The 259,873-nt window shown below is 44.2% G+C and overlaps 6 protein-coding genes and 2 pseudogenes across 13 annotated transcripts; 6 read left to right on the top strand and 2 right to left on the bottom strand.

Moving 5' to 3' along the window:
• Nucleotides 1-4,174: 4,174 nt before the first annotated feature.
• Nucleotides 4,175-68,388, top strand: DDX46 (DEAD-box helicase 46). 2 transcript variants are annotated; one of them, XM_070414978.1, is made up of 23 exons: nucleotides 4,175-4,353; nucleotides 5,065-5,253; nucleotides 8,598-8,741; nucleotides 12,606-12,705; nucleotides 15,936-16,101; nucleotides 17,791-17,942; nucleotides 20,791-20,904; nucleotides 22,242-22,407; nucleotides 23,440-23,560; nucleotides 24,354-24,529; nucleotides 25,453-25,574; nucleotides 27,797-27,875; nucleotides 29,594-29,676; nucleotides 32,879-33,043; nucleotides 33,548-33,710; nucleotides 46,671-46,864; nucleotides 50,340-50,477; nucleotides 50,969-51,118; nucleotides 55,484-55,657; nucleotides 57,074-57,292; nucleotides 57,951-58,095; nucleotides 65,111-65,184; nucleotides 66,444-68,388. In XM_070414978.1, the coding sequence occupies exons 1-23, from the start codon at nucleotides 4,337-4,339 to the stop codon at nucleotides 66,489-66,491; spliced, it is 3,099 nt and encodes a 1,032-aa protein (XP_070271079.1). In that variant the 5' UTR covers nucleotides 4,175-4,336; the 3' UTR covers nucleotides 66,492-68,388. The 2 variants fall into 2 exon arrangements, with proteins under 2 accessions (XP_070271079.1, XP_070271078.1); XM_070414977.1 differs by having other exon boundaries at nucleotides 55,484-55,660.
• Nucleotides 68,389-73,954: 5,566 nt separating this feature from the next.
• CUNH5orf24 (chromosome unknown C5orf24 homolog) lies at nucleotides 73,955-85,721 on the top strand. 3 transcript variants are annotated; one of them, XM_070414976.1, is made up of 4 exons: nucleotides 73,955-74,191; nucleotides 81,249-81,678; nucleotides 83,361-83,434; nucleotides 84,257-85,721. In XM_070414976.1, exons 2-3 carry the CDS (start codon nucleotides 81,252-81,254, stop codon nucleotides 83,399-83,401), a joined length of 468 nt encoding a protein of 155 aa, XP_070271077.1. In that variant the 5' UTR covers nucleotides 73,955-74,191; nucleotides 81,249-81,251; the 3' UTR covers nucleotides 83,402-83,434; nucleotides 84,257-85,721. The 3 variants fall into 3 exon arrangements, with proteins under 3 accessions (XP_070271077.1, XP_070271076.1, XP_070271075.1); XM_070414975.1 differs by having other exon boundaries at nucleotides 83,361-85,721; XM_070414974.1 differs by having other exon boundaries at nucleotides 81,249-85,721.
• Nucleotides 85,722-95,650: 9,929 nt separating this feature from the next.
• Nucleotides 95,651-105,980, top strand: TXNDC15 (thioredoxin domain containing 15). Its single transcript, XM_070414972.1, has 5 exons — nucleotides 95,651-96,008; nucleotides 98,683-99,173; nucleotides 100,883-101,046; nucleotides 102,906-103,036; nucleotides 104,861-105,980. Exons 1-5 carry the CDS (start codon nucleotides 95,780-95,782, stop codon nucleotides 105,055-105,057), a joined length of 1,212 nt encoding a protein of 403 aa, XP_070271073.1. The 5' UTR covers nucleotides 95,651-95,779; the 3' UTR covers nucleotides 105,058-105,980.
• Nucleotides 105,981-110,955: 4,975 nt separating this feature from the next.
• PCBD2 (pterin-4 alpha-carbinolamine dehydratase 2) lies at nucleotides 110,956-171,601 on the top strand. Of its 5 annotated transcripts, none has more exons than XM_070414967.1 (5): nucleotides 110,956-111,350; nucleotides 112,674-112,802; nucleotides 114,938-115,069; nucleotides 170,086-170,166; nucleotides 171,353-171,601. In XM_070414967.1, exons 1-5 carry the CDS (start codon nucleotides 110,967-110,969, stop codon nucleotides 171,446-171,448), a joined length of 822 nt encoding a protein of 273 aa, XP_070271068.1. In that variant the 5' UTR covers nucleotides 110,956-110,966; the 3' UTR covers nucleotides 171,449-171,601. The 5 variants fall into 5 exon arrangements, with proteins under 5 accessions (XP_070271068.1, XP_070271069.1, XP_070271070.1 ...); XM_070414968.1 differs by lacking the exon at nucleotides 110,956-111,350 and adding an exon at nucleotides 111,454-111,564; XM_070414969.1 differs by lacking the exons at nucleotides 110,956-111,350; nucleotides 112,674-112,802 and adding an exon at nucleotides 111,454-111,564.
• Nucleotides 171,602-171,700: 99 nt separating this feature from the next.
• On the top strand, nucleotides 171,701-203,590 carry CATSPER3 (cation channel sperm associated 3). Its single transcript, XM_070414966.1, has 10 exons — nucleotides 171,701-174,150; nucleotides 174,935-175,512; nucleotides 176,593-177,141; nucleotides 179,124-179,277; nucleotides 196,976-197,215; nucleotides 200,154-200,336; nucleotides 201,002-201,142; nucleotides 201,452-201,571; nucleotides 202,412-202,566; nucleotides 203,485-203,590. Exons 3-10 carry the CDS (start codon nucleotides 177,044-177,046, stop codon nucleotides 203,588-203,590), a joined length of 1,197 nt encoding a protein of 398 aa, XP_070271067.1. The 5' UTR covers nucleotides 171,701-174,150; nucleotides 174,935-175,512; nucleotides 176,593-177,043.
• Nucleotides 188,924-189,362, top strand: LOC139011672 (large ribosomal subunit protein uL15-like; annotated as a pseudogene).
• A 9,573-nt stretch (nucleotides 203,591-213,163) lies between the features above and the next one.
• On the bottom strand, nucleotides 213,164-213,604 carry LOC139010114 (large ribosomal subunit protein eL32-like; annotated as a pseudogene).
• Nucleotides 213,605-217,184: 3,580 nt separating this feature from the next.
• On the bottom strand, nucleotides 217,185-228,920 carry PITX1 (paired like homeodomain 1). Its single transcript, XM_070417162.1, has 4 exons — nucleotides 228,763-228,920; nucleotides 223,049-223,285; nucleotides 220,588-220,820; nucleotides 217,185-218,646 (listed from the first exon to the last, which is right to left on the bottom strand). Exons 2-4 carry the CDS (start codon nucleotides 223,215-223,217, stop codon nucleotides 218,104-218,106), a joined length of 945 nt encoding a protein of 314 aa, XP_070273263.1. The 5' UTR covers nucleotides 223,218-223,285; nucleotides 228,763-228,920; the 3' UTR covers nucleotides 217,185-218,103.
• Between the last annotated feature and the right edge of the window lie 30,953 nt (nucleotides 228,921-259,873).

The following is a 259,873-nucleotide window of genomic DNA, read 5'->3' as shown; positions in this document are numbered from 1 at the left end:
TTGGTGCCAAACCGGTTTGGCTCAGTGGATAGAGCGTCGGCCTGCAGACTGAAAGGTCCCAGGTTCGATTCCGGTCAGGGGCATGTACCTTGGTTGCGGGCACATCCCCAGTTGGGGGGTGTGCAGGAGGCAGCTGGTCGATGTTTCTCTCTCATCGATGTTTCTAACTCTCTATCCCTCTCCCTTCCTCTCTGTAAAAAATCAATAAAAAATATTTAAAAAAAAAAGAAAAAAGATCCTTGGTGAGGACTAACAACAACAAAAACTTTATAGGAGTGCACTTTCCACCAAAGACTGAAGACTGTGTTTCCCCAGCTGGAGCTGAAACACTGGAGGTATTTGCCAGAGCAGACTGGCGCAGACTGGCACAGAGCAAGGCTGCGTGGAATGGACCATGGAGGAGTGGTGCGGCCTCGCTGAAGAGGGCCCTGGCCCCAGGACAGCCTCCCATCGGTGCAGCACAGCAGCACGGTAGCACTATTGAGGTGTTCCCAGCAGTGCCGTCACAGCCGTGCTGTATTACCTTTCAGCTGTTGGCACTAAATAAAGCTTCCTTCTTCACCCCAAATTGGGGATTCCTGTTGGTGTTGAATTGGCGCCAATAACCATTGGTTGATACTGTTGACATATAAAAACAAACATTTGTTTTAGATAGATGATAGATATTTATTAAGGAATTAGCTCCTGAAATTTTGGAACTGAGACATTTCAAGATCCACAGTTAGGTATAAGTTCTAGTCTGAAAGCCAGCAGGTGGGAGATCCAAAATGAGTTGATGTTTCAGTTGGAATCTAACGGCAGGAGAAGACCAAAAAAGGAAATAAAATATGCAAACCATCATCTGGGCCTATTGGAAAATGGCACCAATAGAATATGAAGTGCTGCCACACTTCAATTTGTAAAAAAACAATGTGAAGTGCAGTAAAGCAAAGCTCAATAAAAAGAGGTTTACTGCCCTAACCAGTTTGGCTCAGTGGATAGAGCTTTGGCCTGTGGACTGAAAGGTTCCAGGTTCGACTCCGGTCAAGGGCATGTACCTTGGTTGTGGGCACATCCCCAGTAGGAGGTGTGCAGGAGGCAGCTGATCAATGTTTCTCTCTCATTGATGTTTCTAACTCTCTATCCCTCTTCCTTCCTCTCTGTAAAAAATCAATAAAATATATTTTTTAAAAAAAGAAGTCTACCTATACTTCTTTCACTTGTGCTAACAGATAAAAGCTGCTGCTTCTGGGACATAGAAGTGCTGTGAACTTAGCATAAATATATTGTGGGCATAAAAAGTCAGTATTTTCACTTCAAAGTGTTGTCTTAAAGAGGAGTTAGAACTTTAGTCAGGGTATCAGATGCCTGGGTTCTGGTTCCAGCTTAGATTCCAAAACGATTAGTGATCTAGGATTAAATTTGTTTCCCAAATCTCAGTTGTTTTTCCCAAAGTCTCGGTTTTTTTCACATAAAATCAAGATATGTAATTTAAAAAATCTGTTTAAGTTGTAACTTCTGCATGGCTGCATCCATTTCCATTGCTTAAGATAATAAATACCATGTATTATCTTATATAATAAAGAGGTAATATGCAAATTGACCATCACACCCTTGTACAAGATGGTCGCTCCCATGTCATCACAAGATGGCTGACAGGGGAGGGCAGTTGTGGGTGATCAGGCCAACAGGGTAGGGCAGTTAGGGAGCGACCGGGCTTGCAGGAGAGGGAGGGCAGTTGGGGGGTACCAGGCCCAGAGGGAGGGCAGTTGGGGGCAATTGGGCAGCAGGGGAGCAGTTAGGGGCAATCAGGCAGGCAAGCAGGTGAGTGGCTGGGAGCCAGCAGTCCCGGATTGTGAGAGGGAAGTCTGACTGCCAGTTTAGGCCCGATCCCACTGGCAGTCGGACATCCCCCAGAGGTCCCAGATTCGAGAGGATGCAGGCTGGGCTGAGGGACAACCCCCCCCCCCCCCCCCGTGCACAAATTTCATGCACCGGGCCTCTAGTACATTCTATAAAATGCTTATGACCCTTGTCTCTCCAATGTCTATTTTTCCCTTGAATTCCAGGTTCATATATCCTTTTATGAAGACATTATCTCCTCTGGATATCCAGTAAGCACCTCAAACATTACATCACTGAAACAAAACCACTGATTTTCTCTTTTCCCATCAAATTGCTGCTCTCTTGCCAAAACCGGTTTGGCTCAGTGGATAGAGCGTCGGCCTGCGGACTGAAAGGTCCCAGGTTCGATTCCGGTCAAGGGCATGTACCTGGGTTGCGGGCACATCCCCAGTAGGAGATGTGCAGGAAGCGGCTGATCGATGTTTCTCTCTCATCGATGTTTCTGACTCTCTATCTCTCTCCCTTCCTCTCTGTAAAAAAAATCAATAAAATATATTAAAAAAAAAAAATTTGCTGCTCTCGCCCTAACCGGTTTGGCTCAGTGGATAGAGCGGCCTGTGGACTGAAGGGTCCCAGGTTCGATTCCAGTCAAGGGCATGTACCTTGGTTGCAGGCACATCCCCAGTAGGGAATGTGCAGGAGGCAGCTGATTGATGTTTCTCTCTCATCGATGTTTCTAACTCTCTCTATCCCTCTCCCTTCCTCTCTGTAAAAAATCAATAAAATATATTTTTTTAAAAATTTGCTGCTTTTCCACATTTCTCTCCACAAATTAACCACAATCCACAGTTCTGTTAAAAACCAGGACATACCGTTATTCCTCCCTTTACCTCACAGTTTACATCTAATATAACAATTAGTGTCTAGAGAGATGCCTCCGGGATATGTCTAGTACTTGACCATTTCTCAGTATCTCCACTATTTATCACTAGTGTTTTCCTATTTCTTTCAGACTGAAACCCACACACCTTACCTTCAGCCCAGAAATAATTTACAGTGTCTCTGATACCTTACCCATCCTTGTGTTCATTCTGTCACATATTAACACAGGCTTTCCTTACCCTTGGCATCGACTACACTGCAGCTACAGGTAGGTAGTAAAGCCACAGAGGAAGAGCAAAACTCATCTAGGAGCCTTACTCGGTTGCATTTTTCTAAAAATCAAATGTATGGAGGTAAACTTTACACACAGTAAAATGCATCAATTTTTGACAAATGTGTATATTCACTCAATGACCGCCACAATCAAAACACACCTTTTCTATCATGTAAGAAAATAAAAACAGTAGAGAGGTATGTAAATATGAGAGCCTCTCCCCAACTCCACTACACCTTTCTGCTAGAACAACTCAACGTATCTGTGTGCCTCCCACTGGGCAAGTTTACTCTCAACCTTGACTGCAATTCAGAATCATCTGGGAAACTTGAAAATTCCCAATGCACAGGAAGCACTCTAGACCAATGAAATCAGAACACACACATATGTATTTTTATTTAAGTTTTCAAGCACAGGCAATGTTGAGAACCATTATAATCTTGCGAATGGTGTGTGTGTGTGTTTAGTATGTTTGGCTCTCCTTCCTCTTCTCCATCAAATTAACTTCTTACTCTTCAATCTCCACTCAAAGATCATTTCCTCAGGGAACTCTTCCTCTGAACCCCTCTCCTATGGTGGGAGCTCTTTCTTGTTTTATTACATCTGCTTGTATTTCTAATAATGTCTATGTTCCCCATGAGATTGTAAACTCCCTAGGATTTAGCACATGCCCAATATTGAACAACATATACTATAAGTGAATCCTATATAATAAAAGGCTAATATGCGAATTGTCCCCTGGACCAGGAGTTCAACTGGGAGTTCACCAGGGGCGAGGCTGGCAGGCCAACGGCCCGTGGCCCCTCCTCCTGGCCGGCCCAACCCCCGATTGCCCCCCCATCCACTCCGGGCGGCCCCACCCATGCACAAATTTGTGCACCGGGCCTCTAGTGAATGTATAAATGAATGAGAGTGAACGGAGATGTTTGTACCATCACTCAGCACAGGGTAAGGCGGACGTCAGTACAAGGCCTAGGACAGCTCCAGGATGCTCTTGGCACCTCGGTGGTCCTTTCAGGAAAGACCTTCTCTGAGTCCGCAAGGGGTCCTCTGTGGCTATGCTGGCAAAACCCAGGCACGGCATCTTCTTTTGGCGCGGCCGGCGCTGTGCGGCCTCCAGCCGACAGGAGGCGCTGTGGAGAGGAAGCCGCTTGCGACGCACCTTTCCCTTCCTGCTGCCGCCGGCGCCAGGACGTCCTGTTTTCGTTGGCGGCGCTCGGATGGTTTCCACCGCTGTGGCTGCTACCGCCGCTTAGTGCTGCTTCTCGCCCGGCGAGCAGGGTGTAGCGCGGCCTCTTCCTTTGTCCGGTTCTCCTGCGCGTCGTCCGCAGGGCGCCGCTTTCCCGCGCCGGCAGCATGGGCCGGGAGTCACGGTGAGGCAGCGCTGCGGGCGGGCGAGCGGTTTCCTCGGCGGGGGAGGAGGCGGGAGTGGTTGTGGCGGCGGGGTCAGGCCTGGCCCTGCGCAGACCCACGTGTGGCCAGCTCTGCCGCGGCCGCCGGAGGGGCTGGGGACCTCGGCTGAGCCAGTGGCTGGACGTGGGCCGGCGACGGGCAGCGGGTTCCCCTGCGCTATGGGCCGAACCCCCTGGACGGATTCATGATCGTGTGATTGCATGATCTTTTTCATATGTTGTTGAATTCGGTATGCTAACCTTTATGTTTAGATTGAGTATAGACTATCATTTTCTTTTCTCGTACCGCCCTCGTATAAAATAGCAAAATCTATTTCCCATTCCCTCCCTTTTTCCTTTACTTTGATCTGTTTTTCTCCGTAGCACTACATAGCATTTTGTATGTTTATCTTTGTCTGTCATGCCTTCCTTTACAGAAAGCAATCTGCTTGGGGCCTGGTCTGTTTTGTTTGCTCTCTTTTCTTCCTTTTCAAGATAGTTTTCCCACCCCCTGCGTGTGCCATAGCCGAAGGGCTCATTTTCCCCCTAATTAAAAACAACAAAAACCGTGTATAAAAAGTCTTTTCAGTGTTTAATTTGTCTGCTGAGATTTTTTTTTTTTTGGAAAAAAATATAAGAAGATATAGTAGAAGCTACCTGTGTCTGCTCAACTGAATCTTTAACTTAACCTAGCCACTATCGGAAGCGATCAGCATCACGGGGACGTTCTGGAAGTCGCTCTAGAAGTCGCTCACCCTCAGACAAAAGAAGTAAACGTGGAGATGACCGTCGGTCTAGAAGCAGAGATAGAGACAGAAGGAGAGAGAGGTCTCGCAGCAGGGATAAACGAAGATCTCGGTCAAGGGACCGGAAGCGTCTGAGGTAAGGATGTTAATCTCCAAGGACCGATGATAGGTTGAGTCTTATCTAAATCGGGCTTATTCAAAAATGTGTTTTGGACTAGAATTTAGTGGCCTGTTTGCTGCCCTCTGCTTTGACTCCAGCTTGTTTGATTAGGTTCAGAACTGATTTTCCTAGAACCATGATTTTCATCCTTTTTCATCTCATGACACACATGGAAAATGGCACCAATAGAATATGAAGTGCTGCCACACTTCAATTTGTTTTATTACATCTGCTTGTATTTCTAATAATGTCTATGTTCCCCATGAGATTGTTAACTCCCTAGGATTTAGCACATGCCCAATATAGAACAACATATACTATAAGTGAATCCTATATAATAAAAGGCTAATATGCAAATTGTCCCCTCCACCAGGAGTTCAACTGGGAGTTCACCAGGGGCGAAACTTATGTGGAAGATACTGAGATAGTGGAGATACTGAGAAATGGTCAAGTACTAGACATATCCCAGAGGCATCTCTCCAGACACTAATTGTTATATTAGATGTAAACTGTGAGGTAAAGGGAGGAATAACAGTATGCCCTGGTTTTTAACAGAACTGTGGATTGTGGTTAATTTGTGGAGAGAAATGTGGAAAATTATGTGGCACATCAAAAATATTTTTTGTTGATCTAACAAGAAAAAGGTATCGTTTTGATTGATTAACAAAATAAAAGTGACTTTGTAAAAAATCAGGTGCCTAGCCCTAGTCAGTTTGGCTCAGTGGATAGAGTGTTGGTCTGCGTTGGCCCAGGTTTGATTCTGGTCAAGGGCACATGCCCGAGTTGTGGGCTCTGTTCCTAGTAGGGAATATTGATGTTTCCAGATCATTGATGTTTCTATATCTTCCTCTCCCTTCCTCTGAAATCAATAAAAATATATATTTTTAAAAAATCAGATGCCTATCCTATATAATAATCTTATATAATAAAAGGCTAACATGCAAATTGACCGAATGGCAGAACGACTGGTCGCTATGATGCGCACTGACCACCAGGGGGCAGACACTCAATTCAGGAGCTGCTCCCTGGTGGTTAGTGCACTCCCACAGGGGGAGTGCCGCCTGGCTCACGGTTGGCGAGTGCAGCGGTGGTGGTGAGAGCCTCTCTGACCTCTGCCGCAGTGCTCAGGATCAGCAAGCTGAGCGGTAAGGAGCGAGAGGGCCCAGGCTGAGCTAAAGAACACCCCGCACCCCCATGAATTTCGTGCATCGGGCCTCTAGTTCTTATATATAAGGATTTCTGGTACCAAGATTTAAATTAGATGCAACCTTATAATGTGACATGACCAATCAGATGCAGCTCTGTGATATGACCTGTATATTTACGGTTCAAGACAGCATTCACACTGGCTATTGTTGTGTTGTCCATTGTCATTTTTTAATTTAACAATTTAAGGGGAAAGAGGTCAGTGCCCTTGACTAAATAATCTGTTATTGTTTTATTTATTTATTAAAAAAAATTTTTTTATTGATATCAGAGTAAGGGAGAGGGAGATAGAGATAGAAACATCAATGATGAGAGAGAATCATCTATCAGCTGCCTCCTGCACGATCCAGCCCGCAACCCAGGCATGTGCCTTGACCGGAATTGAACTTGGGACCCTTCAGTCCACAGGTGGATGCTCTATCCACTGAGCGAGACTGCTAGGGCAGTTATTGTATGTTTTAAAAATACTTGCCCTGGCTGGGTAGCTCAGTTGGTTAGAATTTTGTCTCTACACTCCAAAGTTGTGGGTTTGATCCTCAGTCAGAGCACATACATGAATGCATAAGTAAGTGGAACAACACATCAGTGCTTTTTCTCTTTCTCTCAAAAATTCAATTAAACCCTAGCCAGTTTGGCTCAGTAGATAGAGTGTTGGCCTGCTGACCGAAGAGTCCCGGGTTTGATTCCAGTCAGGGGCACATACCTTGGTTATAGGCCCAGGCTCTGGTCAGGGCGCATGCAGGAGGCAATGTGTGTTTCTCTCACATGGATATTTTTCTCTGTCTTTCCCTCTCTCTTCTACTCTCTCTACAAATCAATGGAAAAATGTTCCTGGGTGAGCATTAAAAAAATAAAATCAATTAAAAATATTAAAAGAAATTCTTGTGGCACTTCAGTTGAAAATTGTTGGCTAGAATAAAGACTCTCAAATAGTATTTTAAGTTTGGAAAGTTCGGTTGTATTTTCTGTAATCCAAAGTGATTCCTTAAAGCCCTTCTGAGATAGGTTAGAAAAGAAGCTAAAGGTAAGGTTATATGCCATCAAAGGTGTTCTGTTCTAATTATGTCCCGAGAGAGCTTACCCCCATGTTCAGAGAATCCATAAAGCGGACAGACGGAAGCAGGATAGAGCCATCTCCGGGTCCTGCTTACTGTTTGAGACTGTTTTAAAGAACTTATTCAGATTTGAATGAAAGAACATCTAAAATTTTAATTTTGTTTTTACTTGATTACATATTATAGTCAAGCAGCCATTCCTTGCACTTTTCACCCTTTCTGGGGGTGAAAAACAGTTTTAAAATAAAAATAATCTCCCCATACCAAAAAAATTTTTTTTTCTAATACAGTTTCTCATTAAAATAGGAAAGAATACAGGTGGTACAGTTTCTGTGAACTGATCACAGAAAGAACTTTGGCTTTATCTTTTTCAAACATTGGAAGGAGAGATTGTAAAGGTAGTGTATTATACCTTTGACAATGTGGATAGTGCTGTCTTACTCAATTTTGTATTATGTGGTCCCAGGAAGAGTTTCATACAGTTCAGTCAAGAACTTAAGTGAAAGTGTTCATTTAGGATCTGGTCTTTGACTTTTTGATGTGGAAGGTAGAATCACAAGATTTTAGAGCAAGAAGGATTTTGAGATTATTTTGTGACGTCTCCATATTTTATAGATGAGGAAACTAAGACCCAGAGAGTTGATCTGCTGTTTGCCCTCCACTAGTTAGTAGCAGCACCAGGATAGGTTCTCTGGTCTTCTCATTGTCATATCTGCAACCTTCCCACAGTCCTATTTTGTCCATCCTTAGGTTAAGGCTGTCTTTGAAATTTAGATTTTCTATATTATGGGCTATAGATTTCAGCTTGCTATTATTACAGATTTGCTGTGTTTTTCAGTAAACTTTATTTTGAAATTAGGATCCTAATTTTTTTCAGTGACCACTTTTAAGAATTGGCATTACCTCTTCCCTATTTTACTGGTTTGATAGGTAATTGAATCTCAATCTCTGCCTTTAATAATGGTGAAAATTAAGAAGCTTTTTTCAATGTGGGATAGAACCATAAACTGAAATAGTTCCACTTGATAATAGGATATATGAAAAGTATCTCCTTTTCAGGCGTTCCAGAAGTAGAGAGAGAGACAGAAGTCGAGAGCGAAGAAGATCTCGAAGTCGAGACAGGAGACGCTCAAGGAGTAGAAGCCGGGCCCGCCGATCCCGATCCTCCAGTCCTGGCAATAAAAGCAAGAAAGCTGAGAATAGGTAATGTTATCATTGGGCTGTATCTGTCATGCAAGTTGGGAACTGACTGTCTTCCCTGTTACTTATATTTTTAAAAAAATCTTTAGGTCCTGGCCAGGTAGCTCAGTTGGTAGATTGTCATCCTCATATACCAAGGTTGTGGGTTCGATCCCCAGTCAGGTAACATCCAGGAGTCAGTGAATGCATAAATAAGGGGAACAACAAGTCAAGTGTCTCTCCTCTCCCTCCCCCCCTCCCCCTCCCCCTCCCCCTGTTTCTCTCTAAAATAAATTAATTAAAGAAAACTTTAAAAATACTGAATTTGACTCCTACCATGAACTCTTGGTAGAATTTTAACAGGTTTTAAAGCTTATAATTCAATTGGAAAATACCAGACTATTTTAACACACATAATGCATTGTTTTATTTAATAACAATTAATGGTCAGAAATATATTTTATAAACATTTCGAACTATGTTTTTTCTTTGAAATTATTTTGTTAGCATTTTTTGACATTGACAAATAACGTGAAATGGTATGCATTGCTGAATTGCTGTTCAGATGAGTGAACTTTGTGTAATTTAAGTGTATATGTTTCAGTTTGAGATAGTATGTCTGTTAAACATAGTATGTTTAACTCTTTATATTTATCTTGTTAGTGGTTTATCCTTTGCCTATTATTGTTTCTAATGTGGTTCATAGGATAGTTGATATATGGTCTTGTATCTGTTTTCTGTATAGTCTTTATATTAATCATGACATTTCCCATGTCATTTATTTTACTTAGAAAATTTTATTTTACTGAAGTCCGTGTAATAAAACTGGAAAAAAATGTATATGGGGTGCATTCTCCCTGGTAGTACACCCATGCCTTTCTTCCCTCTCAGGCATGCATCTCCTAAACTTTAAGGGCCCCATGAGAATTGTAACCAGGGAGCAGTGGGCAATGACAGCTCGTCCCGGGCTAACTTCCTGAATCTGTCTCCAAGGCCCCTTTTCTCTGACTTTGCAGTGAGCTGAAGCAGCCTGCCTAGGCTTGTTTCTTCCCTGTGGCATTTCTAGAGAGCTATAGCAGCCTGCCTAGGCTCTCTCCTATTGCTTCTTCTATCAAGCCCTTGTCTCACATCCCTAGCTTTAATAAACTTACTCTCTGGTTAATCATAAAACAAAAACTAAAACAAAAGTGTGTGTGAAGATTTCAACATAGGAACTTGGGGGGGATGCAGGCATTCAGACCAAAGCAACCAGTCAGAAAGGATAGCTATGTTTTCAAAGTATTCACCCACAGAAATGCCAATGATCAGGAAAGTCGTTTTCCTAAAACCCCCAGGATTACATCTGTTCTAGCCCCACGTGGCCTCATGACTACAGAGCTAGAGAAATGGAATCATTGCCCTAAAAAGAAAACTTGTTCATGCTGCATGTAACATGTGTAACACATTGGTGACAAGACAGAGTTACCAGGATGGATAGTGACGGTGGTTGCCTAGCGGTGTGGATGTATTTGACACTACTGAACTGTGTACTTAAAGGTGGTTAAGATGATAAACATTATGTGTATTTTCACACACAAAAAAATAACGTAAAATGTCAAAAAAAAGTGTGTGTGTGTGTGTGTAAATTCATAAAAGTGAATAAAATCTGAACATGCAGTTTGTTAAATAATTTTAAAGCAACATCCATGTAACCATCGCCAAGGTCAGGAACTAGAACATTGTCAGAAGCCCTCCACATCCCTTCTGTAACTGAAGTCTCTATTTCCTTAGATAAAAACCAGTTCGGACATTTGTGCTAGTAATTTCTTTGTATTTCTTTATAGTTTTACCACCTGAGTTTTTATCTGGAAAAAGAGTAGTTTAGACGTATATGTTTTACATGAATGAGTCATGTATTCTTTTGTGTCTGCTCAGTGTTTTTTGAGACTTATCTTTGTTGCTTATAACAGTAGTACATTTTCATTGCTGAATGCAATCTGTGGTATAAATATACCACAGTTTATTCATTCTACTTAGATCGATGTTTGGGTTGTTTTAACTTTTTGGTTATTATGAACATTTTTGTATATATAATACTGGTATACATTTGCATGAGTTTCCTAGGGCATATATCTAGGAGTGAAATTACATGATCATAGAACAAGCGTAGCTTTATTTTTACTAGATAATCCTGAATGCTTTCCAGAGTATTATTAATTATACTCCCACCAGAAGTATATGAAAATTATGTTGTTCTATACCCTGACAATGTTTGGTATTGTCAGTCTTTTAAATTAAAAAAATATTTTAAAATAGTTTATTGATTTGAGAGAGAGAGGAAGGGAGAGGGAGAGGGAGAAAAAAACATTCATGTGATAGCTCAACATTGATTAGCTGCCTTCTGCATATCTCCTACTGGGGATTGAGCCTGAAACCTGGGCATGTGCCCTGATGCTGAATCCAACTGGCCACCTCCTGGTTCAAGGGGCGAAGCCCAACTAACTGAGACACACTGGCCAGGACAGTCCTTTAAATTTTTTGTTAATTGAGTAGGCATGTAATACCAATATCATTGTGATTACTAATTTGCATTTCTGTGATTACTATGAACTTTCATATGTTTATTGGTTATTCAGATCTCTTTTCTGAAGTACTTGTTTACATCTTTGCTCATTTTCCTGTTGGGTAGTTTCTCTCTTTAAACAGATTTATAGGAGGTTTTTATTTTTGTTTTTAGATATTCTGTATAGTTGTTTGTTGTCAATTATATGAGTGGCAAATATATTTTTTTACTCTGGTTTGTTGTTTCACTCTGTAATAATTTTTTTTAAAATGTGTTTTCACCGATTTTTTAGAGAGAGGAAGGGAGAGGGGAAGAGAAACATTGATGCGAGAGCGGAACATTGATGGGTTGCCATCTGCATGTCCCTCACTGGGGTTCAAGCCTGCAACCCTTTTAGAAGTTTATGCCCTGGCTGGTGTTTCTCAGTGGTTAGAGCATCAACCCTTGCTTTGAAGCGTTGCCGGTTCTCTTCCCGGGCAGTACCTGGGTTGCAGGTTTGATCCCCGGCTCTCTTTGGGATTCCTGCAGGAGGAACCATCAGTGTGTCTTTCTCACATCGATTTCTTTCTTTTTTTTTCTCTCTCTCTCCCCCTCCTTATCTTCCACTCTATCTGAAATTCAGTGGAAAAAATATCCTTGGGTAAGGATTAACAAAAAAATAAAATAGAAGTTTATACTAGAGAATATCTTGTTTATCTCTGAATATTTTCATCAAATCTGGAAGCATTTCTAGGTATTTTAAAAAGCGCTGACCATGCCCTAACCGGTTTGGCTCAGTGGATAGAGCGTCGGCCTGCGGACTGAAAGGTCCCAGGTTCGATTCTGGTCAAGGGCATGTACCTTGGTTGCGGGCACATCCCCAGTAGGAGATGTGCAGGAGGCAGCTGATTGATGTTTCTCTCTCATGGATGTTTCTTACTCTCTATCCCTCTCCCTTCCTCTCTGTAAAAATATCAATAAAATATATTAAAAAAAAAAAGAAAGCGCTGACCATAAAGGGGCAAACAAGACCAACCAATTTGATTACATTAAAATTATTATTATTACTGTTTTTAATCTTATAGAATGTTAATGTCTTGGTATGTTTCTCCATTTGTTAAGTTTTACCCCTCCAATTTAAATTTTGTAGTTTTTCTATGATATGTCCTGTTTTTCTTATTTACAATTAGTGTCATAGCTTTAATTTTTATTATATTTCCAAGGTATTTATTAATGGAATATAAAAATGCATGTGATTCTTGGAAGTTTATTTCTTACCTAAAAAGTAAAATACAAATCTATAAGAGTATTTTAAAATGAATGTTTCCAAGCACATATAGATGATATGTTTTTCTCTCTCTTTTTAGAAGGTCTAGGTCCAAAGAGAAAACAGATAGTGGAGAAAGTTCTAAAGAGAAGAAAAAAGACAAAGATGACAAGGAAGATGAAAAAGAAAAAGATGCTGGCGTATGTTTACTAGCATAAATAACTATATAATATAAACTTGTTTCTACAATGACAAATTCTTATTTTTTTATGCTCTGTTTTATTTTGAAATAACATATATAAAATATACTTGTTTCCATGAGAAAATTTTTTTCTGAAAAAGTTGCATATCTATACATATCTGTTTTTGCTTACAAACTATTACCATACCATATGCAGCATTTTGTATCTTGCTTTTGTATACTTTAAAATTATAAATTTATCAATATATAAGGTCTCAAGAATAATAAGCAGCTCTACCAGTTCGTCACAGTGCATAGAGTGTGGACTGAAAGGTCCCAGATTCAATTCTGGTCAAGGGCATGTACCTAGGTTGCAGGCGTGATCCCCAGTAGGGGGCATGCAGGAAGCACTTGATTGGTATTTCTCTCTCTCTCTCTCATTGATGTTTCTAACTATCCCTCTCTCTTCCTCTCTGTAAAAAGTCAATAAAAATGTATTAAAAAACATAATGAGCCCTAACCGGATTGGCTCAGTGGATAGAGTGTCGGCCTGCGGACTCAAGGGTCCCAGGTTTAATTTCGGTCAAGGGCATGTACCTTGGTTGAGGGCACATCCTCAGGTGGGAGTGTGCAGGAGGCAGCTGATCGATGTTTCTCTCTCATTGATGTTTCTAACTCTCTATCCCACTCCCTTCCTCTCTGTAAAAAATCAATAAAATATATTAAAAAAACCAACAACATAATAAGCAGCAGTATACCCACCATCTTAGAAATAGAATACCTTGCTGTTTTCATTTGTTATATATTGGAGATCTTGCTGTAGCTGCATATGTAGATAAAGCTTATTCTTTTTAGTGCCTTCATAGTATTCTGTTGAAACAATGTAGAAAGATCACCTTTGATGGATATTTAACCAGAATCGAACCTGGGACCCTTCAGTCCGCAGGCCGACGCTCTATCCACTGAGCCAAACCGGTTTCGGCTCCAATCTGTGATTTTAAACAATGGTGCATTAATTGCTGTATCTATGTTCTTTGTGAATATAGCATAAGGTAAATTGGTATCAAATTGCCATAAAATAAGTTGTATACATTGACTTAAGACATATGAAAATGTCTGTTTCCTTATTTCCTTGCCAACATAAGAATTTGAAAAATTAATTTTTACCAATGTAATTGGAGGTAATTGGTATTATTTTGAGTTGCATGTCTTTAAATATAAGTGAATATTTTCTTTATTTTTTTCTTAAGCCTCACCCTTTCCGTTGATTTTTTTTAGGGAGAGTGGGAGAGAGGTTTTATGACAGAGAAACATCGATGTGAGAGAAACACATTGATTGGTTGCCTCCTGCACCAGCCCCCAACGAGGACCCGAGCCTGGGAGAATCCGGCAGCAGGGGTACATGCCCTTGATTGGAATCGAACCCAGGGCCCTTTAAGTTTTTTACTATTTGCACTTTCTTTGAATTGCCTACTCATATCTTTTGCCCATTTCAGAATGCATTATAGTGTCATTTCTTTGTTTTGTTCTTTTTTTGAGTTTGTTCTATTTTTTAGTGGTTGTATTTTAAATAATTTTTTTAAAAGGACCTCCTTGCTGAGCCGGGTAGCTGAGAGAGTGCAACATAAGTCTGGGAGGTCTGGTTTCTGATCCAGTTTCTTCTATTGAATGACTGGGTGATCTTGAGAAAAGCACATAAGCTTTCTGAGGCTCATCTTTAGAGAGGATGGAATTATTATAAAGACTATAAATTCAAGGGGAAAAACTTTTTGTTTCTTTAAGAAATAAATTTATTTTTGAAATACAAGCATTATATAATCATATTATAAGATATTTGGAAAGTTCAGAAATAATTCTCTGTAATCCCAAAACACCATCCCATTATAATTATGTAATATTTTCTTTGACTGTTTTCTACATGTGTTGCATTTCCATACCTACCTATGGTGGCAACATATGTGACATTTTGATATATATAATGTTTAATCTTTAAGTCCCTGATTATGTGGTGATTTGCTGTCTTCTCTTAAGAGTATTATTAATAATCTTAATAATGGCTTTCGAATGGCTGTTTCTAGTTAACTTAGACCTAAAGGCTAAAAGACCAAAACTTCTTAATCATGTTGATAAATAGCTTTTTAAAAATATATATATTTATATTTTATTGATTTTTTAAAATATATTTTATGATTTTCCACAGAGAGAAAGGGAGAGGGACAGAGAGTTAGAAACATCGATGAGAGAGAAATATCGATCAGCTGCCTCCTGCACACCCCCCACTGGGGATATGCCCTGCAACCAAGATACATGCCCTTGACTGGAATTAAACCTGGGGCCCTGGAGTCTGCAGGCTGACGCTCTATCCACTAAGCCAAACCGCCTAGGGCTTTATTGATTTTTTATAGAGAGGAAGGGAGAGGGATAGAGAGATAGAAACATTGATGGGAGAGAAACATTGATCAGCTGCCTCCTGCACACCTCCTACTGGGGATGTGCCGGAAATCACGGTACATGCCCTTGACCGGAATCGAACCTGGGACCCTTCAGTCTGCAGGCCGACGCTCTATCCACTGAGCCAAACCGGTTAGGGCGATAAATAGCTTTTATTTACTTAATAATTTATAATAGAAAATTGCTTTTCATGGAGGCAATCTTGGAGGAGTTCAGATGATTTAAAGTTGAGAATAACTAATAAGTAGGGAACTTTGGTAAGTCATGTAGTTTTTACTTTGAGGAAGAAGTTGAATTCATGTGTGCATATTGCTTATATCTAAAATGAGATTAATTTATGGTGTTTGAAATCTGTCTATTTTATTAGTTGAAAATGCTTAAAAAATTGATAAACCCAGGTATTTGTTGATTTTTTTTAGAGAGAGAGGAAGGGAAAGGGATAGAGAGAAAGAAACGTCGACAAGAGAGAAATAATGACCTTCTCCCTCCTGTACACCCCTGTTGGGTATTGAGCCCGCAACCTGAGCATTGCCCTGACCAGGAATACAACTGCGGCCTCCCAGTTCATGGGTTGATGTTCAATTACTGAGCCACACCAGCCGGGCGAAGATGCTTTTTTTTACTATTTCATTCTTGGAGATATTTAAAAGATGTGTGACCTTAATCTGGTCTAAATATAGGAGTTTGCATATACATCTGTTTTTTTCCTTTTCATATACTTTGAGAAAATACTTGGAATATCACCTAGAGTAAAATCGTTTATCCTTGCTTTCCTCTATCTCCTGTTTTCCTCCCAAGAACTTTGACCAAAATAAGCTGGAAGAAGAAATGAGAAAGCGGAAAGAAAGAGTAGAAAAATGGCGAGAAGAACAACGCAAAAAGGCCATGGAAAACATAGGGGAACTGAAAAAGGAAATTGAAGAGATGAAACAAGGGAAAAAATGGAGTTTAGAGGATGATGATGGTATATTCATTTATTACAATAATAACCTATATAACAATTCATGTATAGTATTCTAGAATTATGAATAATGTTGGTATTTTGAAGACCATTTATTATGGAAAAAATATGTTTATATATTATAACGTAATGTTTATCATTTCAGCCATTTTTTAAGTGTACAATTCATGGCATTAAGTACATTCACAGTCTTGTGCAATCAACACCACTGTCCATTCCCAGAACTTTTTCTTCATCCCAAACAGAAACTCTGTTCCCATTAAACAGTAATTCCCCATCTTGTCCCCATCCCCGATAACTTCTATTCTGCTTTCTGCTGCTATGAATTTGCCTATTCTAGGTACCTCATAAAAGTGGAATCATACAATATTTGTCCTTTTGTAACTGGCTTATTTCACTTAGCATAATATCTTCAAGGTTCATCTATATTGTAGCATGTATCCGAATTTCATTCCTTTTTATGGCTTAATAGTACTCTATGTTATATAAATATATGTGTATATGTCACATTTTGTTTACCTATTTATCTGTTAGATATATGGGTTGTTTACAACTTTTGGCTATTGTGAATAAAGCTCCTGTATTTATTAGTACGCAGGTAACTGTTTGAGTCCCTTCTCTCAGTTCTAGTTACACAGAACTGGAATTGCTGAATTCATATGGAGGTTTTAAATGTCCCTTTTAATATTTATGTTAAATTTAGAATTGTAAAGTAGTGTTTATTAAGGATTACTGATTTTACTTTAGAGTGGAGAGTTGGGTACTTAAGGGCAAGTAAATAGCTTTATTTTTATTACAAATACGAATGTTAGTAATAAGGGTAAATTAAGGACATGGTTTCAGATTCCTCCTTTGACTTTTTAATGACTTAAAACAGAAACATTTCCTCTCCATATCTGATTTTGACTTTTTAATAAAGAATGTGAAATTTTATAGGAAATGGAATTTTGTTCCTTTTTTTTTTTTTTTTTAAACATTCCTTTAAAATTCTCATTTTCTCTGGAAGTTCCACAGAGTGGTTTAAAAAGATAAATGGGCTCGGCCAGTTTTGCTCAGTGTTTGAGCATTGACCTATGAACTAGGAGGTCACCATTCAATTCCTGGTCAGGGCACATGCCTGGTTGTGGGCTTGATCCCCAGTGGGGGCTGTGTAGGAGATAGATGATCAGTGATTCTCTCTCATCATTGATGTTTTAGTCTCTCTCTCTCTTTCTCTTCCTCTCTGAAATCCATAAAAGTATATTTTAAAGAAAGGATAAATGGATTGTATCTTTAAGTGATGATGTCTTAGTTATGTAAAAAAGATTAGATTTGTCTTTAATTAAGAATGTTATTTTTCCTGTGCTTTAAAGAAAGGTAATTGAAAGGAAAATAAGTAAACCTATTTAGCAGATAAAGTTTTTACTTTGGCTTTTAGTAGTGTAATTGTAAGACTTATTACTGGAGATTCATTTTTAGGCATAATTTTTTGCCTCTTTGACTTAATTTGTTACAATTTTTTTCTTTTATTTAGAACTAATACATGCTCGGTTTAAAGCTGTGAAGTATATTTGAACTGCAGTGTGCCTGGTCAACTGGAAGGGAGGGTGTTTGGGTAGTGAGAGAACAGGTCAGAATGTTGGGGTGTGGTCTGATTGTGAAGAATTTCCTTTTGAAGCACATGTACAAAGAGTGTGTATTCTAATATTTTAGATGATGAAGATGACCCTGCAGAAGCTGAGAAGGAAGGAAATGAAATGGAGGGTGAGGAGTTAGATCCATTAGATGCTTACATGGAAGAAGTGAAAGAGGAAGTAAAAAAATTTAATATGAGAAGTGTAAAAGGTGGTGGAGGAAATGAAAAGGTATGGAATTTTATTTTTAAAGATTTATATTCCTAGTTGGATAACTTGATTTCATTGTTGATTGACATACTATTGACTTGAATGACTTTATCATGTTTTTGTTTTCTCTCCCATCTGGTACTTTTTCTAAGTACCAGAGATATTAGTGAATTTTTAGCTATAAATGTTCTTGTTTCAAAGGTATTGTTACCATCATCTTTGTTCAGTTTCTATGCTTGCTTATTGCCTTCTTAATAGGTCCTCTCCAGACTTCTCCAGCATTTTCATCTTTCATACTCCCATCCCCTTTACCCAGTCTAATTTTCTTTTTTTAAATAGGATTTATTACCTTTTCTCAGGTTAATATAATTTGATTTTTTATCATGTCTATTATTTGTCCCCCTTGTCTTCTAAAATAAAGCTCCTCAGGAGCACTGACCGTTACCTGTTTTACTGATTTCTCCTAAGCTCCCAGAACAATGTCTTGCTTGTTGAATGAGTGAAAAGTACCATTTAATAGTATTTTAAAAATAAATTATATTGCATAGTAACTATATAAATTTATATATTATACAAGAAATTACATATATATGGGGTGGACAGATATAGGTTTACAGTTGTGAGTATGTGAAACACAGAGTTAATAAAGCTATTGTAATAATCATAACCTGCTTTCCATGTCTTTCCATATGAACAACTGTAATCCCACCCTGTGTTAATGTATTATAAAATACATTGTGATATATTGAATTGTAAGATTTAAATGAGAAAGCAGACCACTTTTTGTCTTTTCATTAAGTTGCTGCTAATAACTAAGTTAATTTGATTTATAAATTATGGCAGTTATTGTGTTTCAGTTGGCATATAATTTTTATTTTCATATATGTATAGCCCATGGACACAAACAATAGTGTGGTGAAGGCCTGGGGAGGTGAGGACTGGTTGGGGGGGAGGGTAAATGGGGGAAAAAGGAGGACATCTGTAACACTTCCAACAATAAAGAGATTTAAAAATTTTTCAGCTTTTCAAAATTTTTTTTTTTTTAAATCTTTATTGTTCAGATTATTACATTTGTTCCTCTTTTTTCCCCCCATAACTCCCCTCCTTCCAGCTCCCACCCCACCCTCCACCCTCACTCCCCACCCACTGAGTTCATCCATAGGTGCATGATTTTTGTCCAGTCACTTCCCACATCTCCCACACCCCTTTTCCCCCAAGAATAGTCAGTCCATTCCCTTTCTATGTCCCTGATTCATTATAGTCACCAGTTCATTCTGTACATCAGGTTATTTATTCACTTGATTCTTAGATTCATTTGTTGATAGATGCATATTTGTTGTTCATAATTTGTGTCTTTACCTTTTTCTTCTTCTTCCTCTTCTTAAAGGATACCTTTCAGCATTTCATATAATACTGGTTTGGCGGTGATGAACTCCTTTAGCTTTTCCTTATCTGTGAAGCTCTTTATCTGACCTTCAATTCTGAATGATAGCTTTGCTGGATAAAGTAATCTTGGTTGTAGGTTCTTGGTATTCAGCACTTTGAATATTTCTTGCCATTCCCTTCTGGCCTGCAAAGTTTCTGTTGAGAAATCAGCTGACAGTCGTATGGGTATTCCCTTGTAGGTAATTGAGCCTCTTTCTCTTGCTGCTTTTAAGATTTTCTCTTTGTCTTTTGCTCTTGGCATTTTAATGATGATGTGTCTTGGTGTGGTCCTCTTTGGATTCCTTTTGTTTGGGGTTCTCTGCGCTTCTTGGACCTGTAAGTCCATTTCTTTCTCCAGGTGGGGGAAGTTTTCTGCCATTATTTCTTGAAATAGGTTTTCAATATCTTGCTGTCTCTCATCTTCTGGCACTCCAATGACTCTGATATTAGTCCGCTTAAAGCTGTCCCAGAGGCTCCTTACACTATCTTCACACTTTCGGATTCTTTTTTCATTTTGCTTTTCCAATTGGGTGTTTTTTGTCGAATCTTTGGTTTGATTCTTGTGCTCCTCTGGTCTGCTATTGGGTATAATATTCTTTATTTCCGTCCGTGTATGCTTACTTTCTAATTTCTTTATCGTAGCATCGAGGGTCTCATTAGTTTTCGTGAGGCTCTGCACAAATTTATGGCAAGCCCTCAAAATTGCGATTCTTAGCTCCATATCCTCCATTTCTGTCATGTTTTTTTGTCTCCGCATCTTTTATGCTTTCTTGGTGCACCCCCTTGTGGTCTCTGTGCGCAGTCTTGTTCTAGCCAAGCCTTAATTGTTGTAGTTAACACTAGAGGGATTTGACCACCAGGCCGACTGGCTGTGGAAATCAGCTGTGGGAAAACTTCAGTCCTCAGGGGAGGCGCTAGTCCAGCCCTTGCCTGAGGCGATCGGCAAATGGCTGTGCGCAGGGTTTGGGCGGGGCGGGCTCAACAGGGCGGGGGGGGAGGGAGCAGCTATGGCCGTTCTTAGTCCGTCCCCAGGGGCTCTGCCTCTCTGTCCCAGCAATCGCTGCAAACCTCGGAGGGGCCGTAGCCAGACAGTCCCGCTTCTCCCGTTTGAGTCTGGGTCCCTAGAGACTCGCCCGGATCTGTAGCCCAGAGTCTGAGACTCCCTCCTGATTGAAAACGACAATCGCGCCCTCAGCGCACCGCCGTACCTTTAAATTTTCCACACTACGCCTCCGCTGAGCGTCGGAATGCTGTTGTTTTTGCTTCTAGTTGAAGAGACTCTCCTCAGCCAGCCTTCCCATGGTTCTGGTTGATGTCCGCTCCGACTTTTAGTTGTATTTTTGAAGTGGTTGTCCACGGCGGCAGTCTCCGGTGTTTACCTGTGCCGCCATCTTCGATTCCTCCCCAGCTTTTCAAAATATTTTATATTCCTTTTTTATTTTAGAAGTCTGGACCAACGGTCACAAAAGTTGTCACTGTTGTGACAACCAAAAAAGCAGTAGTGGATTCTGATAAGAAGAAAGGGGAGCTGATGGAGAATGACCAGGATGCCATGGAGGTAATTCTTCATTAATTTTGAATTTTTCATGTTGCTACCTTAGGCCCTCGTTGGGGAGCTCAGCTGGTTAGAGCATTGTCATGATATGCCAGTCAGGGCACATTCTGGATTCAACTAATGAATGTATAAATAAGTGGAATAACAAATTGATATTTCTCTCTCTCCCTCTCTTTCAAATCAGTTAAAAAAATAAAGTGCCCAAAGTGATGCTACCCTAGAAGTATTTACTAGGAATCAATGATGAAGATGTACTTTTCAATTATGCAAACTATTATTAAGAAGCCTTGCGATTCTTAACAATGTTATAGCTGAATATCCAGTTGGTAGAACAATCTAACATCTTTGCCCTCTTGCTCTTTGCCCATTTATTGTTAATCCTCACTCGAGGATATTTTCCCATTGATTTTTTAGATTAAGAGGGGAAGAGAGAGAGAGAGAGAGAGAGAGAGAGAGAAAGAGAAAGAGAGACATCGATGTGCGAGAGACACATTGATTGGTTGCCTCCTGCACATGCCAGTACCAGGGCCAGGGATTGAGCCCGCAACCAAGGTATGTGCCCTTGACAGGAATTGAACCTGGGACCCTTCAGTCTGCAGGCTGACATTCTATACACTTAGCCAAACTGGCCAGGGCTGTATGCCCAATTTTGATTGTCTTATATTTCATCAGCTCCTCTCAGACAGGGAGAGAAGAAATGAAGTGACAGAATGAAATTTCTTCCTATTAATATGCATTGTTAAGATTTATATAGGGAACTATAGCAAAACATCATTAAAGCTGTATTAGAATTATTTTATTTATTTTTATTGGTTAATGATTGTAGAGAAAGAGAAAATGAGGGAGAGAAACATTGATTTGTTGTTCTCCTTATTTATGCACTCATTGGTTGATTCTTGTGTGTCCTGACTGAGGATCAAAACCACAACCTTGGCATATTGGGATGATGCTCGAACTGACCTACTCGGCCAGGGCTGGAATTATTTTATTATTTTAGCTTTATGTTGTTAATGCAACTTTCTATAAGGAAAAAGAAAAGAAAAACTAAATTGAAAAATTCAGAAATTAAAAAGTAAAAGCCAAAGATTATTTTCTAGGAGAGGATGATTTTATTTTTAATTTAATTTTTCCCCATCATCATTTATCTCCCCCGCCCGCCCGCACGACCCCTGGCCTCCCCCCCCCCCCCCCCCCAATAACTCTTCCACCACAAACCTCCTCTTACCCTCCCATCTTACCCCCATGCTAGGAGAAGAGGATTTTAAAAGCAGGGAATATTGAATGCCATAAATAGAAAATAGAAATGGATTTAGCTTTTAACTTTTTTTTTAAAATTATAGTATTCTTCAGAGGAGGAAGAAGTTGATCTTCAGACGGCCCTCACAGGCTATCAGACAAAACAGAGAAAGCTTCTAGAGCCAGTAGATCATGGGAAAATTGAATATGAACCATTCAGAAAAAACTTTTATGTTGAAGTTCCAGAACTAGCAAAAATGTCTCAAGAAGGTAAAATTCTTTTATTTATATGTTGCTTATTGTGGGAACAGAAGAGGATATACTTCTCTTTGTCCAGGAGGAATGTGGGTAGCCCTGTGAGTTGATGTATGAGTAGGGGAATTGCCTGATTTACCTGGGGAAGTGAAAGAGGGAACTAGAAGGTGAGAAGTCATTCTAGAGCAGTGGTCGCCAACCGGTGGTCTGCGGGCCACTGGTGGTCCGTAAGGTCCGAAAGGCTGGCGACTGCTGTTCTAGACAGGAGGTAAGTCATCTGCAGAAATTCAGAGTTGTGAAGAGTCAGTGTGTTTTTGGAAGTATTTAAAAAAAATGAGCATCCAGGTTGTCGTGGCTCAATTGCTTGGACATCTTCTCATGGACTGAAAAGTTGCTGGTTAGATTCCCAGTCAGGGCACATGCCTGAATTTCAGGCTGCATCATCCCCGGTACTGGATGTGCAGGAGGCGGCTGATCAGTGTTTCACTCTCACATTGATGTTTTTCTCTCTCTGCCTCTTCCTTTCTCTCTCTCTAAAAATCAATGAAAAATCTGTTTTTTAAAATGAGCAAAAATTAGTTTGGCTTGTGTAGTTGAGAATTTTAGAATTAAAATGCTAACTTCATGTGAAATTAGCAAATAATATATTGTTAGCTCTTGAGAGAGGGGAGTTAGGAACCAATGTGCATCTGTAATATTGGTAGAGTAAGAATAATCTGGGCAACTCTTGCTTGGAGAAGATGATTGTATTACTTGTCAATCATTACTCTTTTAATACTTCGCAATTTAAGATAAAATAAAAGCCAAATGGCAGAAATTGGGATATTTTGTTTCATCCTTTGTTGGTTGCAAACAGTAATTGCTTTAACTGTCTCTGTCTCTCTGAGCTATTCAGTGTTTTGTCCAATAGCTTTTCTATGGCGTAATCTGTGTTAACATTAACAAAGGAATTGGAGATTCTTAATCTTACCATAGCTAATTGAAAAATATAAGGCACTAATAGTAGAACAACAATTAAGAGTTTTTAATCTGGATTTTATTTTGTAGAGGTGAATGTCTTTCGGTTGGAAATGGAGGGCATTATTGTCAAAGGAAAAGGTTGCCCCAAACCAATTAAATCTTGGGTTCAGTGTGGAATTTCCATGAAGATCCTAAATTCTCTCAAAAAGTAAGTGGTTAGTGGTTGTCCACATTTTCAAAGTTTTCTACTCAAAAGTAGCCTTTTCACACAAATATCTCGTTTGGTTGTATTTTTACTCTAACAGAAAAACATTTTTTCTTAAACAACTTTATTGAGATAATTTGCATAATAACAAAATGACTCTTTAGTATATTATTGGGGTTATGCAGTCATCACCATAAGCTAATTTTAAACATTTTCATCATTCCCAAAAGAGATCTGTATCCGTTAGTCAGTCTTCTTCCTGTTCCTTCACCCTAGGTAACCACTAACCCAGTGATGGCGAACCTTTTGAGCTCGGCGTGTCAGCATTTTGAAAAACCCTAACTTAACTCTGGTGCCGTGTCACATATAGAAATTTTTTGATATTTGCAACCATAGTAAAACAAAGACTTATATTTTTGATATTTATTTTATATATTTAAATGCCATTTAACGAAGAAAAATCAACCAAAAAAAGAGTACCCGTGTCACCTCTGACACGCGTGTCGTAGGTTCGCCATCACTGCACTAATCTGTTGTCTCTGTAGATTTGTCTATTCTGGACTTTATATATTAATGGGAACATACCAGTAAAGTCTTTTGTGACTGGCTGCTTCCACTTAGCCTATTTTCAAAGTTCAACCATGATGTACAGTGTCTCAGGACTCTATTCCTTTTTGCCAAATAATATTTTATTGTAGGAATATACCACATTTTAGAAAACCTTTTCCTCCTGGAATTTTTAGAGCCCAAGAGATCTCAACTTTTACCTTGTCTTCATTTGGTTTTTTTTTTTAAGGCACGGCTATGAAAAGCCCACACCAATCCAAGCTCAGGCGATTCCTGCTATAATGTCTGGACGGGACTTGATTGGCATTGCCAAGACTGGAAGCGGAAAGACTATTGCTTTTCTGTTGCCCATGTTTAGACACATCATGGATCAGAGGTCATTAGAAGAAGGAGAGGGGCCAATAGGTACAATTTTTTTCCATTGAACTATTTATTCAGATAACTAATTTGTTGTCAGTTAATCAGAAAGACCTGATACTTTATATTCTTAATTATAGCAATAAAGATATCTTATGTACATTTTCTTTATAAATTTGGCACTTTGGGGCTGATTTCCCCTTACCAGCAGGTGGAGTGAGAATCTTCAGAGCTCTGGAGTGACATCTCAGAAGTACAAAAACAGCCTCTCCTGGCACAGCTCAATTTTTAAACTCTGACTCGGCAGGTAGACTCCTCATGCATCTATCTGTTTATTTATGTTGAGGTTTGTTCTTAGCCCCGTATCAGTGGATTTATAAACTCAACATAGAGGATTATAAAGAAACATGTTTTCCCTTTTTTGGCCTTACAAGGCTATAGTGCCAGCATTTCATTTAGGATTTGGTCTTCATATTCAGATTTCTTGATTCATTTGGCAGACATCTCTTCTGCAAATTTGAATAGGGTTTTGGAAGGTTGTTACGAGCTCCTCTCGGAAATTTAGGGCGCAGTATATTTTTCTTCTATCTGTGCCCCTCAGACCAAGGTTGTTTCTGGAAACCGGGGAATGGCTCTGCAGCACAGTGAGTCACTTGATCATCTTTGCTCTGTGATTTGCAGTTGAGAATGATTTGCATTCTTTTCAACTCAGTATTTTCTTTGTGGTTGAGTAGGCATTTAACTGATTTATTTTGCTATAGCATGTTCTTAAGTCTACTTAAAGTAATTCTTCGTCACAATCTTTACTATTATAAAGCTTCTAAGATAGGGTTTTTGGAGGCGCATAAAACAAAACAAAAATTAGACTAAGAGATCTAAACTTTATTACAGATGTTAACCATAGCACTTTAAAGCATAGCCTCTTACAGAGAATTTTGGTGGTTAGGCTTTTGACGTATTTATCTTTTCAGCTGTCATCATGACTCCAACTCGAGAACTGGCTTTACAAATTACTAAAGAATGTAAGAAGTTTTCGAAGACCTTGGGACTTAGAGTGGTCTGTGTTTATGGAGGAACAGGAATCAGTGAGCAGGTAGTTATAAAAGGAACATTCAGTTTTTTCATTCTTAAATTGAATGATTTAATAACAAAAGTGTTTTTTTGTTTTTGTGTTTTGTATAGTGATTGCTTCTAAAATCTTAAAGAATGAGGTGTGAAAATAATACAATGAGTTGTTATATTTTGGAATTTTGAAGTCCTTCTTATACTTTTTAGCCTTCCCATTTCTCCCCTTCTTTCTTTGCTCAAGAAAGGCAGATATTTTTCCTGTTTTACAGATAAGGAAATGTTTGGAAAGGTTAAATAAGGTGGCCAAAGTCTTTAGGTTAACAAGATGTGGTTTGACCAAGAACCTAAGTCTTCTGATTCCTGGACAGTATTTACTTTCTCTGATTTATGTGACATCTTTGAAAGGTGGGATGCATTAATATCAGAGTTTTAGCTGAAATCTTAAATGATTTCAGAAGACTTATTTAAAAATACCATCATTCACTCTCTTTAGTTTGGCATTTCTCTAGGTGTCTTCTAAAGAGTGATAGTCATTGGATATCTACACTAATAAAAGGCAAAGATGCTAATTGACCGTACCTCTGCTACACTCATCAGCCAATCAGAAGAGTATGCAAATTAACCCAACAAAGATGGGCGTTAAATTTGCATACTGTAGGCAGATGCTGCTGCGCTGCCCTGTGCAAGCGGCACGATCCCCAGCCGCCGCTGCCGCAGCGCGGGATCTGGGCCTGCCGAGTGCGGCCTGGGGCAGGTGGCAACGCGATCCCAAGTTGCCGCCCGCCCCAGCATGGGATCCAGGCCTGCCGTGTGTGGCCCAGGGCGGGGTGTCGGGGGGTGGGCTGCATTGAGATCCCCAGCTGCCACCATCCCAGCGCGGGATCCGGGCCTGCTGTGTACGACCGGGGGAGATGGGGCAGGCACCGCGGGATCGGGCGTGCCATCTGCCACCAGGGGAGTGGGCCTAAGCCAGCAGGTGGTCATCTCCCAAGGGGTCCCATACTGTGAGAGGGCACAGGTTGGGCTGAGAACCGCCCCCCCCCCCCCACCACTGCACAAATTTTTGTGCACCGGGCTTCTAGTTTTAAATAAAAGAAGGAAAAAACTGGGTTTGTTCTATGATCAAATAAGTTTTGTAAATGTTGGATTGTAGAGTTATAACAGGTTTTTTTCCTGCAAGACTCCTTTGTCTTTAATATGCTAATGTATATTGTGATACTAGAAGAATGAGTTAAATGGCATTTTTTAAACTTATTTAACCCCAAAACCCTTTCTGAAGACTCGTGTTCTCAGGTTCTAGAATATACTTTGGGAATATTTGCTTCTGTTATCCCAATGCTATTTTATACACTTGATTTTAGTTTTCTAAGTTTATCTTTGTGTGTGTTTTTTTACCACAGTGTATAGTAAGATACATTTACAGAATAACCTTGTACATGCACACACAGTATATTTATAAAGAAGTCAAACAAAAGTTTTATAATGTCTAACACATTCTGATATTTTTCATTCTATTTCATTTTTAACACTTGGAGTGGGGGAAACGAGTTAAGTCGGCTCGCGTGAATTGCGCGTACTCCGCGGGAGCCGTCTTAACTCGGTTCATATAGATTTGCGGTGGAGTGCGGGAAACGTGTAAACTCGGGCCGATTGTAACTGCGTATTACCAAATATTTGTTTGTTTGCCGTTCACAAAGATACCTACCTGCGTATGCGAACCGTTTCATACCCATTGGGGTAATAGGTATCATAAAAATCCCTGATTTTGCGCGGGAAACCTAAATAATTGCCCGCGCCATCTTATATTTTGGCGGGAAATTCACCCCACACCGGAGTGTTAAAATGCTGTTTGTCTGTATTGATTTCGTGATTCACTAATGGAAACGACTTTCATTTTAAAATCATTGATCTTATATGTAATTGCTTTATTTACTGCTAGCTCATGTTCCTTTTGGTTTTGAGGGACTGTGTCAAATTATAATTGGTAAAAAAATCTCTGGTTTTCATTGACTTTGAAGTTATATAATCCCAAATGGAGAAAACATGAATTCTCCTTTTTGGATTATGTACATATTAGCAGTGCTCCAACATTTCAGTATGTTAAGTAGGAAGCTTTAGATTCTTCTAATCAGACCTGTTTCTTACACTACGGAGCTGTGCCAAGGACCCTGGAAGTAGTCTCAAATCTCTTTAAATAAGCACATAGTTATACATAGACTATAAAAGTTCATTCTTTTTTTTTATTAGATTGCTGAACTGAAAAGAGGTGCTGAAATTATTGTTTGTACACCTGGTCGAATGATTGACATGTTAGCAGCTAACAGTGGTAAGTCGGGTATTTTTTTCTCTTTTCTCCTTTTTGGATTATATACATTTTTGTTAAATCACAGCAGAAACAAGAAACCCTCAAAGGGTTTCTACATTTCTTCTTGAAGCTGTAATATCTTAAAATATGTATTGTAACAGTCTTATTGTTGTAAGTGTTCATAATATTTTTGCAATTTAAATGAAAATTTCTTTTCAAAACTAACTCCATCCGATCTTTTTAGCACTTAACATGGATTCTTAATCCAAGTTTAGCCTAACTTTCCTTTAAAAGGATGAGGGTTTATCTCTTTTTTCATTATAAAATTTAGATATTTTTTTCTCCACAGGTGCTAGTATTTTCTTACAATACTGGATCAATTAAGATATTGCAGCTTCAAGAAACTTTACCTTTTGTAAATATTGCATGTTTTTAGCTCAAATGTTGTGCTTTGTTCAATTATTCCCTGTCAAAACTGTTACTAAACTGTTGACATTATTTAACTTCTGTGGAGAAAGGCCCTTCAAGATTTATAGAACTGGGCTTCCGAGACTTAAACCATCAAAGGTAGGTAATTTAATGCTGTTCCCAACCTTACAAAATTACTTGGGGCTGCAAATGTTGGTATGGAATACTTAAACATTAGAAAGCATTTATTTGGGCTCTTTTCTATTTTTTTGAAGAAAATACTTTCAAAGGTTTTTTTTGCAGTAGTTAGTATATAAATAATAGAATATTAAAACCCAAATAGTGCATGTTTCTAATAGCATTCTGCTTGAATTTCTGTATCTATTTAATTCTAATGCTATATGAAGTTGACAAAGTGACATTGAAATTGTATAGCATATGAAAGTTTTTGGTTGGATGTTGAAATAATCCCTTGTTTTTTCTCAATGCTGCATTAAGTCTCCTCCTGAAATTCATCTTGATTAATTTTACCTTTTTCCCTTATCTATCCTTTCAGTTTATATTTAATAACTGTTTGCCAAGTGATTGATTCAACAATTGATAGAAGTGCTTGTGTTAATTGTTTAGAAAGGGTTTCCTGTGTATGTATGTAATTTTTACTAGCTAAGAAGCCTGTCACATTTCTTTAAACCCGTGGGAGCATGTAATAAAATTGGATTTTTTATCTACATATTAAAAAATGTATCCATGTAATACATTTGGTATTTAGTTTTCATGTAATGTGATAGCTACCTAATGGTGTTGCATAGCTTCTCATTAGTGTTTTGACATTCCCATTAGAAGTTTCTGACTAGATGGAAGTAGGTTATAAGGTCATTTAAAGAGAGGTTTTCTGCATCTGAAATAGTTAGCACTGGCATTTGCTTTCCACACATACGCTGTAATCTCTAATATGTTTTTTCCTAGGTGATGCTGTCAGATAATGGCTGATGTGGCTCGATGCTTCATCTCAGTCTTAGTTTTATGATGTGTTTTGGAGAGGGCTGTTTTCTGAATTTTACAGGTTCTTCAGGCCCTATGATGGTATGCAAGAGAAGAGTTTGACAAATAAAGGGCCTCATATACCCATTGTCAGAAAGTATTTGCCATTAGTTAAGACATTGTAGACCAAAATTTCTTTTCACTGTTTAAAGATAACTAACTTACCCCTCCGGTTAAGTCAGGCATTTTAGTTCCCTTTACAGTTTTGTAATGTTCTTGGTAGCCATAAAATGAATTGTGACTGATTTTTAGTTTTCTTTTTGTCTTTTTTCAACCCCCCCTTATCTTAGGTCGGGTCACAAATCTTCGAAGAGTGACATATGTTGTTTTAGATGAAGCAGACAGAATGTTCGATATGGGTTTTGAACCACAGGTAATCATTAAATTCCGTAGTGTTTTGAACTATAAATCATGTAACAACTATGAGAATGTAATTTTTGTAAGGTTTTAAAATTTTCACATACATTTCTGCTATGTGGGTTGGGGACATATGAAATTGAAATAGGCATTTATGTTTTTAAATCTCTATAAAACTCATTCAGGAGGTATTCATGCAGGCTTTACTTAGCCATCTAAAACCATAATTGGTAAAATTAGAATTGAAATGCTAATAAAAGAAACTTAAGCTTTCATATTTCATATTTTGTAGTTTTAATGTACTTCCAGATACATTGCTTTAATTCATGCTTTTAATTACCTAATGATCTAGATGGCACATATTTAAATTCTCCAGTTGTAAAAACTGATGCCCAAAGCATTTGCCTAGCTTAGACTTTACCTGACACATGCTGTTTGATAAAATATAAATTTCAGTGCTATAAATTTAGAAAAATACATGTTAAAAGATGTTATAACATTTTCTTAACAAGAAGAGTAATGTTTGCCCTAGCCATTTTGGCTCAGTGAATAGAGTGTCGGCCTGCGGACTGAAGGGTCACAGATTTGATTACAGTCAGGGGCACATACCTGGTTGGGGTGCATGTAGGAGGCAACCAATTGATGTGTCTCTCTCACATGGATGTTTCTCTCTCTGTCTCTCCCTCTCTCTTCCACTCTCTAAAAGTCAATGGAAAAATATCCTTGGGGAAGAATTAACAAAACAAAAAAAAGGGGGGAGGGGGACAAGAAGAGCAACGTGAGTTGCCAAAATTTATTTATGAGAGAGAGAAACACCAATTTATTGTTCCACTTATTTATTAATTCATTGATTGATTCTTGTATGTGCGCCTAGGGCGGATCAAGCCCATAACTTCGGCATGTATGGAATGCTCTAACCAACCGGGCCGCCTGCCCAGCCAGGGCCAAAAAAGTTTTTTTAATTACAAACTGCAGTAATAGAAACGGGATTTAGGAAGGGATAAGATTAAAATTATATTCAGTCTTTTCAATTATTCATGTATTCTCCAAAAATGTATTGCCTATTATATGATATGTATGTAGTGTGTTTAGAATTACGGACCACATTCTAAATGAGATATAGAGGTATGCAAAAGTGAGTAAACAGGATATGGTAACACTTGAGCCATGTGAAAAATAGTTAAAAGGGTGAGGAAATTTAGCTTGGAGTAGAGGACCTTATAGCATTCTTTACGTTTTTTTTTGCAAGGGACGGACAGTAAATGCCTCTGGACAACCAGTAGTCTTTAACTCAGTGGTTCTCAACCTTCTGGCCCTTTAAATACAGTTCCTCATGTTGTGACCCAACCATAAAATTATTTTCGTTGCTACTTCATAACTGTAATGTTGCTACTGTTATGAATCGTAATGTAAATATCGGATATGCAGGATGGCCTTAGGCCACCCCTGTGAAAGGGTCGTTTGACCGCCAAAGGGTTGCGACCCACAGGTTGAGAATCGCTGCTTTAACTCAAAGCACTGGCATGTGGGTGTAGAATATTCAGATTGGGCAGGAGTGAAGCCAGGGAGCCCATTAGGAGACAGTTGAAGTAATCCAGATGAGAGGTGGTTGAGGTTTGGGCCAGGAACTTAGAATTTATGTTGTAAATGCAAGTGCCTTGTCTAGGACTGTCCCTTTCTTAGATTTTCTTTGATTAGAATGAAAATGTGATCCTAAAATTTTTTATAATCTTGTCATGACCTTCACCCTTCCTAATTTCTAACCACTCACCACTACCTACTTTGAAACTATCATGTGTTTTGGTTTTTTTTAATTAAAAAAAATTGTTTTGTTTGTTTTTTGTTAATCTTCACCCAGTGATATTTTTTCCCATTAATTTTTAGAGAGACTGGAAGGGAAGGGGGGATGGGGAGACACATTGATTGATTGCCTCGTGCACTCTGACTGAGGTCCAGGAATGAACCTGCAACCGAGGTACATGCCCTTGACTGGGAATCGAACCTGAGACCCTTCTGTGTCTGGGCCAGTGCTCTAACCACTGAGAACACCAACCAGGCAAAAAAATTTTTTTAATCCTCACCCAAGGATATATTTATTGATTTTTAGAGAGGAAGGTAGGGGCGGAAGCAAGAGAAACACTGATAGGAGAGAGAAACATCCATTGGTTGCTTCCTGTACATACCCCGGCCAGGGATCAAACCTGCAACCTGGTTATGTGTCCTAACTGGGAATTGAACCCGAGACCCTTTGATGCACAAGATGATGCTCCAACCTAATGAACCACACTGGCCAGGGCTTTTTTTCCTTAAATTATTTTTTAAAAATTAAAAAAAATACCTTTTTTATATATTTCAGAGAGAAAGCGGGGGAAGAGATAGACATAGAAATATCAATGGTGTAAGAGAATCTTTCTTTGATCAGCTGCCTCCTGCACGGCCTCTACTGGGGATTGAGTCTGCAACCCAGATATGTGCCCTTGACTGGAATTGAACCCAGGACCCTTCATTCCACAGTCCAATCCTCTATCTGCTGAGCCAAACCGGCTAGGGCCATTTCTGTTTTTTCTTTCTTGTTTATACTAGTCATTACCAAAATCCTAAGACTTCTTGATTCCTCCAGTGCTCTGTAGACACTGAGGCAAGTGTTGCCTGGATCCCATCCACTCAACAATATGTTCATCTTCATTGTTCTATTTCATTCTGTAGTTTTTATCACCATTTGACACATAATATATTTATCTGTGTACCTTATTAGAATATAAGCTAATTAGAATATAAGCTAATATGAAGACAAGTTTTTATCTCTTTTCATTGCCTATTCAAACACTTAGAAAATGCCTGGCACATAATGGTTGCTCAGTAAAAATGTGTTGAATAAATGAAGGTAAATAGTAATATTAAATGGAGAATGGTTACATCCTAGATACAGTTTGAAAATTGAGACTCTTGAATTTGTTGATGGATTGGTTGTATGATGAGAAAGAAAGAGGGTAGTCAAAGATGGCTCCTAGGTTTTTGGCCTAAACATGTGGATGACTAGAATTGCCATTTCTTGAAAGCGGGAAATTATGAGAGGAACAAATTATGGGGTAAAATCAATTGTAGAATTCTAAGGTAACAAGTTTAGAATCACTGACTAGGTGTTCTCAAAAATTCCTTCTAGCTGGTTTTTACATCATGATTTTTAGTGACTACCGTATTGATTTATGTTTTCTCAGGTCATGCGTATTGTGGATAATGTCCGTCCTGACCGACAGACAGTTATGTTTTCAGCTACTTTCCCCAGAGCTATGGAGGCTTTGGCTCGCAGAATCCTGAGTAAACCCATTGAAGTGCAGGTTGGAGGCAGGAGTGTGGTTTGCTCGGATGTGGAGCAGCAAGTGGTGGGTATAATCCTTATGAAACCCCCAGTTCCCTGGATGCTTAGGCAGTGTGTGATCCTTTTGTGATCACTGTTTGTGATGTAGTTAGATTATTCCTAAAAATACATAGCATACATCAACTGCAGGCTTTTAATATGTTACCAGCTACACTTGAATATGTGCTTTTCCACGGAACTGTTTTACGATGCTCTTGTAGTTTCTTCCACCAGAAGTGGACTGGTAGGTGGGAATGTCACGTAGCTATCTTATTCTTTGGTTAATAGAATGTGAAGTTAAGAGGCAGAGAGAACAGATGATCATTTGTCCACATTTGCAAGCCTCTTATTCTTTGAAAATTAACAATATTTTTGGTCTTACTGATTTACTAATTCAAATCAAAATTTTTCTAATCCTTCCTAATGATTTAGGTGTTGTCATTTATCCTTTGCCACAAAACAAGTATTTTGTTTATGAGATGTGTTTGTGTTTTTATTCCATTACTTTGGTACAATTTGGTGTTTTCAGATTGTGATTGAAGAAGAGAAGAAATTCTTGAAGTTACTTGAGCTTCTGGGCCATTATCAGGAATCTGGATCTGTCATTATATTTGTGGATAAGCAGGAACATGCCGATGGTCTTCTGAAAGATTTGATGAGAGCATCTTATCCTTGCATGTCTCTTCATGGAGGTAATGTTTAAGGAAATCTGTTAAGTACTTGGCCAAGTACTGTGCTGTGTTCTGAATGAAATTTTTACTTTGTACTCTTAAATTAAAACTAAATTTTATATCATCTATCTCAGATTAATCACAACAGCACTGTCATTAATATTAATCCATTATCAAGATAAAATAATATGACAGACACTCCAGAAAACTGGGATCTTAAGCCAGACAAAGGAATGACATTTCAATTTTTCATTATTATTTTTTTATTAGCTTTTTTCTTTGTTTCCCTTTTTTTGTTTGTTGCTCTTTTTTTTGCTTTTTTCTTTGTTCTCCTTTTTTGTTTGTTGCCTTATTTTCTACTTCTTTTCACATTATTTTTTATCATTCAATTTTATTTCATTTTTACTTGTTATTTTCTATTTTTATACCATTTTTTAAAAATCAGTTTTTTTGTTACTATATTATTTTGTTCCCTTTCTGTCTCTTCTTATCCACTCATCCCTTTTCTACCTCCGCTATACTGAAGTGAGGTCCTCCCCATATTTATCCAATTCTTAACCTTATTTCCTGTATATCAGCTCAGCCTCTACAGATTCTGCCCCCACCCTCTTTACTGGGTGTTTGGTGTTTGTATTTGTTTGGTTTATCTGTTGGTTCTGTGGTGTTTTCTATATCTACATATATATATATTTTTTCTCATTTTTCTTTTCTCTCCTATCTTTTTTCTTTTTCCTTTCTCTCTCTCTCTCTCTCTCTCTCTCTCTCTCTCTCTCTCTTAGATATCATTTGTACTCTCTTTTCTCTCCCCTAATTCTCTTTTCTCAGGTGGTCAATTATATTGGGGTTATCGGTGTCTTGAGTACATTCATGCTTTGTTCCCCTTGAGTCATGTCTTGTTAAGGTGAATTTTATCCTGTCTGGCTAAAGTGCTAGAGAGCAAGCCACATAACCAGATACCTGGAGAGGAGGAGCAGCGACATGTGCAGCTCACTCCCGTCCAAAGAACAGCAGCTGTGCAAGCAGACCACCCCCATCCGAGGAGCAGCAGACTTGCAATCAACCTGTCCAAGTCCAAGGAGCAGTAGCCCCACAAGCAGCCCACCACATCAGAGGAACAACAGCAGTGTGCAACCAGCCCCCATTCAAGGAACAGCAGCCACGTGAGCAGTCCGCCCCAGTTCAAGGAGTAGCAGCTGCGTGTGTAGCCCGCCCCCATCCAAGGAAACAGCAGCAGCCTCATGATCAGCACATCCTCTGTCTGAGGAACAGCAGCTGTGTGAGAAGCCTCCCCCCACCAGCCAGAGGAGCCACCATGGCTGTGAACAGCACCCACCAGAGGAGCTGCTGCCAACTGAGGAGCAACTGCTACCACAACCACCTGAGGAGCAACCGCAGCCCGAGGAGCCACAGCCACCCAAGGAGCAGCCCCTGAACGACTCAACATCTAGATCTGTCGGTGAGATCAAACATGGGTGGACAAAGAAACCCCCAAAGGAAAGAAGAGGAGGACTCGCCAGAAAAGCAGCTAAGTGAAACAGAGGCATGCAACATGTCAGAAAAAGAATTCAGATGAAGGGTCCTAGAGTGCATAAACCGGATGGAGGAAAAAATCAACAACTTATGCAAGAATCAAGAAGAAACAGATGAAAAAAATCAACAACTTATGTAAGAATCAAAAAGAAATGGATGAAAAAATTAACTTATGTAAGAACCAAGAAGAAATGAAGAGTGATATAGCTGCAATAAAAAACACCATTGAAAGTTTCAGCAGTAGACTAGGAGAAGCAGAGGACCGAATTAGCGAATTAAAAGACAGGGAAACAAAACACACCCAAACTGAATTGCAATTGGAGAAAAAAATTAAAAGACAGGAGGATAGCCTAAGAGAGCTATGGGACAACATAAAACAAAACAACATACGAATAATAGGGGTGCCAGAACAACAGAAAGAAGAACAAGACTTAGAAAACCTATATGAAGAAATAATATCAGAAAACTTCCCTGAGGTGGGGAAGAAAAAAGTCACACAAGCACAGAGAGTCCCAAACAAGATGAACCCGAAAAGACCCATGCCAAGACACATCATAATTACTATGGCAAATGTTCAGGACAAAAAGAGGATCTTACAGGCTGCAAGAGAGAGACAGAAAGTTACATACAAGGGATCTCCCATTAGATTATCAAATGACTTCTCAACAGAAACACATCAGGCCAGAAAAGAATGGACGGAAATTTACAAAGTGATGCAAAGTGAAGGACTGAATCCAAGAATACTCTATCCAGCAAGGCTATCATTCAAAATTGAAGGGGAAATAAGAAGCTTCACAGACATAATAAGGTTAAGGGAGTTTATCACCACTAAGCCAGCAATGCAAGAAATGCTAAAGGAACTGGTGTAAAAAGAAGAAATAAAAAGTCAAGAAAGAAAACAGGCACAAAAAAATAGAAATGGCTACAAACAAGTACCTTTCAATAATAACTTTAAACGTAAATGGACTAAATGCTCCAATCAAAAGACATCGAGTGGCTGAATGGATAAAACAACATGACCCATATATTTGCTGTCTACAAGAGACCCACCTCAGAATAAGGGACTCACACAGACTGAAAGTGAAGGGATGGAAAAATATCTTTTTGGCAAATGGAAATGAAAAAAAAGCTGGGGTAGCAATACTTATATCAGACAAAATAGACCTCAGAGTGAAGGCCATAACAAGAGATAAGGAAGGCCACTTCGTAATGCTAAAGGGATCGATACAACAAAAAGATATAACCCTGATAAACATATGCACCCAATGCAGGAGCACCCAAATACATAAAAAAAACTCCTTGAACATATCAAGGGAGAGATCAACAACAATACAATCATAGTAGGGGACTTTAATACACCACTGACATCACTGGATAAGTCCTCTAGACAAACAATCAGCAAAGAAACAGTAATCCTAAATGACTCACTAGATCAGATGGACTTAATTGACATCTTCAGAACATTTCACACCAAAGTCTCAGAATATACATTTTTCTCAGGTGCACATGGGACATTTTCAAAAATAGAACACATATTGGGTCACAAGCAAAGTCTCCCCAAATTCAAGAAGATTGAAATCATACCACGCATCTTCTCAGATCACAATGGCATATTATTAGAAATAAACTATAATAAAAACAACCCAAAATACTCAAACACTTGGAAGCTGAATAGCATGTTATTAAATATTGATTGGGTTACCAATGAGGTCAAAGAAGAAATTAAAAACATCCTGGAAACTAATGACAATGAAAACACAGCAATCCAAAACCTATGGGACACAATGAAAGCAGTCCTGAGAGGGCAGTTTATAATCCTACAGGCCTACCTCAAAAAACAAGAAAAAATGTTAGTAAATCATCTAACTCTACATCTCAAAGAATTAGAAAGAGAGCAACAAGAAAAGCCCAAAGTGAGCAGAAGGAAGGAAATAATAAAGGTCAGAGCAGAAATAAATGTCATAGAGACCAAAAAAACAATACATAAAATCAATGAAACCAAGAGCTGGTTCTTTGAAAGGATAAACAAGATTGATGAACCTCTAGCCAGGCTCACCAAGAAGCAAAGAGAGATGACCCAAATAAACAAAATCAGAAATGATAGAGGCGAAATAACAACAGACCCCACAGAAATACAAATGATTGTTAACAAATACTATGGACAACTCTACTCCAACAAACTAGACAACCTGGAGGAAATGGACATATTCCTAGAAAAATACAACATTCCAAAACTCAATCAGGAAGAATGTAAAAATCTCAATAGGCCAATAACTATGGAAGAAGTTGAAGCAGTCATCAAAAAGCTTCCAGCAAACAAAAGCCCAGGGCCAGACAGCTTCACAGGGGAGTTTTACCAAACATTCAAGGAAGAACTAAAACCTATCCTCCTCAGACTACTACAAAAAATTCAAGAGGAAGGAACACTTCCAAGATCATTCTATGAAGCCAGCATCACCCTAATACCAAAATCAGAGAAAGACAACACAAAGAAAGAGAATTACAGGCCAATATCCCTCATGAACATAGATGCCAAAATCCTCAACAAAATCTTAGCAAATCGGATTCAGCAGTACATCAGAAAGATCATACACCATGACCAAGTAGGATTTATCCCAGGGATGCAAGGATGATACAATATCCGCAAATCAATAAACGTGATACATCACATAAACAAATTGAAAGAAAAAAAACCACATGATAATATCAATTGATGCAGAAAAAGCATTTGACAAATCCAACACCCATTTCTGATAAAAACTCTCAGCAAGGTGGGAATAGAAGCATCATACCTCAACATAATAAAAGCCATATATGACAAACCCACAGCCAACATCATACTCAATGGACAAAAACTAAAACCATTCCCCCTAAGAACAGGAACAGACAGGGATGCCCACTCTCACCACTCCTGTTTGACATAGTACTGGAAGTATTAGCCATTGCAATTAGACAAGAAGAAGAAATAAAAGGCATCCAAATTGGAAAAGAAGAAGTAAAACTGCCCTTATTTGCAGATGACGTGATATATTTTTTTTTAAATATATTTTATTGATTTCTTACAGAGAGGAAGAGAGATAGAGAGTTAGAAACATCAATGAGAAAGAAACATCGATCAGCTGCCTCCTGCACATCTCCCACTGGGGATGTGCCCGCAACTCAGGTACATGCCCTTGGCCGGAATCGAACCCCAGACCCCTCAGTCCGCAGGCCGACGCTCTATCCACTGAGCCAAACCGGTTTTGGCTTGACGTGATATTATACATAAAAAACCCTAAAGACTCCATTAAAAAAAACTATTAGACTTAATAAATGAATTCGGCAATGTAGCAGGATACAAAATTTATGCCAAGAAATCTGTCGCACTTCTATACACTTACAGAAAGAGAGACTAAAAAAGCAATCTCATTTACCATCGCACCAAAAAAATTAAGATATCTAGGAATAAACTTAACTAAAGAGGTAAAAGACCTCTACTCAGAAAACTACAGAACGTTGCAAAAAGAGATAGAGGAAGACATAAACAGATGGAAGAACATACCATGTTCTTGAATTGGTAGAATCAACATCATTAAAATGTCCATATTACCCAAAGCAATCTATAAATTCAACGCACTTCCTATTAAAATACCAACGGCATATTTCACAGGTCTAGAACGAACTCCAAATATTCATCTGGAATAAAAAAAGACCCCGAATAGCTGCAGCAATCCTGAGAAAGAAGAACAAAGTAGGTGGGATCTCAGTACCAGATATCAAGCTGTATTACAAAGCCACTGTTCTCAAAACTGGTACTAGCACAAAAACAGACATATAGATCAATGGAATAGAATAGAGAGCCCAGAAATCGACCTGAACCAACATGCTCAATTCATATTTGACAAAGGAGGCAAGAACATACAATGGAGTCAAGACAGTCTCTTCAATAAATGGTGTTGGGAAAATTGGACAGATACATGCAAAAAAATGAAACTAGACCACCAACTTACACCATACACAAAAATAAACTCAAAATGGATAAAGGACTTAAATGTAAGACGGGAAACCATAAAAATACTAGAGGAATCCAAAGGCAACAAAATCTCAGACATATGCCGAAGCAATTTCTTCACCGATACAGCTCCTAGGGCATCGGAAACTAAAGAGAAAATAAACAAATAGGACTACATCAAAATCAAAAGCTTCTGCACAGCAAAAGAAACCTTTAACAAAACAACAAGAAAGCCCACTGCATGGGAGAACATATTTGCCAATGTTATCATGCTTTGGGTAATATGGACATTTTAATGATGTTGATTCTACCAATTCACCTATAAGGGTTTAATCTCCAACATTTATAGGGAACTCATACAACTTAACAAAAGGAAGATAAACAATCCGATCAAAAAATGGGCAAAGGACGTAAATAGACACTTTTCAGAAGAGGACATTCAGAAAGCCAAGAGACATATGAAAACATGCTCAAAGTCACTAATCATCCGGGAGATGCAAATCAAAACAACAATGAGGTACCATCTCACACCTGTCAGAATGGCTATCATCAACAAATCCACAAACGACAAGTGCTGGAGAGGATGTGGAGAAAAAGGAACACTTGTGCACTGCTGGTGGGAATGCAGACTGGTGCAGCCACTATGGAAGACAGTATGGAGTTTCCTCAAAAAACTAAAAATGGAACTCCCATTTGACCCTGTGATCCCACTTCTAGGAATATATCCCAAGAAAACAGAAACACCAATCAGAAAGGATATATGCACCCCTATGTTCATAGCAGCACAATTCACCATAGTTAAGATCTGGAAACAGGTGAAGTGCCCATCAGTAGATGAATGGATTAGAAAGCTGTGGTACATCTACATGATGGAATACTATGCTGCTGTAAAAAAGAAGGAATTCTTACCCTTTGCAACAGCATGGATGGAACTGGAGAGCATTCTGCTAAGTGAAATAAGCCAGTCAATGAAGGAAAAATAGCACATGATCTTACTCATTTATGGATAATAAAGACCATTATAAACTTATGAACAAAAGTCGATACAGAGGCAGAGCAGCCTCGAACCGACTGTCAAAGTACAGCGGGAAGGCCGGGGAGGGTTGGGGGGCAGGAGGGAGGGGAGTAAGAGATCAACCGAAGGACTTGTATGCATGCATATAAGCATAACCAATGGACATAAGACACTGGTGGGTAGGGGAGGCCAGGGGATTGTCAAGGGCGGGGAAAAAAGGAGACATATGCAATACTCTTTGTAATACGTTAAGCAATAAAACAATTAAAAACATATATATATTAAAACAAAAAGACACTGGGGGGCATGGGAGGCTAGGGGAGGGTCAAGGGGAGAAAAAAGGAGACATATATAATACTCTTTGTAATATTTTAAGCAATAAAACAATTTTTTAAAAAAAGGACAAAATTATACATTGGTTTGACCAAATTCTCTAGCCATTAATCATCTAAGGAGGAATTGATATTAAGAATTTCTGATTCATGTTATATTTTTTTCATTGTATCATATTACCTAGAGGTTTTCATGATTCAAATTAGAGCTTTAATTGAAATTATAAAGTAACATTTTATTTGTACTGTCACCATTGTTAAATATATTGGGACTTACATTGTGGGAATCTTGTTTTTTAAATAGGGTATCAAGTTGATTGTTCCATATTTCAAACTCAGTCTTTTTTGTAATTGGCAGCATTTTTATGCGTAATTCAGTATAGTGCTCTTTTCTGGTCCTGAGTTTGTCTTAATTTTTTATTCTCTTTCTTGTCATTAAAACTATATTTCTTTGCTTTTTTTAAATCCTCACCGGAGGATATTTTCCCCATTGATTCCTAGAGAGTGGAAGGGAGACACATTGATTGGCCTCCCACATGAGCCCCTACCAGGGCTGGGGGACATGCAACTGAGGTGTATGCCCTTGTTCAGGAATCAAACTCGCTAGCAACCTGCTTCTACTCAGGTTTTGACTTCCCTACCTGGCTTCCCAGGCTCCTACTCCAAAGTTTAAAGTTAAAAAAAAAAAAAAAAAAAAAAAAAAAAAAAAAAATAGATGGGAGTCGACCAAGATGGCGGCGTAGGTAAACACCGGAGACCGCTGCCGCAAACAACCATTTCAAAAATACAACTAAAAGACTGAACGGACATCACCCAGAACCACAGGAAGGCTGGCTGAAGAGAGACTCTACAACTAGAAGGAAAGAGAACAGCAAATCGAGGCTCAGAGGCGGCGCAGTGTGGAAAATACAAAGGTACCGAGGTGCGCGCGAAAGCGGGCTGGTGGCTGAGGGCGCGGTTGTCGTTTTCTGTCGGGAGTGAGTCTCAGACTCTGGGCTCCAGATCCGGGCGAGTCTCTAGGGACCCAGACTCAAACGGGAGAAGCGGGATTACCCGGCATCAGTTGGAACCTGAGGGCAGCTTTCTCTCCGAGGTTTGCAGCGGCTGCCGGGGTTCTGAGAAGCAGAGCCTCTGGGAACGAGACTGAGCGTGGCCATAACTGCTCCCTCCGCCCGCCCTGTTGAGCCCGCCCCGCCCAAAGCCTGCGCACAGCCATTTGCCGATCGCCTCAGGCAAAGGCTGGATTAGCGCCTCCCCAGAAGACAGACGTTTTCCGCACAGCTGATTCCTATAGCCAGTCGGCCTGAGGGTCAAATCCCTCTAGTGTTAACTACAACAATTAAGGCTTGGCTAGAACAAGACTGCGCACAGAGACCACAAGGGGGTGCACCAAGAAAGCATAAAAGATGCGGAGACAAAAAAACATGACAGAAATGGAGGATATGGAGCTAAGAATCGCAATTTTGAGGGCTTGCCATAAATTTGTGCAGAACCTCACGAAAACTAATGAGACCCTCGATGCTACGATAAAGAAATTAGAAAGTAAGCATACACGGACTGAAATAAAGAATATTATACCCAATAGCAGACCAGAGGAGTACAATAATCAAACCAAAGATTCGACAAAAAACACCCAATTGGAAAAGCAAAATGAAAAAAGAATCCGAAAGTGTGAAGATAGTGTAAGGAGCCTCTGGGACAGCTTTAAGCGGTCTAATATCAGAGTCATTGGAGTGCCAGAAGATGAGAGACAGCAAGATATTGAAAACCTATTTCAAGAAATAATGGCAGAAAACTTCCCCCACCTGGTGAAAGAAATGGACTTACAGGTCCAAGAAGCGCAGAGAACCCCAAACAAAAGGAATCCAAAGAGGACCACACCAAGACACATCATCATTAAAATGCCAAGAGCAAAAGACAAAGAGAAAATCTTAAAAGCAGCAAGAGAAAGAGGCTCAATTACCTACAAGGGAATACCCATAAGACTGTCAGCTGATTTCTCAACAGAAACTTTGCAGGCCAGAAGGGAATGGCAAGAAATATTCAAAGTGCTGAATACCAAGAACCTACAACCAAGATTACTTTATCCAGCAAAGCTATCATTCAGAATTGAAGGTCAGATAAAGAGCTTCACAGATAAGGAAAAGCTAAAGGAGTTCATCACCGCCAAACCAGTATTATATGAAATGCTGAAAGGTATCCTTTAAGAAGAGGAAGAAGAAGAAAAAGGTAATGATACAAATTATGAACAACAAACATGCATCTATCAACAAATGAATCTAAGAATCAAGTGAATAAATAACCTGATGTACAGAATGAACTGGTGATTATAATAGAATCAGGGACATAGAAAGGGAATAGACTGACTATTCTTGGGGGAAAAAGGGGTGTGGGAGATGCGGGAAGTGACTGGACAAAAATCATGCACCTATGGATGAACACAGTGGGTGGGGAGTGAGGGTGGAGGGTGGGGTGGGAGCTGGAAGGAGGGGAGTTATGGGGGGAAAAAAGAGGAACAAATGTAATAATCTGAACAATAAAGATTTAATTAAAAAAAAAAAAAAAAAAAAATAGAATCCTCTATAATCCTCAACCCAGTATCATTATATTCTTCCACATCTCAACTCCTTGCCAGTTTGTGTCTGCTTTTAGTCACTCTGGTGCCTTCAGGTAGTTGTTCTTTATATTTTGCCCGAAATTTATAGTTGTTATCTGCAGTAGAGTTGATCCTGAAAGAGCTTCTATTTTAGTGAAAATGTGTGTGTTTTATATAAATGAGGAAATGTTTCCTATAAATCCCTATATGTACTTTTGTCTCTTGGGTCAAAATTGTATCACATGCTTATGCTGAAATCATTCACGGGCAAGGGGAGTGAATGATTATGGTTCTTAACTATTGTCCTGGGACACTTTCAGGGGGTTCATGAAGTCAAGAGTATTTGCATAATAACCCCATCGTATTATTTGCCTTTTTCATTCTCTCATGTGTGTGTAGTGTAGTTTTCTAGTGGCTGCATGGCATATTATATTGAAGCAGATTGAATACAGAAGATACTGGTATAATAACTTCAGCTATCTTCTATTAAGCCAAACATTACAGAAATTTGCACCCTGGCCAGTGTTGCTCACTTGGTTGGTCAATGTAATGTGCATCGAAAGATTGCTGGTTCGATTCCCTGTCAGGGCTCCTTCGCCGGTATAGGGTGTGCAGGAGGCAGCTGATTTACATTGACATTTGTCTCTCTCTCCCTCTCCCTCTCCCTTCCTTTTTCTCTAAAAAAAAAAAAAAAAAAATTGTAAGTAAATATTAATAAAGATGACCTACAATAAACTAAAGCTCTCTGGGTCTGGTCCTTATTAATTAATTAATTACTTTAAAAATCCTCATATGAGGACATTTTCATTATTTAAAAAAATACGTACTTTCTATTGTTGTTTCCATCTCTCTTTCCCTCTCCCTTCCTCTCTGAAATCAATAAAGATACAGTAAAAAATAAAATAAAATAAATATTTTGATTGATTTCAGAGAGGGAGAGAGAGATAGAAACATCAGTGATGAGAGAGAATTACCGATTGGATGCTTCCTGCACGCCCCACACTGGGGATCGAACTTGCAACCCAGGCCTGTGCCCTGACCAGGAATCAAACCATTACCTCCTCCTGGTCCATAGGTCGATGCTCAACCACTAAGCAATGCTGGCTGGGCTTCATTGATTTTTTTTTAAGTTTTTTAAAAAATATATATTTTCTTGATTTTTTTACAGAGAGAAAGGGAGAGGGATAGAGAGTTAGAAACATCGATCAGCTGCCTCCTGCACACCCCCTACTGGGGATGTGCTTGCAATCAAGGTACATGCCCTTGACCAGAATCAAACCTGGGACCTTATATTATTTTTTTTTATTTCAGAGAGGAAAGGAGAAGGAGAGAGAGACTGAAATATCATTTTTAATTTCAGAGAGGAAAGGAGAAGGAGAGAGAGATTGAAATATCAATGATGAGAAGAATCATCTATTGGCTGCCTCCCGCACATCTCCTACTGGAGATTGAACCAGCAACCCAGGCATGTGCCCTGACCGGGAATTGAACCTCGACCTTCTGATTCATAGGTCGATGCTCAACTACTGAGCAACACCAGCTGGCCTCACTGATTTTTGAGAGAGAGAAACCTTGATGTGAGAGGGAAACATTGATTGGTTGTCTCTTGCACGAGCAGGGACTGGAGACCAAACCTGCAACCTAGGTATGTGCCTTGACGTTGCTCTAACTAATTGAATCACACTAGCCAGGGCTGGTTCTTATTAACACAAATGTTTAAGAAGGGTTGGTTTTACACTAATCATAATTCACCTCCTAAGACTGAGAATTAGGTTCATCCCTGGTTTGATATAAATGACTGTATTGGATGGATGGATATGTGAATAAAATTGGGATTATGTTAAAAAAAGAAGAGGCTTAATGGTTGCTGGGTAGGCATCCCATATACTTTAATTAGCATATTATATTCACTTGCATGAAATTCAGACAGGTTAGTAGTCAGAATACCTAAGGCTAAAGTAAAAGTGTTGGTATCTTTTACTTATAAAGTTAAATTTATATTGATATTAATTCCATTATTTTTCTGATAAGATTTTTGAGTACAGTGTTGGATCCTCGTTTCTTTGACATAAGGTCCAAATACTTTATTTATGGGCCCAGCACGCTTCCGCTGCGTGACTCTGCTCAGACATCCCAAATACTTTATTTAATTCAGTCTTTGAAGAGTAGATTTTAAATTTTAGCCCTGGCTGGGTTGCTCAGTTGGTTAGAGCATTGTCCCAGTACACCAAGGTTGCAGGTTCAGTCCCTGGTCAGGGTACATACAGGAGTCAACCCGTGAATGCATAGATGGGTGGAACAACAAACTGACATTTCTCTTTCTGTCTCTTTCCCTTCTTCTCTCTCTAAAATAAATCAATAAATTTAAAAAATTATCTCCTGCTGAAAAAATTAATTTCAAGGTTTCAGGATTTTTTCCATTCCCCCCTCTAACTACTAGAGATGCCAGGGATCTGTCATCAAATAAATATGTGTACTGGGCATCTTGTAATAGAACATTTTGACATTTTATGCTCTGCTTTGTCTCTCAGTCTGAGGCTCTTTGGATAACATTTAATAGATATCCTATTAGGTAGGTTCTACTAGTGTACCTCAAACTTTAATGTGCATGTGTAATCACCCAAATATTTTGTTAAAATGCAAAATCTGATTCAGTAATTTGGGGTAGTGTCTGAGATTCCGAATTTATTTATTTTTTATTTATTTTTTATTTTTTTATTTTTTTAATATTTTAATAATTTTTATTTCTTAAAGTATTACAAAGAGTATTACATATGTCTCCTCCCCCCCCCCCCCCCTTGACATTCCCCCGGCCCCTACCCCCCGGCCCCCCCGCCCCGTGTCTTGTGTCCATTGGTTAATCTTATATGCATGCATATAAGTCCTTCAGTTGGTCTCTTAATCCCCCCCCCAACCCTCCCCAGGCTTCCCACTGTAGTTTAACATTCTGTTCAATATTGCTCTGCTTCTGTATCTACCCCTGTTCATCAGTCCATACTGGTCCCCTTTATTTGTCCCAACCTCACTGGAGTAGTCTCAACCTCACCAGGGCCGTCTGAGCCTCACCTGAGATTCCGAATTTCTAACAAGTTTTCATGTGATGCTGCTTATGGTCCTTGGATAAAACTGAGTAGTAAGACTATAAACCCAACAGGAGAAAGATCTGAATCCTGTCAATCTAGGCTGAATGTGCATGCCTTCTGTTGCTCCCTAATAAAGTTTAGGCTAGTGATTCTGAGATTAGGCTGCTGCAGTTATAAGCCTTCTAGATAAGAAAGGGGGCAGGCAAGGGTAGATTTGGAGGATTCATAAATGAGTTAATAGCAGTAGCCTTTGATCTTGCAATGAAATTTTCTTAGTGTTTTATTTTCTATATTGTAGTTGTTAGAAGTGTGGTCAATATAAGTTGGATTTGTTCTTTACTCTGTGTTTAACTTCTTTCTCTGAGTGTCAGAGGAAGTGGAAAGTTTAATTTGAACATGAGATGTTACAATTCTTATGTGTCATTTACTTGCAGGTATTGATCAATATGACAGAGATAGCATCATAAATGACTTTAAGAATGGGACCTGCAAACTTCTTGTGGCCACTTCTGTTGCTGCCCGAGGTTTAGATGTGAAACATCTGATTCTTGTAGTAAATTACAGCTGCCCCAACCATTATGAAGATTATGTACACAGAGCAGGACGAACTGGAAGAGCAGGCAACAAAGTAAAAAAAAATTTCAAGTTGGTTTTTGTTATATTAAAATCTAAGTGTTTCTTTACTGTTTTAAGGAGTAAGTAATCGGAGTTATGGGAACATTTAAAAATCCTCAATCAGCCTGGCCAGTGTGGCTGGGTTGGGCATGTCTGTTTCCGGTTCAGTTCTGTCAGGGCACATGCCTGGGTTTCGGGCTTGATCCCTGGTGGTCAATATTCCACTCTAACATTGATGTTTCTCCCTCTCTCTCCCTCTCCCTTCCTCTCTGTCTAAAAATCAACTGAAACTTTTTTTTAATTAAAAAAAGGGGGGAAAAATTCTTAATCATCAAAGTGTGAGGAATAGTTGAGGTGTTCATCACATATGCATATGTATGCCTAAGTATTGTTAAATTTACACATGTCTACATATTTTGAAAATTACCAGATACCAAGCCATTCTCTAGTTATAACCATTTGTGTCCCCTTTTAGGATTTTTTACCTGCCTAAAGTTTCTATGTACATCCATGTATATAGTTTAGAATCTTTCATTGGTTTTTAAAAAATATATGGGATCATAAAATATACTCAAACCCATACCTATCACCCCTGTCGTCCCCTCCACCAATGCACATACATATCACTTGCTTTTTTGACTCAGGTATTCCAGTAAGTATATAGGTCTACTTCATTCTTTTTGCTTGTTAGTTTTTCTTTCTTTTTTGTTTGCTTGTTTGTTGTTTAATTCATTCTTTTTGAAGAAGCAGAATATTTTGCTGTTGGAAACATTGATGATGATATGGTTGATATTCCAACCCTAGTCATTTCTGCATACTGAAGCAATAATGACGTTAATAATAATAGGTTTTATATATGGAGTACTGATTAAGTACCAGGCACAGAAGTGCTTTACATTTGTCATTTTGTAATCACAACTTGCCTTTGAGGTGGATAATACTATCCTATTTAATAGATGAGAAAAGTTGAAGCACATAGAAATTAAGTTACTTGTCCAAGGTTACACAGCTAATTAATGGCATTTATTCTTTGAACCTGAGTTATTCTGTGGATTTGGGAAACCATTTATATAAAGGGCCAGGTAGTAAATATTGTAGCCTTTTGTGTCTGTTGACATTCTTTTTTTTTTTTAAATATATTTTATTGATTTTTTTTTTTTACAGAGAGGAAGGGAGAGGGATAGAGAGTTAGAAACATTGATGAGAGAGAAACATCGATCAGCTGCCTCCTGCACACCTCCTACCAGGGATGTGCCCTCAACCAAGGTACATGCCCTTGACCGGAATTGAACCTGGGACCCTTGAGTCCGCAGGCCAACGCTCTATCCACTGAGCCAAACCGGTTAGGGCTCTTTTGACATTCTTGAGGGCAGTATGTGGGGGATGGGGTAATTCAAGGTGCTGGCCATGCGCTCTCCCATGCTTCGTAGTCATGCCCTATGAAATTAAAGAAGGACTTTGTGCTTACAGCCAGGCAAAAGGGTGCCGAGTCTGTCAAGATCAAGAAAAATGAGGATAATGTGAAGTTTAAGGTTTGATGCAGCAGATATCTTTATACCTTGGTCATCACAGATAAAGAGAAGTCAGAGAAATTGATGCAGTCCCTGTTACACTAGTTTGGCAGTGAAGGAACTGAAATGAACTAGACATACTTATTTGAATTGTATTAAAATGTTTAAAACTTAAAAAAATAAAATTGTAGCCTAGCTGGTGTGGCTCAGTGGTTGAGCGCCGACCTGTGAACTAGGAGTTCATGGTTTGATTCTTGGTCAGGACACGTGCCGGGTTGCAGGCTTGATACCCAGTAGGGTACATGTGGGAAGCAGCTGATCAGTGATTATCTCTCATCATTGATGTTTATTATTTTATTTATTTATTTTGTCCTCACCCAAGAATATTTTTCCATTGATTTTTAGAGAGTGGAAGGGCAGGGGAGAAACAGTGAAACATCAATGTAAGAGATACATTGATTGGTTGCCTCCTGTGACTGCAGCCAGGCCAGGGATTGAGCCTGCAGCCGAGGAAGGGGGTATATGCCCTGTGCCCTTCATTGGAATCAAACCTGGGACCCTTCAGTCTGCAGGCCGACACTCTAACCATTGAGCCAAACCGCCTAGGGCTCATCATTGATGTTTCTATCTCCCTCTCTGAAATCTAAAAATATATTTTAAAAAATAAAATTGTAACCTTTGGGGCCACGTGTGGTCTCTGTCACGTATGTGTGTGTATACATTTGTACACAATCTTAAAAACATGTAATACCATTTTTAGCTCCTAGGCAGTATAGAAACAGACCATGGGTCAAATCTGGTGATTAGATGTTCCTGAAATAAAATATTAAACCATGTTTTAAATTTTATAACGTTTCAATGGGAGGGGCAAAGTATTTTGTGAAGATGGCAATCTGGGTTTGCTATTTCCTTATTTTAACTCCAGTCTTTCTCTTGCCTGAACCAAAAAGCTGCTGGGACATATGGTGCCTTAGCCTTTAGAGCAGTGGTTCTCAACCTTCTGGCCCTTTAAATACAGTTCCTCATGTTGTGACCCAACCATAAAATTATTTTCGTTGCTACTTCATAACTGTAATGTTGCTACTGTTATGAATCGTAATGTAAATATCTGATATGCAGGATGGTCTTAGGCGACCCCTGTGAAAGGGTCGTTTGACCACCGAAGGGTTGCGACCCACAGGTTGAGAACCGCTGCTTTAGAGTATCCCAGGGAGGTAATGTAGTTGACTTTATTTTTGCAAGATGGTTACAAAAATAAATTTAAAAAACAAGTTGCTTTTGTATATAAAACCATACCATGATTATACACACATATGGTTTTATATCTTTTATTACTCTTAAATATATGGGAAGCTACATTCTAGGAAGTTGATATAGAGTGGTACACTAGTAGAGAAAGGGAACATAAGCCCAAAAGGGAAGGAAAATACTATATTAAATGTGTACGACAATGCTTTTGTGCATTTATGTAAAATCACATGTGCTTGGACTTCATGGCTCAGTGGTTGAGTGTGGACGAATGAACCAGGAGGTCGAGGTTCCATTCCTGGTCAGGGCACATCCCAGGGTTGCAGACTAGATCCCCAGTGTGGGGCGTGCAGGAGGCAGCCGATCAATGATTCTCTCTCATCATTGATGTTTCTATCGCTCTCCCTCTTCCTTCCTCTCTAAAATCAGTAAAATATATTTTAAAAATATTTCTAAATTTATTTCATAAATTCGCTTATAAATTCACATGTATTACTACTTATGCATAAGAAATTAGAAATTTTCTGGCTTTGCTCTTCATTTTTGAATATTAAACTTAGATATTTCACTTTCAACCATTAGATAATTTAGTAGTACTTTTTTAATGGTCTTAAAACTTTAGTGATGGAGTCTTAAGTGGATTTATGGGGTGGTTTAGATTTTATCTTGTGATCTAAATAGGATTCGTCTTGTTAGTATCTAATAGTTTTACTTTTCGCTATGCATTAGGGTTACGCATATACTTTTATCACAGAAGATCAAGCTCGTTATGCTGGTGACATCATTAAAGCTCTTGAATTGTCTGGGACTGCAGTACCTCCTGATCTAGAGAAACTGTGGAGTGATTTCAAAGATCAACAGAAAGCTGTGAGTTTTTTTAACTCCCATTTTAATGTAAATCATTATTGTGTTCTAAACTTTGAATATTTAATATAGGACTTTTAAATCTTGAAAGGATTATTTTCTTTTGTCTTCATTGTTGAAAGTAAGACAGATATACCCTTTTTCCTCCCATTAACCCACCCTTTCTGAACTGTCCCTCCCCCCACTCTAGGCCTTCACCACACTATTGTCTATGTCCATGGGTTATGCATATATGCATATAAATTCTTTGGTTAACCCCAAGGATTACTTTTATTTATCTCTAGGGAGGGTGGAAAAAGAGTGAAAGTAAAATCCTTTTGATTAAATTTATTATTTTCAGTCGTTTACCTACAGATGTAATTTTTTTCTCACATGCTAGATGAAGTGTTTTTGTTAAATTGTCATACTACACCTTAAACGATATTAAATTGCTGTAAATTTCTTAACATTAAAATTTTTAACTATGAAATTAACTTTTTTTTTTTCCTTGAAAGGAAGGGAAAATAATTAAAAAGAGTAGTGGGTTCTCTGGTAAGGGATTCAAGTTTGATGAAACAGAACAAGCTTTGGCTAATGAGAGAAAGAAGTTACAAAAAGCAGCTCTTGGTCTCCAAGATTCAGATGATGAGGATGCTGCAGTCGATGTAAGTGTTGTTCTAAGTCTCTTTCTTGCCCATTGAAACAGTTTTTCTTTTCGTACTTGTTGAGATAGCTAATTACTGGAAACCTTGGTTTGTATCCTTCCCAATCTTATCTTATGTATGTACATATATTCACATGTGCTCGTATTTATGTATTTTCATAAAAATGAGATCATACTGCTTTAAGACCTTTTGTTGCAGTAATAGTCTTAATCGAAATCTTCCCATTTTAGTAGTTACATCATTATTTTTTTTTTAAATTCTCACCCGAGGATATATTTTTATTGATTTTTTAAAATATGTTTTTATTGATTTCAGAGTGAGGAAGGGAGAGAGAGAAAGATAAACATAGATGATGAGAGAGAACTATCGATCGGCCACCTCCTGCACACCCTGTATTGGGGATCGAACTCACAACCCAGGCATGTTCCCTGACTGGGAATCAAATCCACAACCTTTTTGGTGTACGGGTTGATGCTCCAACCAACTGAGCCACCTCTTTTATATTATTCTTGATGGCTACATCATACTCTATTATATGGATGTTCTACTGTTCAATGAATCAAACATTTATTTTAAATATATGGGTTGTTTCTATATATTTATTATTTGGAATATACTGTACTTTACTATTATATACTACTAGAGGCCTGGTGCACGAATTTGTGTACGAGTGGGATCCCTCAGGGTGGCCTGCAGAGATTGGGCCCCAGCTCACACCCCTAGGCTCACAGCCCCAGCTTGCGCCCCCAGCCTCGTAGCCTCGCCTGGCACCCTGCCTTGGCCTGGTGCTGCCCCCTCACCTCCTTCACCATCCTGCCTGTGGGCAATCATTTGGGGCCAGGGCCCCGCCTCCTTCTCCCCCCCAGCTCCCTCAGCACCTGGGAGCCAGGTGGCAGCCCCGCCCCCTGCCGCCACAGCTGCTGGTCGCCGTCTGCCATGTTCCACGCTGCCCCTGGTGGTCAGCGCACATCATAGCAAGCAGTTGAACTCCCGGGCTAACAGCTATCCAAGGGGACAATTTGCACATTAGGCTTTTATTATGTAGGATACTTCAGTGCTTATCCTTGCACATTTAACTTGCACATTCATGAGATTCGGTCTGGAGGATGAGTGTATAAAAGGAATTGCTAGTCTTAAACTATTGTCAGATTGTTATTACAGCAAAGTAAATGTATAGTTTTCACTCACTGTAGTGGTTTATCAGAGTTCCTACCTCCCCATATCTTTAGCAATGTTGGTATTAATGTTGATCTTTTAAAATTTGTTATAGAACATCCTTATCCTATATAATAAAAGCCTAATATGCTAAGTGCCCAGTTGTCTGGTCGTCCATTCGACCAATCAAAGTGTAATATGCTAATGATATGCTAAGGCCGCTCAACCGCTCGGTATGATGTGCACTGAGCACCAGGGGGCAGACGCTCTTACCGGTAGGTTAGCTTGCTGCTGGGGTCTGGCCAATCGGGACTGAGTGAGACCGGCCAGACACACCCTGGAGCCCTCCTGTGGTCCCTCCCCTGCTGGCCAACCTCTCGCATCCCTCCCTGGCCCTGATCGTGCACTTGTGGGGTCCCTTTGCCTGGCCTACGCCCTCTCCCAACCCAGGACCCCTCAGGGGATGTTAGAGAGCTGGTTTTGGCCCGATCCTGCTCAATGCAGAAGCTGCCCCCTGGTGGTCAGTGTGCTCCCACAGGGGAGAGCCGCTCAGCCAGAAGCTGGGCTCATGGCTGGCGAGCACAGTGGTGGTGGCAGGAACCTCTCCCGCCTCTGCGGCAGCGCTAAGGATATCCAACTGCCGGCTTAGGCCCGCTCCCCAGAGGGAGCGGGCCTAAGCCATCATTCAGACATCCCCCGAGGGCTCCTGGACTATGAGAGGGTGCAGGCTGGGCTGAGGGACCACCCCTCTCCAGTACACAAATTTCGTGTACTAGGCCTCTAGTTAATAATAACAGTCAACATTTATTGAGTGCTACTAAGTGCCATGCACTGTGCCAAGTGCTTTACAGGGATTATTTTGTTTACTTCTTTATAGTAATCACATGAAGTAGTACTCAAAAGTATTCTCATTTTATAATTGAGGAGACGAGCTTAAACAAATAATCTTTTCAGATTTATATTGCTATTATGGGAATAAATGAGTTGGGACCTGTATCTATTTCATTCTACTTTAAAGTCCATGTCCTTAATGTATGGAATTATTTGTGATCCAGTGAAGGGGGATCCTGAGGACTTAACAAGATGCAGGTTTCATGGAGTATTTCTTGGAACCCTCCAGCATTTCCAATCTCTGATCATATAACATTTTTTCACATACCCTATTAAACCTTAGCTTAGAACACAATTTTGGAAATCAGGAATTCAATCTGTTATTGTCATTTGAGGAATTGTGTCCCAGAAAAGTATTTAGTCCATGACCACAGTGGCTGTTAACCACAGCCAGGACCAGAACCCAGGTTTCCTGTTAACCCCAGGCCATTTCTTTCTAGTATACCAGATTGGCTTACAAGGCAATTAAGTCAGTGTTTAGTTATCCGTAATGCTGTAACAAATCAATCCAAGACTTAATAGGGTAAAAGAATAAACATTTATTATCTCATAGTTCCAGAGGGTCAGGAAATCAGGAGCAGTTTAGCCAGGTAGTTGTGGCTAGGGATCATATGCGACTGCAGTCAAGTGGTTGTCCCCAGTTGCAGTGACGCAGGGCCATCTTCTTCCAAGATGGCTCACTTACTTTGCTGTTGGCAGAATGCTTCCTTTCTTTATTGCTCTGCCTGCATGCCCTCAGAACATGGCAGGGCCTTTTCCCAGAGCAAGTGATCCTAGAGAGAGAAAAGAGGAAGACTTAGTGCCTTTTATGACTAGTCTCTGAAGTCACACACTAGCACTTCTACAAAGCAAGTCACAGTCTAGCCCATACTCATGAACAGGTTCTACCTCTTGAAGGGACTAGTATTAAAGAATTTGTGGCCTTGTTTTTACACCTGTGTTGTTTTTATTGTCACTTTGAACATTTAAAAAAATTTCTTATTGTTTCTCTAATTGTTGAAATAAAATATACTTTTGGTAAAAAATGGGAACAATACTGAAGTGAATAAAGTCAAAAGTAAAGTTACCCCTACCAGCTAGCACCATACACATGCTCCATTTCTGATTTTATGCATTTGTTTTGGATTTTAATGCTATATGTGCTGTTTAATATAAAACTATTAAATGAAGGTTTTTCTAAATTAACCTAATTAAATTTAAACCCTGAACAAAATTTCCTCTTCATTTAATATTTGAAAGATAAGACCCTGTTAGCCTAATCTGAATATATGAAGAGGTTTATATCTCTTTAGTTGGCAGTGTTAATCATAATTTTGGGGCAAAAAGCATCTTTAAAAGGAACTGCAAATAGTTTATAAGGTAGATGAGACAAATCTGAGAATTGCACAGTCATCGTAGGAATTGTGTGATTCCTGGAGAGCAAGGGCTTTCGGCATTGCTTTTGCTTTGATGGGGAAACCTACCTTCATTTCTTTTCTTTCTTAGCTCAAAGGAATATAGTAGTACATTGTTCTTTTCTGATTCTGTTACCTGGTTTTTAAAGCAAATCCAGTTGAATTTTAAGAGTCTGGAAGAATTTTGGGAGCTTTATCTTAGGAACATGGTTGTATCATTCTCCCTGAGAATCACTGACTCTCCCCCCGTCCCCCAGTATTTTATTTTATTTTTTAATATATTTTTATTGATTTCAGAGAGGAAGGGAGAGGGAGAGAGAGATAGAAACATCAATGATGAGAGAGTCATTGACCGGCTGCCTCCTACACGTCCCTTACTGGGGATCGAGCCCACAACCCGGGCATGTGCCCTTGACTGGAATCGAACCTGGGACCCTTCAGTCCGCAGGCCGACGCTTTATCCACTGAGCCAAACCGGCTAGGGCTCATTATCTCTTTTTTAAATTGGCCGTTGGCCCTAAGTTATTGCCCTTCTTCCAGCTTCTTTCAGTACAGTATGTTTGGCCTCTAGGCCTGAGTGCTGGGGCATTTTCGATGCATCATGTTGGCTGCTCTGTCTTGACAACACATATTCCTTATTTGCTGAACTGTGAAGTATTTTCTGGATCACTCAAGAGTCTGCATAATGGTTCGTGTAGCATTGTATCTGTTTTCTATTTTTTTCACCGAACTGATTTTTTAAAATGAAATGTGTCGCTCTTAACCAATAGCTGGTATATTTTCCTGTTCATCTGTGTGGTTGAATTAACATAAATGTAATTGATTCTAGACTTCTGGTAGAAATATTTTTTATTAGTTTCTATAGATACACCTGAATTGGTATTTTTAATTCAACTTTTGCTGACCTTTTTTTCATTTTGTTTAGATTGATGAGCAAATTGAAAGCATGTTTAATTCAAAGAAGAGAGTGAAGGATATGGCTGCTCCTGGAACATCTAGTGTTCCTGTTCCAACTGCTGGAAATGCTGAGAAATTAGAAATTGCTAAAAGATTGGCTCTTAGAATCAATGCTCAGAAGAATTTGGGCATTGAGTCTCAGGTATTAAGTAATTTGTTCCAAGTTTTAGTCAACTTTCTATAAGTTCTTTGATTTAAATGCTTTTTAGGAATTATGATGAGAGAATCATTGATTGGCTGCCTTTTGCACACCCCACACTAGAGACTGAGCCTGCAACCCAGGCATGTGCTCTGATGGGGAACTGAACTGTGACAGTGCTCAACAACTGAGCTACGCTGGCTGGGCTAACTGAGGTCTTAGTGCCTATTTTGGAAGGCTGAACTGTTAAGCATGTTAGCCATGGAACATGTTATAAAGTACTTTACTAATTGCTCTTACCAGAATATTAAAGAAATAACTCTCGTTTTCTCTACTGATTTGCTTTTACTGGGTGTGTTTTAAAGATTTTTAGAGTTTGGGGACCTGCAGGGCAGGCCCTCTGTCCAGTAGGCTATATAGTTTCAGGTTTATAGCACCTAAGCTGGGATGACCAAGCCATAGGTCAGTGATGGAACCCGGCTCGGAACCTCTGGTCTCTGAGTCTTTGTTTAGCCAGTGAGGTATCATGAAGTATTTACTGCCCCCAAGCCTGTGCCACCTCAGAGATGGCATGGCAGTACCTAAATTTTCTGGGATTATTACTGCTAATAACTCTTTATTAGAGAAATCAAATAGCTGTAACTTTTCACTGTTCGAAAATCTTAAGGTATGAGTCAGGTATTACCCATGGAAGGGTTCTGTTCAGATTAAGCATATAGTAAAATTAAGTTCAAATTAAAAAAGCTAAAAGGTGTTGAGTAAGTAATTTACTATCATTTATTGAATATTGGGTTGGACCATGGGAGAAGAAGAACTCGTGGTGATAGGGCACAAAGATTCTAATTCAGAGGAAATTCCTGGGAGTCCCAAAGCATGTAAATTATTTTAGGAATATACTATGTTTAATATCAAGAGTTACCTAATTATCTATAATCCAGTAGAACTTTTTTATTTTTTATTTTTATTAATGCAATTTTTTGTACCTTTAAAATTATTTTTTATTGATTTTTAGAGGAAGAGAGAGAGAGAGAAGAGAGAGAAATATCAATCGTTTGCCTCCTACACGCACCCCAGCTGGGGATTGAACCGTAACCTGGGTATATGTCCTGACTGGGAATCGAACCCGCCACCTTTTTGGTATATGGAATGACTCTCCACCCAACTGAGCCACACTGGCCGGGGCTATGAGCCAGTAGAACTTTTAATATAGAGTTGAATGTTCTTTAATTTTCTCATCAAAGTAAAGGCTATATATCAAACTACCAGTTAAAAACATATACTGCTAAATTGCACATATGGTAGGAATTTACATAAGAAAGATGCTTTTAATTAGTGACTTTACAGAGAATAATTGGTGGGGTCCCTGATCTTGTCTCTGCCCTCAATTGAGATTTGACTGTAGTTCTTCTTTAACTGCAGGATGTGATGCAGCAGGCCACCAATGCAATTCTCAGAGGTGGTACCATCCTGGCTCCCACTGTGTCTGCAAAAACCATTGCAGAGCAACTTGCTGAAAAGATCAATGCCAAGCTCAATTATGTGCCTTTGGAGAAACAAGAAGAAGAGAGACAGGATGGTGGACAGAATGAATCTTTTAAGAGATATGAGGAAGAATTAGAGATCAATGACTTCCCACAGGCAAGTAACAGATTTAAACATTTTATTGTGGAGTAGGAGCTTTTCTAAAAAATATATTTTTTCATTGACTTCAGAGAGGAAGAGAGAGATAGAAACATCAGTGATGAGAGAGAATTGTTGATCAGCTGCCTCCTGCACGCCCCACACGAAGGATTGAGCTTGCAGCCTGGGCATGTGCCTTCACCAGGAATTGAACTGTGACCTCCTGGTTCATAGGTCAACACTCAACTGAGCCACGCCAACTGGACGTGGAGTAGGAACTTTTGCTTCTTAGGATTGAAACCCTCTTCTTGAAAACCCATGAACATTTAATTTTGTTTATCTTTACTTTAAAAATGTTTTTAAAATTACAGTTTTCATTCAATATTATTTTGTATTAGTTTCAGGTGTACAGCATAGTTGTTAGAAAATCATATACTTTACAAAGTGCCGTGAACATTTTAATAGCTACTTTTTATCTAGATAGGGGAGACAACAATAGAAATTCCATTTTTATGCATATGTTCTAGGCATGTTAGGACTTAAATGAATTTATGATGATGTTAATTACAGTCTTAATATTGACCATAATATGATTTAGACAACCTATTCTTTGTCAGTACACTCAGCTTTTAAATCCTGTTATGAAGTGATTTCCCCCCCACCCTTTCTTTTATAGACTGCTAGGTGGAAAGTTACCTCTAAGGAAGCTCTGCAGAGAATCAGTGAATATTCTGAAGCTGCAATTACAATCAGAGGAACATACTTCCCACCTGGCAAGGAACCCAAGGAAGGAGAGCGGAAAATTTACTTGGCAATTGAAAGTATGTACTGTTGGTTCTGTTTCAAGGTTGATGTAAATGTAGTAGAGAGAATGTGAATTCAGTTCTAGAAAATAAGGAATACCTATAAAAAATTAATTTTATATGTTATTTGAGTTCTTTATTTAGAAGGTTAGTACACATACAAAGTTGAAATGATCCGTGTTTGGACAATTCATTCAAATCTGAAAATCACTCTGAAAGAAAAGGACTTTTCTTTTAAGGATTAATCTGTTTATACTTCTATTAAGTAGAACATTCTGGCCAAAGTTTAGTTTAGAAAGTAAGTCAACTGTATTAATAATCTACTTAATGAATTTTTAAGCAAATATTGCCTCAGAAATTATGTCCATAAAAGTTCATGCAGACCTTTAAAAAATAATGAAAGGACAACTAATACCATAACTTGAAGAGTATAAGTAATGCATTAACTAAGAGTTATCTGGTTTGCATTTTTTTGTTGTTGTTATTACTCCTCACCCTAGGATATTTTGTCCATTGATTTTTAGAGAGAATGGAAGGGAGAGGGAGAGACAGAGAGAGACACATCGATTGGTTGACTCCCGCACACATCCCCATTGGGGTAGGGATTGAGCCTGCAACTGAGGCATGTGCTACTGACCAGAATTGAACTTGGGACTCTCCAGTCCAAGAGCCGACGTTCAAATCACTGAGCAAAACCGGCTAGAGCTGGTTTGCTTTTTAACCTGTTGTCATACGTTCATGTGTGAATTCAGAAGGTACTTTTCATTTTTATTTGTTTTCCTAACACGCTATTCTGCTGTGTGTGTGGTAGGACTCTGCCTCCCTTTATTCTTATTTAATTTGAACATTTTTGTCTAGACTTTTAAGTTGGAGCAGCCAGGTCCATTTCATCTCTTTAATGAACGAAATAATTGTTGAAAACTGTTGTTGGAGCTGTGGGGAAGTTGACTCCACGTGTTGTGTAAGCCCAGAGTCTGCATACCTAGTGCTTAAATGGCTGCAAAGAAGCTGCTCCCACACCTTGTATAATCTCAGACTCCAGTCTACTGTTTTGTTATACACATCAGTTCTAACAAGGAGGCCTTGCCTGATCCCACTTCACACTGTGTGTATAGCTTTTAACCTGCTTTGTTTTTTGTTTTGTTTTTTAAAAAATATATTTTATTGATTTTTTACAGAGAGGAAGGGAGAGGGATAGAGAGCTAGAAACGTCGATGAGAGAGAAACATCGATCAGCTGCCTCCTGCACGCCCCCCAGTGGGGATGTGCCCGCAACCAAGGTACATGCCCTTGACCGGAATCGAACCCGAGACATTTGAGTCCGCAGGCCAACGCTCTATCCACTGAGCCAAACCGGTTCGGCAACCTGCTTTGTTTTTCCTCACAGTACTCATCACATGGAAATTATAGTATATTTTTCCTTGTGTCTCTTTTCTTAGAATGCAGTGACTTTGAATGTAATGACTCTTATCTTCTGTATTTCTAGTGCCTGGCACATGGTGACACTTGATAAGTTTTTTGAATCATGCATCTGATTAATCCCTATAGTCACTTGTCTTCAGGACACAGAATATTTGACAGGCATATATCCATTTGATCTCTCTAAAGCAGCACAATAGAATTCACTGTGATGGCTATGGAGTGCTTGAAATATGGCCATTGTGACTGAGAAATTTTAAATGTTATTTGATTTTTTTAAAATGTATTGCTTTTTTTGAGAGGGAGAAAAAGAGAGAGAGAGAAATGTTGATTTGAGAGAGAAACATTGATCTGCTGCCTCCCGCCTGCACCCCATCTGGGGATTGAATCCGAAACCTGGGCATGTGCCCTGAGCGGAAATCAAACCTGAAACCTTTTGGTACGTGGGGCAACGGTTAACCAACTGAGCCACACTGGCCAGGGCATAAATGTTACTTAATTTTTATTAAATTAAGTTTAAGTAGCCACATGGCTGATGCCTACTGTACTGGATAGCTCAGCTCTAAAGTTTGCTGTTAGGAAGATCAATGGAAGGTTATTTAGATCTCTTGAAAGTATATTGTTAAAAAGGTTTAGTGAAATAAACATTAACTAAAATGACTTAATTATATGTTAGGAATTATTTTTAGGGTTTATTTCTTTCCTGGCCAAAACAAAGAGAATTTCACAGAAAGTAGATTAGTACTTTGCCTCATCCCTTTGCTTTTCATTGGTGACCTCCAATTGTTTTTATGTGGCTTCTTACTATAAAGACTTCACCAAGAGAAATACATGGGCAGCGTGTATCCCATTTACTTCTAAATAGAAACTGTTTCCTGACCGAAATGCTTGATGGGGTCAGAGTAAGTAAGTAGATTAAGAAAGGCATGCTGGTGCATATAAGATTAACAAATGGACACAAGACACGGGGCGGGGGGGGGGGGGCGGTGGGTAGGGGCCGGGGGAATGTCAAGGGGGGGAAAAAAGGAGACATATGTAATACTCTTTGTAATAATTTAAGAAATATAAATTATTTAAAAAAAAAAGAAAAAAAAAAGAAAGGCATGCTGGAAAGTTATGTTACCAAAATTCAGCTGTTGTTGTTTTTTAATAAGTCCTTGCCTGGTTGCTGTAAACTTTTGATTAGTTTCCAGAGTTCTGATAAAGTTTATTTTAATAGTTTTTGCAAGTTTATTTGCTGCTTTTGTGGAGGAACAGGCTTTTGGAGTTCCCTGCTCTGCCATTTTCACCAGTGTTACTCTTACTATTCAACTTTTTAAAATTATTGATGAATTAGGTAAAACTCAAAGGTAAAATCAAATGCAGCCTTTATATTTTCCTGTTATTGCCATTCTACCACTACTGTATAATAAGATTCATACATATTTCTAAATGGTGTACAAAGGAAGTGGATTGAGAACTAGTTAAATTTTATTTCTTTGTTTGTTATTGTGACTTTGATAAACTGACTCTCATCTATTTCAAGTCAGGTTTTTAAATGGCACCCTTTTATGTATCCTGAAAGACTTTTGGTCTGCCAGTGACTCAGTGTGTTTCTAAATCATGTGAAACTTTTTTATTGTGTAGTAATATGGGAGTGCTGGCACCCAGATCTGCAAGGAGAGAAAATTACACTGATGTTTTTCTGCATTTGGGACTGGACGGGTCGCCCTTAATTGCTCTGTTCATTAGGCCACCATGCAGGATGGAGATACAATGTCATCCAGTGGAATCTGATGATAAAACCTTTGTGTACATGGAGTCAGCCTTTAGCCTCAGCTTGAATATCATGGGTAGTATTTAAGCAAAACCAGTATGTAAATGCTTGCCTTATTAAGAGGCAAATCAGAGACATGACTGCTCTGAAAAAGGATCTTCTATGTAATTTATTAATTTAAAGGTAATTATGCTTGTTTATTATAGTACTAAAGGCCTGGTGCACAAAATTTGTACACGGGGGGGGGGGGGGGGTCCCCCAGTCTGGCCTGTGCCCTCTCAGTGCGGGAGCCCCGTGATCGATTGCCCCAAAGAGGTCAAGCCCCTGCCCACCCGTGCGCACCCACTGCGCACACAGCCTCTTGGTGATCGCTCATCATGCGTGAGGGCGTCACAACCACATAGGCTTTTATTAATAGGGTAATTGTTTCAAATTTCAATTGATGTATAACTTTATCAGAACACACCTCCTATACTACCAAGTGAAGTGAAGAAAAACCCATAGCTTCTGCTGACTTTTCCATCCACCTAGATTGGTTCTGGTCACTTCTCTTCACTGTCAACTTGTGCTCAGGAAATAATGTGTAATGTTTATAAATGAAGACCCCCTTTCCCCCCCAGTAAAAAGATAACCTTGCCAAAAATGAAGCTTGAAAATCTAGAGACATAAGATGCTGAATAAAAGCTGGAAATTGGTAATTAAAATGATAGAAATCTTTGAAATTTTTCATAGACGATTCGATTTGAAAGGGTCTTTCAAACCAAATCAACTGAACACTAATAGGGTGAAAACAGGTGTTGGAAGGAGCCTAGTGTCATCTGTTTCTAGTTCTGTAATTGGAGGGACCCCACTGCTTGGCTCCTTGGAGGCTCTTGGGCTCAGCAGCTCCAGGCCTCCCACCAGGCAGCGGGAAGGAGAACAGGAAGGACTTACATGCCTAGCCACCCTGTATAATTTATAGCCTGTTTTGTGACCCTCTTTTTACTGGTGGAGAATCCCTTAAAAGCAGCCAGAGTTGTTTTAGGACCAATGAAAGGAAATGCCTCTTTTTCATGGCAGCTTATAAACATATGTAACCAATTACCTAAAGAAGCTATGTAAGTCACAAATTTAAATGGTTCAAATGGTCAGACTTTTACTAAAGTAGAAAAGTTACTCTTCCATTTGAGTCTAAGTGAGAGTCGTTTTCCTTTTTAAAATAGCACAGAATGTCAACAAGCTTCACACCATCTCATGCCAAGTACCATATTTTGCTCCTGAATTTCAGTTTGGTTGTAATTTTCAGTCTGCGTTGGCTCTTGATTCTGCCCTTGTTCATTCTCCTCTATCTCTCTTCCCTTCGAGCACCCACAGCTTTAAAATCTTGTGGTTGGTAGCTGGTGGAGCTATAAGATTTAGATATATTTCTGTGACTTCATAGCCCTACTCATGGCCCTTTCCTTCCTGTTGTTAAACTGTTTCTTCTCCCTCTGCCGCCTCCTTCTTTTCCTCTCCATTCTTCCCTCCACTCTTCCTTTCTTCTCTCTGGTGTCAAAAAGGTTATTCACATGTAATAAGTGGTGGAGGGGGATTTTTCCCATATCTTGTGAATTATTTTCTTCATTTGGTTTTCTTGCCTATAGTGATTAAAATGTAGTTCTCTACATTGCAACCTAAGTTTTCCTTTTATTCCTTGACATGTCACTCCTAGTCCTTAATCTCTAGTTTACTTCTTTGGTCCAGCTCTTTTCCTCTTAGTGTATACTGTGCTATCTATCTAGACATACTTACTCCCTGTTCTTGTTGCCTGACTTCAGATCTCTCCACATGTCCCCTGATGGCTCTCTAATCTCTGTCTCTCCTGAACCACTGGTTCATATTTCCATTGGCATTGCTGACATTTCCAACTGATGTCCCATGAGCACCTTGATTACAGTGATCTCAATTGAATTTCACCCATCATCACTGCTGATAACACCTGTTTTTCTTCTTGGATTCAGTATCTTCTTTATTCTTATTTTACTTGCTGCTCAACTGTTTTTAGCATCTTACTTTGTACCTCTTTTTTACTTTACTTCTCGTCAGAAAAAACACATTTTGTCCAGTCTACCTAAAAATGTGCTTTCATGGTGGTGTGAACACAATCCTGTTGAGAATACTGAGGAAAAAAACAACTGCCTGGAAGTTGGGAAAGCTGCTTGGAGATATATTTTATTTAATTAATTCATTTATGTATTTATTTAATTTTAATTTTTTATTTTTTTAATATATATTTTATTGATTTTTCACAGAGAGGAAGGGAGAGGGACAGAGAGCCAGAAACATCGATGAGAGAGAAACATCGATCAGCTGCCTCCTGCACACCCCCCACTGGGGACATACCCGCAACCAAGGCACATGCCCTTGACCGGAATCGAACCCGGAACCCTTCAGTCCAAAGGCCGACGCTCCATCCACTGAGCCAAACCAGCCAGAGCATTTGTTTAATTTTTAGAGAGACAGAGACATTGATGTGAGAGAGAAACATCGATTGGTTGCCTCCTGCACAAACCTCAATGGGTATGTGTCCTGACCAGGAATCTAACCCACCACCTTTTTGTATATGGGACGATGCTCCAATCAACTGAGCCATATGGGCCAGGGCGTAGAAGTGATATTTAAAAGTTATTCTGGTAGACTACTTCCTAGCTACTTAACCTGTTGTAATATCTTTACAAGTTTGTTTTTCTAGTAGCCTACAAGATTATAAAGAGCATGGAGTTCTTCGTATAATGAATCTCTCACAATATACATGATGGGTACATAATGTTTCTTGAATTAATAACTGAGTGGATGTCTCCAGCCTGCCTCAGCCCCTTGGCTACCTTGTTATGTTCTTTCCACTCTTTTTTCCAGCCACGATATACTTCTTATACTCTTCAGTATGTAATCCTTCCTTCCTTCCTTTAAAAATGTTTTTATTGATTTTAGAGAGAGAGGAAGAAAGAGAGAGAAACAGTGATGTGAAAAAGAAATATCGATTGGTTGTCTCCCATATGCACCCTGACTGGGGACTAAACCTGCAATCTGGGCATGTGCTCTGACCGGGAATTGAACCAGTGACCTTTCTGTGCACTGGACGACCCTCAGCCAACTGAGCCATCCCAGCCAGGCAGCATGCCTTTCTTAATCTATACCATTGCACGTGTGATTCCCTTTGCAAAATATTCTCCATGTCATCTCTTCTACTTTAACTTATTTAATCCTCCATTCATCTTTGACCTTTCTGAAACATTTGTTGACTTTAAAGAAATAATAAATATCCAATAAATATTTGTTAAATCAATGAACCAAGGAAGTTCTATTTCCCTTTAACTTTTTCTTATTCTCTTTTGGATAAATCATCTTTTCTTCATTCTTTAATCAACATACCAAGAATTCTTAACACTACACGCATTGTAACCTCATTGCTTACATTTGAAACTCTGAAAGTATTGAGAACAATAAGCAGCCATTATATAATGTGGATGGTGTTTCACCAGTATTGAAAGGCTATCTTGGCCGGTAGCACAATGTTTCTGAAAGTCACCTACAGCCCTAACCAGTTTGGCTCAGTGGATAGAGTGTCAGCCTGCGGACTCAAGGGTCCCAGGTTCGATTCCAGTCAAGGGCATGTACCTTGGTTGCGGGCACATACCCAGTAGGGGGTGTGCAGGAGGCAGCTAATCGATGTTTCTCTCTCAGCGATGTTTCTAACTCTCTATCCCTCTCCCTTCCTCTCTGTAAAAAATCAATAAAATATATTTTTTAAAAAAGTCACCTACGGTATTCCTGGTGGCTCTCCACGACATGGGTAAATTTTCAGTGTAATTCTAATAATCGTTTTCCACTTCTCACCAGGTGCCAATGAACTGGCCGTGCAGAAAGCAAAGGCAGAAATTACTAGGCTCATAAAAGAAGAACTGATCCGGCTGGTAAGTTAAAAAAACCTCAAGGACTTATTTACTTTTTTAATAAATGTTTTGTTAAACTATGATATAAATACAGAAAAGTGCACAAATCACAAACCTATAGCTCAGTGAATTTTTACAAAGTAATAAGCACACTGATGTGATCACTATCCAGATCAAGAAATATAGAACATTTATCAGCATCCCAGAATTCCTCCCATGCCCCTCATCACCATTCATTTCCCTCATATGTAACAATATTCTGACTTTTAACATCATAGATTAGTTTCGCCTATTTTTGAATTCTATGTAAAGTAGAATCAAAAGCTCTGTACTTTTGTATCTAATTTCTTTCACTCCTCCACATTACTTTGAGAAAATCAGTCCTTGTTGCATGAAGCAATAATAATCCATTCTTTTTAATGGCAATATAGTTTTTAATTGTGTGAATATACCACAGTTAATTTATATATTGAACGTTGGGGTTATTTTAATTTTTGGTGTTTATGAATAATGCTTCTATAAACATTTTATTCCATGTCTCTTTGATACAATTAGTGTGCTTTTCTCTTGGGTATAAACCTTGAAGTTAAAATTGTTAATTAGGATTGCTAATCATAAGGTAAATGTGTAGTTAAGCTTTAAGTTGGTATTATTGAATAACTTTCTAAAGTGGTTATACCAGTTTACATCCCTTCTAGCACTGGATGAAAATTCTAGTTTCTCTGCATTTCTCCCAGTACAAGTGTTGTCAGTGTTTTTAAACTTAGGTAAAGACTTAATTTGACTTTGGAAATGTGCCTTTCATAGACCACCTTTCCAAAGGAGGCAGATACATCACTATGTCTTTAGTATCAGTTGAAGCTTGTAAACTCTTCTTAACAATTTGTATGTTGGGATAAGAGCCCTTTCTCTAAGAATGTGTTTTGGACGGCTTTTCTAAAATTCTACTTGCAGAGCATTCTTTTGGGGGAGGATAAAAAGTGTAAAGACTAGAAGGTACACAAAACAAGAAGGAAGAAAAAGACAGCCTTTAAATCTAGTGCTTAAGACTGTTTCACCAAGGGGTGAGAGAAAAAGGACCTTGGGGTCACTACCATTAAGTTGGTTCGAAATAGCTGTCAAGGAGTAGTCGAGAGAACAGAGAATGATTAGTTATTGAACAGTTCTTTCTTCCTCCATATAATATTAACATTTTTTATTTTAAATATGATAGTTTTATATGTTTGTAAAGGAAATGTCCTTGCTTTTTCTTACCACATATCTCTTATTTTCTATTATAGCAAAATTCATACCAACCAACAAATAAAGGAAGATACAAAGTCTTATAAGACATCTGGAAAAAACTTTTTACCTGTGCTGGTCGTGATACATGTGGCAATTGTTGTGTGCAGTTTACAATGTATTGTAAATTAAGATTTTTTAAATTCTACCTTGCTGATTTTTTAAATATAAGAAACCAGTATTTGCTAAAGAAATCTTCTTGCAGTAAGTACCCCTAGAATTATCAAACTATATTTGAAGCAGGCCTGTGCCTGTTTTCAGAGTATGATGTCCTTTAAGCTTAAATATCAACATTTTAAATATCTGGATAGAATTCCAGAAGTTTAAACAAAAAAAGGAAATATTTGGATTTTCTATTGAAGGTAGTAATAAAGTACACAAGTTGCTAAGGGGCTATTCACCTTATCCTCTTGCAATGAAATTGTGATAATCTCTTTAGAAAAGGTAAAATTCTGTCTAATTTTGTGTCTCCCTTGACTCTGGAACAATATGAACTGGATTTAAGAATGTTATTATAGAATTTTTACAAAATGGGTTCAGTTTTTGTTTCAGTTTTTATCATTGTAAATGGACAATAGTTGGATTGCTTTTTGTTTTTTTAATTAAAGATTTGTAGTACGAGTCTTTTGCATTTCTTTACACTGCAAAGAATTTTAGTATTTACCACTTTTAGGTTCACCTCACAACCTCTGGCTCTACACCTAGTTACTAACTCTTTTCTAATCTTCATTTAAAAAAAGTTTTTTGTAACCTGTAAATATTAATATGATTCCTTTCCCCCCCTGAAAGTACTTGTGTATGCATCTGTACATATAAATACCCTACTAATTTTAATCTGTTTTTTTTCAGGATTATTGTGTAGGTTGTGACTTTTCTTTAAAATTTTCAAACATAATGATAACCATGTTTTAAACTTAGTCATAAGCATCTCTCAGTGAAACTTAGTTCACAAAATTACATTTTTGAGCCCTCAGATATATTTCTTGAATATTCTAATTTAAATTGTTATAATTAGATTGCATAATATTCTTTTCCATGCTCCTGGTATATTAGAACTTCATATTATTGTCACTTCTTAAAAAAAGAAAAATTTCAGGAATTAAATAGACATATTTCTTAAGAAAGTTCCTTTGAATATTCTTGACAGAGTTTTTAGGAAAGAAAAAATGAAAGCATACTATTGGTGTTCAAACAAATAATTTAAATAGCACATTAAGTGGTTAAGGTGACAAGGTGTATTGATCCTTGTTTCTGCAATACTTATCGTTCCTGAATAACTACAATATAACTGGGAAATATTCTTAGATGACTCACATATCCACTCTCTTTCTTAGAGGAAGAAAACAGACAAAACATATGTAAAAACAGAACCAAATAAACCATTTACTCTAAAGCTCCAGGAATTGTGGGCTCCTTTTCCCCAACAATTTATGTATTTGCTTATTTTTATTATATAGTTTGTTTTCTTTGATAGAATATGTGGCAGTTCCACATTGGTGACAATTGGTGCTCCTTCAACTTGCTGGATCATTTTGAGATTCAGCATTTTACACCATTTTAGCATTACTGCCTTTACGTTTGTGTATCTAGTTGTAAGAAACCACTGATAGTATTTTGTTTTAAAATAAAACACATTTCTGTTACTCCATTTTTTAATGTCACGTTGACTCTTTGATTTTTAAAATTTGAATGATGTATAGACTAATTTGTTTCTTAATGCAATATCAATATTTGCTCATGTTTTCTAAATTCCTTACAAAATAAAAAGTTGATTCAGTCTGCATTTTCCTAAAATTATCTTTGCTGAAATGTTTTCTGCTGTTCATCTGAATTTGTTTACATTGGTGGTCATGTGAGCGAAGTATTGCACTCTGTTTATTTTAAAATTCTGGCAACTTGCTACTCAAAATATACAGTTCTACTAAAAAATATGTTCCTGAAGAAGTGTCTTAGTCTTTGATGGTATTTGTATTTGGCATAAGACAGGCTATAGGGGAAATAGGTTCGTGTCCCTGTTGGTATTATACCACAGTGAAACCCTTAGAATGGACATGGAAGTGTAGAATTAAATGATAATGGCTAAGTTCTCTCCAGCTCCTTTAAAACACTTTATTATTATTTGATATATTTCATATCTTACTAGCCTTGTACATTGATGTTCAGCTGGTATTCACAGTGTACCCGTGGCTTTCTTTGATCCTTTGTTTGAGACAGGCAGCCCTACATGTAAAGAGGTGTTTGTTTCTTTGAACAGAATCAGCTCTTGAATACCTGGAATTTATAAATTCCATGAAGCCAGCAGTGGGGTCCTCTTCTAAGTAATATATTAGCATCTTAAGAATCACAAGCTAGAAAGCCAAGCCTCCAGATTTGTAATTTGGCTATTTGTGAGCTCTTTTCCCTATGCTGCCTTGCTTTCTTTTATGAAACCATCAGCTAAAGTCCTTTAGTGACAGGTAACATAGTGTTTAAAATAGGAGCTGGGGGATGGTAGTTGACATTCTTCCTCTTAGAGAGTTGAGCCTGGAGCTACGAGGTCTTCACATTTTGGTACATAATTTTAAATAAGAATTAGAGTTTGTGATACCTTCTGCTTCTGGCACGAAAAACTGAAGTTAATGTTTAAAAAAGGTGTGTGTGTTAAACATTTAAAAAAAGATGTGTGCCGTAAATATGAAGATAAATAAAAATAATAAATGAATAAATCTGGAGGGGTAGGGAGGCTGCCTTAACTTTTGTTCTATTTAGGTGTTGTAACCATCAGAACACCTTAATAACATCTCAATTGAGCGGGGCCTTTTACTTGGAGTCAAACATCTTTGTACACACTGCTTAATAAAACACATTCTTCTCTTCGGCTAGCTCTCTGGGGTTAATGGTGGCTACATTTCCTTCACTAGGTAAAGATTCCCTGACATGTTAGCAATTGCAGATATTTGGTATAAGATTGTAAGTTCTATATCAACTTATAATTTTCCTCAGGTAGGAATCCAAGTAGAAATGTGAAGAAAAATGTAAACAAATGTATTATTTGCAAAATTCCTACAATATTAATTTTAGTGTCTTATGGCTTAGCTGGTGTATATGTGTATGTTAAGTACATACTGTCAAATCACATAACTGGTAAGGAATTTACTTTTGATTCTTTTTCTTGACCTTGTTCTCGTCTCCAAATATGGCATCAGCTTATAAGGGTTCATGATTTTGAAGCTTGAGCCTTTAAAAAGAAATTTTAATATGCCCTGGCAAGGTAGCTCAGTTGGTTAGAGTATCATCCTGATATGCCAAAGTTGCAGGTCAATCCCTGGTCAGGGCACATATAAGAGTCAACCAATGAATGCATAAATAAGTGGAACAACAAATTGATGTTTCTCTCTCTCTAAAATCAATAAAAATAAACACTTTAACTTTGCATTGACCTTGTTCTGTTGCAGAGGGAAAAACTATGAAATGAAAAAGAAAGTTTGAACCCTTTTGGAGAACTCAGTTACTCTCAGACATTGTTAGCATTTTTATAAAAGTTTCAGAATTAAAAAAACGAGTCATTTTTAGTATTTGCAAAAGCCTGGTAGTACATGTTTTGAATATTAGTCCCTTTTCACAGTTTTGCCTATTACAAAGAACATGTGAGGATTCAGTATGCGAAATGTGCTCTTGGTCCACAGAAAAAGCATATCATTTGAACTTGGCACTCCGTAGTAGATGGATTTTTAGCAGCCTATTAACTCTAGGCACTTCTAGCAGTCTTGGATGTTAAAGTGCCCTTGGCCATTATTTCTGAATTCCTCGGAGGCTCTTGGGTGCTTGGGTCCAGCCAGTGCAATGATCTTTGATGGCAGTATTTCCTCTCCATGCCTTTGCCTAAGGGAGCCTTCTGGGAGCTGAGATTCCCAGAACTATACTGTGGACTAAGCCATCCCCCAAGCCATCGTAGGGCCCAATGACAGATTTGGAAAGCTTTGGTAGAACAGAGGAGTGAATGCCTGGGAACTTCAAAGAGAGCACAAGTTCCTCTGTAACTTTTTATTGGTCTGGTGTGCTAATATAGGTATGTCTGGGGTGGTAATGCTTCTGTGATACACATTCAAGTTTGAAAACCACTGGCAATCTTCACTTTGTTGAATTTTGACTTGCTGTGATACAAAACAGTGGTCTCCAAAGTGGGGCACATATATAGTAAGATATTGAACAGCAGGATGGATATTACAAAATATAATGTGCATAATATTTTGTCACAGTATTGGTATATCTGTTCATATACATAATTAAAAATAAATTCACATATATGGGAGATACTTGGACAACCTTAGGCAAGTTGCTTAAATGCTTTAAAAGCCTCAGTTTTTTCATATATAAAATGGGAATATAATACCTATTTCTCAGATTGTGAAGATGAGATGAAATAATCTATATATATACTAGTAAAAGCCTAAGTGATTGTCAGGCCGTTTGACTGTTCGCCTGGTAGCTATGACACACAATGACCGCCAGGGGGCAGACTCTCTGACCAGTAGAGGAGGGAGCCGGATTCCTCGCAGAATCAGCCATGGGTTAGGTTGCTGCTGGGGCTCTGTCAGTCCCGAATCTGCTTCACCTGCACCCTGGACCCAGAGAGTGGTTTTGGCCAGATCCCCGCAGGCCAGTCCGAGGGTCTGTGCACCGGGCCTCTAGTTACTGTGCCTGGTGTATGATAAGCATTCAATAAATATTGGCCCTGGCTGGTGTGGCTGGTTGGGCATTGTCCCATGCACCAAAAGATCACTAGTTCGATTCCTGGTCAGGGCACATGCCTACACTTTGAGTTCAGCCCCCATTTGGGAGGCAACCAATCAATGTTTCTCACACTGATGTTTCTCTTTCTCCCTCTTTTTTTCTAAAAAAAACAACAACAATTAAATATTGGCACTATTATTGCACTGGGTAAATGGGAATGGGTTTTCTTATGCTGCCTTTCAATATTGCTATATTTTTCAATATTGTTATAAGTTGTATACCTAGTAAGGACAATCAGTGGCTACTGATAAACTAAAATCTAGAAACTGAGATTAATTTTTTTCTATTTATATCTTTCTGTTCAAATGAAAGTATTTAAGCACACTTGTTACCTCGTTTGAAAAGTTTTTTGTTTTTTTTTAATATATTTTATTGATTTTTTACAGAGAGGAAGGGAGAGAGACAGAGAGCTAGAAACATCAATGAGAGAGAAACATCGATCAGCTGCCTCCTGCACATCTCCCACTGGGGATGTGCCCACAACCCAGGCACGTGCCCTTGACCGGAATCAAACCTGGGACCTTTCAGTCCGCAGGCCAAGGCTCTATCCACTGAGCCAAACCGGTTTTGGCTTGAAAAGTCTTTAGAGGCAGCCAGCTCTCAGCTCTAGACAAATTCCTTTTATGGCCTACCTTTTGCATATATACACTTAACTATTTATTACTCAAAAATTTTATTAACTGATGACTTGTCTATATGATCTGGCCTACCCTGGGCCAGGCTGAAGTTGGAGAAGGAATGAAAAATGTTGGGTTGGATCTAAATTGTATCACCAGGGTGTACACTTTTGAGAAGAAATGGGAGGTAAATAAAATAGTTTGGCATTTAAAAGTGTGCTCTTGTTGCAATTGAAGTGATAAATGGCTATGCTCTTGAAAAACCTCTACCTTCAGAACTAGCTGTACATTGTACCAATATTGCACCTCATTGTACTATAGTATCTCATTAAAACCAACCTGAGATAATTATCAGAAAACACCAGATCATTGCATTTAACATTATTCTGATTATCTGAGTTTTTGTTTACCTCACCAAATGTAAACTTACTGAGATCAGGGACCATGTCCTACATCCCTAGTACATGGCAGTCAATAAATACCTGTTGAATTGACTAGTCACTTGTCCTCTGTCATAAAGCTAGTAAGTGGTAGACCTAGGATTTAAATTCACATCTATCTTCACCTATTTCACAGTCCCACAAGAAAGACATTGTCTTCATTTCACACATATAAAAACTTTTCAAAAGAGCAGCGATTTGCCCAAGGTACCACAGGACGTAAATGGCAAAAAGGTGTCCAAACCCAGGAATATCTGATTTCTGTTACACTCTGGCTACTCCATTGGACTTGCAAATCATTTGACTTTGTTAATACAAAAGTTTCTGTTTCTTACGTGGTTTTATGTACAAATACCACTTCAGGTAAAAGTTTAGAATTACGGATCTGGAATAGTCATGATAACGGTATGGGAGATTACAAAGCATTCTCAAATTCCACTTCAAAAATAAAGCAACTGTGCTTAGAGAAAATATTTTAAAAAGTTTTGGAAGGATACTTAATATGCTCTAAAATGTGTACACATTTTAGCTATTTCATATATTGATAATATTTCTTTTCTATATAAACAATACTAGTATGACCAGTCTTGTTTTCTAGTATTTTTATCATAGTTAAAATGATATTTAGAATCAAGTTATGAAACCCTGCCTGCCAGAAAATGAATGGGCTTGCCCGTTTCTTTGTTTTAATTGATTTTTAGACAGAGAAGAAGGGAGAAACATCGATTATGATATCCAAACATCAATTGGCTGCCTCCTGCATACCCCTCAAATATTCTTGATTGCTTAGGCAAAAAGGACAGGCACCCGCCTCTATCCTCTTTGCACTTCCTAACGAAGTGTCTTCCTCTCAGCAGCCTTCCTTTCTGACATCTTCGCATTCCTGGAAGGAAGAACTGGGGAAACGAATCCCTTCTGCTAAGTGATTTGTATGGGGTGACTGATTCACCAGAAATCTCACAACAGCTACATTAAAAGGATGGACGCGTTTGTAAGCAAATTCCTTGTCCCATCCTTCTTGTGATGTGGAATGAAGAATGGCGATTCTGAGGAGGTTATGGATAGAAAACCTTTAAATTACAGGGTGTTCCACAAAATGAGGCATTTCGTTATCGCATAATCCTAGACCTGAGGGTCCAAGCACCACTTTTTACTTGAATACTTCCATTTTGTTTGGAGGCGGAGGTCTCACTCTACCTATCCATAAGCAACGGAGGGGGCAGAGGCTGAGTCCTTTTAATATGCTTGTAGCAGCACCTAGCACAGTAAGACTCATTTTTTGTGCGAACAGCACTTAAAAGCACAGTTCCTTGAACATGACTGCTGGGTTCAAATCCTAACTCCATTAATCCTATAACCTGAGAAATGAGGTCAGTAGTATAGTTCCAGCATCACAGAATTTGGGTGAAAATCAACCCACGTAAGGAAGTTACTTCCTTTGTGGCGGGTTCCTCCCAGCCCAGCTGCAGCCCACGGTCTGCACTGGACCCAGAGAAGCTCGAGTCTAAGCCCCGGCCCCCTGCCGGTCCCCACGATGCGCATGCGCATCCCGGCTTCCCCGTTACCTTCCCCGAGCTTGCGTGCTGGTCGTCGGCGGGAGATTGGATCTCGCGATGTGCGTGCGCGTGCGCGTGCGCGGTCCTTGCGAGCTCTCGCGCGCTCCACCCCCACCCCCTCGCAGTCCGGGGCTGTATCGGCCTCTTCCTCCTGCGTCCCGGGCAGGACCCTCAGCTGTGGCCACGGCTCGAGCCGGGAGTCGCCCCCTCGCCGTCGCCGCTCCAGCTGCCTGCCCCTCTGTCTTGGGCTCTGCGTGCAGTGCAGAGGCGGCGGGCTGGGAAGGGAGCGTCGCCAGCGTGAGGTTCCCAGCCGATGGGCAGCCCCTGGGCGCACTGAGGGGCTGGGCTACTAGCGGCTGAGGTAGGTGGACCCGGGGGGAGTAGTCAACTCGGCGGGGAGTAGAGTCGGGGCGGAGGACGATGGTGGAGGAGGCAGGGAGGCGGCGAGAACGGGGGCCTGCAGCCTGGGGAGGAGAGGTCTGGGACCCGCGCCCAAGGAGGGGCTCTGGCCTAGCCCGGAGCGAAAGGAGGGCCCTGGACGTAGCCTCGGCTTGGAGCCATTATTGGGGGGAACTTCCTCTTGCGGCGGGCGGGAGGGGTCATCCTTTCTTCTCTCTGAGAGGTCAAAGCCAGCAGCCCTCCCGCCCCCTTCATTAAAGCCCGCTGGCTTCCACTGGGGCATCTGAATGGAGTGGCCTGTGGACTTGCACAGCTCGCCGAACCCCGGGTGCACGGACAGTGGGCGAGGGGTTCTGATGGTGGAGGGTACACCTCCCTTTCTCTAGTGTGGGCGTGTATGGGCTGCAAAGTTGTTGCTGGTACATTAATGATGGCGTTCGGGCACAACAGGTGCTACATCTCTGAACGCCGCATGTCACCGAGGATTCTGGCCGCGGGACACTGCGCTGTGGGGCGCAGTTAAGGGGTAGGAAGAAGACAAAGGAGGCCGTTATTTATGTTCTGTCCCGGGGTCAGGACTTTCCTTGCTGGGCTGCATGCGGAGCTCCTGGCATTTGTTTGGTCTTTGCTGAATAGACTTTCTGGGTGATTGAGGTGGGTGAGTCACAAGTTGATTTCCATTTAGAATTATAAAACCGTATATGATTCTGTATAATTGTTTGACGCCAAATGACCTGAAATAAATCTCTGATAATTATGTTATGTTGGATCTTTGGAAGAGAGCGGAACTTGGAATTCCTGAAAGGAAGATTTTCCCCGAGTGTAGAAAGCTTCATGAATGTTTTGAAAATTACTGAAAACATAATTCTGTATGTTGGCAGTAATGGCCACATTCAAGAGACGGGAAAGGAATTATTTTATACTAGAGGCCCAGTGCACGAAATTCATGCACGGGGGTGGGTCCCTAGGCCTGGCTGGTGATCGAAGCAGGAGCGTCTGGCATGGAAGGGCAGGTCCCAGCTGACCTCCAGGCCCTGGGCAGCACCTGGGCCCCTGGGCCTCCACGCACCCCCCTCCACTGGAGTTATCTGCCAGGTTCCCTCAGTGCCTGGGAGCTGGGTGGCAGACCCCCCCACACCCCTGTCGCTGCCGCTGGTCGCCATCTGGGGCCTGCTCACACCTGCCTTAGCCTGGTGCCACCTGCTCACCTGCTCCACCATCCCCCTGTGGTCCTGCTCTCGTTGGGGCCCATTAGGGCCGGCAGCACCTCCACTGCCGCCTGCTGCCTGCTGCCAGTGCATCACGGACACCCGCCATGTTCTGTGCGGTTCAGTGGTCAGCACCTGTCATAGCGAGCGGTCGAACTCCCTTTGAGAGACAATTTGCATATTAGGCTTTTATTATATAGGATAAGATAGAACAGTTCACCAAAAGACTTCAGGATGGCTAATTTATGCTTTAAAAATTATAATTTAGTCATAGTTAAATATATTCAGTGAACCTTTTTCTTTTTATTATATTTTAATCCTCACGAGGATATTTTTCCATCGACTTTTAGAGAGAGTTGAAGGGAGGGGGAGAGAGAGCGAGAGAGACAGGCAGACATCGATTTGTAGCTTCCTGCCCCGCTCCTGATTGCGCAGAGCCTGCAACCGAGGTAATCAAACCGGGGACTCCACAGTCCAAGGGCCAACGCTCTATCCACTGAGCCAAACCGGCTAAGGCCAGTGAGCCATTTTAAAAAACATCCTTTGGTAGTCCACACAGTCTGTTCTGTAACGCTTGACTTTCAAGTCCAAATTTTCCAGAAACAGAATTCATTCTGACTTAAGAAATGTGTTCTGGCCCTAGCCAGTTTGGCTCAGTGGATAGAGTGTTGGCCTGCGGACTGAAGGATCCCAGGTGCGATTCCAGTCAAGGGCACATGCCCAGGTTGCAGGCTCCATCCCCAATAGGGGGTGTGCAGGGGACAGCCGATCAATGATTCTCTCTCATCCTTGATGTTTCTATCTCTTCCTCCCTGAAATCAATAAAAATATATTTTAAAAAAAAAGAAATGTGTTCTGTCTACTTTCTATGAACTCTGTATTATTAGTGTATGGTAAGTCTTTCGAGAAGGAACAGTTAGCTGGCGAAGCCCTGAATTGGCAGTAGGGAAGGATTATTAAGTGTAAGATTGATGCTTGTATATACAAATACTGCATACAAATATATATATATACACACACACACAAACACACACATATGTGTGTGTGTATATGTGCATAACTATATATATATATATATATATATATATATATATATATATAGTTATGCACACAAAGATCTAATGGTGCTGATTCCTATCTTAACAGGTTGAATCTAAAAGTAGAAAATGATTGGTTTTAGTTGTTTCCTATTTTAGTTAACTATTTATATGGGTAACTGAATAAATTTCTTTCCCAGCTTATTACTCAGTTATGGAGTAAGCAGAATATTGTACTGATTTCTTGGAAGTAGCAGGGAAGGAAAATATAGAACTATATAGAAAGACTGCCCTTTAGAAATGTTCTTTAAGCCAGTGTGTCATTGTCTTTTCATTGGGATAAACAGCTTTACTCCTGTCTATTGTGTTTTAGTGATGAGAATAGTGTTTTGCATGGAGTTGGCCCTCAATAAATGTGAGCTTTGTCAGAATTAACATTATATAAACCAAATGCATACATTCCTGGAAAAGATTAAAGGAGTTGAATAAAGGTGCTTTTTAATTTTTTTAATTGAAGAACTACTTTTTTAATGTTTTTTTCCCCCAATGTTGGTTGTTATCTGAGTAAAGGATGTCTAATAGCATCTTTTTTTTAAAATATATATTTTATTGATTTATTTTTACAGAGAGGAAGGGAGAGGGATAGAGAGTTAGAAACACCAATGAGATAGAAACATCGATCAGCTACCTCCTGCACACTCCCCACTGGGGATGTGCCTGCAACCAAGGTACATGCCCTTGACTGGAATCGAACCCGGGACCCTTGAGTCCGCAGGCCGACGCTCTCTCCACTGAGCCAAACCGGTCAGGGCTCTAATAGCATCTTGCCTCTAAAAGCGTAAGGTAATGTGGGAGCATTTCAGATCTTGCTTTCCAGCATATGTCATCAGTTTGGCTCAAATAGACTCAAATATTTTCAGCCCTGGCCAGTGTGGCTCCGTTGGTTAGGTGTCATCCCGTCCGGGTTCACGTTCTGATTCCCGGTCAGGGCACATGCCCAGGTTTCGGGCTTGTCCCAGGTAGGGGGTGTGTAGGAGGCAGCCGACTATTGTGAGCTCACAGAGTTTCTCGCTCCCTTTCCCTTTCTCTCTCTCTTAAAAAAATTTTTTATTTCCAAAATGAAATAAAAGCCTAACATAATGTAAGCTGAGATTCTATATATCCTGAGTGCTAATAGATGGCAGATGTTCTGATATATTAAGAGAAAATGAAGTTAAAGGAAATAAGGTCCAGAGGGAAGGTATTGGTAAGTTAGTGGTAGTAACTTGAGGCAATGAAACAGACTGTGAGGAAAAAGTTTTCTTTTACTGACTGTGCTTTCCCTCCTGTGGAAGAGAATTTGGACCTTTCTACCTCTTTTTACTTGAGCTTTCCGGAAAGGTGATTTCTGAATCACAAAATTGTAAAAGGGGTCACTTTTTATCTTACAATCTTCTGCTTAAAAGTCTGAGTATGTTTCTCTTTGTATTTGCAATTCGTCTCTACTCTAACTTTATTGGAAATAAACTAGCGTTTTGATTCCTATCTTAATGCCTGTGTATATTTCTTAATTAGTTTATAACTTGATGGGAAGAGGAATGTGGTTTGTCCCTTCACAAATCCCAACATTGGCTTTTCTTCAATTTGGAAAACAAATCTATTTTACTTTATAGATGTTATCAACAGAAAGGTTTTGTGAATGTTTGAAGAGGTAGGGTTTAAAGAGGTAAATAAAAACTTAAGTAGAAGTATTTTAAATTAAATTAAGTCCTGCATTGTTATTTTAGTATAGCTGAGTGATTCTCATTGTAGGGGGTAGATTTTGTCCCCCAGACACTGTCTGGGGAAATTTTTGGTTGTCAGAAATTGGGAAGGGGAGGAGGAGGGTATAGTTATTAACATCTCTAAGTAGAAGCCAGGGATGCTATTAAGCATGTTAAAATGTACAGGACAACCCTTCACAACAAAGCATTACCTGACCCAAATAATAGTCCTACTATTGAGAAACCCTGGTATAGTTTTATACTATACTAGATGCCTGGTGCACAGATTTGTGCACTGGTGGGGTCCCTCAGCCTGGCCTGCACCCTTTCACAATCTGGGACCCCTCGGAGGATGTCAGACTGCTGGTTTTGGCCCGATCCCTGGGTATTGGGCTGAAACTGGTAGTTCAACATACCCTGAGGGGTATAGTAGTGTGCAAAGCGACAGGGAGCTGGAGATAAGCCTGAGCCCAGGCCAGGCGCCATGCCGCTCCCTCTCACCTGGCCCCGCTGCACCTGCTGCCACTTCTGCTCAGTAGTGGTGGGAGAGGCTTGCGCAGCAGCAGCTGTGCTTGCCAGCTGTGAGCCTGGCATCTGGTGCCCGTTGGTCAGCTGAGTGGTACTCCTTCTGTGGGAGCGTACTGACCACTGAGGGGGGGGGGTAGGGGGGGTAGCTCCTGCATTGAGTATCTGCCCCTTGGTGGTCAGTGTGTGTCATAGCACCAGTCGACCAGTCATTAGACCGTTCAGTTGTTGGGTCGCTTAGGCTTTTATATATATAAAAGATTACATTGTTGGTTCTGAAGGCAGGTTATCTGAATCTCTTTGGCTTTACCATTTCCTAATGTGTTGCTAAAGTCTGCCTCAGTTTCTGTAAAACAGAATTAATAATAGTATGTCTTTTGCCCTGACCGGTTTGGCTCAGTGGATAGAGCATTGGCCTCCTGACTCGGGTCCCAGGTTTGGTTGCGGTCAAGGGCATGTACCTTGGTTGCGGGCACATCCCCAGTGGGGAGTGTGCAGGAGGCAGCTGATCGATGTTTCTCTCTCATCAATGTTTCTAACTCTCAATCCCTCTCCCTTCCTCTCTCTAAAAAATCAATAAAATATACTTAAAAAAAATAGTATGTCCTTCATAGAGTTGTGGTAATGATTAAATCAAATAATCTTCACAGTGTCAAGCTTATTATCTGACACATAGAAAATGCTCAAAAACTGTTAATTTTCAGCTAATATTAATACATTTTGAACATGTCTTGATAATCTCTCCTTATTTATCATCTGAAATTAGAATTTGAGCTAGTGAGAATTAATAACCTAGTTCTTATTATATCCTTGGGGAATGAGTGAAGAATTACTCTTTTTAATATTTGTGTTCAGTTATGTCAGTCTTGTTTTATGTTCTCAAGTCTATAAGGCTTCTGCCATAAACAAATAGCTTCTTATTGTTGATGTTTTTCCTTCATAGTTAAGACTTTAAGCCAACTGGCCAACAGCTCTGTATCTGTTGAGTCTCAGCAAATATTTAATAATATAACAGAATTCAATTCTGTGACTTGATTCCCATTTCCTCTTGCCTTTATAAAATGAAATAAATTTACATGGTTTTGACTTACATTAAGTATCTGTTCTCAGAGCCTCTGGGAGTAACTATTTTTGTGAGGTTTTGGTGCAATATTGCATGTACTAAGGGTATAGGAAAGAACCTTAACAATTTGAGACTAGGCCTTCAGATACATTTGAGACTCTTTTTCTAAATCTGAATTGGAAACCATATATTTATCTTTTTTATATGAACTCTCATTTTCTGTGTGTCTAAACAATAAGGGCTGGCTTGTTATGGTGATGGTTTAATACAGCCTTTACAAAGAGAAAAACATCACAGGGATGTCCTCACAGACAAAACAGAGACTTTGGTCTGTTTGTTAATAAGTCATAGGGCTCTTGTAAGGGAAAAAGATCCATGCCATATTATGATCAAGAGAGAAAGCATTGTTGCCCTGGCTGGTTTTGCTTAGTGGATAGAGCGTCGGCCTGCAGACTGAGGGGTCCCAGATTCAATTCCGTTCAGGGACATGTACCTTGGTTGCGGGCACATCCCCTGTGGGGGTGTGCAGCAGGCAGCTGATCGATGTTTCTAACTCTCTAATCCCTCTCCCTTTCTCTCTGTAAAAAATCAATAAAATATATTTTTTTAAAAAAAGAGAGAAAGCAGTGTTAATACATTCAACTTTTTGTCTTGATAACCCTACCATTTTATTATGGTTGTTACCCAAATTGTAATATAATTCTCAATTGTTGGTATAAAAGTTCATTCATTTTAGCTAATGGAAACGTTTGTTTACTCTCTATATTGGTACTGCCTCCTGTTTGAATAGAGTCATTTGAAGGGAGTCAATATGTTTGGTCAAGAGGTTGTATTCATTGCTTGGCACATTCCACCTTTTGTAAATAATGTACACTGAGGATTGTGTATAAATAATAAATTGTGATCTGGAAACTGTGGCCAGATCAGAAATATACATGTGAGAAGTATAATAAAAGGCCAAAGGGAAACATTCTATGAATGTTTGGCAAACTGAAGAAAAAAAATCATGTTAATAAGAGTTCTTGTCTTTACTGTTATCTTTTTGGGGTTTAATGATCTAGAAGAAAAGAGAATATAAATTATATAGGTATCTGGAATATGTTCCTGTGGTATATAAAATATATTCCTACAGAACATACAGATTTATTTTCTACCTATACACTTTTTCAGTTCCTAAGCAGAGAACATTAAGCTACTAAATCAGTATTATAGTTGAGTTTGTGTGGCATTTGTTCCTACCCATGATTAAATTGGGAAAAACAAGTATCTTTGAATCTGCTGATGTGTGTTTGTTTATAAGTGGTCTGGAGTCCTGCCTGTTAGCCTAATTTTAGGTTTCCTGCATAGTTGTTGGAAGACAGACTATTTTCCCACTGAATGCCGTCATACAGATATATATTTGTATATATATATTTATGCATATTTGTTTTTTTATTTTTGGTAGAAAATGATGCATCCTGTTGCCAGCACTAACCCGGCTTTCTGTGGGCCTGGCAAGCCTTCCTGCCTTAATGAAGATGCCATGAGAGCTGCTGATCAGTTTGACATATATTCCTCCCAGCAAAGCAAATATAGCCACACAGTCAGCCACAAACCAATGGCTTGTCAGAGGCAAGACCCATTAAATGACACGCACTTGCAGACTACAAGTGGCAGAAGCATAGAGATAAAAGATGAACTAAAGAAAAAGAAAAATCTCAATCGATCTGGTAAGCGTGGCCGGCCTTCTGGAACCACCAAATCAGCAGGATACCGGACCAGCACAGGCAGACCCCTGGGAACCACCAAAGCGGCTGGATTTAAGACAAGTCCAGGCAGACCTTTGGGAACAACCAAAGCTGCGGGATACAAAGTCAGCCCGGGGAGACCTCCAGGTAGCATTAAAGCTCTCTCCCGTCTTGCCGATCTTGGTTATGGCTGTGGCACTGCTGCTTTTCCTTACCCTATGATGCACAGCAGAGCAGTTCATGGGGTCGAGGAAACCAGCAGTGAAGTCAAGCCACCCAATGAGTGAGTGAGGCAGGAAAGGAGGGCCAGGTTTAGAAGGAAGATTGTGAATAATCCCAAAGCTTCTTGGTTTTATTTTGACATACATGATTTTATGACCTGGGCTTTCCACATTTGTTTTCCTGTTTTTTGTTTGTTTTTCCTGCTTTTGCTCAGAAACTGCCATATGCTGACAGATACACTCGGCACAAGCAGTGGCATTGAATTTGTATATAGGTTCAAGTATAACATCTAACTAAAGAATTTTTGCTTTTCCTTTAGAGTTATGATTGTGTCTCATACTTCATTACTACTTTTGGGCCATTCTAAATAGATGCTTTATGTACTAAAACAACAGAATCCATTATACCCATTAGTTTGTGAAGTAAGCCTACAATATAAGAAAGATAATATCTAAGGTATTTTTAACTGATGGAACAAAGCAAACTAATAATTCACAATTATTTGAAGTATGGCTGTTAGTTTCTGCAACTTTTATTTTCATGGGACAGGACACATATTTGTATGCTTTGGCATTTACTTAGACTTCAGATGTTAAAAATTTTATTTTTAATGTTCTAAGTTTAGGCAACTTGTTATTTATTGATCTAAATGGCATTAACTGATTTAACCATTTGTTCCTAAAGGAATTATTTAATGTTTGCCTTTCAGCAATGATAGGTTGTGTCTTTTTTAATTGCCTAAGAGCATATATACCAAACACTACAAACGATTCAAACTTTTTAATAAAAACTGCGTATTACATTTTTGGTGAAATACAGTGTATTCTGAGAATAGCATATGTAATATAATAGAAAAAGAAACATCCTTAAGGTTTGCATGGAACTGTATTCACTACATTTTGCCTTTCATAGACTTAGTTGTAAAGCATTATGCTTAAAACATTTATTGTTGTTCATTTATTCAGAATGTTTAGTGTTTTGTTTTTTTCTGAGAAACTGTCTGTTGCATTAGCACTTACTGTGGATTCAGGTTTATACCTACCAAAGGACACAAACTGAATGGTAGACTAAAACTGCTATAAACAAAATGCAGTTTTCTGACTGTCAGAATACAAATATTAAGAAATATATAGGAATCCATCTGTGCATGGAATATGTAAAATATATGTGGGTTAGTTTAATTAAACACCTAATTGTGGCTCCAGTGAGACCACACCCAAAATTTTTCCAGCAGTGTTTGCTTTAGAAGTAAGATAGATGGAAAAGAAAAAAAGTATTGGGTATAGTAGGGACGAAAGGAAGTCTTCTTGACCCCTTTCTGAAAGTAATATTTTTTTGTTGATATACATTTTATTTATCCTGAGTTTGGTCTGAATAAACTATTATAAACTTTGGATTTGAAAAAAATTCCACTGAACTTTAAAGTTACAATGTATGTATTTGTGATTTAAAATGCCTTTGAGATTATAATGTATATTTGCAGGACCCAAAAACTTTTAAAGTGATTAAAAGTTTAAAAAGGCACATATTGTGTTGTTTGGGCTTGCTCTCAGTTAATACAAACTCTGATTGCAAATGGATGTCATGTTTCGTACCTTTTTTATCAGGAAAAAAGCAGCAAGCCTTCAGGTGTTCCAGTGATGCCTGACACAATGAGCTGGAGTTTATGCTGCTCTTTACAGTAAGAGGTGTTGCATTGTACGTGGGGACTGTGTGTGTACTGGCATCTAAGACAGTGACCTCAACAATTTTAGCTTTGCACAAACCATAGCGAACAATGTTGAATGATTACATAATCAGTTGCAACATTCAGGCAGCTAAATTGTAGAAGCCTAAACTATAAAATTTTAATCATTTACTCAGAACAGTATAACTTTTGACACACACAAATGCATACATCTTTATTCATATATTTATCCACTTTCATTATCTATCTGTCATTTAGCTATTTCTCAGATTGATGTTCAGCAGTTGGCTACTTAGAAATCCTGTTTTGAGTTCCTGAAAACGGTTGTTTAATTAAATATTCTGCTGTAGAATAATATATACCACTGTCAAGGATTTGGTTGCATGATGTGTTTTTATATGTCCATTTGACATTGCCTTTCAGTTTATTTTGATTCCAGATTTTGTTATACATAACTTTCCCTTTCTTTCTGCCCTTTCCAACATTCATTCCCTCCCATTTTCCCCATCCTCCAGCACATCTACTCAGTGGTGCTGTGCTGTGTGTCAGAAGGTAAAGCAGGTGTATTATTGTATACTGATTTTTTTAATCCATTTTAATGAAATGGTGAAATCAACTAAAGGAAGTATGTGCATAACAGTGTTTATTAGTATCAGGAGCTGTGTCCCAGGGAAGAAAGGGGGCAAATGGCTACAGTTGTGAATGGATAACATCATTTATAAAACTAAATTTTCTGTTCATGAGCAGTTACTTGGAGTACTAGATCTGTGCTGGTGAGCATCTCCTGATTCTACTTCCTTTTCTCCTTGTGAACAGTTTATTGATGCCATGCTGAAGAGAAAGACACATCTAAGTGATAACATGAAGTCTTAAACTAGATAATATTTTTACTTATCTATACTCTAAACACTACATTGTGCATCTTTTGTAACACTGTCTCTTGTCATGACAAACACTGAAATAGCATGTTAAAATGCCTATGCTTTAATATAATCAGTTGGGGAAAACTGGCCTTTTCCTCCCACTGTATGATTGTTCCTTTGTTCCTTTAAAGGTAAATTGCTAATTTTATATTGTGTAATTCTCTTCACAAAATAGGTTTCACTATTCTGTATTAAAACTGTTGGTCAGAAAATTATCTGCTGTTCAAGTAAGTTTGCTTTACTTTTTTCTTTAAAAAATATTTTAACATGCCTTATTTATTACTCTTACATTAACCAATGAGCTAATGCAGATGAAATTTTCATTTTTTGACAAATATAACCTTGCATAATTAATCTTTAGTAGGGGATGATTTTGATACTATCTTTGGAGTTTTGCACTGGATATTAAAAAATACTGGCATGTTGTGTTGGAAGAAAAGTATCTGCTTAATTTTTAATATTTGGGGACATTTTTAAAATCAGTGTTTCAATTAGACTAAAAAATTCTTTATTTTTATTTACTTTTTAAAAGAAACATGTTAAAGTAATAAAAGTAATATTCATTCCAAACTAATGTTTGTGTGAATTTACATGTATATTTTCATGAAGTAAGAATAAAGTTTGAGTTAAGGAGGAAAAAAATTATCTGAAATCATTTACTTAGGTTAAAGGTAATCCATCCAGTGTAAGGAAAATCAGTGTACCAGTTAAAGAGAAAAAAAACACCAACCTTCTCTTTTATATTTTAAGAAGCTTTAAAAGAACAATTCAGGGGCTGTTGACTATAACTGCTACTCTGTCAGTCATTGTCTTTATATGCAGAAACATTTTATGATCCCTTTATAGTAAAATAGAAGAACTTACAGCAGTTGTTGAAAACATGTTTTCCTTGGACATAAAATATTTTGATGCTTTAGGTTTCTGTTTTTATTATAGCTTATTATAGCTAACTATATCCTATTAAACTCTAGGATGTATCTAAATCTTTGCTTTTCCTCCATCACCCCCGAGTAGATAAATCCGTGCTCTCACATATAATGTATTTAATTTTTGGAAAATTAAATGCTATAGTAAATCAAGTGTGTGATTTATAGTAATCAGACCACTTTGATTCTTTAAGCTTCACAGTTTCCTTTTTCCACAGATAATTACAGAGAAAATAATTACCAATTAACTGATATAAGCACGCTGTCCTCTGCTGTAAAAAGTCTGAATAGATACTGTGTATGTTTTTATGTCCATGAACTTGAGCTACTCATGTGCAATTGTGTGTATGGGAATGGAGTAGTGTTCATGATTTGTATCTACATCATCATATGGATGTATATTTATTAATAAAGTCATTACTTTAAAACCAACTATGTTTACTACTTTATTTCTGTAAGTAGGGGAATGGTAAATGATAAATCTTTTTTTATGACCATGGATCTTGTATTTTCTTGGATTGTGCTTTCTGAAATCTCCTCTACACTTTTGTTTTTTCTCAAAACAGTAATATTTATGTATTTGTAATGTAAAATTTAACTTATAAATGGATCTTATTTTCTTTGTTATTTCTTGTCCTTTTTAAAAATGTATTGTATTGGTTTTTTACAGAGAGGAAGAGAGAGGGATAGAGTTAGAAACATTGATGAGAGAGAAAGATCCATCAGCTGCCTCCTGCACGCCCCCTACTGGGGATGCGCCCACAACCAAGGTACATGTCCTTGACCAGAATTGAACCTGGGACCCATCAGTCCGCAGGCCGACGCTCTATCCACTGAGCCAAACCGGTTCGGCTATTTCTTGTCTTTTTGATAGTAGCCATTCTAACAGGTGTTGGACTTACTCTTAAATGCAGAGAAATTTTTTACTATTTAAGTAAAAAACCACTTTAATTAGTAATTTTCCCAAGCTTTCAAGTAGTCTAATAAATTCAGCAAACTTTAGTAACTGTTGAGCACGTACTCTACAGTGGCAGCTCACATTATGAATAAGATAGTCTCTACCCTCAAGGAACCCATAGTGGAAAACAAATGCCTTGATATGTAGAATTAAACAATGTAATGCCAATTTTTATTCATTCAGAATTGACATTTTAAGATACTTTATCTCTCAAATTAGCTAATTAATTTTAGCACAGAGCCGGTGAAACTAAAGCCCATCTGCCTAGCCTTAAGCTTTAGGCTAGTTTTTAGATGAATTTCACAAGAAAAACTGATTGCTGTGCTTATTCTCTATCGGCTCAGAAGGATCAGGTCAGAGATCTTCATAAGTTGTGATAACGCTGGCTTTTAAATCATGTTGGGAGCTACTTATGTGGCTGTTGTGCTTCCTCTGTCACATAAAGAACTTTAGGTCATCAGCCCATGCGTCCAAAGGTCTCGGGTTTGGTTCCTGATCAAGGGCATGTGCTTAGGTTGCAGGTTTGATCCCCAGTGGGAGGCAAACAGTTGATGTGTCTCTCACATCTCAAACTCTATTCTTATCACATGTTTCTCTCTCTCTTTTACCCCCCCCCCCACTGTCATCCCCTTCCACTCCCTCTAAAAGATTGTGTGTGTTTTTTAAATCATGAGTGGGTGTTGGATTTTGAGACATCCTTACAGACATACCCAGAAATAATGTTTTACCAGCTATCTGGGCATCCCTTTAGCCCATTTAAATTTACACTTAACATTAACCATCACTGTAGTCTTTGATCATCTTGGCCTAGCTTCTTTATTTCATTAAGGGCTGCAAAATGGCAATTTTAAATTCTATTGTTTCTTTATCAATTAGGTCAAATATTTCTATACTAAAAACCTTCCCCTCATCAAATACTTGGTTACCCTGAAATAATTCTTGTCATGCCCTGACCGGTTTGGCTCAGTGGATAGAGCGTCAGCCTGCAGACTCAAGGGTCCCAGGTTCGACTCCGGTCAAGGGCATGTACCTTGGTTGCGGGCATATACCCAGTAGGGAGTGTGCAGGAGGCAGCTGATCCATGTTTCTCTCTCATTGATGTTTCTAACTTTCTATCCTTCTCCCTTCCTCTCTGTGGAAAATCAATAAAATATAACAAAATAATAATAATAATAATTCTTGTCAGGCACATAAATGCCAGATTCTTTCCTTTTACCTACCAGTTTTCTGAATGAATTGGTTCTCCATCATCTTCCAAAGGTGATTAAGAATTTTTTTTTGTATCAGTATGAACTCATGGATTCTAAGGTGATTTATTTCTGGCTATTGAAATTCCTCATTTTTATGCTCAAATTGTTTCATCTTTAGCTAGTAGGAGCCAGTTTGGCTCCTTACTCATTTTGACATAATCCTAGTATATCAAGATGGTATGACAAGATGTTCCAGACTTGCAAAAAGGTCTTATGACTTAGCAAAGCAATTTAGGGAAGCAGTGTGCTCTGTCTTGAATTTTAGGGTGTTTGGGGTTTAGAAGAATGTCCTCCATTTTTTAAAATTGCTATTTTATAAAATACAAAAACTGAAAGGATCTACAATGGCATATTGGCATATTAAAAATTTTTTTTTGCCCTGGCTGGTGTGGCTTGGTTGGAGCGTCGTCCTATACACCAAAAGTTCCATTCTGGGTCAGGACACATACCTAGCTTGCTGGTTTGGGTCAGACAGGGCTCATCCGGGAGGGAGGCAACTAATCGATGTCTCTCACATTGATGTCTCTCTCTTTTTCCCTCCTTCCCCCTCTAAAAATTCAATAAAAAATACCTTTGGGTGAGGATTAAAAAATTTTTTTTTTTTGGCAAACAGGATATTTAAATAAAGATAGGTGGGAGAAGGAAGGAAAACAAAGAAAAGCACAGTTGAAAGTGCTATACTAGTATATTCAGTCTGAGATCTGTTGCTAATAAACTTCTGATTCTAGGGTATCCCTCTGAGCAGGCATTGGAAATGTGAGATATCACTAAGCATAAGCCTTTTGTTTTCAAATTATAGTCCTTCCCTGCACACGGATGTCTTACCCATATCAGTTTCTTTTTTTTTTAAAATACATTTTTATTGATTTTTTACAGAGAGGAAGGGAGAGAGATAGAGAGTTAGAAACATCAATGAGAGCGAAACATTGATCAGCCGCCTCCTGCACACCCCCCACTGGGGGTGTCCCCGCCACCAAGGTACATGCCCTTGACCGTAATCAAACCTGGGACCCTTCAGTCCGCAGGCCGACGCTCTAGCCACTGAGCCAAACCAGTCAGAGCCCCATATCAGTTTCTTGCTTTGATAAAGCACCCTGTGAGCTTTTTTCCTTCTCCCTTCCCTCCTGCCATGGCACCCCATTTGGATAGAGGTTTGTTTTTTCACGGCACTTGGTAAAATATTATTTTTGTTGCAATCTATGTATATAAAAGCCTAAGCAACCATCCAACCGGTAGTGATGACACACAATGACCACCAGGGGGCAGACACTCTGACCGGTAGCTATGACATGCACTGACCACCAGGGGGCAGACAATCAACGCAGGAGCTGACTAGCTGCAGTGACTTGGCAGTTCTCTGGTGATGCACTCGGAACCAGAGAGGAGGGAGCTGGATTCCAGGGTGCATCACCTGAGAACCGCACTCTCGCAATCTGGGACCTCTCAGGGATGTCAGAGAGCTGGTCTCAGCCCGATCCCCACAGGCCAGGCCCAAGGGACCCCACTGGTGCACAAATCCATGCACTGGGCCTCTAGTTGCTTCTATGAAGCTAGAAATTGTTGATCTAGCCCTTGTCAAATGTTTGAATCCTGGTTTCAAATAGATATTGAGTAGTGGTTAAGTATTGTTTTAGGCACTCACTGCCTATTTCAGTGGCCTATTTGGTTAATCATCTCAGTTTGTTTGATATTTATGTTACTTTTCTGTTTGTAGCAAAATACATTGTATTTAGAGATGGAACGAGACTTGAGTCCCTGCACACTCACTCACTAGCTTATGACTTTTCTCAAATTGTTGCTTAATTTTTCTAAGTTTCAGAAATGGGGTTTGTAATGAGAATAACGCATGTGGGTAATTTAGAATACTGACAGTTTGGATTTGGGTTCATATTCAAACACTGCCATTTAATGTGGGACCTTAGGCAAATTACTATTTTATTTTTAAAATTATAATGTATTTGTTCCAAGGATATAAGAATTTTATGGCCCATAAAATCAAAATACTTAACCCAGCACTTGGGATATGTTAGTATGATAATTTTAGTTTTTGTTATACATTCAAAAAGGTCTTTTAACAAAGTATCTTAGTAAAATGAAAACAGACTGAATTTTTTAAAAATATATCTCATTGATTTTTTACAGAGAGGAAGGAAGAGGGATAGAGAGTCAGAAACATCAATGAGAGAGAAACATGGATCAGCTGCCTCCTGCACACCCCCTACTGGGGATGTGCCCGCAACCAAGGTACATGCCCTTGACCGGAATCGAACCTGGGACCCTTGAGTCCGCAGACTGACTCTCTATCCACTGAGCCAAACCGGTTACGGCCAAACTGAATTTTTTAATTTGTAAAGTTTGCCCATTGATTTGGGCGTTTGAGTATTGATATTAGCAGAACACCAGGCAGGAGATATTCCTTTAACCTTCAAGTTTCTTGAAATGATCTGGAGTGGTGATGGAGCAGGGTAAGAAGAATATAAATTGATGCAGGTATTCTTACTTGGAAAGCTTGGCTGTAAGGGTACTTCCAACACTTGAAGGATTTGATCTTCCTTCTTGAGAATTGCATATACTGTTTTTAGAACAAACGATATATGGCCTATTGCCCTTTTTATAGTCACCTTTTTTGTTGTTATTATTAATCCTCACTGGAGGATACTTTTTCCATTGATTTCTGGAGAGAGTGGGAAGGAGGAAGGGAGGGAGAGAGAATGAGACCCCCACACACACATACTCACTCCCCTCCCCACACACAGAGAAACATCAACCGATTGCCTCCTGCATGTGCCCCTACTGGGCCCTTGACCAGGAATTGAATTTGCAACCTTAAAGTGCACAGGCCGATGCTCAACCACTGACAAACACTGGCCAGGGCTATAGTAATTTTTTTTTATTTCTATAGTAATTTTTTTTAATGTGAGAATTTTTTATTTATTGTTGAAAGTTATACAGATGTACCTTTTCCTCCCCATTGACCTCTTCTAGCCCTAGCTTTCCCCTACCCCCACCTCCCAGGCCTTCACCACACTATTATCTGTGTCATGAGTTAAGCATATATAGTCACTATTTTTATGTAAATTTTAATATTTTGAAGGTGAGATTAGTGAATCAGTATCTCCAAATGCTATACTGGATACAGTGTCAAAACACAGTAAATTGAATAATAATTTAGGGGTTTATTACTTTAAGATTTTGCATTTCTGAAACAACTTCTCAAATCCTGTTCAAGTGCTTCTCAAAAAAAAATTAGATTCAATTAACTGAAAAGGGACGGAAGAACATGTTAGATAAGTAGGTAACTGACCATTAGGTAATGGCTGGATAGGTTTTTTAAATGTTATTTCATATTATTTATAACATCATCAACTGTTTATACCATAGGTATCCAAATCTTATTACTCAGCTGTGATAAGGCAGCCTACAGTCTGTCGCCTAATGCTCCTCACTTCCTGGTATGTCCTTGGATAGCCCCCTCCCACACTGTACGTGGTGACCTGTATAACCAATAGGCTATTGCAGAAATTAGGTGTGAGTTCTGAGGCTATCCAAATAAGATATTGCAGGTTTCCTTGGACTACTTGGTCTGGGGAAATCATCTGTTGTGTCGTAACACAAACAGTCCTATGGAGCGATCCACGTGGTTGGGAACTGAGCCCTTCTGCCAACAGTCAGCATCAACTTGCCATCTTGGAAGCAGATCTTTTAGCCCCAGTTAAGCTTTCAAATGACTGTAGCCCTAGCCAACATCTTGATTGCAATCTCATGAGAGATCGTGAGCCAGAACCACCAGCTAAGTCCCTCCTGAATTCCTAACCTACATAAGTGATGGTGAAAAAAATAAATCATTATTACTGTTTCCAGAAACAAAGTTGGTGGGTAATTTGTTCTGCAACAGTACATAATTAATAACACTGATTATAATGATTGTTAGGTTAAACTAAATACAAGCCTAAGAAATAGCCAAGTAATGAAATTTCCCTTTAAAAATAATATTAAGAGTCAACTATACTGACAAACATTAGCAAGTATTATTTTGAACTAAGTTCCCCTGGTCTTTTTATCACACAAGCCTGGCAAAATACTAACTCTGGGCTAATTTGGCTCCCATTGACTCTAAATGCTAAAGTCATGGGCTGCTAAATGCTAATTGGAGAAAAATGCTTACCTGTACCATTTGTTACTATAAATTGCTATGCGACTACAGCTGGATCCCCAACACTACCAGGAAGTTCTTTTGTATTCTTAGCTTTCATGCCATTCTTCATTTAGGTTCTTTCAGATTTCTACTCTCCACTTTCCTTAGATACTTGAGTACTACCCCAGGCTCGCTCTCAGCAGACCACCTTTCTTCTTCACAGAGAAAATTGCTTACCTGCATCCATCCTTTCCGATCCCAATGGAGGAGATATTTCTCTGTCTCAAGTTTTTCCCCCTCTGGATCTCTTTCCCCACTTCTCAGAGATTATCCTTTCTCCTGTATCTTAAACCTCTCCCAATAGGATCCTCTCACTAGCTTTTAAATAAAATTAATTTATTTAAATCTAATATTTATTTACACAAGCTATTATAAAAGTATTGATTAACAGTGTGATATCACTTGAAATGAGTTACTGACAGTATACCATAATATAAAAAAAGTCTTGCCCTGGCCAGATAGTTCAGTTGGATAGAGCATCGTCCTGATATGCCAAGGTTGCAGGTTCAATCTCTGGTTAGGGCACATACAAGAGTCAATGGGGGGAGGGGTATACTGAATTATTGAAGGAGCTCAGGATAATCTTTTGTTATAACTACAAAGAATACCCAGTATTGATGAAATAATAATGAGTGCATTGGGTCAAGTGAAGTTCATCAAAATATAACATTAAAATGATAAGAATGGGAAAGGAGCTTGGAATAAAACTATATGAATATATGCCCAAAGTACTGGCTTATTAAATTAATAGAAATATTCTCTTAAGATTCATACAAAATAAAATGAAATTATCTATTCTATTAAAAATCACCCAAAACTTAGTGGCTTAAAACAACACATGTCGGGTGGGAGTAAAAGGGAGAGATCAACCAAAGGACTTGTATGCATGTATATAGCCCAGTGGTTCTCAACCTTCTGGCCCTTTAAATGCAGTTCCCCATGTTGTGACCCAACCATAAAATTATTTTCGTTGCTACTTCATAACTGTAATGTTGCTACTGTTATGAATTGTAATGTAAATATCTGGTATGCAGGATGGTCTTAGGCGACCCCTGTGAAAGGGTCGTTCGACTGCCAAAGGGGTCGCGACCCACAGGTTGAGAATCGCTGATATAGCCTAACCAATGAACACAGACACCAGAGGGGTGAGGGCATGAGTGGGGTGTGTGTGTGTGTGGGGGGGGAGCAATGAGGGGATAAGGACACATATGTAATACCTTAATCAATAAAGGGAAAAAAAAACAACACATGCCCTGGCTAGTTTGTCTCAGTGGTTGGAATGTCAGCCCACAGACCAAAGGGTCACGGGTTCAGGGCATGTGTAGGAAGCTACCAATGGATATGTCTCTCTCACATCCATGCCTCTCTCCCTCTCTCTACACCCCCCTTTTCCACTCTCTCTAAAAATCAATGAGGAAATATCCTCAGACGAAGAATTTAAAAAAAAGGACAAATTAAATGGAGTGCAGATGTGTAGTTGTGCATAACAATTCCAATAGTTATCAGATTCTTGTATGAACAATCCCAGGTCCTGTGGTGTTGGTGCATAGATTTCATTTCAGCCAAAGGAAGAGGATGACGTCAACTCTACTCCCCCGCCCCCCTAAATCCCACGAAAATAAAATCAGTTTCAAGACAAGCTTGAATGCAATTTTCTCATAAAAAATAAGTGCATCTGCCACCTGGTGGTGAGACAGTCAAATGTGCATTCTATCCTGTTGGCTGCGTTTACTGAGTAGTCATTAAACAACAATTCCAACACTGAAAGTGTTTGTCTCTCCAAACAATTAGCCAAAGCACAAACACAGGTGGGGGAAGGACATAATAAAAAGGAAGGAGTCGTAACTATAGGGCATCCATGTTGGAGTGTCCAGATGAGTCAAATCAGCCCCCTTTTCATTAATCCTAACCCCCTTAACCCTCTATCCTTTTGGCTTTTCGTGCACCTTCCAATTGGGTGTAGAGGAGGGTGCAGGGAGAGAATAAGTTAAAGAAGGAAAAGTCTGTTATTACCTGTACACTGTTGGGCGTGAGGGAGATAGTCAAATGATGGCTGTAGTGATCAATTCTAGAACTGTGGGCTCCATTGTCTCAGATACTCCTGGACCTGCTTGAGAATTTATTGTAGCAAAACCATGGCAGCCTATTTAGAATATAATGATCACCCATGGGGTCAGATTGATGATGCATCTTTCTGGTCTAACAACCTGTGATGGGCACAAGGGGACTATGGTTACTCCACTGGACTCCTATCATCCAAATAGTGACAGCTACCATTTTGAAGTGCTTACTGTGCATCAGGAACTGTGTGCATCACGTTACATCTCATTTAATCCACAGAATTCTGTAATTTCATCCCCATTTTACAGATGAAGAAAGTGAACTTGGAGAAAAGTTACATACCTGACCGGCCATATACTTTTATAAACGTTGGAGATGGAATTCACCACATGGCCAAAAAGCTCAGGTTCCTTTTAACGTCGCTATATTTACCAATGCCTTGATGGAAAAATCTTTGAAACCTATTTCTATTTTTTCAGACCCTCTTAAAGTAAGTTTGAAAGCTGCACTCTCCACATTGACTTAGCACTAGTGGCTGCTCAAAACTTGCTGTATTCTTTTTTTAGGAGACCCTCCCCTCTAACTGCTGACAAGGGTCACCGGATCTATCCCCCCGACAATATTCTTAGCTCCCCCACTCTGTGACTTAGCTCTGGAATGCACACACCTGCTCCTCAGTTGCACCCCTCCCCTTCCCATCCCTCTTGCTTCATTCTAGGCCCCAGCTGTATGCTCCAGGGGGCGTCCCCTCCTCCAGGCCCCAGCCCGCGAGCACACCCACAGCATCAGAGCAGGGACCACATCACCCCCTACGTCATCTTGTCTTCCAGGTACTGTCTCGGTGCTGAGTCTCTCCCTTTCACTCTATCCGATCTCAGAGATCTCCCGGCTCCGCTTTCTCCCGCCTCCCTAATCTACCACCAGTGCCTTTCCTAGGACCCTCCTGTACCTCTCCTCCTTTTATTTTAATGTATAAAATAAGCGGTCTGCCATTCCCAGAGCATTTTCTTAATCTGCTGAGATTTCTGCTTCCCAGCAATTATTGTCAATTTGGCTCAAATAAACTCAGAAAAGTTCTCCACAGGTTCGGACTTGTGTTTTTTTGTTTTTTTTTTAATTTTTATTTATTTACTTTTAAAATATATTTATTGGTTTTTTTACAGAGAGGAAGGGAGAGGGATAGAGAGTTAGAAACATCAATGGGAGAGAAACATGATCAGCTGCCTCCCGCACACTCCCCACTGGGGATGTGCCCGCAACCAAGGTACATGCCCTTGACCGGAATCGAACCCGGGACCCTTGAGTGTGCAGGCCGACGCTCTATCCACTGAGCCAAACCGGTTAGGGCTTTTTTAATTTTAAAAATATATTTCTTTATTGATTTAAGAGAGGAAGGGAGAGGGAGGAAGAGATAGAAACATCAATGATGAGAGAGTAATTGATTGGCTGCCTTCTGCACGGCCCCCACTGGGGACCAAGCCCGCAGCCCGGACATGTGCCCTTGGCCGGAATCGAACCCAGGACCTTTCAGTCCGCAGGCCGACGCTCTGTCCACTGCACCAAACTGGCCAGGGCTCGGACGCTTTTTACTCCACAAAACCAACCCAAACCTCCTGCCCCGAGCAGACAGGGAGAGGCAGGACGGTCAGATGCACCAGATAAAACTGCGGGGCGTCCGTCACCTGTGCATCTCGGTGTGCGTCTCACAGTGAAAACATACTGGCTGTTTCCGTGAGACGCCAATGTAGCGGGGCATCCTGTGTTCACCCACCACCGGAGGCGGGTGACGGGCTAGGGCGGGGGCTCGGAGCCCTGCATCTGGAAGGAGAAGGCACTGCCCCCGGCTCCAGGCGCCCCCGCGCCCCCGCGCCGGGGAAGAAAGAGGGCCACGGCCTCTGCGGGAACCCCGCCCAGAATGCGGGGGACAGGGAAGTTCAAGGCAACCTGGCACATCTGGTGCTTGGCTCCTGAAGACCCTGAAACCCCGCGCAGGTAACCAGCCAGAGGCAAGCCGCCCGGCACCAAGATGGCGCCCGCGGCTGCTGCCCGCTTCCAAGATGGCGACGCGCCGCGCCTGCGCTCCCGGCCTGCCCATCCGCGGCTTCCCTCCGGCGGGGAGCACAACTCCCGTAGCCGAACGCCGGTTGCCCCTCGGCCTGGGCGGTGGTCCGGGCCGCCGCCCCGCGACATGTGGCTCCTCGGCTGGTGGCAGGTTCTGCTGTGGGTGCTGGGGCCTCCCGCCTGCGGCCAGGAAGGTGAGTGCGGGCCGGGGCCGGGGCCGGGAGGCTGCGGCCGCCCGGGCGACGGTCTCACCTGCGCGAAGGCCCGCAAGGCGCGCCTCTCCCGGCCTCTTGGCCGCTCTGCTCCCCGCGATGTCTCGCCCGTCCTCCCCCCCGCCCCCCTCCCCCCCCCCGTGATCCCGGCTCGGGGTCCGCGGTGGGAGGGATGGCGGAGCGGGAGCCCGGCCGAGTCCGGCCACGGCAGCGCCCTCAGAGGGCTGTGGTAGGGAGTGGCCGTGTCCCGGCGTCTGCCGGGCACTCGGTTACTGGGGTGGGCACTTCGTTGTCACCGCTAAGGATAACGACGAGCAGCCGGCATTCGTGCTGCCCTCATAGGCGCCGGGGATTGTGAGAAGCCCTTCCCCCCGCATCTCCCTCCGACCCTGTGGGGGAGGTTCCGTTCGCACCTTCATTTTACAGACGGAGGCGCTGAGCTCGAGCGGCCAGGTCCTCCGCCTGCGTGTGCACCCGTGGGAAATGGCAGGGCCCGTCTGACTCGCGCAGCCCTCGCTTCGTGGGGCGCCTGCTCCCCCCTTCCCTAAGGGGCCAGTCTCGCCCAGGTGCCTGCATGCGGGCAGGTGACGGGAACACGGGGACCCCGGGGCACCCGCTGCCTGCAGGGCTGCTCTCGGGGCTCCCCGGAGGGAGGCAGCCACTCCGAGGAGGGCTGGTCCGGGTGGAGGCCTTCCTCTCAGTGCCCCCCCCCCGCCCCACGCTCCTTTACGCGGCTTTGCCTGCTCATTCCCAACGCCAACAGGTAGGTCTCTCCTTTCCCTGGGCATCCAGGTCCAGGCAGGGCAGCCGCCTGGCCGATCAGGGAGGAGGCTGAGCAATAGAGAACCACCGTCATGAAAGCACCTACTGTGTGCCCGGTGCTGTGCTTAGGGCCCCCTGAGCATCATCTTACTTCACCTGTAAATGCGTGTGGAGTAGATGTTATCGTCACTGTGTCGTAGACGAGTAAGCCGAGACTCGGCTTCAATAAGACTTTTTCCAAAGGCGGTCGGAGCTGAGGAGCCAGGACTGAAGCCTGGGTGGGCCCGACGTCACCATCACATCTCGGTGCCACCCTCCGTCCCTGCACTTACCCGCCAGCCTCCAGGGGGACAGCATGTGCCGGGTACCCCGCGGTCTCCCAGATCGTCCCCAGGCCTTCTCCATCCCGCCCTGCGCCTTGAGTAGCTGCCCCGTATGGAGTGACGGTGGTCTCTCCGCCTTCTGGCTTCCTTTGGGTTAGAATGAGGGGAGGGAGGGGTCGGGGTATTGATTCTCGTAGCTCCCTCCCGCAGTGGCTATCACGGGTTGGCTGTGTCCCTCCACTGGACACAGCTTTGGAAAGTCTGCCCTTGCTGTTTCAAGGTTCTGTGACTGTTTCGCCTCTGGCCTGTTTTGTTGTTGTTAATTCTCACCTGAGGATATTTTTCCATTGATTTTTAGAGGGAATGAAAGGGATGGGGAGAGACAAGAGAGAAACAGATGAGAGAGAGACACATAGATTGGTTGCCTTCCCACATGCGCCCTCACGGGCCAGGGATCAAGCCTGCAACCGAGTGCATGCCCTTGACGAGAATTGAACCCTGGACCCTTCAGCCTGCAGGCTGAGGCTCTATCCACTGAGCCAGCGGTTCTCAACCTGTGGGTCGAGACCCCTGAAAATACATCCTGCATATTAGATATTTACATTACGATTCATAACAGTAGCAAAATTACAGTTATGAAGTAGCAACGAAAATAATTTTATGGTTGGGGGTCACCACAACATGAGGAACTGTATTAAAGTGTCACAGCATTAGGAAGGTTGAGAACCACTGCCTTAGAAGCTCCCAGACCCCTCCCCAGCTCCGTAGCTAATTGGTCGTTCATAACCTGGTGGCATGCTGGTGGCTTGGCAGAGTTCATTACCCAGCTGGTGACTCCCCAGCTGCATGGTGAGCTTGTGCGAGTGCAGCTAGGCTCATTTGTTTCCCCTAGTCCGTGCCTAGCACAGAGTCTGGCAGCTGTTGTTGAGGTAATGAAAGTTGGAGAGCAGAAGTCTTGTTACAGAGGTGCGTGCAGATTGCTAAATGGACATATAAGACTGCCCAGGACTCTTTCCATATCTGAGTATTTTGCTCAAGCCCTACCTAGTGGCTCCAAGGTGGGAGGAGAGTTCTCCTTTTCTCCCTGCTGCTGCTCCTGCACTTGTGGGTGCTCTGAGACCTGGCTCCACTGCCTGCTAGCTATGAGCCCTTGGGCATTATGCTGAACCACTCTGTGCCTCAGTTGGTCATCTGTAAGTGGGGGTAATAACCCTTGTCCTGCCTATCTCACATAACTGTCATAATGTGTACAAAGATGCTTTACCATAGTAGCATCTTCCATAAATCCATTATTAAAGTTTTTTGCTTATAATTCACATGGCAAGCAGCCATTTTTGCTTGAAGCTATGTATTTATCTACTTATTTGTTTGGCATTCATTAATCTAGTACCTTCTTGAGACCTTCTTCATGACCTGGAGAATGGTGGGGCCCTCTGGTAGTTTAGTGGGAAGTGGGAAGGATAGCTTTTTTCTCTGTAGGTGAAAATTTCATATATGGGGAGAACTGTAATTCTTTGGGGTTCATTTTTTTGGAAGTCAAATGTGACTGTGAACATGCTGGCATGTTTTAGTTGCAGAGGAAAGTGGTCACATATGGTCAGGGGAGGAGCAGCCTGCCCCTGCTCTCCAGATGGGGACTGTGTACATGAGTGAAGAGGAGCCTTCACATGGCCCAGTGGTCCTGGACACATCAGCTGAAGAAGCCGATGCAGTGCTGGGGCTGGACACCGAGGGCAACCACATGGTGATGCTGTCTGTGATTCCTGGGGAAGCTGAAGACAAACTGAGCTCAGAGCCCAGCAGTGGCACCTGTAGGGCTGGAAGGAAGGAAGACTCACCATGCCACCTCCCGGAGAGCCTCTTTTCTCTGGACAGTGCTGGAGCCAACATCCCGGATAGAGAAGAGGAGGATTACACGGAGCCAGAAGCAGTGGAAGCTGACCCGGCCCCCACTGAGGACTCCAATCACACTGATAGCCAGAAATCCCCTAAGGTCAACTGTGAGGAGAGAAACGTCACCGGGCTAGAAAATTTCACCCTGAAAATTTTAAATATGTCACAGGTAAGAAACAATGACTTAGTACTTTTCTCCTTTTTGGCACATCTATTTTTTATTTTATTTTTATTTTTTGCACATTGATTTTTTGATTCAAGACTTTATCAACTTTCAGATGGTAATTTTGATCATATTGTAAGTAGGATAGTGTGGGGTGGCAGCATCAGTGAGAATGGATATAACTAGTGTCCATTATGCTTTCGGGCAATGTCAACCTAATCATCCTTGGAGTAGTCTCACCACCAATCACCATGATAAAAATCCCAGTAGACATCAGAATCATAACAGAAGCCGCTTAAAAAGTCTGAATTATAGCCTGGTCAGTGTGGCTCAGTGGTTGAGCGTCAACCATGAGCCAGGAGGTCAGGGTTCGATTCCCGGTCAGGGCACATGCCTGGGTTGTAGGCTTGATCCCCAGGAGGTAGCTAGCTGATCAATGTTTCTCTCTCATCGATATTTCTATCTCTCTCTCCCTCTCCCTTCTCTCTCTCTCTTAAAAAAAATCTGAATTATAAAAAATAATCTGAATTGTTAAAATTGTAATTTAGTATTGTTTAGATTAGTGGTGCCCCTGGGAAATATGTTATATTGAGGAAAGTTTTTTCCTCCAAAGAGTATGAATCCAGTGTTTACTCTTGAGTGACTGCTGAAACAATTGTCCCAAACCCAGCCATGTTTTTCCAGCTAGTTAGATAAATAGTGATTCCAAAGAAAATACTGGAATAAAGCCTGATAACTTTCTGTGGGATAGTTTCTATAGGATGGCTTTATGTCAGATGGCAGCATGAATGCAGAGAAGTCTGAGCCCTGAAAGCTGTGATTACTTCTTTTTTTTTTTTTGTTTTTAATCCTCACCTAAGGATATTTTTTCCATTGATTTTTAGAGTGAATGGAAGGGATGGGGGAGAGACAGAGCATTGATACGAGAGTGATACATCAACTGGTTGCCTCTTGCATGCACCCCAACCTGGGCCAGGGATCAAGCCTGCAACTAGAGTACATGCCCTTGACCGGAATCAAACCCACAACCCTTTCGTCTGCAGGCCAAAGCTCTAACCAGTGAACAAAACAGCTAGAGCTGTTATTGCCTCTTTTAAATGAGGGCACGTATGATATGTTGAACACACGTAGCCCCTCCAAGTGCAGGCTCAGTGCTGGCCTCACACCCGCCCCTCAGTGCCTGGTAAACACCGTGCCTGAGCTCTGTGGGACTTGTCTCATAGGTGTCACACGCACGACCAGGAGAGAGCAGTTTTAAACAGTCAGAGTTTGGGTGGTGGCAGAGATGGTGCACTTTTGACTTGAACTAACCTTTGGCCAAATACATTGATACAACTGCTCAGTACAGACTGGGATCTGCTGGGATGATAGTTTGGGTCTGAGATCACAATGCCATTAGAGTGTGTGAGATGCCCAATCAAAGGTTAGGACAGTGGCCTATACCCTGTGAGTACCTAGTATTTGAATGGCTAAATTATGAAAATTGCTCTATAGTAATGTTGAGAAAGCTTAAAGGAAAGTGTATAACTTGTTATTTGATAGTACTTTTCTGCTGATTGATGAATGCTTATGATTCAAAATCCAAAAGGTTTTAAGGGGATATACTACAGTTTTCCTCCTCCCCCTCCCCCTACCTCCTTTTCCTGCTTCTTGGGTATCCTTCCAGAAAAATGTACATTTACTGCTGACTTTAATACTTGTTTCTTTTACCGTAGGACCTTATGGATTTTCTGAACCCCAATGGTAGTGACTGCACACTAGTCCTGTTTTATACCCCTTGGTGCCGATTTTCTGCCAGCTTGGCCCCTCATTTTAATTCTCTGCCCCGGGCATTTCCAGCTCTTCATTTTTTGGCCCTGGATGCATCTCAGCATAGCAGGTATCTTCCCTTCGTTGGGTTTCCATGTTTCTGTCTCATCCCAAATCATCCTTTGGCAATTGTTTGGAGGTGATAAGTGAAATGCAGAGGAGGTAGGCATGAGCTTTTTAGAGGGATTGAAGGAAGGGAAAGGCAAGTGTGAGTGAGGAGTGAGGAATGTCTACTGACTGAGGAAATTGATGGCTTACTGAATGGAAGTCCCTTTTGAGGAAGGACAGCTCTCTGTGTGGTGGCAGTGCAGGGGCCGGAGGACTTCCTAGGATCCTGGCCAGAACGAATTAGCAAAATTAGTCACAAGTAAGATCTTCCTTTGTGACTTTCATCTGCAGTTTAGGTCCCCACCCTGACAGCCTAACTCTTGGCACCCCCATTTTGTGTCTACTTAGAATTTCTTTGCCTTTTCTCCCTTTCCCTCTTACATTTATTTTTGCCTGAATATGCCTTTAGTAGACATTCAATAAATTAATGCAATAATTAGTTTAGCCCTTTAAAATGATATTTAACATTGTTTTATTTTTTAATATTGTTCAGTGGGTGTCTTTTTTAAATGTTCAATAAGTTACTGAGAACATTGTTCAGATAGTATGTATATCCCCTAAGTGCTATGACTGTGCTTGGGTTATAAACTGCATGCTCCTCATCCTCTAAATCAGATGTGCCTTAGCAGGTCACAAGAAAGTGTTGTGTGTGAAAGAATTTGGAAAGGCTGGATGATGGTCACGTTGGTGTAAAATTGAAGTTGAGTAAAACTTAATTTGTGCTTCATTGAGTTTTGGTGTAGGTAAGGTAACTGCCAGTGTTTCCCTGAAACTGTTTATGAAGAAATTGCCCAGCAAATTAGTAATTCTCACAAGGGCTTCAGGGAAATATCGAAGTGGCCTAGCCTAAGAGAACAGATTGATGGGAAGGACAGTCCAGGTCAACGTCCAGCTTTGACCGGGCCTTCCACTGCCTCCAGGCTGGCAGGGCTGGCTCTAGCACCTGCTCAGTACTCTTTGGTTTTAGGTCTGGTACCATGATCCCTATCCCCCTGCAGGCTTTTGTCATCTGCTTTGTTCCTTCATTTCCATGCATTCTTCTCAGTGTCTGATATGGTGTCTTAATTATGAAGAATAAAGGATACTTGTTTTTAATATATGGCAGTGTGGGACATGAGTTTGTCTCATATATTAATATTTAAGTTAAAGCATGTTTACAAAAGAAAAAAATCCTGATTATCCAGTATTACTAATGGGGGAAACTGAAGTTTAAAGAGGTTTAGTAGTCTGCAGGTTACACAGATTACGTGGTTCACTGACAGAACTGAGCCTTGAACCCAGAACGTTTTGATTCGGAGCTCTTACCATTGTTCTGTATTGTGTAAAGGTGAAACAAAACCACGCAGGTCATGTTACTTCCCAAGCACCCTGCCCTAATTGTGAACTTGCTGGTGTGTTTGTTAGATCATTGATTCCTTTGTGCCAACTTTCCCAAAGTAATTGCTTATCATAAGTTGGATCCTTATGAGAGATGGAGGTGGGCACTCTGGAGAGTGTGAAATGTCTTCTGTCAAGTAAATTGACGCAGTGTGTTTTTGTCCGTGAGTTAGAACTTTTTGATCTGGCAGTTAGGAACTCACATAGTGGAGTGATTGTGTCACGTGTAGTTCCATATTGTAATAGCAAGCACCTCAGCAGAACAGAAATGCCCCCAACCGTGACCCATAAGGAAGGTGGTCAGAAACAACTACAAGTCTGGAGTTTGAATATCAGAAACCTCCACACAAGACTGATCCTATCTCATTTATTGCCATCCATTCTCATGTGGAAACTGTGTGAGAAAGCCCACTGTTAATTCAGGTTTCTGTCTTTTCCTTATAGCCTTTCCACCAGGTTTGGCACTGTAGCTGTTCCTAACATCTTGTTATTTCAAGGAGCTAAACCAATGGCTAGATTTAATCATACAGACCGAACATTGGAAACACTCAAAATCTTCATTTTTAACCAGACAGGTATGTAAAAATAATAAGCTGTAGAAGACATTTTATGGCTGGGGGTATGTGCCTTCTGTGGGTTCCGATCTGCTACCATCCTTAAGTGAAGGATTCAAGATTGCTTTGAGATGTAAAACTTCTAATAAACTTGTATGTGCCTGTTAAATATCTCTCAATCAGTAACAAGCATAACATGAATAGGTAATTTTAATATGATTAAATATATCTTTAAAGGACAGCCCTAGCCGGTTTGGCTCAGTGGATAGAGCGTTGGCCTGTGGACTGAAGAGTCCTGGGTTTGATTCTGGTCAAGGGCATATGCCCTGGTTGCGGGCTTGATCCCCAGTAGGGGGCATGCAGGAAGCAGCTGATCATTGATTCTCTCTCATTGATATTTCTGTCTCTCCCTCTCCCTTCCTCTCTGAAATCAGTAACAATAGGACAACTTTATTGAGATAGAATTCACATATCATACACCTGTAGATTCCTTTTTAAATTCATTTTTCATTTGAGTGTAATATTTATACAAAAATGTGCATCAGTCAGTAGTGAACTGGGTGATGAATTTTCACAAAGTGAACACTTTGGGTAACAGTACTCAGATCCAGAAAGAGAGTATCACCAGCCCTGCTTCAGCACCACTGCTCCTGCCCTCCCTGTGGATAACCACCATCTTGACTCTGAACACCACAGGCTGCTATTACCTGTTGTTGAATTTTATATTAGTGGAGACAGAGTCTAGATTGTTTGTATCTGGCTTATTTCACTCACTTTTTACTAGTAAAAATTTTTTTTTTTATTGATTTCAGAGAGGAAGGGAGATTGAAATATCAATGATGAGAGAGAATCACTGATTAGCTGCCTCCTGTATGCCCCCCACTGGGGATCGAGCCTGCAACCCGGGTATGTGCCCTTGACCAGAATCCAACCCGGGACCCTTCAGTCTGTGCAGGCTGACGCTCTATCCACTAAGCAAAACTGGCTAGGGCTTCACTCACTTTTATATCTATGGGATTCATCTGCACTGTTGTGTATGGTTATGTTTTTTGTTGCTGTGTAGTATTCCATTTATTAATCCATTTGCGAATGCTATTTTAATTCCTTAATATTTGCAAAACCAGATGGCCCTGTATATTGAAGAAATTTCCTTCATTGGAAAAGTCTATTCCTCAAAAGCTTTAACATCTCAATAATGAGCTCCATCTTCTTCTTGAAGTATATTCCCTGAAAATAAATACAAATTATAACATACCTTCCGTATATATTAAGTTGTATGTAATTACTTATATCTAACACCAAATAACAAAGAGCCGAGTGACCTCATAGGAGAAGAAGGCCTGTTACCAGATGGTTAGCTATTTCAAGTCTTGTCATTCAGATTGATATGGAGAAAGGGAGCTATTTTATTCAGTGCTCCTAGAAAACCTAGGATACCAATGAAATCGGTAATCACCGATCCCAGTTGTTATTTGCGCTAACAATTCTTTTGGTAAATTTATTTAGAAGCATTTTGAATTTTGCATTACTTAACCTGTGAAAACCTTCTTTAGACTCCTGAGAGTAGCTTTACTAGTTACTTTTTGGACTTTGGTTTCAAAAGCCCTGATGAGCTCACAGAAATTCTAGTGTTTTAGCTTGGAACAGCAGCATGGATTCCTGTTTCTATGATGTGGTAGGGAGAAAGGCAAGTTACAAATTATACCGACAGGTGAAACCCATCCTAGATATATTACCAGTGGTGTTTAAGGCTGCATGTCATTTGCATACCATGCAAAATACTTCAGAAAGATCTGTAGCGGGTATGTTTTCTATCTAATTTGAAATAATTGTTTTCTCTCGCAGGTATAGAAGCCAAGAAAAATGTGGTGGTAACTCAAGCTGACCAAATAGGCCCTCTTCCCAGCACTTCGATAAAAAGCGTGGACTGGTTGCTTGTATTTTCCTTATTCTTTTTAATTAGCTTTATTATGTATGCTACTATTCGAACTGAGAGCATTCGGTGGCTAATTCCAGGACAAGAGCAGGAACATGTGGAGTAGAGATGGACTGAAGGAAGTTGGAAAGAGGAATTTCAATCCTTCATTTCAGAAATTAATGCTGCAATTTCATACATCTTCTCCAGTGAAGAGTTGATTTACAACTTCAAAGAATCATGCATTTGTTGAACTGTTAAATGTGTAAAAAAATTTATAAACTGGTGTTTTAACTAGTATTGCAATAAGCAAATATAAAAATACTCAGTAGAATTCACCATTCTTGTTTTTACTATTTGAACATAATTCAGTATTTTAAGGAAATAATCCAGTTTGAAATGTGAAGATGTATTTTGGTGGAATAATGAGTAGAATGACAATCTGCTTACTATATGGAAGGCAGAAATAGGACTTTCAGATTAGAAAATTCTTGACTTCTTATATGTCTAAGAGGTTGGTTTTCTGTTCATTTGCAGTTTCTCTCTCAGACTTTAAGCAGGAAAGTATTGTTACAGAAAGAATAAACTAGAATTGATAAGTATGACCTTATAAGTAGCAACTAAGGGGAAAATAAGAGTCAAATATCCTGTTGTTTGTGACCTCTAATTTCACTAAAAGAATTTTAAGTGGCTTAAGAAGTTTTTTCTGGGTAAGGCAGCTATTAGGAGAAAGTCAATGTTATTATCATAACTGAAGCTTCTTTAGTAACAGTTCTGTGCTAAAGCGTAACTTAATTTTAGTCATAGTTATCTAACCAGCATGCATTAATTGAACCTTAAAATGTTAGCACTGTGCTAGGTTTAGTGAGAGCCAAAAGAAATATAAAACACTATTCTTGCCCACAAGTTTATTCTAGTCTAGTTTTAGGACACGTATAGAAAACAGATAACATGTCATTTATACAAACTTTTTGGAAAGCTGTTTTTAAAAGGTCCCTTAAATTCAGATATGACAACTGATCACATGATGATACATTACTTTTATACTGATGGTTTGTATTTTATTTACTTAATAAAAAATATTTTTATTGATTTTAGAGAGGAAGGGAGAGGCAGAGAGAGAGACATTCAACATCAATGATGAGAGGGAACCATCGATTGGCTGCCTCCTGCACACCCCACACTGGGGATCAAGCTAGCAACCTGGGCATGTGCCCTGACTGGGAATTGAACCCTGACCTCCTGGTTAATAGATTGATGATCAACCACCTAGCTACACTGGCCTGGTGATTATTTGTGTTTTAGAGAGTTCATCTCATAAGGCACCCTAAATTTTATGGAAATAGAACCTTTTAGATGAATCTTCTCAGCATTATATAGGATATTTTAAAACTTTACGTCATGTTGTGGACATCTATGGCTGGGTTAGTCACTGGCAGGAGGGAACGGTGGCTCAGAACAGTACCATTATTATTTCCACTTTACAAATGAGCAAACCCAGACACAGCGAGGTTTAACAACTCATCCAGGTTACACACACAGTAAGTTGATGAAGCTGGGATTTGAACTTTCATATGTATGTTTCTACACTTAAAATATAGGGGATAAACCTCTAGTAATTCCATTTATCATAATAACCAACACTTGAATATTACTGTGTGTGTGCCAGGTACTGTTTTACATATATTCATTTATCTGTACAATAGCCTTATGAGATTGGCACTACTATTTAGTATCCTCATTTTACAGAAGAGAAAATGAGGCCCCAAGTAACTTGGCTCTTGGTCATGTAGCTCCCAGCTACAGACTTAATTATATGTGGGGTGCAGCTTCAGACTTAATCATATGTGGGATGGTACCCTGCCCCACCTCTGTGCCATGGCCTAAGCCAGTGATGGCGAACCTTTTGAGCTTGGCGTGTCAGCATTTTGAAAAACCCTAACTTAACTCTGGTGCCATTTCACATATAGAGATTTTTTGATATTTGCAACCATAGTAAAACAAAGACTTATATTTTTGATATTTACTTTATATATTTAAATGCCATTTAACAAAGAAAAATCAACCAAAAAAATGAGTTCGCGTGTCACCTCTGACACGCGTGTCATAGGTTTGCCATCACTGGCCTAAGCGATCATGGTATGTATTCCCTCTAGTCTTCCTGTTGTGTGTTTCCCACAGCTAGTCATAATATAGCTAAAATTTAGTACTTTGTGGGTTCTTTTCCCCCCTTAACAAATGGTATTTCACTGTTGCTAATAGTTTTCCTAACCATGGCTCTATAGTAGGCCTTTCAGTAGATTTGGCAGTGGTTTCCCAACCTATCTGTTGCTGGATTTATGGTTGTATGTGGTCTCATTTTCTCAGATTCCCAGAGTGGAATTCTACTAAAGATACAGGAATTTTCGTGTCTTTGATATGTAATGAGGCCTTGCTCTACCTAGTCTGGAGCTGTGAAAGACTCCCAGGATGACCAACAGATCCATGGCTTTGCTTCTATCACAGTAATGGCGAACCTTTTGAGCTCGGCGTGTCAGCATTTTGAAAAACCCTAACTTAACTCTGGTGCCGTGTCACATATAGAAATTTTTTGATATTTGCAACCACAGTAAAACAAAGATTTACATTTTTGATATTTATTTTATATATTTAAATGCCATTTAACAAAGAAAAATCAACCAAAAAAATGAGTTCGCGTGTCACCTCTGACACGTGTGTCATAGGTTCGCCATCACTGTTCTATCACTTAGTTGAGACAAGCTACATGGGGTTCCCCTGTAGGAAAATGTGGAACAGGCTGTTCCTTGGAGGGGAGGTTCAAGAGTAGAGTTAAAAAGAATAGAGTATTAGCCAGGGAGCACTGGTATTAAGGGGAAGCACAGGAGGGAACAAAATCTATAATAATAAAAGCATAATATGCTAATTAGACTGGATGACTTTAGGGAAGCCGGGTGCTGGCAGCTGGGGAAAGGAAGGCCTACTCCTGCACAAATTTCATGCATCGGGCCTCTAGTTTTTATACAAAAAGAGGCAGAGCAAGACCAGCTCCAATAGTGCCAGTCCCTCATGGCTAGCTGGTGCTTCCAGCAGCCAACTGCCTACCCTGTAAGCGCCCCAACAGGACCCCTCTCCCTTGTCTGAAATAACTGAAAGCTGGGGTACGTCTCAGGCTATTGACATACATGCTTAAGCAGAATAAAGGAGTACACATTGAGTCTGAAATGGAAGGCTGTTCCTACACAAGGTGGTAAGCCCGGCACAGACTGTGCGGGGTCTTTATTGGTAAGGAAGTGTTACAGGCCCAATCCCATCCTTATGTAGCCTAGCAGGGGTTGAAAGACAGGAGGCTGCCTTTCTCAACATGTCTGCTACAGGGGATCTGCCCAGTAAATCTTTACCAAGGGACTTAAATCCTATTATTTGGAGAGCTACATGTGAGGAAAGAGCATTTACAGCCCCTACAGGTGGACATCAATTTTTCTGGGCCTTACTAGTAACCTGCTGCTGCTGCTTTCATGACTAAAACTGAAATGCCGCAGTCACAGTGGTGGTAGCCACGGAAACGGATGAAAATAAACTTACTGAAAATGATGACGGGACTTAAAGGGGGTTCCAGGACCCAATTTCCAATGTAGCGGTGGTAGGGTTTCCCTCACCAACAAACAATTCTTGGACACTAGCAGGGTGTCCAAGAATTCAACTCAATTCTGACATTCAACCCAGATATAGTATCAGGTTCCATAGCTTAAGGGTTCAGTCCCAGAGGCTGTCTCTACCCTCCACCCTACAGAAGCCAGCTGTAAGCAGGGGTTGTGCTTCTAATGGATTGGCTATAAATCAGAGGTTCCCACAACCCACTCCTTGGGTTCGATTAATTTGCTGGAAGGGATTACAGAACTCGGGAAAAACCCGTTTACTCACCAGGCCAGTTCATTAAAAATGATATTAAAACATGGGAGAGATGAAGCCAAATGAAGAGATAACCTAGGGCTAGGTCCTGAACAAAGGAGCGTCTGTCCTCATGGAGCCTGGAGCCCCCACAAGGTGGCTCACCTCCCCAGAGGCCAGAGGGTAGGACTAAAAGTTCTAATACTAATCACAAGGTTGGCTCCATAGGCCACCAGCCCTCATCCTTCGGTGCTTTCCAAAAATGCACTCAATAACATTTTAACAAAAGACACCTTTATCATGCTCAGCACTTAGGAAAGACCAAATATAATTCACAACATCATAGGCTCTAACTTGTTCACTTACCAGTTCATTTCCCCCTTTCTTTTGAGAGTACATTTATTAGAGCTAGGGACAGTGAAACAAGGAAAGGCCTAAGATAGAAGCAACAGGAGAGAGACTAGGCGGGGCTGCTTTGCCTCTAAAAAAGTTATGGTAAAGAAGTGAGCCAAGTTGGGGACTTCTGTCAGCTCACTGGAGAGTCTGAGAAAAGGGGCCATGGGGACAGATTCAGGGGGTTGGCCTGGGACAGCTGCTGCTGCCCATTGCTCCCCTGGTTGCAAGTCCCTTAGAGTTTAGGAGAAGCTTGCCAGTGGAGGAAGAAAAGGGGAAAGGTGTGGGCATGCGCCTAGAAGAGAGCACACCTCATTTTTCAATTCTTTAATGAGCAAGTTTGTACAGCATTTTTCATGATTGTAAACACTCAAGGTAAATATTGGAAATACAACATTTAATTCCACCCCTAGTCTCTATCCACCTGAGGCAGAGAAACTAGAATGTCTTAGATAAATGCCTTGAGACCAGTAGCATTGGATTAGGGCCTCCAGTGAGATTCTCCCTGAGTTTTCATCAAGTGGACAAAAGTGAAGAAGGTGGTTTGGGCCATAAGTTTCAGGCTATTTTGAGGCCAAAAAAGCTTTATTTTTCCAAGTCCATAGGGGAAATAAAAGCTAACACTAAAATAAGGCAGTCGGAGAAAGAGAAATACCACATGATCTCACTCATTTGTGGAACACAGTGAACAACATAAACTGATGAACAAAAATAGATCCAGAGACAGAGAAGCATCAACTGTCAAATCTCAGAGGGAAGGCGGGGGGGGGGGGGGGGGGGGGGGGGGGGGGGGGGGGGGGAGGGGGGAGGGTCTGTATGGGATGAACCAAAGGACTTGTATGCATGCATATAGGCATTACCAATGGACACAGACACTAGGGGGTGAGGATATATGCTGGGGGGTGGGGTGGGAGTGGCAGAGGAGAGGTCAATGGGGGAAAAATAATATTGTAATAGTTATGCATGGGCCAAGGGCGGTACTTGAAATATCAGGGGGGGACTATTTTGTAAAGTATATGATTGTCTAACCACTATGTTGTACACCTGAAACTAATACAGAATAATACTGAATGTGAAAAAGTAAAATAAAAACATCCCCATTTTGCAAAAAAAAAAAAAAAGTAACAACAGGCCCTTTGGCTCAGAGGATAGAGCATCTGCCTGCAGACTGAAGGTCCCAGGTTCAATTCCAGTCAAAGGCACATGCCCGGGTTGTGGCCTCGATCCCAAGTGGGGAGGGCCTGCAGGAGGTGCAGGAGGCAGCTGATCAATGATTCTCTCTCATCATTGACGTTTCTATCTCTCTCTCTCCCTCTGTAAAAATCAATAAAAATGTATGAAATAAACCCCACAAACTAACGCTAGTAACTGCTAAGCTGAACTTAAATGGACTCACCCTTTAAAAAAAATTCTTGAGTATTTTGTTATATCCTCTGCAAAACTTCTCCTATTATTAATTTGCTTAAGCTAGTTAAAAAAGATACAGGTGACTATACTAAGAATCGCTGGACTACACATTTTAAAGGGTGAATTTTACGTTATATGTGAATGACATCTCAGAAAGACAAAAGGCAAAAAAATGATGAGAATAAAATATTAATGACTACACACACATGTAAACATGCCCCTCTTCAAAACGATACAGAAAATCTGTCTAAATCGTCAGCATGTGTCTCTGAGGCGCCTTCTGCGTGCCGCGCCGGCGGTGCTCTTCAGACAACACCGAGCAGGTTTCCCAGACTGTTAGGCAAACAGATGAGCCCGTCCCGGCAGCTGCGGAAGCACAAGCTTCGATCCGGACCCAGGGGGCGCCCACCTGCCAGTCGCGGACCCGAATCACTAAGGCTCACCACCCCCTCCCGCCCCCGCCCCGCGAGCACAGAGCGGAGGGCCCAGCACCACCCTCAGCCCCTCTCCTCCGGCCCGGACACCCTCCCGCCGGCGCACTGTTCGCCCAGGGGGAGCCCAGCTCCGTCAGCGCGGCCGCGAGTGTGCGGCGACCGTGCCCGGCCCCGGGGAGCCGAACCCGAGGTGAAACCTGAGCGCCGAGGGCAGCCCGGCGCCCGCACAGAGCAGGCAGCCCGGAGGCGGGCCGAGGCGCTGCGGAGGGAGTGCCGAGCGCGCCTGCGGGGCCTGCGGGTGGGTCGCAGCTGTCGGGGGCCTTCCGGGGCGGGCCGCGCCGGGGCCTGCCCGGCGGGGCCGGTGTGCGGGGCGCCGGGGCGGGGGACGGCGGGCAGGCAGTGCGCCGGGCAGCTCACGGCCGGCGGCCATGGCGGCGGCGGCTCTGGGGGCGCGGGGGGCGACGCGGCGCTGGGCGGCGCTGCGCGGTTGGAGCCCCGGCCTCGCGGCCATGGTGAGTGGGTGCGGAGGGCGCGCGGTGCGGGAGGGGGCGCGGCTCCGTGGCGCGGGCGGAGGGGCCGGGGGACCGCGCAGGCCCGAGGTGGGCCCGGCTTCGGGGCTCGGGCTTGGGTGGCCGCGGCACCTCCGTTTCCCCTCGGCCTCGAAACCCCGTGCAGCCCGCGGGATGCCGAGAACGTCTGTCCTTTAAGAACCGTCAGGGCGGCCGGACGGTGCCTGGCGGTTAGGCCGCTGCGGTGACCGGCGGCGCTGTTCGGTCCTCGAGGCTGCGCGCTCCGAGGAGCAGGCACCGTCTCCCGCAGGGCGCGCTCGCTCTACACGGGGGGCCCGAATGTTGAATGAACGGGTTTGTTTTGGTGTTATTCTTTGTGAGGAATTATTAATAAATTATCTTTTTGGTGACACATCGATTCTTCTTTCTTCTTATGAGTGGCGTCCGTCAGTTTTCCTGCTTTTTAGAAATGGCTATACTGGGGATAAATGAACTTGAGAGAAAGCTTTAACGTGCAGCACCACCTAGTGGGGGAAACGTTGCATTCAAATTCATTTTAAGTTGCTTATATTGGAGCCCATTTGGCCGTTTGCAATTAAAAAATTTTTTTTTTTTTATTGATTGGAGGGAGAGAGAGAGAGACAGACAGACAGACATCGATGTGAGAGCAAAACATCCATTGGCTGCCTTCCTCATGCCCTCCGCCGGGACGGAGCCCCAGCCCCAGGCATGTGCCCTGACCAGGAATCACTGGCAGCCCTTTTTCTCTTCTGTTGTGGGTAAGGGTAGCCGACCCCGCACTCCGCCACACCGGCCAGAGCAGTTTGCAGTATTTTGATAGAAGAAATTAAAAATACCTCGGGGATGGAGGAAGCTAGGCACCTTGCTTCCTGACCTTAAGGTGAGAACACAGGTTGAATGCTGACTGCCGCGAGGCATGTCTCCAGGCATAAGTAATCCAGTCCTGGCGATGAAGTCAAATTGGGGTGTTCTGGGAGGAATGGTTTGAGTGACTGCCATGTGCCATGCTGGGTGCCTTCAGATTAAAAACCTCTTTAGTTGAAGCCTTTGAAAAATCTCATCAGGTTGGTATTGTAATATCCCCATTGTAGGCTCAGCACAGGGACAGTGGCCACTGTCCCTTCAGCCCTAGCCCTGAAGCCACACAACTCGGTTTCTTCCTGTCTCTGGTGCTTCCGAGCGACTGTCCATCCGCGACTGTCCATCCGTCGGAGCGCAGAGTGAGTGCCTGCAAGAGATTGAGTCTGAGCATCGCCCTTTCAGAGGATGCCTGGCCTTCCACCTCCCCCAGATGGGTGGAATCCCCACTGATTTTTCACAGCCATGTGTTGTGGGGTTCCTCTTTCTGGCAGAGGAGCCAGGGTGGGGAGGCCAGGGTGGGGCTGGGACCCTTGGCTCCTCAGGGGAACCTCTCGCTGTGAAATCCCTCCCAATTCTCACCTGCCACACTTGGGCACGGGGTCAGCCCCTTTCATGTCTCCGCCTCCTACTAGTTGCGTAGTGGCTTTTTAATGTCCTTAGTTATAGGACTTATGTTCAGCTAGTCTTCACATAGTTCTCTAGGTTGGTTCTGTAATTTGTAATTTTTTTAAAAACATTGATTTTTCAAAGAGAAAGATAGAGGGATAGAGAGTCAGAAACATCGATCAACTGCCTCCTGCACACCCCCCACTAGGGATGTGCCCGCAACCAAGGCACATGCCCTTGACCAGAATCGAACCCGGGACCCCTCAGTCCACAGGCCGACGCTCGTCCACTGAGCCAAACCGGTCAGGGCTGTAATTTGTAATTTTGATGGGGTCATGGGAAGAGGAGAGCACAGTGTTCACTACTCCGCCATCTTGACTCGAACCTCTAGAATAAGTTGCCTTAAATGAGTTTACTGACTTCGCTCTCTTACATTAATGTCAGTAATATAAGGTTTTAGGATTTTTGAAGTGGGAATGAGTTCCAGTTTCATAGTGGAGAATCCAGCTCAGCCCCCAGTTGCCCTTTGATGAGAACTCTCACATTGGCTCACTCTTTCTGGATGACAGTCCCTCTCTCACTTAAGCCTACAGTAACCCTACAAATAGGTAAGGCAAGAGTTTTTGATTGGCACGTATGCCAGAATGAGAACGAAACTCTTCTGACTTCTAGTAGAGTGCCCTTCTCTCCTCTCTCTGGCCATGATGCTTACATTACAGTTCTTTCAGTTAAAAAACAAATAGTATGGAGCCCAGCCGGCTTGGCTCAGTGGTTGAGTGTCGACCAAGAGGTCACAGTTCGATTCCCGGTCAGGGCATATGCCCGGGTTGCAGGTTTGATCCCCAGTGTGGGGCATGTAGGAGGCAGCCGATCAATGATTCTCTCTCATCATTGATGTTTCTATTTCTCTCTCCCTCTCCTTTTCTCTCTGAAATCAACAAAAATGTATTTAAAACACACGCACACACACACATACACACACACCAAATAGTATGGAAAGTGTGGGCCTGTTAGCCAACAGAACTCTTGGGCTGTGAATTTCATCACTAGGGTGAGTAGGAACAAGGTGGACAATGCACACAAGTGCTTTGGACTGGGCAGTGCTCTGGCCAGACTGTGGAGGGAGTTTATCTTACTGATCCTCTAAGAAAACTCACTTCACTAGGGCAAAAGGCTTTTTACCTGTAGTCCAGAGGGTCTGTGGGTCTCAGAAGTTATTATCAAAATCTTATGTAAAACCAGGTGGAGGGGAGTATGGGGGGAAAAAGAGGAACAACTGTAATCTGAACAATAAAGATTTAAAAAAAAATCGTATGTAAATGTGCATTTGTGCCCCCCCCCTTCCCCAGCCCTGGGGATTAGTTTTTGTCATATCTGAAAGGGAATAGTGAACCAAGACAGTTAAGTCCCATGTCAATAAGCAGTGAAGGCTACTAAGGTGGTGTGGGACCATCCCAAGAGCACTAGACCAGAGTTTATAGCTGAGTTCTAATTCTGGTCCTGCCAGTATACTTGCAGGTGAGTATGTTTAACTCAGTTTCCTAAGTTCTGGAATGCTGGCCATTATTAATGGTCATTAGTAAGATGGACAGTGGTAATGGTCAGTCTCAACTGTATCTGTAATAAACCAGAGAAGCTGAATTGTGACGTTTCAGACAGTGGTAAGGGGTAATGATATACCTATCATACCATGGAAGCAGCTTATGTTGTACAGAGCTAGCTTTAGTTTTGTCTATATTTGAGAACTTTGTATTTTGAGAACAAAGGAACCAAAGGTGGTTAGAAATTATTGTCCTTAAGACTTTGTTCTACATCTAAGGAAAAGAGTTTTAAGTTTGAGTTTAACTAAACCTCTACATTACAGATACTAAATGTGCTTTTTTCATAGTCAGCAGATGCTCACTTGTTGACAACAGAGGAGAGGAACCAAGTTATACTCGACCTTAAAGCAGCAGGATGGTCAGAATTAAGAGAGAGAAATGCCATCTACAAAGAGTTCTCCTTCAAAAATTTTAATCAGGTAATTATTACATTTTCTTGCTAGTACCCTGGTCTGTTTTTGTCACCTTAGGCTGTTACTTCTTCTAATACTACTAGTTGTCTGATCCCATGTGGATCCAGGATCCAAATCCTCTTCTTTAAGAATTCACTGATACCACCCAACTGATTGGATGATTCATATTTAACTCTAGGTTAAAGAGGGTGGTTAGTGTCTTTTGGAAAATCAAATTCTGAAACCACTATTGCTTTGATTTGGTGTTAAATAGGAGATTGAGTTTCCTTTCAAATTTTAAATAACATGATAAAAGAATGTGAGTTTTTAAAAATGTTTATCCAAAGGGGACACAGCAGTTGAGAAACACACCAGCTTGACTGATTCCTCCTAATTTTCTTGATTGTCCAGTTTTCTTTCTCCCTCTAGTTGTATTTCTGTCTAAATCATCTCCCAAGCTGCACCCTCTTCTCTGATTGGCTCCTTTCCCCAAAGCCCCGTAGGCAGCCCTTGAAGCGTTTCTTAAAAGCTGATCGCCAGGTAGAGGCTCAGCCTTAACAGGTACCTGTCCCATTAGGGCGCCACCCTGTTTAGAGAGTCATCTCCCATGACTTACCTTCAGTTCTTACTCCATTGCATTTACTATATACAGTCATTACTTTTGACTTTTTCATGTTCAGTTAGTTTGGTAATCCTCTGGATAGATTTATTGTTTTTATTTATATTAGATGTCAGCATCTACAAGGCAGAGACCACGTTTGCTTAAACAACTCTCTTTTGTACCTAACACAGTTCTGTGTACAAACAGGCATTGGATAAATGCAGATATTGATTACAGTGTTTGCTCATTTCTGGAAGGGTGTGTGAGGACCAGATTTCTACCAAAGAAAGCTCTGACATGTTTTCTTAGTAAATGCCGTTGGCTCCACCGAGCTGAATGCCCTGTTCTGCTTTCCATCCATCTGGCTGCCAGCCTTCTGCTGTGAGTCTCCAACTCCTGAGGAAACCTGGACCAAGCTGACTCCCTGTCACTGCTGCCCCATGTGCTCAAAAGCTCTTGTCAGGGGCTTAGCACTCTGTGGCTGGTGGCAGGGAATCCCATTGGTACAGTAAGCTTGTGCATAAGCTCTAGGTAGCATTTTCCAAGCTTATTAAAATTCTTACATGTGTACAGCCTGACTTCTTTAAGCCGGGGTTAATTTATTGGGCTTGAACATGTGGCTTAAAGTACTTGAGTAGTGTTGCCTCAGGCTCTGCCCATGAGTCAGTCGTCCAGCCCTACTCTAACCTTGTGCTGGGGTGACTTTTGGAAATGGGAGGGAAGGGAAGCTGCCCAGGGCATCCTTGATTAATTGTAACATTATTCATCAGGACATCTAATTAACTAGACTTTCTCCCTTCATCCAGCTTTTAGGAAAAAGAGGCAGATGACAAGAAAATCATCTGGTCAGCGAATGTATTCAGAGAACCAGCACTGATATTATATCCTAGAATCATTTTCCCAGCCAGGCTCCTATGATTTCTGCATGTATAGTGGCCTATCATGGCAACTGATGTCCTGACAACTATCAGTGCCCACCAGCCAAAGACCACCAGAACATACCATTAGTTGAACTGCCCGAGTTTATCTGCTTATTGAAACGAGGGAGAACACACAACATAGGGAATTGTGGGCCATCTCAGGAAGATGGTGATAGACATAGTACAGGATTTGGGCTTGTGTTAGTGAGTTGGGAGAGTTTTTAAGGAATTAGGGCTTTGCTCTGGAGTGGATGCCATCAGAAAATGGTAATTTTAAAATTCAATATTTATTTTTTAAATAGAAGAAATCCTTTTATAAAATTTTTAAAATTTAAATATAGTTGGTATGCAATATTATCTTAGTTATATTAGTTTTAGGTGTACATATAATTTAGCATTTTAATAAATTTTCCCTATAGGGAGAAGAGACTAAAGTGGAAATTGATAAAAAACAATAGTCACTCATTAGCTGGGGGGAGGGAGTGTTTGGTATTTTGTTCATGGTTTCTCTATATTCAGATATCACTACAGAGTGTCTTTTTTTGTGTCTTAGTTTCCTAGAGGCGACCTAGTCAGCAGAGGAGTTGATCAGATAGAGGTAAAGGTTGGTGGTGACATGTAGTGCAAGGCCCCCATCCAGACTCCTGCCGCTTTCTCTGTCTGGGGCGGTCAGAGGGGTGGTCTTCTGGGTCCTGGTGGACTCTGGTAGAGGTGGGTGCATGCTCCAGAGTGGCATTGTCGGACATTGATGTTTATGTTCAATACCAAGGCCTAGGTGTGACTGCCAGGCCAGCTCCTAGCAACACCAATGTTGACAGTCCCCGGCCAATTCCCAGGTGTCAGGGCCCACTGTGCTTCATGTGTTCCTGGCAGCTACAATACCCTTTCTGGCTTAAACTCTGTAAACTGGAGGGAGCCACTGTCAGAACTGGCCCCCTGTCTCTTAAGAGATTTCAGCCCACATTTGGTGGTGTTACCATCCTATATAATAAAAGGCTAATACGCAAATCAACTGAACAGTGGAACAACCGGTTGCTATGATGCTCACTGACCACCAGGGGGCAGATGCTCAATGCAGAAGCTGCCCCCTGGTGGTCAGTGTGCTCCCACAGGAGGAGTGCTGCTCAACCAGAAACCAGGCTCCCACACTGGGAGTGGGCCTAAGACATCAGTTGGACATCCCCCAAGGGCTCCTGGACTGCAAGAGGGCACAGGCCAGGCTGAGGACCTCCCCCCCCAAGTGCACGAATTTTGTGCACCAGGCCTCTAGTATATATATTTTTTTAATCCTCATCTGAGGATATGTTTAGAGAGAGGAAGGGAGAGAGAAACATCAATTGGTTGCCCCCCATACACTCTTGACCAGGGATCGAATCCATAAACTAGATATGTGCCCTGACTGGGAATTGAACCTGTAACCTTTTGCTGTATGGGATGATGCTCCAACCAACTGAGCCACACACCCAGGGCAGCATGTTTTTAAATCTTTGCTGAACATACAGGTAAAAAATATGTTCTGTTTTGTTTGTTCAATAAGTTATGATCATTTTTCTTTACATAATATTTTCATTTACCTTCAGGAGTAAGATTACACTTGCCTGGGTATTACAATTTTTAAGTGGTTTGTTTATGTAGTGTGTGTAAAATGGTATCACAAACCTTGACCAGGTAGCTCAGTTGGTTAGAACGTTGTGCCGCTGCGCCAAGGTTGTGGGCTCAATCCCAGGTTAGGGAATATACAAGAATCAACCAATGAATGTATAAATAAGTGGAACAAATCAATGTTTCTTTCTCTTCCTACCTCTCTCTCTAAAAAAAAAAAAAGAAATTGTATCACAAGTTTGCTTTAGAATTCATTTTATTTTATTACTGTGGAAAATGAGCCATACATTTTAGAAACATTCTCAATCTGGATAAAAAACCTATTTCTCAAAACTTTGGGTTATTTTAGGTTTTACTATAAAAAAGTAAATGGCCAGCAAAGTATATTTGGACTTTTTTCTCTTTGAGGTTTTATTGTAGGATATAATTGGTTCCAAATAGTCCACATGCATTTGATAGCTTAGGTGGGTGCATATACTTAGAGAGTATAAATGTGAAAATTCCCCAGGGATTCTCATAGTGTAGATGGGTGAAGTGGCCATACGTTTCAGTGGTGGTGGTGCACGTGCAGTATGTTGTGGGGTGGAATGGTGTGGTGAGACTCTGAGCAGTCAGAGCATGGCAGTGCCAGGACTCGAGGCAGGAAGTTTCCTTACTTGGAGTGCTTGGACTTAGGGTGGGGTTGGCATTTGTAAAGGAGTTTTGCTTTCTTACTTTTCATGTGGACATAAGGAGGGAGAGGTTTCTAAATGACATAAAAACTTACAAGTTTGGTGCCCTGTATTGAAAGAAAATGTTAGAAATGTGAGTGTGAGTGTTCCATAAAGATAAATGTTGTTACGCATTGTCATGTATGAATAAGCGGGAAGCTTAAAGCAGCGGAAATTTTAAACTATATAAGTGGGTGCCAAAGGGGAGGCTTAGGAACCCAGAAAACAGCTAGTGCAGATGCCAGCAGGTGGAGCCCTCTAGGGCAGGAGTCCAGCCTGGCCAGGCAACACAACTTTCCTTGGAAGGCTGTCCCTATTCCCTCACTCTTGGATACAGGGTCCACCATTGTTCAGCATGGAAATAAACTTAGTATCAGGAATAGCAGCGGTGTTGGTGCACCTGGCCTGGCTTGGTACCTTTTGGGTGAATGAAGAATTCTGTGGATGGAGGATGTGAGGAGTTTCCATTTGGTAATGGAGAACACTTGTAATTCAGGAGAAAGGGACTGAGTTTTATGAGACAGAACTATGATCCCATGCTTCCCTAGAGGAGATCCTGTACCTTGTCTGTACCTTTGTAGGTGGGCCTGCCTGCAGAGCATTTGGTTTTGCTAGATTGAATCATATGAACTGGCTGATCTTCAGCCAGTTTTGACCTAGAAAAATGGCTTATCAAAGTGTAGTATCTGTTGCAGAGCAAGGTCCAAGCTTTACTTATTCCATATCTTATTCATCACATTTTGGTTATTGTAACTGGTGCGATAAAGATTTCTGGAGCTGGAGTAGGAAGGGGACTTCTGAATGGCAAGGCCATGGTGGTGATGGTGGTGATGGTGCACCTAGCAGCAGTAGCATCATAGGTGAGTTTGGGGTTTGAAAAATGTTTTTCTTCCTGTGCCCAGAGCCTCTGCTGTAGAGCAGTTGAAAGTTACTATTGCTGACTTACTTTATGAAAGTGAGGAGTTTGATAATAGGCTTATGGTTAACATTTTGAAGCACTTAGTGAAGTAAAAGTTTGATGATATCAGATAGAGGATCTATCTAAAACATAGTCACAAACCCAAACAGACAACCAAAATGAGGAAACAAAGAAACAACCTCCGAATGAAAGAACTAGAGAATTCTCCAGAAGAAGAGATAAATGAAGTAGAGATAAGAAATTTATCTGAAACAGAGTTCAGAGTAATGATGTTAAAAATGCTCAACAGTATGAAAAATAATATAGTAACTATGAAAAAAGAACAGCCTGAGATAAAGGATGACAACACAAATAAAGAACACATTGGAAGGAACACACAGCAGATTAGGGGAAGCTGACAATTGAATCAGTGAATTAGAAGATAGAGTTGAAAATTCCACTTAATTAGAGAACCAAAAAGAAAAAAACAAAAAACAGGAGGACAGCTTAAGGGAGCCGTGGGACAATGTGAAACGTAACAATATTAGAATAGTAGGTGTGCCAGAAGAGGCAGAGAGGGAGAAAGGAATAGAGGTGTTTGAAGAAATAATGGTAGGAAACTTCCCTAATCTGGTAAAGGAAAAAGTCATACAAATTCAGGAGGCACAGAGAACCCCAAACAAGAAGAACCCAAACAGATCCATGCCCATACACATCATAATTAAAATGCTAAAAATTAAAGACAAAGAGAGAATCTTAAAGGCAGCAAGAGAAAAGAAAACTGTTGCCTACAAAGGAGTTCCCATAAGGCTGACACTTGATTTCTCATCAGAAGCTCTATAGGCATGAAGTACTCAAGGTAATGGAAATCTGAGACCAAGATTACTATATCCAGCAAGGCTATCATTTAGAATAGATGGTCAAATAAAGAGCTTCCCAGACAAAAAAAGGCTAAAGGAGTTCATTACCACCAAGCCAGCATTACAAGAAATGCTAAAGGGATTGCTGTAAAGGATTGCTGAGAAGAAGAAAGAGAGAAACCTAGCCATACAGAATTAAAATGGCTATAAATAAGTACCTCTCAATAATAGCCCTAAATGTAAATGGATTAAATGGCCCAATCAAAAGGTGTAGGGTAGCTGAATGGATAAAAAACCACGATCCAACTAGTATATGCTGTCTACAAGAGACCCACCTCAAAACAAAAGACACACACAGGATGAAAGTGAAGGGATGGAAAAAATTTTTCCATGCAAATAGAAAAGAAAAAAAAAAAAAGCTGGAGTAGCAATACTCACATCTGACAAAATAGACTTTAAAAGCATCATGCTAAGCTAAATAATCCAGTCAGAGAAAGATAAATATCCTATGATCTCACTCATTTGTGGAATATAATGAACAACATAAACTGATGAACAAAAATAGAGCCAGAGGGAAAAAATATATACTAGAATATAATAGAAGTAATCCTGTTACTTGCAGATTTTTAATATTTCCTACAACTTTTGTGATATCATATTATGTTAGTACAGTTTTGGTAATATTATGATACTTAAAATCCTTTCATTCTTGAAATGTTAATGTTTATTTCTTGTAATATTATATGTAAGATCATTTTCTTGAATAATTGGTGTTTATTGCATGTAACATCATATTTAAAATAGTTTTTCTTGAGATATTAAGGTTTATTGCATGTAACATTATTGTCTTTCTTGAAATAAAATTGCCTTTCTTGAAATAAAAAAGAAACTGAAAGCCGAAACCGGTTTGGCTCAGTGGATAGAGCGTCGGCCTGCGGACTGAAAGGTCCCAGGTTCGATTCCGGTCAAGGGCATGTACCTGGGTTGTGGGCACATCCCCAGTGGGAGATGTGCAGGAGGCAGCTGGTCGATGTTTCTCTCTCATCAATGTTTCTAACTCTCTATCTCTCTCCCTTCCTCTCCGTAAAAAATCAATAAAATATATTTAAAAAAAAAAAAAAAGAAACTGAAAAAAGAAAGTTTGATGATATCAGAAGAAAGACAGCGTCAATGAAAACTTCAGTTCTCTGCAGACGTGGTGGAGTTTCCACAGTTCTTTTTGGGAATGAATTACTTTGGATTTTATTGTTTATTGTTGTGCACCAAAGCTTGATGCACATCATAGTTATGCAATAATATAAATGTCACATTTGAGCACTCTTGAAAGCACGAACTCAGCCTGGTGAGGGTAGGGAAGCAGTACTAGAGAGGATGATCCCAAGATTTAGGCATTGTATAGATTAGGAGTGTTGTTTTGCTTTTATTTAAATTTCTTTAAAATATATTTTTTATTGATTTCAGAGAGAGAGAGAGGGAGAAGGAGAGAGAGAGAGAGAAACATCGATGAGAGAGAAACAGTGATCTGCTGCCTCCTGTACACCCCCCACCTGGGATCGAGCTTGCAACCCAGAATGTGCCGGTATGTGCCCTGATCAGGAATTGAACTGACGACCTCCTGGTGCACAGGACTGATGCTCAACCAACTAAACCACATCAGCCAGGCTCATTTTGCTTTGAAAATATAGGCTGATGTCTGTGTATCTGGGAGCCAGGAAAAGTGAAAACTAGCATTGTTATCACATACAGTAGCTTGTGCTTAGCATGTGTCCACTGTAATCACAGCCACCTAGAAAGCTGAGAAAATGTGCTTGGTTGTCATGTTAATGGAGAGTAGAGACACTCTACCAAACTTAAGATTTGAGAAGCTATTAAAAATACCTGGATGGTGTATTCATGTTGGTGTTCTCTTTGGAGTTATTCTAGAGTCCCAGGGAGCCCTGGCCGGGCCCAGGCTGACCTTGCCAGGTGATGGCAGGGACATCAAAGTTGGTGTTTATGTTTACCCGGGTAGAGAAATTAGAGTCCAAAATGCTATCATTTGGAGTCTTGCTTCTGCTGTTTAGGTTATAGAACAGGTTTAGACCTGATGTGTATTTGTAAAAACACATGCAATAGATAGACGAGGGGAAATGTAAAACAGGTGTCAAAAATGCAAATATGACACCACACAGTGGTGTGAAAATGCTGTGGTCATTACACCGTCCTTTAATAAAAATGGATTTTTAACTGCATCATTTTTTTCTTAGTCGTGTAGTAAATCTTCTGTTTACAGAACTTAGCCTAAGTATATTGTAAAAGTCCAACAGCCAAGAAATATAATTTCCTCAACAGTTTTTGTCTTACCCTTTTACAGATGGCGTAAAATCAGGTGTGTAAAAAAATAAAAAGCAGTTTGAGCTGACGTGAAAGGTATTTCAGATTTATGCTTTGCAGATGATATTGGTATGATTAATGCATTCATTGCTTTTTTTTATTGCTTTTCACAGATAATGTACATGATGCATGGAAAATGTTGTGGGTTTAAATCTTTGCCAGGTTTAGAGTATGAATATCAACAGATGTTATCATATAAGTACTATAATCATTATAAAATAAAAAATTTGTCATGAAATGCATTGACATAAATTTCATTTATGTAAATTGCCTTTATTAGTGTAAAACCTTAGTGTAGCTGTTAGGGTTTGTGAAGCACTTTAGATTAGATTAACTTGGTATAATGTGGTCACAAATGGGTTGCTTTAAATTTAACTGACAAGAAAATAACACTCAAAAGTTAGGAAATTACTGAGGCATTTGTTTTCAGCCTGAATTGCTGGTACCGCTTAAATAGGTTGAATATGAATTAATAGCAGTAGACTGCTAGCTCAATAATTACAGAGAGTAATTTAAAGGAGACCTTAAAGAATAACTTAAAAGTATTTTAGTCTTGCTTTTTTCTGTTCTGTTTCTGTTTTTCTTTGGTATGCCAGCCCATTGCTTCAGTACAGCCATTATCAATAGTGTTCAGGTTTGCACAGCAAGTTTTGTCAGTAGAGTTTTGGTGCATTATGGCCGTGACATAAAGCTTGCGTTCAGCTGTTTTAAAATATTGGATGCTGGGTCCTGATGGAGTGGCCTTAGCAGCTGGTCAGCTCTTCCTAGCAGCAAATGCAATGCTGTGCTACACTTGTGTGGCGGGATCATGACCAGTTGCCCTCCGTCTTCAGGAAGGATTCAGCCCACCAGTATGGACAAGGGGGTGAGGGTCTTCTTCCCTGCTTCTGAGCTCTCTGTTTCTGCTCTTTTTCTACATCCTTTTACACAAAACAAAGCAGTCCATCCTCTCCCCTGTTTTGCAGATAATTTACCATCACATTGCCCTTCTGACCCAGGCTGGAACGGGCCATTCTAACTAATTCACTGATTTTACTGGAGGACACTGAACCAGACTGAGATCATGGACTTGCTTGTGGTCACACTGGTCATGGCACAGTTAGTAAGTGCCAGACTCGCATATCTGGTTCCTACAGCAATATTTTTAGATCCTACTTTGATATAGAAAGGTATTTTTATTTATTTTCTATGAGATATCTTATTTTCCAAGGGCTACCTGTTGGATTACTTTTCTACTTTAAATGGGTTTGACCATACTTCCCTGAGAAAGGGATTATTCACCAGCTAAAAACAAATAAAGCTGTACTTGTTTAGGAGTAACCCAGGTATCATTGTTGAGCAACCAGAGATCATTCAGTTATATCATTAAAATCAATATAATCAAAACAGCAAATACTGCTAATCAATCTGTTTGCTTCTGAAGGTGGGATTGTGGCCTTCTCCCATATCGTTCATCAAACTGAATTCACATACCCTGCCCTTGCCATTGCAACCCTGGCTGTGGATGTGCACCAGGTGCCTGGAGCAGACCCAGTCAGGGTTGGGCTGGGAGCCATGTGGTCTCTTCACTGAGGGCCAGCAACCCTAGCTCTGTTGGGATCAGTAGGTAGTGAGGTCCCTGAGCTGGCAACCACTGAGGGGCTAGCACCGATCTGGGCCCACCGCACAGGAGGAAGTTGCAAAATAAGTACATGATTCTGTTTCTGCCCAGAAGAGCTTCCAGTTTTGCTGGGGAGGTGGCTCATCTGAATTGTACAGGATAGTTGATTTTTAAAATTGCCATGTTAACCAGGCACTAACGTGAAGTAGTAATAAGCTGAGGGAGGTGTACTCCATTCGAGATGGCTGTCTGGAGAAAGGGGAGCTTTGAGTTGGTCCTCAAAGGTCTAGTAAGTTTTTTTTGAGGACAGGAGCTAAGGGAGAAAGAGGGCACATTGGATTTGTATATGCTGGTGAGTGAGGGCCCTCAGATTGGTTCAGTGACTAGGCTGAAGACTGGCAGCGCGGGTCCCTGTGCTCTCCCTGGGTTTAGTGTTGCCTCAGGTTTAGACTGTTTGAGAGCCAACTCTTGTCTTTCTGTTTTTCCCCCAACTTGCTTGTTTCTCTCAGCAGCACCACCATCCTCTCAAGCACCCAGACCTGAAACTGAACACTTACCTTGGTCCCCAGTCATCAAGAACTGATCAGTCTTCACTTAGTGTCCTTCTCCAAGACTGTGCTTCTGGTCGGTGTGCACCTCCCCTCCCCCAGAGTAGCTGTAGGAGCTTCCCAATAGCCTTTCACTTCTAGGTCTTGTCAGCCTCCAGAGTCCTGGAAGCTGCTTTGTGGTGACCAAGTGGGTCTCTGCTCAGAAAATCCCAGTTCTTTCTATTTTATCTTACAAAAATCCTCTTCTCAGAGGTTTTCAAAACTGCCCACAATCTGGCCCTAATCCTACCTCTCATTACTTCTCTACGAGAGGCCTCTTTACTGTGTGAGAGATTAAACTGTAAAATACCCCAAAGGTCACCTAGTCCTTTCCCTTACTGAAGAAGTGGGGAACCAAGGCTCAGACAGGGATAGCACAAAGCATTAGTGGCCATATTGGAACTGCAGCCAAGACCCCCAGCATCTCAGTTCAGTTCTTTTCTACCTTTATGCCAGCTGTTCTTCATCTTCCTATGCTCCATCCCCCATCTTTCCACATTCCACCCACTTCTAGCAAGTTTTTCCTGATTCTTATGCACTTTGCACAATTACTGTGGGCTTGGCTCTTGGCTAGACACTGGGCGTGCAGTGGTGAGCAAAGCAGATATTGCCCCCATTTTCATGGTGTTCACAGCATAGTAGGGGAGGGAGAGCTTAAACAAAGAAAACAATCCTATATAATAAAAGCCTAATATGCAAATTGACTGAATGGCAGAATGATCAGTTGCTATGGCACGCACTGACCACCAGGGGGAAGACACTCAATGCAGGAGCTACCCCCAACCCACAGGCCCCAGACCAGCCAAGGCGGGTGCCAGCGGGGGCCCCTCAATCGCCCTGCCAGTCACCCCGGAGAGGGAGGCAACCGGGGGAAGGGGCGGGCCCAACCAGTGGGCAGTGCCAGGCCGACCAAGGCTGGTGCTAGCGGGGGTCCCCCGATCGCTCCGCTGGTCGCCCCACAGGTTGGCCCTGATCACTGGCCAGGCTTAGGGATCCTACCTGTGCACTAATTTCGTGCACCAGGCCTCTAGTGAATATACAATTGCAGTGTGGTAAGTGTCATAAAGGAAAATCCTAATAGCTAATGTTTAAAGAACATTTATGACCCTAGCTGGTTTGGCTCAGTGGATAGAGCCTGTAGACTGAAGGGTCCCAGGTTTGATTCCAGTCGAGGGCACATGCCTGGGTTGCGGGCTCTCTCCCCAGTTGGGGGCGTAAAGGAGGCAGCCAGTCAATGATTCTCTCTCATCATTGATGTTTCTATCTATCCCTCCCTTCCTCTCTGAAATCAATAAAAATATATTTTTAAAAAAGAACATTTATGGGCTAGGCCTGTTGTAAGGATTTTACATGTATTTATTAATTTAATCCTCACAAAATCCTGTCAAGTAGGTAATATTTTCCTCATTTTATAGATGAGAAAACTTGAGTTTTAGATGTAGTGACTTACCCATGGCCTCACTGCTAGGAAGCAGTGGAGTTGGGATTTGACCCCAGGCAATCCCTCTCATTTGTCTGCGTGTGTATGGCCTCTCCAACTAACAACGGGAGGGGAATAATGGGAAGACCAAATTCAGTTTGAGGAGAGCAGGCAGGGAAGGCCTCTCTAAGGAAGCAGTAAGCTGATGCTTTTTGTTTACCTCCGTTGAGGCATTTTATTTGCACGTATGTATTACATCCTAAGAAGAGAATCCTAGAATTTTCTGTCCTGGTGTTTTTTTGCCTTGCTTCTTCCTGGTCCAGGATGCCAGCTGAGGTTGTCAGTAAAATGGGTGGGAGCAGGTTTTTCTGCATTTTTTTCTAGATCTTTGAGTTGCACATCAAATCTGGAGCTGATCACTCTATATTTGTTTAACCTGCCCATGAGGTTCACAACAATGTTCCCAGCTCTGTGATCATCAGTTATTTCAAATTTACCGATGTAACCAGGCTTCATCATCACAATTAGAAACCGGACCTGGTGACATTGGAGCATGGTCTCATAGGAACCTGGTGTGTGCCTGTCCTTTCAGCATTGTTGATGCTCTGAGAGCATCAGTCAGGACATTCATGCACCATCATGGCGGCACAGAAGGGTGGAGGAAGGAGGACAGGAGGGGCAAGCATGCAGTAATGCGGGAAGTGGGCAGGCTGCTGCCAGACTTTCAAAGGATCAATCCCTCCAAAAAAAGACTGCCTAGTGGAAGAAGGCAGATGAAGGATGATGCATTTTCTAAAAAGATCAATCAGAGGGCAGAGTGGAAGTGGAGGGGGCAAAAGTCAGATGTGGAGAATAAACAGTAAGGAGCCTGTTGCATTCATTCAGGTGAGATGTCATCGCTAGGAGGTTGTAGACTGGGACAGTGACAGAGGGGAAGCAAAGAAATATATAGGTTGGAGCTATATTTTGGGGTTTCAACTAGTGGAACCATAGAAAATGCAACTATTAAGAGAAAACCCATTTCTCTAGGGAGGAGTGATGATGGGTTGTGAGGAAGAAGAGCAGGGGTTTGTTACCAATGACTCCCAGATTTAGGACCTGGGGGAACGGGTGGTCGGAAGTGACATTTACTGAACTGGGAAATTGTAGGAGAGGAACAGGATCGGTAGGCAAGGATCAAGATTTCTGGTTTGGACATTGCTGAGTGTGATTTGCTATGAGATAGCTAAATGTGAACTTCAAGAAGGTAGTTTTATGTGTGAGTTAGGAACTCAGAGTAGAGATGTGGGTGTAGATAATTGGGGAGTCATAGATGTGTCTGGAAAATAGCCAACATAATAGATGAGATCACTCAGGCATAAATTGTCCTGTGAGAAGAGAGGAGGACTCAGAATTCAGTTCATTTAGGGGTTGGATATAAAAGGAATTACTGGCAGAAGACTGAGAAAAACTTGTTAGTGAAATGGGAAGAAAATCAGGCCAGTGTTGTATCACAGAGTTCAAAAGAAGATGGTATTTTAAAAAGGGAGGAATCAATTCTGAGACTTCAACTAAGTTGAATACCAAGAGATGAGCACTGGATTAAGCAGCATGGAGGCCATCAGTTAACAGAGCAAGGGTGGTTTGTGTGGTGGAGGTGCAGGCCAGCCTGGAGGAGAAGTGGAGCTCCTATCCTTCTACAGATCCTTATAGCCACAGACTTTAGTCTGTTGTCAGCCTGTGCATTATCTTACTTGTTTATGGTGTTCTTTCAGCCTTGTTTTGATAATGATCCTGTGAACATTAGAGCTGGAAGGGATGAGGCAGCCGAGGTCTAGGGGTGAAGTGGTTTGCTTAAGGTGACAACCAGTGGCAGAATTAGGATGTGGCTAAGTGCAGCTTCGAGCATGCAATAGAGAAATGTGATGACTCACCTGTATTTCTCTCCAGCTAAGATATAAGCTTTTTGAGAGCAGAGACTTGGCTTGCGTTTGTGTATGTCTCCCAAGTACCCAGCCCAGTGTTACCTAGGTGCATTTTTAGTACATGAGGTCCCTTGATTGTGTTCTACTATTTGGTGATACTATTCGATGTCCTTAGCCCTGGGGGACGTAGTGGTTTTCATTTTTTTGTCTCCTACTGGTTACTACCAAAGCCCCTTTTTCAGCAGGGACTTTTCCTCTCATTTCCTTACTCCTAGACACAGATGGTTCCTAATGGTGACCAGCGTATTTGGCCGCTAAGTTGTGTGTGATGGGAGGATCTGTAGTGCAAGGGCAGTGCAATGGCACACTTCCCAGAAGAGCAGCATTGATTGTGTTTTGTTCTGCAGGCAGTTTTGAAGTATCAGAGAAATGAGCCACTTGTGGCATCTCTAGTAAATTGCCTCCAATGATGAGAGCCTGAGATTGGCACTTACTCAGTAGTTTGCCTTCACAGCTTTAGCTACCCACAAGCAGTTTTTTTGTTTTTGTTTTTAAAGAATCTTGGTGTCCTGAGGGCCCACAGCAGAGTCTTCCAAGACTCCACACAGTATCATACTGGGAGACTGCTACAGGCCTTGTCGATTAGGCACTTGTTTGTTTTAAGACAATTTTTTTCATCTCAGATCCTTTTCCCCCATCCCTTTTCTGCGATAACTGGTCCAGGACTCTTCGATGATTTTTGTTTTGTTTTTAAATCATAACTTGGTTCATTCTAGGTAGTAGGTCTACATTTGGATACATTTTTAAAAATTACTTTTAGAAATTTTGATTTGAAAATGTTGCTTTAAGGTCATTCTGCGTACAAGTAAAAAGTAACTTTTAAAAAAATTCTTTATTGTTTAAAGTATTATGTATGTCTCCTTTTTCCCTCACTGACCTCTCCCCAGCTGTTACCACCCCCAGCACATGCTCTCACCTCCCTACTGTCTGTGTCCATGGGTTATGCTTATATGCATGCATACGAGTTCTTTGGTTGATTTCTTACTGTTCCCCCCCCCCCCCCCCCCCCCCCGCCTTCCCTCTGAGGTTGGACGGTCTGTTTGATGCTTCTATGTCTCTGGATCTATTTTTGTTCATCAGTTTATGTTCGTTATATTCCACAAATGAAATATAACTTGGAAACTTGGACAGATACATGCAAAAAAAAAAATGAAACTAGATCACCAACTTAGACCATACACACAAAAAAAACTCAAAATGGGTAAAGTACTTAAACATAAGATGGGAAACCATAAAAATCTTAGAAGAATCCATAGGCAGCAAAATACCAGACATATGTCGAAGCAATACCTTTACTGATACAGCTCTGGGGGCGGGGCAGTAAGAGATCATGTGATATTTATCTTTCTCTGAATGGCTTATTTCGCTTAGCATAATGCTCACCAGGTCCATCCATGCTGTTGCAAATGATAAGAGTTCCTTTTTACAGCAGCATAGTATTCCATTGTGTAGATGTACAAGTTTTTTAATCCACTCATCTGCTGATGGGCACTTAGGCTATTTTCAGATCTTAGCTATTGTAAATTATGCTGCTATGAACATAGGGGTGCATATATCCTTTCTGATTGGTGTTTCTGATTTCTTGGGATATATTCCTAGAAGTGGGATTACTGGGTCAGATGGGAGTTCCATTTTTAAATTTTTAAGGACACTTCATACTGTTTTCCACAGTGGCTGCACCATTCTGCATTCCCACCAGCAGTGCACGGGGGTTCTTTTTTCTCCGCATCCTCACCAGCACTTGTCGTTTGTTGATTTGTTGATGATAGCCATTCTGACAGGTGTGAGATGGTACCTAATTGTCGTTTTGATTTGCATCTCTCGGATGATTAGTGACTTTGAGCATGTTTTCATATGTCTCTTGGCCTCTGTAGGTCCTCTTTCGAAAAGTGTCTATTAGGTCTTTTGCCCATTTTTTGATTGGATTGTTTATCTTCTTTTTGTTAAGTTGTATGAGTTCCCTATAAATTTTGGAGATTAAACCCTTATCGCATATAACATTGGTAAATATGTTCTCCCATGCAGTGGGCTTTCTTGTTGTTTTGTTGATTTTTTTTTTTTTTTGCTGTGCAGAAGCCTTTTATTTTGATGTAGTCCCAATTTTTTTTTTCCTCCTTAGTTTCCATTGTCCTAGGAGCTGTATCAGTAAAGATATTGCTTCGACATATGTCTGATATTTTGCTGCCTATGGATCCTTCTAAGATTTTTATGGTTTCCCATCTTATGTTTAAGTACTTTACCCATTTTGGGTTTTTTTGTGTGTGTATGGTCTAAGTTGGTGATCTAGTTTCATTTTTTTTTTTTGTAAGTATCTGTCCAAGTTTCCCAGCACCATTTATTAAAGAGACTGTATTGACTCCATTGTATGCTCTTGCCTCCTTTGTCAAATATTAATTGAGCATAATGGCTTGGGTCAATTTCTGGGTTCTCTGTTCTGTTCCATTGGTCTATATGTCTGTTCTTGTGCTAGTACCAGGCAGTTTTGAGAACAGTGGCTTTGTAATATAGTTTGATATCTGGTATTTTGATCCCTCCAACTTTGTTCTTCTGTACAAGTAACTTTTTAAAAAAAATATATATTTTATTGGTTTTTTACAGAGAGGAAGGGAGAGGAATAGAGAGTTAGAAACATCGATGAGAGAGAAACATCGACCAGCTGCCTCCTGCACATCCCCTACTGGGGATGTGCCCACAACCAAGGTACATGCCCCTGACTGGAATCGAACCCAGGACCCTTCAGTCCGCAGGCCGACGCTCTATCCGTTGAGCCAAACCAGTTAGGGCTGTACAAGTAACTCTTAATGTTGTAACCAAATCAGTTTACTTCATGAGTGTTTGGAGAGTCACAAGGTATTTTTTGAATTGATGAGTGAGTGTCTAATAGGCATTAATAGCTTTTTGTTAGCTGACCTATGAAACAACAGAAGCCTTGCAAGGTTAGGGGTTAGTAACCCCATTTTGCTGATGGTGGAAATGGAGGGAGGTTAAGGAACCTTCTCAGACTTACAGAAGAAGCAGGCAGTGGCCATCCTTCCAAGGCCAGGCTTCCTATCCAAAGACCACAACTCCTCTTCTCTAACCCAAATCTGTATTTTAAAAGGCTGTGAATACTTCAGGATGTGGATTGCAGTTGTTTTTGCAATGTCCTAACCCTTTGAATGAATAACTCTGTGTTCAAAATTAAGTCTGTTTCTTTGTTATGTTTAGAAAAAAATGTTTATTTTGGAGATCTTAAAGGGGGCTATGTGTTCTTTGCATATCTTGAAGAAAAGGGTAGCCAGCTACTGATAGGAATTGACTTGTAAATTGCTACGTCTTTTCTTCCCCATGCCCTGCCTTGAAAGCATTCGTTTATACTACTTGGTTGATCAATTATTTGTCCTACATTGATTACAGATTAGAATTCAGCCTCTATCTAGAATGGAAAGTCACTACTAGGTAGGTCTGCAGAGACCAGCTGGAAACTTTAATCTGTGAGTCAGAACTCTACAGAGAGAAGATAAACTTGTCCTATATTGAGAGACCCCAGCTTCCTGGGCTACTGACCATACAGCTGGGGATACAGATGTGTGAAAGAGAGGGCCATTGTAATTCTGAGTGTCTTAAAGTATGATTTTGGTATGTGAGCTTAAGAATGAGTCTTCTCCATCCTCCTAGTTGTTTAAAACTGCAAGCTTTAAATAGAAGGGTTTTAACATTTATGGATTACTCATGCAGCACAGAGATCAGCCAGGCCTCTCAGTCTTACAGGAATGACATCACTGTGTTACATTTATATGGTATGTTTAGCTTGTTAATAAATATAATGTGTTTTTTTTTCTGATTGCTTTATATGTTTTATAATATGGAAAACAGAAAAGTCCAAAAAAGAAAAGTATACCTGTAATCTCTCTGCTTACTTAAAAATAATACGTGTGAATATGTATTTTGTGATTATACATGTAATTATATATTTGGGGTCATATCATAGATGTCTTTTGCTCAGTTACTTTTTCGCATAATGTATGTTGAACATTTTCCCATCAGTAGAATATTTTACTTCATGATTTTTAATGGTGGGATATACAAGGTGTCCCCCCAAAAATGTATACACACTTTAACAGCTGATAGCTCAGTTTTGAAGAGGAAATGTATTTTAATAAACACTGCTTTTAAATTATTCAAAGTGTGTGTATACATTTTTTGGACACCCTCTATTCCATTTGGACACCTGTATTCTATTTAATGGAAAGGTCATATTTAACTTAGCCAATATCCTTCCACAGTAACTAACAGATGAAGCTTTATGAACCCACCTTTTTAAAAAATATGTGTATTGATTTCAGAGAGGAAGGGAGAGGGAGAGAGAGAGAGAGGGATAGAAACATCAGTGATGAGAGAGAATCATTGATTGGCTGCCTCCTGCACGTCCTGCACTGGGGATCGAGCCTGCAACCCGGGCATGTGCCTGACCAAGAATTGAATGGTGAAGTCCTGGTTCACAAATCGATACTCAACCACTGAGCCACACCAGCTGCGCCAGTCCACCTTTTCTAAATGCTCCGGGTAAATGCTGTTGGTTATCACAGAGGGAGTCACACCAGCTTCTTCTTGCTAAAGACACTCAGGATCTTGATGCCCATTGAAATCAGACATAGATCCAGTTACTTGTTTAAAAACAATGTAAATAGAAATCGCTGCCTAGATTTATTTGTTGAAGTTAAAAAAAATCAAGCCCTTCCAGTTACTTGAGGTCAGAAGGAAAATGGTACATTATAGGGCTTTGTAGCTACTATTCTTATAGCTTATTACGGTCGTGTAGGGAATAGTTTCATAGAAATGTTTCTCTTTTAGAGTTTTTTTTTTTTTTCAGATAAAGAAATCTGGTTTAATTTGGGAAGAGTTACTTCATAGGAAATTAAATCTTTGTAAATCCTTGATCACATTTCCACACTTGCCAGTTCTCTGGCAAATGATGGCTTACGAATGGTTCAGGAAGGGTTTCCTAAAAGGAAACACTTTTGTGTTTTATACATATTTTTATCTTTTTATTTTTGAATTGGATAGGTAAGAGAAACTTGTATTTTCTTTTTGTATTTGTCTCTGGGTGATATTGCTGGTTCTAAAACTCTGAATGCTAAATTACCTGTAGTGATTTAAAAAAATTTCACTCTGTGAGAATGTTATCTTGGATGTGATGAATGACTCCAAAGAACTTTAAAAACAGAGCCAGTGATGTGGCCCGGTGCTGGAGAGTTGCTGCTGCTTGGAGACCAGTAATTGTTACGTCTTGGTTTGGTATGCTTGATGGTGTCTAATCTTGTCGTGTGCTTGGGAACCATGAAAGAATTTTCTTTTCAAGTCTTAGTGCATCATTTTTTCCAACTTGATCAAAGGTCGGAAAACTAGTATTATATATATACCCAGGGTATTCGTAACTGTCTTACATTCTTAATCTTTTGGATATTTGTTTGAAATATATCTACGCCTCTTAAATATTGAAAGCATAATATCCTTTAATCTACAACTGCAGAGTTAAAATAAATTTTATATGAAATATTTAGTTGTGGACCACATCTTCAGCTCTTTATATGCCACAGTGGTCTTGTTTCCCCCCCTCTTCCATTGTCTGATATTGAGGTCATTTTCAGTCCTCTGAGAAATTCTATTCCCAGCCAGATGCGGCTCATATATTAAAAGTAGCACCTGTGGCTAATATCACAGCAGCTTACCATAAATTTACATGGTAACTAGGATTATATCTGTCAAGACTGTTAAAAAAATCTAGATTTAATTTGATTTCCAGTATTGTAGAAGCTATCCAACATTTTGCTTCATAACTATATTTTAAAAGTTAAAAATCACTCCATTGTTAAGTTTTATAGCACTCCTAGTGCCCATTAAGTTGATTTGTTCAATGGAGGTCAGGGTAAAGCAACTTGGCTACATTAAGATCGGAAACCAACCCATTTGTGACAAATTTAGTCCTTTTGTGTGAATCTTCTCAACGTCTCTGCACTGATTGGATTCAGGTGTAGCTTATGTCAGTAGCATTTAACCTCAAAAGAATGAGCAATGTGATTGGGTTGTTGTAAATTATGGAGCATTTTGCCTTTGCTTGTTTAAGCCTGTTGACTGTGCTGCCCATGCCTGACTGTTCCACTGCATCTGCATATAAAAGAATAGTTGGTATTAAAGACATCTTGGAAAATTGGGGTATGTGCTCTCATCCCTTCTCTCCTTTATGTGACTCTTCCTAAACTGTTTTATTCTCCATTATCCTTGGAGTCATCTCCCACATGTTATGATTTGCACACCTGCAGTTATAAAATTATTTCGGGGTGTCGTTATATCATGTTGTTCACCAGCTTTCCAGCATTTATGAATATAATAATGATTCATCGTAAATCAAGATAATTTACAAGTTACAGGGAATCTGTTCCTACAAATAAGAATTGAATGATGAATTTCTTTGGTGTCCTCCCATTTGAACATCGGTCCTTAAAAAGAAACTGGTAACATATTTGTGAAAAGTAACTTACAGTCCAGAACTGAATTTAAGTATAAGTTCAACCTTCAGGACATTTAATATTTTAAGACATGTAAACAAATATAAGCCAACTAAAAAGTAAGCAATATCTTTTTCATAATCAGTAGTTGTAACTGCCTTAGCAATAATCTTATTCGTGAGAGAGAAAATCATAAGTGTTGGCACTGAGGGTAGGACAGCATGCAGTGTCTTAGCGCGGGGCCCATGACCCTTAGTGGGCATATCTGCTTTAAGGTGGAACTCAGTGTGGAGGCACTTTCTCTCTGTTGACCATCTTTTTGGATTTAAGTTCATAAGCTTCTTTGAGCCCGAGGCTCACCAAGGAAGTGGAACGGTAGCCAAGAATTACTATGTTGAAAGGGTTGTGGTGACGGAAAAAACGATTAGGAGTGAGGCCAAAATGAATAGTTATATGTACTTAGTGTGTTACCAGGTGTAATTAATCACTTAACTGTATAAGAAAATACCTATTAATGACCAATTTGGAGCCTTGTGAAATATTTTTTTGGTGAATTATGACATCTCTTTTGCATTTGTGTACATAGGATAAATTCAGCTCCTGGGGAACATAGGTGTCCTACTGTGAATCTATTGCAGTTTCTACTCTATGGATGTGCCCAGCACCAGCCTCTCAGAGCCTTTCTCTCTTTTTTAAAAAAAAATTATTTTTATTGTTGAAAGTATTACAGATGTCTCCCCCTCTCCCTTTTTTTTGGTTAACCCTCACCCTAGGATATTTTTTCTATTGATTTTTAGAGAGAGTGAAAGGAAGGGGGAGAGACAGAGAGAGAGAAACATCAATTGGTTGCCTCCTGTACACGCCCCAACCAGGGCTAAGGACTGAGTCTGCAGCTGAGGTACATGTCCTTGACTGGAATGGAACCCGCCAACCTTCAGTCTGCCGGCCGAAGCTCTAATCACTGAGCCAAACCGGCTAGGGCCAGGTGTCCCCTTTCTGGTTGATTTCTTACCTCCCCTGCCCCCCCCCCCCCCCCCCCCCCCCCGCTTCCCTATGAGGATCCTCAGTCTGTTCTATGCTTCCATGTCTCTGGATCTATTTTGTCTGTCAGTTTATTTTGTTCATTAGATTCCACATATAAGTGAGAACATGTGATACTTGTCTTTCTCTGACTGACTTATTTCACTTAGTATAATACTCATCAAAGGGTAAGAGATCCTTTTTTATAGCTGCATAGTATTCCATAGTGTAAATGTACCACATTTTTTTTTAAACCATTCATCTACCGATTGGCACTTGGGCTGTTTCTAGCCTTTCTTGATTGCTTCATCCTCTACCTCCTTTACTTCTTCTTTTTTTTTTTTATTAATATATTTTATTGATTTTTTTACAGAGAGGAAGGGAGAGGGATAGAGAGCCAGAAACATCGATGAGAGAGAAACATCAATCAGCTGCCTCCTGTACACCCCCCACTGGGGATGTGCCTGCAACCAAGGTACATGCCCTTGACCGGAATCGAACCCAGGACCCTTTAGTCCACAGGCTGACGCTCTATCCACTGAGCCAAACCGGTCAGGGCCCTCCTTTACGTCTTACCTGGTCTTCATGGATGACCTTTCTGCCCTCTCCCACTACATTATAAGCTCCTTGAGCAGCAGAGATTGTGTGCCAGGGCCTGGAGCCCAGGAAGAGCAGCAGATTGGTAAATGAATCCCATACTTTCAAAAACAGACAATTAGGAAGATTCTGAATCTTCCAAATACATTAAAGGTTTCAGATCCTTTATAGTATGGAAAACAGAAACATAAGAAATTGATAATTTGTTTTGCTGATTATCACAGATTCTTCTCAGTCTTTCATTCCATTTGTTAGCTCATGTGTGATTTTGTTTCTAAGGGTGTCAGTTGACATTCTGAAGGGAATAGGAATCATGAGTTTGCTGGTGATGAGGCTATCCTTGCCATGTAAGCATCTTCATGATCCCTGGATTTAGCCTCCACAGGGCCAAGGAGCTGCACCTGTCCAATGGCCAAAGACACAACCTTAGAAGGATGATTTTGAGAACAGAAATAAGACTTAGTTTTTTAAGACTTATTTTAGAAGACCTACTCATTTCCAGAGAAATAGTATTTCTCCTCAACTCAGAAATGTGTTAACCCTAAAATAATCATTGACTTGAAGTACCTACTACCAGCTTTTATCACTCATTAATGCCATATTACCTTAACTGGTTTAGATATAGGGGAAATTGTTACTTTAAAGCCAAACGGACCAATTTTATAGCACTAAATATGTATAAAGTATTTTTATATTCATTTGCTTATAAGGTAACATTTAGCTTGGTTCTTTCATAAGTAACATCTTGCTGAAAAATGGAAACTGATATTAACTGACTTTTAATTTAGATTTTGTATTAAGCCATGTAACATAGTATTATGTAATTGGTTTTTCAGATTATGGTATTTGAGTAAAGTATGTATTTCTTCTAATGAAATCCTCATTTGGCTATTATAGTTGCTATTGGATAAACATACATTAATTTTACATGAAAAACATTCATTATATCAACACACATTTATTTTTTAAATGCATGCAACTTTTCCTTCATTAAATTATTAAAACAAGTTTTGAAAAAGGAGATATATGTAATACTTTCAACAATAAAGAATTTCAATTAAAAAAACAAGTTTTATTTAAAAAATAAGAAACTTATAATGAGACCATGTCATAACTCTAAGACTGCATTTATTCTGGACTGTAATTAAGAATGGGTTCTGCTGGCAAATGTTGGGAAGAGGCAGAGAAGAAAGTTACAATACATTGCCTATTTACAAATTAACCATTACCTGCCAAAAGCACATCAGACCCAACAACGGACATCCGCTAATCCAGTGGTTAGCCGTTCCGGGCTCTAATGCACACTGTTTTACACGTTAACGGTTTTGAAGTTCTAGCCAAAGCTGACCTTTCACATGTGCTCCTTTCACAGTAGGAATCTCCACTCACTGCTTCCTGTCAGAATGGATTATGGTGACACAGCCCAGGGCTCACTTTGGCTGCAATTAAGTTTTTGATCAGAATTATTTTGTTCACAAACAATCACATTTGTTAAAATGTTACATCTGCCCTGAAAGCCACTGGCAGCCTCTCAGTTTATCAGTGTGATGTGAGTTTAATTCTTCATTTGTTTTTCATAAAATGGTAAACCATCTTATATATGTTATTTAATATTTTTCTTTTGCTGGTTTCTGCCTTTCATTTCTTTGGGTTTGGAAGGAAACTATGTCTCAAAAGTAGTACGAATCTGAGTACGAATCTACTCATAGACTTTGGGAATTTGAATGGAATGGTTTTCAGTGCAGAAACAAAATTATCCAGTTGAGCCAAGACGCAAATATTTTCAAAAATTGTTAGTGGTGGTTCTGTTTCTCACACAAGGAAACGTTTTAGCTTTGTGAGTATGGGGGTTCGAGGTTTGGTTTTTGGTCTGCAGTTCCTGTAGTCTCCATGCCTACGATGCTGCTGTTTTTCAGTATTTATCGTAATGCATGTCTCAGGATCCATCACTATTGCCATTGACTTTGGGTACCAGAACTGAAACCAGCAACGGCTTTATTAGCCTTGCCTTTCATGGTTCTTTGACTAGCTTTTAAAAGTCATTTTCTCACTAAGAAATGGCAGCAGAAATATACTAAAATAGCTTTGTGGCTGACTAACCATTTTGTTTATAATATGGTGTGGGGATCAGTGGGACTTTGGAGTTTTGTAACCGATTTCCACTATCTGTCGAGTGCCATCACACTTTTGTGAACCCTCTGACTTTGGAGAAGAAGAGACTGTTGACATGGTTGTGTTGTGTGTTGGGGGATACTTTGGGAGCATAAGATTAGAATTTGACAAAATAGAAATGAACCTTTGGCTTAATTTTGTGTGAGAGTAGAGGCTGGGAGGATGGTGCTGAGGTAGTGCTAGGGTTTAGGAGGGAAGGAGTACAGTTAGGAGGTTGTGAAGTTAGGAATGCTTGAATGCTGTCTGAAATTCAAGCATTAAGTATAGAAATTTTAATTTTATATATATATATATATATATATATATATATATATATATATTGCTATTAAATTTATTACCACCTTTTAAAAAATTACATTAAAACCCAAACCATTTCCCATTTATTTTGAAGTAATCAAAATCAGTTATTGCTAACTCACAGAATTACAAGTGGCACAAGAAAGGTGCCACACCAAAAAAATCTCTTTGTTTAGCTATAATTTTTAAGCTATTTTAGTAAAGTAGGGCTTACCTGTACTTCTAAAATCCAAAGGCTTTCCTTAAATGAATAATATAAATACTGTCTATATTAATTTAACCTCCATTTTCTCTATTGTCAGATTTGTGAGCAGATTTAAAAATAATTAAATCCATTACTGTAACTTTTTAGCCTTTAAAAATATTATATTTGGAATATACCTAACCATATTTACCATTTAAAGGAAATATATTTAAAGAAAATACTGAATAGTATTGAATTTTGAGAGAAAACACCAACCTGAAACCTTCTAAAGGTGGGTATGTGTGAGTTTCTTGTAGCTGTCATTATTCAGTACTACCCTGCCTTGTTAGAAAGTGATACATACACAGAACGTGGCTGGACAGAATTTGTATCTTTATTACAAGTTTGTGTTAATGTAGTTGTTGATTTTCTTATATTCAGATTTTATTGTTTTTTTGAGTTTGAAATTTTTAGAACTTTGTACTCGTAACCTGTTATGCTCATGTAATATGTATGGGACATCTCCTGGGTTATAGGAGCCTCCAGCATTGCTGAAGCAAGTTTTACTGAAATCTGAGGCAGTCAGGAGAAAGAGTGACTCAGAATGCCCCAGACTGTGCAAAAAATCAGAGACCACTAAAATCCTGTGCAGCACCTACCATGTGTGGACACAATCTCCAGGCCTAAAACCGTCAATGTGTCTAAGGAAGGCAACAGATGAAACACATATGAAGGTTCAAAGGTGCTTTCCGAAAGGCTGAGACTGACATTTGTGACTTGGGGTCTGCTCTTAACAATATGTGAAACTGAAAGATAAATCGGACACTTAACTACCTTAAAGTTTTACTGAGCTTGTAAAAACACTTCTGAGGTCCTAAATAGGTCATTGATGCCAGACAGGGCTCTAGCTTCTTCCCTAACTACCAGGAAAATCAAAACCCTCACTTTTAAACAGTCTGATTGCTGGCTAAGGGAGACCCGTCTGTGCTATGAGAATAATCTTCTTCTTTTTCAATCACCAGGGAATACAGCACTTATCTCTGTGCTGGTCATCAAGTCACACAGTGGGAGGAACCCTGCTGTCATTGAGGAAGCCAAGGCTGAAAGAAGAGTAACTATGCAGGGTAGGAGTGCTAGGCCTGTACATCAAATACACTCTCCCTTCTCAGTCTTTCTGTATCACAGGACTATTTGGACACTTTTCTGTAATATTCTGCATGGCCCCAGAGAGATTTAATGTCAAGGCAGAACACCTCTTTTGTATAGAAAATTAAGACTAAAAATTGTAAGCCAGGGGTTTTTTCTGAGCCAGGGGATTTGCGCCAGGTAACTGCTGCAGCCCCTGCCAGTCCCAGCCCTGTTGGTCTCAGGAAGCATGGCTGTCTAGACCAGCAGTCGCCAACCTTTTGGACCTCACATACCACTAGTGATCTGCAGACCACCGGTTGGCGACTGCTGCTCCAAAGGTTTCCTTAAACCAGCAGTTGCCAACCTTTCGGACCTCATGGACCACCAGTGGTCCGCAGACCACCGGTTGGCGACCGCTGGTCTAGACCATGCTTTCAAAGACACCCCCAATTTATTTCTGACCTCATGCCACTCCCTGTATTCACAGCTTGGCTTATTTTTTGTTTTTAGATTTGCAACTGGTCATAATTCTCAAGGTTGCAATGAAGAATGCATCTCAGACACCAGGGTAGGCATGGCCCCCAATTTGCACTGGGTACTTGAGGAAGCGATTAGGCAGGCTAAAGGGTAATGGGGACTTTGGCCTCATTATGAAACGCTATCAATATCATAATTTTGAGAAATTAAAGTGAAGATCACTTCAAGGTACAGTTGTCCCTTGGATTGCAGGGGATTGCTTTCAGGACCCTTACTGGGTACTAAAATGGTGGCTGCTGAAGTTCCTTATATAAAACCAGAGGCCCGGTGCACAGATTCATGCACTCGTGGGGTCCCTCAGCGTAGCCTGCAGGGATTGGGCCAAAACCAGCAGTCCATTGCCGCCTGCCGCTCCTGCCTGCCACTCCTGCTCATCCCGGCCCTGCTGCGCCTGCCACCACCACCACTTGGTAGGCTTGCTGCCGCTCCGCTGTGGTCTGCGGCCAACTGTGAGCCCTGCGTCTGGCACACATTGGTCAGCTGAGTGGGGCTTCCGCTGTGGGAGTGTACTGACCACCAGGGGCAGCTCCTGCGTTGAGCGCCTGCCCCTAGTGATTAGTGCGCGTCATTGCAACTAGTCGACCAGTCATTAGGTTGCTTAGGCTTTTATATATATAGATGGCCTATGAACAAGATGTGAGGTGAGCAATACTCAAATGAGTGCTGGAGAGAGATGGAGGATCTGTGAAATGTCAGGAGGCTATAGCAGAGTACGCCTATACATCATTCATGTGGGTGCAGGTTAGTGCTTGGTGAGTGCAAATTCAAATGTTGCCTTTTGAAACTTTCTGGTTTATTTTACTTTATTTTATTTTTTAAATATATTTTTATTGATTTCAGAGAGGAAGGGAGGGGGACAGATAGAAACATTAATGATGAGAGAGAATCATTGATTGGATGCCTCCTACATGCCCCCCACTGGGATTGAGCCTGCAATCCAGGCATGTGCCCTTACTGGGAACCGAACCATGACCTCCTGGTTCATAGGTCGATGCTCAACCACTGAGCCACACAAGCTGGGCATGAAGTTGTTTTTATTTTTTAAATTATTAAATGTATTGGGGTGACAGTAATTAATAAGATTATATAGGTTTCAAGTGTATAATTCTATAATGCATCATCTGTATATTGCATTGTGTGTTCACTACCCAAAGTTAAATCCCCTTCCAGTCACCATTGACTCCTTTTACCCTCTTCTACTTTCTCCTACTCCTCTTTTTCTCTGGTAACCACCATACTGTTGTCTTGTGTCTATGAGGTGTTTTTTTTTGTGTGTGTGTGTTTTGTTATTGTTAATCCTCACTTGAGAATATTTTTCCATTGATCTTTAGAGACACTAGAAGGGAGAGAAGATGGGGGAGGGAGGGAAGAAGTGGGGTGGAGAGAGAGTGAGAGAAAGAGAGATCAATGTGAGAGAGACATATCGATTGGTTGCCTCCTGCACGTGCCCTGACTAGAGCCAGGGGTCAAATTAGCAATCCAGGTACATGCCCTTGACTCAGAATTGAACCCGCAACTCTTTGGTGCTCAGGCCGATGCTCTTGCCACTGAGAAACACTGATAAGGACATGTCTATGAGTTTTCATTTGTCGATTTCTGTTTAATATTCCACATATGAGTGAAATCATACGGTTCTTATCTTTTTCCATCTGACTTATTTTGTTTAACATATCAAGATTCATCCATGTTGTCACAAATGGCAGTATTTTTTTTTAATGGCTGACTAGGATTCCATTTTCTTTATGCAATCATCTATCTATCAACACTTCGGTTGTTTCCATGTTTTGGCCACTGTGAATAATGCTGCAGGGAACATATATCTTTATGAATAAATGTTTTGAGATTTTTTGGGTAGATACCCAGAAGAGGGATTGCTTGGTTATATGGTATTTCTATTTTTAATTTTTGGAGGTAGCTCCATACTGTTTAGTACAGTGGCTGTACCGATTCATGTTCCCACCAGCAGTGAATGAGGTAGCTCATTCTGGCTCCTTGACGTGTTCTCATGGTCCTTCATTGGTCCTCTCCTGGTCAAATGGAGTAGGTGAGTGTGACAGTGGGGTGGCATGCCCACAGTCGCACGTGTGGCTGGGAGGAGTATTTGAGGGTAAGAACTTGGGTCTCAGAGAAGTCTACTCTGGGGATCTTTCCATAGGGCATGCTGCCTGCACATGGGATAATTTTATGGCAGTGTCCCTGTTGTTTCAAGTTTGGTGGGTGGAGTTTCTAACAGGCTAATTGTTATGGTTTTGTCACAGCAGATTGTTAATACCTGAACTAATTGGTTGCTTTAATAGGTACTGAGTTAAAGAGGATTTTATCATGTTGTCTAATGTTTTCACTGGACATTTAAAAAAGAATTTTAAAAAGTCTTATCATTTATTTCATACACCCCCAGTTATACTGTTGTTCTTCTAATTTTGTCCCTGAAACTCGGCAATGTGTATTGGTAGAGAATTCAAAGAATGTTTGTTTAGAAGGCCTGATTTAAAAAGATATATTTGGATCCATGGGTTATGCATATACGCTTATAAGTTCTTTGTTAATCTCTTCCTACCCCCCTCCCTCCTTTCCTCTAAGCTTTGTCAGTCTGTTCCATGCTTCTGAAGGAGGGGCGGGGGCGGTGCAGGATGGAAGGAATTAATGGGGAAAAGGGGGCATCTGTAATATTTTCAGCAATAAAGATAAAGAAAATATTTTATTAAAATGTCATGGGAAAATTTTTAAAAAGGTATGTTTGGTATACATGTCTCCTCTATATGATTAAACTATTTACATGAAATAATTTCTAAAAGACAAAATTACCCATTCTGTGTGAGATTGTGCAGTTTCTAAAAATAAGTAAAGAAGACCAGGAGCCTCACGGAAAGTGAGTAGGATGTTTCCATGTTATAAGAAAGGTTCAGGATACACAGTAAATAAATATTATCATGACAATGGAAAAAAGGGCACAGGGAAAAAATAAAAACAAAATATATAGTAGTTTTTTTCTAAACCTCTATAATGCTTTATATTTCTCTTGAAATCACATTTTTGAAATTAAAATGACAGGAAACTTATTTTTGCTATAATTAACACTTAGGTAAATTAACATTTAGGTAGAAAAAATATATTCTGACATTAGGGATTTGTCCTGAATTTACACATGGGGACTTGGAAGTTGGACATACTTGTATTCGAATTCCAGCCTCACTTTTTATGAGGTGTGTGACTCTGGGCACGTGACTTACCCTGCCAGAGCATCAGTTCTCTCCTCTGTGAAACAGGCACAATCAACCTGCTCCCAGGGTGGTGCAAGTGCCTGCCCTGGACTTGGGATTTTACAAATGCCCATCATGTTTTCTCTTTCCTCCTTTGTCCACACAACTGAACAGTGAGAATCAGTGTATCTCAGGCCTTGAGATACACTATGATCCATAGTCATCAAGAATCAATTATGTTTCTACTTGATCAGAAAAGAGTCTATTCAGGTGTCTCCATGTAAATGATAAAATAATTTATGGTTAATGCTGAAATAATCAGAGATATTTGGTTCCTTGTGCTTACTAGATCCTACTGCAGCTACTATTAGCTAATTTTGTCTTACCTTGAACGTTACTGTGTGTGTGAGGGCACTGTGCTGTGCGATTGCTACACATCATCTCCTTGTACCAGATGGGAATCTCAGCCGGGCCAAGTCATGGAACTTGCTCAAGGTCTGTGTGTAGACCTTGGATTCCTAACTAGATAGTCTTTCCATCTCATTGCACTGCTTCTGGTACAGTAGGTGTGTTTTTAAAATGTTCTAGTTCTCTGCAAATCAAGTAAAAATTTAAATGTTAACCACAGTTTAGCCATTGCCCTGTTGATGGACATTTAGATTCTTTAAGATGTTCATTATTACATCAGTTCTATAATAAGCATCCTTGGGTCTCCTTGAGTATAGGTGTGAGAGTTTCCTTAGGGTATAGATCCAAAAATGGGATTGTGGGATAACCCTCTGGTATACAGATTAATAAGAAATGAAGGATCAGGATTGTAAGAAGGTCAGAGATTCGGGACAGTCACATTTTGTACCCAGTTATGACAAGGCTCATTGTCATCAGAGAATCCTTACCCATGCATGAGGCCAGTGTAACGCAAGGTGACTAAGGCCTCGTGAATTCAGAGCAACATGAGCTGATTTTTCAGTGGTTCTAGACATTTGGGAAGATTCACATAAAGTACAAAGATCATGGAAACAGTAGGGCCTCAGTCCAGATTGTAGGTGCTTTAGGGCAAAAAAGACCCTTTTATACACTTTTTACCAAAATTCACTGTTTTTAAAAAATATATATATTTATTGATTTCAGAGAGGAAAGGGGAGGGAGAGAAAGATAGAAACATCAATGATGAGAGAGAATCACTGATTGGCTGCCTCCTGTACACCCCCTACTGGGGATCAAGCCCAAAACCTGGTTTGTGCCCTTGACCAGAATCGAACCGGGGACCCTTCAGTCCGCAGGCCAGTGCTTTAGCCACTGAGCCAAACTGGCTAGGACCCAAAATTCACTGTTGATAGCATTAACTTGGAACGTCACCAGTAATACTGCAGATTTGTAATCTAGTACCTTAAAATTTTAAAATTGTGTATAGTGTTATGTTAAAACCCAAGTTACTGAATGTCTGTTGTCTGAAAAAAATATTTCAAAATGATATTTCCCCTTTAATTTTCCAAATGAAAAGGCTCCACGTTGTGACAGAAATGTAATACTTGCTATCTCCCTTCCTGAACTGATAGATACCTGGGAGACTGAAAATGGTGCTGGTCAAGTTGGCTTAGGTTTTGCACATTCTGAGGCTAGTAGACTTGAATTAGGATGTGGCAGTGGGGATTTCAGTGGAGCTGGAGGTGGGATGCAAATGCCTCGTATCTGCTAGTCCTGTCTCTTTTCATTGTATTTGAGTAATCTCATTGCTTTCAATGGAGGAATCCTGTTTCACACTGGTCTTTATGGGCAAAGATAATTACGTATATTTGTCTGGGTAAGCAGATCGATAAACTTGTAATAAAGTGTATCAGACCATTTCTTTGGCAGGACTGACCAGAGAACTTGGTGAAGCAGAGCGGTTTCCAATGGAGCATGAAGAGCTTTGAAAATTCTCCGTAATAGCAGAAACAGTATTTGAAACCACCCTTAAACAATTGTTTGTTTTTCTCTTGCCCAACCAAGTTTATAGAAATTTGGTCAGACAGGCATTTTGTTGTGATTTAAAATATTTTCAGTGAATTGTTATCTGCCGAATGCACATGTGTTTCTGTACTTTTCCTTTCACAATTGAAACTTTAAACCCTTCCCTTAAGTCTCCCTAAAAACCTCCTTGGCCAGTAAGGTTTGCATATATGAGGAGGGAGAAGGGATTTGGACCCTGGAGAAACCTTGCAGTTTGAAATGTGCCTATGCAGTTGTGTCCCAGAAATGACCATGGTTAGTGCCATATGGACTCTTTGTCTTTCTCTTTTACCAGAATTCCTTTCCCCCAAAGACGTTGGTTAATTTGGGTGTTTCTGCTTGGTTAATCAGATCGTGAGTGCCTGTGACCACGGCAAGAGGCATGATTGAAGCATTTATAAAAATTTGGCTCATAGTAAGCCCCATAATTTGTTTTAAAGAATTACCATTTCAGTGACATTTTAAAATATCTCCAAAAGATTGTGGTTTATAACACCACACCTGGTCCAGATTGTGCTGGATGAATCCATATTTGCTTCATTGTAAATGATTTTGAGGGTGGAATTCTTGGATTGTTTTCTGTCTTGTAAGCCCTTGACATTGTACTGGTACCTGTGTGCACACAAACCTCCTGACATGGGAAAGGCCAGCTCAGCCTCCCACTGAAATGCAGGTTGGCTGCATTTATTCTGCATGTTCCTAGAATGAGGAAATGATATGACAATAAACAGAAATGCCCTTGCTGAAGAGAGAAGGGAAGCTGGTGTTTATCTGGTCAGGTGGTTTAGATTAGCCGTGATGCGGCTCTGTATTATGTTACTTTAAATCATTGTGTCCCAACAGGACATAAATTACGAAGATTGTTACAGTATGTTTCATCCTATGTAAGATCAACAAATTGGAATAATTTTTTTATAGGAAAATCACAGTGCTTTTGGCAAGGCTATTGAAGCCTTTAATTTGACTTGAGTATTTCTCAAATATTATTGCCTAATAGATAAAGTATGATTTGCATAGGGTATGAAATAATAAACTTTTAAAAACAAAGGGGAAGAATTTCTCTTTAGTAACTGCATCAAATGGCCTCGCACTCCCACTCCATCAATACCTATGTTCTTTCTTTGTCTCAGTGTTTTAGAGCCAGTTGTGTGTGTTCTCCTCTGATGGGATCGTGAAGGAGTTGTGCAGGTCGTGGCGCGGAGATGGAGCTTTGCTGTGTGCTGCCTGTCCGTCAGCCCTCACCTGCACAGAGAAGGCGACTGCTCTGTGGGGGGAACTGAATGGGAGCCTTCTCTAAGGAGGAGAAAAACAAATGATCCCATTTATGGCCATTCAGGAAAACCATTTGTTTTTCTCTCAGGATTCTGTAAATTATTTTTAAAAAAGCACAAAACTCCAAACCCCCAATACCTTACCTGATCAACAGCTCAAGATAAGGTAATTTATATTGGACTATTACAAAAAGAATTGACTTAAGTAAGCATTTATTCTTTTAAATGTTTCCTCTATTCATTATGATTTTCTGAGTTATTGACCTTATTTGTGAATTTTTAACACAGAGACTTATTCATTTGTATACAGGATGCAACTAAGTTTATTTGGCCACACAGAGTAAATTATCTAGATTAAAACAAGGGCATAAAATTACTTTGTGTAAGATTCAGGCAAATTGGAACCCCGAGTGTTCCACAATAGCACGTTTTCTGTACAGAGCACTCTGCATGTTTTTATGAGACCTCATACTCACAATGAAGTTAAGAGCCTCCAATTTCCAGAGAGTAGGAGTGATGAGAGAGGTTTAGGATTTGCTCAAGGTCATAGAATGAGACAGAGATGGGAGTAGAACTTTTCTGGTGGGTGATGATACCACCCACTAGTCTTTGTGAGTCTTTTGATACCAAGCAGGGGAAGTGCTAAGCTTATTTTATTCTAAAAGCCTCAAGCCCTGAGAGTTTTCTCTTTTTTTCTTTAATAATAATGTTTAAAACACAAAAACAAAAAAGTACCTTGTTTCAAACTGTAAGGGTGGTAATAGATCTTTCCTTGAGCCTCAACATAGCAGGTTGGGGACAAATTCTGAATATATTATGGTTTGCTTCAGCTCAGTGTCTGAAGACTGACAGGTTCAGGGGCCTTTCCAAGTTCACAACCTGGATGTGCACTTTGAAACAAATAAATACAGATGCCTATGAGATGGTCTCTTTCCTCACCAGGCTTCTTCTGAATTGGCACCGTTTTCTGAGAAGTGGGTCTGGCAGGCTGTTTTCTCCTAGAGACGCATTGCAACTATCACTGGAGGTCCTCTGATCGGGCTCGAATATTAGAGTGATGTATTTTTCTTACAGGAAATATCAGCAGTGTTGCCAAAACTGTACTTAAAAACTCTTAAAAGTAGAATTGATTCCATTTTAAAAATAAGTAAAAGAAAGGATAAGTATGAATTTGTTGATACTGTGCAGACCTTTTTATACCATCATATATTTTGTGCAGAAGGATGAGACTGTTTTAAAAAATGTACACTACTTGTAGAAGGTGTATTTACTCTACCATTGGGCCAAATTAGGTATTGGCTTGTTTCTTTAAAATATTTTTGAGTGCTCCCCAGCTCCCCTGAGCCCTCGTTTCTGCCCCGAGCCTTCATTCTCTCCCTCTACCCTTTTGGTTATTGTTGCTGGGGTTTGACTTTCAGCTTAATTTAATGTGTCCCAATTTGAATAGAAGCCTTTTTGCCTTTTCTTTCTTTCTCTTTTTAAAATTAGGTGCATATAGATATTTTTATTATGATAATAAGGCAAGACAGTTTCATATCAGATATAAACTGGAATTATATAGTGTAAGTAGTAGTTGCATCTCTTAAAAGGAGCCAGTTGATTATAAAGAAGAAAAGGTAAGGAGTAGATGGCCATTTTGCATACCAGTTTTTAAAAATGTATTTGTCCATATACTCCATATGTCTTATGGTTTGGATACATGAAGTTGAAACATAAAGGTATTTTTTTCTATATAAGTTGAAATTTTATAATGATAAAACCAAGCAGTGTAAATTCTAATTCATAAAAGGTTGTTAAAACAAAACAAAGGACTTTGTAATACCCCCTCACTTCATCAGACTCCTGAAAGGCAACAACTATGGATTATCAAACGATCGGGAATGAAAACCTCCAGTAGTACTTTTCTGAAGCAACTGATAGGCATGAATGAATAGTCCTAATGAACAGTGAGGCCTTGGGAGTTATTTAGATGTTAGGGAACTCTGGGTAAATGATTTCTCTTGACATGATTTTGAAACCAGTGTTTCAGTCTGCTTTAGGGTAAAGGATGGATAGAAAACTGGGAAATGTGCTGATCAAGAGAGCAAAACTGGATTGTGAGAAATTCTAGAACCAGCTAATCAGACTGAGCTGTTGGTCTGCTCATAGTAGCTGATGATGATATGGGGAACTGAAATTTAAACTTATGGGCAGAGGAATTTGGAAATTGGTAGTGTCTTCCCAGGGAAAAGGTATTCTCATCTTGGCCAGAATGCCTTTTTTGCACCCATCAGCTGTGTGAAATCTATCTCGAGAACTTTCACTGAAATGGAACAGAAACAAAGAGCTCTTAGGTAAAGTTGTGTGTAGAGGTGTTTATGTTGGTTAAGCTGCTGCCTGGAGAAGAGTAGACCTCTCTCAAAGGGTAGTCTTCCCAACCTAGGAATTCAGGAGGAATTTACTAATGTAATTAGAAATCCTAAATCTGCAAAGGAAAACTGCTTTGCACCTTGCCTTTTCATTTAACAGCATATCTTGAAGGTGCTCTGTGTAATTAGCTAAAAAGAGCTGCCTTATTTTCCCAAATGGCTTTTTAGGGTAATTTCTAGAAATGTTGACTTAAGAACTTTTTTTAAAAAAAAGGCTCTAAAATGTTACAGGTCTGTGAGTATAGCTTTTGAAGGTCATGTTTAGAGGTGAGCTTGCTCTCATAGGTGGTGTACTTAGCAGTAGCTGAAGCACTAATTCAGCTGAGGGCACAGTAGAGCAGGCTGCTCTCTCAGGAGCCTGTGGACATTGTCTCAAGTGCCTGGGGAAGCCAGTTTTAATTCAGAGTTGGATATTCTTGGCCTGAGTTATTGGAAATGTTGAATTCTGTAATGGATTGAATAGAAGGCAGGTAGACTAGTGGTTCAGGGTCAGTGGGGTTGTGTCTGCCCCGCACATACTGGACTGCCTAAGTAAAGGTCATCAAGTGAGACTTTTAGTCTGGCCTCTCAGGGGGACATGTCACCTGCTTGGCTAAGATGCTCACTTGACAGATTGCCAGTTCCACCAGAAATCTTCTATGTGGACACCCACTTAGAGAAATAGTTTTAAATATGTTTCTGGGTTTCTCAGCCCTGCAAAGGTGAATTTTTTTGGCCTTTCAATTGTTCTTGTACTAGGTTTGCAAAGGAATTTTCCTCTCCAGGTTATAGACACTGTGTGTGTTTGTGTGTGTGTGTGTGTGTGTGTGTGTCTGTGTGTGTGTGTGTTAAAGTGTTAGTGATGATAATAAATCAGTAGCATTGACTGAGTGCCTACTAGAAGGACAGGCATCCTGTAAAATATGTTACATGAATTAGCCCCTTTTTACATCTGAGGAAACTGAGGCTCATTTAAAAGGTTAATTCCTCTGTGAGGTCACATAACTAGTGAATAGCAGAGCTAGGATATGAGCCTACATCTTTGACTCTGAAGTCTTTGCAATTGACTGTAGTGTTCAAAATAAGGGTAATAGTTTAGAGGAAAAAAGCATGGATCAAAAGCATCTTTGGTTGGGCCTGTTCTTCACAATTCTCATGTTGCTAGTTGAGAATATTCTGTTGCCCACAAATTAAGATCTGATGTTCTATTTGCAGTGGCTAGAACAGTTAACAATGTTTTCCATGAAAAAGTCATGCTGAGACACGTAATCATATTCTGGGGCAAAGAAGGCCTTTCCTTGGTGGACCAAGCACTGTTTATGTGATTGATCAGTCACCAACACCCAGGGAAGGTCCTGTCCTATGACATGTGCGTGCTTGGCAATGATCTTGCCATGCATTTTGCTTAATAATTTTCATTATTTTTAATTAAAGTTGAAGAAGTGCAGACTCTAGCTGAAATTAAGGTAGGTTGTGTTGCCGGAATCTGGTAATTACTTTAATTGATCACAAGATAGTTTCCTTGATCACCAATTAGACTAAATTGCCGATCATGTTTCAAGACGTGAAGAAATGCCCAAACTGATTTATGTAATAGTGTTTTCATTTCTAATCAGACATAAATATCATTTCCTTCCATGGCAATTGTGTTTTATAAAAGAAGGGTTATGGGCCTACAAACATAAAGGTGATTCGTAAACAATAGAGTTCTAATTCATTGAATTAGTAAAGGAAGTATTTAGAAGCTTAATGGAGATTGTACTGGGGAAATTACTTTGGAGTCGCTGGTGCTCATTTTCTTAGTGGGAGATATGTTCTTTTTTAGTGCATAATTAAAATAGTCTACAATCAAAATATAAAAGGCAGCTGATTTAAAGAACATTTCAAAGAGAACTGCTCTGAGTAATGAAAGATTTGTATTGTAAATATGTGCTAGAAGTTAAGTCTTAGAACTTTAATAAATTATACATGTTATTTGGCTGAAGCTGCATTTTAAACTCAGGGTGCTGTTAAACATTTCACAGATTGATACAGGATTTTTGTTTTGGTTTCGTGCATCTGATAGTCTTTCATATTTTCATGGAATAAAATGAAACAAAAGGAACTTTAAGAAAAATTAAAGTTCCCAAAGAATACTTGATTTGGGGTTCATGGAAAAATCTTTTAATTGCTGATGGTTTGGAGATTTCCAAATGACAAACTTCATTGGCCCAATTTACTGTGATTGTAATGCTTACATTCCTTAAAATGGCAGAGTGACTTAAAAAGTCATACTTCATCATGCATTCATTGACTTGTTCATAAAATGTTTGTAATTTGCAGTAGAGGAAAGACTGAAACTATTATCAGCCATTATATGTTATTTGTTGGCCATATGTTTGTTTGAAATGGCCGTGGCTCAACAGAACATGGCTCATAGACAAACTATGCTGTAAATTGGCACTAAAAACCCACCTAAACAGGTAGGCATATGTTAAGAAGTTAACATGAGCCAAAATATTTTAATATGAACCAGGTTACATATAGGATCCCAGCTGCTTTAACAGTGAGATCTTCATTTGCATGGCTTCTTCATTTTATCCCCAAACTAATTTTTAAACATAGATCATGTATATATGTGGTACAAAATTCAAAAGGTACCAAAGAGTATAGAAGTCTCTTCCTGTTCCTGATTCTCAATCACCCAGTTCCCTCCTCCATGCCCCCCATTATTTACATTATAACTAGCTCCAGAGATGTTAATGCATATATTTTATTCTTTCATTTTTATATAATTCATAAACTATTTTTACACCTTTTTTTTCATTTAGTAACTTATCTAGGAGATATCCATGCTAGAGGATAAATAGTTTCTTCATTCTTTGTAATGGCTGCGTAGTACTCCAGTGTATAAATGTACCATAATATGTTTAATCAGGCCCCTGTTGAGAGACATTTGGCTCTCTCAAGACCATGGCTATAACCACCTGTGCTGCAGGGACCATTCTTTAATTTATGTTTGCGTATGTCTGCAGACAAATTCCTAGAAGTTGACTTGTTTGGTCGAAAAGCATGGACATTTTTTACCTAAGGGCATGGGTATTTAAAATTTTGATAGATATTGTCATATTTTCTTCTGTGGTGATTATTATCAGTTTATATTCACCAGCAATGCACGAGAGTGCCCCTTCTCTTCTATCTTCACCAACAGAATATTATCGAAATCTTTGATCTTTACCAAACAGGTTTAACTTAGTTCCCCCCTCAGCTTTATTGAGATATAATGGACATAAAGCGTAGTTTAAATTTATGCTTCCTTTATCATGTATGAAATTGAGCAGTTTTTATGTAATAAACTGTTTTTATGTTTAAAAACAATTCTTTTCTGTTATGTCTATTATGTCTCCCTCCCCCTTCCTCTCTCTCTAAAATTAATGAAAAATATATCCTCAGGTGAGGATAAAAAAACAAACAAACTACAACCCAAAAGTTACAAAAAGTACTACATGGAAATTTTTTAAAATCCTTCTTTTAAAAATCTTGAGTTAAAAAAATCAAGTGGTTGGTCTTTTTCTTATTAATTTGTAGGAGCGCTTTATATGTTAAGGAAATAAGTACCACAGATACAATTTGTTGTGTGTCTTTTAATTTGTTTGTTGTATGGTTTTTATTCTCATACAGGAAAATAATTTTAATGTAAGATTTGTCTATGTTTTAGTAGTGGTTTAAAAAAACCACTTTGGGGGAGAACCAAGATGGCGGCGTAGGGAGCGGACCTGTGTGTGCTGCTCTCTCACAGCATCATTGAAACTATCAACTATGAAGTAAACAACCGCCACTCAGAACCATGGGGAAGTTGGCCCAGTGGGAGATCTACAACTGGAGGAAAAGAAAGAAGCGCAGTGAGACTGAGTGGGAGCTACGGAGGCACCAAAACCAGAGGTACGCAGTCACACGCCACGCGGGCTGCAAATGGATTCTCGGTTTTTTACGAACCCTCGAATCCTCTGGGCTTGCGCGGGGCGGGTCTCGGAGGCCCCAGATCCCACAGGGAGAGGCGGCCACGGCCTTGCAGTGGTCGGAGAGCGAGGGAAGCTCTGACACGCGGCTGCTCGCCGGCACCGAGGGACAAGAAATCCTGGTGTCCCGGGGAGGCGAGGGGCGCGGAGACGCCGCCATCTATTTCATCCACGCTGGTGACTCCCTGTGACCCCGCCCTACCCTCAGGGCTGTGCCAGAGGCACAAGAGGGAATGACTGTGCTTTTACAAACTCTCAAATCCACTGAGCTGGTTCGGGCGGGTCTCTGAGGCCCCAGGCCCCAGGCCCCAAGGCGAGAGACGGCACGGCCTTCCAGCGGTCAGGAAGCGAGGGAGGCTCTGGCGCTCGGCTGCTCGCCGGCACTGGGGGACGCAAAGTCCTGGTGTCCTGGATAGGCAAGGGGCCGCTGAGTCTCCGCCCCGGCGACTCCCTGTGATCCCGCCCTACGCAATTTACATTCCCATCTGGGCTGTGCCAGACCCACAAGTAGAAGCGCCTTTTCTTCTGCAAACTTTCAAATCCACTGAGCTGGTTCAGGCGGGATCATGAAGCACCAGACCCTACGGGGAGAGGCAGCAAGGCCTTGCAGCCATCAGAAAGCGAGGGAGACTCTGTTGCACAGCTGCTCGCTGGCACTGGGGGACACAAAGCCCTGGCAGAGAGTCAAGGGGCCGCGGAGACTCAGCCAGTGCTATTTGCTCCGCCATGGCGACTCCCTGAGTCTCAGCCTTAATCAATTTACATCCCCATCCAAGCTGTGCCAGGTGCACAAAAAGACCCACCTGCGCTTTTGCAGCCTATCCCAACAAAGTAGACTTCAACTGCAGACTTCAACTGCTCGCAGCCATGAGAGACACACTCAAGAAGCAGACCCAGGAGAACCAGGATGGCGGCATAAGGAAGAGACCTGTGCATGCTACCTCACACAACAACATCGAAACTACCAAATATCAGACAAACACCTATCATACAGAACCATGGGAAAGTTGGCCCAGTGGAAGCTCTACAACTGGAAGGAGAGAAAGAACATTGAGACTGAGTAGGATGTGACACCAAGTACAGAGCCCAACCCAACAAACTGCAGATTTCAACTCCTCGCATAGAAAGAAGCGCATTGAGACTGAGTAGGATGTGCTGAAGCACCAAGTACAGAGCCCATCCCAGCAGGCTGCAGATTTCAGCTCCTTGCATCTGGGAGGGACGCAATCGGGGGGCAGAGTCGGGTCCGGGGCCGGCCAGGGCTGGGCCTGACTCGGCCGGCACTGTGGAACTGCTGTACCAGCAAGCGCACAAACATGCCCACTGGCCCCAGTCTCTGGTGGGGCGCTGCGGGACAGCAGACAGGCAGTCTGTGCACTTGGTGGAGGGCAGGAGCGCTGGATGTGCAACCACCAGGAATGCCTGGAGATTTTGTCTAGTGGGGAGCCGCCGGCAGGGGACAGAGGGCCAAACTTCCTGTTTCCCCGGTAAGGCTGGGATGGCCCCGGTGAGGTTGAAACGGTCCCGGTGTGGTAGGGACGACCCCGGTCAGGTCGAAACGGCCCCGGTGTGGTAGGGACGACCCCGGCGAGGTTGAAACAGCCCCCGTGAGGTAGGGACGACCCCAGTCAGGTCGAAACGGCCCCGGTGTGGTAGGGACAACCCCGGTGAGGTTGAAACGGCCCCCGTGAGGTAGGGACGACCCCAGTCAGGTTGAAACGGCCCCGGCGTGGTAGGGACAACCCCAGTCAGGTTGAAACGGCCTCCGTGAGGTAGGGACGACCCCAGTGAGGTTGAAACGGCCCCCGTGAGGTAGGGACGACCCCAGTCAGGTCGAAACGGCCCCGGCGTGGTAGGGACAACCCCGGTCAGGTTGAAACGGCCCCGGTGTGGTAGGGACGACCCCAGTCAGGTCAAAACGGCCCCGGTGTGGTAGGGACAACCCCGGTCAGGTTGAAACAGCCCCGGTGTGGTAGGGACGACCCCAGTCAGGTCAAAACGGCCCCGGTGTGGTAGGGACAACCCCGGTCAGGTTGAAACAGCCCCGGTGTGGTAGGGACAACCCCGGTGAGGTTGAAACGGCCCCCGTGAGGTAGGGACGACCCCAGTCAGGTCGAAACGGCCCCGGTGTGGTAGGGACGACCCCGGTGAGGTTGAAACAGCCCCCGTGAGGTAGGGACGACCCCAGTCAGGTCGAAATGGCCCCGTTGTGGTAGGGACGACCCCGGTGAGGTTGAAACAGCCCCCGTGAGGTAGGGACGACCCCAGTCAGGTCGAAACGGCCCCGGCGTGGTAGGGACAACCCCAGTCAGGTTGAAACGGCCCCCGTGAGGTAGGGACGACCCCGGTGAGGTCGAAACAGCCCCCGTGAGGTAGGGACCACCCCAGTCAGGTCTAAACGGCCCCGGCGTGGTAGGGACAACCCCGGTGAGGTTGAAACGGCCCCCGTGAGGTAGGGACGACCCCAGTCAGGTCGAAACGGCCCCGGTGTGGTAGGGACAACCCCGGTCAGGTTGAAACAGCCCCGGCGTGGTAGGGACAACCCCGGTCAGGTTGAAACGGCCCCCGTGAGGTAGGGACGACCCCAGTCAGGTTGAAACGGCCCCGGTGTGGTAGGGATGACCCCGGTGAGGTTGAAACGGCCCCCGTGAGGTAGGGACAACCTTGGTCACGTCGTAACGGCCCCGGTGTGGTAGGGACAACCCCGGTCAGGTTGAAACGGCCCCGGTGTGGTAGCGACAACCCCAGTCAGGTTGAAACGGCCCTGGTGTGGTAGGGACGACCCCGGTGAGGTTGAAACGGCCCCCGTGAGGTAGGGACGACCCCGGTGAGGTTGAAACGGCCCTGGTGAGGCTCAGACGGCCCTGGTGAGGTTGAGACTACTCCAGTGAGGTTGGGACAAATAAAGGGGACCAGTATGGACTGATGAACAGGGGTAGATACAGAAGCAGAGCAACATTGAACAGAATGTTAAACTACAATGGGGAGCCTGGGGAGGGTTGGGGGGGGATTAAGAGACCAACTGAAGGACTTATATGCATGCATATAAGATTAACCAATGGACACAAGACACGGGGCGGGGGGGCGGGGCGTAGGGGCCGGGGGAATGTCATGGGGGGGAAAAAGGAGACATATGTAATACTCTTTGTAATACTTTAAGAAATAAAAATTATTAAAAAAAAAAAACACTTTGGAACTTATACATTTCTTATTAAGTTTACTCCTAGATAAATTTTGGTTCTATTGTAAATGGGATGTTTTCTTCCAATATTTTTTCTAATTAGTTAATTATATAAAACTTCTGTTGACTTATTTTGACTTCTTTGTTTTATTCTTGACTTTAATGGGAATTCTAGTGTTTTCTTATTAAGAATGATATTAAGAATATATTCTAATCATTTAAAGAGGGGTTCATATATTCTTATTTCATTAAGAATTTTAGTATAGGGCTTGGCTGGGTTGGTTAGAGTGTTGTCCTGATATACCAAGGTTGTGGGTTCAAATTTCTGGTCAGGTCATATATAAGAAGCAACCAATGATGCATAAATAACTGGAACAACAAAGTGATGTTTCTCTCTCCCTCCACCCACCCCCCCCCCCCGCACTTCTCTCTCTCTAAAACAAAAAATTTTTTTTAAAAATTTTAATATATAATAAATATTGAATTTATTAAGTATCTTTTCAGAAGTCATATGAATTTTTGATTAATATGATAAATTATGTCAATATATTACCTAATATTGAACCATCCTTGCATTCTCAGAATAAATCCTATTTGTTCATGGTGTTTTGTTCTTTCAGTGTTTTGCTAGGTTTTGTTTATTAAGATTTTAATAAATATGAGATCAATCTACATTTTCATTATTATATGCTATCTCTGTGGGAACTTGGAGATGGTGTTATGATAGTTTATAAAAATAATTTGGAAATGTTCTTTTTCTGTGCTCTGGAACAGTTTAGTATTAGAGTTAACTTGATTTAAGGTTTTTTAGAATTCCTCTGTGAAATGATTGGGAACTAACTTTTTGGTGTTACTCTTAGACACATTTCTCTTTTATAGTTGTTTAATTGTTTAGATATTTTTCTCTTCTGGGGTCAGTTTTGATAATTTTTATTTCTCAGAGAACTATTTTACCTATGTTATAAAATTTGAGTTAACTTTGTATTTGCCTAAAAACTTTTTGTATGTTTTAAAATCTCTTTTATCTGTAGTTACTTCCCTGTTGTCATTTCCTCTTTTGTTTACCTGTGCTCTCTCTCATTGTCTTTGTTTTTATTTTGTTTTAGATGGAGTAACCTATTTTCTATTGTATAATTTTTTCAGATACAGCATTTTGATTTATTAGTTTTATTATTTTTCTCATTTCTAATTCATTTATATCTACTTTTCTTTTTATTTATATCCTTTCCTGTTCTCCTTAAATTTATTTTGTTGTTATTTTTTTACCTTCTTGATTGGGTGCTTAGTATATTTATTTATATATTTTTAAAAGTATGTTTTTATTGATTTTAGAGAGAGAGGACGGGAGAGGGAGAGAGAGATAGAAACATCAATGATGAGTGAGAATCATCAATCAGCCATCTCCTGCCCACCACCCACTGGGGACTGAGGCCTAGCCAGAAACCCAGGGATGTCCTCTGACCGGGAATTGAACCAATGACCTCCTGATTCATGGGTCGACATTCAACCACTGACTTATACTGGTGGAGCAATATATTTATTTTTATTCAATTGTGTTCATTAAGGTATTTAAGTATTTAAAATATTTACTCTGATTATTGCTTTAGATGTATCCCTATATGTAGTACTTATTACATTCATTTTTATTTTAGTTTTAATGTCTTCTTTGACTTAAGATTTTTGTTTTTTTTGACTCAAGATTTTTAAAAGAAGGATTTAAAAAAATTTCCATGTAGTACTTTTTGTAACTTTTGGGTTGTAGTTTGTTTGTTTTTTTATCCTCACCTGAGGATATATTTTTCATTAATTTTAGAGAGAGAGGAAGGGGGAGGGAGAGAGAGAGAAAGAGAGAGAGAGAGAGAGAGAGAGAGAGAAAGAAGCATCGATCAGTTGCCTACTGTACATGCCCTGAGGAAGAGGGGGGGGGGGGAGAGGGAGAGAGAGAGAGAGAGAGAGAGGGAGAGGGAGAGAGAGAAGAAAGAGAAAGAGACATCGATCAGTTGCCTCCTATACATGCCCTGACTAGGGATTAAACCTGCAACCTGGATATGTGTCCTGACCATGAATTGAACCTATGATCTTTTGGTGCAGGGGATGATGCTCTAACCCAGTGGTCGGCAAACCATGGCTTGTGAGCCACATGCGGCTCTTTGGCCCCTTGAGTGTGGCTCTTCCACAAAATACCACGTGTGGCGCACATGTACAGTGCGATTGAAACTTCGTGGTCCATGTGCAGAAGTCGGTTTTTGGCCTGGGCGAGTCTATTTTGAAGAAGTGGCGTTAGAAGAAGTGGGAGGTGTCGGTCGGTCGGGCGACAGGAGACATGGCGCAGGCGGGCCGCGGGATACGCAGAGGGGGGGAGGTACATTGTTTTGAGGTACTTTCGCTGAGGTCAACCCCTTCCAACTCTCCCATCCACACTCGTCTATCTGAAACAAGTATACAAGACAAGTGTGGATGGGAGAGTTGGAAGGGGTCAACCTCAGCGAACGTACCTCAATCAGATTGAGGAAGTTTTTAGCAAAGGCCAGCTTAGGAGTACCCTAATTAAGTTAATAACAATGTACCTACCTATATAGTTAAGTTTAAAAAATTTGGCTCTCAAAAGAAATTTCAATCGTTGTACTGTTGATATTTGGCTCTGTTGACTAATGAGTTTGCCGACCACTGCTCTAACCAACTGAGCCACACTGGCCAGGACTGTTAATATTTTTATTATTGAACTAGAAGCCCGTTGCACAAAGATTTGCACAATAGGCCTTCCTTCCCCTGGCTGCTGGCACCGGTTTTCCTCCGGCACCAGGGACCCAGGCCTTTGGTCCGGCTTGCAGTGAGGCTTGGCTTCTCCGCTGTGGCCTCAGCAAGGCTTGGCTTCTCCGCTGTGGCCTCAGCAAGGCTTGGCTTCTCTGCTGTGGCCGCAACGAGGCTTGGCTTCTCAGCTGTGGCCGCAGCGAAGAAGCCAAGCCTCTTCAGTCTTCAGTCTTCAGTCTTCAGTCTTCAGTCTTCACTCTGGCCGGAGCCTTCAGTCTTCGCTCCGTGCGGGCGTATGCAAATTAACCGCCATCTTTGTTGGGTTAATTTGCATAGTTGCTCTGATTGGTTGGTGGGCGTATAGGAGTGACACCAGTTTGCATGTTTCCCTTTTATTAGTGTAGATGTTGTCAGTACTATTTCTACTTTTTGGAATTTATTGCGATTTTTTTGTGTGGGCTAATATATGTTCACGTTCTATAGATGGATATTATCCATCATATGGATATTTGATGGATATTTTAAAAGCTATATTCTTTCTTTCTGTCAGGTGGGGATATAACAAGAAGTTGGCTGTATGCAATCTGGAAGAGGGTTCTCACCAGTACCTACCCATGATCATATACCCTTTTCTTAGACTTTCAGTTTTCAGTACTCTGAATCCTTCAAAGAATTTGCTAATTACTCAATGAAGTTGAAAAGGAAAGGATGATGATGGTGCACAATGCTAGTGACTTGCTGATCAAACTGCTGGCAAATTTTTGGAAGGAGCAATTAGGCTTCACCAAACTAGGTATAGGCCTGTTTTGTGAGCTCCAATAAGTATGTACCATGTAACTAAGATAATCTACCAGAATTAAATGTAGTCACTTGACCAAATATCTAACCCTTTTAGGACTAAGAATACACCATTCAGTGGTTATTTTATCTGGAATGTCATAACAAACAGTTTGATTCCAGGATATGAAAGTAGCAAGTTATGAGAAGAAAGAACAGACTAGTAGAAGTGCTCCCACTGTCTGGTATCATCAATCAAGTTGACATGGGCATTTTTTGAGTGATTGGAATTCAAGCAAAGTCAGTTCTCTGGCTATTCTGGATTCCATTTTGTTCATCTGAAGTCTCATTAACAAAAATACTTAATTGGAAAAGTATATAGCCCTGGCTGGTTGGTTCAGTTGGTTGGAGCATCGTCCTGTACTCTGAAAGGTTGTGGGTTTGATACCCGGTTGGGGCACATGCTGGAGGCAACTGATCAATGTTTGTCTCTCACATTGATGTTTCTCTCCCCCTTTCCCTCTTTCTAAAATCAATAAGCATGTCCTCAGGTAAGGATTAAAAATAAGAGCGAGAGAGAGTATATAATGAAGCGAAAAATCTTTAAAATCAGTATGAAAATAATTACTTGTTAAGTATGAAAGTATAGTATGAAAATAATTACTTGTTAAGTAACATGACAATTATTACATAATTCTATATAATAAAAGGGTAATATGCAAATTGACTCCAACGACGAAACGACCAGGAATGACCAGTTGCTATGACGTGCACTGACCACCAGGGGGCAGACACTCAATGCAGGAGCTGCCCCCTGGTGGTCAGTGCGCTTTCACAGGGGGAGCTTCGCTCAGCCACAAGCCAGGCTGACAGATGCAAGCACAGCGGCAGTAGCGGGAGCCTCTCCTGCCTCCTCAGCAGCGCTAAGGATGTCCAACTACAGCTTAGGCCTGCTCCCCGGGGACTGGGCCTAAGCTGGCAGGTGGACATCCCCTGAGGGCTCCCAGGCTGCCAGAGGGATGTCTGACTGCCAGCTTAGGCCTGATCCCCTGGGGAGTGGGCCTAAGCTGGCAGGTGGACATCTCCCCAAGGGCTCCCGGGCTGCCAGAGGGATGTCTCACTGCCAGCTTAGTCCTGGTCCCCTGGGGAGCAGGCCTAAGCCAGCAGGTGGACATCCCCCGAGGGGTCCCAGGCTGTGAGAGGGCGCAGGCTGGGCTGAGAGACCCTCCCCCCAGCACCTGAGTGCATACATTTTGTGCACTGGGCTTCTAGTACTGAATAAAGTTTCCTAAAATCTTGATAAGCATTGCTCATCTTACTTCTATTTTGAAGTTACTGTATGGAAGGATGACGGACAGATGATGTAAAAATAAATAAAAGCTATATTCTTAATTTTTAGAATTTAAAATATATCAATTAGTTCTACCTTTTAAACTATGTGTTTAAGTAGTCCATATCCTTACTTTTGTTTGCTTAATCTGCCATGGATTAAGAGATGTGAATTAAAGTATCTAAACTACACATGTTTCTATTTATCCTATATTTCTGTAATTTCTGCCTCATTGAATTTTTAAAGAAAAAGAACTGCTGTACTTTATTTTTATTTGTTATTATTATTTTATTAATCTCAGAGAGAGGAAGCATCTATTGGTTGCCTTTCACACGTGCCTGGACCAAGGATAGAACCTGTAACCTGGTCCAGGCCCTGCCTAGGAATTGAACTCTTCACCTTTTGCTGTACAGGAGGATGCTCCAAACAACTGAACCATACTGACCAGGGCCTGCCTCTTGATTTTTGATGCTATTTGTAGTATACATATTCACAATTATTCAATCTTCATTGTAGATATACTTTATAACTATAAATTACCTTTATGATTTCTTAAAACATTTTTTTCCACATTTTCCTGTGTCCTTTTATTTTCACTGGTTGAGGTTTGCTTTGAGATGCATTGTAAAGTTTTCTTTTAATTGGTTGGATTTAGGTTTTTTAGTTTATTGATTGGAAAGATGTTTGGTCTTATAAAACCAATAAACTTTTTCCTCCCATAATTTAAATCATAATATGAATTGTGTTTTCTTTACTTCATTTTAATTATGTTTTTCTTTACTTAATTGTGAATGTTTTTATTTTTGTTTTGGTTCTTCTAGAATCTAGTGGATACTATTATACCTGTAATTTTACATGGCAAATTTAGTCCTCTATTTCTTTAGATGGTATTTAGATAACATTTCTTTATATAGTGGTCTCCCACTAAGCAGTATCAGAATTATACTTCTAGTTTCCCTTCACCAGATAATTTTAGTTCATATTATTTTTAGTACTTATATATTATACCTTTAAATATACATACGTCTGTAACAATTGATCTCAGCTTTCAAGATTTTTAAAACTTTCATCTATCCTATTTCTTCTCCTTTTTCCTTCAACCCTTTTAATAGTTTATAACTTGCATTTTATTCTGTGTCTATAACTCCCACAATTGTTTTAAATATATTTCTAGAGCTGAGTGAATTTATTGCCCACTGCCAATACCTTTGGTATGGTTTCTCTATTCATCTCTTAGTTACTTATATTTCACCCTTTTTAAATAAAAGTTTCCTCAAGAAGGATGAGTGGGAATTATTCCCTGAATTACTGCATTAAAAATTTTATGTCTCTTGCATTAATTTTGAACACTTCAATTTAGCTAGGTATAAATATTTTTTTGCACTTTCGTTTCCTAAAATCTTGATAAGCATTGCTCATCTGACTTCTATTTTGAAGTTACTGTGTGGAAGGTTGAAGTCAATCAGATTCTTTTTATCCTTAGAGGTTAATTGATCTTTTTTTTTTTCTTCAAAGGATTTTTTTCTTCTTCTTTAATGGTTGTATATACTGGTTGAATTCTTACCATCTATAGATTAAAATCCCTTATTTCTGGAAAATTTTCTTGACTTACATTTCTAATTTTTCTGGGAATTTTGGTTCTCTTATTGATAATAATTGTCTATATATTAAATCTACTTTGTTTTCTAGATTTTTGAATTCTTATAAACTGTTACTGATTTCTACTTTATTTTGCCCATTTTTTCAGTCCTGTTCTGTAAATTCTTACTGGATAGTTAGTGATGTCTGTTCTGCCTTGGGCTGTTTTCAGCTTCTTTTTAAAAAAATAATTTTTCATTTTTTGATTACAGTTGATATACAATATTATATTAGTTTCAGGTGTATAACATAGTGATTAGAACTTTATGGAATGGTTTTAGAGAGCCTGTACTTTTAGCTAGTTCAGGGCCTTTAGATTCCAACTGGCATCCTGGTAATAAGTAGCGACGAGGACTGTAAAAAATCTTAGCAAGAAGGGACAGATGCTGTTCACCATCTGCTAAGCTTGCTGTTGAGTCATATTCTTTCTTTATTATGTTTCAGATAATCAGAATTCTCCTATGAGGTTTTGCTTTTCTCCTCTCCTACCCACTCATTTTTTTACAGAAATTCTTTAATTTGGATGTGTATTGTTCAGGATGTTTTTAATTTGTGGATTTAAAATAAATATTTTGGGGATTATTTGGTTTCGTTATATGGAAGAAGAGTTATGGAATAGCCTCCTAGTTCCAAGAGTAGTTTGTGTTCTTTCCCTAAGCAAGAATTAGGAGTAAATCTTGTGTAAATGGTTTATTAGGAGTAAATCTTGTGTAAATGGTTTTGTGATATTTTATTAAATGCAAATATTAGATGATGGTTGAGGGAATTATATAAAGCTTAGGAAAATACAAAGTTAGAGGGTCTTTAGATAAGCCTCCCTTTTTACATTGTATATGGATGTTCTGTTTTAAGTCATATCTGTGATGAAATAGATTTTGCTAGTATGCTTACTTGTAGTCCAAGATTTGAGGAGCACTTCTGACCATGTTAAAATCATCCATTTGATCCATTGGGCTCTTGGGAAATGGTAAGGGATTCTAAGTATCACTTTGGACCTTTTAGGATAACATGGTTCAAAGAAACTGTGGCTACAGGGGTTTAAGGAGTTGCGCAGTGACTGACTGTCCATCTCACTTGTTGTCATTAAGCTGTTTTCCCCAGTAAATGTTTTTTTTTATTTTTCTATTTATTTTATTTTATTTTTTTAATTAAATCTTTATTGTTCAGATTATTACAGTTGTTCCTCTTTTTTCCCCCCATAGCTTCCCTCCACCCGATTCCCACCGCACCCTCTGCCCTTACCCCCACCACCCACTGTTCTCATCCATAGGTGTACAATTTTTGTCCAGTCTCTTCCCACACCCCACACTCCCCCCCCCCACCCGGAGAATAGTCAGTCCACTCCCTTTCTATGCCCCTGATTTTATTATATTCACCAGTTTATTTTGTTCATCAGATTATTTATTCACTTGATTTTTAGATTCACTTGTTGATAGATGTGTATTTGTTGTTCATAATTTGTATTTTTACCTTTTTCTTCTTCTTCCTCTTCTTAAAGAATACCTTTCAGCATTTCATATAATACTGGTTGGGGGTGATGAACTCCTTTAGCTTTTTCTTATCTGTGAAGCTCTTTATCTGACCTTCAATTCTGAATGATAGCTTTGCTGGGTTGAGTAATCTAGGTTGTAGGTTCTTGCTATTCATCACTGAATATTTCTTGCCACTCCCTTCTGGCCTGCATAGTTTCTGTTGAGAAATCAGCTGACAATCTTATGGGTACTCTCTTGTAGGTAACTGAGTGTTTTTCTCTTGCTGCTTTTAGGATTCTCTTTGTCTTTTGCCCTTGGCATTTTAATGATGATGTGTCTTGGTGTGGTCCTCTTTAGATTCCTTTTGTTTGGGGTTCTCTGTGCTTCCTGGACTTGTAAGTCTATTTCTTTTACCAGGTAGGGGAAGTTTTCTGTCATTATTTCTTCAAATAGGTTTTCAATATCTTGCTCTCTCTCTTCTTCTGGCACCCCCATAATTCGGATGTTGGTACGCTTGAAGTTGTCTCAGAGGCTCCTTACACTATCTTCATATTTTTGGATTCTTTTTTCTTTTTGTTTTTCCGGTTGGGTGTTTTTTGCTTCTTCGTATTTCAAATCTTTGACTTGATTCTTGTGATCCTCTAGTCTGCTGTTGGAACTCTGCATAATATCCTTTATTTCAGTCAATGTATGCTTAATTTTTAGTTGCTCCTTTTTCATAACCTTGAGGGTCTCACTAGATTTCTTGAGGGTCTCACTACATTTATCGGCGGTCTCACTAGATTTCTTGAGGGTCTCACTAAATTTATTGGCGGTTTCTAGAAAATTCTTGAAAAACCTTAAAAGTGTGGTTTTGAACTCTATATCCAGTAGTTTGCTGTCCTCCATTTCTGTCATTTGTGACTTGTTTCTTTGTCTCCGCATTTTTTTATGCTTCCCTGTGTTGATAGAGTGGCTTTCTGTGTTAGGTGTCCTACAGGGCCCAGTGGCTCAGCCTCCCCAATTACCTGAGGTGGACACTCTTGGTGCACCCCTTTGTGGGCTTTGTGCACAGCCTTGTTGTAGTTAAGTCTTGATTGTTGTAGGTATCACTGGGAGGAATTGACCTCCAGGCCAATTGGCTGTGAGAATCAGCTGTGTCTGCAGTGGGAGAACTTCTGAGCTGGAGACACCCTTCTGGGGCAGGACTTGCTTCAGTGGGGCTTTGGTGCTCACTGAGTCTGCCCCCTGAGTGTGTCCCTTATGGATCTGAGGAGTTATAATCTGGATGGTCCCACTCTGACCACTGGGTACACTGGCTCTTGGATCTCTAAGGAGGTGCTAATTTAGCCTCTGCCTGAGGCTACCCAGCAGGAGCTATGGAGAGATTCCTCTTCTTTGTTTGGGGTTTGGAGGTGCCCAGATGAGGCCCAGCTGTGAAGCAATGCAAGCTGCTGTGGGGCCTTGGGCCTTCTTTTGGGTGTTCTGGGTCTCTCTGACCCAGCTGCAGTTTCTTAGGTAATTTTCAGGTTGCAAAGGGCCAGGCCTATCATATGCAAAAGCCTCTGTGCACAGCTTGGGTGGGGCGGGGTCTCAGGGGATCAACAGAGCAGAGCAAGCAGCTATGGCTGCTCCCCAGTCCTACCCTAAGAGGACCCGGGTCTCAGTGTCCCGGTAATCGCTGCAAGCACCTCTGAGAGAAAGCCGCCCTCGAGTTCTGCCCGATGCCAGACAGACCAGTTTCTCCCCGTATGAGTCTGGGTCCCCAGAGACTCACCTGGAACTGGAGTTCAGAGCAGTCGGGAGCTTGAGACTCCCTCCCGATTGAAAAAGGCAACAGTGTCCTCAGCTGCCAGCCCTTTCCATGTGCGCCGCATCCTCAGTTGCCAGCCCTTTCGGCGTGCGTCTCCGTACCTCTGCACTTTACTTCTGCACCTCCTCTGAGTCTCAGTATGCTTTTCTCTTTCCTTCTAGTTGTAGAATTTCCACTCAGCCAGCCTTCCTGTGGTTCTGGATGATGTCCGTTTTGTCTTTTAGTTGTATTTTTGAAGTGGTTGTGCGAGGCAGCAATTTCCGGTGTTTACCTATGCCGCCATCTTGGTTTCTCTCCCAGTAAATGTTCATCATAGTGTTACCCTACAGTATATTATCTATTGTCAGGTATATGTGTATCAATCTCTAGTCCTTGCACATGGAAAAAGGAAAGGGCTATTCTTCTGGGAGACAGCAACTGGAATCTTAGATTCTCAGGGCTTGGGAAGGCTTGTCATCCATCATTATGTTTTGTTAAGTTCGGCCAGAAGCAGCAGTGGTAGCAGTATGTGCCATTATTGACCTTTTACTCTGTGCCTAGTGCTGTGCCAAGTGCATTGATATCCCCTGTCTTATTTTTTGTTAGAATGATAACATGAACTTTTTAAAAAATTTAATTGTTTTATTGATTAAGTTATTACATATGTGTCCTTATCCCCACATTCCCCCCCTATTCCCCCCCCACTCAGATAACATGAGCTTTTTATTATTATCCCCATTTTACTGATGAGAAAACTAGGGCTTAGAGGTAAATTGTATGGCAGTTAAGTAGTAGAGTTGGGATTTGAATCCAGAACTCACTAGCTCAAAAGCACATATCCTTAATGACTATATTACTATCTCTCAGAGGTGGTTAATCTTGTAAGTATTCTAAAGCTAAACAAGAATAAGGCATTATAGACAAACAGTAAAAATTCTCATGCATCATTTAATACAAGTTAACTCTGTGTTTGAATAATTAAAACTGACTTTCACATTTGACTTGTCCCTTCCCCTCACATAGTCTAGAAAATCAGATTACAGTATTCTTCTTTATTTGTGGACAATACATTCCAGGACCTCTATGGATGCCTAAAACTGTAGATAGTACTGAACCATATATATATATATAATGTTTTTTCCTATACATCATACCTCTGATAAAGTTTAATTTATAAATTAGGCACAGTAAGAGATTAACAGCAATAACTAATAATAAAATAGAACAATTATAACAATCCTATATAATAAGAGCCTAATATGCAAATTGACTGAATGGCAGAACGACTGGCAGAACAACCGGTTGCTATGATGTGCACTGACCACCAAGGGGCAGATGCTCAATGTAGGAGCTCCCCCCAGCCCACAGGTGCCAGGCCAGCCAAGGTGGGTGCCAGTGGGGGTCCGTGATCGCCCCACTGGTCACCTCGCAGAGGGAGGTCACCGGCAGCAGTGGTGGGGGGGCGGGGCCGGCAAGCAGGCAGTGCCAGGCTGGCCAAGGCGGGTGCCTGCTGTCGCCTCACAGATTGGCCTTTAGGGACCCTACCCATGCACGAATTTTGTGTACCAGGCCTCTAGTATATTGTAATAAAAGTTATGTGACTGTGGTCTCTTTCTCTTTGATGACCTGTGTGATAACCGAGACAGCTACTAAGTGACTAATGGGCGGGTAGTGTATACAGTGTGGATATGCTGGACAAAGGAATGATTCATGTCCTGGGCAGGATGAGGGGGACAATGCAAGGTTTCATCACACTACTGAGAACAGTGCACAATTTAAAACTTATGAATTGTTTATTTCTGTAGTTTTCCATTTAATATTTTCAGACCGTGGTTGACCGCTGTAATTGAAACCATGGAAAGCGAAACTGTGCATGGGGTGGGGAGAACTGTTGCAATGAGAAGGGGTAGAGAGGGAATAGTGCTTTCCCACTGATAATTCCATACTTGGTTAAGTGGATTTTGCTTGAATTTCCTTCCTTTAGGCCTTAAATGTCAAAATGGAAATTTATCCTGAATAAAGTGACTTCTGAGATAGGAACTATTATGAATGAAATTATTTAAAATGGCATCTTCCATATTTCTCACTTTTAACTTGGAAATGCGCTCTTTTGTCTTTTGGTGATCCAAAAACAGCGCAACTAACATCAGATTGGTTTTTCTGGATGGGGTAATGAAGTTAAATATTTATTTCTGTGGCTGTAATGGGGACTGCTCTGTGAATTCCACTGTACCTTAGTGATTAATGTGACCTTACCTGAGTCTTACCAAGTATTTTTGCCTTCTGGGCACAATAGAGACAGACTCTCCTATTGTTTGCAATTCACCTCATAAAAATTTGAAAGCAGGAAAAAAAGTTTTTCCCCCTCTCAGGACAAATTTGCATTCTGCTTTTTTAAAAAATATATGTATATTTTTTCATTGATTTTAGAGAGGAGGGAATAAAGAAAGAGGGATAGAAACATCAATGATGAGAGAGAATCATTGATTGGCTGCCTCCACACGCCCCACACTGGGGATCAAGTCCACAACTCAGGCATGTGCTCTATCTGGGAGTTGAACCATGACCTTCTGGTTCATAGGTCGTTGCTCAACCACTGAGCCATGCTGGCCCGGGCTGCCTTCTGCTTTTTAAAATTAAGTTTGCACTTTCCCTGTGGTATGAAGACAGAGCCCTCCACCTGTGGGCTCTGCCAAAAGCTGGGGCACTTTCTGCTTGAATTGCCAATGCTGGGCAGCGGCAAGAAGACCCTAGCAGGCAAGCCAAACTTTTGTTTCATTCTGGATGTCAATAAAAAGAGTTTCACCCCCTCCTGACCTGCCTGAGAGACAGAATAGGGAAGTTGTTCATTTCTGTCAGTGCTTTGGGTTTAAGACACACTCAAAAGACATTCTTCCATAGTCCTGAGGTTGATACCTTGTTAACAGCCCAGTCACTAAAAACAGAAGAGCAGTGCTGCCAGAAAAGTGGCTCCTAAGAGTTGGGGTCCAGGGCACTGGTTAAAGGGAAATTATTCCCGGGCTATTTTGGAGAGTCTAGTCCTGAGGACAATTAAACAGTCCAGACAGGTCACTGGGTGAGACCAATTTCCTGCTTTGTTTATTTGAGCCTGATTGTTTTCACCATCGAGCAGCAGGTCATGGTCCTGCTACACCGTTACCCAGCTCTGCGGAGAGCAGTCCCTTTCATATTTGGTTTCTCCAGGCTTCCCTCAGGACCCTAGCCGTGTCTTTATCTGGTTGGATTGCTCTGGGGTCTCTCTCAGGTCCAGGGCAGAGGGCAGTGCCAGTAATCACTTTCGACTTCATCTTATGCAGGCCTTTGGCTTTATGTCTCGAGTTGCTCTACAAGCAGAGAAGATGAATCATCACCCGGAATGGTTCAATTCCTATAACAAGGTAATGAAATTGCCTTATTTTGGGATCACCTGAATTATGGAGTTTAGGAAATCTCTTTCTTCCTTGTCATCCTGTACAGCTAAATGTCATTGTGTTTAGGAAAGTATTCTTTTTTTTTTTTTTTCTCAGAACCCCTGTGTATTATTGCAATTTAGTAACAAATTTTCAGATCTGCTCAAGAGAACCGTGACTAAGCCCTTTATTTTCATGTTTGTCTTCTGTTGAAACTAATATGAAAGTTGGGCCATATTAGGCTCCCGAATTAAACTTGAATATCAGCCATGCAGATAAAATGTTATACCCTATTAAGATAAATTATTGAAAAAATCGGAAGTAAATATCTCGAGGTAAATTTGCTCAAAAGCTGTTCTTTAAATAATAACTTTATTAAATGCTGTTTCTGCAGTGGGAACTGACCTTCTTAAGACAAACAGCAGACTGAAAAGATTTCATAAATTAATTTTAAAGGGGCATAGTGAGAAGAATACCCCTCAAAAAGTGTCCTTGCCTATGGTCATACCATTTAGAATTTATCTAGTTTTTTCTAGGGTTCTTTTTTCTCTTTGAAAGTCCTCTTTGAATAAAGAGAAAATTTCATATTTTTGTGATTTATTGGAATAATTCAGAGCATGTAGGTATCAGGATAAACTTTTCTTTCACAGTTGCCTCTCCTTGCCCATAACTTTGCTTTTGTCTTTTAATTGATTTGCAAAGAAGCAAGAGTCTATTCTTTCATCCCACACCCACCTCACTTTCCTAATTTGGAAATGGGCCTTTTTAATGTTGCAAAGATATTACCTTTGATAGCTTGGTTTTTCTCAACGTCCTGAAAATAGTGGGTATAATTAAAGTAATGGGAGTTCAAATGAAATCTCAGTCTCTCTCTCTCTCTCTCTCTCTCTCTTTTTTTTCAAGAGACAAAATTTGAGATTCTGGCAGCTGAATTGCCCTTCGTATGAGAGAACCTTTTCATCCCTGGGCAGCTGCTGGGGCCAGCCTGAAGCTGACTGTGCCCCTGGAGTTTACTGGGTTTTGGAAATGTCCTATTTATTCATGTTTTCTAAATAATTTACTCTGACCAGTTCTTAAATATGAATGTTGCATAATAGATTGATTTTTGAACCACGAAAGCAGTATACCACGAATCGCAGGTCAGGGTTTTAAAAACTGCTTCTTTCTTTCTTAGGTCCAGATAACTCTCACCTCGCATGACTGTGGTCAACTGACTAAAAGAGACGTGAAACTGGCCAAGTTTATTGAAAAAGCAGCTGCTTCTTTGTGATTTCTTTCAAAATGCTTGTAAAATCGTATACACATCTTAGGTGTAATGTACTTTGAGGGTGATTTACATGAACAAATTAAGCTGAAAATTTAGTTCTCCTTTCTACCACATTTTGTAAAATCAGTGCTTAAATACAAAATGATTTAAATTTGAGCCTGAGGTATTTTTCATTATATCTAAGTCACATATATAAGGCATACCAACCGAGGTAATTGTATTAATAATACAGTATTGAAAAAAGAGAAGTAGCATTTTTAAAGACCAGAAATTGGGATGGAGGAGCATTCACACATTTTATAACCTGGAAATTCAAGTGATTATGTTGACTTTACAAATGCATTGTGTTAGAGAATAGTTGTAAGGTAGAAAAAGAATGATAAACTCTGTAGGTAAAGGGTTGTAACCATCTGTAACAATTCTTATGAAGTTAAAATTGATTCTTTAGCTGCTGTTATTAATTAGATTTACAAAGTCACAAAAATTGGGTGAGCTGTCTTGTATTTTATTCTTACTTTTCAGGCAGGCAGTTGAAGGAAGAGGACAAGTGTTTCGTCCATAGCTTCCAGAACCTCTGACCTCTGAACTGAAGGTTCATAGCCGTTGAGCTAGAAACTACTTGGGTATTATCCAGTAATGAACTCTATTTACTCCTTGTTTTACTGACAGGAGTAAAGTGGAATATAAAGTAATCTATTATTTAAAAATTGCAATAAGCGTTCTTTGAAGGAACTCAGAAATGTCCTTATTAATGAGCTTAGAATGTAGATTAAAAGAATGTATACATATATATTCATCCAAGGAACACGTGTTAATCTTTCAAAGCATTATTGTGGGAGGATTTAATAGGAATCATCTTTGAAACCCACCTCACTTTAGAGGCCAGAAAATTCACTCTGCATTACAACAAGCAAACCTTTCCCTCCCCACCCTTCCCCAGTCTCCAATTTGAGAAACTCAATAGGAACATAACAAGGAGGCTGAGCTCTCTGAAGCTAATTCCTGGCTGGTTCTGTTGGCCCAGGAGAGGCAGGTACAGTTTGCCCTGTGGATATGGAGTGTGCAAGGAGGGGAGAAAAAGGTTACCCAGACTCTGTGCTGCCGGGGACCCAGAGCCTGGGTGCTAGAACTTATGCTTCTTAAAATTCTTTTAGAAGAAAAGGCAAAGCTGTGTTTTTATAAACTCTTATTTATAGATTTTGAGGAACTTTTATGTTTTATTACCAAATATTTTAGTTCAGTACTTCATTTTTTTTACATGAGTTTTTAAACATGAAAAAATATTTTAAGAGTGAATAATACTGCCTAATATATGGTGATGGGAGAAGATTTGACTTTGGGTCAGATCTTTGGGTGGTGGGCACGCAATACAGTATATAGAACTTGTAACATAGAAACCCACACCTGAAACCTATATAACTGTATTAACCAATGTTACCCCAATAAATTTAATTTTTAAAAAGTGAATAGTAAATTGAACCCTTATGTACTGATCATGTAGATTTAGCAATTACCAATATTTTGCCCCAGATACTTCATATAATCCCTCATTTCCTTCTTCTTTGCTAAAGTATTTCCCTGATAGCATTTCATTTTACCCCCACATCCTTCAGTAAATATCTCTAGAAAATAGGGTAATTTTCTTGTATTAACCAGAATGCCATTATCACACCTAACAATAAACCATGATTTCTTGGTATTACCTAATACCCGGGCAAAATCAATTGCCCTGAAGGTAAAAAATGTGATTGGACAGTAATTTTGTTTTAATCAGGATCCACATGAAGTCCAGCCACCACATCTGGTTGTGTTTTCTTAATCTTTCAGTCTAGAGCAGTGGTTCTCAACCTTCCTAATGCCGCAACCCTTTAATACAGTTCCTCATGTTGTGGTGACCCCCAACCATAAAATTATTTTCGTTGCTACTTCATAACTGTAATTTTGCTACTGTTATGAATCGTAATGTAAATATCTGATATGCAGGATGAATTTTCATTGTTACAAATTGAACATAATTAAAGCATAGTGATTAATCACAAAAACAATATGTAATTATATATGTGTTTTCCGATGGTCTTAGGCGAGCCCTGTGAAAGGGTCGTTCAATCCCCAAAGGGATCGCGACCCACAGGTTGAAAACCGATGATCTAGAGCAAGCAAATTCCCCTATGTTTTCCCCTCCCCACTTCCCCATGTCATTGACTATTGCAAAAACGGGGTCAGGGATCCTGTAGAATATTCCACCTTCTGGATTTGTTTGTTCTCTTGTGCTATAATTTAAGTTGTTTCACTGTACCCTGAATGGAAACCTTTTCCTATTTTAAATGTAAGCCTGAGAGGCTAAACTCAGTGGCTGTTAATATACACCTATATAGCACACTAGAGAAAGCAGGATATGGCTCATAATTGCAATGGTGAAGACCTGAGAATGCAGCTACTAATTAGCATGTACATGGAGGATTGACATAAGGTTCATGTTAAGGGTGTCACATCTGCTTGAACTCACAAACTTATACTATAGAGAATCAAAGTTCCTACACTAAGTTTATGGAAATACTCATTGTGGTAAATTGTAACAGAATGAATCCCCAGACTTGCTTCAAGTAACTGACATTTCGACTTGAAAGGACATTGCCAAGGTTGGAGGCCCTCAAGTTTCCTTCTGTTCCAAATCTTTGTGTGATGGCACTGGTGTCTGTGATGTGGTAAGTTTTGGTTTTCTTCCATTTTCTTTCTAAATGATCACTAGAGTAGGGAAGAGTTAAATAGATATATCCTATGACCCCTTCAATGTAACAAACCAGGGCCAGCCCGAAATGAAAGTTCTTTTCATAATGGTTACTTTCTGACATTAAAAATATTTAGGAAATATTTGGATACATAGACTAGACATGGTTTTTATGTCTTTGTTCTAGACAAAAAGCAGCAGCATGTATATTTTTTAACACAAGCCTGAACTTTTATTAAAGTACTAGAGGCCTGGTGCATGAAATTCATGCACAGGGGCGGGGGGGGGAGGTTTCAGCCCAGACTGTGCCCTCTCACATTCCGGGACCCCTTGCTCCTTACCGCTCACCTGCCTGCTGCTCCTTACTGCTCAGCCTGATTAGCGCTGCCGTGGAGGTGGGAGAGGCTCCTGCCACCACTGCTGCACTCATCAGCCATGAGCCTGGGTTCTGGCTGAGTGGTGCTCTCTGTGGGAGTGCACTGATCTCCGGGGGCAGCTCCTGTGTTGAGTGTTTGCCCCCTGGTGGTCAGTGCGCATCATGGTGACCGGTTGTTCCACTGTTCATTCCGCCTTTTGGTCGATTTGCTTATTAGGGTTATATTATATAGGATTGGGGCTACTAGTGTTGGTATGAAGCAGTCTTTATACTGTCTAATTTAGCATTCAAAAATATACTGGTTGAACTCTGTAACTTCCAGTTTTGTAAAATTTCCTATAGAGCAGCAAGAGCTGAAATAGAGCTTGACTTTAATATGTTTAAGATTTGTGTTTCAGTGGCGGATACTGGGACGAGTAAAGGAATGACTCTTGGCCAAAAGACTTGAGTCACCAAGCTGCCATGCCTGCTAACTGCTGACTTTCCCTGCTGTGTGCAGCTGAGGTGGTGCTGCCCAAGTCGGGCAGAGTGTGAGTTGCCGCTGAAGGGCAGAAGAGGCCCCCCTTTGGCTTCTCCCAGGATGCCCACGTGTCCATGAGAAGGTCTGGGTGATTTCAGTGAACCCAGATAAGCTTGTCACCTCTGACTCCATTCACCAGCTGGAGTTCCATTCCCAGGTAACATGTCTTCATCAGTGACTTCAGAGCCACATTTAGCTGTGGATGCCGAGGAAATCCCTCAGCAGAGATTTTCTGATGGAAGCAGTGCACTAAGGACAACTGGGCCCTTCTCTGCTACTCTCAGAGGGCCATCATTCCTCACCCCTCCAGGCATCATGAAGAATTCTTTACATTCTTATTCTCTTCTTCATTTCTCCATGGCTCTGGTGCTGAAAAAAGGAAGACATAAAAGTGTACAGCTGGGGTTCCTGGAGATGGAATTCCTCTATGCTCAGCTACTTGAGTTGAGCCTAGGATCCCTGCTGCCATTCATTTGTATATCCATATAGCACACACTCACTGAGGGCCTTCTATATGTCCCCAAAGGGATTTGGCACATTGATGTATTGGGGCAGGTGGAGACAGACCTGATTCAGTCTCTCTCTGAACAACTGCTCTAGGAATCCACTCTGGGATGTTAGGCTGGAGCCCAGAGGGCATTAGGGGGCATATGACCAAAGGAGGCAGTAAGAGGTATAGAAGGAGCTGATTCCTGAGGGAGAGAGTGTAAATTGAAAAGATGAGACTAAAGTTTGAATCTTGGGACATTAATCAAAATGAGTCTTAAAACTTGATTGTTGATGATTTTTTGTTGTTTTGTTCATCTTCACCTAAGGATATTTTTTCACTGATCTTTTAAAGTGTAAAAGAGAGGGAAAGGCAGAGAGACACATTGATGTGAGAGAAACACATTGATTGGTTGCCTCCCGCACATGCTCCAACCAGGGCCCGGACAAGGTACATGACCATGACTGGAATTGAACCCGGGAACCTTTGGTCTGCAGGCTGATGCTCTATTCACTGAGCCAAACTGACTAGGGCTGACTGTTGATTATTTTAAGTGGAAAAATTGAGTAAATAGGATGTTATTACCCAGTTTAGTATATGGGTTGCCTACAAGAGTTGCCTACAAGAGTACTTTTCTACAAGGAATGGTCATATACACTTGTTTTAGAACACCTGGGACAGCGGAGGTGGTGGGTGGTCACCTCCTTTTCTTGTGGCCCTAGAACTTAGGTTTCCAGGAATTTGACTAATTGAGCCACTGAAGACTTAATACAGCAAGGCTACCCAGATCACTTTGTCTTGATTTGTTTTAAAAACCAAAGACGATAGGAGAAGGCAAGCAAGGGAAATATATTAATCCCAAGAATTGAACAGAGCAAAAAATTCTGTTGCTCTTGTACCTAAAACATCTCACCATGGGCTCATCCCTTACACTCTAGTCTAGGTGGTTCATATGTGTACATTCCATGCCCCCACTTAGCGTCTGTTTCTTATGTTCTAGCTCCAAACCTATCAAAACCTTTCCTTGCCCTTCCAGGTGTTTCCAGTGCTGTGCACTTGCTCGTAGAACCCCTTGCTTTCCACTCTTCTATAACCCCTACTTATTGGAACATAGTACTAAGGACCTTAGTCTGTCAGATCCGAGTACTTGGTGAAGAAGAAGAGGTTTTCATCTGGCCTATCTCCGGCTCCCAGTTTTAGCCCGGAACTTCACAGTTGCAGTGTGCTCACAACTGTTTTTGCTGAACTGAGGTGCACAGTCTCCTTGGGAAGAGAGGATCTGTGCATAGATCGGCTGGGGAGCTTGCCCCGGCAGGGGCCTGTGGACTAGTCATGTATTAGAATGCCCAAGAATGACCTCATAAAGCAAAGATTCTCCTCGTGGATCCTTCTCTGAGGTCTCTGGAATCTAGATGCCGAGGAAATCCCTAAGCAGAGATTTCCTGTTAGACGACAAAAGCGAGGAATAAAAATTGAACATTGGGAAAATGTCTCAACGTTTATATCATCATATCCTCCCAAGGATCATTCCCAGTACCCTGTTGAATAATGCATCGATGTTCTGGGAAAGACTCAGGACATTTCAGTAAATATTCTCTATTTCTATTGCTTATTAAGAAATGTGCAATAGCAGCGGTAGCAGGGTGCCAGTGCTCTCAGCCTTTCCCCACAGGCACTCATCCATTTCTTAGATGGAGATGCACGTTCTCGATAACCTGGTTTCTCTGGTGAGGTTTTATGAAGGCTCAGCCAAACATTTTACTTCTTTGGCTTTAGTATCAGGACTGGCTGGTTGAGTCAAATATTCAGTCATGCTCTTATTTGGCCTGTAGACAGAATGAGTAGTTTGACTTCATTTTGTCTTTTTTTTGTTAACTACTGTGTTAGATAATTTGAATGCCTTTTTTTTGGATAATTGACCCTATCTCAAATCAGATAAATTGAATATCTTGTTTTTATACAATATAAAAGTATATACATTCTGTATTTTTTTTACTGTGTGAGAATGTGTTCATTTGTTATATATAATGAAAAAAAAAGTTATATTCTTAGAGAAAAATTGCAAAGCACAGGTAAATATAAACAAACAGGAATAAGAATCACCTCCAACCTCACCACTATCAACATTTTGGCATATTTCCTGCCAAGTTTTCTTCTACTCATTTTTGTACAGTTGTGATAATTTTGAGTAGAGAATTTTATATCTTATTTTGTTTTCGTGTTAAAATTTTTTTTATTGATTTGAGAGAGAGAGAGAGAGAGAGAGAGAGAGATGGAATCGATTTGTTGTTTTACTTATTTATGCATTCATTGGTTGATTCTTGTATGTGCCCTGACCGGGGATCAAACCTGCAACCTTGGTGTATTGGGACAACACTCTAACCAATTGAGCTACCCAGCAAGGGCTGTTTTTGTGTTTTGCTACCCAATGGATCATAAATATTTTTCTAAACCATGAAAAATGGATAGACATATTTTAGTATCTGTATAATATTTCCTGAGATGGATGTGCTATAATTTACTTAACCAGTCCTTTTTGTTAGACTTTTAAATCATTTCTAAGTTCTCACTACTGTAAATAATGCTGGGATAAACACACGTGGCCCACGTCACTGTTTGTATTCTTTTGTCAGATTGTATTCTTTTGGGGTAGATTCCTTGGGTCAGAAGATAGGAACAGTTCTAAGGCTTTTCAGAAAAGTATGAATTTACATTTCCCCTGGCAGTTTATGAGAATGCTTCAACACACTATACTTTTGCCAGCATTAAATATTATCATGTTTAAGACTTTGCTAATTTTATAAACAAAAAGAATGGTTTTACTTATTTTCCATCTCCCTGATTAGTAGTGCTGCTGAACATTTTGGGGAAAGTTCATTGGCATTTGTATTTTCATTGATTTGTAAGCACCGGTCTGGGTGATTATTTGATTATTACCTGTTTTCCTTACTAGACCGACAGTATTTAGTTTTGCTCATTTTATACCTCCAGTGCCCACTGTAATGTCTGGCATGTAGTAGGAACTCAATAAAAATTTGTCAGATGAGTAAATAATGATGATGCTTTGTTTGTTTGAGAAGGAGTGGTTACTATTTTGTTTCAGAGGTCCAGAGAGAAAGAACTGAGAAACTGAATGAGGATAGTGATCATCATACATATTTCAGTGGACATTCAGTCAGTATTTCATTGCAATTTTAAAGTATATATAAACTTATATTCACAGAAGGGGGAAAGCAGAATCTAGTCTAGTGATGGCGAACCTTTTGAGCTCGGCGTGCCAGCATTTTGAAAAACCCTAACTTAACTCTGGTGCCGTGTCACATATAGAAATTTTTTGATATTTGCAATCATAGTAAAACAAAGACTTATATTTTTGATATTTATTTTATATATTTAAATGCCATTTAACAAAGAAAAATCAACCAAAAAAATGAGTTCACGTGTCACCTCTGACACGTGTGTCATAGGTTCACCATCACTGCTCTAGTCCCTACAAAAAGCTATTTATTATTTGGGGATCTTGCTGTGTTGTGAGATAATCATACCTCTTATTCAACTTTTTGACAGGAGGAAAGATACTCAATGTCAGGCATTTGTGAAGAGAGTCATAGCGAGTAATCTGTTTAAGATAATTATGATTAGCACCATCTCAACTAATGCCTTTTTGGTGGTCTTATGGACTGATTATAAAACAAGATACAGGTTTTTCAGAGTTTTTGAGGTAAGCAGACCAAATGATCCTTTTTTTCTTTCTATTTCACCTGTTTTAATTCTGAAAATGTTATACAGTTTTTAAGGTATTTTGTCCAAGAAAATTTTCTGTAGAAAAATTCTAAGGGCTTTTAAAATATGCTCTAAAATCTAGGAAGATGGTGACAGTGGTGCCATGGTTTTTTAATTTCTCTGAATCCCCTCTTAGAAAAGATAGAGCAACCAAATAGCAAAAGCAAAAACCCATGGGCAGCATTTGCATCAAAACTAGTTAATGAGGTATCCTTACAAAGAGCCACAATTGTATAGTATTAGCCTTGGTGGCAGAGGAAGCAGTAAGAAGCAACTTGTCACATACAGGGAATCTTCAATGAGATTAGTAACTGAATTCTCAGATACTCTGGAGGTCAGAAGGCAATGAGATGACATATTTAAAATACTGCAGGAAAAATATTGTCAATTAAGAATTTTATATCCATATATAAAATTAACACCCAGAAGTCTATGGCTTTTCTATACACCATTAATGAACTCACAGAAAGAGAAATTAAAAAAGCAATCCAATTTACTATTATAACAAAAAAATTAAGATACCTAGGAATAAACTTAACCAAGGAGATAAAGGACCTGTACTCAGAAAATTTCAGAATGCTGAAAAAAGAGATAGAGGAAGACATGAACAAATGGAAGAATATACTATGTTCATGGGTTGGTAGAATCAACATCATTAAAGTGTCCATACTACCCAAAGCAATCTATAAATGCAATGCAATCCCCATTAAAATACCAATGCCATACTTCAAAGACCTAGGACAAATTCTCCAAAAATTCACCTGGAATAAAAAAAGACCCCGAATAGCTGCAGCAATCTTGAGAAAGAACAACAATGTTGGAGGGAGCACAATACCAGATATCAAGCTATACTACAAAGCCATTGTTCTCAAAATTGCCTGGTACTGGCACAAGAACAGACATATAGACCAGTGGAACAGGACAGAGAACCCAGAAATCGATGCAAGCCATTATGTGCAATTAATATTTGACAAAGGAATCAACAAATCAACAAACGACAAGTGCTGGAGAGGACGTGGAGAAAAAGGAACACTTGTGCACTGCTGGTGGGAATGCAGACTGGTGCAGCCACTATGGAAGACAGTATGGAGTTTCCTCAAAAAACTAAAAATGGAACTCCCATTTGACCCTGTGATCCCACTTCTAGGAATATATCCCAAGAAACCAGAAACACCAATCAGAAAGGATATATGCACCCCTATGTTCATAGCAGCACAATTCACCATAGCTAAGATCTGGAAACAGCCTAAGTGCCCATCAGTAGATGAATGGATTAGAAAGCTGTGGTACATCTACACGATGGAATACTATGCTGCTGTAAAAAAGAAGGAACTCTTACCATTTGCAACAGCATGGATGGAACTGGAGAGCATTATGCTAAGTGAAACAAGCCAGTCAATGAAGGAAAAATACCACATGATCTCACCCATTCATGGATAATAAAGACCATTACAAACTTTTGAACAATAATAGATACAGAGGCAGAGCTGCCTCAAACTGATTGTCAAACTGCAGTGGGAAGGCCAGGGAGGGTTGGGGGGCAGAAGGGAGGGGAGTAAGAGATCAACCGAAGGACTTGTATGCATCCTTATAAGCATAACTAATGGACATAAGACACTGGGGGGTAAGGGAGGGCAGGGGTTTGTCAAGGGCGGGGGGGGGGGGGGAAGGACACTTATGTAATACCCTTTGTAATACTTTTAGCGAAAAATTAAAAAAAAAATATTTGACAAAGGAGGGAAGACCATACAATGGAGTCAAGACAGTCTCTTCAATAAATGGTGTTGGGAAAACTGGACAGATACTGGCAAAAAAATGAAACTAGACCACCAATTTACAGCATACACGAAAATAAACTCAAAATGGATAAAGAACTTAAACATAAGATGGGAAACCATAAAAATTTTAGAAGAAGTCATAGGCAGCAAAATAGCAGACATTTGTCGTAGCAATATATTTAACGATACAGCTCCTAAGACAATGGAAACTAAGGAGAAAATAAATAAATGGGACTACATCAAAATAAAAAGCTTCTGCACAGCAAAAGAAACCATCAACAAAACAAGAAAGCCCACTGCATGGGAGAACATATTTGCCAATATTATCTCCGATAAGGGTTTAATCTCCAACATTTACAGGGAACTTACACAACTTAACAAAAGGAAGATAAACAACCCAATCAAAAAATGGGCAAATGACCTAAATAGACACTTTTCAAAAGAGGACATTCAGAAAGCCAAGAGACATATGAAACCATGCTCAAAGTCACTAATCATCCGAGAAATGCAAATCAAAACAACAATGAGGTACCATCTCACACCTGTCAGAATGGCTGTCATCAACAAATCAACAAACAAGTGCTGGCGAGGATGTGGAGAAAAAGGAACCCTCCTTCACTGCTGGTGGGAATGCAGACTGGTGCAGCCACTGTGGAAAACAGTATGGTGTTTCCTCAAAAAATTAAAAATGGAACTGCCATTTGACCCAGTAATACCACTTCTAGGAATATATCCCAAGAAAACAGAAACACCAATCAGAAAGGATATATGCACCCCTATGTTCATAAAAGCACAGTTTACAATAGCTAAAATTTGGAAACAGCCTAAGTGCCCATCAGCAGATGAGTGGATTAGAAAACTGTGATACATCTACACAATGGAATACTACGCTGCTATAAAAAAGAAGGAATTCTTACCATTTGCAACAGCGTGGTTGGAACTGGAGAGCATTAAGCTAAGTGAAATAAGCCAGTCAGTGAAAGAAAAATACCACATGATCTCACTCATTTATGGATAATAAAGCACATTATAAACTGATGAACAAAAATAGAGAGGCAGAGAAGCATCGAACAGACTGTCAAACAACAGCAGGAAGGCTGGGGAGGGTTAGGGAGCAGGGGGAGGTAAGAGATCAACCGAAGGACTTGTATGCATTCATATAAGCATAACCAATGGACACAAGACACTGGGAGGGGGGGTGAGGGCATGTGACGGGGTAGGAGAGGCTGGGGGAAGGTCAATTGGGGAAAAAACAGGAGACATATGTACTATTTGTAATACTTTAAACAATAAAAAAGGGAAAAAAATAAATATGCAGAAAAAAAGAATTTTATATCCAGCAAAACTGTCCTTCAAAAATGAAGAAAAAATCAGAACATTCCTATTTAAACAAAAGCTGAAGGAGTTTGTTGCTAGTAGACCTGTTCTACAAGGAATGGTAAAGATAGCTCTCTAGGTTGAAATGTAACTAGATAGTAACTTAAGCTATATGAAGGAATAAAGAACACCGATAAGAGTAATTATATAGGTAAATATAAAAGCCAGTATTATTATATTTTGGGTTTGTAACTTTTTTCTTACATGGTTTAAAATATAAATGCATAAAACAATAGTTATAGATTAATGGGCACACAATTATAAAGATGTATTTTGTGAAAACAAAAACAAAGGTGGGGATGGAGCTGTCTAGGAACAGAATCTATACATATAAAAGCCCAGCGACCATTAAGGCGGAACGACCGGAATGACCAGAACGACTGGTTGCTATGATGCACACCACCACCAGGGGGCAGACGCTTAATGCAGGAGCTGCCCCCTGGTGGTCAGTGCACTCCCACAGCGGGAGTGCTGCTCAGCCAGAAGCTGGGCTCACAGCTGGTGAGTGCAGCGGTGGTGGCAGGAGCCTCTCCCGCCTCCACAGCAGCGCTAAGGAGTGGTGTGCCAGGTTGTAAGGAGCGAGCAGGCAGGAGTAAAGGAGTGAGCAGATGGGTGGTTAGGAGCAAGGGGTTCTGGATTGTGAGAGGGACGTCTGGCAGTCAGACATCCCTGAGGGGTTCCGGATTGCGAGAGGGCGCAGACCAGGCTGAGGAACCTCCCCAACAGCCCCCCGTGCACGAATTTCATGCATTGGTTCTTTAGTTATTATATATTATTGAAGCTAAGATTGTATTAATTTCAAATAGATTGGTTATAAATTTAAGAGGTTAATTGTAGTCCTGAGGGTAATCATATATATATATATATATATATATATATATATATATATATACACACACATACATATACATATACAGAAAAACAAATGAGAAAGGAATGAAATGATATACTACCAAAAAAAAAAATCAAACACAAAAGAAAGCCATATGGAGGAACTGAGGAACAAAAAAGATGTGACATACATAAAACAAATAGCAAAATGGCAGAAATATTTTCTTCCTTATTAGTAATTACCTTAAATGTAAATTAATTAAACTCTGAAATTAAAACAGAATGTATCACCAAAAGTCCACATATATGCTGTCTCAATAATATTCACTTGAGATCCAAATATATAAATAGGTTGAAAGTGAAAGAATGAAAAATATCTCATGCAAAAGGAAACCAAAAGAGAGCTGAGTTGGCCATAATAACATTAGACAAAATAGACATTAAGGCAAAAACTCTTAAAAGAGGCAAAGAAGGACATTGTGTATTGAAACAGGTCAGTTCATCAAGAAGATATGTTTTTCTCAAGTACATATTGGGAATTATTCAGTCTAGACCATGTATGTGGTAGGCCAGTATGGTACAGGCATAGGATAGACCAAGACCTATGGATAGAATTGTGATTCTAGACATAAATCAACTATTTATGACCAATTGATTTTTTACAAGATGCCGGACCATTCACTGGGAGGAAAATAGTCTTTTCATCAAATAGTGCTGGGACAACTTGATATCCACATACAAAAGAGTAAAGTTGAAGCCCTGTCTCACACCCTGTATAAAAATTATCTCAAAATGGATCAACATCCTAAATATAAAAGCTAGAACTCTTTAAAAAACAACATAGGGGTAAATCTTTATGACCTTGAATTTGGCAATGGACTCTTACACACCAAGAAAATAGGTAACAACAAAAAAAGATAATATATACTTCATCAAAATTGAAAACATTTGTGAATCTAAGGACACTATCAAGAGTGAAAAGATAACTCACAGAATGAGAGAAAATACTTGCAAATCATATATCTCATAAGGGATTAATATCCACAATATATAATGAACTTTTACAATTCAACAATCTAAACAACCCAATTCAAAAAAATGGGCACAGGAGAAACCAAGATGGCAGCATAGGTAAACACCTGAAATTGCTGCCTCGCACAACCACTTCAAAAATACAACTAAAAGACAAAACAGACATCATCCAGAACCACAAGAAGGCTGGCTGAGTGGAAATTCTACAACTAGAAGGAAAGAGAAAAGCATACTGAGACTCAGAGGAGGTGCAGAAGTAAAGTGCAGAGGTACAGAGGCGCACGTGGAAAGGGCTGGCAACTGAGGACACGGTTGCTTTTTTCAATGAGGAGGGAGTCACAAGCTCCTGACTGCTCTGAATGCCAGTTCCGGGCGAGTCTCTGGGGACCCAGACTCATACAGGGAGAAACTGGACTGTCTGGCATCGGGCAGAACTCGAGGGCGGCTTTCTCTCAGAGGTGCTTGCAGCGATTACCGGGACACTGAGACCCGGGGCCTCTTAGGGCTGGGCTGAGGATCAGCCATAGTTGTTTGCTCCACCCTGTTGATTCCCTGAGACCCCACCCCACCCAAGCTGTGGGCAGAGGCTTTTGCATATGAATGGCCTGGCCCTTTGCAAATCTAAAATTACTTAACAACTAAGTCTAAAATTACCTAAGAAACTGCAGCTGGGTCAGAGAGACCCAGAACACCCAAAAGAAGGCCCAAGGCCCCACAGCAGCTTGCATTGCTTCACAGCCGGGCCTCATCTGGGCACCTCCAAACCCCAAAGAAGAGGAATCTGCAGATCTCTCTGTAGCTCCTGCTGGGTAGCCTCAGGCAGAGGCTAAATTAGCACCTCCTTAGAGATCCAAGAGCCAGTGTACTCAGTGGTCAAAGTGGGACAATCCAGATTACAACTTCTCAGATCCATAAGGAACACATCAGGGGGCAGACTCAGTGAGCACCAAAGCCCCACTGAAGCAAGTCCTGCCCCAGAAGGGTGTCTCCAGCACAGAAGTTCTCCCACTGTAGACACAACTGATTCTCACAGCCAATTGGCCTGGAGGTCAATTCCTCCCAGTGATACCTACAACAAGCAAGGCTTAACTACAACAAGACTGTGCACAAAGCCCACAAAGGAGTGCACCAAGAGTGTCCACCTCAGATAATTGGGGAGGCTGAGCCACTGGGCCCTATAGGACACCTAGCACACAAAGCCACTTTATCAACACAGGGAAGCATAAAAAATGCGGAGACAAAGAAATAGGTCACAAATGACAGAAATGGAGGAAAGCAAACTACTGGATATAGAGTTCAAAATCATGGTTATAAGATTTTTCAAGAATTTTCTAGAAACCGCCGATAAATTTAGTGAGACCCTCGATAAATCTAGTGACACCCTTGAGGATATGAAAAAGGACCAACTAGAAATTAAGCATACACTGACTGAAATAAAGAATATTATACAGAGATCCAACAGCAGACTAGAGGATCACAAGAATCAAGTCAAAGATTTGAAATACGAAGAAGCAAAAAACACCCAACCGGAAAAAACAAAAAGAAAAAAGAATCCAAAAATATGAAGATAGTGTAAGGAGCCTCTGAGACAACTTCAAGCGTACCAACATCCGAATTATGGGGGTGCCAGAAGAAGAGAGAGAGCAAGATACTGAAAACCTATTTGAAGAAATAATGACAGAAAACTTCCCCTACCTGGTGAAAGAAATAAACTTACAAGTCCAGGAAGCACAGAGAACCCCAAACAAGAGGAATCCAAAGAGGACCACACCAAGACACATCATCATTAAAATGCCAAGGGCAAAAGACAAAGAGAGAATCTTAAAAGGAGCAAGAGAAAAACACTCAGTTACCTACAAGGGAGTACCCATAAGATTGTCAGCTGATTTCTCAACAGAAACTATGCAGGCCAGAAGGGAGTGGCAAGAAATATTCAAAGTGATGAATAGCAAGAACCTACAACCTAGATTACTCAACCCAGCAAAGCTATCATTCAGAATTGAAGGTCAGATAAAGAGCTTCACAGATAAGAAAAAGCTAAAGGAGTTCATCACCACCAAACCAGTATTATATGAAATGCTGAAAGGTATTCTTCAAGAAGAGGAAGAAGAAGTAAAAGGTAAGATAAAAATTATGAACAACAAATACATATCTATCAACAAGTGAATCTAAATCAAGTGAATAAATAATCTGATGAACAGAATAAACTGGTGAATATAATAGAATCAGGGGCATAGAAAGGGAGTGGACTGACAATTCTCAGGGGGGAAAGGGGTGTGGGAAGAGACTGGACAAAAATCATACATCTATGGATGAGGACAGTGGGGGAAGGGTAAGGGCAGAGGGTGAGGTGGGAATCGGGTGGAGGGGAGCTATGGGGGGAAAAAAGAGGAACAACTGTAATAATCTGAACAATAAAGATTTAATTTAAAAAAATGGGCACAGGGGCCTGGCCTGCGTGATTCAGTAGTTAGAGCATTGGCCCAAGTGATTCTGCATCAAGGGCACGTATGGGTTGCAGGTATGATCTCTGGATCTGTTTGGGGCATGTGGCAGGAGGCACATGCTCTGACCAGGCTGGGGATTGAACCTGCAATCCAGGTACATGCCCTTGACTGGGAATCAAACATGAGACCCTTCAGTGTGCGGCCTGGTGCTCTAACCACTGAGAATACTGACTAGGGTTCAGTGGTGAAACTTCAGCAGTATTCCCTTTAAAGGTGTATTCAGTAATTATTGATAAGATTTGTATTAGACTCTTAGCCAATGTATAATATAAGAAAAAATAAAAAGCATTAAGGATTAGAAAGTTTTTAAAAAAATTGTCATTATTTACAGGTGATATGATTTCTCATAGAAATCCTAAAAGAATCTGAAAAATTATTAATGAAGTTAATAAGTAAACGAGTCTAGCAGGTTTGCTGGATATATGATTACTAAACAAAATTAAACATATTTAATATATCAGCAAAAAAATAGCACTCCTAATAACAAAATATAAAAAGTATTTAGAGGCAAATCTAATAAAAGATTTGTGTGATCTTTAAGGAGAAAAAAAATAAAAACATATAAAGGTTGTTAAAGATGACACAAAGAAATGGAAATATATGTCAGATCATGAATAAGGCTCAGTTTCTTAAAGATGTAATTTCCCCCAATTAATCTATAAAATCAATGTAATTCCAGTAAGAAGTCTTGCAGGATTTTTTATGGTATGTCAAAAGTTGATGGTAGAATTTAGATAAAAGAATGAAAGACAAAGAAAAACCAAGGTGATTTTGAAAGGTAAAAGGGAGGCTTGGTAGATTAGTTCTTTTTAAGATAAAACTTTAATAATTAATGCAAGATAAAGATGCAGGGATAGACAAATAGACCAATAGAATAGAATAGGAGAGAGTACACCAAAACAGACCCTGGCTTTTATGGAGACCAAGTACCTTCAGATGGTACTGCAGATGAGCAGTGCAAGGGTAGACTTCATTAAGTGGTATTAGGACAATTGATTGTGTATATGGAGGAAAAATACAATTGAATCCCTACCTCACAGCACACATGGCTGGATTAAAGACCTAACTTGAAAAGTGCAACTTTAAATGCCCAGAAGGACATATAGAATACACACACACACACACACACACACACACACACACACACACACGACCTGAGGATGAAAGGTGTTCTTTTTAAAAAAATAAATGTTTTTATTTATTTCAGAGAGAGGAAGGGAGAGGGAGTGAGAGAGAGAAACATCAATGATAAGAGAGAATCATTGATTGGCTGCCTCCTCATGCCCCCTACTGGGGATTGAGCCCACAACCCAGGTATATGCCCTGACCAGGAATCAAACCATGACCTCCTGGTTCATAGGTCAATGCTCAACCACTGAGCCACACCAGCTGGGTGAGGAAAGGTAGTCTTAAAATACAAAATACATAAGCCATGAAGAAAAAGGTTGGTTAATTGGAGTCATTAAAATTTTAAACTACTCATCAAAAGATCATTAAAGAGGTGAAAAGATAAATCAGTGTAGATGATATTTGCAACACCTATAACAGGTAAAGGATTAGGACTAAAAGTACATGAAATATTGATTATCTTCCAAATCAATAAGAAAAAGACAAAAAAATCCAGCAAAAAATTTGGCAAAAGGTTAGAAACAGGCAATTTACAATTTAAACATAAAAAATGTCCAACTTCATTAATAATTAGAGATATGGCAATTAAATTGAAAAATAAGCCTTAATCGATGTTGCTCAGTAGATAGAATGTTAGCTCACGTACAAAGGGTCTCAGGTTTGATTCCCAGTCAAGGGCATGTACCTGGGTTGCAGGTTCCATCCCCGGCCTAGTCTGAACAAGTGCAGGAGACAACTAATCAATGTGTCTCTCTAAAAATGAATGGAAAAAATGTCCTCCAGTGATGATTAACAAAAACCAACAAAAACAAACAAAAAAATAAGTTGCATCAAAAAAATAATTTTCATCAGACTGAAAAAAATTAAGAAGTTCGTCAGTAGGAAGTGTTGGTAAAGACATCAAATAAGCTCTTGCAGCTCGGCCACCGACATGCCATCCAGACTGAGGAAGACCCGAAAACTTCGGGGCCACGTGAGCCACGGCCATGGCTGCATTGGCAAGCACAGGAAGCACCCGGGGGGTCGTGGTAATGCTGGTGGCTTGCATCATCACAGGATCAACTTCGACAAATATCACCCATGTTACTTTGGGAAAGTTGGTATGAGGCATTACCACTTAAAGAGGCTTCTGCCCAACCATCAACCTTGATAAACTGTGGACCCTGGTCAGTGAGCAGACACGGGGAAATGCTGCCAAAAGCAAGACTGGAGCTGCTCCTATCATTGATGTGGTGCAATCAGGCTACTACAAAGTTCTGGGGAAGGGAAGGCTCCCAAAGAAGCCTGTCATCGTGAAGGCCAAGTTCTCCAGCAGAAGAGCTGAGGAGAAGATTAAGGGTGTTGGAGGGGCCCGTGTCCTGGTAGCTTGAAGCTACATGGAGGGAAGTTCATTAAGATGTCCACAAGTGTTTAAAAAAAAAAAAAAAAGAGGTTAAATGATAGGAACATTGCTAATATTAAAGAAAATTGATATAATAGCTTCAGAAAACAGTTGGGCAATATTTAGTGAAGTTGAAGATGCTCATATCCTACAACCCAGTAATTCCACTTCTAGGTATGAAACAGAGAGAAACTTTACATATGTGTACAATAAAATGTGTAAGAGTTGCTCAAACTTTTTGTACTATTGTACTGTTTGCAATAGTGAAAAATTATAAACTAAATATCACTCAATGGGAACTGGATAAATAAGTGGTAGTATTTTCATATGTGGAATTCTTAAATTGTAGTGAATCAATAAACTAGGTTTATACATGTCAACATGGATGAACCTCATAATTTTTTTTTAATGATAAACATTTTTTATTCATAATTTTTTTATTCTCTTTTAAAAAAATATTATAATAAGTATTACAAAGGGTATTACATATGTGTCCTTCCCCCACCCCCCGCCCTTGACAATCCCCTGCCCTCCCTTACCCCCCAGTGTCTTATGTCCATTAGTTATGCTTATATGCATGCATACAAGTCCTTCGGTTGATCTCTTACTCCCCTCCCTTCTGCCCCCCAACCCTCTCTGGCCTTCCCACTGCAGTTTGACAATCAGTTTGAGGCAGCTCTGCCTCTGTATCTATTATTGTTCAAAAGTTTGTAATGGTCTTTATTATCCATGAATGAGTGAGATCATGTGCTATTTTTCCTTCATTGACTGGCTTATTTCACTTAGCATAATGCTCTCCGGTTCCATCTATGCTGTTGCAAATGGTAAGAGTTCCTTCTTTTTTACAGCAGCATAGTATTCCATCGTGTAGATGTACCACAGCTTTCTAATCCATTCATCTACTGATGGGCACTTAGGCTGCTTCCAGATCTTAGCTATGGTGAATTGTGCTGCTATGAACATATGGGTGCACGTATCCTTTCTGATTGGTGTTTCTGGTTTCTTGGGATATATTCCTAGAAGTGGGATCACAGGGTCAAATGGGAGTTCCATTTTTAGTTTTTTGAGGAAACTCCATACTGTCTTCCATAGTGGCTGCACCAGTCTGCATTCCCACCAGCAGTGCACAAGTGTTCCTTTTTCTCCACATCCTCTCCAGCACTTGTCGTTTGTGGATTTGTTGATGATAGCCATTCTGACAGGTGTGAGATGGTACCTCATTGTTGTTTTGATTTGCATCTCTCGGATAATTAGTGACTTTGAGCATGGTTTCATATGTCTCTTGGCTTTCTGAATGTCCTCTTTTGAAAGGTGTCTATTTAGATCCTTTGCCCATTTTTTGATTGGATTGTTTATCTTCTTTTTGTTAAGTTGTATGAGTTCCCTATAAATTTTGGAGATTAGGCCCTTATCAGATATGACATTGGCAAATATGTTTTCCCATGCAGTGGGTTTTCTTGTTGTTTTGTTGATGGTTTCTTTTGCTGTGCAGAAGCTTTTTATTTTGATGTAGTCCCATTTGTTCATTTTCTCTTTAGTTCCAACTGCCCTAGGAGCTGTATCAGTGAAGAAATTGCTTTGGCATAAGTCTGAGATTTTGTTGCCTTTGGATTCTTCTAGAATTTTTATGGTTTCCTGTCGTACATTTAATTCCTTTATCCATTTTGAGTTTATTCTTGTGTATGATGTAAGTTGGTGGTCTAGTTTCATTTTCTTGCATATATCTGTCCAATTTTCCCAACACCATTTATTGAAGAGACTATCTTGGCTCCATTTTATGTTCTTGCCTCCTTTGTCAAATATTAATTGAGCATATTGGTTCGGGCTAATTTCTGGACTCTCTATTCTATTCCACTGATCTATATGTCTGTTCTTGTGCCAGTACCAGGCAGTTTTGAGAACAGTGGCTTTGTAATACAGCTTGATATCTGGCATTGAGATCCCACCTACTTTGTTCTTTCTCAGGATCGCTGCAGCTATTTGGGGTCTTTTTTTTATTCCAGATGAATTTTTGGCGAGTTCGTTTTAGATCTTTGAAGTAGGCCATTGGTATTTTAATGGGAAGTGCGTTGAATTTATAAATTGCTTTGGGTAGTATGGACATTTTGATGATGTTGATTCTACCAATCCAAGAACATGGTATGTTCTTCCATCTCTTTATGTCTTCCTCTATCTCTTTTTTCATCGTCCTGTAGTTTTCTGAGTAGAGATCTTTTACGTCTTTAGTTAAGTTTATTCCTAGGTATATTAATTTTTTTGGTGCGATGGTAAATGGGATTGTTTTTATAATCTCTCTTTCTGAAAGTTCACTATTGGTGTATAGAAATGCCTCAGATTTCTTGGGGTTAATTTTGTATCCTGCTACATTGCCAAATTCATGTATTAAGTCTAGTAGTTTTTTGATGGAGTCTCTAGGGTTTTGTATGTATAATATCATATTATCTGCAAATAAGGACAGTTTTACTTCCTCTTTTCCAATTTGGATGCCTTTTATTTCTTCTTCTTGTCTAATTGCAATGGCAAATACTTCCAGGACTATGTTGAACAGGAGTGGTGAGAGTGGGCATCCCTGTCTTGTTCCTGTTCTTAGGGGAAATGGTGTTAGTTTTTGTCCATTGAGTATGATGTTGGCTGTGGGCCTGTCATATATGGCTTTTATTATGTTGAGGTATGATCCTTCTATTCCCACCTTGCTGAGAGTTTTTATCAAAAATGGGTGTTGGATTTTGTCGAATGCTTTTTCTGCATCAATTGATATGACCATGTGGTTTTTTTCTTTCAATTCGTTTATGTGATGTATTACGTTTATTGATTTACGGATGTTGTACCATCCTTGCATTCCTGGGATAAATCCTACTTGGTCATAGTGTATGATCCTTCTGATGTACTGTTGGATCCGATTTGCTAAGATTTTGTTGAGGATTTTGGCATCTATGTTCATGAGGGATATTGGCCTGTAATTCTCTTTCATTGTGTTGTCTTTACCTGGTTTTGGTATTAGGGTGATGCTGGCTTCATAGAATGAGCTTGGAAGTGTTCCTTCCTCTTGAATTTTTCGTAGTAGTCTGAGGAGGATAGGTTTTATTTCTTCCTTGAAAGTTTGGTAAAACTCCCCTGAGAAGCCATCTGGTCCTGGGCTTTTGTTTCCTGGGAGCTTTTTGATGACTGCTTCAATTTCTTCCATAGTTATTGGGCTATTGAGATTTTTAGATTCTTCCTGATTGAGTTTTGGAATGTTGTATTTTTCTAGGAATTTGTCCATTTCCTCCAGGTTGTCTAGTTTGTTGGAGTAGAGTTGTCCGTAGTATTGTTTAACAATCATTTGTATTTCTGTGGGGTCTGTTGTTATTTCGCCTCTATCGTTTCTGATTTGGTTTATTTGGGACCTCTCTTTTTGCTTCTTGGTGAACCTCATAATTTTAAATGAAAAATAAAACACGTTTCTGAAGAATACGTTAGTGTATATGCTAATCATGTAATGCATAAAATACAAGATGATGTAATATATTGTTAGGGATAAAATAAAGTTATAACATGCACAAGCAGGACACACTCCAGATTTTCCATAGGATTACCTTTGTGGGAAGGGTAGGGGATCTGAGAATGAAAGGTAAGGCTTTATTTCTTAAGCTGGGTGGTAGTATATGGTTGTTCATTATATTATTCTTTATACCTTTTTGTGTATCTTAAATATTACGTAGTATTTTTTTAAAAAGTAAATGATTGCAATGTGGAGACCACAAAAATAAGCATGCAGGACAAGTAAAAACACCAGCTGCCTTAATGCTATCCAAATGGGTGGTTGTGGCTACAGTTAACAGCATCTGACATACTAGTATGTGTAAAAGGTGATATATCTTAGAAATATTTCTATTTCCTTCCAGACACTCTCTCTAGCCCCTTTCAACCCAATCCAACCCAAACTCATCTCAGTTAAAGGCACCCCAGTGTCTCTGTCTGAAACACTGGTCTTCCTTGCCTCCTCTCTTCCTGATGTATCCTTGAGTCCATCAGCAAGTCCCCTCATCACCACCTACAGAAGACATACAGAATCTATCAATCTTCACAACACTCAACACTGTCCCCCATCAAATCCAACCAAGCCTCCTTTCTTGCCTATATGACTGCTAGAAGTAATTCTAATATCCATGACCTTTTCCCTAACTTGCCTCCCAGTCACCATGTTTGCCAGCTCCCCCACAGTCTCTTTTCAACTGCGATCTCTTAAAAATGTAAATCAGATCATATCACTCTCTTGCTCAAAATCCTCCAAGGCTGAGATAAAAATTCAGAGCCCTCACCAGCCTACAAGGCCCTCCCTCCATGGCCTGCATCTCCTGCCCTGTTTGCCTTTCTATTCTAGCCATGCTCACTTTGCTCTTCCTGTAACAACCCTTTCCTCACCTTAGGGCTCTCGTGCTCACCATTTGGAAGCATTCTTCCAGTTTTTATTACGGCTCCATTCCTGGCTTCAGTGGGGCCTCCACTCACCACCTTTTCTAAATTGTTGCCACAACTTCCCCTCCCCCACTGGACAGTCCCTCTATCCCAGTGGTCGGCAAACTCATTAGTCAACAGAGCCAAATATCAACAGTACAACAATTGAAATTTCTTTTGAGAGCCAAATTTTTTAAACTTAAACTATATAGGTAGGTACATTGTTATTAACTTAATTAGGGTACTCCTAAGGCTTAGAAAGAGCCACACTCAAGGGGCCAAAGAGCCGCATGTGGCTTGCGAGCTGCAGTTTGCCGACCACTGCTCTATCCCCTTTGACTATTTTATTTTCCTTCCTATCTGCTGTAATATTATATACTAGAGGCCCGATGCATGAAATTTGTGCATGGGGGTGGGGGGTAAGGTTCCCTCAGCCCAGCCTGCACCCTCTCCAATCTGGGACCCCTTGGGGGATGTCCGACTGCCGGTTTAGGCCTCATCCCCAGGATAGGGCCTAAACCAGCAGTCGGACATCCCTCTCACAATCCTGAACTACTGGCTCCTAATTGCTCACCTGCTTGCCTGCCTGGTTGCTCCCAACTGCCCTCCTGCCAGTTTAGTTGCCCCTCACTGCCCCCCCTGCCAGCCTAATCACCCCCAAATTCCCCCCTGCTGGCCTGGTTGCCCCTCATGGCCCCCCCCTGCTGACCTGGTCACCCCCAACTCCCCCCCCTGCGCTGGCCTGGTCACCCCTCATGCCCCACCCCTACTGGCCTGGTTGCCCCACACAGCCTGCTGTTCAGTCATTTAGTCATCCCTCACTAACCCCCCTGCTGGCCTGGTCACCCCACGCAGCCTGCTTGTTCAATCATTTGGTCGTCCCTCACTAACTCCCCTGCCGACCTGGTTGTAGGCAGCCATCTTGTAAGGGCGTGAGGGTCAATTTGCATATTACCTCTTTATTATATAGGATGAATTTGTTTAAGCATTTATTTCTGTCTTCACTACTAGACTGTAAGCTTCCTGGGAGCTAGAAATTTTCTGTCTTATTCATTGTTGCATTTTCTAGTGCCTGAATGGTGCTTGCTTGGCACATGATAGATGCTCTATCAAAGCTTCTTCAATGAAAAAAAAAAAAAAGCTTCTTCAATGAATGAATGAATGCATTGATGATAGGTAAAAACTTAGATGACTTCAAAAAGTACCTTTTGGTCCCTGGCCAGATGGCTTGGTTGGTTGGAGCGTTGTCCCATATGCTAAAAGATTGCAGGTTTGATTCCTGGTCAGGGCACATACCTAGGTTGTGGGTTCTATCCCCAGTCGGGGAACATACAGGAGGCAGCTAGTCGATGTTTCTCTCTCACATTGATGCATCTCTTTTTCTCTCTCTTCCTTTCTCTCTCAAGTCAATTAAAAAAATAAAAATGCGGCTTTTAGTAAATATAGCACAGCAAAAGAAACTATCAGCAAAATGAAAAGAGAGCCCGCTGTATGGGAGAACATATTTGGCAATGATACATCTGATAAAGGATTAATATCCAAAATATATAAGGAACTCATACAACTTAACAAAATGAAGACAAACAATCCAACTAAAAAATGGGCAAAGGACCTAAACAGACACTTCTCCAAAAAGGACATACAGATGGCCAAGAGACATATGAAAAAATGCTCAAAGTCCCTAATCATCCAAGAGATGCAAATCAAAACGACAATGAGGTACCATCTCACACCTGTTAGAATGGCTACCATTAACAAACTAACAAATGACAAGTGCTGGTGAGGATGTGGAGAAAAGGGAACCCTAGTACACTGCTGGTGGTGGGAATGCAGACTGGTGCAGCCATTATGGAAAATAGTATGGAATTTCCTTAAAAAATTAAATGTGGATCTGCCATTTGACCCAGTGATCCCTCTTCTAGGAATATATCCTAAGAAACCCGAAGTACCAATCAGAAAGAATGTATGCATCCCTATGTTCATAGAAGTACATTTTACAATAGCTAAGATCTGGAAACAGCCCTAGTGCCCATCAGTAGATAAGTGGATAGAAAAGCTGTGGTACATTTATACCATGGAATACTATGCAGCAGTAAAAAAGAAGAATCTCTTAGCCTTTGAGACAGCATGGAGGGACCTGGAGAGTATCATGCTAAGTGAAATAAGTCAGTCAGAGAAAGATAAGTATCACATGATCGCACTCATATGTGGAATCTAAGTAACAAAATAAACTGATGAACAGAGTGGATCCAGAGACTCAAAGCATGGAACAGAGTGTGGAATCTTAGAGGTAATTCGGGGGAGGGTGGGAGGTAATCAACCAAAAACCTTGTATGCATATATGTATAACCCATGGACACAGATAATAGAGTGCTGAAGGCCAGGGTAGAGGGGAGGGGGCGGGGGCAGGTTGAAGGAGGTTAATGGGGGAAAAGGTTAATAGTTTTAACAATAAAGAATTATTTTAAAAAAATAAAAAAGTTGAGATACGCAAAAGATAAAGGAAGAAAGAAAGAAAGAAAGGAAGGAAGAAAGAAAAAGAAAGAAAGAAAAAAAGAGAAAGAAAGAAAGAAAGAAAGAAAGATGTGCCTTTTAGTAAATATAAAGCCACTGGAATTGTAGATGCATAAGAACTTGAATAAGATTATTTCATAAAGTATAAACATGGAAAGAAGGCAGAATATTCTTTAGGAACATTAGTTAACTGGTGTGTAAGTATGTGATTAAGTGGAATAAATATGAGTAGATGTGCCTTTCACCTATATACGGAAGTTTGGATATTCAGCTTGGCCAGAAGACTCTTGAGACCTTTTCGTTGGGAAACCTTGCATTCAGGTACTTACATGTTGTGTTGCCTCATCCTGGGGCCTATCCAGTCATTCAGCCTGTCGGTCAGTCAGTCCTTCCCAAGTATCCTGGGTCAAACCTAGCACCAGGCTTCAGACTGGGGGCGGGGGGCGGGGAGGGCAGGGAAGACACAGAAGGAGAAGGGAATCAGGCACATTGTGTGTGTACTGTGTGTCGGGGACTCTGCCTGGATCGATCTCTCTCAAGTGGGTGACCTAAGAGCCCCTACCCCCAGCCGGCACACACCTGGTTGGGTGGTCCAAGCAAGGAGAGGGCCAGACTATAGGTCTGATCCCCCAAACCTTGCCGCCTCTGCAGATCTCAGAGGTCTTATTTGTGGCCATGTACAGCGCCGAGTTCTACATGAATCTCTACGCGGACCCCATTGGCTTCTGGAAGGACGGCTACAAGCTGCTAGACTTGATGATGATCATCGTCATCTCATTCCCCTACGCTCTCCTCAAGATCAAGGGCAAGCACTACCCTCACCACAAGATCGCTAATGGCATGCAGTCTCTGCGCATCCTCAAGCTCATCACCTATAGCCGGGGCATCCGGGTGAGTAACCCAGGAGTGTGTGCTTCTGGGAGGGCAGGTGACAGGGTCTGTCTGCCCACCAGCCCCTGGTGAAATAATAATTGTGCTCCTAGCATCCAGTCATTGAGTCTTACTATATAGCAGGTTGATCATTGCTGAGATGATCTCAGTTCATCTGAAAACAATTGTAGGAAAGGTTATTATTAGCCCCATTTTATCAATAAAGAAATTGAGGCCCCAGGTCGCTCAGCAGGTGATGCCAGAGACTGGAAAGGTGTGTCTGGCTCCAGAGGCCACCTGGACTCGCCCTCTCTCCTGTGCTGCAAGGTGGGCCCTCTTCTCACGGCACAGACTCTTCAAACTACATGCCCAGGGGCTCCAGCTTTCCGGTAGCCTGCTTTCCCCAAACAGCTACAAATCTGCTGCTTCTGTTGATGGGAACAGTCTCATTACTTGGTTCAGGCGGCTCTGGCAGTGCTGCTCCTGCGGAGAAGGGGTGACCAGCCTTTCCTTGGTTCAGAAGGTTTCAGAACAAACCTCAGAGCTGACCCAAGCATTCCCGTAGCATTCCACCTGTGCAGGATGTTTGCCCTGGCTCGGCACCCAGTGTCCACGCTTCTCCAGGAAGGGGCCGGTTTGGACCAACTTGACCAGTTAGGGTGTGTTAGCCTGTTTGGCTGAGAAATCGCTTCCAGCCTAGCCTGTGTGTCTGTCCAGGGCCTAGGCCTGCCACTCAGGGACCCCAGGCTTAGGTGGAGAAGAGGAGAATGTTAAAGGGCTCCCCCTGCCACAGGGCCCCAGTCATTCATTCCCTGCCCTCACATAGTCACACACGTGTATGTGTTCCCTCCCAAACAATGTAGTCCAGCCCTCCTCCTCGTAGTGAAGCTTTTGGGAAGAGGTGTCTATACACCCAGACCCCGCTTCCTTATCTGGCATAAATGCCCTGGCTTCTTCCCTCTACCTGAAGTAACTAGTCTCTCCGAGGTTATCAACAACCTCCTTGTCGCCAAGTCCACTGGCCATTTCCCTTGGCATCCTTGTCCCTTGCCTTCTCTTGGTTTTCCTCCTGCCGCTTGGGTATGACTTTTCGGGTACATATTTTCTTCGCTTGGCTCCTAAGTGTTGTTTTCTAAGGACTATGTCCTGAGTTCTCCTCTTTGTATATTCTTTTTGGGTGATCTTTTCCACTTTTCAGGAGTCTTTACCTGCCCACATCTCTCTCTTTGACCTTCAGACCCAACTGCCTCCTGAGCATCTTACATGCTCCTCAAACTCAATGTGTCTAAAGAAGAAGTCATCACTCTTCCCCATCCCCACTCTCAGATCACAAACCTTAGCGCCTCCTCCTCTACTTTATCTTCTGCTGAAAGGCACCCCTTCAACCCTATTCAACTTCCAAGTAATAAATTTGAATGTTAGCTTTGTTTCCTCTCACCCAAAGTCCTGTTGTATGGCCTCCTAAATAGTTATTGACTGTTTCCATCCCCATAGTCATCATTTTTTCTCCATCACCATCCATCCACCTTTACCTGGATTCCTGCAATGACTTCCCACACTACTGAGCGTTTTGGAACAGAAATGTTCCAGCAGCTGGGGGAATCTCTAAAGTGCACATCATGTCAGGACGCCCTTCCTTTGGAAACCTGAGCCTGGCTCCCCTGGCTTGTAGGCTAGAGACAGACCCAGTAATGTGACCTAGAAGTGGGGATGGGAGTATCGAAGGTGCTGGGCATTGGAGTCGAAGTGTAGGTTCAAGAGTAAGGTGGGTGGTCAGGAGAGAAAACTGGGAGCTAAGTGCCAGGTCAGGGGCACCAAGGGAGGAAGGTCTAAAGTGGTGCAAGGGTCGCTGGAGATGAGGAAGTCAAGCGACGAGGAGACCTGGCGGATGGTGGGTATCCACAGAGATTCTGAAGGCCCCCAGGATGGCAGCAGGATGAGGTGGAGCCTGGGGGAGAGATTTTGAGACACGAGGTGGAGAGGGAAGCTGGAAGGTTTGCCCTGCTCAGAAGCAGGGGCTTTGTCCACGGTGGCGGAGGCTCCGAGGATAGGGCAGAGGGTGGCCTCCTGCATCAGGTCATGGGGGATAGGCAGACTCCTTCGAGAGGGCCACTGAGGAGTGATGTCCTCAGGCAAAAGAGGGTCCTCTGGGGAGGCCTTGGAGTGAAGGTGGTGGCCTAAGGCAAAGGTCTTAAGAGTTGGGCCCATGTTCTGCCACTTTATTGGAGTGTGACCCTGGCCAAGCCCTTTTCTTCTCTGAGCCTCTAACCCCTCATCTTGGCGTGGGAAGAATGATAACACCTACCTATCTTGAAATGACGTCTGTGACAGCATCTATGTAGGTGAACATGTATTGAGCACCTACTACATGCAAGACCCTGGGTCATCACTCAAGAATGATTGATGAGGAACTATACACGGTGCTTCCCAGCAGGGGTCAATGTAGTGGGAGGTGAGACCAAGTTCACAAGACAGGGACTTGCCTGCGAAATGGGGCCCAGAAAGGATGGGAAGCCACCTTCCTCTCAGCTCTCTTTATTCCCACTACCCGAGTGGCTCCCTTTTCTTCCTGGGCCTGAGAGAACATTCAGGGCTGGCCCTCAGGGAGAAGCAGGACACCTTGGGATGACCATGAAACCAGGCAGGGGTTCAAGTGGCTGATGGGGAGACTACCCAGACCTGAGACAGCACACGATCTGCCCATAGATGACAGAGAGTGGAGGCCAGGCATTGGTTCAGCCCTCAATCTTGGCAGAGCTCCTCTCCCTCCTCCACTCCTGTCCCCTCCCTCCCTCCCTTTACCCCTCCATCTCTCCATCCAACCGTTGGTGGAGTATCTCCCACATGCAGACAGGGCACTGGATGCTGGGCACAGCTGTGGTCTGGGCAGACTGGACCTCTGCCCCTGAGCCCCACCCCTGCCTGCAGCCTTGCCTAGTCCTGTGCCTCTGCCTTGCAGACGCTCATCACCGCCATTGGGCAGACATTCTACACTGTAGCCTCCGTGCTCATCCTGTTCTTCATCCTGATGTACATCTTCGCTATCCTGGGCTTCTGCCTGTTTGGAGCTCCAGATAAGGGTGACCAGGAAAACTGGGGGAACCTGGCTGTGGCCTTCTTTACCCTCTTCAGCTTGGCGACGGTACTGTGTTTGGGAACAGTGGTGGGGGAAGGGGCCTTGAGAAGAGACTGTCAGCTGGTGTGAGTGTGTGGACATTCTGGGCTTCCCGTGGGGCCTTCCCCATGTTTGGACACTTTTCTGGGCTGGGGAAGCTGAGGCAGAAGCTAGTGCCCTGACCAGGGGTCCCTCTCTGTCTCTAATCTTGTGACTCCCTAGAGCATTCCCATTTGTCTCACAGGGTTGTAAAAATTTCAGAGTTCTCAAAAGATGATTCATTTGGATTAAGTTTAATTTAGAAGTGAAACCCATGTCACATAGCCTTTCTGGAACAGACTGTCACAAATCCACCCAAGTCTAGAAGTCTGGACTCCGTTGAGCTCTGGAAAGACTGGAGTCTATCCGAAGAAGTCCTTGGCAGAGAGACCATGTCTTTTGGGAAGGATGGGAAGCTTTTTGGAGCAGACCCCCAGGGCACCTTGGCCAGAAGTGCCCCCACCCAGTGGTGCCCTGTACCACTAGGCCACCTGTTTGCACTGGACTCAGTGGATTGGGGGTGTGTGCTAAGGGCTGATATGCAAGAAGTGACAACCTCCATCTAGTGGGGTGAGGGCTCCCCTAAGGTAGGTTAGCAGGAGGCTTACACCACTGGGCCTTGACACTTGTCATGCCTTCCCCTGCCCGAGCAGGTTGATGGCTGGACAGACCTGCAGCAGCAGCTGGACAGCAGGGATTTTTTTCTGAGCCGAGCATTCACCATCATCTTCATCTTGCTTGGCTCCTTCGTCTTCCTCAGCATGTTTGTGGGTGTGATGATCATCCACACCGAGGTGAAGCTGCATGCATAGGATTGGGGGTCGGCTTTGGGGTGACGGGCGGGGCTGTGGGCCAAGTCTCCAGGGAGGACCTGAACTCTCTCTCTCCTAAAGTGGAGGGGAGGTGGCCAGGTGGGCAGGAGAGTGGGAAGTCACTGCAGCTGCATTGGCAGCTTGAGTTGGGGGCTGGCCCTGTATGGAGGGTTCCTCCTGCTAAGGGGTCTGAGCAGCAGTGCAAGGCTAGGGAAGAAGAAAAACGGGGGCGGGGGTTGGTGGTGGTATGCCGTGGGAGCCCTCACTTTCTCTCGTCACCCCACTCTCCAGAACTCCATCAAAAAGTTTGAGCGGGAGCTGATGCTGGAGAGACACATGACGCTCATGAAAGAGAAGCAGGTGATCCTGAAGCGGCAGCAGGAGGAAGTCAGCAGGCTGATGCAGGCACAGGTAGGTAATCTCCACAGGCAGGTGGACAACACGTGCATGGACAGTCAGGGCTGAAGCAATGGCCAAAAAATAGGAGTGGAAGGTGGCCTCAGGCATCTGCGGCCTTAGGTGAGGCAGGTGATACCTCCTGTATTTTCCAGAATCAAGCTTTATTTCCTGTACGTTAGTATTTCTCTGGACCTGTGAATGTGGAGTGCTGTGGTTACAATAGTCTCCCCCTCCTTCCCCGGCAGAGCTGCTCTGCTGGGCCTTGGCCTGGAGTGCTCTTGTTACCGAGGCCTCACTGGGCGCCAGGCAGGCACAGCCTCGTCCTTTGCATGGGCGAGGCCATGGAGGCCCTGACAGGTGTTCCTAACCTGGTTTTCTAAACTGAACAAGAATGAGCACAACAGGCTGGAGATTTTGTCAGGCATGATACAGCTGTAAAGGGCTGGGCGTCTTCTCTTTTCAGCCCAAGTGCTCTGAGCTCCCTTCATGGAGCCCTGGTGCTCTGCCAGGTCCTGAGCCGGACTCTGCCCCTCTCTCCCCACGTGGTCAGCACCTCCCTCCTCAGCCTCTGCTCTGAGGCAGAGACATCTGCCTTTCTTGACTGTGTTGAAGGTTAGTTCAGGGCAGGTGAGGCCATGCTGAAGCCCACTCAGGCTCTCTCACTGGTCCCTTTCTGTGTCCCCTGTTCTCAGTGATGGTAGCTCAGGAGGCTCCCTCGGTCAGGGAGTCCAAGTTCAGACAGGGCCAGGGTCAGCCCTCCGCCTGGGCCCCTTGTGGAGGGTCCCCAGGTTTCTGTACATCTTGAGAGTCACCTCCTCCTTGTCATTGATCTCTCTATGCCTCCCTCTCTAGTCAAATGACTACAAAAGTTTTGGTGAGCTGATGGAGGACTTCAAGCACACCCTGGAGCACACTGAGCCCATGGTCTTGGATGATTTTGGCACTAGCCTGCCCTTCATCGACATCTATTTGTCCACTCTGGACAACCAGGACACTACGATTTACAAGTCAGTCCCAGCACCACTGATCTAGCCCTAGGGTGCCAGGACTTTCCTGGTCTCACTTCCTTGAGGGCAGGGCCATGCCAGGTGCCCTGGGAAAGCAAGGGGGCAATGGCTGGGCGGAGCCAGGCCCTTCGTGGGGTACAACGTTCCATGTATGCACAGGGGCTGGGCTGAGGTGTGGATAGGCCCCTGGCTGGGGGACTCTGCCCCCTGCCCCTCCCCAGCCTGCCCTGGCCTGCATTTAAATGCTGGCTCCTTGGACTCTCCAGGCCTCTCCTCACTAACCCTTTCTCAGGGGCAGAGGAAAGAGCTGAGGTTCCTGGCCTGGTTCTGCTAGGGCCTTCCTCTGTGACTCTGGGCAAGTCTCTGCCCCTTTCCCACCTGCCTCATGAGGGGCTGCTGGGCCAATTCTATGGAAATGAGAGCTTGGCCTGGCCCAGCACTGTGCTCCGTGCAAGTTAGCTGGGGTTTTACTGGCCATTACTGCCAGGAAGGGGAACTGGGCATGGGCATTAAGGAGCCACCTTGGGCTCTTGAACAAGGAGGGACAGGATTAGCTTGGCTTCTTGACAGACATCTCTTGGAGGGCTTCGTGGACAGGAGGAACTAGAAGGAGGGCATCAGGGAACATCCACCTTGGCCCAGAGTGGACCAGGCAGGGTCTGGTCTTCTCTACAGTCACCATACAGAGCCCAGGGGTTTGTTGTCCCCAACCTGACTCATGCAGTGAAATAACTCCATCCAGGCCACAGGTGGAATGGCAGACCTGGGTTCCGGTCCCTGACTGGGCTCTAAAGTCCTTGCTCTTTCCCGGCCCCATACCTGCTAGGGGTGGTGAGTGCCAGGTGCAGGCGTGCGATGGGGGAGCCCGGTGGCATAGAGCCCGCCCCTGAGCTCAGGCCCTCTCCTGCCCCCTTGCAGGCTCCAAGAGCTGTACTATGAGATTGTGCACGTGCTGAACCTGATGCTTGATGACTTGCCCCAGAAGAAGCAGTTCCACTCCTCAGCAAAGGTTGACAAGAAGTAGTGTGACTGGGCACCCGGCGCTGAGGGCCTCCCAGGCTGTGGCAGCCCCCATTAAACACAGGCTTTCTGAACCCGCCTCTTCACGGTTGCTGTGATCATGGCGTTTCCCCACCTTTGGGGGTTGGGTCTGGACAGGTGCCCATGAAGCCTGATCCTCTGACACCATCTACCTCATGACACAGCCAGGCCTCTGGAGTGGGAGAAGGAGACTCAAGACTCATCCTGGCCAGTGGCCACTTCCAGGGCCACACTGGGTCTCTTTTCCTTGACCCCAGCAGCAAGCCCCCACTGTGTTTCTGGGAAAGCCACCTGAGGAGTCCAGGCCTAGCAGCCCCGAGTGCCTGGCCCCTTTGAGCTGATGTGGCCTCTTCCCTCAGAACCTCTCTGGGCTCACCTACGGGCCGTCCCCACACCTGGCAGAGCTGCAGCTCTCTGTGGGCCCATTGCTCTGGGGACCCCTCTTTGGAGTCGTCTCTGCTTTCTCCTAGGCTCGCAGTGGTCGTGCACCAGGCGTGCAGCTGTGACTGGCAGGACTCTGTTGTGCGGCCACGGAGCTCAGGGTGGGCGGGTCTGGCTGGCCAGCAACAGGCACTTTGGGCTGCTTCCCCTCTTATGGTTGGTTAGGACCCCCCACGGAAAAGGTGCAATTTTTGGCAACATTCCTAGCCACATGACTGCCAGAGCTGCCCAGGGCCTGATACCAACTGCTCTGGTCATGATGGAGCCATCTGAAGGCCCAGGTAGGGCAGGGTGGCTGGTACCCCCTGTTCCCAAATGGGCCAGGCCAGAGGTCTGGCTGTTTCCCTCTGCTCCACTGCTGGGGAGTATTCTTGAGGCCTGTCACCTTGGCAGTGACATCTCAGACAGAGGGAGGGGCGGGTTCTGGGTAGACCTGGTGGGGGAGACCAGCACCCATAGTTGAGTGCAGAAAGATTCCAGACCCACACTGGGGAGTCAGGTCAGCAGAAAACACATCAGGTAGAGTTGAGAGTGACTGGACAAAAGGGTCCCATGGGCTCTAGGCCAGGGTGACAGCACCCCTGAGGCCACATGACAAGGGCAGGTGGAAACCTATATTCATGGTTTCATTTATACATTGACTGCTTACTGAGTTGGGTTGGGTACTGGGGGTTCTGTGAAGAGGAGCCCACAATCTAGTCCTGGTCCCCTGGTGCCTACGGTTGTGTAGGGGAGACAGAAGTCCAGTCAGACTGGAAGAAAGTTTCCCTGAGGAAGTAACAATATTTGTTTGCAGAGAGCACGCATCTTCTAAGAGACTCAAGTCATTTCCATTTGCAAATGTTCACACTCTCAGGACCAAATTGAGAATTGTGTGAACAATGCCAAGGATAGCTCTGGAGAGTGCAGCCTGTGGCCATGCTCTGGGGAGCCCTCTGGGGCAGGGATTGTGCTGCTCCCTGGGGTGGAGAGAACTTTGTGCCAATGCCTGGGGAGGTGGGCCTGAAGTTAGCAGGGTGTCTGTGCCCTAGGAGGGCAGGGAGAAGCCAGGGCCTATGCGTTCAATGCCTGACCAGGAGGGCCGGTGGCTTCTAGGGGTGCTCTGGTGGGTGGGCACAGGGCAGGCGGGCCTTAGGCAATGGCTCCTTTTAGGGGGAAGGAGGGAAAGCAGACATTGCCAAGTGCTCACACTGGCTGTGCCAACCTCATTCAGGGGGATATGAGAACACATCCACCTGCTCTCACTGGGCCCCCTGGGCAATACCCCAGGCATCTTGAAACTTCCTTCAGGGAGGCAAGTTAGAAAGCACCGAGGTTTTGGAGTCAGGAGACCTGGATTCCTTCATCTGGTGACCTTAGGCAATATGTCTGGCCTTTGGAAACCTCAGCTGTTTCTTCTGAGAAATGGGCTGATAAACTGACCAGGTATAAGGATCAAATAAAAAAAGACGTAGTCAACTTATGGTTTGTGCTTTCTGGCTGTCACCTCTGCCTCTGCTTAGTGGCCAGATGCAGAGTGGGCTATGCCAGTCAGGGGCTGAGTCGCGGTGGCAAGAGAGTAAGAAGTAAGAGCAGGGAGCAGCGGTCAGGCACCTGTGGAGGGTGGGGGTGACTGGGTCCCCAGATGGAGCTGGTGCAGAATGGGCACACGCAAGGCGGGCCTGGCGGGAAGGTCTGGGTCCCAGGCCCAGCAGGGAAGTCATGAGCATGGGCCACTGGGCTGTGGTGAGCTGCTTTTAAGGGCAAAGGCAGAAGGCTGTCACAGAGCAGAGAACTGTGAGCGGTGACATGCGGAGGGCTGGCCCAACACTGCTGGCAGGGCTGGCCGACGGATATTTGGCGCAGAGTCCCAAAGCAGCATTTCTGTTTGGCTCTATTTGCCTGTAGAGCAAACACTGGCAGATTGGAATTCCCACTTGGGCTCTCACCAACGCAAACAGGCTTGGCTCAGGCTTTCAGTTGATTTGCTCGGGGCAGAGTGGCTCTGCTTGTCCAGGCCTGGTGGTGGGAAGCAGGACCCTCCTCCCTACCCCCCGGCCCCGGGATCCCACAGAGCTGTCCCCACGTGGTCCGCTCATCTCCATCCTGCCAGCCTGGTGGTTTGGGGGCTGCAGTGGGTTGCAGGGGGGACCTGGGCCTGAGTCTTCTGGTCACACCCAGGCCCTCCCCCAGTGAGAAGGATCTGGAGGTGTTTGGAAAGTGACCAGATTTTTAAAAAAATTGCTGTTGATTCCACCAGCAGGAAGCAGGGCCTGTGTTATGGAGACCCAGGCAGTGTCTGAGAATATGCTCTCCTGTGTATTCCAGCAGCCCCTCAAAGTCCAATCCTGCGATGCTAGGAACTGTACCCCTCTGTGTTCTTCAGGTGTGGGTGAGACAGGACCCCTCCTAAAACACGCTGCCCTTCACCGGGCCAGGCTTTGCGCTCAGGGTAATCCCACCTGTTTTGGTGTCTGTCCCTAGCCCCCAATTGCCTGGGCCTGCTCCATCGTCCCACAGGCTCAAGAAAGCAGAGTTCCCAACGGGGCTCCTCAGAAAGGAGAGGTGATGGTTGCTGATTCCAGTCGCAGGGGTGGGGCCCGGGGAGAAAGGAGCGAGATGTGACAGGTTCAGTAACACACGAGCGCCCCCTCTTCCCACACTCTCCACCAGGTCGGCCGCAGGCCTCACCTTCCCAGGTTCTAGTTTCATGGTGCTTTCCGCTTGGTGTGATGCAGCCCCGGGCAAACGAACAACGAACGGGGTGGGCGGGGTGGGGGTGGGGGTGGGGGGGCAGAGCCAGGACTGCAGAGCTGGAGAGAAGGCAGCTCCTGGTTCTCCTCCTCAGTGGAGAATGAGAGAAATGGGAGAAACAGAGAAATCTACCGGATACCAGCAAGGCTGGATGGACCTATGCAGTGAGGAGCTGGGGCCAGGGGGGAAGAAGCAGTAGGGTGCGTGCGTGCGTGCGTGCATGCGTGCGTGTGGTGGGTGGTGGGTAGAAGCCATTCCAGGCAGAAGGAACCTCAGGCACACGGGAAAGAGGGGAAGGGAGTGCTGGGAAGTTGGTGTGGCTGCAGCCTGCAGTGTGGGGTGGGGCGGGGAACTGGGGACAGAGATTGGAGCCAGATCCTGCGGACCTTGAGTGCTCAGCTTGGCAGTTGGAAGCAGGGCAGCAACCTGGCAGATTGGATTCCGCTGCCTCTGAGAGTGGCCTTATCCCCTCACCTGGCATTTAAGGCTCCCCTAATTTGCCTTCTTCCTCTCCCTATGCCTCCCAGGGCCCCCCTTTGCCTGGCTCAGTCTCACCTCCCTCTGGCACACCCATTCTAATCCTATCTTTCAACACCCTGCCCCAGGCCCCCTCTAATAGGAAGCCTTCCCAGATTGCTCCAGTTAGCCTTGATTTCTCCTTTCCCATTCTCACCCTTGACTTCAGACCTGACTTTCAATCGTACCTCAATTCCTCCACCCATAGATATTTCTCCTCCCAGCGCCAGTCGGGGAGGGCTAACCCTAACACATGGACGGCAGTGATGGACCGCCCAAGATACGCCGGCTGTCGAGTCATGATGGGGAGGGAGAAAGTAGGCAGAGAGACCCAGGAGTTATTTTGAGCCTATTAGGTCACAGACAACATTGTCAAACACTATACACATGTCTTCACATTTTTCCATTTTGCAGATGAGGAAACGGAGGCTTAGAGAGGTTCTGTGGCAGGAAGTGGGAGCACTGTGAGTTGAACCCAGGCTCTAACTCCACAGTCCATTCTCTTAACCTCTGGTCTGCCTGTCTCGGGCTGTCACCCCCCTAGAGGTTGGCTGGGCTGAGCTCGAGGCAGGACCTACTTGCTGCCCCAGGCCCAGGAAATGGACTTCAAGGTGGAGGGTGATGCCGTCCCACTCAAGTGGTAGCTCCTGACCCCGGGGAGGATCTGGGGGCAGAGCAGCATCCCCAAGTGCTATTGTCCTCCAGGAAATAAAGCAAGATATTTCCCAGTGGGGCCAGCCGGCTGGGGCACTGGAGGATGTGGAAAGGAGGGGCCGGGCACCTTGACCAAGCAAGAGCTTCCCACGCAGAGCATCTCCAACGATAGGTCAGTGTGATGATCAAGGACAAGTTTGTGTGAAGCAACAGCCCACCCGGGAACCTACATACTGGTCACACCCGGGGTCTCTTAGAAGCCTGACAGCAAACTGAGGGGCAGCAGGTAGACCCAGTGCCCATCCGACGGAGGAAACTTGGGCTCTGGGAGGCCGGGCTGTGTCCCAGGGAGGAGCCCAGCCCGGGGGCTAGATCAGAGGGGCTGTGGCCGCTGCCCCAAGAGGCTGCGCAGGTCTCTGCACGTGGGAGAGTCAGAAGCTTTGGAGGAGTGGGTACTAAGCTCAGGAGAAGCCAGGTGCTCACCACAAATGGTGGGTGTCAGTACTCAGTACCAGCCTTGGTGACTCCACAGGGGTTCCAGCTTGGGGGGTAGAATAGGGGTTCTTGGGGTGTGTGTGTCTTTTGTGTAAATGCTTCCTTGGTTAGAAGGGGTTTACACACATGGAGAGAGGTGTGTGCCTGGAAGGCTGCAGTCGGATGGGAATGAGCATCACCCCAGTGCGCCCGGGAAAGTGCCCAGAGAGGCCACAGCTTGGCGAGCGGCAGAGCGGCCGGTGCTTTATGGCTGCGATGTCTGGGAGGGTTTGCTAAGCACTTTCCACGGTCACTGGGACCTTAAGCTCTTGGTTCAATTAAATGGGTTAATATGCTTTGTCTGATTCTGATGAATAATAATAACGTAATGTGATAATGGCAGTAATGGCGCTATTAGCTGTGGTTCCCGCGCGTGCCGCACTGTTCCAGGCACGGAGGGGCGTGCAGCACACATTCTCACACACGCAGGCCTCATTTTCCACTCATAAAACCCACTCTTCAAAGCCTTTCCAGCCCAACTCCCTATATCCATTTTCAGGACAAATTACCGACACTTAAAAAAATTGGTCCATTTTGCATGGAAGCCAAGTCCAAATTACTGTTACTTTCCCCTTTGTGTTTTGAAATTTTCAGAAGGGTAGGGGTGGGCCGCTGAGGGGGACACGGGATAGAGGGTGGAGGAAGAAGGGGGAAGAGGAGAAAAGTGTACGAACAAAGAAGAAAAGAACACGCCTTCCTGTTTCAGTAAAAATGCATTTCTGGAATGATGTTTTCGTTTACTCAGGCAGAAGAATTAGAAATGGTGTGCTTATTAAGCACTAAGTAAGGCTAAGTAAGCATGACTATTTTTAGTAGTGTAGTAAAACCTTGGTGATTTGGACCTCTTTAATAACTATTCCATGATCATGCTGGCTGGCATGAGTGTGTGTGTGTGTGTGTGTGTGTGTGTAAGGTGAGGGGGCGGTGCAAAGAGGTTGCTGAGTTGCAGGATGGGGAGTGCAGTGAGGGAAGAGGAGAGAAATGGGCTCCCAGCTTATGACAACTGTTTTAAACTCTGAGCCTTCTTTGCTTAGCAATAAAAGGTCATTACAAATTGCTCTTTGAATATTCCTCTTGGCATCCATTAATTTGACATCTGTTTAAAGGAGAATGTATTTGAAAACAGAAATTTCATCTCTGTAAAAATCTGTAAGCATTTACTTTACACCTGTCACATTCCCCTCTCCCCAAACGAGGCTGAATCCCGAGAGCTGATATATCATCCCCGGAACGTGATGACTCATGACCGACACCTCTGGGGTGAGGAAGGGACTTTGGGCAGCAGCCCCCTGCCTGCCCTACAGATCACAGGTCTTCGTATTTTTTAAATAATATTGTTTCATTTCATCATTATAAAAGTAATATGTGCTCAGTGCAAAAAAAAACTTGGAAAAGACAAATGAAATAAAACCGATTTCCCACCACAAAGATAGCTGGTGTTAACACTTAACTGCACATCCAGAAATTTCTCTGTGCATAGATAAGAGCAAAACTGTTACTGCGCTTGTATGCTGTTTTCAGCCTGCCTTGTTTGGTTTTTAGGTACAGATGGTGGGGCGGGGGGAAAAGGCATTGGCAAACCTATTATTTAATTTTATGCTAAACTTAGAGAAAAGACATCCACCCCAGTTGCACTCTCTTGCCCACACTGTGCTCAGCAGGGCAAGTGTCCTTGATGAGGTCCCGCTGCACACTGAACAGAGGGGTGGACAATGAGGTGAGGGCCACGTGTAGGTCAGCGGTCACCAGTCCTCCCAAGGCTGCCAGTGAGGCCTTCAAGGAAAGGTTTCCCCACAGCACAGACCAGCTCTGATGGGCGCAGCCTTGGGCATTCTGGCACCAGCCTCTGAGTGCCTCTCTGCATAAGGTAAGGGCATAAACACACAGACTTTAAAAAAGGAAAAAAACAACCGAGGTGAAATTTGCCATTTTAACCTTTTTAAAGTGCCCTGAAAAGTGTACAATTCAGTGACATTAAGTAGATTGTTGTGCAACCATCACCACCATCCAGCTCCAGAACTTCGTTTCACCCCCAAACAAAGCTCTAGACCAGCGGTCCTCAACCTGTGGGTCACGACCCCTGAAAATACATCCTGCATATCAGATACTTATATTACAATTCATAACAGTAGCAAAATTACAGTTATGAAGTAGCAACGAAAATAATTTTATGGTTGGGGGTCACCACAACATGAGGAACTGTATTAAAGGGCCGCGGCATTAGGAAGGTTGAGAAGTCTAGACACATTAAACAACAGCCCCACTCCCCCGACTCCCACAGTCCTGTTTCTGTCCGTTTGAATTTTCCTACTCTAGGTCCCTTATATAAGTGAATCGCAATAGTTGGCCTTTTGTGACAGGCTTATTTCACTTATTATGATGTTTTCAAGGCTCATCCATGCTGTAGCATGTACTAGAATTTCCTCCCATTTTAAGGCTAAATAGTATTCCATTATATCTGCACATTTTGTTTATTCATCTGTTGGACACTTGGGTTGCTCCTACCTTTTGGCTATTATGAATCATGCTGCTATGAATGTGGGTGTACAAGCAGGGGCTTTTGTTTCCTTTGAGTCTATATCCAGAAGTGGATTTCTGGGTCACGTAGTAATTCTGTTTAATTTTTTAGGAATTGCCATACTGTTTCCCACAGCAGCTACACCATTTTACTTTCCTACCAGCAATGCACAAAGGTCCCAGTTTTTCCACATCCTTGCCAACACTAGTTATTTTCTGGGACTTTTTTGTGTTGTGTTTTGTTTGTTTGTTTTTTTGTTTGTTTGTTTTGGTAACAGTCATTCTAATGGATATGTAATGTATCTCACTGTGGTTTTGCTTTGCATTTTCCTAATGATTAGTGATGTTGAACATCTTTTCATGTTTTTATTGGCTATTTGTGTATCCTCTTTGGAGAAATGTGTATTCAAGTCATTTGCCCATTTTTGAATTGGGTTATTTGTTTTTTTTCTTGTTCAGATACTAGTGAACTTAAAAAAAAATACCTACCTAAGGATATGTTTTTATTGATTTTATAGAGAGGAAGGGGGAGGGAGGGAGGGAGGGAGGGAGAGAGAGAGAGAGAGAAAGAGAGAGAGAGAGAGAGATCGCCTATCTCCCGTACACACCCTGACCAGGGACTGAACTTGCAATCGAGGTATGTGCCTTGACTGGGAATCAAACCCCAAACCCTTTGGGTGCACAGAGTATGCTCCAAGCAACTGAGCCACGAGGCCAGGGCCAGATACACTTTCAAAGGCAGTGCCAAGAGCTGGCTGTGCTGAGAGGGAGGAGTGAGTGAGTGGAGAAAGGAAAAAAGCAAGTGAGAGGAGAGAAAGGAATGGGAAGAGAGAGAGCCAAGATATATTTTGTGGAGTGAGGGGTAAGGAGAGACAACCCCTTAATACTTTATTCAGCAAATATTTATTTATGTATTAAATATACTTTTATTGATTTCAGAGAGGAAGGGAGAGGGAGAGAGAGACAAACATCAATGATGAGAAAGAATCAGTGATCCACTGCCTCGTGCACACCCCACACTGGGGGATCAAGCCTGCAACCCAGGCACGTGCCCTGACTGGGAATCGAACCATGAGCTCCTGGGTTATAGGTTGATGCTCAACCACTGAGCAATACCAGCCGGGCCAGCAAATACTTATTGAGCACCAACTGTGTGCAGACACTTCTCCAAGTGTTGCTGTCTGCAACGGACTCTACATCCTGGCTCTTTGTGACTGCCGCAGCCCTGCCCCACTGCCAGTGCCCTGCCATAGGCTCTGCGGGCAGACGGGCTTGATCCGAGTCCCTAAAGCTGCCTTTGGACAGGTTGCTTGACGTTCCTGAGCCTTAGCTTCCTCATCTATAAAATGAGGCTCATAAGAGAAATTAAACAGGTATAGTGCACAACAGGGGATGGTGCAGAGTGAGACGTGCGACCACTTGACTGGGACAGCCCGAGCAGCTCTCCTCCTCCCTGCGGCCATCTGCCCTGGGCCCACCCCACCCCAAGTGCAGCTTCCTGCGCCCTGACCTGCTGCTCTGCAGCGTCGCAGCCCCTCCAACCTGGCTGGGCGCTGGCGACTGTGCTGGGTGCCCTGCAGCCACTTGATAGTGGGCAACACCTGCTCTGGACAACACCAGCCAACTGGGAGACCGGTCCAGGGCCCTGCAAAGTCAACACAGGTTTGTGAAACCTGGGGTTCCCCTGGTGAGAGGGGCAAGAGGCAGGCTGGCAAGGGTGGGAGGAAGGCTGGGGGGGCTTCCAAAGGGACAAAGGGAGGCAGACGGGAAGCACCCATCTAGGAAATGAGAAGCTTGTCACAGCGAATGAGATGGGGGCCCTTCATGCTCCCCTCCCATTCTGCCCCCCCCCTCCCGCTCAGGACTTCCTCAGTCCCTGTTGTCACCCATGCCCCCTGCTGTTCTCTCACAGCCAGTGGAGTGAGCTCCGTGAAGGTAAGTCTCAAGGCCTGGTGCCTTTTTGTTCTCTCTCCCAGAGCCCAGCTGTGCCCAACCTCTTGACATGAATTGTAGTTGTTCATCCCCCCTCCCCCAGTCCCACCACCCAGTACTAATGTGATTCTCTTCAGGAGGGTGGGTAGTACAGTGGATGGGAGCATGGTCAGGTCCTGACTCCCACATTTTTTATTTTATTTATTTTATTTTTCCAGGTGGCAGGATTTTATGGCTTTATTAACACGAACACAATGTGCACACAATCCGTGTACTCATTTTCTTCACTGCGCAGCCTGGCATTGGGGTTGGTGACTGATGGCCAGCTGGGATGCTCTCCACAGTGGCTTTGCGGTTCTTTGAGGAGATGCTGTGAGCAGTCTCAGCACAGTGAGATTTGTTCCACATCAGCAGCACTTCAAGCTCCTTGATGCTGTGGACTAGGAACTTCTGAAAGCCACGGGGCAGCGTGCGCTTTGTGTTCTTGTTGCTCCCATAACCAACGCTGGGCATCAAGATCTGGTCCTTGAATCTTCTGTGCACTGTGGTCCATGCCTCTGGGTTTCCACCAGCTAGGGTTAATTGACATATCGCTATGACTGGTGCCGGATGAACTTCTTGGTCCTCTTTTTGATGATCTTGGGCTTCACAAGGGCCTGAGGGCAGCCATCCTAATGGCTGTTCAGTGTGTCTCACCGTGGTTTTGCTTTGATGGTCTTGGGTTTCACAAGGGTGCTGAGTAAGAGATGGCTGCCACCTCCTAGGCAGCAGGGAGGAAGAGAGATTCTCCAAATTAGCTGTGCTCTCTGGGCCTCCCTTTTTCCCAGCATAAGAGGAATAGTCCCCTCCCTCCTGTGAGGAGGAAAGGCTGTCATTCTTATAAAGTGCTTGTATGAGGCTTGGGGCTCGCTTGGTAAAGGCCTGATGTTAGCTATTGATGAAATGATTAACACAAAAAGAAGTGTTCAAGCACCTTCCTCCTGCGTTGCAGGGAGCCCTTACAGAGTACTGACTGCTGACCTGCCTGTCCCCAGACCCAGTGCACAGCAGGGACTGGGCCCCATTCCTCTGGGTCTCCCAGGCTGGGTTACTGAGTCCAAGTCTAGGATGGTTCCAGGAGTGGGATGGAAGGAAGGTGGGGTGGGGAAGTCAGCAGGACTGTCAGTTATGACTCACATTCATGACTCCCAGAAAAGTTGGACCCCAAATAATATTTAATAACAACAACACCGCCATTAGTAATAACCACTTATTGAGCACTTACAATACCAGCACCCCAATTAACACTATGTGCATTATCTCTTTAATCCTTTAAACAACTGTGTGAAGTGACTGTTGTTATTCCCTTTTATGGAAGAGGAAACAGAGGCTCAGAGACCTTGATTAAGTCTCTTGCCCAAGGCAACTCAGAAGTGGATCCAGAACTCAAACCCTTGCTCTTAAGAGGTTCCTGGGGATAGCAGAGCCAAGTGACTGGCCCAGGAAATGGGGAGGTCAAGGGCCATGAAACCACCCTGATTCTCATTTCCCAGACTGGCCCTTTAGGTGACTGAGGCCCTGCTGCCTATCTCAGGGGGAGCTGAAGGGCATCACAGAGCACCCTCCAGGGCCTGGACTCCATGAGCAATGCCCACTCCAGGCAGATCTTCTAGCTGTGACTTCTACTTGGATGCTGGGGCCATAAATTTAGGGGAGGTAACTCAGTACCTCTCCTTCAATGGCCAGGCTCTTGGGGGTTGCACACAGTGGCTAATCCCATTTTCCTCTGGTGTCCCACAGTGCCTGCAGATAGTGCTGGGTACCAGCCTCTTGCCCTTCTGCCCCTAATTCCTGTCCCCCCTAAACCTGCAGTAGCCCTTTGGGGGTCACTTTGTCAGGACCAGGTAAAAAAAAATCTGCTCTTCTATTTCCCGGAACTAGTCTCATGTTGCCAGCTGAAATTGTGATCTCTTCAAGGTCATAGCCGCTCCCCCCCCCCACCCCCCGCAGCCCATGTTGCCCATGTGCTTGGCATGGGGCAGCCCAGTGCAGAGAATGGTCATTGCCCAGGTTTGAATCCACCTCATTACTTCCGGCTGTGTTAACTTGGGCCAGTGACCTGACTTGTTTAAGCCTTAGGGCCTCATCAGGGAAAGGGGATAATGAAAACCCTTCTTTATAGGGTTGTTGTGCAGGTATAGGGGCTCATCGATGAGGAGTGTACACTTAGCACAGGACCCTGGGCCCCAAATGGGCTCAATAAAGGATAGCATTTGCTACTGAAGACGGAACTTCCTCCCTAGAACAGCCTTCCATGATCACCCTGTTTAAAGCAGGACTCATTTTTTCTTATAGCATTTCTTCTTCAAAAGCACTCAGCCCAGTTTGTAATTATACACGTTTGTTTACTTGTCCCTGAGAGCAGGGACTGTGTCTGTTTTCCACTGCTCAACTGTTAGCACCAAGGGCAGAAACATAGTAAATGTTGGCTGCATGAATGACACCCCCTCCCTGGTCTTCTTCAGCCAGAGCAGGAGCAGGACTTTCCGCCTTTTCTCAGAGGATTTGGTTTTCAGAGCGCTATATATTCCTCAATCCCTCCTACAGAGATAATCTTGCAGCTGGTGCAGCTAGAAAGGGCTGGAAACTATCTGCTGTACCAGCCACATAACAGCTAGGTCAGGATAGCTGGTGGAGCCTAAGGCTGGGTCTTATACTCACCATGTTGGCCATGGTCCTTGACGAATGGTGGGGTTATTGTGGGCTGCTTATACCCTTCCAGCCATCTGCAGCTGTTTGGCTTGTGGCTCCACAGACACTCTGAGTCTCCACCAGAGCCCCTCTTTGGCCCCTCTCTCACCTGGAGCTGGGCCTGACTTTCAGAAGAAGGTTTCCTGCTTCCCACTTCCCTCCAGTCACACCTCCTTCTAGGTCTCCTTTGCCTTCTGCCTTCAACTGTAACCAGGGTCCCTTGGCCTTGGCAGATGTGTGAGGCTGGGGAAGGCACTCTGAGTCCAGATGTGATTGTGTTTATGTTTCCAGCCAGTAAGGGGTCAGAGCTCTGGACTGGAGCCGTTGGGGGAGGGGTGGTCTGGCTCCACCCCCTGCCACAGCCTTCCCTCCCCCCACCTCCCTCCTTCAGTCTGTGTATCTGGCCCTGTCCCTTTTAGAACCCCACACTCCAAATCCTACAGCATCAGGCTGGGCCATCTTCTAGGAAGGACCCTTCCTCACACCTCATCTGAAGGTGAGAAGACCAGTGCAAAGATGCCTGGCTTTGGAATCTAAAGGCTATTGTCTCTGTGTGACCTTGGCCCAATTACATCATGTGGTGGAGCCTCGGTTCCATCATCTGTATAATAGGGACAACACAGTGTTGACCTGGTTTGAGAATGTGTGCACAGGGCTCTCCAGCTATTAGCTCATGACTAAGCCCATGGATGCGCCCCATTCCCAGCTAGGGCTTGCCTGGGTCCAGCTGCAGGGCAGTACCAATCCCTGTCTCAAGGTGATTCTAAAGCAGAATTACCAGCCCTTCCTTCCTCCCGGCTGCAGCTACAAACATTCTGTATCGCCATTAGAAGCGACTTACTTAAGGAAAGCAGAACTTCACAGGCAGTTTACAGGCTGGTCTTGTTCAGCAGTTTCCAAAAGTGGGGAAAGGTGGAGGCAGCCGGGAGCCTCCAACAAGTTGGGATGGAAGGGAAGTGAGAAGTGAGCTCTGTGTGATGGACGCTTTCCCCGGCAAGCCACATGCCCCTGGGTGGGATTGGGGGGCGGGGATGAAAGAGGGGGGAGCCCTGGCTAGACCCTGGTAGATCCAGCACCCTCCTGGAATGGCTAGGGCAGGGCTCCAAGGTGGGGATACCGGGCCCACAGGAGAAAAGGCAACCCTAGACCTAAAGAGGCTCTCAGCGGTCCCATCCCAACGCCCTGGGCAGACAAGGATCGCGCAAACCCTGGGAGCCTACAGAGTCTGGCGCCGGGGTGTTGAGGGGCCTGGGAGGAGGCCCCGGTTAGGGCGGCCCACGCATGCAACGCCTAGGCTGAACAGCCCAGAGGGTGAGCGCCCAACGCAGAGACTGGGAGCCGAGAATGCCCGGCAGCGCCCTCACGGGAGCCGGCAGAAAGGTGGTGGGGAAGTGGGGGAATGGGCCCTGGCGGGGTCTGCCTCTGCTCTTCCCTCCTACCCTCAGGGCCCTTGGTGGCGAAGTTCCCTTTCTACCCACCTCCCTCCTCAGCCGAATGAAGCAGTCAGGGCTCCGCAGCGGTTAGCACGCTCGTACTATGGTTTTAATAGACGTACATGGACAAGTCGATATAGACAGATTTATAATTCTATACAGTCAGTCCGACATACACAGGGACGCTGTAAACAGGGGCGCGGGCCGGAGAGCGGGTGTGCAAAGTGGGCGCGGCGAGAGGCCGTGGCCATGCCCGGAGCTCCCCGGCTCGGCTCCACTCTTCTTGCACCGCAGCTCTGCGCCGGGACCAGGGGGCCACCTCCCAGCCCGGAGCGGAGCAGAGGACCTGGGCCTGCGGGGAAGCTGGGGTGCTCAGAGACGAGCCCACCCCATCCTCTCGCCGCATCTGCGGCTCCGTAGCCTTTAAATAGTTTTCCCGGGCGCCAGGCCGGCGAGGGCTCCTGGGTGCGCCCCGGGGCCGCGTGCGGCTCCTCAGCGAGTCCCTGGTCCCGGGCTAGACACTGTCATCCCCGGCCCAACGCCCGCTCCAACTCGGATCCGGATCGAGCTAAGGTTCGCTCGGCCGGGCCCAGCTCGGAGGGGGCGTCTTGGTTCGTAGGGGCCGAGGCCACGCTCCCGCGCGTCCAGTTCACAGGCGCAGCGGCCCAGTCCGGGTCAGCGCGGCGGGAACACGGGCAACGAGGGCGTCCTCTCGGTGCCGCCGGGCCTGGCCGCCCGCCGAGGCCCGAGAAAGCGCACACACGCCACCCGCGCCATCCCGAGGGAAATTGCAACTCATCCGTTTTTTCGCGGCACTTCGCTCCGACGTCTTTTTGTTTTGTCTGATTTTGGAGGGCAGAGTGGGGTCCGGAAAAGCAAACACAAAACCAACCCGGAGGGGGGCGGGGGAGGAGGGGCTGCGCGGGCGCGCGGCGGGCGCACAGAGCGAGGCCCCGCGTGCGTCCTCCGCCCCCGCACCGTGCGGCCCTCGTGGCCGGCCGGGCGGTCAGCTGTTGTACTGGCAGGCGTTGAGGCCGGAGGCCGGGCCCTGCAGGCCACCGTAGCCGAACGACGAGTGCTGCTTGGACTTGAGCCGCAGGCTGGCTAGGCTCGAGTTGCACGTGTCCCGGTAGACGCTGTAGGGCGAGGCGGGTGTGCCGTAAGGGCAGGCGCCCGGGGACATGGCCGAGTTAAGCGAGGAGCCGGTGAGGTTGTTGATGTTGTTGAGACCCGAGTTGGGCATGCCGGGCACGGCGCCCGGGCCCATGCTCGACGGCATGGTCATGGAGGAGATGGAGCTGGGCGCCGAGAACATGGACTGCGACGACAGCGGGCTCATGGAGTTGAAGAAGGTGAAGCTCTTGGTGGAGAGCGGCGCTGGCGCCAGGCTCTTGGCAGCCCAGTTGTTGTAGGAGTAGCCGGCAGCATACACGTCCTCGTAGGGCTGCACCAAGCCGCTGAACTGCGGCACGTAGCCGCCCTTGCACAGGTCCAGCTGCTGGTTACGCTCCCGCTTCCGCCACTTGGCTCGCCGATTCTTGAACCAGACCTGGGGGAAGGGGGCAGGACAGGGTCAGGGCTGCCGAGGGCGTGACCACCCCCCTCCTTCCTAGCCCTCGCTTCGCCTCTTTCTCTCCGAATATCTATCGCTTTTCTTCGATATTTCCTGCCTTTTCTCCATAATGGTTGCTTTCCTGTCCCCAGGAAAAATTAGTCTTTTCCTTTTTCTCACCTTTATCCTCTTTCCCAAATTAAATCCGTTTTCTCCTTCTAATATACGGATCTTCTGTTTTAACAAATATTCGTTTTTTTCTTCCTTTCTCAACCAGGCTATCTTCTGCTTTTTTCCCCAAACGGGTCCCTATCTGTCTCCTAGATAGCCCGTCGTTTTTCTTCTCCCTTGAATACAAAAAGTATTTTTCTTCCCTGAAACTTAGAATATTCCTCCTCCCCCCATTCTTCAATCTGTTTTTCATTCCTGAGTTTGTTTCCATCTTTTTGGGCAATATTTGATATTCTCATTTCTGTCCCAAATGTTTATTTTCGTTTGGTCCACACTATCTGAACCACTTTATTCTCTTTCAAATAGTTCATTTTCTTTGTTGTCCCCCATTTTGATCCTTTTGATTCCTCCAAATATTTATTTTTTCCTTCTTTCCAAATATCTGACCTTCACTGTTTCTCTTAATAGTTGATTATTTTCTCAAATACTTGATTCTCTTGCTTCTCCCTTAAATATTTAATTTCTTCTCTGCAGCCTAAGTTTGCCAAATACGTTTCTCTGCAAATGTTTAATTTCCTTTCACTTCATACTAGTTTCTCTAACCTCCCCTCCACTTTCTCCCACAGAATTTAGTAAGAACCTCCTCTTCTTCCCCCCACTCCTGGTCCTTGCAGATCCTCACCTATCTTCCCTCTGCCCTCCCCAGCCGTCCTGCAGCCCTGAGCTGAGTTTCCCCAGCTACTTGCTAGCCCTGTCTCTCAGCCTTCTCCAGGCTCCCGTACTGACATGGCCTGATTCCACCCCACAGCCCACCATAAACCCTGGGCAGGATTAGTGAGCTCAGGATTACTGAGTGCTGTCTTCACTCCCGTCCCACGGGCTGGCGTCCTGGCGAGGGAGGAGTAGGAGCTGGGGTTCTAGCAGGAGTCCAGGTGGGACTTTGGTCTGGCTAGGGACGTGCTCCCAATATGATTAAATATTTGTGCACCAAAGAAGAAATGATTCTCTTGCTGCCCTGGCAGGAAAGCCTTGCTTTTACTGGGAACAAAACGGCGAGGAGAAGTAGGGTGCAGTCTGGTCTTGGTCAGAAATCTTATATCTCCAAAGGGACTCGACCTGATGGTCACTCATCCACCAGAGCTGCCCCCCCTCCCCTGCCCAGCCCCCCTGACCCCAGCCCTACAGGAAAGGGAATTAGGGAAAGGGCCCAGCTACTGACTGGTTGAATAGCTGGGAGGAGTCAGGTGGAGAATTCCAGAGATTTTGGAGAAGCCGGTAAGAATGGGACCACCATCCCAGAAATTTTTGAGACCCGGAGCTTAGGCACCCTTCGGGCCTCTCGCAGGCTACCAGGAAGGGGTGACCCGCCTTTCCCTTTCGTTTTCCGGGGGAGGCGCCGGCCACTCTGAGGTCCCCAGCGGCGGGGAACCCTCTGCGCTGTCCAGGGTGGTCCCATCCGAGTGGGCCCTGGGCCCTCCAGGGCGGGGAACGCTTCCTGGGGCCACAGGTCTTTGGACTGGGCTGCAGTAGAGCCCGAGGGTCAGGTAGGATGCGGGTCAGAGGGATTGAAGGACCGACCGCCGAGGGTGCTGGCGGCCAAAGGGCTTGGCGGCAATTGGGCAGCCTGGGCTCAGGGTGGAATCTGCTCCGGTGGAGAGAGGGAGCAGGTCTGAGTGGTGGGAAAGTGAAAGTCTGAGCGCGAGTCTAAGCTTCTGAGGGCTGCGGCAGAGGCCGCGCCGCCGGCCGCCTGCGTGCGCCCCGACTCACCCTCACGCGCGGCTCCGTGAGGTTGGTCCACACGGCGATCTCCTCCCGCATGCTCATGTCGGGGTAGCGGTTCCTCTGGAACGTGGCCTCCAGCTCTTGCAGCTGCTGGCTTGTGAAGTGCGTGCGTTGCCGCCGCTGCTTCTTTTTCTTGGCGGGGTCCTCCGCGCCTCCGCAGCCCGCGCCGCCAGCACCGCTGTCCTCAGGCCCCTTGGGCTCGCCGCTGCGCTCCTTCTCTGAAGCAGGCAGGACGGGACGCTTCGTCACCTTGGGCTTATGCCCTTTTGTACCCGTCCCGGCTCCACCGAAGAACCCGCCAGCGGCGCTGGCGGCCCTCCCTCCCGCCGGGGGCCCAGATATCGTCCCCATTTGGGGAGAGCCCGTCGTGCCTGGTCGTCGGTAGTCACCTCTGGTCTGGGTGCCCGGAGTAGAGGAGCCGAGCCGCGGGCCTAGGCTCCTGGCAGGGCAGGGCCTGCTCTCCGAGCTTGGTTTAGGCTTGAGCCCAGCTGCTAATGTCAGCGGCAATGGACTTTCAAGAGTCAGTCTAAATTTAAGGGAGGTCTCTGCTTTTCTGAGCTAGGATCTGATTTTTCTAGCCTGAAGCTAGCTGGTCAGTGGAGCATGAACGAGGTGGTATGGCCTGCAGCCCTCCACTTTCTTCTCCCCGGGAGCCCCTCCGGGCAGGCAGACACAGTCCTGTTCTCGGCCTCAGCTCCAGGCCTCGCGTCCGGAGGCCCAGCCGCAGCCCGGCAGCCCGGACTGACAGACTGTCTAGGTGACCCGGAGCTCTAGCCTCTCTCCCTTGTAGCTACAAAACACACGCAGTCATAGAAACAGTGAAACATAAAAAAAGAACTTAGAAGCAAAACACAGAAGCCTAAAAATGTTCACAGCTCTAAGCCTACACGCATAGAAGGGGTCAGAAACTCTTAAAAATAGTCAGGTAGGAACACAGAGCAGATGTAAAGTAAGAAGCCACAAACACACCCCTGACTGAATGCAGGGCTGTGCGTGTACAAACTCCAGGAGGCACCGGCACTTACTCCTCTGGGGTTTACAAATCAATGTGCTGTTGTAGATAGCTTTTTAACCCCTGCGCAGTAATGTCCTTCTGAGGTAATTTTTAAATCCCAGGGAAATACAACACTATAGTCAGATAACTTAAATTCCCCAAGCAACACTCCTGCAAATGGGTTTTGAAAAACTACCCGAGAAACGCGCCATTTTGGATCGACTTTAAAAAATCTCCCAAAGAATAATGTTGCATGTAGGTATTTTAAATTCCAGAGAAATATACCTACTCTAGTACTTCTTTCTGTATCGAAAAATACAGTTAAAATTTAATTTTATGCTCACAGATTTGGTTTTAAAAAAGCAACTGATAACGACATATTTCTCTGGGCTTTAAAAATAAAAACCAAGCAAAGGCCATGCTTAAAACTTTTGAAAACAAAAGTACAGTCCAGCGTTGACTTGTTTTTTTTTTTTTAACCAAGCAAACAGAACCTCTCAGAGAAAGTCACTTAGGGATGCGAAACAGAAATAAATAGAGATTAAAAACGCGTAGAGAAACAGTCGGCGGTGGATTAAAAAATGAACGCAGAAGAGGACCCCCCTGGCCGGGGAGTGGGGAGCTCGCCAACGCCGCCGTGTTCGGATGGCGAGTGTGGGAGCGGATTGCGGACCCAGGAGGTCGGGCCAGGACGGGGGGGTCGGCCGCGCCACGGCTCGCACGGCCCGGCTGGGCCCGGGAAGAAAGGCTTTGAGTTGGGAGAGTCCGGCAGCGCGGAGGGAGACGTGGCCCGAGCAGTCAAGCCCTGGCCCCGCGGCCAAGCGGCTCCCGGCTCCCGGGGCGCGCGTGGGGCCGGGATCCCAAGTTGAGGGGGGTCTTGCCTGGAGTCGGGCCGCATCCCTTGGACCGCTCGCCCTCGCTGTCCTCCGTCTGTTTTCCTTTTCCTTGAGGTTGTCTCCACCTCGACCCCAGTTTGCTTTTCTGACTTTTATCGCGCCCCCCCCCCCCCCCCCCGCTTCTCTTTGGTATCTCCTCCTCAATCTGTCACCCACTGTCGGTGTGTCTGTCCCCGTCTCTGTCTCTCTGGATATTTTTCTCTCACTCACCACCTTCTCGATCTGCTCCTCTCATTTGGTTGAGCGGCCCCATGGCACCCAGTTGCGAAAACCTAACTTTTCCCCGTTCTATTCGCTCCTCATCAAGAGGGGCTGCCCGCCCCTCCGGTGGTAGGTTCGTGCATCTGCCGGTCTCAGGGCGCGTGGGGACCTCGTGGAGATGCCTCCGGAGAGCACTACATGTCCGCTCCATAAAGCGTGTAAATTTCCGCGTTCACGGTCAAATGGAGAACGGGGAAAAGGACAGGTCCCGACGCGAGGCGCGGAGGCCAGGCCCTGCTCCCGGCTCGGTGCGCGGGGCAGGCTCCGCGTGCGCCCCGCGGGGAGCCGCGCTTACCTGGCAGCTCCGTGTCGGACGACTCGCTGGCGGAGTTCTCGAGCGGCTCCCGGGGGTCCGCGGCGCGGGCTAAGTGGAAGGCGGGCCCCATGTCGTGCGGCGGTGGCTGCGGCGGCCGGAGCCCCTCCGGCAGCCGCTCCAGGCTCATGCCCCCCTTGAAGGCGTCCATGGAGGCGGGGACCGTGGCGGGCGCTCCGGGGGCCGGGGCAGGGCGCGCCCGGCCGCCCTGGCTGCGACCTGCGGGGACAAGAGCGCAGTGCCTAAGCGGCCGCCCCCCGGGGCTGCCCGCGCCCGCAAGGTTGCCGCGCCTGCCCCATGGACCGCCTGGGGCTGCGGGGCCAGGCGGGCGGCAGCAGCAGCGGTTCCTCGCGACCGGGCGCCCGGCTTCGCGCTCCGCTCCCGCCGCTCGGGCCTCAGCCGCCCGCCCGGCCCCGGCTAGGGCTCCCGATCCCGGGCCGGTTTCTAAGGCTCCGGACGGCGCCGGCAGAATCTGTCTTAAAGCGACAGTGCGCACCGCCAGGTTCCAGCAGTCCCTGCGCCAGGGGTGGTGGGTGGGGTGGGCCCGGGTGGGAGGGGGCTGGGGAGGAGGGAGCGAGCGAGGGAGCCAGGGAGCGCGGGCGGAATCCAGCCCCGAGCCGCCCGCGCTGCCGGCGCGCCCTCTCTGCCGCCCTCCCTCCCGGCCTCGCCCGCGCCCTCCTCCTCCCAGGCACCTTCCCGCCGCCTCCCGCCCCTCCCCCCACCCCCCGCGGCCTCACCGGGCCTCTCCCTCCTTCCCCGGTGACACACCGAGTTCTCCCTGGGCCGCACAAAAGAAACGCGTCTGGCCTGCAAGTCCCGCGCGGCTTGTGCCCACCTCGATCCCCAAATGACTTGTTTCGCTCAGAATCAATGGCTGTCTGGGCCCAGAGGTCCCCAGCCCCTGGGCGAGAACAGCTCAGGATGAGTGAATGTTCCCCGAGCAGGAGCGCACCGAGCGGGCGCCTCCGAGCCAGCCAGGGCAGGGGCAGAGCCCAGGGCCGGTCCGTCAGCTCCCAGCAGCGTCCTCGTCGAGGGGCCGCCCGCCCCTCCTTCCTCGGCCTCTTCTCCCGGGACCTGCGCCCGACTGAGTGACAGCAGCCTGTGCTCTAATGGGCCCCCGGATGCTGCCTCCTAATTAGCTTGGACCCTCTCCCCCAAGGCTGCTTCTTAGGCCCCCGCCTCTGCACCGCAGTCAATTTTCCGGGATTGGGATAGAACTGATGGCTCCTAATCAGACGAAACGTTTCTGTTGGCTCCAGTCCGCTGGCGAGTGCAGCAGGAGACCCCGAGAGCGCGCCGGGCCCCACGGCCCCTTCTATAGGACTCTCTCTCTCCCCCCGTTTTGCACCTTTAACCATCTGACCAAATGCACTTGGAGGTGAGGGCCTTGGCAGCCACAGGGTGGGTCTGTGCCCCCTTCAGGGCAGGTTTGTAGCCGCCTGGGGCCTCCCCTTGGGATTCCCAGAGCTGCAGGCACAGGCCTGGCAGGCCAGGTGACGGCAGTTTCCCAACGCTGGGCCTGCAGCCCAGGAAGCCTGCAGTGGAGCTTCTCTCCTGGGAACAGGCAAGGACATTCCCCTCCCCACCCCTAGGAACGACCCCCTCCTTGAGTCCTCCTACTTCAGTGAAGTTTGTTGAAGGATTTTGCTCAACAATTGTTAACTGGTCTGGAGACCTCAGAGTCTTGAGTAAATAGGTGACAGCTGGGGTGATAGGGTGGGGCCCTGACCTGTTTTTCTGGACGAAGCTGGACCCCAGACTGCCCTCTGCTCCTTACCTGCTGAGGAGCAGTGCTGGGCTGGACAGTGGCCTGGGGGAGAAACACTGCCCTGCTTTCCAGGCCCAATGCTTCCCCCAGGGCCTAGTGCATCCTTTCCTCCTCTGCTCGGGACTGAACATGGAGGTTGTCTGTGTCTGGGATGCTCTGCAGGCACTGCGTTAAGCCCTCACTCTGGCTCCCCATCAGAGAGTTGCCCCAGGCTGAGCTCCTTGGTGAGGATTGCAGGGGCAGGTGTAGTATGGAACCAGGCCTGCCTCTCACTCCCTCAGCCTCACCCCAAGGCCCGCAGCTCTGGGTCCGGGGGAGAAGGCACAGTTCGTTAGGGCCTGTCCCCCTCTCACTGGGTGCCCCTCAACATAGGGGGCAGGGCCTGAGGCTGAAGCCAGATGCATCTAGGAGTGGGGTCGGGGAGTCTCAGATATTCCCGCCCTTTTCTTCCAAAGGGATGTTTCTCTAAGTTGAGTCTCCCAGGATGAAAACAGTCTTGGTGTGTGTATGTGTGTGTGTGTGTGTGTGTGGGTGGGGGGGGGGCGGGGAGGGCGGCCTAGGAGGGAGACATGGAGAGGTATGTTGCTCAGCATTTGCCATCAGCCCCATCTTTTATCACAGTTCTTGGCTGAGTCTCCTTTCAAGGAGGTATCCAGATGCTGTAGCATGCCAGGAGTACCCCTTCACCTCCCACCCTGTAGTTGCTTTTACCCTGACAGGACAACGTGCCACCCTGTGTGCCTGGGTACAGACAGGGTATGGGAGCATGCATGCACACATACGTACTGCATGCCCACACAGGTGTGCTGTGTACACACAGACACATATACTCTCTGTATCCACACACAGGAGTGCTGAGTACAGTCACATATGTGTACACACAGCCAGGCCTGTGACTCCCAGAACGCTGCTGATGTTTGGCACAAAATCTGACTGGTAGGGGAAAGGAGGTGTGTTCTAAGCATGCCCAGTGTCAGGCCAAGGTGTGAAGCACAGTGCCTATCTGGGTGGGAACATGGAATGGAGGGTCTGCCAATAGTTATCCAGGGCTGAGGGTCACAGCCCTCCCACTCCCCAGAGGATCTGAAGAGTCAGGCCTTCCATGGATACGAACTGTGTTGTGACTTTGCAGCTTCAGCTATTGAGTCTGATGGATTTAATGTAGCTATTGTTCACCTGTAGTTATTGTGCCACTCTGGACCCAAGCCTCTGGCAGAGCTCTGGGCAGTCACAATACTCCCTATATTTGGAAATATTAATGCCTGCTTTGTGGATGGAAAGGCCCTCAGACTATTGTGGGTGATGCTCCGTATCTTCAGGGCTCTGAGCCCCAGAGAGGGGCTGAGACTATTGGGGGCTGCCCTGGAGAATCTATTCTGCTGGACCCAGGCAGCGCTGAATAAGGAGGGGCCCCTGGCCTGATCCTGGGTGTTGACTGGAGAAGGGACCTGGGCGCTCTCTCTCTTTTTCTCCGGCCATACCCTCTGCTGGCCACTATCCCAGGCAGGGTAGGGGCTTCTTGCACTCCCACAGTATCTCACAGGCGGACACAGGACAGCAGGCAGCTCTCTTTCAGGAGGAAGTGTAGTGGTCTAGTGTCCCCAGCTTTGCTGTGTGCCTTGGACAAGGTCTGACCTGCACTGTACCTCAGTTCCCATGTCTGACGTGGGACACAGCAACGCCTGCTGCTGCTTCAGCCTGCAGCCCACTTGACAATGGGACATGAGAAAAGGAAGGGGGCTTAGTGGAGTAGGAACCATGTGCCCTATTCTTCCTCCCTCCAGGCCACACAGAGCTAGCAATGGTTTTGAGACTTTCTGTGACTTTCAGGGGGCTTACAGTCCTGGCTGGGCTGAGCAGAGAGCAGCCTGGGCTGCTGTGGGGGTTGAAGTAGTCTCTCCAAGGACTCTGCCTGAGGCTGGGCTCACCTGAAACAGACTCTGCACCCAACAATGGTTTAGTAATTTTACTTGGGAAGGGTGGTTGGAGGGTCCTCATGGAGGGCATCCTTCCACCTACTTATGGGGGTACCCTGCCCTAATCTTCAAATAAGAATCAAGAGATTTTAGGAAAAGGGAAGGAATGTGCCATGGCTTGCCCCCAGGGCCATCCATGACTCTCTGGGACATTCCAGCCCTAAGCCTCTTAGGCCGAGGAGAAGTTCAAACTAGAAAACCCAGTTTGGGGAGTGCAGCCGGGACCACCTACTGCCTTCCGCCTGGTCTAAGACCCCCTCCCCAATAAAAGCTTTTATTTCTTTGAATGCAAGTAATTACTGGGTGAGGGGAAAAGAGGTACTCAGGTAGGCAATGGGAACAATCTCACTGGATTCTTTAGGCTTCAGAGGACCGACCACAGCCTGAAGCGTCTTGTCAGTCGGGCTCCCCAGCCTGCCCTGGTGGGGAGAGCTGGGTGTATTCAGGCAGGATGGCTAGGTGGGGTGGCTGATGGGACCATGGAACTCAGAACTCTCGGCAGCAGCTGGTAAGAGCCCATGGATCTCCCTGGTCACCCCAGTGCGTTGCTCGCTATCTGATTCCTAAGAACGGCTGAGCCAAGCGGAAGAGAAGGCTAGGAAAGTGGCAGTGGCTGGTCACACAACTGGGGTCGGCTTTTGCAGTATCACAAGTCTCCTCTCCCCAGCAGCCAATTTGCCGAGAGGAGGGCACTCTGAGCCTGGCTCGAAGGTCAGCAAATGCTGCCTTTATGTCCTAGAGTCTAGGCAGCCTGGTCGCCATGTCCCAGTCCACTTCTTTTCCCTTTCCCAGTAGCGATCAGGATCCCAAAGCAGTCTGAAGCAAGGGCAGGAGACCAGCAAGTCCCCGCTGTGCCGATGACGCTGCTGCCGGTAGCTTTTGCCATTACTGGGAGACCCTACCCTCCACCAAGTGGACAGCTGCCTGGGGTTGCTTTCCTCTGGCCCTGGTGGCTGGCAGACCACTGGGGTGCCAAGAGAACACCGAGCCCAAGTTTCTTAGGAAAGTGAATTTAAATCTTTTTGAATTAAGGGAATCTCTAAATAGGAAAACCTCAGAGCCAGGATTCCGGCCTGGGGCTGCGATTTCTGCGATGCCGACCTCGGTGCTCTCGCTTTCCCGCCGCCGAATCCGCTCAGATTCAGGAGGCCGGTCGGTTCCAGAGCTCCAGACCCGGGTCTAGAGAAGCGCGGTGCGGTCGGGAGCCCCGCGCCAACAACGACACCCGAGGAAGCCGGCGGGGATGTCTTTATTGGGGTTTGCGATGAGCATTTGGGGTTTCTCTTAGGGTAAGGAATAGCCCGGCCCGCGCCAGGGAGGCGGCCGCGGGGCAGGGGTGCGCCCAGCGCTGCGCGGGACGTCGGGTCCTCGGCGCTGCGCCGGGGCTGCGGGCCGGCCACGGCTGTGGCTTTTCTGTGGCGTAGCTGTGCCAACGAACAAGCGTACGAACGAAGCGGTTTCGTTTAGGAAAAATACCCTGTTGACGCGAAGCTAAGGCCGAAGTCCCCTGGAGTGCCGAGGGCCCGCGCGTCGGCTAGTGCCGCGCCCCCATCGCCGGGAGCAGCGGGAGCGGCGGGCGGCCCCTCGCCGCCCTTTCTCACCGAGGTCCCGGAGGCCGCGCACCACGAGGGGCGCGTTCAGGCTCTGCCCTTCGCAGGGCTGGGGCCCGTGCCTTCGAATCTGCTGCCTCCTCGGGGTGCCCGGGGCCGAGGCGGGGGCAGGCCCACCAGCTGGGGAAGGCAGCACGGGCGCTGGCCGCTGTGACCGCCGCTGGGCGCAGAAAGGGGCTCCTCGCGCTGCCTCGATGGCGCCCGGCCTTCCGCGCCACGCGCTCAGTCCCTCGCCACTGGCAGGACCCCACGAACGCCCTGAGCAAACAGCGTGGAGACCGGCCACCCTCCCCTGTGCCCCAACACCGCGGAGACCCGTGCCCCTCGCCCAGCGACTCTTACCCGACCCGGGCTGCGCTATGCGGCCCGTCGGCTGCGCGCTCTCTCGCCGCCACACCGGCTGGGGCTTAGGTTTCGACTGTGGCCGGGCCGGGCTCCAGCTGCGTCTCCAGCTCCGCGCAGTTTCGCCCCCGCTCGTTCGCTACATCCCAGCGCGCACGGTCCGGGCTGCGGCGGCCGGGCCCGCTCCTCCCGCCACCGCCGCCCGTCGCCTGCGGGGAAGGCGGGGACAGGGCTGGGGAGGCGGGAAGAGGGGAGGGGAAGCGGGGCGCTAGCCCGGACTAACGGGGAGGGGGCAGCGCGCAGTCCCGCAGGCTAGGGGTCCAGGCCTCCCTCGGGGCGCAGGCGGGGGTCCACGGGGCTGGCGGCCAGGGCTTGAGGCCGGGGAGAGTGCCGGTACTTCGCGCTCAGAGAAGGGGCCCGGCCGCATGCGGACGAAGCTGAGGCGGGTGCAAGTTCTCTCCTTTCGGCTCTAGTTTCCCACCTGGCGCCCCAGGGTCCCAGTCGGAGTCTGGTCAGAATTTCCTTGGGTCCTGCCAGGTGACGGTCAAGCCCCTGTTCTGCGATTAGACCTTTCCCCCCTTTCTGCTCAGCCTGCGGGAGGGAGCTGGACTTGCATGTTGGCAGAAAGAGTCCGTGGAGCAGAGCTTGGCAGCCAGGGAGGTTTGAGGACAGACCCCAGTGTGTGTGTGTGTGTGTGTGTGTGTGTGTGTGTGTGTGTGATTGGGGAGGGGCAACCACCCGACCTTTCCTGCTTGGAGGACCCCCCCCCCCCCCCAATCCTCCTCTCAGGGGTGGGCTCATGAGGAAAGGGTACACCATTCCACCAGGACAAATGCCTCTATGACCCCTTGTCCAGCGCCCCACCTGCACACCCTCCTGAGGTCGCCCTTCTGGCCTGGGCACCAGGGGAGGACATAATCAGCCTGGCTCCACTGGCCTGACCCTGACTGGTGGCCATTGGAAGATGGGCAGGTCTGAGGGGGACTGGGTTCCACCTGCAGCCGACTGTTCTCTAGTGTTGTCCATGGCAGATAAGCCCGGGCAGGAAGCCTTTGTGGGGAAATCAAGTGGTGGGCAGAACAGGCTTTTGCTTCCCAAAGAGCCCAGTGTGAGCCCGCTGCTCCTGGTGCGATGGGATGGGACTCCAGTCTGGTGGGTCAGTCCATTAGAGTCCACCCTCAGTGTCAGGAACTGGCACTGCCTGTACGGACAGCCAGACAGCCGGACAGCTGGACAGCCGGACAGCCGCAGGGCTCTGGGGCTGCGGCTGTGGCTCAAGGTGCCAGGAGATGGCAGTGCGATGGCCAGGCATCAATGTTTCATGAGGTGCCTCACTGGCGGCGCCTCCCTGCCTGTTTCTCCTGACAGCTGCTGCAGAGCTAGACGGCCGGCTCACTCGCACCCCCAGGGCCACCTGGCCCCAAACACAGAGAACCTCCTCCAAACCTGGAACTTCAAATTCGGAAGTTGGCCTGATCCAAGCCTGTAGAGGCTGCAGCGCTCAGGCCCTGAGGGGTAGCCTCTGTACCCTGTCCTGATATTGGGGGATTCCACAACTTCCCCTCTGCTCTCAACAGCGGAACACCTTCTGGCGGGTGTATGTGGCTCCGTGCACACAGGATCAACAGGGTTAAGAACCAAGTCCCTGGGGCCTGCAATTTCAGACCTGGCAAAAATGCAGGCTTGGACCCTGTGCTTCAGGAATTCTATTCTCTGCTCCTCCCGCTGCCACAAGTTCTGTTTTATATGTGAAACTGGTTTGTTGGTTGGTCTGGCCCTGAGCGCTGCTAAGCTTAGAAGCTTCTGACCTTGTCTCAGGCAGCCTTCCGTCCACACCCCAGGTGCCCAGGCCTCTTCCCGCATAAAAGCAACTGCTGGGCCCTTACTATATATGCAGGGGTGGCTTTCACTCTGGCGTCTGCATTAGGAAATTGCACCTTCCTATCCCTGAACACCAGCAATTTCCCCGGTTTTGTTCCCAAGGGTAACTGGTCATGTGCATGTGATTCTTGACATGTGCTTATTCCCAGGCAGAGCCGTTGGTGTCACAAAGCTGCCTCTGAGACCTGATAGACAGAGTTAGAATCTTGTCTGTGTCTTTTCTAGCTGTGTGGCCTTGGGTAAATCACATCAGCTCTCCCAGCCTTAGCTTCCCTGCCTGTGAAATGGGAGAATAATAAGAGTTTGCAAGCATTGAGAAATCTATGAGATGATGGAGGTGAGGGGTATGGCCCTGGGCGGGGGTGGGCCCCTGGGCTGAATGTTCATGGTGATACCTGCCAGGCTGCTTTGTTCTTTAAAACAATTTGCTCTCATTTTTGTTTCCTGCTTTCTCCAGGGGGGTCGCAATGGTTTAGTCAAGTAGGAGCAGGCCCCTCCTCTGATTCAGTGATCTGCCCCTCATCTCCTGCTTAGCTACGAGGGAAGCTGGGCAGGCCAGTGGGGTGGGACCAGGGGAGCTGGGCAGGCCAGTGGGGTGGGACCAGGGGAGCTGGGCAGTCCAATGGGGTGGGACCAGGGCCCAAAGGCCTGGAAGTTCTTGGTGAACTGAGGTGGGTCAAACAAACATTTTATGATCTTACTTTTGCTTCTTTCAAAAAGAATTTTTACAATTTCCCTTTAGATTTTGACATCTTGGGGTGCATACATTTCCACTTTGAAGGCAGCGAGTGAGATCAGGCGTCAGAAAGAGGAAGATTGGAGCTGAATCTACCAGGAACAGAAGTAACACAGTTCTGGAATATACTGTAGCTTCCAGGTTACTAATCAAAAAGGTCAGCAAAATTGGCTGATACATTTGCTTTATCATTCCTTCCAAACTGACATCCTTCCTCTAATTAGAAGCAGTTCTCCCTAGTACAGAACTCTGAGATGAATTTGTAACATGGGTTCACACAAAACATAGTGAATGGACAGATGTCCTCAGCTATAGTTACGCAGAAAGGCATTGTTATCAATTCTTCAAGCAGCATTTTTTTTTTTAATCTCAATATCCAGTAAAAGTAGGGAGAGAGATTGTCCTTTCCCTTTATAGCTCTTATTGCAATAGTATTGAGGTCAATATTTGTGTAATGATTGATTAAAACCTGTTACCCCATCACTTGTAAGCTTGATAGCAGGGCCTCCGGCCTCTCTTACCATAGGACCCTCTCTAGGGTGGGCAAAGGGATTTGGTTATGCTGATTGGCTGGGTGCCCCCCTGCTGACCCTCACTTTGTGGGGAAGAGTGACTCAGGGCTACGGTTGGCCAGGCTAGAGTCAGGGGCTTCCCCCAGAAAGGTGAAAGGGGGAGCTTCACCATTCTTAGGAATACTCACTGCACTTCCTCAGGAATACTGGCTGCTGACCTGGAACACGGTCTCTGAGCTGCGGTGACAGGGAATGGGTTGGTTTGCAAAGAAGTCCCTGCCCTGTGAAGGTTCTCAGAACAGCAGGCCCTGAAGGTGTTGGTAGAGAGTGATGGGGAAGCATCGGTTCTGTTGGGAGAATCTGAAGTCCTTGAGGATTGTTCCTGCGCTCATCTGTGGGGAGAAGTGGAGGCTACTGGAAGGTCTGAGAGGTGGTATAGAGTCTGTTGACTCACAGACAGGGATGGATTCATAGAGCAAGGGAGGGCATCTGTTTGTACTCCCTTTTTCACCTGTGGGGAGGGAGTTAGAGGCTCTAAAGTTAGAGAGGAACCCCCAGGATCAGGTAAGGTATTAATTTATTTCATAATTTTTATATTGTACTCTGAGCTTCCCAGCAGCCAAAGCAAAAATAGAAACCAGTCGAGTATCTCAAGTATTTTTTTCATTGAAATAATGGGAAGAGCCCTGGTCTGGGACCTTGTTGGACTGGCCTCCGTCAGGTCAGCAAAAGGACAGAATATATTCTGTGCATGTGGTGGCAGATACACAACGATGGTTGGCTTCTGCTCATTTAGATTGAGCCAGGGAGTCTGACACACCAGCCCGTACACATATGTGGAGCACAGTGTTGAAGAGGAAATCTGAAACCTGGTGTTGAAGGTCCTTGAGTGACATACAGGCCTTAAGTTTGCCTGGAACAGTCCCCCCTTGCCCCCCACCCCGGGATAGCACTGGGACAGGCGGGAAAGGCAGAGAATGGGGGAAGAGGAAGGTGGCGAACTAAGTGGGAACCAGATACTACAGGGCTTCATGACACTGGTTAGGAGGGTGGGACATTGTCCTGAAGGCAGAGAGGAGCAGGTGAAGGGTTTAAACAGTGAGGGATCTGCTCATATGCATATTTTAGAAAGACCCCTCTGCCTGGATAGTGGAGGATGGATTTGAGGAGGTGAGAGAGGAGCAGGTTATTGTGACGTCATTCACTCCGCCACTGCATCCACCCTTTTCTTTGTCTGTGAGTGCACCCATCCACCACGAGCACAGGAGGCCACCGTTTGGTATGGGAAATACGAAAGTGAGAAGTTACAGCGCCTGCCTCCTAGAGATGCCCCTCAGAGGGCCTCAGTTTACCCTTCGGTGAGCCTGGTGTGTCTCTCCATCCTCTCAGGTTCTTCGGCGGGTGCCTGAGCAGCCTTCCAGATGTCTGCTTGCTGTGCGGGGAGACAGGGTGCTCAGAGCCTGAAGGAGCACAGCCGCTACCGCAGACAGACAGTTTGGGGAGCCAGTGCAGTGAACAGCCCCGTCGGAAGCTTTTAAAATAATTACCCCTGCCTGCTCTGGCTGACTGGCTGACAGCAGCCTATTAGCCCTGAGTTGGAAATTCTGAATTGTTTCATGACAATTGAGAACAAAATTGGAGGCCAGGAGGGAGCTGCCCATGAAATATTGATGTTTCCTTGGTGTCGTGTGTGGTGGTTCCCCCTCAGCAGGGAACCCTGGGTGCGCAGGGCTGGTGGCCGCACGGGGACTGTGGGAATCGTGAGGATGGTCTGTGGACCTGCACCTCTCGTGCCTCAGTCCAAGCTGTGCTCTCCCGCACTCCAGCCCCACTAGCAGGACTGAGCCGGACAGAACTGGGGGACTTGAGATGGGTATTCACGTTTGGCTCAGATTCTTTTTGGCACTCAAGGCTCCTCTGGAGTCACACTGGGTGGGAACCCCAGCTCTGCCCCCTGTCCTTGTGAACCTCCTGCTTTCAGCAGCTCAATGGGGGGTGCCGAGGGTTCCTACCTCCCTCTACCTGGGTGCCCATATGTGCCGGGCCTGGCCTCAGCCATGGGAGCAGCCCGTGGTAGGTCCTGGGCCAGCTCAGGGCCAGCTCTTCATCCCCAGGGCTTCGAGGTCCCTTCTGCTCTGCAGAGCGCTTAGTGTTTCCCCTTCTCTGCAAATCCTAAATAAATGTCAGCGCTGGGAAAGCGTGCTGCCTGGGATCACCTCTGCTGGGTGAGGTTCCCCGGGGTCTTGGGACCCCACATCGCCCGTCCAGTCTCTGCCCATTGAGATGAGGACCTGCCATGGCTGAGGAAGCTGGTGGGTAATGGCTGGCTGGCTGGCTGCCTTCAGAACCTGCCCTGGACAGCAGGAAAGGGACCCTGCTATGTGAGTCCTTAACTTGCTAGCCATAGTGAGTGGCTTACTTTTCTTATCCTAGGAGTTGGTATTTACCCATTTTACAGATGAGGAAAATGGAGGCGGTACTTTATTCCTTCTTTTAACAGGCAGTTATTAAGCAGTCACTCTATGTGCTGGCACTGGGTGGGGTGCCAGGGACTCAGGGAAGATGGACAGTTTCAGGGCAATCCTTCATGAGGGATTGGATCTAAAGGTGATGCATATTTTAAAAGTGGGGCAGGTTAGGAGAGGTGGGAGACAGAACAGGGGCAGCAAACTTAACCCGGGGTCAGGACAGACTTCCCGGAGGAAGTGACCTTCCCCCTGAGCTGTGGGGATAGCAGGACTTTGCCCTGCAGCGGGGTTGGGGGCAGAATCATGACAAAGGTAGTGAAGTTCAGTCTGGATGCTCTTATTCCTGAGGATGGAGCACCCCCCCCCCCGACCGTGTCCCCGACGCCAGGAGGAGCACCCTAAAGAGGTACGGGAGGGCCTCTGCAGCTCCAAGGCTGGCTTCCTTGCCCCTGGGCCTCTCTGGGCTTCATATTCTTCACTTGAGAAACAAGAAGTTGGATTACTTCTAGCAGCAGGGCATGTTTCTCAAATAGAACTTTACCAGGACCCCTGACTAGTTAAATGCAGGGCTCCTGTGGTTGAGGGTGCAGATGTGAGCTCATCTGCCCTTCCCCCACATCCCTTCTTGCCCTATAGGTACCCCGAGGAGCCCCAAGGCTCCCTGGGCCACAGTTTGAAAGCTGCAGGGTGAGGAGCTTCTCCATAGACGGTCCAGCCCCAGTCCCCAAGGGACGGTCAAAGTGTCCCCCTTCCATCCCGATGGAAGACCCCTATGGCTTGCTGCTTCTTGTTCTTTTTACATTTCTCAGCACCATTTGTGACTCAAGTTCACAAGCACGTAATGCACACCTACTGGATGCATGTGAGGGGCTGAGGTTTTCTGAGCACCAGCTGCATGTTGGGTCTGTGTTGGGCTCTTTGTATCAGGCCATTTCCTCATACAACCAGCTGTCAGCCCATTTCACAGATGAAGGAGAGGCGCGCTGGGAGGCCGCAGGGACTTGCCTAAGACCACGAGTAACAGTCACAACACCGGCTCCTACGGGTTAAGCCCCGGACTGTGCCAGGCCTTGGCTAGTATCTTCCTGTGCATTAGCTCCTTTAGTTCTCAGTGCAAACCTGTAACGTGGTCGCTATTTCCATCCCCAAGGATCAAAGAAGTACAGGTCCAGAGAGGTGGAGTCGGCCTGGGCCCCTGGACCTGTGTCTGCCAGGGCCTCTCCCTCTGTCCTGGTCCTGCCCTGTGCTGAGGGGTCTGAGGCAGCTACAGGTGAATGAGCTGCCTCCACTGTTCCCACTGTGCATGGAGGGAAACTGAGGCTTAGAGACTCACTCCCTAAGAACATCTCCACCCTCTGGGGCCTCCATCTGGCACAGGCCTCCAGCTGTCTGCTCCCTGGCGTTGACTATGAAGTCAGAGTCTGGCAGACTACCCGCCCATCTGGCAGCTTTGATCAGGGCACGCTGACCTCGGCTGGCTGGGCACTGGGTGGCACCATCCTGAGGAGTTCAGGACACATGGAGGCCAGATCAGGGGGGCGCTGGTGAGCCAGTGGTGGTTGCTCCTGCCTCCCTCCCTTCCCTCTCCTCCTCACACTCAGCCCCACACCACAAATCCTGAGTCCTCACAGGTTCCCCTGCCTCCCTTACCCACGGGTGACTGCTGACTGACGGTGCCTGCAGGGGGTTCTGGCCCTGGAGAGACTGTGAGACTGAGGGCAGTGGCATTTCAGGCAGGGTAGAGGGAGGCTGGACTTTTGGTGGACGGAGAGACTCCCACCCTGGTGCACCTGCAGGTGGGGCCGCGGGGCTGCAGAGAAGGGGGCTCCCACTGAGCCTTGGGGGCAAAGCTTGTCTATGCACAGAGCCCAGATCCCTGCTGAGTAGACAAACACAAAGTGAGGGGACGAGTCTTGACAAATGTTTGCCAAGTCCCTGGCTGACTTGGAAGTCAGGAGCCAGCTTGTTTGGCAGAACAAAGGGGAGGCAGCCTCCAGAGGGCCTGATAGAAAGGAAGGAGGCGCAGCCGACAGCTCCATGGGGCCTTGTCCTCGGCCTGTCCTCTGTTGAAGGGTCCCTCATCCTCTCCACATGAGGGCTGGCTGGCCGAGGGCTGGACCTTGAGCCTCATCTCCCCGGAACCCCTGGGTGCTGGGTCATCTGAAGGGCCTGGGAGGCGGGGGGTCAGTGTGACCAAGGTCCCTCTTTCTGTAGGAACAAGGAAGTGTGACTCTAGTCAACACTGGCAAAGCTTCCGGAGAGGCAGAGCTGCTGGCACTAGACCCTGGGACCTGTGGCACCTGGATATACCCAGGCTGAGCCCCCGCCACCCAAGGGTGCAAGGTGACCTCCCTGTCTCTGCCTACAGTCCAGACAGACACGGCCACCCGCTTCTACTCGGGAAGTGGACAGAGTAGCAGAGGTAGAGGATGGCAGGGCGAGACACTTCCCCTCCTTGGGCCTCAGTTTCCTCAGCCTTCGAGGAGGGGAAGAAGGGACAGGGGAAGTGAGCACACATATGGGGGGAACTGCTTCATGGGAAGGGGTGGGGTGGGGGACACCCAGAAGGCTGGTGGCTCACCCTGTTTGGGGGATAGAGAAATGTAGGGCTCTGGCTTACGTGGAGCTGGGTTCTGGGCCCATGTGCCTGGGCTCCCCTTCTGTTTTGCTCCCCATTCTCTGGTCAGCCTGGGGTGGGCTGGGTGGTGGGAGAGTGGGACGAAGGAAGCAAGGTTCCCTCACCCACCTCTTTGTGCAGGTGTGGACGGGTTGGCCAGTGCTCCTGATGTCGTCTCTTGACTTCAGTGTCCATTTTCTATCCCGATTTAATTTTTTGTTTTCGTTTTATTGTATGTAATTTTAAAAAAAGGCCATCTCAAATATCGGGTTGGTAGAACAGTGACAGGATTATACGCACACTTTATACCCTGGTCCGTTTCCTGGAAATGGTACTGTGGTCACGTAAGATGTAACCCTTGAGAGAAACTGGGGAAGGGTGCCCAGGCCTGTCTGTACTATCTCAGCAACTTCCTGTCAATCTATATTATTTCAAAATAAAATGTTAAGATAAAGAAGTCAGTTTGGGGTTCTGCCTGGGGGTGGAGAGCACGTCCTCACAAAGAACAATGGGGGGCCCTTGGAAAGGAAGGAGAGTGAGGGGCCAGGGCGGTTGCTGGGGCGAGGAGCTAGGAGCATGTTCTGAATCAATTGTACAGGAGCCCTTCCAGGCTGTGGCCGATGGGATGGATCGAGGGGGAGCATTGCAGCTGGGCTGAGCTGTGCCCAGGGGGGAGCAGGCACCCCAAAAGCCAAGGCTGTGGGTGTTGTCCGAGCCGAGGATCGGCACGTGCGGGTGTCTGCGCTCAAGGCGCCTGGGTCGCCCAGCCGCAGGTGGCTGCTATGGGGCCTGCGTGGTGCATCCCAGAGTCCGCCTTTCTGTTGCCACCCAGAAGCAGGCTGAGCAGTGGGTCTGCTGGAGGAAGCCGGGCACGATCTGGCCACATGCATGTCCTGGAGGGCGGGGTCTCTGGTTCCAGCTCGCTGACACCCAGGACAGATCCCCGGGCATCCCCACAGCTGCGGGCTCGTCACCTGCTTCCTTGTCTTCTCTCCCGGGACCTTCCCCTACCTGTCATCCTCCACTGTGGCCCAAGAGAAATTCCCTCAGAGGAATCTAAACCAGCTGTCGCCAACCTTTCGGACCTCACGGACCACCAGTGGTCTGCGGGCCACCGGTTGGCGACCACTGACTAAACTGATGTTGCCGTCTTGCCCCACTCCCTCTACCTGCCCTGGATCCCATGTGCAGCAGCCTCAGCACCAGGCAGGGGCTGCTCAGCCTCCACTCATTACTAATTGGATGCCTGTCCACTGATTCCTCTCACCCTCTGCTGTCCTCTCAGCCCCTCCAAGGGGCTCACCAGCTACCCACTTCCAGCCGTTACTTGACTGCAGGGAATGGCCTTTCCCCCCTCTTTCTTTTGGCCAACTCCTACTCACTCCTCCAGGCCCAGCCCAGAAACCCCTCTCTGAGCAGCTTCTGCAGCCCCCTCCTCTGACCATGCTTGTATCTACTGTCCTGCTCCTTTGGCACAATCCCCAAGTGTTGCATTGAGCATATCCTGTATTTGTAGGTTTAATTTTGGCCGCAGACCATGGGGCTCCTTGGGGATCAGGACTATGTCTTTCTTCATTTCTGTAACTGCCCTTACCCTCAAGCACAGGGGCTCATGTTAGGAGCCCAGGAAGGTTTGCCACACTTGTGGGGCTGGGGATAGGACCACCATCATGCAGGTGGGCTGGTAGGAAGGTGTCAGGCTCCCAGGGCACCGCCAGTCTGGAAAAATGAGCAGTGAATACTGGTATTTCAGGTCCTTTTGCTGCTGGGATGCCCAGTCACCCAATATGACACTGTTCCCATTTGTTATGCTCCTTCCGTGTGTCCCATTTGGCAAGGGTAGGGACTGTTTGCATGGGCCATTTTCCAAATGAGAAAACCGAGGCCCCGATGATGTTACTGCCCCGGGCAGCAAGGGAGAAGCTGGGATTCAGACCTAGGGTGCTTGGTGGAAGAGCCCCCCTCCCCCCAGTCCTGCCATGCTTTTGACCATTATATAATCCTGGCATGTTTCAGAGGGGGAGGTGGTACAGTCCCAGCCTCAGCCCCTAGGAGGCTATCATGGCCCCAGGCCCAGCAGGAAGCACCAGGTTATACTGGGGGAGGGAGCCCTGAGACACCCTGCCACTTCAGTGGGTTTTGGGACAAGGGGTCCAGAGTGTCTTGATGGGGGTTGCTTACTGGTCTCAGGAGAACCCCAGTCATGGCCCTGTTTTTGTGTCACTGTAGCCCCGTCAGGGCTGCCAGGAGCGCCTGGCTCTACAGACGTACTGCTGCGCTCAGGAATTCCTTGTCCACCCTTGTCTGGGTGTCTGAGGGACAGCTGCCTGGACTGGGAGGGAAACTGGGGTTATCTTGATCTCCAGATGAGGTGTGTCTGCGCGTGGAGTTGCTGGGGAGGCTCTCTGCCTTGGATCTTGCTTGCTCTCTCCTTCCGGCCCCTGATAAAGAGTCCCAAACACAGGGCCGTAAAGGCGGTCATAAAAACAGAAGAAACGCTGGCGCAGCTGGCTTATCAAAGCACATCTCGGACACCAGCCAGGTCTCCCTACTTCAAGTTTATTTCTCCTCTGCTTTCTCTCAGAAGGTGTCTCGTAAACAGCTAAGAGGGTCATTTATAAATGTCTCTGCCTTCCCCTCAGCACAGGCGCTGCCGTTTGCTCTTCCTGGTCCTCCACACGGAGATGGTCAAGAGATGGTGCAGGCACTCCCTCCTCCCCGGTGCCAGCAGAGAGAAGTGGCAGCGGAGGGCTCCCAGCATCCCCAGATAGGGGTGAGGCTCCCCAAAGTGAGTGATAGTGACATCTTTGACCCTGGTCCTGCCCACAACCTCTCCTTGACTCCCATGTTACTGAGCTTCTGATGGGGAAGGGGCTCCTGGCCATGGGCTGGCCGCAGCGGCTGACCCACACACTGAGTCAGTCCTTGGCGCCAGAGCTGACAGGACTTTGGAGAGTGCCTGGGTCCGGGCTCTCCTAAGTCCCTGAGGTCTCCCAGCAAGACAGGCGGGACCAGGAGCAGACAGCATCTCTGCCTCCTCACCTGGGTGGAGGACGCACTGCCTTCTACCCTCAGCCACATCAGCAACAGCCCCTTCTCGTGGAATGTGTTCAGGATGCGAGGGGCTTCCAGGGCCCCGGTTGTCTGATCCTTGCAGTGACTCTGGGCAGGGGATAGTATTTTCATTTTCCACATAGGGGAATGGGTGCTCACAGCGGCAGGCTGGGGGCTCTGCTGTTGACAACACAGCTGTGTTCTCTCTCTGCCCCTTCCAGTCCTCACAGAGGTTTCCTTGTTGAGCTTCTTCTCATTCAATTTCAAGAGAGGTTCACGGGAGATCATCTAAACACAGCCCTCAGCTTCCCAGGCCTCCCGTCCTGGCCTCTTGGCCTGTCAGGCTTCCAGCTTCACAGCCAGGAGATGAAGCAGGGTGAGGTAGGCCTGGGCCTTCCCCCTTCTCCCCTGGGGTGACCTGGCTTCTGCCAGCAGGGAGGCTTGTGGCTGGAGCTGGGCACAGCCCCCCCCCCCCAATGGTGAGGGGCACTGAGGACTCTGGGGCATGGCTGAGAGGGCCCCAGGTTTTGAAGGTGGGGGAGGGGGGTGGTCCCAGTGCGTGTGGGAGGGGCCCTGGCTGTGGGAGCGGGAACCCTGCTGGCGTTCCTGTTTCCCTGGCAGCAGCCCAGGGCTTAGCATACCTAACGCACAGGAAATGCTAATTGCACAAATTAGCCCAGCCTGGCATGGCCGAGGGAGCTGCACCTGCCTTGACCAGAGTGGCTTTCTTTCTGTTATATCTGTTTCTGTTGAAATGCATTTCTGTATTATTACAGATCTATGCATCATATTGTATCTGTTTAGAATACCCCACCCCCATCCCAGTCAGGTTAGAGTTTTTCCACATTGGTTGCTCCTCAGCTCAGCAGGACTTGGGGGGTTTTGCTCTCCCCTGTCCGTGTCTTACATGGGAGCACCCTGCATTCGTGCACCTGCTGGTTATCACTTTCTGTAGCTGATTCCGTGGTCTGAGTTGATACATAAACAGCCCTCCAAAAATAGGTCCTCCATGCTTCAGGAGAGGTGGTACGTCCTTTGTTCAGGAGGAAACAGGCCTCCTGGGTTGGGTGGCTTTGCCGGGTGGCACAGAGGGCTAGTGGCAGAGCCAGGGTAACAGTCCTGACCCCAGTGTCACTTCTTGTCCCTGGTTCTTGCTCTTTCGTTGACCATCATATAATCCTGGCAAGTTCGGTGGTGGTGGTGGTGGTGGTACAGTCCCTGCCTCAGCCCCTGGGAGACTTAACATTATATAATGTAAAACATGCTGAGTGTTCGGGGGGACAGGCAGCGTGAAGGCTGCCGTGGCCGAAACCCCTGGGAGGCCATGTGGGGGAGGCCCCCCTCTCTGCCTGGTGCCTGTAATATATTTGAATTATCTCCGCAGATGAGCCCTGACTTATCAAACGGTCCAGAGTAAACCTCAGCTTGAAGACAAATACAATTGACACTGGGCTTGAGTGGTTCAAAGGTTATTGGTGCAAAACTGTCGACTTTGTTTAGCCGAGGGCCTGTATTTATGATGAGCGAAACGGCAGCGCCATCCATAACTTGCCGGCCGCGAGGCTGACGTCGGGCCCGAGACAGCCTATTTACACAGAGCTGGAGTTTAGTTTCTCTGCTGGGAAAGGCAAAGGCAATTCGATTCTTGGCCAAGTTGCTTTATGGGTTCTGGCTTAGGTCTGGTGTCATAATTTGGGCCATCAGTTAACCTTGTTGGGGGAGGACAGACCAGTCAGGGCAGTCATTTCCTGGGTGTGTGAGCGGGTCAGCTGGGCCGGGAGAGGCCCCTGGAAGGACCTGATCCGTGGGTTTCACTTTGACCCCTAAGCGAAGGCTCACACACATATTCAGGAGTAGCAACTCCGAGTCTCTGTGTCTGGGGCCTTGATAACATCCTGTGTCCCCTGGATGGTTAGTTTTGGAGAAAGGAACCGTGCGTGAGTGTGGCGATGAAGAGATGCGTTTGTCTGCGATGCTACACAGGCATTCGTTGCAGACACAAAATTCCCTTGGAGAGAAATTATCCCAGGAATGAGCAAACTGCGCATGGAAGGAGCCGCGGCCAGAGCCGGCAGAGCTATGTGTGAGTGGCCTTCTGGAAAAGGGGAGGCAGCCTGTATCAAGGACCCGAATGTGCTTCTCACGTGACCCATTTATTCTGCTGCTGGGAACCCATTCTGAGGAGGTGGTCATAGATGGGGCGAGCATTCATGTGGTGTCTTAGATATTCACTGTGGTGTCACTCATAATAGCACAAAGGGGAAACAACTGCAACCATAGGGGATGTTATTTTATTAATTATGGCGTGTTTATACAGTAGGATATTGTACATTGCTTCAAATTGATGTAACATGTTTCCAAAGAGTTATGGAGAATTTTTAATGATTTGTCAAAACAACTCTAAGTAGTGGAAGGGAGCATTTTACAATAGACTGTAAAGTGTGTTTTCTGTTTGTAAAACAATCTGCAAAGAAGGGAAATACACCAGGATGTAAGTGGAGGTCAGCTCAGGTGATTTTCAAAACTCTCTTATCTCCTCAAGGGATAGATTTTACATTTCTATTAAAGGTTATGTATTAATTTTTATCCTCAGGGACAATTACCAAGAGAATAAACAAAATCCAAGTTTCCACCCCTTTGGCAGTCCCTGCCCTTCTCCAGGCCTCAGTTTCCCTGCACATGAAAGGGCTGCTGGCTTGAGTCCTGGGCTGGGAGGAATGGCCCACTGGGCGGCTGTGGCAGCCTGCCCCTGATCACTGTGTCCTAGGTCTGATGGGTCACCTAATTTTAGTGCCTCTGGGGCAGCTGCCTAAGTGTGGGTCCAGTTGCCAGGCAAATGGTCAGGGTGGTGTCGGCTGTGTTGGCAGCATCGCTGCCAGGCTGGTACGGTCAGAGCACAGCTTGAGACCTGGGCTGGGTAAGTCAGAGTCACAGGGATTCTCAAGTGTCCATGACACAGAACATCACCTTTGTTTTGGAAGAAACCCACTAGCCAGGATCCCTGGACTGAGTGGAGGGGAAGGGGACAGCTTGGAGGGGTGAGGGAGAAGAAGGGCTGCAGGCCCCAAGTGCTGAAAAGTCAGTACTCTGGAATTCCGGAGGCCAGCCTGCCATCAGGGGTTCCAATGTATGGCTAGAAATTGTCTCTCAGTCCAATGCCATGTGTCAGCTGGGGACTTGCATGGAGACACGAAAGGTCTTGGCTCAGGGCCTCTTCTTATAGCAGGCAGCTGTGGGCACTGTGACCTTAACCAGAATAGCTGGGAGTGTGGGGTCTCTTGGGGTGGGAACTTGAAAATATCTCTACCAGGAAGAAAGTTCAAGGGCAAAGGGAGAGCAGGGCTCAGTTGATGAGGGAAGACGGGGCTGCCATGACCTCCCTGGTCTTGTGTCACCTGCTTTGCAAGTCAAGCCATCTTTCTAAACCCAGCTCTGATTTGTCACTCTTCCTCTGACTGGGTTCTGTGGAGTCTGTGAATAAAGCCCAGACCCCTGAGTATGGCATTCAACTTGGTCTCAACTTATTTTTCTGCTTTTATGCCCACACACTTCCTGCTTTAGTTAGGTAAACCATGTATGTCCCTTCTCTAGCCTTGAATGCACTATAAATCCACAGTTCCCGTGGGCTGTAACGTTCTTCTTTTACTCTGCCTCATTTAATTACTAGTTATTTATAGAACACCTGCTATGGGCTGGGTAAGAGTCACCTGATAAACTCCTATTCAACCCTCAAAACCCAAATGTCTTATGGTCTGATATACCTTCACCAGCATGACCTCTCAGGTCACCCTTTCTCCCCTGATGATGATGTCTTGGGTCCCCTATTCTCAGAGTGCTGTGTCCACTTTCCCCACTGGGCCTTGGTAACTTTCCTCTGTGTTCCTGGCACAAGGCATACTTCTCTGTAAATAGTTGTTGGGTGTTGTCATACAGAGAAGAGCCATTAGTGAATGCCAGCAAAGCAAGTGGGAGGATCTATTCCCTGGAGGTGGTGATAGCAAATAGTGTCAGCTTACACTTACCAAGCATGTACCATGTGCAGGCACTGTACTGAGCGCTTTCCATGTGCTAGCCCACTGCATCCTCCCACAACACGTGAGATAGAAGTGGTTACCTTCTCATGTTACTGATGAGAAAACTGAAGCACAGAAAAGGCAAGTCACTTGTTCAGGATCACACAGCAAGTAAGCAAGATGAGGTGGGATTTGAACCTATACAGAGAGGGAGATGAAAGAGTTGCAGGCCCTTAAGTGCTGAAAAGTCAGCTCTCTGGAATTCCAGAAGCCAGCCTGCCATCAGGGGTTCCAATGTATGGCTGGAACGCGTCTGTCAGTCCAATGACATCTGTCAGTTGGGGACGTGCATGGAGACATGAACATCACGCTTGCACGTTATTGCTTCTTTCTTCCCAGGCCTGGAGGTACTGTTTGCCCGCTGGGAAGTGAAGGGCAGCTCCATACCTGGTGGGTCCTGGTGCTAATGGCTGTTGGCAACCTCCTATGGATGCATGGCTGGCGGGGGAGGGCTTTCCCACTCTGTCTTAGTGATACATGGGCATGTTTTTTTGTCTCCTTCCCTCTCCCCCTCTATCTTCCATTTAGGGGACAGGAGCACTTTCTTCTCTGCCTGTCCTTCAGCAAATGACATTCACCGTCTATACATTTATGCAGCTCTTATTGCCTGTCAAGCTCCTGCTAGGCACTGGGGGTATAGCAGTCCCTGCCCCAATGGAGCATGGTCAAGTTAACTGGCATGGTTTTAATGTCTAGTCCTCCATCGCAGGCACAAATCCCAGGTGGTGCCCACCCCTACTTGCATTTATCTTGAGCCCTGGGGTGGCCTAGGGCATTTCTGAGGACACCACACTGTCCTCATCTTCTATCTGTCCAGGCTTCTGTTTGCATGGTGTCTGGACAGACCGACCAGGAGATTGGACTCCTAGCTTGGTGACATACTCAGCATTAACTATCCGGAGAACATATTCTAATATTATGGCAGAGGGCACAGCTGGTGACGGCAATTCTTTAGTGAGTTAGCCTGAGTAGTTGGTGAGAGGAGGGACCTTTCTGGCCATTGAGACCAGCCATTAGCTTCTCTGTACCCAGTCCACCATACCCACTCCCTGACTTGAGCCAGAGTGGAGACGCCTTAGATCAGTGGTTCTCAACCTTCTGGCCCTTTAAATACAGTTCCTCATGTTGTGACCCAACCATAAAATTATTTTCGTTGCTACTCCATAACTGTAATGTTGCTACTGTTATGAAACGTAATGTAAATATCTGATATGCAGGATGGTCTTAGGCGACCCCTGTGAAAGGGTCGTTCGACCGCCAAAGGGGTCGCGACCCACAGGTTGAGAACCGCTGCCTTAGAGGCAGGCATTGGCAGTGGCTGTGGACTAGGGCAGCCATAACGAAGTACCACAAACGGGTTGGCTTAACATAACGGAATTCCATTCTCTCATAGTGCAGGAAGCCAGAAGTCCGAAGTTAGGCTGTCACCAGGGGTGGCTCGTTCTAGAGGCTCTGAGGGAGAATCTGTGCCATGCCGTTCTCTGAGCTTCTGGTGACGACTGGCATTCCCTGGCTGGTATTTGCATCATGCCCGTCTGTGCTTCTGTCTTCACGTGGCATCCTCCCTGTGTCTGTGTCCAGACTTCCCTCTTCCTATAAGGCCACCAGTCATATTGGATTCAGTGTGACCTCATCTTAACTAATTACATTTGCAGTGACCCCATTTCCAAATGAGGCCACATTCTCAGGTACATGGGGTTAGGGTTTCAGCATGTCTTTTTGGAAAACACAATTCAATTCATAACAGACGCCCCGAGTGAAGTACTTGGGAGCTGCTGTGTGGAGTTGCTGGACTTGAGCACTGTGTGGGTGCACCCCCTTTTCCTGAGGGGCATCCAGAGGCCTGATGCTTGCGGGGCTGCTGGGGACCTGGGGTAGCGGGTGCTGGTCCAGAGCCCACCCAGGCCTCAGCTGAAGGGTTCCCCGCCTCACACCCTGGGAAGGCCTTGGGAGAGACAAAATGATCAAAGATGGCCCAGGCGATGGGAGCCCTTCCTCTTAGAAATGCAAATAGCATCTGTGGAGGAATCCTTTTAAGGGATGAAAGCAGTTTTTAAAAAGACATTAATCTCCTCACGCACTTCCTTCTGATGGCTGGAGATGAGTGACAAGCCTCTTAATTGAAGATGGTGGGGCTGATAATTCCGCGGTCGCCCCGGGAGGGATGTCTCTGGCTGTGAATCACTGTGCACTACACAGATCGGAGTGTCTCCCTGATGCTATCTCCCAGGCCCTCCGAGCCTCTCGCTGGCGCACGAAGACGCGCATGTGTGTAAAGACTTGAGCTGAGCTGGTTGTCAGGGTGCCCAGGTGCACTTTTCTGGCCCAGGGAAGGTTTCTGGGGAGCAGCTGCTGCAGCTGGCAGGAGAACTGAGTGCCTACTGTGCACAGGCACCCTCCAGGGGCTGGGCAGAAAGTGCCTGGTGCATAGTAGGGGTTTGATAGATGTCTGTTGAATGGGAGCCTGAAGGCTCAGGGTAGGAGCCCCGGATGTTTTGCCCAAACCCACGTGAGGCCCCCAGTGCTTCCCTCATCTCCTCACAGTGGCTTACAGGGCGTGAGGTGCTCAGAGCTCATGGGATCCTCTGCCCAGGATGGTGCTGGGTGAGTGTAAATGCCCACGCCCTCATGCTGTGGAAGTGCATGTGGATCCCCTCCCCTGGCCAAACCTGTGGGCTGTGAGAGAATGCTTCAAGGGCCGGCAGGCAGCAGTGAGCAGAGAGGATGCTGAGCAGGGGCTTACGGACACACAGACTCTGGGGAGCCCCCGCCTCCACCCTGCACATTGGCTCTGATGGTGGGTGCCTGGTAGGTGTTGCTAGCACCTCGGACAAGTCCAGCCCTGAGTTGGTAGGTTCTGAGGAGAGGAGATGAGTGAGTCCTCTCCATTCCAGGATTCCCCAGCGCGAGTGTGGCGGGGCCCCAGAAAGTGTACCTCTGGGCAGTGTGCTGAGAGGCTGGGGAGGTGACTTGGGGCTACACTGTGTGTGTGTGTGTGTGTGTGTGTGTGTAGGTAGAGTATTCACTAATTCATGAAGTCATTCATCCAATTATTCAGTCAGAAGTTCCAGCCACCATGTTTGACTCTGGGTTCCAAGGTGGGAACAAAACTGACATGGTCCCCATGCTCATGGAGCTCACAGTCCATGGAGGGAGACAGATGTGACCTCAACAGTCACACCAACAGTCACAAAAGTGCTGCTGCTGCTGGGGGGAGGGGCCTCTGGCTGAGTTTTGTCACTGGTTTGTGACTTTCTTTCATACCAGTTGTCTGAAGCCCCCATTGTTGAAGTGAACTGTTTGCAGGACTAACAAGGGGCATTCCGGATCCCCATCCACTTGCCCAGTCTTCAGTGGCCTCGGGGTTCTGAGGAACACAGTTTGGGCATCACTGCTGTAGGCACTGGGGAGCAGCAGGGCAGTGAGGTGTTGGAATCGCTGTTTCAGGAAGATGCACATGGCAGGGTCATCTGAGATGGATCGTGGCAGTGATGACAGGTTGGGTCGCCCAGGCCCCAGCAGCCTGTGCAGGATGTGAGGAGACTGAGCCGGCTGATGGGAGGAGGTTCTGCTATGGAGCACGGGCTTGCCAAGAGGCCGCTGGGGAAGAAGTGGGGGGGGGGGGGGGCCGGGGCCACCTGTGGGCTTGGACGGCTCTAAGCAGGGACCCCGGCCCTCTCTCGGAGAGCTGAGCTCCTCAAGCAGCCTCTCAGGAGCAGGCCCTCCTCGGAGGGGCGTGGGGAGGTGGACAGGCAGGGCGGGGAGGGCTCTGGGCTGTATGAGTTTTCTACGGCTGCTGTAACAAATTACTGCGGATTTAGGGGCTTAAAACAACACAAATTTATCATCTTACAATTCTGCAAGTCAGAAGTTGACGAGGTCTCTCTGGGTTAAGATCAAGGTGTCAGCAGGGCTGCATTCCATCTGGAGGCTCTAGGGGGAATCTGTTTTCTCGCCTTTTCCAGCTTCTAGAGGTCGCCGCCGGCATTTCTTGGCTCATGGCCCCTTCCTGTATCTGCAAAGCCAGCAACATCACGTTTCTCTGGCCCTCCTTCCATCGTCATTCCTCTCTCTGAGCACAGCTGGGAAATGTTTCCCACTTTTTTTTTTAAATATGCTTTTATTGATTTTTTTTTGGAGAGAGAAGGAAGAGGGAGGGGGAGGGAGAGAGAAACCTTGGTGAGAGAGAGAAACATCCATTGGCTGCCTCTTGCATTGCACTCTTACCAAGGATTGAGCCTACAACCTGGGCATGTGCACTGACTGGGAATTGAACCCCGACTTTTCATTGCACAGGACGATGCTTCAACTAACTAAGCCACACGGGCCAGGGCATATTTCCCACTTTTAAGGGCTCCTGGTTAGATAGGGGCCACCCTGGCAATCCAGGATGATTTCTCCATTTCAAGACCCTTCAACTTAATCACATCTGTGGGAGCCCCCTTTGCCACAGAAGTGATGGAATCGCAGGTTCTGGAGGTTAGCACATTTTTTGGGGGGTGGGGTGGGGTGAGCAGCATTCTGCCCTCCACAGAGACTCAGGGATCTCCACAGCCAGGAACAAGGAAGCATGTGCCTTCTCTTTGGCTTCCAAGGTGGGAGTCCTCACAAACCCCACAACCATGGTGGGTCCTCTTCCCAGATGGCCACTCCACCATACCTCCCCCGCCTCCCCTCCCCCCCCCAGACTCTGTTCCCTGCTGTTCCCCGGATGTGCCAGGCTCCCTTTTTGCTTCTGGACTTTACACATGTTTGCCCCCTCTTCCTTCCACTCTGTCCTCACCCACACTGGGGAAAACCCGTGACCCCACGGCTGACCCCCTGGAAAGCCGCCCTGCCTCCCCGCCTCCCCGCCTCCCCGCCTCCCCGCTTCTGTGTCTGGCTGGGTTAGGCGGCTCCCATGTCCCCCCCCCCCCCCCCCCCCCCCACCCGCCCCGTGTTGTCACGGTCCCAGCTTGTCTTCACCTCCCCTTCTGACTGTGGGCTTCTGAGGGGGAGCAGGACTGTTCCATCTCTGAGGCCAGCCTGGCCCTGGCCCTGAGCCTGTGATGGAGGAGCTTTGCGAAAGAAATGAATAAGAGAACGATTCAGCAGAAGGGGAAGGAAGAAAGAAAGAAATGAGGCTGGGGATATCAGGACTGATGATGAGGACAGGTGGGTGGGTCCCTCCCGCTGCCCAGGGTGGGGACTGTGCTGGTTCACCTGTGGTCCTTCCACCGCACGAGGTGCATGGGTGGGCCGGGCAGCAGGAGAGGTGGGCTGGGAGATCTCCCTCGGGGCCTGGGTCCATGCGGCCTCAGTTACATGGTTTGCATGCTGGGGGCTTTGGGCAGCTTGAACTTGGCCCCGCTCTCAGGGGTCTGGTGAGGGCGTCCTGAGTGTGAGGCCTGCCTTTCCTGGGCTTGTCCCACCCTCGAGAGCAAACTTCTCCTTAGGCTTTCTCTGCAGCTTGTCTGAGCGTGGGACCAGACACCTGGTGGGGAGGAAGTTAAATGACATAGGCACTGAGGAGCGGGGGACAGTGGCTTCTGAGCTCCTAGGCTAGGAACCCATTTCTTTTAAAAAAAAAAATTATTGATTTTTTTTTTACAAAGAGGAAGGGAGAGGGATAGAGTTAGAAACATCGATGAGAGAGAAACATCGATCAGCTGCCTCCTGCACACCTCCTACTGGGGATGTGCCCGCAACCAAGGTACACGCCCTTGACCGGAATCGAACCTGGGACCCTTCAGTCTGCAGGCCGACGCTCTATCCACTGAGCCAAACCGGTTAGGGCTGGGAACCCATTTCTGAGGCGGGGAGAGCAGCACAGGTGCTCCGAGGTACATCTCCCTGTCCCGCCCCCGGATGCTGCCGGCTCCCAGACCTCTGGATGCTTCCTTCTCCAGGAAGGCCCCCAGGGGTGGCCCTTCTCTGTGAGTTCTCACACAGGGAGACACTGCCGTGGGGCGACGGAGGCTCCTCCAATGCAGGGGTTGGGCTGGGGGAGCCCTGTGCCCCCTCCCTGGGCTGAGTGGCCCTCCTAGCAATGCCATTTCCAGCCATATGAGAGCTGGAGGCAAAGGAAAAATAAGTGAAACCAGTTCTGTTTTTACTTACAATTTTGTTATTTTATTCATCGTGGAGTTTTGCCTCAATTTTGCTTTTTAAAAATATTGCTTGGGAATATTGTTCACCTGAACCCTAGCTTTCTACCCCCTTCTCCTTACATTTTGTGCCCCTTAAATGTGCCTCCCTCGCCTCCCTCTGGTCCTGGCCCAGCCTCCAGGATGGGGTCCCGCAGCTCTCTGAATCCACAGAAACCGAGAGTCTTCTCCCCGAGGAAGAAGGCGAACATGAGCGGGGTGCCCAGGAGACGGGGTGCTGGGACATGGCCGTCTTGGCTATTCTTAGGATGTGCCATGGCCACCAGCAGGCATGAGTGTGGGCTGAGCCAAGGATGGTAGGAGTTCCTCTTGGGTCCTCTCCAGCTTGGCACTGAGCGAACCGTCCCACTTCCTGTGGGGTTGGAGGCCCAGCCTCTGGAACATCCGCTACCTGGACTAAAGACATCTTCCTCCTGGGGTGTGTGAGAGGCCCAGGGCGAGGGTGGCTAGGGACGAGGACAGGAGAGGAGGCCCAGGGAGGCTGGGTCCCGAGCACCCAGGCCCGCAGCTGGCGGTGTATGTGTGTCTCTGAGAAGCTGTGTCGCTGGCTGTGTGACTGCAAGCCGTGTGGGCAGGGCCTGGGCTCCCAGGCCTGACGCTCAGCACGCTGTCAGCACTCAGCAAATAATAAATAATAATAATATCTCCAGCATGTTGGGGGAGCCCCAGGAGGGAGGGACTCAGAAAACATATGTTCTGTCTCATGGCGGGTGTCCGGAAGCTGCATTCTGTTCAGCACCTCTCTTTGGGTGGGATTTGGGGGAGGCCCCCCGCGCCCCAGCTTGGCTCAGGAGGAGGGTAAGCAAGCAGCTGGGGCCTGCCCTGGGAACTGGGGCTCAGGGAGAGTTGTCCGGGGGTCTCCTTGCACTGCCCTTAAAAACAAAAAGCCAGACTGTCCTCAGATGTCCTCTGGGATTTGGAGATATTCAAACTTGGCTTTAAATCCTGAATCTACCACTTCAGACAAGTCACTTCGCCTCTCAGGGCCTCCTCGGTTTCCTCACGTATAAAATGGGGCAGTTGTAGTAACTGTTAGGCAGGCTTAAGCGAGAGCAGCCACACGTGTGCACAGAGGGGTGGAACCGAGGAGAGAGGACACTGCTGGTGGTGCAGCTCAGTCGGCGCCCCCCCCCCCCCTCTTGCCCCCCGCTGCCGTGTCTCTGTCCTCAGGGTGAGGCCTGAGTGTGGCCCTGTGGGGTGGAGGATGGTGAGGAGCAGGGCCCCATGGGTATCCGGCGCCAGGATTCTGCAGACCCTCTGTCTGCGGCAGGTTGCCCAGGGCTCTGGCACCCATTACTGTGTGTGGACTGACTATGACACTGGAAGCTTTCCTGGGGCAGCGGATGGAGGCTGGGTGCTAGGTATTGAGGCCTGTTGGGGACTCGGTGGCCTGGGTGAGGTCCCCTCGGCAGCCTCTGCATGTGGGGCTCAGCACCGATATCTTGGGTTGCAGCTCCCTGGGATGTGGGAAAGCTGAGGGGCTGAGACACTGAGGCTTGGGAAGCCCTTGGGCACAGTCGTCTGTGATCCTCACTGCCTCCCTGGCCTACAGACTCCCTGTAGAAGCATGGGGGAGGTGGGGTGCTCCTCCCCGCCTCCCCCCGAGGGTGTTCCTCACTCGCTCAGGCCCCTCTGGGGTGCTGTGCCCCTGAACCTGCCCCTGTGGCTACAGGTGGCCTGCTCAGGCCCTGCCCTCCTTTCTGGGGCCCTTATGATTCCCTTCACCCACTCCTGGCTCCTCCCGGGTGGGCCAGCAAGGCCTGGCCACGTCCCTTCAGCCGGGCTCAGCACGGAGCCACAGGGGATGGGCCACTTGTCAAATGCTGTTGTTTAATTTTCCTCCCTCAGACTCTGCTTGCTCCAACACCCTGCAATGACACGGGTGTTAACCGAGCACCAGGGACTATAATTATCAGGGTTGAGAGACAAGAATCTCCCGGTGGTAGCAGCTGCTGGCCAGAGCCACCATGGATCTGTCCCCGGAGAGGAGCGCTCCAGTCCGACTTGTGTCTGAAGAGCCGCCGGGTTCAGACCCTTCTCCCGGAGTTTGTCTGACCGTAGCCCCGAGGGTATTCCCCCCTCAGTGGGGCAGATACGTGGATGTTATTCAGATGGAGTGTGGCTGGGCGTCACCGTGAGTGTGAGCAGGATAGGCACCTTGTGTGGTCTTGCCGACGGCCTGCGAGGCTGCTGAGCTGGGACGGGGCAGCTGGTGGCCACAACCACAGGAGCCTGGGTGCACTCCGGACGGCCACGCCAGGGAGCGGGCTCTCTCAGGGTAGAGGCGGTGTTGCATTTAGATGCGGGACCCTGGTTTCTGTTGGTGGCAGGACAGACCAGACTCAAGGGCAGGGATTCTGCCTACAGAGTTGGAGTGTGCTGGTCACATGCTGTGGTTGCTTAATAAACATCTAGGAAAGCCACCTCCAAACGCACGAATAGATGTTTAGTGTCCTGGTTGGGTGAGGGTACAGTGTGTCCTCCTGGGGGTGGGTGCCTCATTGTAAGAGGCACGGGCACCCTGGGATCAGGAGGAGTTGGGTACCTCGTCATGCGGGGATGCCCTGAGATCTGGGAATGAATCGGGAAGGGGTGCTTACCTGCGTCTTGGAGTCTGAGGGCATGTGTGAGGAGGGCAGCAGATGACATGGCTTCGCTCTGGGGAAAAAGATCTGGGCTCAGGATGGACTGCCCAGCTGCTGGCAACCAGGTGATTCACAATGGAGAGGGCGATTGTCAGGACTGAGTCCCCAGTGTCGTGGTCTCTGACAGGCAGAGGTAGGTAGTTGACCTATGACCTGGGGAGAGAACAGTTCCCGCCTGGGGAGGGGCTCAGGCTGGGTCTCTTTCCCTGGGCACGGGGCCTTTGGCCCTGAGGCTAGTCTTGGCTCTGCCACTAACTGGCATCCACCCTGTGGGTCTGTCTCTTTCCTTCTTTGTGTCTCTGTGTTCCCACCTGGGACAGGATGTAAGGTCCTGCTTCCTCTCGATCTTGTCCTGTGGGTGGTATTAGGGAGACATGGGGAGCAGCGTGCGGACGGGGCTCTGGGAGCTTTCTGTGGGCCCGGGACACAGGCACGCTGGGCCAGGGTGCGGTGGGACTCGTGGGGGTTAGTATTTGTGGATGGAGCACTTTCTCCTGAGACTTGGATGCGGTGGCCTTGGGAATGGCACATTTCAGCACCAGTCTGTACTGCGGTGTGGGACCTAGGCATGGGAGTCATCTGGGGCCTACAGGAAAGGAGAGGGGGAGAGGGACCCCTACCCCCCATCAGGTCTTCTCCTGGCCTAGCTCCCATGAGAGCTGGCCTTGGCCGAGTGCATAGTAGGCCCTTTCTCGGTCAGCATGTTCAGTGGGATCTGCTAATGGCACGGCCCTGGCTGCCAACGGTTAGCCTAATTTCTGGGAGCCAAAGATGGACTTGTGGAGGGTCCCCTGGCTTCTGGGCTTGCTTTGGGACAAGGGGATGAGGTCTGGGAGGAAGGAGAAACTGGAGCTCACAGGGAGCATCAAAGGGCTGGTGCGAGGTTTATTGAGGCCTTTACTGCCCTAGTTTTCATTATTTACACCCTGTTGATTCTAGGAGCTCCCATTAAACGTGTAATAAATATAAAAATATTTTACAGGCCAGTGAAAATTCCACAGCAAAAATAACTCTATAAAGAGGGATTTTGCCTGGCTCTGCCCGCTGCCGGATTCTGTGTGGCATTCCTCTGGGCCTGTTGGCTGGCAGCAGGGCGATGAGGTGGCTGGGTTCCCCAGTCATGGAGGGGGCGTGGGCCGGTATTTAATTAGCCCCTTTACCAGCCTTTGGATGAAGTTGTTCATCCCAGGGCTGAGCCTGCCAGCTCTCCCAGCCAGTAGTGGGTGAGAGTGGGCTGGAGTGGAGCCTGTGGGTGTCTGGGGAGCCATGGGAAGGAGGAAGGGAGCAGGCTAAAGCTGTTCCCCTGGCACCTCCCTGCCCTCCTGGATAGCTTGAGGTGTGGCCAAGCTGGTGGGCAGAAAGGGTGGTGTTGAGAAGACAGTGTAGAGCAGTGATGTAGAGCGAGGGTTCCGAGGTCAGACTGCCTGGGTTCTATTCCCACATCTACCACTTAGTAGCTGTGTGACCTTGGGCAGATGACTTGCCCTCTCTGTGCTTTAGTTGTCTCCTTTGTAAAACTCTATCTTATATGATTGCTGTGAAGCGTGTGCCCAACACGTTGGAAGGACTCAATAAAGGATCATAATTATTATCTAATGCTCAATAATTATAAGTATTTTTAATAAAGAGCAAGGCATTCATAATTCCAACCTTGGAAAATTAGGTGCAGGGTAAAGGACTCCCATGGCTTTTGTCAGGCCTGCACTATCCAGTTTGGGAGCCACTAGCCACACAATGGCTATTGAACTAAGTTGTACCGTGAGACACACCTGAAATTTCAAATACTTAGTATGCACAAAAGGCTCTAAAATATCTCACTAATAATTTTAAAAATATTGATTACATGTTGAAATGATATTCTCTATATCTTGGATTAAATAAAATATATTATTAAATTTAGTTTCACATGTTTCTTTTTACTGCTTTTTTAATGTGGCTGCTAGGAAACTTAAAATTACACATGTGGCTTACACTGGTGGCCTGCATTCTATTTTAGTTGGACAGCTCCGCCTTCCTCTGGGAAGGGCAGGCCGGAAGCCCTTGGGCGCTCGTGCCCTGGCACAGTCAGCCACCGTTTTACAGCGCCGGAGACCCAAGCTGGAGAGGGCACGACTTCCCTGAAATCTCACAGCTGTGTGGAGGCGACTGCTCCACAACTCGAGACACTTGCCTCTTCAGGTCCCGGGGAGATGGTGACGGCTCGTCTTGCTTCTTCCCTCCTCTGGTTGTGGGAAGAGCAGACCCAGGGAGTTACTCAAATGCGTGTTCGAACGTTGGTTAAACGAAGTCTGTGGCATTTGGTGAGCTACGACGTGTTTAGGGAATGAGGTGGCAGAGTGGAGGCAGCATCTTCATCCTCACCTGACAGGCCTACATCCCTAGGAGCCTTCCTATGGCCACCCCCTGGGGACGGGCTGCCCCAGCACCCACCCCACGGTGGGAGGTGTGGCGACGATGGTGGTGGGGAGGCTGATTGACAGGCAGCATTCACTGGGCTGAGCGTGAGCCAGACTCTGTGCCATGGGCTCTACACACTCTCTCTCTTTATACATATACATCCCCAAGAGGCAGGTGCTATCGTGATTCCCATTTTAGAAATGGGAGCACCGTGGCAGGGAGGTTTAGCAGCTGGCTATGAGGATGCCGTGGGACTGGAATTGAAAGCCAGGGTGGCCTGAGCCCAGGCCAGGCTCCTCACCACGGGGCCGCCCTGCTGCTGCGGGGAGGTGGAGGCTGCGTGCTGGCCATGCTGCTTCGGGCTGGTTCCCCTGGTACTCCCACCATCCCTGCTCCCTCGACGCTCTGCCTTTCCCTTGCCACCCAGGAAGGCAAATCGGAAAGCCAGCGATGAAAGGGATGCTGTTGCGGGAGCCTCCTTAAATCTGCTCTCAATCTATAGAAATGGTAAATTGTTCTCAACTTTTGGTACTTAATCTTAGTTACAGACCGGAAGACACCTATGGGAGACTCAGAGCCTACTGATTCAAAGGTGCCTAGAGAGAAAGCCACGTGTGGTGCTGTGGGGTGCTGTGCCCTCCCCCGCACAGCCTCCTCCCTTCCCTTTGAGGTGGCGGTGACAACAGTAACCTTCACAGAGGAGGAAACCGAGGCCCTGAGGAGGCTACTTATTGCTATGGTTACAGTGATGCTTGGCCACACGCTCCAGTGGACGGAGCTACTTGGTGTTTCTGGTGCTCCCTTGGCTCTCAGAGTGGCCTGGACCACAGGCAAGAGGCCGCCAGCCCAGAGCTGCCCTCCCTGCTGTGGGGTCCGCCAGCAGGGCCAGCTGTGGGGATGTTGGTGTTTGGGGCAGTGAGACATGCTGGCTGTGTGGCCCTGGCCGGTCTCTGCCCCTCAGGCTTGTGTCCATCACAGCCTGAGTGGGTCTGACCGGGGGCACCAGGCCCTGACCGCGGTGACAGACAGAACAGGTGTGGCGCTGGGGCCTCAGCAGGGCCAGGCATTTGGAGAGGGTCTGCAGGCGGCTGCGTTGGCAGGCACATCAAAGGCAGCATGGGCGAGGGCCTCAAGGAGGGCTTAGGGGCTAAGGGGTCTGAGCCCCCTCAACGTGGGGGTTCTCCCCACTCCAGGGACCTTTCCTGCTGTTGGTCCAGATGCCTCTTGCTCAGATCTGGAGACCAGGCTCTGCTGCTGTCCATCCTCGAGGCTGGCGGGTGGTGCAGGCCCACCAGGTTTGTGGGGCTGCAGGGTGGAGGGGTGAGGCGTGTGTCTGATGCTGCCTCTCTTGTCCTCGTGGCCTGACCTGCTGCTTCTTGGCAGGGCAGGAGCCAGGCTGGCAGACCCTTTTCCTTGGCAGGTCCTTCCTTGACTGGGCTGGCCTGATCCCTCCCCTCTGCTAACACAGACCATTGGGACCACCCATCTCCGTCTGAGAAACTGTGCTGCTATTGCTGTGAGTTGGAGAACTGCACTTCTGTAACTCCCAACTGGGCCAGGGCCTGGGAGGCTGGGACCTCTAGGCACATGGGCCGGGGTTGGGTGGCGTTCTAGAGCGTTGGGGTGAAATTGCTCAGAATCCCAGTCCACAGTGACAGCCTCCGTCAGCTCTTGGAGCTGGCACACCTCGGCAGGGGGGCTCAGGAGAGGCAGCGCTGCAGGTGCCTGGGTGCTCTGAGGCTTGTTACATAATATCTTCAGGGCTCGACCAGGTTCCTTCCAGCTGTGGTTTGGGAGGGCCATGACCCACCCGAAGCAGGAGCACGAGGCACAGTGATCAGCTGAGGGCGAGAACCACCCTGTCGGGCGCGGTCTCAGGGCAGAGGCCCAGAGGAGCCCCCTTGGGTCACCAGGCCTGGCCCTGCCTCCCCTGTGCCAGCCTGGTGACTCACTCTGTCCAGACGACCTGGCCTTGGCCGCAGAGAGGACACAGTGTGAGGTGTGTGGCCATCTTCTGGGGCCATGGTCATCACGCAAGAAGGCCTGAGCCAAGCAAGAGGGGGGTGAGGGTGCTGGGGCCATCCCGGGCCCGGCTTCCTCCCTGTGCTTGCAGCCTCGTCATGACGAGGGGTTGTGGACGCAGGATTTCCCACAGTCATGGTGCTGGATACCTGCCGCCTCCACTTGTCGTTCCTCTGGGCTCTGGGTCTTGCTTGTGGTGCTCTCTGCTTTCAGGATGCGGACCTGGCCACGCCGGCAGGGCAGGCAGTCTTCAATCCCTCCTTTGTGTCGCCACAGGCCGGGGTGAGAGTTCACCCGAGAGGAGAGAACCTGGGCTATGTAATTAAGTTGCACACTTGGCACGGAGACCTGGTTTTAATGCACGTATCCCATGTGCTGGCTTTTCCAGGCCATTGTCCCCGGCCCAGGCCCGTGGACTAATGATAAGGTGTGGGCTCTGGGGCGGGTCAGGGGCCTGGCTGGCCATGCTGCGTCGGTCTGCTTGGGGCTTCGTGTCCTGGTGTGCAGGCTGCGGAGGGGACTTTGTTCTTCCTCAGAGGCCGATGCTGAGGGGTCAAACATTAGGCCCTGGATCACCTCACATCACGGAGGAAAGCCCACCATGCCCCTGTCACGGTGAATTACAGTCAGATGTAGAGCCCAGCTTCACAGTCGAGCGTGGACCCACTGCCCATACTCACTGTGGGTCTACCCTGGGTCCCGGGCGACAAGTGCACACAGACCACCAGGAACAGCTTCCCGGCTCCCAGCTGCGGTTCTGAGCGGGGCCGGAGTGGTGGGGGGAGGAAACGGTGCTTGGAGAGGCCAGTGGCAGCTTCTCCCTTGGCATTTTCCCTGCAGGAAAGCACTGGAGTAATCTCAGCTACCATTGCTGAGAGCCAGACTGCGCCAGGGTCTCCCGGGCCCTCGACGTTCATTGTTTTAATCCTCAGACAAGCTCTTGGGTTAGGGGCCATTAGGAAACCTGTTGATAGGTGAGGAGGTTGAGGCACAGAGAGGGTGATGGCATGCCTCAGAGCACACTGCGGGCTGATGGTCCAGGACGGGGAGGTGGGCTGCCAGCTGCCACACCCTCTCCACAGGGAAGGGCTGCCCAGCATCCTCACCTGGCTTACCCTGGGTTTCTGAGTCACACAGGGAGCGTCTCGGGGCCATATCTGCCAAGCAGACCCCTGCGTCGTCTCCACAACCTCTTTACCCTGCGATCCGCCTGACAGCCAGGCCCAGCTCTCCTGCCCTGTCCCCTGGCCGTCTGCCTCTCGCAAAATCAGGTGTAGTAGGGCAGTCCACCTATTCCGAGAAAGGGCTTTAGAGGAGAAACTATTCTGTTTTAAAATTATACACCCCAAACTTCAGTCCAACAAAGAGCGGCTGGGCCCTTACAGCGTGCAGCAGGTATTCCTTTTTATGGGGTGTCAGACAACCCGCCCCTGTGTGGGTGACACTGGGACAGTGGGCTGCTGTTGTGTCTCAGAGAAGAGCTGTCATGGGCACAGGGCAGGCCCCACAGGCAGCCCATCCCAGAGCCACCTTGGACCGCAGTAAACACTTATTTCTAGATGTTTCTTTTGGGGTTAATGGAAAAAAACACCTATGCACAATCCCTACACTTGTATAGGGCCTAAGTTCTCAGTGCCCTTTGGGGGGGCAGATCCCCTTCATCGTCACAGTGGTCCAGCAAGAGTGCCCTGATCACATGTCCCTCGCCAGCCCATGCTGCTCTTCTGGCCTCTGCACCTTTGCACATGCTGTTCCCTCTGCCTGGACTGCCCCTGCCCCCCACCCCCCCCTTTGGCCTGGCCTGGCTAACACCTACTTGGCCTTCAGGTCTCAGCTGGGATGACTCTTCTCCCAGGGCTTTCTCTGATCCCCACCAAGTGTGGATAGGGACCCTCCTCTGGGCTCTCAAGGAACCAGCGTCACAGGCAAGCGGGCAGTTACGGCTTCCTCAGTGCCAAGTGTCTTGTCTTCACTGTTGAGCCCCGGCCTATCCCGTATGATCATAATAATGAGTGACAGTAACAATACTGATGGTAATAAGCACCCAGTAAACGCCAGCTCCGTGCCAGGTACAGTTCTCGGCATTTGACAGGTTTACTGATTTACTTCTCACGTCAGCCCCGGGGCAGGTGCCATCAGGCACAAAGGGCGGTTATATAGGTAGTAAGGGCTGGAGCTGGGATCCAAACCCAGGCAGTCTGCGGTCTGGGCTACTCGTAACCACTGTGCAGGCTGCCTCCCATGGGTGGCATCCGGACATGTTGGATCAGTATCGTCTCGTTTTACAAAATAGTTTGTCCCCTTCACCGTAAGGGCTGAGGCTGAAGGGTGAAGGGTCCTGGCTAAGGTCCCGTGGCAGGAAGTGGGCGACCTCAGCCCACGCTAGGCCGAAGCTCCTTGAGGGCAGACGCTGGCCACTTTGCTCTTCTGTGTGTCCCCAGCTTCTGACTTGGAGCCTTGGGCATAGAAGGCGCTCATCTCCAGGAGCGACGTCCGTGAGTTTTCTATCAGCTGCCACAGTACCTCCCCCTCCCAGCTCTGGGACCTGGGCCTCCAACCA

The sequence above is a fragment of the Myotis yumanensis genome, unplaced genomic scaffold (genome assembly GCF_028538775.1).
Source record: "Myotis yumanensis isolate MYYU_CA2020_CCGP unplaced genomic scaffold, mMyoYum1.0.hap1 SCAF_5, whole genome shotgun sequence".
NCBI classification, from domain to species: domain Eukaryota; kingdom Metazoa; phylum Chordata; class Mammalia; order Chiroptera; family Vespertilionidae; genus Myotis; species Myotis yumanensis.
Note: the sequence above shows the minus strand (reverse complement) of the source record. Positions and strands in the feature narration are given on the sequence as shown.

Excerpts from the sequence above, each read along its gene's own strand:
- TXNDC15 (XM_070414972.1), top strand. The coding sequence starts at position 95,780 with ATGGCGCCCGCGGCTGCTGCCCGCTTCCAAGATGGCGACGCGCCGCGC. Across the intron at positions 99,174-100,882 it reads AAATTTTAAATATGTCACAG|GACCTTATGGATTTTCTGAA; the intron begins GTAAGAAACAAT and ends CTTTTACCGTAG. Across the intron at positions 101,047-102,905 it reads GATGCATCTCAGCATAGCAG|CCTTTCCACCAGGTTTGGCA; the intron begins GTATCTTCCCTT and ends TTTTCCTTATAG.
- CATSPER3 (XM_070414966.1), top strand. The coding sequence starts at position 177,044 with ATGTCTCAACGTTTATATCATCATATCCTCCCAAGGATCATTCCCAGT. Across the intron at positions 197,216-200,153 it reads CCTATAGCCGGGGCATCCGG|ACGCTCATCACCGCCATTGG; the intron begins GTGAGTAACCCA and ends TCTGCCTTGCAG. Across the intron at positions 202,567-203,484 it reads CAGGACACTACGATTTACAA|GCTCCAAGAGCTGTACTATG; the intron begins GTCAGTCCCAGC and ends GCCCCCTTGCAG.
- PCBD2 (XM_070414967.1), top strand. The coding sequence starts at position 110,967 with ATGAGCCCGTCCCGGCAGCTGCGGAAGCACAAGCTTCGATCCGGACCC. Across the intron at positions 111,351-112,673 it reads CGCGCCTGCGGGGCCTGCGG|GCTCAGCACAGGGACAGTGG; the intron begins GTGGGTCGCAGC and ends TCCCCATTGTAG. Across the intron at positions 112,803-114,937 it reads TCCATCCGTCGGAGCGCAGA|TCAGCAGATGCTCACTTGTT; the intron begins GTGAGTGCCTGC and ends CTTTTTTCATAG.
- DDX46 (XM_070414977.1), top strand. Across the intron at positions 33,711-46,670 it reads TTGCATGTCTCTTCATGGAG|GTATTGATCAATATGACAGA; the intron begins GTAATGTTTAAG and ends ATTTACTTGCAG. Across the intron at positions 50,478-50,968 it reads TCAAAGATCAACAGAAAGCT|GAAGGGAAAATAATTAAAAA; the intron begins GTGAGTTTTTTT and ends TTTCCTTGAAAG.
- PITX1 (XM_070417162.1), bottom strand. The coding sequence starts at position 223,217 with ATGGACGCCTTCAAGGGGGGCATGAGCCTGGAGCGGCTGCCGGAGGGG. Across the intron at positions 220,821-223,048 it reads GTCCGACACGGAGCTGCCAG|AGAAGGAGCGCAGCGGCGAG; the intron begins GTAAGCGCGGCT and ends TGCCTGCTTCAG. Across the intron at positions 218,647-220,587 it reads TCACGGAGCCGCGCGTGAGG|GTCTGGTTCAAGAATCGGCG; the intron begins GTGAGTCGGGGC and ends CCCTTCCCCCAG.
- CUNH5orf24 (XM_070414974.1), top strand. The coding sequence starts at position 81,252 with ATGATGCATCCTGTTGCCAGCACTAACCCGGCTTTCTGTGGGCCTGGC.